Source organism: Canis aureus, chromosome 22 (genome assembly GCF_053574225.1).
Source record: "Canis aureus isolate CA01 chromosome 22, VMU_Caureus_v.1.0, whole genome shotgun sequence".
Lineage (NCBI taxonomy): Eukaryota > Metazoa > Chordata > Mammalia > Carnivora > Canidae > Canis > Canis aureus.
The window spans coordinates 22,914,000-23,154,510 of record NC_135632.1 but is presented as its reverse complement, the minus strand read 5'-3'; the positions used below and the strand labels follow the sequence as shown (position 1 = coordinate 23,154,510).

General features: G+C 37.3%; 5 protein-coding genes across 10 annotated transcripts; 3 read left to right on the top strand and 2 right to left on the bottom strand.

Moving 5' to 3' along the window:
* Window positions 1-23,583: 23,583 nt before the first annotated feature.
* On the bottom strand, window positions 23,584-133,109 carry ACAD11 (acyl-CoA dehydrogenase family member 11). Its single transcript, XM_077865169.1, has 20 exons — window positions 132,617-133,109; window positions 127,231-127,330; window positions 124,374-124,499; window positions 123,627-123,788; window positions 121,285-121,449; window positions 107,422-107,563; window positions 106,869-106,990; window positions 103,963-104,069; window positions 102,784-102,910; window positions 88,587-88,664; window positions 87,756-87,894; window positions 81,706-81,813; window positions 80,095-80,193; window positions 48,154-48,220; window positions 47,268-47,353; window positions 44,928-44,999; window positions 43,885-44,039; window positions 29,031-29,147; window positions 27,904-28,013; window positions 23,584-26,855 (listed from the first exon to the last, which is right to left on the bottom strand). The coding sequence occupies exons 1-20, from the start codon at window positions 132,763-132,765 to the stop codon at window positions 26,741-26,743; spliced, it is 2,346 nt and encodes a 781-aa protein (XP_077721295.1). The 5' UTR covers window positions 132,766-133,109; the 3' UTR covers window positions 23,584-26,740.
* ACKR4 (atypical chemokine receptor 4) lies at window positions 73,920-79,257 on the top strand. The gene is made up of 2 exons (XM_077865161.1): window positions 73,920-74,160; window positions 77,388-79,257. The coding sequence occupies exon 2, from the start codon at window positions 77,397-77,399 to the stop codon at window positions 78,447-78,449; it is 1,053 nt and encodes a 350-aa protein (XP_077721287.1). The 5' UTR covers window positions 73,920-74,160; window positions 77,388-77,396; the 3' UTR covers window positions 78,450-79,257.
* On the top strand, window positions 132,934-147,915 carry UBA5 (ubiquitin like modifier activating enzyme 5). 4 transcript variants are annotated; one of them, XM_077865170.1, is made up of 12 exons: window positions 132,939-133,718; window positions 135,389-135,434; window positions 135,547-135,636; window positions 140,426-140,535; window positions 141,288-141,374; window positions 141,983-142,067; window positions 142,747-142,851; window positions 143,026-143,153; window positions 144,836-144,971; window positions 145,266-145,341; window positions 145,476-145,582; window positions 145,985-147,915. In XM_077865170.1, the coding sequence occupies exons 1-12, from the start codon at window positions 133,489-133,491 to the stop codon at window positions 146,066-146,068; spliced, it is 1,284 nt and encodes a 427-aa protein (XP_077721296.1). In that variant the 5' UTR covers window positions 132,939-133,488; the 3' UTR covers window positions 146,069-147,915. The 4 variants fall into 4 exon arrangements, with proteins under 4 accessions (XP_077721297.1, XP_077721296.1, XP_077721298.1 ...); XM_077865171.1 differs by lacking the exon at window positions 142,747-142,851 and having other exon boundaries at window positions 132,934-133,718; XM_077865172.1 differs by lacking the exon at window positions 135,389-135,434 and having other exon boundaries at window positions 133,583-133,718.
* A 2,312-nt stretch (window positions 147,916-150,227) lies between these two features.
* On the bottom strand, window positions 150,228-191,448 carry NPHP3 (nephrocystin 3). 3 transcript variants are annotated; one of them, XM_077865158.1, is made up of 27 exons: window positions 190,966-191,445; window positions 189,060-189,185; window positions 188,347-188,497; window positions 185,552-185,704; window positions 184,400-184,533; window positions 182,753-182,913; window positions 179,630-179,786; window positions 176,607-176,681; window positions 173,970-174,143; window positions 171,533-171,636; window positions 170,378-170,492; window positions 170,071-170,214; window positions 169,502-169,599; window positions 168,467-168,569; window positions 167,771-167,853; window positions 165,787-165,925; window positions 163,951-164,115; window positions 162,329-162,423; window positions 161,639-161,761; window positions 157,588-157,777; window positions 157,189-157,430; window positions 156,268-156,343; window positions 154,977-155,104; window positions 153,840-154,080; window positions 152,513-152,638; window positions 151,648-151,763; window positions 150,228-150,865 (listed from the first exon to the last, which is right to left on the bottom strand). In XM_077865158.1, exons 1-27 carry the CDS (start codon window positions 191,374-191,376, stop codon window positions 150,688-150,690), a joined length of 4,008 nt encoding a protein of 1,335 aa, XP_077721284.1. In that variant the 5' UTR covers window positions 191,377-191,445; the 3' UTR covers window positions 150,228-150,687. The 3 variants fall into 3 exon arrangements, with proteins under 3 accessions (XP_077721284.1, XP_077721286.1, XP_077721285.1); XM_077865160.1 differs by lacking the exons at window positions 157,189-157,430; window positions 157,588-157,777 and having other exon boundaries at window positions 190,966-191,447; XM_077865159.1 differs by lacking the exons at window positions 150,228-150,865; window positions 151,648-151,763 and having other exon boundaries at window positions 152,513-152,658; window positions 190,966-191,448.
* Window positions 191,449-227,272: 35,824 nt separating this feature from the next.
* LOC144294246 (tubulin beta chain-like) lies at window positions 227,273-227,936 on the top strand. Its single transcript, XM_077866062.1, has one exon. The coding sequence runs from the start codon at window positions 227,273-227,275 to the stop codon at window positions 227,726-227,728; it is 456 nt and encodes a 151-aa protein (XP_077722188.1). The 3' UTR covers window positions 227,729-227,936.
* The last annotated feature ends 12,575 nt before the right edge of the window (window positions 227,937-240,511 follow it).

Sequence of the window (240,511 nt, the reverse complement as noted above, 5' to 3'; positions counted from 1 at the left end):
GCGCCTGCCTTTGGGCCAGGGCACGATCCTGGAGACCCGGGATCGAATCCCACATCAGGCTCCCGGTGCATGGAGCCTGCTTCTCCCTCTGCCTGTGTCTCTGCCTCTCTCTCTCTCTGTGACTATCATAAATAAATAAAAAATTTAAAAAAAAATACATTTTGTAAAGTGCTAGCTGTCAGAGTTAGTGGTTTCTCTCATGGATCTGGGCAAAGTAAGCTGAAAACCTTCAGAAGAGGATTCACCATTCTAGATGCCATTAAGAACATTCAGGATTCATGGGAAGAGATGAAAACATCAACATTAACAGGAGTTTGAAAGAAGTTGATTCCAGCACTCATGGATGACTTGGAGGGGCTCAAGACTTCAAAGGGGGAAATAACTGCTGATGTAGTGGAAATCACAGAACTAGAAGTGGAGCCTGAAGATGGGACAGACTGGCTGTGATCTCATGATAAAACTAACAGATGAGGATTTGCTTTTTATAGGTGAGCAAAGAAGGGGGTTTCTTGAGATGGAAACTACTCCTGGTGAAGATGCTGTGAACATTGTTCAAATGGCAACAAAGCCTTGAGAGTATTGCATAAACTTAGTTGGTAAAGCAGCAGCAGGGTTGGAGAGCACTGACTCCAATTTTGAAAGAAGTTCTATAGGAAAAATGCCATCAAAGAGCACCTCACTTGCTACAGAGAAATTGTAGGAGGAAGAGTCAACCAGTGTGGCTGAGTTCATTATTGTCTTATTTTAGGAGTTAACACAGTCACCCAGGACTTCAACGACACCACCCCAGTCAGCAGCCTTCAATATTAAGGCAAGACACCCCCCTGCCAAGGCCACATCAACAAAAAGATTACAACTCCCTGAAAGCTCAGATGATGATTAGCACTTTTCAGCAATAAGATTTTTTTGTTGTTGCTGTTGTTTGTTTTAGAGCAGGAGCAGGGGAGAGGGGTAGGGCAGAGGGGGAGAGGGAGAAAGAGAATCTTAAGTAGACTCCACGCCCAGTGTGGAACCTGACATGGGGCTTGATCTCACAACCCTGAGATCATGACCTGAGCCGAAATCAGGAGTTGGATGCTTAACTGAGCCATCCAGGCACCCATAATAAGGTTGTTTCTTAATTAAGATATATGCATTTCTTAGACATAATGTTGCACAGTTAATAGACTACAGTATAATGTAAACATTTTTTATATGCACTGGAAAACCAAAAAAATCATTTGACTTACCTTATTGTGATTTATTGCACTGCTCTGAGACTGAACCCCACAATATCTCCAAGGTATGCCTATATCTCTATTGAAATTGAAAGTGTCCTGTCTATGCCAGTGGAAGCTTCTTTAGCCTGGTTCCTAAGTCTTTTTTTTTTTTTTTTGTCTTTTTTTTCCTTTAATGTGGTAAAGTACACGTATCATAAAGTTTATCATCTTAACTATTTTAGGTGTACAGTTAGGTGTTATTAAATACATTCATAGTGTGCAGTCATCGGCACCATCCATTCCCGGAACTCTTTCACCTTCTAAAACTGGAACCTTATGTTCATTAACTAATAACTCCTCATTCTCCCTTTCCCAAGTCCCTGGAAAACACCATTCTACTTTCTTTCTCTGTGAGTTTGACTATTCGAAGTATCTCACGTAAGTGGCATTACACAGTGTTTATTTTTTTGTGAATGCTTATTTTACTCAGCATAATATCTTTAAGATTCATTCATGTAGCATATGTCAGCACTTTTTTTTTTAAGATTTTATTTTTTACTTATTCATGAGAGACACAGGGAGAGAGAGGCAGAGACACAGGCAGAGGGAGAAGCAGGCTCCATGCAGGGAGCCCGACGTGGGACCTTATCCCAGGTCTCCAGGGTCACACCCTGGGTCGAAGGCGGCGTTAAACCACTGAGCCACCGGGCAGCCCATATGTCAGCATTTCTACAAGAGAAAACAGTGTGATGGTTCCTCAAAAAAAAAAAAGTAAAGGGAAATGCAAATCAAAACCACAGTGAGATATCACTTCATACCTGTCGGAATGCCTAGAATCAAAAAGAAAAAATAACAAGTGTTGGTGAGGATGTGCAGAGAAGGGAATGCTTGTGCCCTATTAGTGGGAATGCAAGCTGGTGCAGTCACTATGGAAAATAGTGTGTAGATTTTTTAAAATAGAGTTACCACATGATCCAGCAATCCCACTTCTGCGTAAATACCCAGAACAACTGATGAAAAAAAAGCAGGGTCTCAGATATTTGAAAACTGAGTTTTGATCTTTTGGAGTAGAGGCTTTACCTAAGACTTATACATGGGGCATTTTACCTCAGTTCTCAGATATGAAAGCAAGACAGCTTGCCCCCCTTTGCAGGGGGACAAGAAAGTAAATATAGGACACCTAGAAGGGTGGAGTTGTCTGGTATGGTTGGTGTATAGAGGTTGAGAGAGAGAACCCAGCCTAAGACCCAGGGAGTGACCAGTTGGGCAGCATCCAAGTGCCAGGCAGAGGTGTGGGCATCCTGGCGTAATTGTAATTTAGGAATGAGATCCATGTTTGAAAATAGACAGCAATGTGGTGTGATCCATTTGTTATGTTTGTTGCAGGGAAGGTGGTCACAAGTGACGAAACTCAAAGACACAATTAACACATAGCCTATGCAGAGGAGCAGAGAGGAGGGATCCCTGGGTGGCGCAGCGGTTTGGCACCTGCCTTTGGCCCAGGGCGCGATCCTGGAGACCCGGGATCGAATCCCATGTCGGGCTCCTGGTGCATGGAGCCTGCTTCTCCCTCTGCCTGTGTCTCTGCCTCTCTCTCTCTCTCTCTCTCTGTGACTATCATAAATAAATAAAAATTTAAAAAAAATTAAAAAAAAAAAAGCAGAGAGGAGATGAAAACAGGGAACATGCCTTCATCAGTAAACATGAGGATTATCACCAGACAGTTGGGAGAATCCCTTTCAGTCCAGAAATTCTGTGATCCATTTCCTGATTCCATTATAGGATGGAATGTGTCTAAATAGCTAAGCTTTACTAGGCTCTGGGAAGAGCAGTTTGAAAAAAAAGTTACAGATAAACTTAGTCTATTTCTGGCAACCTACGGACTAGGAATTTAATGGCTTGCTTGAATTTTCAGGACCACATGGTGTCCTGTATGGCTTAAACACTTCCTTTGGGGCACCTGGCTCAGTCGGTAGAGCACATGACTCTTTATCTCCATGTCCTGAGTTCAAGCCCCATGTTGGGCGCAGAAACTGCTTTAAAAAAAAAAAAGAAAGAAGAAGAAGAAGAAGAAAAGAAGAAGAAGAAAAGAAGAAGAAGAAGAAGAAGAAGAAGAAGAAAAAGAAGAAGAAAGAAAAGAAGAAGAAGAAGAAGAAGAAGAAGAAGAAGAAGAAGAAGAAGAAGAAGCAGCAGCAGCAGCAGCAGCAGCAGCACTTCCCTTTAAGTGACCAGAGAAAATATAAGCAAGGAATGCAGAAACTCCTTTGAGCTTATTTCCTTATCTCTACAGGAAAGTTGATAATTCTTGGCCCGTCCTTCGCCAGGGCTGCTGTAAGGACTAAATGCATCTGCAAAAGGACTCTGGGACCCATGGGTGATAAAGATGGATTAGCCCTGAAGTCAGCAATTATCAATAATTTTTCTCATTATGTTTAGGATCAGGAATAGGGTAAAACAAAATTCAAGGACTTTTGGGTCTATGTAAAATGATCTGTAATGTTTTATTAGTTTTTAGAAGTAGTCATGTTACTGCGTAATCCCTAACTAAAAAGTAACTATGTTGGCTCCAAAGTCAAACACTACAGTCTTTGGTCAGCAAAACCACCTGTTTCCTACAATGAAAACATCTTTTTCCCTGAACTGCTGCTTTTTTGCCAGCAGATGAGGTCTAAGAGGCAAGAACTAGAGAATGATTTAAATCTGCTTCCAAATGAGAAGAATGCCTGATAGCTGAGTTGAAAAAAGATGTCCATCCTCAAGCTAAAGCACAGACTGTTTACACAAACTAGTCTCATTGTCTTCATATGAAATGTAGAATTCAGATTTTGAAGTTAGTTGATTAGAAAAAGCTAGAGGAACACCTGGTTGGCTTAGTTGGTAGTGTGTGCAATTCTTGATCTTGGAGTTGTAAGTTTGAGCTCCACTTTGGGTATGGAGATTACCTAAAAATAAAATATTTTTTTAAAAAAAGAACGAAAGAAAAAGCAAGAAAATACAGAATGCCTTAGGAAGTTGATTTCTAGCAGGGCAGAGGGACAGCAGCAACCAGCCAGCAGCCACTAGCTTCCATTCCCAAATGAAGAGGCCAGATCTAACACCTTGGCCTGCAAAGATGGGCGGGTACTGAGGTGAAGGCTCTGCTGGCCAATAGCGCACACCAAAACTCGGAATGGACGGGTTAGAGCCAAGTGACCGCCTGGCTCCTGGGACCAAGTGTGTGTTTCTGGCTTTGTTGTTGTTGTTTTTAAGTATGTGTTAAATTTTGAGTATCCAGGTTATGTCGAATCACTGCTGGATACCAAAGAATCTGGATGTTGATTCTGAATAGTCCACCCTCCTTCACTTCAACCCCAGGAGGTTGTGTGGACTTGGAGTTGAGCTCTCTGCGGTACACAGTCTGTTCAAGTGAGAGCAAGAGAGAGGCTGCCAGTTGTCAGGGAGCCAGCATGGGCTGTGGAGTCGGGGGCATCCAGGCTGTGGTCCTGGTGCCCACTGTGTGACCTCTCGTCTTTAGATGACCGTCGTGAACACCTCTCTTATGGTGCTGTTTTGTAGCTAAGAGATAATGGATGTAAACACCTGATAGAGCGCGAGCCTTCCAGATGGTGTGGTGGTGTCAGGGGAGGAAACACTGGCTTGGCGTGCGGAGTCTACCCTACTTAGGTTTCTAAACTTGGGCATCAATTTCTTCTATAAAATGCCTGGGTTGGTCAGTCAGAAAATATTTCACTCTTAGGAATTTGATGAAAGATAATATAAGCCCCGCAAAAATGTACAAAATACATATTTTTTAAATATTAGAGAACTCAGTCCCACTCTTATCCTAGTTAAAAAGCCCAGAGCTAGATAGCTTCTAAGAATTATGTATGATATTATTTCCCACAAATAACTGGGCTTATCATGAAACAGACTGTCTTCTGTGGAATCTATTCTAGTTATTAATGCTTTCCTATTGCTATTTTTTTTACTACACATATTTAATATGTTACTTAGTATTTAGAGCAAAAAACTTCACATCTGGATTATTGACTATCCACTCATTTCCAGACTGAAGGAATAAAAGGCAAGGCCAGTTTACTGTGGGTCCAGCGCCCCATAAATACAGGAAGTAGGATAGCCAGTTTAAAAAGTTTGTTTTTCAAAAAATAAATAAATAAATAAAAAATAAAAAATAAAAAGTTTGTTTTTCCACCAAGCTTACCAAAGACGTGTACATTTTCATCATTTTTACAAAGACCCCCAGTTTAGGAAAATAACTCTGAGAGAAAAGAAAGGCCTCAGAACTGTTAAAGGAAAGTCTCAGTTATAAATATAAATAAGGATCAATGTTTATGCTTACATCTTTTAACACTGAAAAGTTATCTAACAAGGTTATGTTATTACTGTTTATAAAAAGTTTTCAGTTATCCACCAGTGGCAATATATATAAAGCCTAACGTCTGCGAGGAACATTTGCCTCACTCCCTGGCCCTTGCCAACTGGCAATATCTGTGAGCAAGAAAAGAGGAACCCCATGCCTTCAATTTCTTTATTTTAGGGAAAAGTTTATGAAAATGTGACTTGAGTCACTGAAGGAATGAGTCATTTGTCTTCAAAAAGAAAGGTCATATGGAAGTAATTCTACAAATATTTAGTCGTGCCTAAATTCAGACTAAAGTTGCTTCAACTAGAACTTAAGCTCAAACCCCACTCTCACCCTTGAATATTTTACAGGACTCAGAACAGCCCTCTGTGTACATCTCTCCAGTTTCCTAGCATTCCAAGATAGGAAATGGAGCATACTTCCTGGCTTTAAATATGAGAGTTGGCCAGACACTGTCTTGTCAGCCTTGCGTGATCAAGACAAGTTCAGAATATTTATGCATGTCCCGAGTTTAGAGCAGGAAACGTTATCAGTTGCTACAGAGCTGAACGATACCACACGCTTCATATGACCAGGACATTCCTAAAGCAGCTTAGCATGATAGAAAACCTTTGAGTCAGACCTTGGATTGAATACCAACAACTGTATACCTCCAGTCAAGATTTTATACATGAACGAGGCCAAAACAGGAAAGAAAAAGTAACTGTAGAAAACAATAAAGGAAGAAGACAACACTGGAAAAGAAAGCTATCATATTTCATATTGTTAGAGATAAAGCATTGCATGCACAAAACAACAGGATGCCGCTTTAAAAAAAATTTTTTTCCCAGAGAATTAAAATTGGGTCTTACCAAAAAACACCAGACAGCAGAAATGAGAGACAGTAGAAGACACTGAGATAACATTGAAGAAATTCCTTTAAGAAGCAGAATAAAGAGAAAGACATGGAAAAGGAGACAGAGTTAAAGCAGGAGAGGGCCCATCTAGGAGGCCCATTATCCAAAAAAGGTAGATCCAAAAAGAGATAATTTTGAAAGGGAGATGTTATGGATTTGTGCCCCACCCCCCAATTCCTATGATGAAATTCTAACCCCCAGGTAATGGTATTAGGAGCTGGTGCCTTGGGAGGTGATAAGGTCATGAGGGTGGTGCCCTTATATCGGAAACCCAGAGAGCTCCCTTGAGCTCTTTCTGCCATGTGAGAACGAAGCATTGGTAAACCAGAAACAGTGTTGATCTTGGACTTTCAGCTTTCAAAACTGTGAAAGTTAAGCCACCCAGTTGATGGTATTCTGTTACAGCAGCTCGAGCTGACTAAGATGGGTGGAGAACAAAATAAAAAATTCAAAAGCATTCCCAGAAAGGAAGAGTTATGCCACTGAGTACCCAGCCCAAGAGATGAAAATAAACCCTTGCAAACTTATGGCATTGTGAAATTCTACAATATAGTAACAAGAAGTTCCTATAAACTTCCAGGGTATGGCAGGAGAAGAGAACATTTCTTAGAATCAGAATAGTCCTGAATTTCTCAACACTGGAAGTTAGAAGACAAGGGGGTGATGCCTTCAAAAGTCTAAGGGAAAAATGATTTCCCAGCTTAGGATTTTAGAGTCAGCCAAACTCCTGATGAAGTGAAGGAACAATATTTAAACATTTTCAAACACACACCAGGTCCCAGATTTCCCTTCCCATGAATGTGTTGTAAGAAGCTCCTAAAAGATGTTCTCCCCCAGGGTGGGGTAACCAAGAAAGGAAAGAGGTATTCTCTAAAAGGTGGTGAAAAGAGATGCTATTCAAGACTGGAGCTGGCAGCTGACATAGAGCACGACCAGTCCAGAGCAGTTCAGAGACTCTGGGAACAAGCTCGAGAGAAGATGAAACCAGTAGACAGTCTCAGTGCTCAGCCTGCTGAGAGGAAGATTGATACACCTGAGGGGAGAGTCAAAGGGCAGAATAATTGTCATGGTGCGAAGTGATGAGGTAGCTTCTGACTCCTACTTCCATAATGCCAATGCCAATATGATTATATTGGGAGAATAAAAGAACAGGATGTGTGTGAGAGAGTGTATGTTTGGTGAGAAGAGAAGATGAAAGACAATTGGATCTTCTAAATTCAGAAATCAATAGATGAGGGCAAAAGCTAAAAAAGAGAAAACAAGGAGTAGCAATGTAACAGACCGTATGTGAATAGTAGTGTTTTGTCAAGGCCGCATTTCCCAAGTGTGTTATGGGTAAGTGCCACGATGTCAGCAACTATTTTTAGCAGAGAGAGAAAGCAAATGTGAATCTAGGTGAGGGCATTCAGGTATTCATTATACTACTCATGTAACTTTTCCAAAGGTGTGAAATTTTTTTCCAAAAAACCTGGGAAATAAGCAGTAGTATAATTGCACTACTTAGAAGATGATAGCCATGCTTATCAATTTAAAGCTCTTAAGTGGTTGCCCATGGGAATAGAAGATGAGCATATTGGAGGGTGGGGAGGAGGAAGTACTGTGCTTCAGAACTAGCATAGAATGGTGATTTCACTCTTGAACTCTGACATGTACACCTTTTATTAAAAGCTGAATTTAAACAAATCGATACATTATTAGGGGAAATGTAAAATCAGGAAAATCAAAACTTTGAAAAAGCAGCTTTTATACATACAATGTATGGAAATATGTTAGAAAAAAATATTGTCCACCGCAACAAAAAGAAACACAAAACAGGAACAGCCTCAATATGAAATGTGCTAGATTTATACGAAGTCTGGCCCTCTACTGAGGCACATAAAGGAACCCTTGAATAGAGAGACGCATCTTATTCCTGGTAGGATGATTCAAGATTGTAGAGTCGTCAGATGTCCCTAAGGTAAACTCAATGCAATCTCTTAAATCAACAAAATGATTTTATGGCTTACTTGGGAGAATACTATTAAAACATATGAAAGAAATGGACAAGGAATTACTCAGCCAGATTTTAAAGTTAAAGAAAATTAAAACTAGAACAGGCACTGTGAACAAAAGGTCAACAGAACCAGTCTTAAAAATCAGTCCAAGTATATGACAAATAGCATATATGATGAAGATGGCCCTGCCACTAAGCAGGCATGTATATTTGGGTAAGAAGAGAAATGTATTCAGAGGATAATTTGCAGGGAAAAATCACAGTTTTGAATTTTATAAAAATGTCTCCCATTCCCCATGACAAGGAAGGTATTGATTCTCACCATCCTTGGGTGGGGAAGGGGGGACTCCAGCTCATAGATCAACTGTGTAAACTTGAGAGCTGAGTTTATACTCTTCTCTTCCTAAGTATTAGAGCCAGCCTTTTATTTCTATCCAGAAACTGTAACCACCCTGAACAAATACTGATTTTCCCTGAAATGATCTTTAGGAGTGGTTTTACCCATCTCAATAAAATAGATATCTATCTTATCTATCCTTGTTGTGCTGTGCTGAAGGGTTTTTTCTCCTTAAATACAGGAAAAGCACTAGACTCAACTTTTTCCCTTCACCGGCTAACACAAAAGACATAAAATCACTGTCTTCCTTTAGTTGCCATAGTGCACAGTTGTTTTCGGCTGCTCATCATCTGGTCTCCATTACTAATAATGCCCAAGTTCTTTTCCCCACCGAATGTGATTTGGGCGGGAAGGTGACTTCTCACACTGTGGACTAAAGAGGAAAGCTGGGCTGTCCAATACAGCAGCCACTGGCCATATGTGACTATTGAGCACTTGGTGTATCTGAACAACTGAATTATTTATTTCATTTTAATTAACTGATTTAATTTTTTTATTGAGGTATAATTGGCATATACTAGTTTAAGGTGTACAACATAGTGATGGCATTTGTATAGATTGCAAAATGGTCACCATCGTACGTCTAGTTACCATCTGTCACCACACAAAGTTAATACAATACTATTGACTGTATTTCTCATGCTGTACATTATATTCCCATGACCTGTTTATTTTATCACTGATTTGTACTTATTACACTCCCCTCTGGCAACCACCAATCCATCCTGTATCTATGAATCTGAGATTTATTTCTTTTGTTGTATGGATTCCACATACGAGTGAAATCATACAGTATCTTTCTCTGACTTATTTCACTTAGCATAATGCCTTCTGGGTCCGTGTTGTCACAAATAGCAAGATTTCCTTTTTCTTTTTTTTATTTCCTTCTTTTTTATGGCTGAGTAATATTCCACTGTGTTTCTATACCACAGCTTTATCCATTTATCCATCACGGGGCACTTAGGTTGCTTCCATATTTTGGCTCTTGAAAATAATGCTGCAATGGACATAGGGGTGCATATATCTTTTCCAATTAGTGTTTTTGTTTTTGTTTTTGTTTTCGGTAAATAGTAGTGAAATTACTGGATCACATGGTATGTCTACTTTTAATTTTTTGAGGAAACTCCATACTGTTTTTCACAGTAGCTGCACCAGTTTATGTTCCCACCAACAAGTGTACAATGATTCCTTTTATCCACATCCTCACTTCTTGTTTCTTGTCTTTTTCATTTTAGCCCTTCTGATTGGTGTGAGGTTATATCTCACATGGCATTTTCCTGGTGATGAGTGACATTGAGCATCTTTTCATGTGTCTGTTGGCTGTCTGTTTGCCTCTTTTGGAAAAATACTCAGGTCCTCTGCCCGTTTTTATTTATTTTTTAAAGATTTTATTCATTTATTCGTGAGACACAGAGAGGCAGAGACACAGGCAGAGGGAGAAGCAGCCTTCCTGTGGGGAGCCCAATGCAGGACTCACGTGCAGGATCCCAGGATCATGCCCCAAGTTGAAGGCAGATGCTCAACCACTGAGCTACCCAGGTGTCCCCTCTGCCCATTTTTAAAGTGGATTATTTGTTTGTTTTGTTATTGAGTTGTATGAGTTCTTATATATTTCAGATATTGACACCTTATTGGATATATGATTTGCAAACATCTTCTCCCATTAAGTAGGTTGCCTTTTTGTTTTGTTGATTGTTTCCTTTGTTTTGCAGAAGTTTTTTAGTTTGATATAGTCCCCAAATCTATTTTTGCTTTTATTTCCCTGGCCTTTGGAGTCAGATCCAAAAAAATATTGCTCAGACCAATGTCAAGGAGCTTACTGCCAGTGTTTTCTTGTAGGTTTCAAGTCTTAATCCATTTTGAGTTAATTTTTGTGTATAGTATAGGACAGTAGTTTAGTTTCATTCTTTCGATATGGTTGTCCAATTTTCCCAGCACCATTGATTGAAGAGACTGTTTTTTCCCCATTGTATATTCTTGTCTCCTTTGTTGTCAGCTAATTGACCATATATACAGGGGTTATTTCCGGCTCTCTGTTTTGTTCCATTGAACTATGTAGCTGTTTTGATTACAGTAGGTTTGTAGTATAGTTTGAAACCAGGGAGCATGATACCTTCAGTTTTGTTTTTCTTTCTCAGGATTGTTTTGGCTCTTTGGGATCTTTTGTGGTTCCATAAAAATGGTGGAATTATTTGCTCTAGTTCCGTGAAATATGCCACTGGAATTTTGATAGGGATTGCATTGAATCTGTAAATTGCTTTGGGTAGTGTAGACATTTTAACAATATTAATTTTCCCATTCCATGGAATATCTTTCCATGTGTTGTCTTCAATTGTGTTGTCTTCAATTTGTGTTGTCTTCAATTTCTTTAATCAGTGTTTTACAGTTTTCAGAGTAACAGGTTTTCACCCCCTTGGTTTAGTTTATTCCTAAGTATTTTATTATTTTTGGCACAGTTGTAAATGGGATTGCTTTCTTAGTTCCTATTCCTGCTACTTCATTATTAGTGTATACAAATACAATGGATTTCTGTATACTGATTTTGTATTCTGCAACTTTACTGAATTCATTTACCATTTCTACTAGTTTTTTTTTTTTTTTTTTGGTGGAGGCTTTTAGGGTTTTCTAAAGATAATGTCATCTGCAAAAAGTGAAAATTCTACTTCCTTCTTATCAATTTAGGTATCTTTTATTTCTTTTTATTGTCTGATTGCTTTGACTAGGACTTCCAGGACTATGTTGAATAAAAGTCTTGTGAGTAGACATCCTTGTCTTGTTCCTGATGTTAGGGAAATGTTCTCAATTTCTCACCACTGAGTATGTTTGTTGTGGGTTTTTCATATATGGCCTTTATGTATGGAATATATATGTTTCCTCTAAACCTACTTTGTTGAGAGATTTTATCATGAATGGATATTGACTTTGTCAAATGCTTTTTTCAGCATTTGAAATGATCATATGGTTTTTATCCTTTCTCTTGTTGATGTGATGTATCACATTGATTGCTTTGCAAATATTGAACCATGCTTGCGTCCCAGGAATAAAGCCCACTCGATTGTTGTGAATGATTTTTTAAATGTATTGTTAGATTCTATTAGCTAATATTTTGTTGAGGATTTTTGCAACTGTGTTCATCAGAGATCTTAGCCTCCAGTTCTCTTTTTTTGTGGGTGTCTCTATCTGGTTTTGATATCAGGATAATGCTGGCCTCGTAGAATGAATTTGGAAAGGTTCCTTCCTCTTCTATTTTTTTGGAATAGTTTGAGAAGAATAGGTATTAACTCTTCTTTAAATGTTTGGTAGAATTGACCTGTAAAGTCATCTGATTCTGGACTTTGGTTTGCTAGTTTTTTGATTACTGATTCAATTTCATTGCTAGTAATCTGTCTGTTCAAATTTTCTATTTCTTCTTGATTCAGTTTTCAAAGGTGATAGGTTTCTAGAAATTTATCCATTTTTTCTAGGTTGTCCAATCTGTTCCCATACAATTTTTCATATTATAATCCTTTGTATTTCTGTGGTGATAGTTGTTATTTCTCCTCATTTTATTAATTTGAGTCATTTCCTTTTTTTTTTTTGATGAATGTGGCTAAAGATTTATGACTTGTTGATCTTTTCAAAGAACTCATTCCTGGTTTTATTGTTCTATTTTTTTAGTCTCTATTTCTTTTATTTCTGCTTTAATCTTTATTATTTCCTTCCTTTTACTGGGCTTTGGGCTTTGTTTGTTCTTTTTGTAGCTCCTTTAGGTGTACGTTAACTTGTTTTCTCTTGCTTCTTCAGTTAGGCCTATATTGCTATAATCTTGGTCTGTTGTATTTTCTTTCCTTTCCTTTTTTTTTTAAATTTACATTTTTAAAAATTTAAATTCAATTTGCCAACATATAGTATAACACCCAGTGCTCATCCCATCAAATGCCCTCCTCAGTGCCCATCACCCAGTTACCGCATCCTCCCCATTTTCCTCCCCTTCTGCAACCCTTTGTTTGCTTTCCAGAGTTAGGAGTCTCTAATGGTTTGTCTCCCTCTCTAATGTTTCCCATTTAGTTCCCCTCCTTTCCCTTATAATCCCTTTCACTATTTCTTATATTCCACGTATGAGTGAAGCCATATGATGATTGTCCTTCTGATTGACTTATTTCACTTAACATAATACCCTCTAGTTCCATCCACATTGAAGCAAATTGTGAGTAGTCGTCTTTTCTGATGGCTGAATAATATTCCATTGTATATATATACACACATATACATATACATCTTCTTAATCCATTTATCTGTTGAAGGACATCATGGTGTCTTCCACAGTTTGGCTCTGTGGACATTGCTGCTATGAACATCGGGGTGTGGGTGTCCTAGCATTTTACTACATGAATATCTTTGAGGTAAACACCCAGTAGTGCAATTGCTAGATCATAAGATAGCTCTATTTTTAACTTATTGAGGAACTTCCACACAGTTTTCCAGAGTGGCTGTACCAGTTCACATTCCCACCAACAGTTTAAGAGGGTTCCCCTTTCTCCACATCCTCTCCAACATTTGTTGTTTCCTGTCTTATTTTCACCATTCTCAGTGGTGTCAGGTGGTATCTCATTGTAGTTTTGATTTGTATTTCCCTGATGGCAAGTGATGCGGAGCATTTCCTCATGTGCTTGTTGGCCATGTCTATGTCTTCCTCTGTGAGATTTCTGTTCATGTCTTTTGCCCATTTCATGATTGGATTGTTTGTTTCTTTGCTGTTGAGTTTAATAAGTGCTTTATAGATCTTCAATACTAGCCCTTTATCTGATATGTCATTTGCAAATATCTTCTCCCATTCTGTAGGTTGTCTTTTAGTTTTGTTGACTGTTCCTTTTGCTGTGCAGATGCTTTTTATCTTGATTAAGTCCCAGTAATTCATTTTTGCTTTTGTTTCTCTTGCCTTCATAGATGTATCTTGAAAGAAGTTGCTGTGGCCAAGTTCAAAAAGGGTGTTACCTGTGTTCTCCTCTAGGATTTTGATGGACTCTTGACTCACATTTAGATCTTTCATCCATTTTGAGTTTATCTTTGTGTCTGGTGTAAGAGAATGGTCTAGTTTCATTCTTCTGCATGTGGATGTCCAATTTTCCCAGGACCATTTATTGAAGAGACTGTCCTTTTTCCAGTGGATAGTCTTTCCTGCTTTGTTGAATATTAGTTAACCATAGAGTTGAGGGCCCATTTCTGGTTCTCTATTCTGTTCCATTGATCTATGTGTCTGTTTTTGTGCCAGTACCACACTGTCTTGATGGTCACAGCTTTGTAGTACAGCTTAAAATCCAGCATTGTGATGCCCCTGACATTGGTTTTCTTTTTCAATATTCCTCTGGCTATTCGGGGTCTTTTCTGATTCCACACAAATCTTAAGATTATTTGTTCCAAATCTATGAAGAAAGTCTGTGGTATTTCCATAGGAATTGCATTGAACATGTAAATTGCCCTGGGTAGCATTGACATTTTCACAATATTTATTCTTCCAATCCATGAGCATGGGATGTGTTTCCATCTCTTTGTGTCTTCCTCAATTTCTTTCAGAAGTGTTCTGTAGTTTTTACGGTACAAATCCTTTACTACTTTGCTTAGGTTTATTCCTAGGTATCTTATGGTTTTGGGTGCAATTGTAAATGGGATTGACTCCTTAATTTCTCTTTCCTCAGTCTCCTTGTCAGTGTATAGAAATGCCACTGATTTCTGGGCATTGATTTTGTATCCTGCCACATTGCTAAGTTGCTGTATGAGTTCTAACAATCTTGGGGTCGAGTCTTTTGGGTTTTCTATATATAGTATCATGTCATCTCTGAAATGGGAGAGTTTGACTTCTTCTTTGCCAATTTGAATGCCTTTTATTTTTTTTTGTTGCCTGATTGCTGAGGCTAGGACTTCTAGTACTATGTCAAATAGCAGTGGTGAGAGTGGACATCCCTGTCATGTTCCTGATCTTAGGGGAAAGGCTCTCAGTTTTTGCCCATTGAGAATGATATTTGCTATGGGCTTTTCATAAATGGCTCTTAAGATATTGAGGAATGTTTCCTCTATCCCTACACTCTGAAGAGTTTTAATCAAGAAAGGATGCTGTATTTTGTCAAATGCTTTCTCTGTGTCTATTAATAGGATCATATGATTCTTGTTTTTTCTCTTATTGTTGTGACCTATCACATTGATTGTTTTAGGAGTGTTTAACCACCCTTGTATCCTGGGGATAAATCCCACTTGGTCATGGTGAATAATCCTCTTAGTGTATTGTTGGATCCTATTGGCTAGTATCTTGGTGAGAATTTTTATATCCATATTCATCAGGGATAGTGGTATATAATTCTTTTTGGTGGACCTTTTCTGATTTGGGGATCAAGGTAATGCTGGCCTCATAAAATGAGTTTGGAAGTATTCCCTCCCTTTCTATCCTTTGAAACAGCTTTAGTAGAATAGGTATTATTCTTTAAATGTTTGGTAGAATTCCCCTGGGAAGCAATCTGGCCCTGGACTTGTGTGTCTTGGGAGGTTTTTGATGACTGTTTCAATTTCCTTGCTGGTTATTGGCTTGTTCAGGTTTTCTGTCTCTTCCTCTTCCAGTGTTGGTAGTTTGTGGGTTTTCAGAAATGCATCCATTTCTCTAGATTGCCTAATTTGTTGGCATATAGTTGCTTATAATACGTTTTTAAAATCATTTGTATTTCCTTGGTATTGGTTGTGATCTCTCCTCTTTTTGTTGATTTATTCTATAATTCTGGTCTCTATGTCATTGAGCTCTGTTCTAATCCTTATTATCTCTCTTATTCTGCTTTGTTTAGGCTTTATTTGCTGTTCTTTCCCCAATTCCTTTAGGTGCAAGGTATTTGAGTTTTTTCCAATTTTTTGAGGGAGGCTTGTATTGATTGCAATGTATTTCCCCCTTAGGACTGCTTTTTGCTGTATCCCAAAGAGTTTGAACAGTTGTATTTTCATTTTCCTTAGTTTCCATGAATCTTTTTAATTCTTCTCTAATTTCCTGGTTCCATTCATCTTTTAGCAGGATGCTCTTTAACTTCTACGTGTTTCAGTTTCTTCCAAATTCCTTCTTGTGATTGAGTTCAAGTTTCAAAGCATTGTGGTCTGAAAATATGCAGGGGACAATCCCAATCTTATGGTATCGGTTGAGACCTGATATTGACCCAGTATGTGGTCTATTCTGGAGAACGTTCCATGTGTACTTGAGAAGAATGTGTAGTCAGTTGCATTCAGATGGAATGTTCTGTATATATCTGTGAAATATATTTGGTCCAGTGTATCATTCAAGGTCCTTGTTTCTTTGGTGATGTTGTACTTAGAATATCTGTCATTTGCTGAGAGTGCTGTGTTGAAGTCTCCTACTATTAGTGTATTATTATCTAAGTATTTCTTTACTTTGGTTATTAATTGATATACTTGGCAGCTCCCACATTAGGGGCATAAATATTCATAACTGTTAGGTCTTCTTATTGGATATAGTGTCCCTCTTCATCTCTTACTACAGTCTTTGGTATAAATTCTAATTTATCTGATATGAGAATTGCTACCCCAGCTTTCTTTTGAGGACCATTTGAATGGTAAATGGTTCAATTTCTGTCTATCCTGGAAGCTCTTTATCTCTCCTTCTATTCTGAGTGACAGCCTTGCTGGATAAAGTAGTCTTGGCTGCATGTTTTTCTCATTTAGGGCCCTGAATATATCCTGCCAGCCCTTTCTGGCCTGCCAGGTCTCTGTGGAGAGGTCTGCTGTTAATCTGATATTTCTCCCCATATAAGTTAAGAATTTTCTCTTTATCTTTGGAATTTGAATTTTCACTATTAAATGTCAAGGTGTTGAACATTTTTTATTGATTTGGGGGGATCCTCTCTATCTCTTGGATCTGAATGCCTGTTTCCTCCCCCATATTAGAGAAGTTCTCAGCTATGATTTGTTCAAATATGCTTTGTGGTCCTCTCTTTCTCTTAGCCTCTTCTGGAATCCCAATTAGATGTATATTCTTCCTTCTCAAGCTATCATTTATTTCACTAAGCCTTTCCTTGTGGACTCTTAATAGTTTTTCTCTTTTTTCCTCAGCTTCCTTCCTTTCCACTTGTCTTCTATGTTATTCACTCTGTCTTCCATCTCATTAACCCTAGCAGTTAGAGCATCCAGTTTGGATTGCATCTCAGTTAAAAACATTTTTAATTTTGGCCAGATTAGATCTCAATTCTGCAGTAAGAAATCTCCTGGGTCCTTTCTGCCTTTTTCCAGAGCCACCAGTAACTTTATAATTGTACTTCTGAATTGAATTTCTGACATCGCATTTAAGTCCATGTTCAGTAACTCTGACAGAGTATTGCTTCTGGTTCTTTCATTTGAGGTGAATTCTTCCTTCTAGTCATTCTGTCCAGTGCAGAGTGGCTATATAAGCGAGCTGAATCAAAAATATCAACCACCACCTAAGTAAAATACACCCTAGATGATTCTGAAGAGGTCAGAGACCAGAAAATAAAAGAAAAAGAACAAAATAAAACAAAAAGACCATTAACATGAAAAACAAATTTTAAAACAAAATAGTAAAAATTAAAAACCAAGGCCAAAAACAAGAATGAAAAGAAGAAAGGAAGGAAGGAAGGGAGGGAGGGAGGGAGGGAGGGAGAGAGGGAAGGAGGGAGGGAGGGAGGGGCTGGATGGTGGTGGTAAGGAAGTGGTGGTGGAGAGAGATTATAGTCTCCCTGAGAGGACCTAGAGGGTGATCCTCTTGGTTCTGAGTGTATTTTGTTCTGTATGTTAGAAGATGCTCAATCCCAAGTTTATATAAACCAGCAATACTTATATAAGGACCCAATATCAACCTCAAAAACATAAACAAGATTAAAGAGGGGGGCATAATGGGAAGGAAGAGTGAATATAGTCTCACAGAATGAAGCAACACGGTGTTCCACGTGGTTCTGGGTGTATTTTGGTCGTGCGTTAGAAGGTACTAACTTCCACCATTGTAAAACAAAACGACAGAAAAAAAACAACCATATCTTATATATCTCCCAAAATTAAATTGAATATGTTGAAGGGAATCCAAAAGTGAAAAATATATCTAAGACATCTAATTGTAGAAATATGAAAGTCAAAAGGGAAAAAGCTTAACAATGAAGAGTTGGTAAAATATTACAGTTAAGGCAGGAAAAGAGAAAAAAATATTGGAAATTTTTAACCTGATATAAAAATGAGTCATAATAAGAAAGAAGAAAAAAAGATCCTCTAGTTCTATATACTATTTTCCCTCAGTCCTAGAGCTTTCCAATGCTTCTTGTTCTTATAAACTCACTTTTCCCTTGTTCTTCCAGCAGTTCTGGGGGAGGGGTCTTCTGCACTGATTCTCAGGTGTCTATGCCTGGGTGGAAATGTCCCACCCCTTGCCAGGTGCTGAGCTCAGTATGAACTGTTTATCCCACGAGGCCTTTGTTCCCTAGAGGCCCCACCTCTCCCAGGTGCAAGGTGAAAAGAAGAGAGAAAAAATGGTGCTGGCCAGATTTCCTGCTCTGGAGTCAAGCTCCCTGTGAGTAACCGCAGTCTCCCGTCCACACTGGCCTAGATGCTCCCGGGGGCAGGCGCAGGTGCACTGATCTGTACAGTTTGTGGGGCGCCCAGCAGCAGGAGAATTCTTGCTTTCCTGTGCCCTCCCCACTTCCACCTGCCCCAGGGGGAACGGAGGATAGTCAGCTTTGTCTGCTTTGGCACCCTTGGATCAGGGCCCTATGCCACTGGACCCACACTCCCAGCGAGGTCTCTCTCGAAAGGAACAGAGGACAACTGCCTCCTTCCATTGCTGGGCTCTAGGGTAAAGGGAGTTCCGGAGCTGGCGCATGTAACCAGCTGGCTTCTCCCAAATGCCCCAGAGGGTTGTGGCACTCTAGCCCTTTACTGAGATCAGACAGTGGTTTGCAGTGAGCTTTTTCCTGGGCGCCCCTCCTCTTATAGTGTCTCCAGGAATCTTGGTGCTTCACTGCCGCTCCTGTGATTTTGCCCTATTTCCCTGCTAAGCACTTTTCCCTCTTTTTCTTTTTTTTTTAAGATTTTTATTTATTTGTGAGACAGAGATGGAGAGTGTGGGTGCAGGGGGAGAGAGAGAAAGAATCTGAAGCAGACTCTGCACCAATCACAGAGCCTGACATAGGGCTTGATCCCACAACTGGGAGATCATGACCTGAGCTGAAACCAAGAGTCAGATGCTTAACTGACTGAGCCACCCAGGTATCCTATAGTTTTTGTTTTTCTGAAAAACTCTTTATCTCCCCTTGAAGTCTACATTGATGATAAAGCTCATTTGAGCTGAATTTCTTTGCAGTCCTAAAGACACTGGGCAAAACTCATTCTAATTTAAGTAGGCAGAATTGATGTTTTAACAAAAGGGAAAGAAAAAAATTAAGAGAAAAGTTATGTTTTGTTTATTAAAATGAGAACTTCACATTTTTTTTAATGAATAAATAAAGCAGTGATGCTTAAAAAAACCTTTCTGAGTATTTTAGGTTGTACAGTTTTTCCTTTTAGTACTCCCTCACATAGAGTCTAGGTGCTTTTCCATCACTGGCTTTTTCCACTGGGTCTAGAGTGAATGAAACTGCCTGTGAGCCTTCAGAGAGGGGAAATCTCAGTTTCCTCTAGCATTTTGGGACACCAAGAAGTCAGTCCCATTTCCAAGCCCGATGTTCTGGGGACTCACCATTCTGGGGTGCCCAGTGTGGGGCACCAACCCTTCATCCTTCTCCAGAAGTGTCTGTCTGGTGAGATCCCACCCTCTTGTGGGTCAGCACATTGGGGGTGGTTGTTTTTGTGTTTTGGGTCTTTTTGCCAACCATGTCTCTGTTCCTCTTACCCATCTTGATGTGGTCCTTCTATCCTTTATTGTAGACAGAAGTTCATCTATTTTTTTCAGATCTTTTTCAGAGGGAAATGATCCATATGTAGCTGTAGATTTGGTGTGTTCATGTTGGGGGGCGGGGAGTTCAGGATCTTCCTATACAGTCATCTTGGACCTCCCTCTAGCCTACTTAAATTTAAAAACTGATAAATCAGTTTTTGAAAAATTTTAAGTATGTTTGGGGCAATTTGAATATGTAAATATGCTTTTTCAACTGTAAACTTTATGAAATTTATATACAGTTAACTTTTTATAGTTTATAGTTTATAGCTCAGTGCTCAGTTTCAGTTCCACTGAAAATTTAGCCTCCAAATTGAGATGTGTTGTAAATTTAAAATATACTCTATAGATTTTGAGGGGGACAGTATAAAATATCTTAGTATTTTTTTATATTGATTACATGTTGAAATGATATGTGGATATATTAGGTTACACAAAATATATTGTTAAAATTAATTTCACATGTTGCTTTTTACTATTTTTAATGTGGCATCAGAAAATTTAAAATGACACATGTGGCTTGAATTATGTTTCTCTTTCTTCTTCCTTTTTGAGGACAGGCTGGGGGTGGAAGTGTACCTGAGCTTGGCCAACCAAACGCTCCTTAGAGCCCAAGCACATGCCTGCGGCAAGGACAAAGAAATGGTGGGCAGGTTGGAGGATGGTAAGCCACTTCAGGGGTTACTCCTCCTAACTGTGAGTGTCTTGGTGAAATCCTCAGAATTCTTAGTCTTCCACGTCCACACCCACCTAACAGATTCCATTTTGCTCACATTAGCCATGTTTACAGCCAAACACCCCGACAGACCTGATCAGGAAGTGAGTCTCTGCCCTAACCCTTGTTTCACAGAAATCCCTGGTATACCTTGTTACCACTGAAGTCACACAGTCGCTGGGGAAGCTGAGTCTATATTAAGCTCGTTAGGGAATTCTGATGCTCAGCTAGGGTTGAGATCTTTTAAGAATCTGGCCAGTGAGCAAACAGCCTATGTTATCATACCTCTGATATAGAGGTTAAACCAACTTCCTGGGATCCCTGCTCTCCTACAGCTGAAGGCATTCCATGCATTCAACAAATATTTATTGAGGATCTATTATGCATGCTTCAAGTATTGCCCTATATACTAAGGGTAGAGCAATGAGTAAAAAAATCTCTCTTTGCTAAAGCATACTTTTTAGTAGGGAATAAAGGGACAATAAGCCAGATTAAAAGAAGAAAGATACATAATATGTTACATGGTGACAGTTCTAAGAAGAAAACCAAACCAAGGGGGTAAGGAGAGAGAGAGAGAGAGCGCGCGCGCTAGAAGGGCATAGAAATTTAGATGGGATGATCACAGAAGGAAAAACCTAGAATGTCACATTTTCAGGAAAGGAGCAAGCCTTGAGAATATGGGGGTGGGGAAAGAGCTTTCTAGGCAAACAGAAAAGCAAGTGCAAAGAGCTTAAGGTAGAACCTTGGGCTTGAAGTTGACAAAAAGTTCCTTAATTAGGCCACTCCAATTTTCGAGGGTAAAAACTGCTCAAGGTTTCTGCATGCTGGAAGCTGCCACTGAGGAGAGGTGCTGGGCAGGACTAGCTTGTCCTGAAGGGTGAAAGGAGAAGGTCAGAGTTCTGCGCATGGTGGAGTTGGTGGGACTGTTGCCTTAATGACTTCTTCAACCTTGTGTAACTTGGTGTGTCATTTTGGAATTTGCATTCACTCTTGCTAATTTAAGGAATCTCAAGAGGATTAGGAATGGAGTAAGCAGCTTCTAGGCCAGACACCACCTGTGGCCAGATGGCAGCCCCACTACACCCAGAGTACTCCTTGCTAAGGAGAGAATCTCTGACTCTCATGAGAGGCACTATGCATGTTTTCAGCCAGGTGACTGAGAGCTAGGTCTTTGAACTTTAGCCAGGAACACCTTATTTCCAGGGTACCATCTAATCCTGGCCAGCACATGGAGACGGGGACTTACGTACACTTGTCTGTCCAAGTGTACTCTAGGGACAGATAGCCTGTTAATAGTTGGATTTTGATTTTTTTCTTCATGCATGTGGATAATCAAAAGTAAAATTAGAGTAGCCTAATTTCCCAAGAGTAGGTGGAGAGCTTTCCCTCCTACACAGGGAGGAACATTTTGAATGGACAGCCTCAGCCTGCTGGAATGAGAAAACCCAGAAAGGCTCTCTTGCACATTCTGTCCTCATGAGAGGACCCTATTTTTAATAAGAGACAAATATTTCTAATTTAAGAAAAAAAATCTGGGATACTGGAGAAACAGCAGAAGACCAGTGTGGTTGATGTGGGGTAAGGACAAAGAATGGTAGAAACTGAAGTGAGAGGTAAGGGCATTGTGGGGAAGAGGCATCTACAATCTCCACCTTCACTCATTTTGAAAGAGTGTAACATGAGTCTTCACCAGGGTGGTGAAGGAGTGCTGCCCATCAGCCATCAGCCCAGCAGGTGAAGGAGTGCTGCTGAAGTGCCGTCCTGAGAGAGGTAGCAGTCCAGGATAATCACCCTTTGTTTGTTCACATAGTTTTGGTGAAGATAAGGCAGAGAAAAGCCCTTGTTTCACAGAGCTTATCACACTAGACACACACAAGAATGTGTGTGAATTTTCTTCATGATAAACACATAATGAGAACTACTGAAAAAAAGAGAAAGAAAAATATTGAGGCAGGGTCACAAACCCTAAATGGTCTTTGCCCCGAATTAAGTGAGGACACTTCCCAGAATCCTGTTTATTTGGAAACTTGGAAATTCTAGCGATCACCAACAGTGGTTTTATTTTCTTAGGAGTCCTGACTTCCCTTTGCACCGAGTGCTGGTCACAGCACTCTGGCTGATTAGATTGGATTGGAAAGCAGGAAAACTTAAAAAGTGTGTGCATTCCCCTGGATTGTTAAATACTCATGAAGCCTTATTTCAATCACCTGATTTGCCCAAACTGCTGTGCACCCTTCTATGCTGGGGCACCAGTGTCCTCTCCAGCTACCTGTAACCCATTGTAGGTCTGTGTTCATGGGCCAGAGCTTAAGCTCTGCTCTGCTCCATCTGCAGGCATATAAATAAATGCTTTGCCCTCTCACCAACTACAAATCAGGGATCATCCATGCTCATTCATTCATACTTTTTTTTTTTTGAGTGCTTATGATCATACTTTCTGCTCTATGTTTCCAAGGTAAAATATCAAAGATCAAAAAGATTCTTAACTGGCTACACCCCTGGACAAGCTCTACTCAACTCCCATGACTGCTTTTGTGTGGAGCCTTGTGGAAACTTCTCTGTCAGGCTGTCATGAGGCCCTTCCTCCCTGCTGCTGACCACCTGCAAATCTTGGAGACGTCTTGATGGGTACAACACTGCCTGATGAACTCTCCTTCTTCCTGGCTTCCTGCCAGGTGGTTACTAAAGAGGGCAACTTGTCATTTCGAAACCATGTAGCATGGCTGACTGTCTCAGGTGTACTGCTGTATAGTGACTCCCAGGGACAGCCAGCCTGAGGACAGCCTAGAAATGGCTCTGAGCTCCCATGCTTACAGTCAGTCCATTCATTCACCATGGGCCAAGGAAAAGCATCCCTCATCTTTTCCTTCTTTGGAGACTGGAATTTTCTTTTCAAAACAACCCTCACTATTCTTTGTAACATTGTATGTAAATCAAATGAAAGGTAGGGGAGAGAAGTGAATATGGGCCACATGGAGTGACTTGCCATAGGGATGGTTGAGTATATGGCAGATATAGATAAAAACAGATGAATTGAAATAAGTCAACCAGCAATTGCACCAGATTTCCTCAAAGATACGGGACAAAATTACCACAAAATTTTAAGTACCAGACATAACCTTTAATTTTTTTAAAGATTTTATTTATTCATTCATGAGAGATACAGAGGGGGAGAGAGGCAGAGACACAGGCAGAGAGAGAAGCAGGCTCCATGCAGGGAGCCTGATGTGGGACTCGATCCCAGGTCCCCAGGATCACACCCTGGCTGAAGGCAGTGCTAAACCACTGAGCCACCCGGGCTGCCCCAACCTTTAATTTTAATTGTTCAGAAACCATCCTGATTTCTAAGTCACAACTTTTAAAACTAGAAATAAGGTTCGATAGCTTGGGTTGTAAGATTTTATCTGCTTCAAATGAGGAAACCTTATAAAATATTGTGGTTTAGAAATATCTAAGTGCTTCTACATAGCTTCAATGATTATCACAATACACTCTCAGTAGGTAAAGCTCCTCTAGATTAAATGGTTAATCCCTGGGTAGGGAAAGAAAAATGAGGTGCAGAGAGATTAAGGCTCAAAGGCAAACGTTTCAGAGGCCCATGTGACACACAGGAATCAGAGTCCAGGTCTGTCTGTGTCAAATGTCTGCTCTCCATTCCAGGAAGACATTTAAATTACCTTTGGACATCAATAAATGTATGTGATGTGTATGCTAATAAAACAAGAGTTTTAAAGTTTTTAGAAATAAAAATATTTCCACTTGAACATTTAAAATTTTACCAGTTAATGGTCCAATGGCATGCATACTAGAAAGGTAACAAGAAACAGATGAAATTAAGTTTAATAATAAATTTTAATTCAGTACAGGCATACCTCAGAGATGCTGCAGGATTGGTTCCAGACTACCACAATAAAGTGAATGTGGCAAAAAAGGAAATCAAACAAATTTCCTGGTTTCCCAGTGCATATAAAAGTTATATTTACACTATACTGTACTCTTAAGTATGCAATAACCATTGTCTAAAAAAACAGTGTAAACACCTTAATTAATGCTTTAGGGTTGCCTGGCTGGTTTAGTGTGTGGAGCATGGGACCTCTGATTTCAGGGTTGAGAGTTTGAGCCCAACGTTGGGTGAAGCGATTACTTAAAAAAAATACTTTATTGCTAACAAAAATTGCTAACCATCACCTGAACTTACTTTTTTTTTTTTTAAGATTTTATTTATTCATTCATGAGAGATACACAGAGAGGGGCAGAGACACAGGTAGAGGGAGAAGCAGGCTCCTTGCAGGGAGCCTGATGTGGGACTCGATCCCGAGACCAGGATCACACCCTGAGCCAAAGGCAGAGGCTCAACTGCTGAGTCACCCAGGCGTCCCCATCACCTGAACTTTCAGTGAGTCTTTGCTGGTAGAGGGTCTTGCCTCGATGTTGATGGCTGCTCACTGACCAGGGGAGTGGCTGCTGAAGTTCGAAATGGCTGGGGCAATTTCTTAAAATAGGACAATGAAGTCTGCTGCATGAATTGACTCTTTTCCTCATGAACTAATTCTCTGTAGTGTGTGATGCTATTTGATAGCATTTTACCCACAGGAGAACTTCTTTCAAAATTGGAGTTAAAACTCTGAAATCCTGCTGCTGCTTTATCAACTAAGTTAATGTAATATTCTAAATCTCTGTCATTTCAACAATCTTTACAGCATCTTGATTTTTTTTTTTTTCACAGCATCTTGATTTACCTCAAGAAACGACTTTCTTTGCTCATCCGTAAGAAGCAGCACCTCATCCATTCCAGTTTAATCATGAGATTGCAGCAGGTCAAATGTAATAATAATGGATGACTTTGAAATAATGAAAGAATTATTAAACTGTGACACAGAGACCTGAAGTGAGTAAATGCTGTTGGAAAAATGGCATGGACTTGCTTGATGCAGAGTTGCCACAAACCTTTAATTTATAAGAAGTTCAAAAAGTGAAGCACAATAAAACAAGGTATGCCTTATATTTGCATTTCATCATTTCGATATGTAATCACTACTTAAAAAGTACTGAGATATTTTACCTTTTTTTCATACTAAGTCATCAAAATTTGGTATGCATTTTACACTTACTCTGTTTCTTAATTTGGATGCTAAATTTTCAGCCAAAATACTGTACTTAGACTTCATAAAATTTACATTTGATAAAGTCAATTCACATACCCAAGTTATTGCAAAGCATACTTAAAAGTTTCCCAGTAACTGAGTTAAGAATCAGTATTTAATTAAAATTCTCAACAATCAAAAGTTCCTCGGTTGCACTAGGCACAATTAAAGTGCCCAAGAGTCACATGTGGCCAGTGGCCATTATCTTGGGCAGCACTGATTTAAAGAGCTACGAGGATGTTTGCTTAGGAGGTTGATATTAACAGGGTGGCATTCTGAGAAGACAGTTTGTAAGGTCTTCTCAAAATTAAAGAACTTTTTGTAGCTTAAACTACCCACTGTTCTCATCAACATAGTATACTTAATTAAATTTTTTCTTAATATTTTTTCATAATATGCATGTTTTATTTATTTATTCATTTTAAAAATTTATTTATGATAGTCACACAGAGAGAGAGAGAGAGGCAGAGACACAGGCAGAGGGAGAAGCAGGCTCCATGCACCGGGAGCCCGATGTGGGATTCGATCCCGGGTCTCCAGGATCGTGCCCTGGGCCAAAGGCAGGCGCCAAACCGCTGCGCCACCCAGGGATCCCTATGCATGTTTTATAGCAAACTTGAAACTGTATCAGATTTTATGTATAAATGCTTTCTATTGAATTAGGAAAAGGCTTCTCTGAATTCTAAAGTGATTCTATCAGCCACGTGTCTTTCTCCAGTGCAAATATGGTAGTACTACAAAGTGTTCAACTACCCCTTAAAGCCCACCATAGTTTATACAAGCAATAACTCCTTGAATATTTACTCAAATGGAACAATTCTTGGGAATCAGTAAGTGAAGATATGTTTATGCCTATGGTTTAGCTCTCCAGTTTACTTCATTATTTCTTTACAAGTTGAGTGTTTGAAAAATAAAGCCTAACACATGGTAATAAGCTAAATGATGGCAGCTATAGAATTTCTTATTTAACTTAAACCTTTGTGACCCTTGAAATTATAATACCCAATGATCAAAACAGATGCTCAGATCTTTACTGAACATGAGTAATTAAGCCTGTGCTCACATTGGTGCAAAGCTGGAACAAGGCACAAATGCCAGAGCCGGTGAAGTGTCTGGTGAGACGCCGCCGCCCCCTACATCTTGGACTTCGCGTCTCTGGCTTGATCCCGCAGCTCCATTGCTGCGATTGTTGAGAGGTGGACTTCATCAGGCCCATCTGCTAAGCGCAGAGCCCGAGTTAGGGCATACCTGTGAACACAAAAGGAGCAGGAATAGCAGGAGTTATCTAGGAGGAACATGGTGCTTTAACATCAGTCACTCTGACTCTAAGCCAAGACAATTCATTTTTGAAATCTTGCCACGGCAGTGACAAGAGAAAGAGCACAAAGAGAATCAAGGAGAGTAAGCCACTGAAAGTTCTCACTTTGGGAAGAGGAATCTTAAATGGCCCAGTGCAATGGGCTTAATCTCAGTCTTGGTTTGCTTTAGGGTTCTAGAAGTTGCTAGAACTAAGAGATATCTTAGGTAAGCCACAAGGAATGAAGTATAATACACTATACACTATAAATATGTGGTAATATATTTCATTCTTATGGTCAAAAATTGATGGGAAAAACTGTGGGGCACCCAACTCATCTCCAGTGTCGGAGAGAAGGTATCATGGGGACTGTGCAGTAACGGGCACTGGAGAGTTCAACTCCCAGCCTCCAGGACATGACATGGTCACTGGCCTGAGGCATCCCTGCGGAGGTGGCAAACAGTCCTAAAGACATACCTAAGCCTGGCTCTGGGTGCCCTTTGCCATATGTGCTCCTGTCTGATCATTCTGGTTTCAGGGTGAACCCCTATGTCATTTCCTCAATAGCCCACGAACCCCAATGTCCCCCCCTCAGTGTAAAAGTTGACACCATTGAGTGAAGGGTATAATTGTAATCATAAGAGTAACCATTTATTGTACTGGGCACCTGTATTACCTCATTTAGCCTTCAATTATACTTTAAGTTAGTATCTTTTTTTTTTTTTTTTTAAGGTTTTATTTGTTTGGGAAAGAGAGCATAGGCGGTGGGAGAGGGAGAAGCAGACTCCCCGCCTAGCAGGGAGCCGGATGAGGGCCTCGATCTGAGGACCCCAGGATCATGACCTGAGCCAAAAGCAGATATTTAACCAACTGAGCCACCCAGGGCCCCCGAGTTAATATCTTTCTTTTCTTAAACAATTAGGATCAAAGCAGCTGTAGATTTTTAATTCCATTCTAAGCCTGTCAAGTGTAGATGATTACTAAGTGACATCTACTTACATATTAGCCAGAGGGAAATCCTGGGAAACGCCTGCACCTCCACATACTTGGATTGCCCGGTCAATAATTTTGCAGACAGCCCTAGGGGCAGCCACTTTAATCATTGCAATCTACATAAGCAAGATATAAAAAGAATGTTTCTTTCTTAGACAATACACAATGTGGGAAAATTTGATATAATCTGTATTTTCTCTGTGAAATGAGACAAGGGAACTTTCCCACATGAATTCACCCACTGAAACAGGATCTTTGATGGAAGCCAACAAAGAGATCTGTTGTAATGTGGCTAGTGGCCATATTTCAGTCAATACAGACATTCTGGAAAAATCTCTTCCAAATCATATTTTATTATTTATAACTTGTCTTGTTTCCAAAAGGATTTAAGGCAGCTGATAAATCACATCATCACCTTAGGGATCATAAAAAGATTTTAAGAGCCTTCATTAATCACTTTTCTCTTAGCAATTTTTATTGGTTTTTAGAATGAATTGAGTGATCATGTTCTTACTCCATATAAGCCAGAAACATAAAAAGGTAGGAGAGGCATTTTTTTTTTTAAGATTTTATTTATTTGTCAGAGAGAGTATATAAGCAGGGGGAGTGGGCAGAGGGAGAAGCAGACTCCCCACTGAGCAAGTAGCCTGAAGCAGGACTCGATCCCAGGACCCTGCAATCATGACCTGAGCCAAAGGCAGATGCTTAACCAACTGAGTGACCCAGGCGTCCTGAGAGGCATCTTTCATGAAACATTTATACTCTGTGGTAGCAAAGTGCTATGCACTCTTTATCATCTTAGTCACTCTTCACTAGAACCCTAGGCCATAGGCAGAAAGGTCAAATACTTTTTGCTCAAGGCTACCTGGCAGAAAGTGCCATCCTGGGTATAATTCCAAATCTGCATAGTCTAGGATTTCCCTACACTCTGTTGCTGCATCCCAAGAATGCTGAAGATATTCTGCATCCTGAAAATCATTCCCTAAAAAAGTGACATATATTTATAATCTTAATACTAAAATCACATGGAAGCTTCCAAAATTCTGAGTGCCATCAAGGTACCACAAAACCTGAAATGCCCAGTGGGAGAAAGGAACTGAAGGTTTGGCAGACTGTGGTCCAAGGGACCTCACCTCCTTCTTAGCGGCAGCGCTGCCCAAAGTGTCAATGCTGTGGGCGGCTTTCAGGGTCAACAGACGTATCTTCTCAATGGCAATGCGGCTTTCGGCAATCCAGTGAGCCACAACCTCCTGCAGGGGGGGAGCAAAGGGAGCAAAAAGGAGTGATAAACTGGCATGAGTCCATATCTATCACAACCATCTGACACACTGTAGGCCAAGGACTGTTCCCAGCCTTACTGTTTTTTAATGGAAGAGTTAATTCGTTTGATATATACCAACCAACCATATATTTGTGGAATGCTACAGTTAACACTGCTAGATGTTGGAAAAAAATTGTATTTGCTCAGAAAAATAATTTATTTTGGATATCTTGATATCTAAAGTCAAGGTGGCTGAACTGAGCAACTGTCTTATTGCCAGAACATTCTTCACTAGCCCTCCTGAATGCTAATCTCATAGTCTTACTGAAACTTGGATAAATGTCTGATGGTGGAGTTGCTTACAGATAATCGAGATGATCCCCAAGGACAATTTTAGTGTGGGTAAGGTGCAGCAGTCTGCTGTTGTGTTATTATTTAGTAACAGTGACCTTTACCTTTGAGGAATAGTTCTATGAATTGTACCACATGTACAGATTACTGTGACCAAAGTCAAGATACAGAACAGTTCCATCTCCCATTAAAGCTGCTGCCCCTTTTTAATCACACCCTCCCGAACCCCTAAACTCTTGCAACCAAGGATCAGTTATCAGTCACTACAGTTTTGCCATTTTCAGAATGTCATATAAATGGAATCATGTAGCATGTATTCTCTAGAGGCTGGCTTCTTTCCCTCAGCATAATGCTTTTGAGTGTCACCAAATTGTTCTGTGTATCGTCTATTTTTTTTTTTTTAATCACTGAGTAGTATTCCACTGTAAGGATGTATCAGTTTGTTTATCCATTCACCTGCTGAAGGATATTTGGGTTGTTTCTAGTTTTTGGTGATTATTAACAGAGCTTCTGTAATCATGTGCATACACATTTTTGTATGACTATACTTTTCATTTTTTAAAGCAGATGCAGGGAACAGAATTATTAGATCATCTGGTAAATGCTTATAAGAAACTGTCAAACAACTTTCCAGACCAATTGTACCATTTTGCATTCCCACCAGCAGTGTATAATGGTTTTAACTGCTCTCCAAAACATCAGCACTCAGTACTGTATTTTTTAAAAATATATTGGTCTTTTTAACAGTGTGCAGAGCAATTTCATGTTACTTTAAATTTGCATTTCCCTATGACTGATGATGTTGATCACCTCTTGATGTGCTTATTTGCCATCTATATATTCTCTTTGGTGATACATCTGTTCATGTCATTTCCCCAGTTTTTAAATTAGGTTGTTTTCTTACTGCTGTTTGGAAATTTCTTTATTAAGGATACAAATCAACAGTCACAGGGGCAATTTGCAAATATCTTCTCCTAGTCTGTAGCATTTTCATTCTCTTAATAGTGTGACTTTCAAAGAACAAATGTGATTAAATTTAATGATGTCCAATTTGCCAATTTCTTCTCTTATGGTTGTGCTTTTGGTGCATATCTTAAGAACATTTTGCCGGGCAGCCCTGGTGGCTCCACGGTTTAGCGCCACCTTCCGCCCAGGGTGTGATCCTGGAGACCTGGGATCGAGTCCCGCGTTAGGCTCCCTGCGTGGAGCCTGCTTCTCTCTCAGCCTGTGTCTCTGCCTCTCTGTCTCTCATGAATAAATAAAAACAAATAAAAAGAACATTTTGCCTAATCCCAAGTCACAAAGATTTATCCTTATTTTTTTTTCTTAAAAATTTTATAGTTTTACCTCTTACATTTAGATCTATGATTTATTTGGAGTTAAATTTTGTGTGAGGTGTGAGGTTAAGGACAAGGTGCATTTTTTTGCCTATGAATGTCCAACTGTTCCAATAGCATTTACTATAAAGATTAACTTTTTCTCCATTGAACTGCCTTTGTACCTATATAAAATATCATTTAACCTATATTTTTATAGATCTATTTCTGGACTCTGTTCTGTTCCAAAGATCTATGTGTATCTCTCTCTGCTAATACCACATAGTATTTAGATGAGGTAGTGATTTGATTCCTTCAACTTTCTTCCTGCTCCAGCTTTTTGTTATTTTACTTTCTTTGCATTTCATATAATTTTTAGGGCCAGACTGCCTATATATCTACAAAAATGTCCTGCCAGGATTCATACTGGAAATTCTTTAAATCTGTAGGATTAATTTGAGGAGAGCCGACATCTTTACTGTTGGTCTAACAGTCCGTGAACACAGTATTTCTGTTTATTTAGGTTTCCTTTTATTTCTTTTACCAATTTTATAATTTTTAGCATTTGGATGCTACACATTTTGTTAGATCTGTGCCTTTTTAAAAGCCTATTGTAAACAGCATTTTAAGAATTTCAGTTTCCATTTGTTCATTGCTAGTGTATAAACAATAAATTAATTTTATGTGTTGATCTTATATCCCAAGACTTTGCTAAGTTCCATTAGTTCTGGGAAAATTGTTTTGTTTGGTAGATTCCTAAGGATTTTCTATCAATCATTTTGTCTGTGAATACAGATAGTTTTACCTCCTTTCCCCCCCAAACTATATGTACTTTTTTTCTTGACTCACTGCATTGGCTAGGACTTCCTCTATGATGAAAAATAGGAGTGGTTAGAGTAAACATCCTTGCTTTGTTCCCAGTCTTGGGGGAAAAACACTTAGTCTTTCATCATTAAGCATGATGTTAACTGTAAAATTTTTTAGATGCTCTGCATTGGGTTGAATAAATTCCTTTCTATTCCTAGTTTGCTGAGTTTTTATTATGAATACTTGTTAATTTTGTCAAGCGCTTTTCTGGATCAGTTGACATGATTGTGTGCTTTTTCTTTTTCAGGCTACTATGGCAGATTATAAAAATTACTTTTCTAAGTAATTTTTGAATATAAATCAGCTTTGCATTCCTGGGATAAACCTTACTTGGCTGTGATATAATATTCTTTTTATATATTGCTGGACCTTATCTCCTAGTAGGTTTTTGCATCTATATTGGTCTAGTTCTTATCTGGTTTTGGATTAGGGCAATTCTGTCCTCATAAAATAAGTTGACAAGTGTTTCCTCCATTTCTAATTTGTGGAAGAAGTTGCATAGAATTGGTGTTATTTCTTCTTTAACTATTTAGTATCATTTATCAGTGATACCATCTAGGCCTGATCATTTCTTATTTCAGGAGCTTTAAAAGTATGAATTCAACTTCTTTAACAGTTGTAGAATACTCTGATTATCTATTTCACCTTCAGTGAGTTTTGGTAGTTTATGACTCTTAAGGAATTAGTCCATTTTATCTAAGTTGTTAAATTTATATGCTCTGCACACTTGCCAGAATGTGTAGGTTTCAAGGCCCAGACCTGGACTTAAGGAACCTCCACTTCAGCTCAGCTCCAAGCTCCATTCCCCAATTCAGCTTTTCCCAGAGAGTTCTGCATTGTATTTATAGGTACCTACATAGATTAATAATGTTGTCACTTCCAGTGACTTCTACTTCCAGAAAGATGAAGTAGATGCACTTTTCCCTATTTTCTTATTGAATATAACTAAAAACCTGGGATTTTCTATAAAACAAACACTGGTAAATAGAAGGAGGCAGACTGGCTAAGCTAAAAGAATAATATGGTAGTGAGTTCCCTGGGTTTTCTTTTTGCCTAATACATCCTAGACTTGGAGCTGAAAAAGTCAGCAAATTGAAAATGCCCATGAGCACCGACAAAATTTTTTTTAAAATACCCCCAACAAAAATCTACTCTACCTGAAGGTTTGGATAGGGGCAGCCTAGCAAAACAGAAAACTTTTTTTTTTTTTTTCAAAAAAAGATTTCATTTATTTATTTGAGATAGAGAGAGGGAGAGAGAACACATAAGCAGTGGAGAGGAACAGAGGAGAGGGAGAAGAAGACTCCCTGCTGAGCAAGTGTGAAGTGGGGCTCTATCCCAGGACCCTGAGATCATGACCTGAGCTGAAAGCAGAGGCTTAACTGACTGAGCCACCCAGGTGCCCCCAAACAGAAAACATTTAAAAGTCACCAATCACAAGGAAAGAGACCGAGAGAGGAAGAAAGAAGCAGACAAGAACAACCAGAAAAGAATTAGCAAAATGGCAATAAGAACATATCTAGCAGTTGAACATCTGCCTTCGGCTCAGGGCCTGATCCCAGGATTGGGGATGGGGCCCTGCATCAGGCTTCCTGCATGGAGCCTACTTCTCCCTCTGCCTGTGTCTCTGCCTCTCTCTGTGTATCTCATGAATAAATAAATCTTTAAAAAAAAAAAAGAGAGAACATATTTATCAGTAACTACTTTAAATGTAAAAGGTCTAAATGCTCTAGTCAATCACATCATAGAGTGATAAAATGGATTAAAAAACAAAACAAAAAAAGACTCATCTATATGTTGCCTACAAGAGACTCACTTTAGACCTAAAGACATATAGAGACTGAAAGTGAAATGATGGAAAAAGATATCCTTTGCAGATGGAAGTGGAAAAAAAAAAAAGCTGTGTAGTAATATTTAGACAAAACAGACTTTAAAACAAAAACAGTTGGGGCACCTGCCAGGCTCAGTCATTAGAGCATGTGACTCTCTCAGGGTTGTGAGTTCAAGCCTTAGGTTGGGTATGGAAACGACTTAAAAACAACAACAAACCACAACAAGAGACAAAAAAGGGGATTATATAATGATAAAGGGATGAACTGAACAAAAGGATATAACAAATGTAAATGTCTATGTACCCAACATTGCAGCACCTAAATACATAGAGCAAATATTAACAGAGAGAAATTGACAATAACCTAATAATAGTAGGGGATTTTAGCACTCCACTTAGATTAATGGATAGATCATCCAGGCAGAAAGTCAACAAGGAAACAGTGTCTTTGAATGACACATTAGATTAAATGGACTTAGCATAATAGGGAATATTCCATTCAAAAACAACAGAATACACATTCTTTTCAAGTGGACATAGAAAGTTCTCCAGGATAGATCACATTAGGCCACAAAATAAGTCCCAACAAACTTAGGAAAATTTAAATCCTGTGAAGGAGTTTTTCGAACCACAATGATATGAAACTAGAAATCAATTAAAAGGAAGAAAAATGGAAAAAGGCCAAACATGTGGAGGCTAAACAACCAATGAATTAACAAAGATATCAAAGAAGAAATTTAAAAATACATGGAGACAAATGAAAATGAAAACACAATAATCCAAAATCTATGGAGTGCAGCAAAAGCAGTTCTAAGAGGAAAATTTATAGTAATATAGATCTAGAAACAAGAAAAATCTCAAACAATCTAATCTTACACCTAAAGTAACTAGGAAAAGAACAAATAAAGCCCTAAGTTAGTGGAAATTAGGAGATAATAAAGATCAGAGCAGAAATAAACAAAATTAATAAACCATTAGCTAGACTCATCAAGAAAAAACCAGAGAAGACCCAAATAAAATTAGAAATGAAAGAAAAGGGCAGCCCAGGTGGCTCAATGGTTTGGCGCTGCTTTCAGCCCAGGGCATGATCCCAGAGTCCCGGGATCGAGTCCCACGTCGGGCTCCCTGTATGGAGCCTGCTTCTCCCTCTGCCTGTGTCTCTGCCTCTCTCTCTCTGCTTCTCATGAATAAATAAATAAATAAAATCTTAAAAAAAAAAAAGAAATGAAAGAGAAGGGACAGTTGACACCACAGAAATACAAAGAATGAGAAGAGACTACCATGAACAATTATATGCCAACAAAATGGACATCCTATAAGAAATAAATAAATTTCTAGAAACATACAATCTTTCAAAAATTAATGAGGAAGAATGACTACTGGTAATGAAATGATTCAATAATAATAATAAAAAATTCTCAACAAACAAGAATCCCGGTCTAGATGGCTTCACAATTCTAACAAACATTTAAAGAATAGTTAATACCTATTCTCTTCAAACTATTCCAAAGAATAAAAGAAGAAGGAAAGCTTCCAAGTTCTTCCTACAAGGCAGCATTATGCTGAAACCAAAACCAGATGGACACTACAAAACAAAACTATGGGCCAATATCCCTGATGAATATAGATGCAAAAATCCTCAACACTACATTCAATGATACAATAAAGGATCATTAACCACAATCAAGTGGGATTTATTTGGGCGATTCCAGGATGGTTCAGTCAGTATCTGCAAATCAATCAATGGGTATACCATAGTAACAAAATGAAGGATAAAAATCATATGATCATCTCAATAGATGCAGAAAGAGCATTTGACACAATTCAACCTCTCTTCATGATAAAAACTCTCAACAATGTGAGTATAGTGGGAACATACATCAATATAATAAAGGCCATATATGACACTCTACAGCTATCATACTCAATGGTGAAAAACAGAGCTTTTCCCCTAAGATCACAAATAAGACAAGGCTATTCACTCTAACTACTTTTATTCAACTAGTGAGTTTACACCCATTCTTCTCAAACTATTCCAAAAAATATAAGAGGAAGGAAAACTTCCAAATTCATTTGATAAGGCAGTACCATCCTGATACCAAAACCATAAAGACACTACAAAAAAAGAGAACTATAAGCCACTATCTCTGATGAATATAGATGTAAAAACCCTCAACAAAATAGCAAACAGAATCCAACATTACATTAAAAAATCATTCACCATAATTAAGTGGTATTTATTTCCAGGATTCAAAGATGATTCAATATTCACAAATCAATGTGATACATCATATCAATGACAAAGGATAGAAACCATATGGTCATTTCAACAGATGCAGAAAAAGCAATTGACAAAGTACATATGTTCATGATTAAAACCCTTTGCAAGGTAATCTCATCAAAGAAACTGAAGTCTCAGCAAAGATAGGAAGAAAAACCAATTAGATATTTTATAGCTGAAAAATGTAATAATTTAAATAAAAACCTCAGTGGATGGGCTCAATAGCAGAACAGTGGGGACAGAGGAACAAATCAGTGAACTGGAAGATAGGACAATAGAAATTGTCCAGTCTGAACTACAGAGAAAATAGAATAAAAATTATTTTTAAAAGAACATCATCCTAGGGACCTGTGAACCAAAACAAAACATCTAACATTCATGTCATCAAAGTTCAAGAAGAAAAAGAGGAAAGACTGAAAAAATAAGTGGTGAAACTTTCCAAATGTAGCAAGAGACAAAACCTACAGATTTAAGAGGCTGAGTGAATGCAAAGCAGGATAAACCAAGGAAATTCATAGCAAGACACATCACAATTAAACTTCAAAAAAATAACACAATTATAACTGCAGCCAGAAGAATGACACCTTACCTATACGGGTATGTTTATATGCCAGAAGAGAGTGGCAGGATATTTTTCAAGTACTAAAAGAAAAGAAGGGTCAACACAGGATCCTATACCCAATGAGGATATCCCTCAGGAATAAAGGAGAAATCAAGATGTTCTCAGATAAAGAAAAACAAAAAAATTGTCACTTGTAGACTCCTAAAGAATGGCTAAAGGAATTTCCCTAAACAGAAGAGGTAAAAGAGGAAATCAGGAAAAAAGAATGAACGTGGTAAGAAAATATATAGTTAAATACAATTGGTTTTCCTTTGCTTCTTGAATTTCCTTTATAAATTTTTTGAAGATTTTATTTATTTGAGAGACGGAGATTGAGAAAGAGAAGTAGAGTGAGGGGCAGAGAGAGAAGACGACTCCCCACTGAGCAGGGAGCCCAATGTGGGGCTTGATCTCAGGATCATGACCTGAGTCAAAGGCAGATGCTTAACTAGATGGACCTGAGCCACCCAGGTGCCCCTGCTTCTTGAATTTTCTAAATTATGCTTAAGAGTTGAAGCAAATATTTTAATACTGTGATGTCATTCTAAATTTATGTGAAACAAATATTTAAGACAATTATAAATGAAGGAAATTAAAGGGATTTCAAGGGCAGCCCCAGTGGCGCAGCAGTTTAGCACTGCCTGCAGCCCAGGGCGTGATCCTGGAGACCCTGGATGGAGTCCCATGTCGGGCTCTCTGCATGGAGCCTGCTTCTCCCTCTGCCTGTGTCTCTGCCTCTCCCTCTCTCTCTGTGTCTCTATGAATAAATAAATAATAAAATCTTTAAGAAAAAAAGGGATTTCAATTAAGGGAGGTAAAGTTTCTATACTTCACTCAAAAAGGTAAAATAAGGACACCAGCAGACTGATAAAATACATGCATATATACAAATATGTATATATTCATATAATGTAATACCTAGACCAACTACTAAAAGAGCTATACAGAAGGGTACACTCAAACATTATAGATAAAGCAAAATGGAATTCGAAAAATGTTAAAGGAATGCAGGAATAAAAATAATGAAAAACAGAGAACACAAAACAAAACATTAAATGACACACTTAAGCCATAATGTGAATTACTACAAAGACTGTTAGAGCGGATTAAAGAACAAGACCCACCTAAGTGCCAATTAGAAAACAATTCATTTTCTTTTCTTTTTTTAAAAGATTTTATTTATTTATCCATGAGAGACACAGAGAGAGGCAGAGAGAGAGGCAGAGAGAGACACAGGCAGAGGGAGAAGCAGGCTCCATGCAGGGAGCCTGACATGGGACTCGATCTTGGGTCTCCAGGATCACGCCCTGGGCTGAAAGTGGTGCTAAACCGCTGAGCCACCAGGCTGCCCAAAATTCACTTCAAATATAATGACATAAGCAAGCTAAAAACAAAAAAAATTATGTAGTATGTAAACATTAATTAAATGAAAGCTGGAACAGCTAGCTATATTACTATCAGATGAAGCAAACTTCTGAACAAAGAAAATTACCAAAGACAGATAGGGTCGTTATACAATGATAAAAGGGTAAATCCATCAAGAAGTAGCAGCTAAAAAAAAAAAAAAAAAAAAAAAAAAAAAACAAACAAACAAAAAAAGAAACTAGCAACTATCCTAAATGTGTATGCATCAAACAATGGAGCTGCTGAATACGTAAAACAAAAACTGATAGAAATGAAAGGAGCAGTAAACAAATCCACAATCCTGATTGGAGACTTCAACACCTCTCTCTCAACTACTGATACAATTAGAAGATCAATAAGAATATAGAGGAATTCAACACCATCAAGCAACAGGATCTAATAGACATTTATAGAACATTCCACCCAACAACAGAATTCACACTCTTTTCAAGTGTCCTCAAACATACAGAAAGATAGACCATAACCTGAGCCATAAAACAAATCTCAAAAAATTAGTAAGAAATGAAATAATACAGAGTTTGTTCTGTAACTGCAATAAGATCAAACTAGAAATTAAAAACAGAGTAACAGGAAAAACTCCAAACACTTGGAAACTAAGTAACACACTTCTTAAACAATTCTTGTGTTAAAGAGTCTCAAAGGAAACTGAAAACTACACTGAGCTGAATTAACACGAAAACACAATATACCACATTTTGTGGAACATAGGTAAAGTAGTACTGAGAAGGAAAATTATAGCACTAAAAAACACACATGAGAAAAGAGGAAAAGTCTCAAGTCAGTAATCCATGCTACCACCTCAAGAAACAAAATAAATCCAAATGAGCAAAATAAATACAAAGAAAGCAAAAGGAAGTATATAATAAAGAGCAGGAATCAATAAAATTGAAAAAAAATAGAGAAAAATCAATGAAACAAATATCTTGTTAATATTAAGCCCTAATATAACAATCATGTTATAGTTTTGTATATTAATAATTAATATATTTTCTATTCTTTGATAAGATCAGTAAGAACAGCAGAGCTGTAGCAAGACTGACAAGAAAAAGTAGGCACAAGTTACCAAAGTCAGTGAAATAGGGGATATATCACTACAGACCCTGCAAACATCAATAGGATAAGAGGAGAATATTGTGAACATCTCTAAACAATAAACTTAACAGCTTAGATAAAATGGATCACTTCCTCAAAAAATACAAAAAAAACCCCCAAAACCATGACTCATTCAATATAAAACAGATAAACTGAATAACCCTGAAACTAATAAGGAAATTAATCTTTAAAAAACTACCTCTCTAGCCCCAAATCTCCAGGCCCAAAAGGTTTCATTAGAGACTACCAAATGCTTCAAGAATAATTAACACCAATCTAGACAATTTCTCCCAGAAAGTAAAAGAAATGGGAATACCTCCAACATCGTTTTGTAAAGATACTATCCTAATATCAAAACCAGATAAAGACAGTACGAAAAAACAAAAACTATTGACCAATATCCTTCATGAATCCATATGCGAAAATCCTTAACAAAACTTAGCAAGTAGAGTTCAACGATATATAACAAAGAATTATACACTATGAAAAAGTAGGGTTTATTTCAAGGATGCAAAGTTGGTTGAGTATTTGAAAATCAATGTACTCTACCATATTAACAAGGTTAAAGAAGAAAATCACATGGTCATATAAATCCATGCAGAAAAGTCATTTTAGGGACCCCTGGGTGGCTCAGGGGTTGAGCATCTGCCTTTGGCCCAGGGCGTGATCCTAGGATCCGGGATGGAGTCCCACCTACATTGGGCTCCTTGCATTGACCCTCCTTCTCCCTCTGCCTATGTCTCTGCCTCTCTCTCTGTGTATCTCTCATGAATAAATAAATAAAATCTTTAAAAATACATACATACATACATACAAGCAAACCACAATGAGATATCACTACTCCTATACTCCTATCGGAGGGCTAAAATAAAAAAAAAAAGTGACAATACCACATGCTGGTGGGGATGTGGAGAAACTAGATCATTTATACACAGCTGATGAAAGTGAAAATTTAGCCATTTTGGAAAAGAGTTTGGTGGTTTCTTTAAAAACTGAACATACTACTCCTATATGACCCAGCATTCTTACGCATTAATCTCAGAGAAATAAAGGCGTATGTTCACATAAAAACCTGTACATGAATGTTTATAGCAGCTCTATCTGTAACAGTCACAGACAGGAATCACCCAGATATCCCTCATCAGGTAAACAGTTAAACTGTGATAATCCATACCAAGGAATACTGCCCAGCAATAAAAAAAATGAACCAACTATTCGCACATATAATCTGGATGAATCTCCAGGGAATTATGCTAAGTGAAAAAATGCCAACACCAAAAGCTTATATGCTGTATGATTCCATTCTTGAGATGACAAAATTACAAAAATGAAGAACAGATTAAAGGTTGCCAGGGGTTAATGAGGAGATGACAAGAATGAGGAGGTGGGTGTGCTCATGAAAGAACAAGATGAGGGATCCTTGTGGTGATGGAAATGTCCTATATCTGGAGTCTATCAATGACAATATCCTGGTTCTGATTTTATACTGTAGTTTGGCAAGATGTTACCATGGAGAAACATAGGAAAGAATGTAAGGGATCTCATTATTTTTTACATCTGCATGTGAATCTACAGTGATTTCAAAATAAAGATTTTATTTTTATTTTTTAAAGATTTTATTTATTTATTCATGAGAGACACACACACACACACAGAGAGAGAGAGAGAGAGGCAGAGACACAGGTAGAGGGAGAAGCAGGCTCCATGCAGGGAGCTCCCTGCGGGACTTGATCCTGGGACTCCAGGATCATGCCCTGAGCCAAAGGCAGATGCTTAACCACTGAGGCACCCAGGCCTCCCCAAAATATTTTAATTAAAAAAAATTGGTACTTGCTTCTTAGTTGTCTTCATGAGTTTTCTCTACTGGTTAGAACTTGGAAGAAAAGTGGGGAGGTGAATGGAGAATATAGAGACCAACCCTTATCATAAATCCCACAGGCAAGCAAACATTCAGAACTCAGCAGTGAAACTCAGAGGACAATAACAGATGCTCCTGGTTGGCCACAATGGGTTCTTTCTTGGTGGTGTTGTTGTTCCCATCCCTAGTTAGAGAACTGGTATTTACAGCGGAGAATAGTATTTAAGTTTGACCAACAGCCAATCACAGTGCTATTACTGGAGCCACATGAACCTTCCACAGTTATTTTTATGCTTATGTGTGCTATAGTACATTTCTTGAGCAGTGGATATTTGATCAGTTTCTCTATAACAGCGATGTTCAATATAACTGCTGATAACCACATGTGGCTACTGAGCATTTGAAATATGCCTAGTCTGAACTGAGATGTGTCATAAGTGTGCAATGACACTCAATTTAGAAAAATCAGTCGTTTTTTAAAAAGATCATAAAATACCTTTAAAATATTTTTATATTGATTTCATGTTGAGATGATAACATTTTGAATATACTGGGTTAAATAAAATAGATTATAAAAATCAATTTCATCTATTTCTTTTACTTTTTAAAAAATGTAACTACTGGGCAGCCCAGGTGGCTCAGCGGTTTAGCACCACCTTCAGCCCAGGATGTGATCCTGGACACCCAGGATCAAGTCCCACATCAGGTTCCCTGCGTGGAGCCTACTTATCCCTCTGCCTGTGTCTTTGCCTCTCTCTGTGTGTCTCTCATGAATAAATAAATAAAATCTTAAAAAAAAAAAAGTTGTTAATTTAGAGCCTTGTTTCAACCTCAAAAGTCATCCAATAGAAATGTTTGTTGTAAGCTACAAATGTAATTTAAAATTTTCTAGTAGTTACTTTTTTTTTTAAGCTTTATTTATTTATTCATGAGAGACACAGAGAGAAGCAGAGACACAGGCAGAGGGAGAAGCAGGCTCCCTGTGGGGAGCCCAAAGTGGGACTTGATCCCAGAACTCCGGGTTCACGCCCTGAGCCAAAGGCAGATGCTCACTTGCTGAGCCACCCAGGCATGCCCTGAATTAACAACTTCAAACAAGCCCCAGCAGTATCTTTTTGATGACTGTAAAGCTGAGTGATTATAACTTCATGATCAGATTACAAGTACATTTATTTCTTAGCTTTCGAGTAAAGAAAAGTGTTCTCAGCTGGGTCTCTACAGACCCTGGATTTGCTGAAAAGCATTCAGTTAATAGAAACTGAGTGCTCCAAGGAGTTGCCAGATTATTTTGGGAGAGAATTTTTTGCTATAGTGCCTGGAATAATTGAGAAGGCAGCTGGAAAGAGTCTCCAAATTCAGGGAAATGGAATGTTACTTACACAAACCGAGAAAAAAAAAATCTGGCTCAGATTTTTGTTTATGACATGCCTCCACATCTCTTTTGCCTCTGCCAGGTCATTTTCTTTGTGCCAAATGCAAGAAGTTTCCAGTGAAGGGAGGCATATTTTTGAAAAGCTCAGGCTTGTTCTGCTTTATACATTAACTTACAAAAAGCATGAGGGAAATTTCCCTCTAGTATAGTGTTGAAAACATCTCTCATGAAACTTGAGGAAAGTGCTTTTATGTGTTCAAGATGTCTGTGCATCAACCTCTCATGTCCTCCCTTCATCCTGCTCCAGGGTTGGGGGGCAATCCTGAGAGAAAAGTATAGGAAGTGAAATTGATGTCATGAGCAACTCTTCAGCTCCTACTCAGAGCAGCATGGAGTTGTATTCAGAGTCCCCAAAGTTCACACCTTCTTACTTCCTCCCACAGTGTCCATCCAACAGCTGAACTCCTTGCCCTCACCATATACTAAAAGGGTTCCTCAACAAGTTATTCCTAGGTGTGTGCCAAAAACAGGCTGTATTTTTTCATAGAAAGTGTTACAACTAAAGCACAGATATGCTGAATAATATTTCACAAAAAGCAAACATAGCCTATAGGAAATTTAAGGTAAAAAAAATACACTGCGAGGGAGGCCTGGGTGGCTCAGCGGCTGAGCACCTGCCTTTGGCTCAGGGCGTGATCCCATGGTGCCAGGATCGAGTCCCACATTGGGTTCCCTGCATGGAGCCTGCTTCTCCCTCTGCCTGTGTCTCTGCCTCTCTCTCTGTGTGTCTCTCATGAATAAATAAATAAAATCTTTAAATAAAATACACTGCTAAATTTTAAAAGATGCTCACAAATGTACTTTACAAGGGGACCAATATACTAAAAGATTATGTCCAGCAAACACAAATATAATTTTACCAACCCAAGTTTGACCTAATACTAAAATGTTAGCAATCCTAAGTAATGAATACTTAAAACAAATTTTCTTGCCTTCTTACAAGTTAGAAAGGCTTTTGGGAGATGATTTGAATATCCCACTTATAAAGTTTTCCAAGAAGTCAGAATGACAGCTTCTTTTCCCTCTTGATAGTCTCTAATTTTGATTATATTGCCCTCATGTAACTATATTGTTGATTGTGCTTTGTAAACATCAGACTCAGCAGTATATAATTTATAGATGGGAATTCAAAAAATCAGGAACATCTCATCAAATATTGGTTCCATTTGTACTTGCCTTTCTCCAGTGACAGGAAACTTACTTCCTATAGAAGCAGTCCATTCCATTTTTAGATCTCTCTCCTTTCACTGAGTCTTAGGTTATTTTCCTGTATTTCCTCACTTACTAATTCCCTTCAGAAAGTCAAAGAATAAGGCAAATCCCTCTTCTTTATACCAGCTCTCTCCTCAGAGTGCTAATGTACCTGGTTCTCTAGATAACAAGAGTCTGAGAAAGTTGAAGGAATTGTCCATACTCTTTGCGCTGTGTTGAAGCACTTTAGGAAGTAGTTAATCTTTCACAAAGTTAAAGGTCTCTCATCAGACTATATTTAAGTACAGACAAATATACTTTGTACTTAAAAAAAAATCATCTTATTTATTTAGAGGAAATCTCTTTATGACAAGTAATGCTGTTTTGTTTCTGGATCAGTGAGTGACAAGTAATGCTGTTTTGTTTCTGGATCAGTGAGTGCATTGGGCTAGAATAAATTCAAGTAACTAATCATCCTTACATGTGAAAACAGTTTCTTCTTAAAGGCCACCCTTTGTGTTGCTCGATCACACATAATCTGCAAAGCCCGTTCTGCCAGACCTACTGTTCTCATACAGTGGTGGATCCTGCCAGGCCCAAGGCGGCCTTGGGCAATTTCAAATCCCCTACCTTCACCTGTAAGAAAGAAGGGAGAATGTGAAAGTGGCCACAGCCCACCTATTCTGTTATTTACACAAATCTTGAGAAAATGATGAACGGCCCTCTCAATGAGAATGGCATTCTGGTAGGGGGAAAAAAAAAAGCTCTATAATAATGTGCATTATTTATGGAAATTTTGATCTCTATGTTTTTAAACCACCATTGTTAAACATTTCAATCCAATTTAAGAACTGTCTCTTGAGTACCAACTATGCATATGCTATTTCATAAGGTTTCAGTGGTAGATAAGACACAGTCTCTCTACTGGGAGTTCAGAATCCAGAAGAGGGACAAGGATGCTAGGAATAAGGGATATGGTGGAGAACAAGAAAGGCAAAGGAGAGAGAGAATGTACCCTGAGGGCCTGGCAGGCAGCAGGGGTTTATGAGTAGATTGGGTGAAGAACACAAAATCTTTCTGAAAGAAGTGTCACTTGCAGTGTTCACTGAAGTTTAGGGTAGGATTCCAGTAAGCAAGAGGATGAAATGAACCAGGCATTTATTATGCAAACTTATTTATGCTTCTAATATGTTTATATATAAGACTTGAATTCAGAAAGGTTTGAGGTTTCTTAAAACGAGAACTGAAGATGTTTTAGAAAAAAAAAATGTTGCTCCGAATTGTATTTTTTGTATTTAGCTATATATGATATATAAAACCACATCAAATACTTAAATGAAATATTATTCCATGTAAGAAAATCCACCATGAAAAAAATGTTCCCTTATAAATGGGGTAAGAGGGAAAAGTATCTAAGAGAAAAAAATATGTAAACTAAAGTACATTTCCTATCTTTTCCAGATTTAGACCTGAAAATATTTTAGTACACAATACTGAAGAATCATTTTTCCAAACTTATCTCACCTAGTATTAAATTGGTGGCAGGAACTCGTACTTGATTAAAATGGATCTCAAAATGTCCTCCATGGAAATTATCTGTAAAATAGAAAATAAAAATTTTTTAAAGATTTTATTTATTTATTTGAGAAAGAGATAAAGATAGAGAGAGTATGAGCAGGGGAAAGGGAAGAGAAGCTGGCTCCCTGCTGAGCAGGGAGCCAATGGGGGGCTCGATCCCAGGACCCCAAGGTCATGATCTGAAGTCAGATTTAAAAAATACATATTTTATTTATTTATTCCTGAGAGACATAGAGAAAAGCAGAGGCATAGAGAGAGAAGCAGGCTCCTCACAGGGAGTCCGATGTAGGGCTCAATCTCTGGACCGGGATCACGCCTTGAGCCAAAGGCAGATGCTCAACTGTTGAGCCACCCAGGTGTCCCATGCAGGCAGATGTTTAACCAACTGAACCACTCAGGTACCTCAGAAAACATAATTTTAAAGAGCAAAATGAGTTGACCAAAAAATTGGTCATATATAATTAATATTAATCAAAGAAATTACTCAGAAGGCACAGGACTTAAAAGCCTCATATATCAGGTATTCCTAGGTAGACCTTAAGCTCTGAACCCCTAGCCCCATAGCCCAGGAAACTCATAAACTGTTCCACTTAGAAGAGATTTTAGAATTATTTGATCTAGAGGTTTCAAACTCATTTTCTGAAGTTTGTAGAGTTACTAAAAGGGAAGGCGGCCTCATAGGTCCAATCAGATTATCTTATTATTACTTTATTATTATTTCTTCTTTGAGATTTTTAATATATGAACTTCCATAGAAAATTTTGCTTGGGGGAGAAATGGTTTCAATAGTTCAAAACTTGAAAGTGAATAATGTAGTTTAAGGCTGTTTTGTTTTGTTTTGTTTTGTTTTGAGAGAGTGAGGACAAGAGAGCGAGAGAGCAAGAGAGAGCACAAAGAGGGGAAGTGACTGGCAGAGGGAAAAGAGAAGTAGGCTCTCCACTGAGCAGGGAGCCCAACGTGGGGCTGGATCCCAGGATTAGGATCTGAGCTGAAGGCAGACAATTAATCCACTGAGCCACCCAGGTGCCCTGTAATTTGTTTCTTATTTTATCATTGTGTAAATCAATGCCTGAAACTGCAAAAAACCTGCAAGAAGGGACAAAGCAGGCTCAGCATTCAAGACAAAGCAGAGACTACTCCCAGTCCAGGATTGTTCACTATGTGTTTGCCTCTTGGAAATGCTGGCATTTGATGGAGACTGAGAACACTTTAGTCTTTACATCACACCGCCTACCCCTCCTCATACTCCCTCCCCCACCCTTAAGTTCTAGAGATAATCTCATGCTAACTCCACACCCTTTTCCTGTCAGAATAGACATTAATAATCAAACTTCTCCAGAGTTGTTTCTTTTGGCCTTGTGTGTAGCGAGTTGGAGAGGGGCTGTACATTTGTCTCACTGAAAATTTAAACACAGGTTCTAAAATGGAGGTGATTTCCAGGCAACATAAATTATAAATCCATTTTGGGGGTCTTAGGGTTGTGAGATCAAGTCTCTCATTGGCTAAGGGCTCGGCATGGAGCCCGCTTAAGATTTTCTCTCTCTGCCTCTTCCCCCCATTCTCTGTCTCTTAAAAAAAAAAAAAAAGAATTTTACTGTGGATTACTTAGATTTAATTTTTCTAGGGATGCCTGGATGGCTCAGTGGTTGAGCGTCTGCCTTCAGCTCAGGGCGTGATCCAGGAATCCAGATCGAGTCCCACATTGGGTTCCCTGCAGGGAGCCTGCTTCTCCCTCTGCCTGTGTCTCTGCCTCTCTCTCTCTCATGAATAAATAAATATTTTTTAAAAAAAGATTTAGTTTTTCTAAGTTTGTTTCATTAACTCATTCTCCTAGATGATAGAAGCAGAGTCTCAACTGCTGTTCCTTGAATACAATCTACCCTTTCCCAAAAGTAAACAAAATGATGTCCAATGATGCATTGCCTCTCTTTGCTTTTTTTGTTGTTGTTGTTAAGATTTTATTTATTTATTCATGAGAGACACACAGAGAGAGGCAAAGACACAGGCAGAGGGAGAAGCAGACTCCATGCAGGGAGCCCGACGTGGGACTCGATCTTGGGACTCCAGGATCACGCCCTGAGCCAAAGCTAGCTGCTCAACCGCTGAGCTACCCAGGCATCCCTTTATTCTGAATTCTACTGGCATTTATGTTAAAACCGTTGTCAGCACCAAAGGATTTCTAAGAATATATCTACTGCATTATAATGCTATCTGTTTCCTTCAGTATTACTGCATATCTCAGTGATCCTGCTTGCTAATGCACACTTCTGTTGTTTGAGTACTTACCTATGTAGCCAAAAACTGACAAAGGCCTTATTATTTCTACACCAGGTGTGTTGACAGGAACAAGAACCATGCTGTGTTGTTTGTATCTGGTTAAAGAAAAACAGATGTTAGGAAAAGTGTGCTAAGTGGAAAAATAAAACAGCTGTTAGACGGAGTTGCAATTGTCCTTTTTCGGTTGTTATTATGTACATGCAAGCAATGATGTCTGGAATGGGAATTGTGTGGAAGACATACATCAAGCACAGTTGGATGTAGGCTGTGATCTGGAACAGTAATAATGATATGAAAATCAATTAAAGTTACTTGATTGAAGCTTCTCATTGTTCAGCAATGGAAACTGGGAACTGATAATATCAAATGTTGCAAGACTATACTGTCTTTGATCTATAGTCTAATCACATAATTATTTACAGATCATTCTGAAAATTTTTATGTCCTATAATCTGATCCAAACAGCTTTGAGGATTCAGCAACACTTTTTAATACAGGAAATTCCACAGTGAAGAACATATAGCAACTCCCTAAAATGTTTCTTAAATAAATCTTATAGTAAAATAACTATGAAACACAAATGTGACATTAATCTCATACTTTATATTATTATAATCTATAAGTTCAACTGGTGCATTTTTTAAAAGAAATTTCTTTAGAGAGGGGTGGAAGAAGCAGAGGGAAAAGAATCTTAAGCAGGCTCCATGCCCAACACAGGGCTCAGTCTCATAACCCTGAAATCATGATCTGGGCTGAAATCAAGAGTCAGACACTTAACTGACTGAGGCACCCAGGCACCCAAACCAAATGGTGCATTTTAGGTAAATTACATGGGTAGAAAGAAAGGGTGATTTTTATTCCTAATTAGATTTCTCAATCACAATTATTTTATTACCTGGTTGCAGAGGCATTTTTAGTTCTTCCCAAAACAATTGCAATTGTGCACTTTGGATTTCCAGCTCCTAAAACCAGGGAGAAAATGAGAATACACCATAAAAAGAAATTTTGAGTCTGACATTTCACCCTAAAAGTTCTAATCCTTCTAAGTTTATTTTGAAAAAAAAAAAAAAAGGAAGAAAACCCTTGACTCATTAAAAAATGCTTATGTACAAAGCTGTACATCACCCAAGAAAAATGACCATGCAGAGCCAAGAGTGGATTCCATTAATGACAGCTGCTGCACAAAAAGAACCAGAAGTCGAAGCCATGAAACACTACAACCCTTAAGACAAATTACGGCTCTCCCATTCATACTATTTTGGCATGTTAGAAAAGTGGTAAAATTCCTTTAGTGTATTTCCTCCTGCTTAGATCTCCTATTTTCTGACATATGAACAACAAGGTATTAACACTCACATGGTATTAACTACCCAGTCAGTGGCTGAGAAAGACCTCATTTCCCCCACCATGGAGTTGGGGGAAGGTAAGCTGGTCTGAGGATCTTAGTACCCATCCTGACTATACCATTTGGGCTTGACATACTAGAGCCGCTGAGGATGGTTTACTTGGGCTTGTCCACATATATACCTCTCTGATTCTGATGTCAGTAAGCCTAGGTTCTCTTTTGTTTTTTATTTATTAAAGGTTAGAAATTTGAAATACAAAGTTCTTTCAATTTTAATGCAAACTTTAATTTGATTATATAGTTCAGAGCTCTATAGTAGTTCCCCAAAGAGGCCTTCTTACAAAAACTACATTTCTTTTTCACCAGGTAAGTCTAAGCTTCTGGTCCCTCAGGGAAAATCCCATTTAACTGGCTTTCTAATTACAAAGCCACATACCACAGGGGCAGACTAATTTAAAAACATCTGTAGAGAGCCTTAAACAAATTATCAGATTCTTTTTTCTTTTTTTCTCTTAAAGATTTTATTTATTTATTTATGAGAGACACACACAGAGAGGCAGAGACACAGGCAGAGAGAGAAGCAGGCTCCCCAAGGGGAGCCTGATACGGAACTTAATCCCAGGACCCCAGGATCATGACCTGAGCCAAAGGCAGATGCTCAACCACTGAGCCACCCATGTGCCTGTTTTTTCTAACTTCATATAAAAAATGGTTTCAAGAGATCTGAAATCATATGAACATTCAATGAGAAATGTTGAGAATTATGTCAAGTACAGTATTGCCACCTTATCCACAAGGGACATGTTCTAAGATCCCCAATGGAGGCCTGAAACTTTAATAGGACCAAACCCTATATATACTGCTTTTTCCTATACATAGACACCTATGATAAAGTTTAATTTATAAATTAGACATAGTAAGAGATTAACAACAACCAATAATAAAATAGAACTGTAACATTATACTGTAATAAAAGGTTGTCAATGTTGTTGATTAGGCAAGAAATAGAGACCAAGGCCAACAGATAAAGAAACAGAAGGATAAAAGTCAAGAGTAAAGTCAGAGCGAAGGGAAACTCCAGGACTCCCATTTGAAATTTTAAAATTCCTTACAATTGAATAGAAGAAACAAATGAAACAGAATGTATAGTTATGGCTCTTATGTTTTTGGTCTGAGGAGATCCTGAATAAGCAAAAAACCATACTATAGAAACCAATCTAGAATTTGCTAGAGTTCAGAATGGAAACGGAATTGGTAGCTTATTTATTTATTTAGAAAGTATGCACATGAGGTAGGGGAGGGACAGAGGAAGAAGGAGAGAGAAGGTTCCAAGCAGACATCACAATGAGTGAGGAGCCTGACTTGGGTCTCAATCCCTTGACCCTGAGATCATGACCTGAGCTGAAATCAAAAGTGGGATGCTCAACTGACTGGACAACTCAGGTGCCCCTTGGTAGCTTTTCTCAAAACAACTTGGAGAAATTCAAGATTGTAGAAACTTGTTTGTCCCCCATTACTCCTGAGATTCCATTGAAATAAATGTATAAAAGTACAATAAAGGCATAACCATAACAGAAAAGGAAGTAAAGAAGGTGAGGCACAGGATTAGGGGTGTTGGTGGTCACCAACGGATGAAAGATTTCAATAAATATCTAGGAAACAGATAAGGCAAATTGATCAATGAAATGAACAGAGAAGTCAGAGTCTGGAAAATGATGTAAGAAACTACAAAGGGAGAGGGTTCTGGCCTCAGAGTCAGAAGGTATAATTGAGAAGTAAGGTGACCAAAGGTGAATTAATTCAAGATTTACAGGTGGACAGATATATTAGCTGGCAATCCTATAGGCAGGTATATGATACTTAGCCTGAAGGAGAAGTATGTAGTATTTTACAAAACAACAACAACAACAACAACAAAAAAAACCCAAAAAACTGAATAAACTTATTCTGAGACTTGGGAGGATGTAACTTGGAAACTAGCTTCCCATCAGTGACTCTAAACTGAATCCCAGTCCTCCTCCACAAAAGGTTTCTTTATAAAATTCTCATCTAGGAGAGGAACATGGCTGGAAAAGAGCCCTGTAAAATGCTCTGCCATTTACCCTTCCTTTTCATCTTAAAGTATGAGCAGAAAACCAAGGATCTGTAGTATGTGAAGAGAGACTGCAGCATTAAAGAGAATGACCAAAATAAATAAACTATAAAACTGACCATAGAGGAACAAAAAACAAGAAACAGACAGAACCTAAGCAAAGCAAAACAAAACAAAACGAGCTAAAGCAAACAACAAAAACTCTGGTTGATGTAATTGGAGAGATTCATATATATTGCAACCAGAAAACCAGAAAAGAATGTTACGAAACAGGAACAACCAGAGGACAAGAAAATAAAAACTCTTAGAGATTAACATATGATTGCTAAAGCATAAAGTTCAATAGAAGCACTAAAAATCAAATCAAGAAAATTTTTGATAAGCAGAAGAAAAAGAGGTCAAGGGCAGCCCGGGTGGCTCAGTGGTTTAGCGCTGCTGTTAGCCCAGGGCCTGATCCTGGAGACCCAGGATCGAGTCCCATGTCAGGCTCCCTGCATGGAGCCTGCTTCTCCCTCTGCCTGTGTCTCTGCCTCCCTCTCTCTGTGTGTCTCTCATGAATAAATAAATAAAATCTTAAAAAAAAATAAAAGGGCCATTGACTGGCAGGAAGAATCTATCTCTAGCTACATGTTTGTGACATTTCAAAACATAAGCAATAAAGAGAAAATCCTAAAGGAAAAAAGAAAAAAAACAAGCCACCTCTAAAGGAATGAGGATTAGACTTGCATCATCAGGGATGCTAGATAAAGAATTCAATCTAGCATTCTTTTTTTTTTTTAAATACAGGTGTCAGCAGGGTTGGTTCTTTTTTTAAAAAAAAATTATTTATTTATGATAGTCACACACAGAGAGAGAGAGAGAGAGGCAGAGACACAGGCTGAGGGAGAAGCAGGCTCCATGCACTGGGAGCCCATTGTGGGATTCGATCCCGGGTCTCCAGGATTGCACCCTGGGCCAAAGGCAGGCGCTAAGCCACTGCGCCACCCAGGGATCCCTCAATCTAGCATTCTATACCAATCATAGCATCAATCTCTGTGAAGGTAAAATAAATACCTACCTATTCAGACACACAAGATCTCAGATAAATTTATTTACTTATGCATCTTTCCTCCAAAAGTTAAGAATGTACTCAAGCAAAATAAGGAAGTAAATGAAAAAAAAAAAAAGAAGTCTTGGATCCAAAAGATAGTCAATTCCAGGAAAGCAATATATGGAAATCCCAGGATAATTGTACTGATATGCCTAAAAGATAATCAGTTCAGATTGCAATAGGAAGAATAAAGACTAAAAGAAAGGTCTCCAGAAAAAGGAAAATTCAATAGAATTACAGGTATAACTTAAAGATATATAGGTGTATATGTAAGGGGGAGGAAATATGATACAAATAAATAATGCATTGAAAAAAAATGAAAATTAGAAATTATAGGAAAATAATTTTTAAATATACAAGCGAACCATGATCCAAATATAAAGCCAACTAGAATATGGTATGAATTTAAGTAATATATAGAGCATAAGAAAAGCTATTCTAATTGACTTTGATGCTAGAAACAGTCTTCTTAGAATGGCCAAGGTGATATTATACAGCAGCTATTAGAGGACATGAAATATAATATACTACTTAGGCCACCACTGAACAATATCTACACAGTCCTATAAGACAAGTACTTTGTATTGGTTTTCAATGTTTAGAGTCAACTTGTGGTCAATCATGATTTCACAAAACAGAATGTAAATGTTAGTAATCTTGACAATGTAAAAGTAGAAGCTATTGCTGATGTAAGGTACAATACGGAAGGAGGAGATAAAAGGTAGAGAAAGTGATATGAGTATTCATATTCTTACATTATAAATAAAATTAATCTTGAAGAGATTCTGTCAAATGAGATTGTAGAGGACAGATTTAGAGATCATTTCAAAGTTTAAAAAGTCATCAATCAAAAATTTAAAACAATAAATATCTAATTAGGAAAATGCAGAGTTATGGTACAAATGCGTGAAATCATTATTCATATAGGGGGAGGTCAGTGGAGGAATAAATGAATAAATTAGGAGAGAGAAAAAAGCATTTTACCTAAGATTAGAGTAGAAACCAGAGAACTAAAAATAGAAAATGTTAGAAGAGTTTCTTCTAGGGTATGACTTTGGCGTGTGGAGGGATGGGAAACAGTATGCTCTTAAATATTTTCTGATTTGTTGACACTTTTTTTTTTTTTTAATTTTTATTTATTCATGATAGGCACACAGTGAGAGAGAGAGAGGCAGAGACACAGGCAGAGGGAGAAGCAGGCTCCATGCACCGGGAGCCTGACGTGGGATTTGATCCCGGATCTCCAGGATTGCGCCCTGGGCCAAAGGCAGGCGCCAAACCGCTGCGCCACACAGGGATCCCTTGTTGACACTTCTAATTGCCACTTCTACTACTACTACTTTTTTAAAAAAGAATTTGTGAGAGACTGCATGTAAGTGGGGGGAGGGGCAAAGGGGAAGGGAGAGGAAGAGAATCTCAAGAAGGCTCCACACTCAGTGTGGGGCTCAGTGTGGGGTTTGATCTCATGACCCTGAGACTATGATCTGAACCGAAACCAAACTGACTGAGCCACTCATGCCCCACTAGTACTACTTTTAAAAACATTTTTAAGAACTACCCTACCATCCTGTAACAAATCTGTAGGTCTCCGTTAGAAGGAGATTAAGAGGGATACTTGGGTGGCATCTGCCTTTGACTCAGGTCGTGATCTTGGAGTCCTGGGATCGAGTCTCACATTAGGCTCCCTGCAGGGAGCTTGCTTCTCCCTCTGCCTAAGTCTCTGCCTCTCTCTGTGCCTCTCATGAATAATTTTTTTAAAGGAGACTAAGAGACCTGATGAGTAAACAGTAGTATGTTTTTTTCCTGTTTCCTTATCTTCTTTTAATCTGAACATTATTAAATCTGCCAGCCGTGGAGGAGCCACTGCCAAATATAAGGTGGGGCATTTCCCCACTTCTATATACAGAAATCCTATATACATGCTCTGCATTATAAAATGCTCAAATTGATAAAAATACTAACAATAGATTTCATCTGGGGAAGGGAGGGAAGGAGGTGGAAGGAATTTTAGTGTAACTAAAATGAGTGACTGTTCATCTCTAGGCTGGTAGATCTTAAACAGATTTAGAGCTTGACTCATGACAGTGCTTTCTCCATGCAAAAGAAAAGATCAAAACATACAATCATACATACATACTCTGGCATTCCCCTTCTGCTTGGCTTTATTGCACTTTGCAGATACTCTGTTGTTTTGTTTTGTTTTTGCTTTTTAGAGATTGAAGGCTAGTGGCAACCATGCATAAAGCAAGTCTATCAGCACCATTTTTCCAACAGCATTTGCTCACCTCCTGTCTCTGTGTCACATTTTGGTAATTCTTGCAGAATTCCAAACTTGTTGATTATTATTCTGTTTGTTATGTTAGTCTGTGACCTTTGATGTTACTGTTGTAATTATTTTCAGGCACCAAGAACTGCACCCATACAAAACTGCAAACTCAATCCATAAATGTTATGTACATTCTGACTTCTCCATCAGCTGGATGTTCCCCATCACTCTCCCTCTCCTCAGGCTCCCCTATTCCTAGAGATACAACTATATTGAATTTAGGCCAATTAATAACCCTACAATGGTCTCTAAGTGTTCAAGTGAAAGAAGAGTCATAGGTCTCTCACTTTACATCAAATGCTTTTAGAAATGATTAAATTTAGTGAGGAAGGCATGTCAAAAGCTGATAGGCTTAATGCTAGGCTTCTTGCACCAGTTAGCCAAACTGTTAATGCAAAGGAGAAGTTCTTAAAGGAAATTAAAAGTTCTACTACAGTGAACACACAAATGATAAGGTAGCAAAATAGCCTTATGGCCGACATGGAGAAGGTTTGAGTGGTCTGGATAGAAGATCAAACCAGCCACAACATTCCCTCCTCAAGCCAAAGTAAAATACCGAGCTAAGCCCTAATTCTCTTCAATTCTATGAAGGCTGAGAGAGGTTAGGAAGCTGCAGAAGCAAAGTTTGATGCCAGAGCACCTGAGTGGCTCAGTTGGTAAGGCAGCTGCCTTCAGCTCAGGTCATGATCCCAGGGTCTTGGGGTCAAGCTCTATTTCGGGCTCTCTGTTCAGCAGGGAGCCTGCCTCTCCCTCTCCCCCTGCCTGCCACTCCCCCTGCTTGTACTCCCCCTTTCCTTCTCTGTCAAATAAAATCAAGGAAGAAAGAAAGAAAGAAAGAAAAGAAAAGAAAAGAAAAGAAAAGAAAAGAAAAGAAAAGAAAAGAAAAGAAAAGAAAAGAAAAGAAAAGAAAAGAAAAGAAAAGAAAAGAAAAAAGAAAGAAAAAGAAAGAAAGAAAGAAAGAAAGAAAGAAAGAAAGAAAGAAAGAAAGAAAGAAAGGAAAGGAAAGGAAAGGAAAGGAAAGGAAAGGAAAGGAAAGGAAAGGAAAGGAAAGGAAAGAAAAGAAAAGAAAGAAAGAAGCTTGAAGCAACAGAGATTGGTTTAAGGGAAGGTTTAAGGGAGGTTTAAGGGAAGAAGCTGAAGCTGTCTCCATAACATCAAAGTACAAGGTAAAGGAGCAAGGGCTGATACAGAAATTATAGCAAGTGATCCAGAAGATCTGGATAGCTAAGATAGCTAATGAAGGTGGCTGAACTAAACAACAGATTCTCATTGTAGATGAAAACAACCCTCTTCTATTGGAAGAAGATGCCATTTAGGACTTTCATAACTAGAGAGAAATCAGTGTCTGGCTTCCATGCTTCAAAGACAGAGAGACTCTCTTGTTAGGGGCTGATGAAGCTGGTGACTATGAAGCCAATGCTCATTTACCATTTGGAAAATCCTAAGGCCCTTAAGAATTATGCTAAAGTTAATGTGCCTGTGCTCTATAAATGGAGCAGTGATGCCTGTATGACAGCACATCTGTTTGCAACATGGTTTACTGAATATTTTAAGCTCACTGTTCACACTTTCAGCAATATTACTGCTCATTGATGATGCACCTGGTCATCCAAGAGCTGTGAAAGAGATGTTGCTTTCATGCCTGCTAACACAACATCCATTCTGCAGCCCATGGATCAAGTCTTACCATTTAAGAAATACATTTTGTAAAGTTCTAGCTGCCATAGCTTTTGATTCCTCTGATAGATCTGGGCAAAGTAAACTGAAAACCTTCAGAAGAGGATTAACCATTCTAGATGCCATTAAGAACATTTGGGAATAATGGAAAGAGGTCAAAATATCGACATTAACAGGAGTTTGGAAGAAGTTGATTCTAGCACTCATGGATGACTTGGAGGGGCTCAAGACTTCAATAGGGGAAATAACAGCTGATGTGGTAGAAATCACAGAACTAGAAGTGAAGCCTTAAGAAGGAACTGACTGGCTGTGAGCTTATGATAAAACTAAGAGATGAGGACTTTCTTCTTATGGGTGAACAAAGAAAGTAGTGAAATGAAAATGCTGTGAACATTGTTCAAATGACAACAGAGGATTGAGAAGGTCACATAACCTTAGTTGGTAAAGCAACAGCAGGGTTTGAGAGCACTGACTCCAATTTTGAAAGAAGTTCTACTATAGGAAAAATGCTATCAAACAGCATCACATGCTATAGAGAAATTGTTCATGAAAGGAAGAGTCAACTAAGATAGCAACCTTCATTGTTGTCTCATTATGAGAAAATGCCCCAGTCACTCCAACCATGAGCAACCACCACCCTGATCAGTCAGCAGCCATCAACATTGAGGTAAGACCCTTCCAGCAAAAAGATTACAACTTGTTCAAGGCTCAGATAATGGTTAGCATTTCTTTGCAATAAAGTATTTTTTAATTGTATACTTTTTTTAGACATACTGCTATTACACACTCAATCGACTGCTGTATAGTGTAACCATAACTCATATTCACTGGGAAACCAAAAGATTCATTTGACTTGCATTACTGCAGTATTTTATTGCAGTAGTCTGGAATCAAAGCTACATCTCCAAAGCTATGCCTATAGGTGATTTTGTCTACAGCTAGAAAGGAAGGGAGAAGCTTTTTAGCTAATTGGAACAGGAAAAATTTTTAAAGAAACCTTAAATTGGCCACTAGATGCCACACTAATCAGGTAATAAACATATTAGGCAAGATTGTCTCTTATTTTTCCCCAAATATATGATTTATTGTCTGTATTTTGTATGAAATAAAGAGCAAAAGATAAAGAGCAAAACTATTTTCTTCACCCTCAGGGCTTTTGAAATATAATCATATTACTAAATCCAATTATTTCAAATAAAATATAAAGTTGTGATACTGAAAAGGAATGAATCTGTTTTTCACTAAAGGAAAAACACAAGCATTTTCAGAAATACAAGAGAAATGTAATGTTCAAATGAACACTTCGCAATACTTTGAAAAGTCTGCAGACAACAAAGGTCCTTGATTCAAATTAAACATACTTATTTTATATCAACCAATAATAACGGCATTTTAGTTTCTGGAACTTATACACACACACGGGCACAGAGAGATGAGAGACTTTATTTTATTTTATTTTTATTTATTATTATTTTTTAAATTTATGATAGGCACACAGTGAGAGAGAGAGAGAGGCAGAGACACAGGCAGAGGGAGAAGCAGGCTCCATGCACCGGGAGTCCAACGTGGGATCCGATCCCGGGTCTCCAGGATCACGCCCTGGGCCAAAGGCAGGCGCCAAACCGCTGCGCCACCCAGGGATCCCGAGAGACTTTATTTTAGAAAACAGTTTTAGGGGCAGCCCGGGTAGCTGAGCGGTTTAGTACCGCCTTCAGCCCAGGGCGTGATTCTGGAGACTGGGATTGAGTCCTACGTCAGGCTCCCTGCAGGGAGTCTGCTTCTCCCTCTGCTTCTCTCTCTGTGTCTCTCTCATGAATAAATGGATAAAATCTTAAAAAACAAAACAAAACAAAACAAAAAAAACAGTTTTAGGTTCACAGAAAATTGAGGGGAAGGTACAGAGATTTTCCATATACCACCCCCACATGTAACTCCTTGTTATCAACCTCCCCCATCAGGATGCTATATTTGTTACAACTGACAAACCTGTGCTGACACATCATAATTACCCCAAGTTCATGGTTTCTATTATAATTCACTCTTGATGTTGTATATTCTTTGGGTTTGGACAAATGTATAATGACATGGAGCCATCATCAGGATATCATAGAGTATTTTCAGTCCATCCAAAGTCCTCTATGCTCTACTTATTCATCCCTCACCACTCCCAATCCTTGGCAACCACTGATCTTTTGTCTCCATAGTTCTGCCTTTCAAGTGTCAAATAATTGAAACCATAACCTTTTCACTTAATAATGTGCATTTAAGGTTCCTCCATGTCTTTTTATGGCTTGATAGCTCATTTCTTTTTAACACTGAATAATATTTCATTATCTCTATGTTCTTTTAAACGGCAATCTCTCCTCTCTTCTGGAAATCCAACTACACATATTTTATGGCTTTTGATATTGTCCCACAGCTTCTTAAGACTCTGTTAATTTCTTTCCATATATTCTTCAAACTAGTTGATTCCTATGGTCTATCTCAAGTTCATTAAATTTTTCCTCTGTCATCACCATTATACCATTTAACCCCATTCAGTGAATTTTTTTCAGAGATTTTCCCTTTCATTTCTGATGTTTCCAATTGATTCCTCTTCATAGTTCTCTTCTGTATTTTCTTTTTATTTTTTCTTAACCTTATTGAGTAAATTTATAATGGCTGCCTTAAGTCCTTGTCTGATAATTTCAACATCTGAGTCATTTGGGAGTGGGCTTTCCCCTAGAAATGGGTCATGTTTTCCTGGCTCTTCATTTGGTAATTTTAAATTGTATTCTGGACACTGTGATTCTTTTGTTTTGAAGACTCTGGATTCTGTTACATCCCTTCAAAGCATGTTGATGATTTTCTTATTAGGCTCTTAACTTAGGCAGAGTCAAACTGCAGAGTCTGTCTCAGTTTAGGTGGGATGAGAGATCAAATTTTAGTTTAGTTCTTTTCATTTAGCTGCAAGGTGGTTTGAGTTGACTGCATGGTTTTATTCAGGAGTCAGCTAGAGACTCTGGCAAAGTTTTCAGGTAAAACCTGAGAGCTCTCCTTTTCTGGCTTTCTCCTCTCCTGGAATACCCACCCTATAACCTCATTTTTCAGTAGTGATGGCTGCCCCAAGCACTGTCTTCTGGTTCCTCTGGACACAAAGATCCGAGTTTTCTAGAGAAGTTTCAGCTTACTCAAACCACACAGTGTCCTCAAGCCAAAGCCTAAAAATGAAAAACTTCCTTTCTGCCTGTCTCACCTTCCAGATTTTGACTTGCTACAAAATCAGCCTACTTTGAGTCACTCCCTAGCATCTTCAGGTAGTTGGTTTTCTGATAGCTTTTTAGTTTTCATCTATGAGCTCAATCTTAGGTGCTAACTCCACCACACAAGAAATGAAGCTTCCTTAGAGTTCTGGCCTTTACACTTTGCCAAAACCAGGTTTTTGCATAACCAGTATGACAGTTTCTTATATATTCACATACCTATTATTAGTGTAGGCTAACGTTTTAGAAATGCAATGATCACCTCAAAATATGATAATATAAGGAGAATTAGAAATCTTAGCTCTGAAACTTTAAAACCAATAAAACCGAGAGTTTAAAATTCTAATCCCCTTGTTCTGTATTGTGAATTATACATGTAAACAAAAAATGTATTTAATATTAAAATGTAATTGTTTTAAAACAATTTGGGTTCTTTCAAATTTAACAGAATCTACTTTTCAATCAGTTCTGACAGGACTCTCTAGAAGGATGTTTTAGCAGCTACACCTGCTAAATTTTAATGAGAAAAGATCCCACTATTTACATATTTCAAAATTAAGTTAAAAAAAGTCTCAGATATTATACCATCAAGGTGAGTCTACTTGACTATCCTCACTTATTGAATCATGTTTGAATTTCCAAATTGTGTATCACTGTTTTTTAAGAGTGTGTCCTGATTTTTACAGGTGCTAATAGATGAAAAAATGCATTCCACTAATCTGAGGATCAACCTGAAGAACATTAGGATTATTCAGATATCAGATTATCTACATTGAATTATGGATCTTAATTTTAATTTCTTATCTGAAAATGCTGGGCTGAGGAATTAAAAAAAATTTTTTTTCAACTCTTGATTGGTCCTGGCTGTGCAATAATATGCGATTGTGCTTTGATTCTTAGTTAAAAATTAGAGAAAAACTTTTTTTTCCCCAGAGAAGCTCCCTTTCAATTTTTCAAGTGAGTATTTTTCTAGTTAAGAGTTTTTAAAGTTTTAGTTGTAGAAAGCTTTGAGGCCCACAGGCTGAAAGGGTCAGGCTGCTTGCTTCATAAAACTTACATTGTTTCCATGGTGGGTATACTTCAAAAATCAGATTAGGACACAATGGAACAATTTGGGGTTCATTTTCATTAGAGGTCTTTTATTTCTTTATTTTCTATCCTGGCAATCAAGGACATTTTTGATAAATTTTTAAAGGTCTTGTCGATTTTAAAATAAGATGGCCAGAAACTGAATTCTTTAAAAGCAAAATCTTTTCTATAATTTCCTAAACCTAGCTGAAAGCCCTCTTTTTTTAATACCCAGAATATATTTTTCTCTAGTATTTCCCAATAACATGTCTTGCCTTGCTCTATCAGGAAAAACTGTTCCCAGTTTTAAGTAAGAGCTTAATAGATTTCAGATATCAGGTAAATTTTGAAAAACTCAAGAAACAAGGCAAGTAATTCTTTCATTCTGCCTCACTCAATCTAATATGGAAAACAATTCAGAGTCTAAAGTATAAAACATTTTTTTAAAATATTTTATTTATTTAATTTGAGAGTGAGAAAACGAGCAGGGGAGAGAGGCAGAGGGAGAAGCAGACTCTCCACTGAGCCAGGAGACGGACGCTGGGCCCAATCCCAGGACCCAGAGATCATGAACTGAGCCCAAAGTAGCTGCTTAACCATCTGACACACAGGCATCCCTAAAAAATAAACTTATAGGGCAGCCCCGGTGGCGCAGCGGTTTAGCACCGCCTGAAGCCCCGGGCGTGATCTGGAGACCCTGGATCGAGTCCCACATCAGGCTCTCTACATGGAGCCTGCTTCTCCCTCTGCCTGTGTCTCTGCCTCTCTCTCTCTCTCTGCATCTCTATGAATAAAAAAATAAAAAATGTATTAAAAAAATAAACTTATAAACTGGCTCTCGTTTTGGGGTCATTAAGTAGAGGAAATAAGGGTGAGTACATAGGTTGTAAATTTTAAGATACTCTGACTTAGCCCCGATGTTTCAGAAAATGGGAAAAACCCCTCACAAATATATCATCTCAACCTAGCTACAAGAAGAATTTGGCAGGTGCAGCAGCTGAAACACATGCTTCTTCTAAATAGAGCTTTTGTTCTTTTTTATTATTTTCTTTTTAAGTAGGCTTCATGCTGGGCATGAACTCAGAACTCTGAGGTCAAGACCTGAGCTGAGATCAAGAATTGGACACTTAACCAACTGAGCCATCCAGGCACCCCTCTTTTTTTTATATCTTAATGAACAGGATACCAAATGTTGTAAATGAAATATATTAGAGGAAATCTGAATAGGCCAGAAAACATTTAAATATATCTGTTGTGGCACAGATCTTCATGAATGAAAACAGATGGCACAGATAAAATAATTTTGTTTTTGATTCAGACTCTGTGGTATTTCAAGCTGTTCAAGTGCCAGGATTAAGTCAGGCTGAAAATGACATCTCCTTGATATTTGCTGGTGAGTTTTAACTTTTTAGGCTCTTACAAGCCGTATGGTTATCAAACAAAACCATTCTCTAACACAGAGAAAAATGGCAAGTGGAGAAAAAAACATGACCATTGGGTACAGGTGTGGTACAACAAAGAAAGTAATGTAAACAGTATATAACATGAAGCACAGTTAGCCATCTACAAAGTCTAAGGCTATTTCTTCTACGAACATTGAATTTGAGGTGAAATAAACTTCAGTTGGTCTTAGCTTTACTACTACACTTACCTTCAATTCAAATTGGAATGAAAAACAATTATGAGGTAAGTACAATTTTACAATGAAATTTCTACTTAGTAAAAAAATGTTTATCATACAATCCTACAATTAAGAAAAAGCCCCAATCTAACGTGTTCTCTCGGAATATCTGTTATTTTTAATGGAGGAAACACCCTTTGAAATTCACTTACTCCACCTCTAGAAAGGTTTGTACAGGGACGTCTGGGTGGCTCAGTGGTTGGGCATCAGCCTTTGGCTCAGGGCATGATCCTAGGATTCAGGACTGAGTCCTGCATCTGACTACCTGCATGAAGCCCGCTTCTCCCTCTGCCTGTGTCTCTACCTCTCTCTCTGGGTATGTGTCTCTCATGAATAAATAAATGAAATCTTAAAAAATAATAATAAAAAAAACAAAGGTTTACTTATGAAATCTGTCTGGATGGGAAAAAAATTTTAAACCTTATGATAAATTAAATTTCTTAAATTAAAAGAAAGAGATCAGTTGATTTGTCTATGTAAAACTACTGCACATTAAAAAAAGCAAAATTAGAACCCCTCCAAAAAAACTTATTGGGGGAAAATATTTCATATATGGCCCACAAGAGGATGGGAAGAGTACCAAATCTGTTACAAGTCATTTAGAAAGCAAAGTGGTAGACAAATAACACATTCTATTGGCAAAGTTCCATGGAAACAGACACTTCCATTATTGATGGGTATACAAATAATATCCCTTGGTAGTAAAACTTGGCAATATCCATCAAAATTACAGATCCAATTATTCTTTGATCCATCAATCCAACTTCTGGGCTTTATCCTACAGATGTACTGTTCCAGAATGAAAACTGCAGTAGTACTGTTTATACTTGCAAAGCACTGGACATAAAGCAATAGCCACCAATAGATTATTTAAATAATATACTCTGCTGTGTCCATATAATGGAACCTTTCCAAACAAACAAACAAACAAACAAACAAACAAACAAACAAACAAACAAGGAACCTTTCTATGCACTTATCTGAAAGAACTCTACAATTATTCTATACTGTGAATAGTAAGAACATTATCTTTTGTGTAATAAAGAGACAATTACACATGATTAATCACATCCTTCAACACTTCCCAAATTAATTTCAGTTTCCCACATTATCTACAAAGATGCTTTCTGTAACATTATTTGTAATACCAAAACACTAGAAATACTCTGCAGGTCCTATAGTAGCTGAGTGGGAACACAAATTATGACCCACACAACAAAATATTACTTAGCTACAAAAACGACATTTGTAGTGAATTTGGAGTAACATAAAAATGCTAAGTAAAAAACTCATATACAATATGAATATGTAATATGGACACTAAAGAGAAATAATGAGATTATCCAAATGTTCAATACATATCTCAATATCAATGATATTTTCAGTGATAATACAGTATATAGTTTAGTCAGATTGCTTTCCAAACATCTATCACTGAGCAAAATGGCACTACAAGAGAAATGAGTATGGAGAGAGAGATTCTTCAGGAATGAGGGACATTGCTATGGTAAGGCAGGTAAGGATGAGAGACAATTTATGGTGAGCAGCCATTAGGAATCATAAAGACTCTCTTCTTAGGGATATGAGAAATAGGAGACAAGTACCAAAAATGGGGGTGGGGGGAGACATTAAAGGAACAAGTAAGCAAAGGCAAATTGTTGATATGGGGACTTAAGGCAAATGATGCGTTGCTTAAGGCAAATGACGCCTTCCCCTAATCTCCAAACTATATGATTGTCTTTCATGTCTTGGCAAGTCTACCCTATCAATACCAGCTCCTCTAGTTCTGTCTAGGGAGAAGGAAAATATAGGAAAAGCCAAGCAATAAACTAGTTTCACTTATTTCATAGGGTATATGCTACCAGAAGAGGCTTGATCCTGAGATCCTTTATGCCCCAGGGGCTGGGTATTTGTGTAAGTTAGCAAAAAATGATGTGTGAATTTGAAATATGTAAAGATTCTAGCATTATACTGATTTACAAGAAGAGAATCCTATTTACAAGGAAGCGTGTGATTGGGGTAAAAAACAAAGGAAAAGGCCACTTTTTTTTCTTTTTTTTTCTTTTTTTATTTTAGGGCAGCCCGGGTGGCTCAGCAGTTTACTGCCGCCTTCAGCCCAGAGTGTAGTCCTGGAGACCCAGGAACAAGTCCTGCGTTGGGCTCCCTGCATGGAAGCTGCTTCTCCCTCTGCCTGTGTTGCTGCCTCTCTCTCTCTGTGTCTCTCATGAATGAATAAATAAAATATTTAAATAATAAAAAAATTTAAAAAACAAAGATTTTATTTATTCCTGAGAGACACACACAGAGAGAGAGAGAGAGAGAGGCAAAGACATAGGCAGAGGGAGAAGCAGGCTCCTTATGGGGAGCCTGATGCAGGACTCGATCATGGGACCCCAGGATCACACCCTGAGCTGAAGACAGATCACGCCCTGAGCTGAAGACACTCAACCATTGAGCCACCCAGCCATCCCTTACATACCCTTTAAAAAATACCAAGATTCTATAATAGATGACACCATGGAATAACAAAGATGTGTAAGAAGAGATCGTATGATAAAGTGGAAATAGCATAAGACAGAAGATCTAGATTTAAAATTCCAGCTCCATTGCTAAACTTGTGAGTCTGGAGGATAAGTTAAACTCTGATTGATGGAAAAAAAAAAAAAAAACTCTGATTGACGGGCTGAATTGTTCGTTCGTTCATTCATTCATTCATTCATTCATGTATTTAATGATTATTCAGTAAACTGGTACCATAAATAAGGCACACAGCTAAATGTTGAAGATATAGCAGGATACATGATTGCTATGGAAGACAGAAAATTTTACTAAGTACTAACTGCAGAGTGAGATAGTACTATAGGAGTAAAGCGTACATACATCTGACTTAATCTAAAAGGGTTAAGGAAGGCTTCCTGAATTAAGTAACATTAAGGTCAGACCTGAATCTGAATCCCAAATAAGAGTTAGGGAGCTAAATTGGAGTGGGAAGAGTATTCTAGATGGGAGTAATAGCACTAAACAAAGGCCACAAGTCAGTATTGTATCTATATGTAATATAGATGAAGAGATTATAGAGAGATTATAGAGATTACAGATGAAGAGATGAAGAGATTATAGAATTGTTAATTATGGAGGCTGCAGTTATAGAGGAGTCATTAAAGAAGTATAGCATCAAGGAAAGTAAAATGGATAATCAGAAGGGGAAGTATGGTTATTTATTCAAAATATTGACTATATGCCAGACACTATTCTAGGCACTTGGGGTGTATCAGTGAAGAAAGCAAATAAAAGTCCCCGTTCTAATGAAGCTTATATTCTAATACAGGGAGAGACAACAGCAAACATAAGACAAATGATACAGTACATTAGCAGAGGATAAGTACTATGGGTAAGGTGTACTGGAATACAGGCAAGTGAGGGGTATTTTAAATAGCATCAGGGATTGCCTCAGTGAGGCGTGGAGGTGACTGGACAAAACCTTGAGAGATGAGGGAGTGAGACTTGCAAATATTAAGAGGAAGCACATTCCAGACAGACAGAAGAGCCAGTACAAAAGCCCTAAGAAGGAATGTGCTTGGTACATTCCAAGACAGCAAGGAAGTTGGTGTGGCAGACCAAATAAGCAAAATGTAAACTAGTCAGAAATAAGGTGAGAGAGGCAATGAGGGATGGAAGCAGACCATGCAGAATTTTGTAGGCCTCAGAATTTAGGGGAGGGCTACTTGTTCACTTCATACTGCTCTAGTGTATGTAGGATCAAGAAAAAGAAGTAAGAGAGTAGGCTTGGGAAGATGGCAGAGTAGGGGGATCACTGTCCCAAGTTTACAATAGATACCAATCACATCTGAGTAAATAAACTGGAGAACTATCTGAAGACTAGCAGAACAAACTCCACAACTAACTGTAGAAAAGAAGCCACGCTGAAGAGGTTAGAAAGAATAGAAAAGGTGGTTGGGGGAGTTGCCTGCAGGATGGAAGGAATTGCAGGTGCAGAGAGGGGAAAGCATCATGGGGCCCATACAGGGAAAACAAATTCCCATATTATCTGGCCTTGAAGACTGGAGGGGCTGAATTCCATGCATCTGTATAACTCGTGGGACTTAGAGTTGAACTTTATAAGTCAGCTGACTCAGCACTGGGCAAATGGAGAGGGGAGTGATAGCTGGGCACCCATCCCTAAAGAGAGAATAGGCTGCAGAGAGGCAACATAGAAGTGACAGTTTGTACAATGGGAGGGAGATCTGTTTACACTGACTTTGGAGTGTGTCCGGGGACTTCTCTGGGAACAAAGGAGTTCATGGGTACCATTTCCCTTCTCCCTACTCCCCCTCCTAAACACAGAGCCACTTGCGGGAGATGGGTGTTGTGCAGTCACTTGCTGCCTAACCTGCTAGCAATGCACTAGCACTGTTCTCCCAGAAGACTTGCCTAGTCCAAGCCTCCTGGGTTCAGCACAAATTTTGTTAATGCCTCTGCATTTCAGAGGGCCCAGCCTAGGACTGGTAGCTCAGAACAAATCTTGCTAACACCACCGTCCTGTCCCCAAGCTCTTCTGTAGCCATGCCCCCTCAGAACCAGGCTTCGTGGGTGTCACTAACATCACAGAGAACAAGCACAACCCACAACAGGCAGAGATTCAGTGCAGATGTGTGGACTGAAAGGAAAAGCAACTCAGACACAACAGCAGGATGCAAACAACACACACAGAAGACTCTTGTGAAGTGCCAGCTTCTGGTGAACAGGGGGATCCCTGTGCTGTAGGGCACTACAGGACCTTTTTTTTCATAAAACCATGACTTTCATTAGCAGAAGACATAGCTGACTTTCCTAACAAACAGAAACAGACACAAAGAAATAGACAAAAATGAGGAGATAAAAAATATGTCCCAAATGAACGAATAACATAAAATCACAGCAAGAGATCTAAGTGAAGCAGAAATAAGGGCCTGATAAAGAATTTAAAGTAATAATAATAAAGATACTTATTGGACTCCAGAAAAAGATGAAGGACATTAGCAAAACCATTGAGAAAGAGAGAAAAACTAACATATCAGAGATGAAAAAAACTCGAGAAAAACTTATTAGAGACAAAAAAACTCAATGATGAAATTAAAAATACAATATACGAAATAAATAGTAGGCTATAGAAAGCAGAGGAATGTATCAGTGACCTGGAGGACATTGTAATGGAAAGCAACCAAGCTGAAAAGTGACAGACCAACAAATACTGCATAATGAGAACAGAATTAAAGAACTCAGTGACTCCATCAAGCATAATAATGTTCATATTATAGGGATCCCAGAAGAGAGAGAAAGGGAGGCAGAAAATGTATTTGAAGAAATAAGAGGAAAAATTTGAGAAGGGAAACACAGATCCAGATTCAGGAGGCACAGAGATGCCCCCAACAAATTCAACCCAAGGAGGTCCACACCAAGACACACAATAATTAAAATGGCAAAAAAAAAAAAAAAAAAAAAAAAAAAAGAGTGATAAAGAATTTTAAAGGTGGCAAGAAAAAAAAAGATAGTTTTATACAAAGGAAACCTCTAAGGCTATTAGTTGATTTTTTTTAGTAGAAACTTTGCAGGACAGAAGAAAGTGGCATGATGTGTGAAAGGGGAAAATCTGTAGTCAAAAATATTCTATCCAGGGGCGCCTAGGTGGCTCAGGCAGTTAAGTGTCTGTCTTTGGCTCAGGTCATGATCTCGAGGTCCTGGGATTGAGCCCTGCATTGGGCTCCTGTTCAGCAGGGAGTCCGCTTCTCCCTCTGCTCCTCCCCGTTTATGCTCTGTCTCTGTCTCTCTCTCAAATAAATAAATAAAATCTTAAAAAAAAAAAAAAAGAATATCTAGCAAAGCTATCATTTAGAATACAAGGAAAGATAAAGAGTTTCCCAAAGTTAGAAGAATTCATGACCATTAAACCAGCTCTACAAGAAATATTAAGGGAGACTGAGTGGAAAACCAAAATCATAAAGAAGAGTTAAAAAAATAGGAAGCACAAAAGCGAATAAAGAAATCCCCCCCAAATACATACATGTGTGTATATGTGTGTGTATCTGTAAAAATCAGTCAAGAAGCACAAAATAAAAGCATATAAAATAAGATGACAAATATCTGAAGCATGGAAGGAAGAGAAGTAAAGAATGAATTCAAAATTAAGTGACCATCAGCTTAATATAGACTGCTATGTGAATAAAGTGTTACATATAAACCAAATGGTTAACTATAAGTCAGAAAACAGAAATAGATACGAAAAAATAAAGTGTGAGGAATCCAAATGTATCACTAAATAAAATCAGCAAACCAAGAAATAGAGAAAGAGAAGAAAGGATCAGAATAAAACTGCAAAAACAACCACAAAACAAGTAACAAAACTTGTTAATTACATATATATAATTACTTTGAGTGTAAATGGAGTAAATAGTCCAGTCAAAAGACATAGGGTGACAGAATGGATAAAAAACAAGACACAACCACATGCTGCCTAGAAGAGACTCATTTCAGATCTAAAGACACCTAGCAGATTGAAAGTGAAGGGATAGGGCAGACTGGGTGGCTCAGTGGTTTAGCGCTGCCTTCAGTCCAGGGCCTGATCCTGGGGACCCGGAATCGAGTCCGTCAGGCTCCCTACATGGAGGCGGCTTTTCCCTCTGCCTGTGTCTCTGCATGCAGCCCCCTCTCTGTCTCTCATGAATAAATAAATAAAATCTTAAAAAAAAAAAGTGAAGGGCCAGAGAAACATCTTTCATGAAAATGGATGCCAAATGAAAGCCAGAGTAGCAATATTTCTATTGGACAAAACAGGCTTTAGAACAAAATGTGTAAAAAGAGACAAAGAAGGACATTATATAATAATAAAGGAGACACTCCAACAAGAGGATATAACATTAATAAATATATATGTACTCAACATGGGAGCACCCAGATACATAAATAACAGACGAACCAATCAATAGTAATATAATAACAGCAGGTGACTTTAACACCTCACTTATATCAATGGATAGATCATCCAAATAGAAAATCAACAAGGAAACACTGGCTTTGAATGCCACACTGGACCAGAAGGATTTAGCAGATATATTCAGAACATTTGGAACTAAAGCAACTGAATATACATTCTTTCCAAGTGCACATGGAATATTCTCTAGGATAAATCACATATTAGTGCACAAAACTAGCTTCAACAAACTCAAAAAGATTGAAGTCATACCATTCATCTTTTCTTATCACAGCGGTATGAAGCTAGAAGCTGGGCACATCGGTGGGTCAGTGGTTGAGCATCTGCCTTCAGCTGAGGTTGTGATCCCAGGGTTCTGAGATCGAGTCCCACATCAGGCTCCCATAGGAAGCCTGCTTCTCCCTCTGCCTATATCTCTGTCTTTCTCTGTGTGCCTCTCATGAATACATAAATAAAATCTTAAAAAAACAAAAAACAAAAACCAACTAGAAGCCAACCACAAAAAAAAAAAAAAAATCTGCATGGAAGTTAAATAACATGCTACTACACAATGAATGTGGCAACCAAGAAATCAAAGAAGAAATAAAGTACACAGAAACAAGCAAAAATGAAAATACAAGAGTCCAAAACATTTGGGATGTAGCAAAAACAGTTCTAGGAGATAATATAATAGCAATACAGGTCTACCTCAAGAGCAAGAAAAATCTCAAATAACCTAACCGTAACACCTAAAGGAGTCAGAAAAAGAACAAACAAAATCCAAAACGAGCAGAAGGAAGGAAATAATAATCTAATCTTTAGATTAGAGCAGAAATATATGATATATAAACTAAAAAATAATAGATCAATGAAACCAGGAGCTGGTTCTTCCCTTCTCCTTCTCCTTCCCCTTCCCCTTCCCCTCCTCCCTCCCTCCCTCCCTCCCTCCCTCCCTCCCTTTCTTTATAAGATTTTATTACTTATTTGGGATGCCTGGGTGGCTCAACGGTTGAGCATCTGCCTTCGGCTCAGGGTATGATCCTGGAGTCCGAGGATCGAGTCCCACATCAGGCTCCCTATTAGGAGACTGCTTCTGCCTCTGCCTGGGTCTCTGCCTCTCTCTCTCTATGTCTCTCATGAATAGATAAATAAAATCTTAAAAAAAAATAGAAGAAGGAAAACTTTCAAAATCATTTTATAAGACCAATATCACCCTGATACCAAAACCCAACAAAGTCACCACACAAAAAAAGAGAACTATGGCCCATATCTCTGATGAATATAGATGCAAAAAACTTCAAAAAAATATTAGTAAACCAAATCAAACAACACATTAAAAAAATCATTCACCATAAGCAAGTGGCATTTCCGGATGCAAGGATGGCTCAATATTCATAAAATAATTGCTGTGATATAACACATCAATAAGAGGAAGGATAAAAACCATATGATCATTTCAATAGATGCAGAAAAAGCATTTGACAAAGTACATCCATTTGTGATAAAAACCCTCAAAGTAGGTTTAGAGGTAACACACCTCAACATATTAAAGGCCGTATATGGAAAAACCCACAGTGAACATCATACACAATAGTGAAAAACTGACAGCTTTTCCCCTACGGCCAAGCTTGTTCTTAGGATATCCACCCTCACCACTTTTATTCAACATAGTACTAGAAGTCCTAGCCATAGCAATCAGACAACAAGAAGAAATAAAAGGCATTCAAATTGGTCAGGAAGAAGTAAAACTCTCACTATTTGCAGATGATATGACATTATTTATAGAAAACCCTAAAGCCCCCACCAAAAAACGACTAGAAGTGATAAATGAATTCAGTAAAGTTTCAGGATACAAAACCACTGTGCTGAAATCTGTGGCATTTGTATACACTAATAATGAAGCAGCAGAAAGAAAACAATCTCATTTACAATTGAATCAAAAATAATAAGATACCTGGGAATAAACCTAACCAAAAAGGTGAAAGACTTGTGCTCCAAAAACTCTAAGACATTGATGAAAGAAACTGAGGGTGATACAAAGAAATGGAAAAACATTCTATGCTCATGGACTGGCAGAACAAATGTTGTTAAATGTCTATACTACTAAAAGCAATCTATAGGTTTTACGCAACCTGTATCAAAATACCAAGAGCATTTTTCACAGAACTAGAACAAACAATCCTGAGATGTATATGGAGCCACAAAAGACCCCGAATACCCGAATAGCTAGAGTAACCTCAAAAAAGGAAAGCAGAGCTGGAGGCATCACAATTCCAGACCTCAAGTTACATTACAAAGCTGTAGTCATCAAAACAGCATGGTACTGGCACAAAAGTAGAGACACAGACCAATGGAACAGAACAGAAAACCCAGCAATAAACCCATAATATATGGTCAATTAGTCTTCAACAAAGCAGGAAAGAATATCCAATGGTAAAAGACCATCTCTTCAACAAATGGTGCTAGGAAAACTTGACAGCTATATGCAAAAGAATGAAACTAGATCACTTTCTTATATCATACACAAAAATAAACTCAAAATGAATTATTAAAGACCTAAATGTGAGACCTGAAACCATAAAAATCCTAGAAGAGAACACAGGCTGTAACTTATTTGACATTAACTGTAGCAACTTCTTTCTAAATCTGTCTCTTGAGGCAAGGGGAAAAAAAGCAAAAATAAACTATTGGGACTACATCAAACTAAAAAGCTTCTGCATAATGAAGAAAACAATAAAAGAATACAAAATCACTAATGGGATACATGTACCCATCTGTTTATAGCAGCATTATTTATAATAGCCAAGATATGGAAGGAGCCCAAGTGTCCATCAGCTGATGAATGGATAAAGACACACACACACAAAGACACACACACACACACACACACAGGAATATTATTCAGCCATAAAGAAGAATGAAATCTTGCCATGTGCAATGACATGAAAGGAGCTAGACAGTATAATAGTAAGTGAAATAAGTCAGAGAAAGACAAATGAGTGAAATAAGATTTCACTCATATGTGGCATTTAAGAAACGAATGAGCAAAGAGAAAAAAGAGAGGGAGAGGTAAATCAAGAAAAAAATCTTAATTACAGAGAACAAATTGATGGTTACTACAGGGGAGGTTAGTAGGGGATGAGTGAAATAGGTGATGGGGATTAAGGAGCGCACTTGCTGCCGTAAGCACCAGGTGATGTATGGAATTGATGAATCACTATATTGTATGCCTGAAATATAACACTATATGTTAATTATACTGAAATTAAAAAAAATAAAAATAAACGCACCATACATTTTTGGAGGAAATTACATCAAATAGATATGTTCATGAGGACAAAAATTGTAGGAGTATCATAAACAGCAAGTTCACCTGCATGTGAAGTACATTTCTTTGCTTCTCATGGAAAACATATTACAAAATTACAAAACTGAAGAAGTGATTTAAAGTATGCAACTAGGAGCTTATGGGAAGATGTTGTTCAAGGGGCAGAAGGTTTTAGCTATGCAAGATAAATAAGTTCTAGAGAGCTAATGTACAACCACATGACTACAGTTAACAGCTTGAAATTTGCTAGGAGAGTTGATCTTAAGTTTCTCACCACACATACATAACTATGTGAGGTGATGGATAATGTTAGTTGCCTTGATTGGGGTGAATATTTCACAATGTATAAACATATATCAAATTATCAAGTTTTACATCTTAAACATAAACAATTTTTAATTGTCACTATACCTCAGTAGAGTTGGAAGAAAAGGATGTACAGCTAAAAATGCTGGAAAAACAGTACTACTGTTGAGGTATGTCAGGCAGTTTATCGAAATGTTTTGTTGAAGTTTTGGTGTTTGTTGGTCTCTTAAGTTTTATAGCTTGTTGTGATGCATTTCTCATTTTAAAGAAATATTTTTGTACAAAAAAAAACAAAAACAAAAACAAAAAAAACAACCAAGAGGTAAGAGGGTAAGAGAAGGGGAAAGACCAGATAGTCTAGAGAGACAGGGATAACATTAAGTGTAGCATCTGTCAGAAGGCATCAGAGACCAATGATCAGCCATGGTAAGAGATGCATCCCTTCCCCGGCCAAGTCAGCAGCCCAGGAAGAGCGCCCTGGGTGTGCTGCTAGTCTAAGTGGGTGCAGGATAGATAGCACTATTCCACACTTGGAATAGTGTGAAGAGCCCACCAAGAGATTATTTATTGCTCATCTCTTAGCAACTTTGCTTTCAGTGACTTCACACATTGAATATTTTAAGTTGCCCGTGGTGGGAGTATCTACACCTTGGAAAATGAAAAACACCATAAATCCACGCACCTTTTTTTTTTTTTTTGGTGAGTTGGCTTAGCTACATGCAAAGGACCCTTCCTCAAAGAATGGTGAATAACAAGGAGGAGAAGCTGGCAGTATTCTCAGACTTAAATTGTGGGAAGATGAAGGAAAAGGAAGACGAAGGTCCAGTCAGTGACTTAGAGTCTCTTTTCAGTGAATCTACAAGAAATTTTGATCAACTGCCGGGAGAAAAATTGGCTTGGGTCTGAAATAAGCTCTCCAAGTGGAGACTGAGCCTAGCTTTGCATGAGAAAAGAAATAAAGGGAATTGTTATACAAATACATGGAGAGTTCAGTTCAAATCAGAAGGGCTAAATCTGCATGAATCCCTTCTCTAATTTTTGTTTGTTTGGAAGCAAGGAAAAAACAATGTCCCCAGACTGAAGGACTTTGAAGGTTTCTATGCTGGTCTTTGAGAAAAAAAAAAAAAAAAAAAAAGAAAGAAAGGTTATAAGAGGGCAAGATAGTTTAAAGTCATGGGGAAAGGCATACTCTGGGGTCAACGACAGGGAAAAAATATAGAAAAACCAAGAGTAGTCTAATAGCTTAAGTAAAATATTAAATGATATGGCACAAAAAATATTGTTCTACAAATGCCTAATTATCATTCAGAATTTAGTCTGTGATAATTAAAGATAATTTCTTTTTAAAAAGAGAACTTTCTGAGTCAAAGTCCTTTTTCTTTTCTTTCTTAGACAAAATAACTTTTGAGAGTATTTCTCTAGATCCTACCTACAAGTGCTCATTAGCTGCCTTGATGCTCTCTAGAGTATATTTTTTTGGTTTGGCCTTTGGTTCCTCAGCTGCAAGCACTTTCTTGTTCCTTTCTTCTAAGTGGAAACTTTGAAAGGTCCGTAGTTTTTGAAACAAGATAGAATTTCTTCAAATTTGTACCCTAAGACACCTTGGAACTTGCATAGGACTTCACAGCATGGTGATACAAAAAATAAAAGATCAAGTGCTCACAAGGTTAAATTTCAGGAAAGCCCTCTTGGATGCAAGACAAAGGCGGGGTATAAAACGAAAACAAAAGTAGCCTGAGTTAAAGAGGTCATTTGATTTTACTCTGCACTCAAGACTGCTCCTCTCTGCACACTGAAACAGGTTGGTTTTTTCTTTTTCTCATTCTAACTTGGATAAGATTGTTTTTTAAAGCCCAAAGACTTTGTATGTTTACCTATGTAGAGGGAATCTTGATGCACAAAAGTCTAAATGTTAACATGCAAAAAAGAGCTATATAAAAACAGCTATGTACTTTAATCTTAAAAATCTGAATACAGCAAGAAGAAAATATTTTATTATTTCTGGTATTATTTTAATCCCATTACTTGCCTATGAAACTTTGTCAATGAGAAACTAGGTTTTGCTATACCATTTTTTCTGCTTTGTTTTACAAATGCTATTTTTTTATTCTTGTCGTAATTATAAAGACATCTAAAATGTGTTCCTATATATCTGCCAGAAGGATCATTTCTGCAAATAATTTCCATTCTTGTCCTATTTACCCACATTTTTAGTAAGATTCTTATTTAAAAATATACTTCCTTAATATCTTATATTATTTGGGCATATTATTCCTTATCATCAGGTTCTCATTTGAGATGAATGAGAAAGAAAGAACAAAGTTCATACTGGGTTAATAATTAACACATAAGAAAATGATGACCAGAACGGTCTTCCAGATTGGAACTTTTCAAAAAAACTTAAGTATAAACGTAGTCATTTTAAGCTGTTGGCACCTGGTTTTTACATAATGAAAGCAGTTCTTCCAGGACTTTCTTATCAAGGCGCCTTCTTTGCTTTATTCATCCAAAAAGAGTAAGAATATATTTTTGGAAATGTACCATAAGATGACACACTGCTTTGAAAATAATATTTTCATTAATGATGATGTAAGAATGTCAGAGCTTCTTCCAAGGATAAAAATAACCAAACGGAGACAGAAAAGCTAAGGAAAAGGAAAAATAAAACTCAGCAGTATAAAACACTGAAAGTCATTTTTATATACATTTTAAAACTTGTGAATTCTGTGCAAGTTCATCTTAATAATGAACCAAAATGGTACAATAACTAATGATGAGACAAGAAGATTCCTGCCATATCATCTATCCATTCTAGACTAGTAGCTCTACCTGTTTGTAAAACCTTAAGTTTGACAAGTATTTACTGAGCACCTAGTATATACCAGTCACTCTATAAGGTAGTAGTTATAAATCCAACAGGTCATACTCTTAGGAAACTAAGAAACCCATCTTTTCCACAGGATGGGGTCAATTCTCTGAGAATGAACGTGGGTATGTATGTAGATATTGGATCGGGAAAGTCTTCTGGGGAGGCGATGGCCAAGTTAATTGAGGAGGAATTGGCCCTTTAAGGGAAGGGCAGGAAATAGTCTATCAGATGAAGGAACAGAATGAGTAATGATGTAGACACGTGCTGCAGCATAGCATGTGCCAACAAACTGCTTGCAAATGAGTACTATAACTGTCTGGGGCATGTAGTAGAGAGATGTAGCACAGCGTGGGTGCATAGTAGAGGGATGTAGCAGGAACCATGGGTAGGATCACATTATGGAGGGAGCCTTGGGCAATCCAGCCTAAGGAGCCTGGATTGTAGCTTTCAGGTGAAGAAATGGTCTTTCAGGTAAGGAATTAAGCAGAAGAGTGACAGATTGACATTTCAGAGACACAGAACTCTGTTGGCAATAAGAAAAATGATTTTGGCAAAGAGGTGGTAAAGAGGAATAAGAATAGCAAATACCAGTTGGGAAGGTACTGTAGTAGGTAAGAAACCCTGGTGGTTGAATTGTGCAGATGTGTCAAAGAGGGCAAATTAAGAGGAAGAGGCAGATTCACAATCTGTTTGGAAGGTAAAAATCAAAATTTAGGAGCTGACTGGAAATTAGAGATGAAGGTGAGGGAAGTCAAGGATAGTGTAGGCTTAAGGCTTAGCTAACTGGGGGAATGATGCTACTGAATGGTAGCATGCATTCAGCATGTGTGACAGGTTTTGAAGGGAAGTTAACTAGAGGAGATTTTGTTTTATAAAGGCCATCTAGTGAAAGTAAGAATAGGGGCAGGTTGGGTGGCTCAGCGGTTTAGCGCTTTTTATCTTTAAAAAAATAAATAAAAATAAAAATAAATTTATTTTAAAATAACAAATAAATTACCTCAGTGTTTATTCTTACTTTTTTTTAAAAAAAATTTTATTTATTTATTCATGAGAGACATAGAGAGAGAGAGAGGCAGAGACACAGGCAGAGGTGAAACAGGCTCCATGCAGGGAGCTCAATGTGGGACTCCATCCTGGGACTCCAGGACCACGCCCAGGGCTTAAGGCAGCGCTAAACTGCTGAGTCACCGGGGCTACCCATGAATTTATTTTTAAAAATAAGTTTATAAATAATAAAATAATAAAAATAAATTTCTTTTAGATAAATAAAATAATCTTTTAATTTACTCTTGATATACTGCATAAGAACCAAAAAGTTGGGGATCCCTGGGTGGCGCAGCGGTTTGGCGCCTGCCTTTGGCCCAGGGCGCGATCCTGGAGACCCCGGATCGAATCCCACATCGGGCTCCCTGCATGGAGCCTGCTTCTCCCTCTGCCTATGTCTCTGCCTCTCTCTCTCTCTGTGACTATCATGAATAAATAAATAAAAAAATAAAAAAATAAAGAAAAAAGAACCAAAAAGTTGTATATGTAAAAAATAGAATTTTTATTCCTTTTGTTGAAATCTGACTAACTTTTCATATTTTAAAAACTATTTTTACATAAAAATCATTACTTTGATTTAGGATTTAATGTTTAGGAAAATTCCTCAGGGTATTATTTTTATCTTTCTTGTGTAAATCCCAGCTCCTGCACATAGACTTGAAAAAACAAAGGATGAAGAACTAATCTTAGGGATGTATTCCAATGTGGCCTCCACTGAAGAGTTCTAAATTTAAAAAAGCAGCAGATTCAGCCACACCTAGGTTATGGCAACAATCTCTCTAGTAAAAGAACAAAACATATGCTAGATTAAAAAGTGCTTCCTTTTACGGGGCGTCTGAGTGGTTTAGGTGGTTAAGCATCTGCCTTCGGCTCAGGTCATAATCCTGTAGTCCAGGGATGGGGCCCCACGTGAAGCCCCACTTTGGGCTCCCTACTTGGTAGGGAGTCTACTTCTCCCTCTGCCCCTCATCCTGCTCATACACTCTCTCTCTCTCATAAATAAATAAATAAATGGATGAATGAGTGAATGAATGAATGAATGAATTCTTTAGAAAAAAAGTGCTTCCTTTTAAGCAATATTAAAATGAATATTCTGTATTCTTTTTGACATTTAGAGTGGAGCCATGGCTTTGGAACACAACCAGTCAACAGATTACTATTATGAGGAAAATGAAGTGAATGGCACTCATGACTACAGTCAGTATGAAGTGATCTGTATAAAAGAAGAAGTCAGAAAATTTGCAAAAGTTTTCCTGCCTGCCTTCTTCACAATAGCTTTCATCACTGGAATTGCAGGCAATTCCATAGTAGTGGCAATTTATGCCTATTACAAGAAGCAGAGAACCAAAACAGATGTGTATATCTTGAATTTGGCAGTGGCAGATCTACTCCTTCTATTCACTCTGCCTTTTTGGGCAGTGAATGCAGTTCATGGATGGGTTTTAGGGAGAATCATGTGCAAAGTCACTTCAGCCTTGTACACGGTCAACTTTGTGTCTGGAATGCAGTTTCTGGCTTGTATCAGCATAGACCGATACTGGGCAGTAACTAAAGCCCCAAGTCAGTCAGGAGTGGGGAGAACATGCTGGCTTGTCTGTTTCTGTGTCTGGATGACTGCCATCTTGCTGAGTATACCTCAGCTGGTTTTTTATACGGTAAATCACAAGGCCAGGTGCCTTCCCATCTTTCCATATTACCTAGGAACTTCGGTGAAAGCATCAATTCAAATGCTGGAAATCTGCATCGGATTTGTAATACCCTTTCTTATCATGGGAGTGTGCTATTTTGTCACAGCAAGGACCCTCATCAGGATGCCCGACATTAAAAAATCCCGACCCCTCAAAGTTCTGCTCACAGTGGTTATAGTTTTCATGGTCACTCAGCTGCCTTATAACATTGTCAGGCTCTGCCAAGTCATAGACATCATCTACTCCCTCATCACTGACTGCGACATGAGCAAACGCATGGATGTTGCCATCCAAATTACAGAGAGCATTGCACTTTTTCACAGCTGCCTCAACCCAATCCTCTATGTTTTCATGGGAGCCTCTTTTAAAAACTACATTATCAAAGTTGCTAAGAAATATGGGTCCTGGAGAAGACAAAGACGAAATGTGGAAGAGATTCCTTTTGATTCAGAAGATCCCACAGAGCCAACTAGTACTTTTAGCATTTAAATGTAAAACTGCTGTCTCCTGCTTCGATACACATGAATGATGCTTCTCCTTCAGATAAAACATCTGCTTTATTGTGAAACTTAAATCTCAAACACTGTGGTGCCAATTTACAGCAATCAAGAGGTGGGGGAGGATGGGGCAAATGTAGCAGCCAGGAAGAAGAGGAAATGAAATAATAAATGTGCAAAACATGAACTTAAAATTAACAATACAGGAAAATAGTATTAACAGGCATAAATAATAAAGACACCATTCTGTGAATTAGACCATCTGAAACAGATTAATAAAAAGACATATTAAGGAGCATTTCTGATTTTAAATGATTTAAATTTTAATGTAAGAATAATTTTACTGCATGATTTCAGTAATTGAATAACTACACACAAAGTTTAATCCTTTTTTCCTGTTTCTTAGTTTATAAGTGATTTCCAAAGAGCCCAGAAAGAATAACAATTGAACAATCAAAAAATACATAAAAAGCTTTACTGGTCCTTTTAATACATCCCTAGTAAATTTCATTTTTTTTTCTTTTTATCCCTGATAAATTTCTGAACACATAATTTGCTTCCATGTTGTTAATTTTCTTTAGTAATAAACTGGCTATCCTGTTAGAAGCAATCTTTGATAATCATATTTACTCTAGGTGCCAATTTTGCAATTTCCTAAAGGGCTCATCATTTATGTGAATCTATTACTGAGAGTTGACTAAATACATTTCTTATGTATAGATTCTGATTTTTTGCTTAAGCACTTGTATTTTTAAGCAATAAAAATATGTGACACAATAAACAATTTTTAATAACATGTACATCTTATCTCTTTAAATATAATTATTTATAAATTATTAGAGTTCATTTAATATATCCCTACTGAACTTTAATTTTAATAGGTATTACAATGATCAATAGTGTGCACTAATATGAATTTTCTGTCACAAACTATAAAAAACTGTGAACTATAAAACTGAAGAGAAAAAAATGTTTTCTGTTTTTTTTTTTAATTTTTTAAATTTATTTATGATAGTCACACACAGAGAGAGAGAGAGGCAGAGACATAGGCAGAGGGAGAAGCAGGCTCCATGCACCGGGAGCCTGACGTGGGATTCGATCCCGGGTCTCCAGGATCACGCCCTGGGCCAAAGGCAGGCACTAAACCGCTGCGCCACCCAGGGATCCCTGTTTTCTGCTCTTAAAAGAAATATTGCCTAATCAAGATATGCTATCTTAAAATTACTTTTCTTTTTTTTTTTTTTATTTTTTTATTTTTTTTTATATTTTATTAAAATTACTTTTCTTGAGATGCCTGTGTGGCACTGCTGGTTGAGCCTCTGGCTCTTGGTTTTGGCTCAAGTCATGATCTTGGGGTTCTGAGATCAATCCCCACGTTGGGCTCTGCACTCAGCATGGAGTCTGCTTAGAGTTTCTTTCCCTTTCTCCTTTTCCCCTCCCTGCTCCCACCCCTACACTCTTTCCCTCTCTCCTAAATAAATATTTAAAAAGAAATAAAAATTACTTTTCTTTTTTATCAAATATTTCTAAATTTGAATATGCTTTCAAAGGTAGAATTTAAAGAACTATGATCATGAAACTAATAACTACATATTCTAACATAGTAGCTGGGACAAAGGATGGATCTGAATACTCACCACTGCTCCACCATTTCTTGCCATTAATTACATAGCTGTCTCCATCTCGTTGGATGCTACATTCAATGTTTGTGGCATCACTTGAAGCTACATTGGGCTCTATAAATAAGCAAAGGTTGAATTTATAGGCAGGCAAACATCAATAATTTACAAAAGAGACTTTAGATAAGGAAATCTGAACTCTGAGGATAGAGGAATGTTCCTATCCTTTCCTCCTTCCACCCTGGTTCTCCTATAACTTACACTTAGTAGGTATTCAATAAATGTGCATTGGAAGAATGAACAAATGGATTTCGAACACTGGGGATCAGCAATTGTGTCCTTGTTTTCCTCAGAGATACATGGTTTGAGATAACTCACTCAATCCTTTCTCCAATTATCAAAAGTAGATTAAAAATATTGTTCTTTATTGCCCACAATGGAAATCTACTAAATACTAAGATTTTGCAAGCTGGATTCCCACACCTAGTTTACTATCTTAGATAATTTCTAACTGTGCCTTGCAAATTCCATCAGTAATGCTTTCATTTTGCATTTTGTAAAGCCTGCTCAACACAATGTCTTCAGAAAGTTTTCCATGGGACACCCTCACACAATTGCTTTACTATATGGCATTTCAAAATGTACAGGCTAGCCCTCAATCATAGTAATCTGTACTTGTTACTATGCTGCTCTTTTAAATGAGTCCTTCTGATATTTTTTGTGTTCTATTTCTATAACTAGAGACCCATGGGGCTTCTTTAGAGAGAGCTGTATACTTATTTTGTAACCTCCAATTAGTTCTTTGTAGACAACATCATACTGCAGATGTTCAATAAATGTCTCTTACTGATTTTAAACGGAGATCCGTTGTGCTATTATAAATATATGCAATGTTATAGAAGACTTTTAAATCTGGCCAAAATTATAGCCAGATGACATTTAGTTTAATAGTAAGCTCAACTATAAAATGATGACTTTTTCCTTTGAAGAATTTTTTTTAATTTAAATTTATTTTGCCAACATATAGTATAACACCCAGTGCTCATCTCATCATGTGCTCTCCTTAATGCCTGTCACCCAGTTACCCCATCCCCTCACCTACCTCCCCTCCTTTGAAGAATTCTTAATTGCTGCTTCCTATGTACGAATGGTACCAAACCCATTTTTATTAACATGCTCCTAATTTTACTTCTCTTCATGATCATAATTTGAACTATGTGACCAGCATTGGTGAATGTTGTATTTTTCTAGGTTTATGGCAGAATTAAGTATTTTGTAACTACAATAAAAATTATTACAAAGATGAATATCTCATAGATAAGAGCAAAAAAAGATAACAGATATGCATAGATGGCAATTTTAGAAATGTAAGTCAAAAGATTATGAAGTTAGGTTTACTCTGCTGCTAAATGCCTAAAGTAGATTACCAGGAAACATCACCTGGTATCCTCCCAATTCTGCACATTTAAAAATGTCAAAATTTGAAACTGAGCTCAAAACAAACATATACACATCTCTGTCCATGGGCAAATTTGCCTGAAACACAGAGTCACCTCTTTCATTTCTTTACATCATCCATAACTCCAGGATGACTGACTGCACAAGGGGAGAACCATGATTTGCTTTTACCTGTCATACAGAAGCAGGAGGCAATGTTCCCTTGAAGAAGAGGCTCGAGCCACTGCTGCTTTTGCTTTTCACTTCCATATTGGTGGAGCACTTCCATGTTCCCTGTGTCTGTAAGTAATAAGAAAAAACATTTCTTTTGCATTTAAAAACCTACCAATGTAAAAAAATAAAATAAAATAAAAACTTACCAATGTGAAATCCAAACTTTATGTTGATAATATACACATGTATCTTTTTAAAGCAAATGTTTGCTTACAAAAATATTTTGAAACGTAAGAGTAAATATGATTTTTTATGAAGGTACACCATAAATAGTTATAAATATATGGCATTTGGTGCATATTCAACTTGTGTTGAATTACACACACTTGTCTGCTTCACCTCAATAAAGCATGGCTTTTTTTTTTTTAAGATTTTATTTATTTATTCATGAGAGACACAGAGAGAGAGGCAGAGACACAGACAGAGGGGAGAAGCAGGCTCCTCAGTGGAGCCTGATGTGGGACTCGATCCCAGGTCTCCAGGACCATGCCCTGAGCTGAAGGTAGATGCTCAACCACTGAGCTACCCAGGCGTCCCAATAAAGCATGGCTTTAATGACATCTGACTCAATTAGGACTAAGGGAAACAATGTACTGTTTTAATCTTTCCTTGCTATCTTGTAAATATGCTTTGCTAGGATTAACTGCAGTGCTCCTGGAGAACAATTATTATTCTATGCTCTACTGAGACTCCAGTGCTGAGACTCCTGCTCCTCAAACATACACTGTACTAACTTTATCCATAATTCCTAAGTAAATTTCTGCTCCTGAACCACTTCCATTGTGAGGAATCTCTGATTACCTAGTCAGAAATATCTCCTTCCTCAAACTCAGAGAGTAATTATTGTCTTTTTACCTATACCATCACTCTTACTTTTGTGTACCCCTACCATCTAACCCCTACCATCTAGCGGAGTACTAGGTCATATCTCAAGAATGCTAAATACAGGTCAGCCCTGGTGGCTCAGAGGTTTAGCACCTGCCTTCAGCCTAGGGCCTGATCCTAGAGACCTGGGATCGAGTCCCACGTCAGGCTCTCTGCATGGAGCCTGCTTCTCACCCTACATGTATCTCTGCTTCTCTCTGTGTGTGTCTCTCATGAATAAATAAATAAAATCTTAAAAAAAAAATGCTAAATACAAAATCCCAGATGGAAAATGACAGCAGATAACTTCAAAGATCCTTTCCAACCCTCAGAAGGCATTGTTCAGTTACTGATACACTAGTATCAGTCTCATATAACAAAGGATGCATCATGTCTGCCATGGAGCAAAACATTCTAGGAGCTTTTCTCTGATATCTGTTCCTATCAAACAACTAAAAAAAATACTATTTAAAACCTTTCCCTTGAAAACGGATTACTCATAAAATTTTTTTAAAAAGATCTATTCAGGGATCCCTGGGTGGCGCAGCGGTTTGGCGTCTGCCTTTGGCCCAGGGCGTGATCCTGGAGACCCGGGATCGAATCCCACGTCGGGCTCCCGGTGCATGGAGCCTGCTTCTCCCTCTGCCTGTGTCTCTGCCTCTCTCTCTCTCTCACTGTGTGCCTATAAAATAAAATAAAATAAAATAAAATACTAAAAAAAAAAAAAAAAAAAAAAAAAAAGATCTATTCATCTTGTTTTAGAGAGAGAGATAGATTAAAAGACTGTGCAGTGGGGGGCAGAGAGAATCTCAAGCAGTCTCCTCCCTGAGCAGGGAGCCTTGATCCCACAACGCTAACCTAAGATCATGACCTGAGCTGAAATCAAGAGTCTGATGCCCAACTGACTGAGCCACCCAGGTGCCCTGATTATTCATAAGATTTTCAGGAAGAATTTTTCAATATCACCTCTAAACATGACTTGAACATGGGGTGCCTGGGTGGCTCAGTCAGTTAAATGTCTACCTTTGGCTTAGGTCATGATCCCAGGGTCCTGAGATCAAGCCTCACATCAGGCTCCCTGCCCAGCGGGGTTAGCCCACTTTTCCCTCTCTTCTGCCGCTCCCTCTGTTTGTTCTCTCTCTCTCAAATAAATAATTTTTTTTAAATTTTAAAAATAAATCTGACTTGAAGGATAGTCCCTGAAATGCCTATGAAAACGGAGTTAAATCCAAGTTAAGTCTCTCAAAATGTGTTTCCACTCTGTTCAGACACTACTAACCAAGCCAAAGTTATATTAAAATGCACAAAATTCCTAGTAGATTAACATTAGCTTAAAATTCTTTTTGACTGAGGGAGAAAATGAGCCTTGAGATCTAATTAATGAAGCTCATTGTTTCCTTTGCTTATTTTAAATTCATTGTTTGTTATAGTTCAAATGAGGTAAATATTGAATAATATCTTTCCAAAAATTGCAAGTTTATTCTGAGAAGCTGGCGAAATGACACTATCATTTATAGGCTGGTAAAAAGTCCAGATAAGTTACTTCTACAAAAACAATCCATTAAATCAGCCCAAAGGCCCCCCAAATTTTCTAGTAATAGCTATAGAATTAAAATAGCTATTTTCAACATTCTAACATAAAATGTCATATGACTTCATGAAGAGCAAAAAAAGAAAAGACAAATTGGAAGACTACATATGTTTCCTATAAGCTTTTAGAACTATTTGGAAAGCTTGAGTAAAAATTCATCTTTTAAAATTAAGAAACCTTCAAAGCATTTAATTGGCATCAATTACATTCCCTTCTTTATCTGTTTTGGAAATGATCTAAAACACAATGCCCCAAGGCCTTCATGAAGATAATTCCACTACAAATAGAAAACGCCTAGTTTTCTACTTATGATTTTATACATTCTTGTTTGCTGACGAGAGTTGCTGATCATACTTTGGCCAAAGAAAATGTATTTTCCTGCCCAATTTCAAAATTTCAGCAGTTTGGTGATATTATTTAGACAGTATAATTGATATACTCATGAAATGTTAATATTAGAAATTATAATGCTAGAAAAATGACCTTCTAGTGAAAAGTGAGTTCATGGGTCAAATGGAGAAAGAGTGGCAGAGCTGTTTCTGCAAAGGAAGTCTTCTATAGCATTATTTTTCATATTATGACCCATTAGTATGTCATGAAATTAATTTAATGGAATATGGTGAGCATTCTCTAAAAAAATGAAATAGATCAAAATAGAACACATTAGATTAGACTCATTGGAAAATATCTTAGTATTTTATTTAACACATGTTGAGAGACTTAACTTGGATTTAACTGTTTTCATAGGCATTTCAGTGACTATCCTTCAAATCATATTTTTAAAAATTAAAAAAATATTTTATTTATTTGAGAGAGAGAGAGAGAGAAAGAAAAAAAAGAGAGAGAGAACAAGCAGGGGGAACAGCACCTCCTCCAGGGGAGGGAGAAGCAGGCTAACTTGCTGGGCAGGAAGCCTGATGCAGGGCTTGATCCCAGGACCCTGGGATCACGACATGAACTGAAGGCAGACACTTTTTTTTTTTTTTTTAAAGATTTTATTTATTTATTCATGAGAGACAGAGAGAGAGAGAGACAGAGAGAGAGGCAGAGACACAGGCAGAGGGAGAAGCAGGCTCCATGCAGGGAGCCTGACGTGGGACTTGATCCCAGGTCTCCAGGATCACGCCCGGGGCTGAAGGTGGCACTAAACCTCTCAGCCACCTGGGCTGTCCTGAAGGCAGACACTTAACTGCCTCAACCACCCAGGTCCCCATCTTCAAGTCATGTTTAGAGGTGAAAATTCTTCCTGAAAATCTTATGAGTATTGCATGTAATAAGAGAAACTATTATTTCATGAAGCCCCTCTTCAGTAATATATATGCCTCTCACTTCTTGTTCCCCAAGCGCCTCACCGGATCCACCTATTCATTCATGAACATACATGTACAACTACATATGCTACATATTGGGTCAAAATATAAATTATATTTCTTACTATAGGTAGCAATAAAAAATTAAGTTTTAAACAAAACACTACCAGTTCTCCTTCCACAAAATCATGCCACCTATATATAGCATAATGTAATAGCTTCACATAAATGAGATGGAATCTTTAGAAATTCTGTGATAGACTTCTTGACCTTTACAATAGCCTCATTATTGAATTAAAATGTAATACAGCATTAATTTGATAAACTGATGATCTGAAGAGGGAAAACCACCTCAGGATGGTTCAACCATCATCAGAAGTCTGTAACTGCCTTAATAGTTCCAAATAAATGAGAGTCAAAGTCTACCATGCAAACACTTTGCTATGCAACCAGACTGTGTTTTCTCTCAGATATACCATATACTTCTTTGTGGCAGTTCCATCCTTCATTAACTCTTTATGGGAGAGCTTTAGCAGCAGGGCCATACAATGAGCACAAAAAGTAATATTGACTTCTAACTTGTTCAGTGATAATATAAGATATCATACCATCATCCTTTTACAACAAATCAAATGTTGGTCCTTGATTGCAACAGAGTAACTAGAGTAACTTGGGGGAAAAAAAGACAAAAGACATTCCCAGGGTTTACCCTAGACCTACCGAATCAAATCTCCAGGGATAGAGACTGTGAATCTTGTGTGTGTGTGTGTGTGTGTGTGTGTGTGTGTGTGTGTGTTTTGTTTGTCTATTTTAAGTTCCTTAGCCAGTTCTTTGACAAATCCAGGTTTGGAAACCTCTTCTATAGACTACATTCCAGGTTTATCTCTTCCATATTATCTTTTAAAGAAAAGTTGGCTTCCTTCCCTTATTCTTCCAATTTTTCATGCCATTATCTTTGGAGGCATCCTTGACTTTCCCATATCCAATCAGGAAATTCTCTTTGCTCTTCCTTCAAAATATACTTAGGATATTTCTGCTTCTCACCTTTTCCACTGCTACCACCCTGGAACAAATCCCCATCATCTCTAACTAGGATTATTACAACAGACTCCCTACTTCCTTCCTTCCCCCCTTTTGTTAATTCTCAACATAGTAGTCAAAGTGATTCTTTTAAAACTGAGGTAACATCTTGTCATTCCTCTGGTCAAATCTCCAATGGCTTCCCATTTCACAGGAGATATGAGCCCTTACCTGCCCTATAAGTCCTTTTCCTCTCTGATATCTTCTCTTACTATTTTCCCAACTAGGCCGGCTTCCTTGACTCTTCTTGTAATATACCAATCATACTCTTGCCTTAGGGTCTATGCATTTTGTTTCCTCTGCTGTGGAAATTCTTTCCCCAGATATCAGCGTGGCTAACTCTCTCGCCTTTTTACATGTTTATTGAATATCATTTTCTCAGTAAGACTTATCCTGATCATTCCATGTTAAATTGTAATCTGCATTTCTTGTTCCCCAGCATTCCAGAGTTTCCCTACCCAGCTGGAGCTTTTTTTTTTTCCTTATTTTTTCCAAAGCACTTTTCATCTTTAAATCTACATAATTTATTCACTTACTATATTTATTATTTATTTCTGTCTCACTCCATCAGAACATCAGCTTAATGAGAGCAGGAATTTTTGTGTATTTTATTCCTTGATACATTCCAAGGATCTAGAACAGTGCCTGGCACATAGTAAGTAATCAATAAATAACTGGTGAATAGGGATGCCTGGTCTGGCTCAGTTATAAGAGTGCGTGATTCTTGATTTCAGGGTCTGGAGTTCAAGCTCCAGGTTGAGTTTAGACATTACTTAAATTTTTAAAAACTTAAAGAAAAAAACTGGTGAAGAAATGGAGAAATAGGGAGGCTAAAAAAGATTTGGAACTCTATCCATTCCAACTAGTCATATAAATATCTAATACTCAATCGTGAAACTGTAATCTTTATATTGCCAGTCCGTTTGGTGGTGGCCTCTATTCACTAATATTCTTAATGTAATAATGTTTAACAAAAGAATAAATCCAATGAGAATATCAGATCCATTTTTAAAAATATTTAAATCAAAGTACCTGAAAAGTAAAATTATAGACTAGTTTATAAACGAATGACTTTGTGTAGAAAAACTTCCCATCATGAAACAGAAAAATTTTAAACACTGCTCAAAATATCTGAGAAAGTTGTTTTTAAATAATATAGTAACCTGGTGCTTGGCAGTTAAAGACATCTGGAGCAAAAAAGCATTTTCCTGTTTCTTCAGCAATCAAGGCATAGTCCACCTGGCTGAGACCACTTACAGCTGGCAAAAACAAGTTCCAGAGGCCTTCTGCTTTAGCCATTTCCTGTCAAAGTGATGAATATGCCAGAGTGAACATAATTTACCAAGAATTAAAAGTTTATTTAAAAAATGTACTGCTATTTATGCTTTTTGAAATTTAAAAACACTTATGAAGTTATTTGTTTCATTTACCCTGCAGTGTGTGAAACCAAATAGTTACTAATTCATTATAAATCAAGTTTCCTATCTATTAAAGAAATGCCTTTTTCTCCAACTTTCCTTATATTTGGCTGAAAAATTACATTTGCTTTCTTGAGTATTTCTTATTGAATCACAGTTATTACTGAATCTCCTACATTTGTGTATAATTATGCCAAACATACTATTTTGTACATTTTAATTTCTTACATGTGTTGTGGTTAGGATTTAAAATGATGAAATACTCTGAGCCCATGTGGAACAAATGTCCTGTTTGACTTCTATCGCAATTTCACAACAGATGGTAGTGAGTGGTGTTGATCATCTTTTTTTCTTTCAACAGCTGTAAGAAGCTATCCTCATCCTATACTTTATACAAAACTCTCTGTAACCTAATTTGTATACTGTGGATTCTATTTTTAACTTTCTCTTTAAAAGTTATTATTGATATATTTATTCTTTACATATATAATAACAACAGCAATAACAAACTAAGGTTTAAAAAAAAACACCTATATATACATTTTCTAATGTTAAAGGTTTCCTCATTTTTCTTACCTTAAGTTTATCAATCACTAAAGGTTTTTTCCATTTGTTCACTGAATTTTCGTTTTGAACACAGAACTCAATTACCTCCTTAAAGTAATAAGAAAAAAAGTTTATCAGCTAAAGTAAATATAAAGTAAATAATGCCATAAGCTGCAAATATCCAAAGTAAATATATGTAGGCAAAGAAGCTTTTTGAGCTGCTATTAAATAAGTAATATTTCTAAGACCAGATATACAAATATAAACAATTCTAGAGGTTTGCTGCTCACGAAATTATGCTGCCTCAATATTAGATAACAGACTTCCAAAATCTTGTACCAAATTTTGAGTGTTCCATTTTTAGCAATATGGCACACTGGGTGGTCATAAGAACCCCTCTCAAAGTAGTACAATTAAAAATGTCAGAGAAAATATTTAAAATAATTTAAAAAATACATGTAGTAATGAATAGCTGTGCTGGAAAAACAATAAGAAAATTCCTCAGCAGCCAGAAGTAAAAATCCTGACTCTTCAGGGGTTACTAAATTACTTGTTTCAAACACCATTAGCAAAAATTGGCAAAACCAAAAGTGTAACAAAACAGAATTACACTCCCCAGAGACTACAGATAAAATAATAATCAGATACAGAATAAAGTATTTGTGTCCAAGAGATTTCAAGAATAAAGGAATGAATCAAAAGTATGACAAAGGTTGTCAAAATTGGCCAAATTTGATAAAGAACAGAACAAAAAAAAGGATAAAGAACCAAAGGCAACCTGAGGAAAAGAAAAACCAAAGTAATGAAATTTAAAAATTCAAGCAGTGGTTCTAAAACTTTGGTGGTATCAGAATACTTGGGGCACTTGGTGAGAACACAAGGATCCATGACTTATCCTATTTCAATGAGCCTACGGCTTATGTATTCTTTACGAGCTCTGGCAATTCTGACACTCTCAATTTTTTTTTTTTTTTAAGATTTTATGTATTTATTCATGACAGACACAGAGAGAGAGGGGCAGAGACATAGGCAGAGGGAGAAGCAGGCTCCATGAAGGTAGCCCAACATGGGACTCGATCTTGGGACTCTGGGATCACACCCTGAGCCAAAGGCAGACGCTCAACCGCTAAGCCACCCAGGCCTTTCCTGACACTCCCAACTTTTGAGAACCACTGCGCTATGGATAGTTGAAAAATAGATTAGATATAGCTGAAAAAAATAAATAAATTGGAAGAAAATATGAAGAAATTACTTCTTTATTGAATGAAGCACAGAACTTCAATAAAAGAAAATATGAATGGTTAAGGGACATGTGGATATAGAGAAAAGTTTTCACATTAGTCTAACTGGGGACCCTAGATAAAGCAGAGGGAATATTGGAAAAAATTACATCTGAGTTTTTAGAACTGATGAAAGACACCAATTCTCAAATTCAGAAAATACAATAAAGCCAAAGCATAAACTGTTGAACACCAAAGAGGAACAAAAGCTCTTAAAAGGTTGGGGATTCTTGGGTGGCTCAGCGGTTCAGCGCCTGCCTTTGGCCCAGGCGTGAACCTGGAGTCCTGGGATCGAGTTCCGTGTTGGGCTCCAAGCATGGAGCCTGCTTCTCCCTCTGCCTGTCTCTCTCTCTATCATGAGTAGATAAATAAAATCTTAAAAAAAAAAAAAAAAAAAGGTGGGGTGGGGGTGGAAGGACAGATCAATGATAATTTTTAAAAGATGTTTATTTGAGATAGAACGAATGGGGGATAGGGGCAGAGGGAAAGAAACAATCTCCAGCAGACTCCCCAATGAGCACAGAGCTTAACATGGGGCTAAATCTTACAACCTTGAGATCATGACCTGAGATGAAACCAAGAGTTAGACACTTAACCTACTGAAACACCCAGGTAGCCCGACATCATTGATAATTAAACAAGTGAGAACTGACTTCCCAAAGCAACAAATGACACCAGAAATCAGTGGTGAAGTCATCTGGTGTCAAATGACACCAGAATATAACTGTCAACCCAGGATTCTATATCCAATAAAATAATCTTTCAAGAATTAGGACAAAAAAAGGTATTAGAAATAAACAGAAAGACAGAGAGAATCTGAATCTGAGTTATTCATTACTTACCTCTCCTGAGCAAAAAAAGGAAAATAAAAGGAAAAAATAAAGATCAAAGAAAAGGTTACTAGCAGATTCTCATTAAAGATCCTAAAAGAAACCTCTGAGTTACAAGAAGAAACAGTAAATAAAGTGATAAATACATGGGTAAATCTAAGTTAAAAACTAGCCACATAAAACAATAATAATTTCTAATTTGTGCAACTAAAAGAATCAAAATGAACTAAAATATGGATTATGATGGCATTCTTCAATATTTTGTTATTATAGCATCTCCATACCTATTTTTTTTTTTTTTACACTTAGGCTAGAATTACTAGATTAAAGGCTATAAATATTGTCACAAGTACACACTACAAAATTATTTTCTAAAATTGTTCCACTTCTTTACAGTCATATAACATACAAAAGATTTTTTTTTGTTAAGCATAGCTAATCTAGGGTACTGACGTATTTGGTGAAAACTGCAAGAAGACAAAGGACAGCTCTTTCTAACCAGAATGAACAGCATTCATCATTTCTGTCAAGAAAGTCAGTTAAATTGGAGATTTCCTGTTTAGGGTTGTTTATTATTTCCATCCCTTGTACTGCCATGGAAATAGTCAATGCTACTGTGTTTGATAAAAAATATATTATGCAATATATTTACAAATGCCTCATTTCTAACTACCTCTTCATGATACCACAGTTCTAAGAAATTAGATTATGCCAATGTTTATACAATTATTTAAAAACTTGTGAGATTTAATACTTCTAAAGTCTATCCACTTATAGATCAGCAAACTTTGTTTGTGGTATGGCAGGAGTCAGAATTAAAATATCTCATTACAAAGAAGCTTTCTTTAGCTTTTAGAGTATGAAAAACAGTATATTGGTGAAGGAAGAAAGCAGAAAATATGCTTGGTGCCTGATCAATACTCCCCAAATAGCACCCTTAACATCTAACTTCCTCATTCCCTGATTGAGATATTGTTTTGCAGTATGTTGGTTCGGAAATTTAAATCTGAGCCTACAAATAATTTTGCATTATATTTTTCACTTTTTTATTTTATTTTATTTTATTTTATTTTATTTTATTTTATTTTATTTTATTTTATTTTATTTTATTTTATTTTATTTTATTTTTACTTTACTTTACTTTAATTTTATTTTTTCACTTTAAACTTAAGTCTAGGGGCAGCCCAGGTGGCCCAGTGGTTTAGCGTCACCTTCAGCCCACGGCCTGGTTCTGGAGACCCAGGATCGAGTCCCATGTTGGGCTCCCTGCATGGAGCCTGCTTCTCCCTCTGCCTGTGTCTCTGCCTCTGTCTCTCTGTGTCTCTCATGAATAAATAAATAAGATCTTTAAAAAAAATAAACTTAAGTCTATAAGAAAGAAGCAATAGTTCTTTACTAGTACATTGTTATACTGAATAGGAAAATATTACTAATGTTATCATTACATAAAAGTGTGTTCTCAAGACTATGTTGCTAGTTCTTGTTTTACATGCTATTTTTAAGGACTTCTTATCTACTTTATTTTTATTTTTTTAGAGAGAGAACATGAATGTATGGGGAGGGGCAGGGCAGAGGGAGAGAGAGGAGAGAATCTTAAGCAGGCTCCATGCCTAGTGTAAGCCCGATGCAGGGCTGGATTTCATGACTTGACCTGAAATCAAGAGCCGGACATTCAATGGCCGAGCCACCCAGGTGCCTCTCCTTGTCCATTTTGAATAGGAAGAACTGCCTTTTAACATTTTCATAGATAATGGGTTCTTATGTTCTCACTGTACGAAATCCAAGGAATTTCAAAGGTCATTTGAACAGTTTAAATAAGGTTTATTTTTCCCATTATAAAAATCTGGAAAAATATGTAAAAGTGTTAAGAAAAAGTCATTAAGAGTCTTACTAAAGATGTGTATTGTTAAAATACTGGTTTATTATATGACATAATCTTGTTTTCTAGACACAACGTTTTTTTTTTGACACAACTTTTAATTTTTATAAACTTAGTTTATAAAACAACTATACAGTTATTCATGTAATAACGTAATAAATTCATGTTATTCATGTAATAATATTGGATAGAATTTTATAGGCTTTCCCCCCTCCTGTTTTGAAAAAGTTAATTCCTTTTCTCCAAATATCATTAAAAAAGGTATATGTTCACAGACAAGGATTAGTATTGTTCAGAATCATTCTATAGGATAAAACATTTTTACAGATGTTGCTTTAAGATTTTTTTTAAGATTTTTTTAAATTTATTTTTTATTGGTGTTCAATTTACTAACATACAGAATAACCCCCAGTGCCCGTCACCCATTCACTCCCACCCCCCGCCCTTCTCCCTTTCTACCACCCCTAGTTCGTTTCCCAGAGTTAGCAGTCTTTACGTTCTGTCTCCCTTTCTGATATTTCCCACACATTTCTTCTCCCTTCCCTTATATTCCCTTTCACTATTATTTATATTCCCCAAATGAATGAGAACATATAATGTTTGTCCTTCTCCGACTGACTTACTTCACTCAGCATAATACCCTCCAGTTCCATCCACGTTGAAGCAAATGGTGGGTATTTGTCATTTCTAATAGCTGAGTAATATTCCATTGTATACATAAACCACATCTTCTTTATCCATTCATCTTTCGTTGGACACCGAGGCTCCTTCCACAGTTTGGCTATCGTGGCCATTGCTGCTATAAACATCGGGGTGCAGGTGTCCCGGCGTTTCATTGCATTTGTATCTTTGGGGTAAATCCCCAGCAGTGCAATTGCTGGGTCGTAGGGCAGGTCTATTTTTAACTGTTTGAGGAACCTCCACACAGTTTTCCAGAGTGGCTGCACCAGTTCACATTCCCACCAACAGTGTAAGAGGGTTCCCTTTTCTCCGCATCCTCTCCAACATTTGTTGTTTCCTGCCTTGTTAATTTGCCCCATTCTCGCTGGTGTGAGGTGGTATCTCATTGTGGTTTTGATTTGTATTTCCCTGATGGCCAGTGATGCAGAGCATTTTCTCATATGCATGTTGGCCATGTCTATGTCTTCCTCTGTGAGATTTCTGTTCATGTCTTTTGCCCATTTCATGATTGGATTGTTTGTTTCTTTGGTGTTGAGTTTAATAAGTTCTTTATAGATCTGTTCAACATAGTACTCGAAGTCCTAGCCTCAGCAATCAGACAACAAAAAGACATTAAAGGCATTCAAATTGGCAAAGAAAGGGGATCCCTGGGTGGCGCAGCGGTTTGGCGCCTGCCTTTGGCCCAGGGCGTGATCCTGGAGACCCGGGATCGAATCCCACGTCAGGCTCCCGGTGCATGGAGCCTGCTTCTCCCTCTGCCTGTGTCTCTGCCTCTCTCTCTCTCTCTCTCTCTGTGACTATCATAAATAAATAAATAAAAAAAAAAAAAAAAAAAAAACAAATTGGCAAAGAAGTCAAACTCTCCCTCTTCGCCGATGACATGATACTCTACATAGAAAACCCAAAAGTCTCCACCCCAAGATTGCTAGAACTCATACAGCAATTCGGTAGCATGGCAGGATACAAAATCAATGCCCAGAAATCAGTGGCATTTCTATACACTAACAATGAGACTGAAGAAAGAGAAATTAAGGAGTCAATCCCATTTACAATTGCACCCAAAAGCATAAGATACCTAGGAATAAACCTAACCAAAGAGGTAAAGGATCTATACCCTCAAAACTATAGAACACTTCTGAAAGAAATTGAGGAAGACACAAAGAGATGGAAAAATATTCCATGCTCATGGATTGGCAGAATTAATATTGTGAAAATGTCAATGTTACCCAGGGCAATATACACGTTTAATGCAATCCCTATCAAAATACCATGGACTTTCTTTAGAGAGTTAGAACAAATTATTTTAAGATTTGTGTGGAATCAGAAAAGACCCCGAATAGCCAGGGGAATTTTAAAAAAGAAAACCATATCTGGGGGCATCACAATGCCAGATTTCAGGTTGTACTACAAAGCTGTGGTCATCAAGACAGTGTGGTACTGGCACAAAAACAGACACATAGATCAGTGGAACAGAATAGAGAACCCAGAAGTGGACCCTGAACTTTATGGTCAACTAATATTCGATAAAGGAGGAAAGACTATCCATTGGAAGAAAGACAGTCTCTTCAATAAATGGTGCTGGGAAAATTGGACATCCACATGCAGAAGAATGAAACTAGACCACTCTCTTTCACCATACACAAAGATAAACTCAAAATGGATGAAAGATCTAAATGTGAGACAAGATTCCATCAAAATCCTAGAGAAGAACACAGGCAACACCCTTTTTGAACTCGGCCACAGTAACTTCTTGCAAGATACATCCACGAAGGCAAAAGAAACAAAAGCAAAAATGAACTATTGGGACTTCATCAAGATAAGAAGCTTTTGCACAGCAAAGGATACAGTCAACAAAACTAAAAGACAACCTACAGAATGGGAGAAGATATTTGCAAATGACATATCAGATAAAGGGCTAGTTTCCAAGATCTATAAAGAACTTATTTTTTTAAGATTTTAAGTAAGCTCTATACCCAATGTGAGACTCAAACCCACAACCCTGAGACCAAGAGTTGCATGCTCTACTGACTGTGCCAGCCATGCAACTCAGTTTAAGATTTTTCATGAAAGAAAAGGCTCATGTTATTAGGTGCGGATATATTCTAGGTTTGAATGATCTGCAAAGAGAAAATGAATGTGGCTTTTCTTGCCACACAAAATATTGACAATCTTCCCCTAAAAGCTAGAGACAGACTGCTTTTTTAACTTATAATAAGGCATTTTATTTTATATTGAAAATTCTTTGTAATAGCTGCATAATACTAAGTTCAGCAGATGTACCACAACCTAACTTGTGATGCTTCTTTTCTGTGCTTCATGTTTCCCTTGATTTTCCATTCACATTTATTAATGATAGAGCAAGACTACTTGGTTTCTTCTGCCAATTCTGGCCTGTCCTTTGAATAATCAGCTGGTTCCAAGCACAAGCATGTCAACAAATATGTTTTATTTTAGGGTGAGCAGGCAGGAATCAGGCAGGCTGACAGGCAATCTAGGATTCACATCAAATCCCTATTTAAAAAAAAAAAAAAAGCCAAAAAACGGAGGACTCTAGAGCCCTAACCCTCATGTTGAAGCCTGGCTTCTTTGAAACAGATAATTTGCTTTTTTTCTTTTTTTAAGAGCTCTAGGTTATTACTCATAGCTTAAATATTCTCTGACTCATTTTCAACCCAGAGTAAAAATTGTACTCCCACTGCAAGGATTATATGAGTTACTATACCTCAAGCTCTTGGCACAGTATCTGGAAGAGGAGTAAATTCTTAATGCATAATAACTAGTGTTGATTCACTGTCTTCCTCTTCCATTTGACTGTAAAGATGGCAACTTGTCTCCTTGCTTAACATTGTAATGCTTAATAAGACTTAATATTGTCATGTCCAGACCATCTAGCACAGTGACCACCACTGAGGTGATCAATGTTTGTTGAGTGTTTAAAGGAAATATTTTGCTGAGGGTAGAATTTAGGTTAAGTCTGGATCAGAACACATACTCTAACTCTAAGGTTCAGGTTTTCCACACTGTTCTACATTGGCTTCCTTCTCTTTTTTGATTTAGGCAACTTGCTTAATGTCTCTGGACCTCAATTTCCTCACTTTGTTTTTTTGTTTTGTTTTGTTTGAAATTGGAGTAGTTAGCATGCAATATCGTATTAGTTTCCAGTGTACAACACAGTGATTTGACAGTTATTCATGTTATGAAATGATCACCATGATAAGTCTAAATTGTTTGCTTTTTCAGAGTACTCTTATAGTCTTCTGTTTGAAGCGAATGCCACTGCTATGCAGGTGTGTTAGACACCTATCCCTGCAGCCCACCTACAGGTTAATTCTTCAGTCAAATATCTTGATTTCTCTTTCCCTTCTCACTCTTGCTCTCCATATCAGCCAATCACAGGGGACTTCATTGTAAAACAAAACAAAACAAAAAGGTTACCATCTGTGCTACAACCTTCTCTTATTTCAAAATGCTTTTGAGGTGTTTGGCTTCCTCTGTTAAGGATTAGTCTTTGGTATGATCCATTCTGCTTTCCAATCCAACTTCCATTCTCTTTTCAAAACCTTCAATCCTCTGATTGTCCCACTCCTGTTTTTGTGGTTTTAGCAACTTATTCCATTTTTAAAACATTTCTTTATTGCCAATGGGATTTTATTGGAGGGAAAGCAGATAAATGCTGAATTTAGTCTGCCATCTTGAACCAAAAGTGTTCATTTTCTTTTTAATACCCCAAAATTCAGAATTTTAAAACTCAAAATTGTGTATGTACTAACTAGATCAGAAAGTCTCCAAAGTGATATCTTAATCACTGAACACATATAAGTGGAGACTATTTTTTTTTTTACTATTTTTAAAATTTAAATTCAATTAACATACAGTATACTATTAGTTTCAGAGGGTAGAGTTCAGTGATTTATCAGTCTTATATAACACCCAGTGCTCATTACATCCTATGCCCTCCATAATGTCCATCACCCAGTTACTCAATTACCCTCACCCCCTTCCCTCTAGCAACCCTCAGTTTGTTTCTTTGATTAAGAGTCTCTTATGGTTTGTCTCCCTCTTTGATTTCATCTTTTTTATTTTTCTTTCCCTTTCCCTATGCTCCTCTGTTTCTTAAATTCCACAGATGAGTGAGATCATATAATTGTCTTTCTCTGATTGACTTATTTTGCTTAGCATAATACTCTCTAGTTCATCAATGTTGTTGCAAATGGCAAGGTTTCATTTTTTTGATGGCCGAATAATATTTCATTGTGCATATATACCACATCTTCTTTATCCATCCATCTGTTGATGGCCATCTGGGCTCTTTCCATAGTTTGGCTATTGTGGATATTCCTCCTATAAACCTTGAGGTGCAGGTGCCCCCTTGGGTCACTACGTTTGTATCTCTGGGATAAATACCCAGTAGTGCAATTGCTAGGTCACAGGGTAGCTCTATTTTCAACTTTTTGAGGAACCTACATACTGCTTCCAGAGTGACTGCAGAGTTTGCATCCCCATCAACAGTGTAAGAGGGTTCCCCTGTCTTTGCATCCTTGCCATCTGTCATTTCCTGACTTGTTAATTTTAGCCATTCTGACTGGTGTGGTATCTCTATGTGGTTTTGATTTGTATTTCTTTGATACTGGGTAATGTTGAGCATTTTTTCATGTGTCCAATGGCCATTTGTATGTCTTCTTTGGAAAAATGTCTGTTCATGTCTTCTCATTTCTTGACTGGATTATTTGTTCTTTGGGTGTTGAGTTTGTTAAGTTCTTTATAGATTTTAGATACTAGACCTTTATCTGATAAGATATTTGCAAATACCTTCTCCTACTCTGTCAGTTGCAATTGAGGTCACAGAGGTTGCTGTCTGTGTTCTTCTCTAGGATTTTGATGGATTCCTGTGTCACATTTAGGTCTTTCATCCATTTGGAGTCTATTTTTGTTTGGTGTAAGAAAATGGTCCAGTTTCATTCTTCTGCATGTGGCTGTCCAACTTCCCAGTACCATTGGTTGAAGAGACTGTCTTTTTTCCGTTGGATATTCTCTCCTACTTTGTCAAAGATTAGTTGACCACAGAGTTGAGGGTCCATTTCTGGGTTCTCTCTTCTGTTCCATTGATCTATGTGTCTGTTTTATGCCAGTACCATACTGTCTTGATGATTACAGCTTTGCAATATAGCTTGAAGTCCAGAAATTATGATGCTATTTGGAGTCTTTTCTGGTTTATACAGAAACCAGAAAAATTTTGGATTATTTGTTCATACAAATTTTAGGATTATTTGTTCCAGTTCTGTGAAAAAAAAAAATTGATGGTATTTTGATAGGGATTGCACTGAATGTATAGATTGCTTTAAGTAGCAGACTTCTTAACAATTTTTGTTCTTCCAATCCATGAGCATGGAATGTTTTTCCATTTCTTAGTGTCTTCCTATATTTCTTTCATGAGTGTTTGATAGTTTTTTGAGTACAGATCCTTTACCTCTTTGGTTAGGTTTATTCCTAGGTATCTTATGGTTTTGAGTACAATTGTAAATGGAATAGATTCTTTAATTTCTCTTTCTTCTGTCTTGTTAGCATATAGAAATGCAATTGACTTCTGTGCATTAATTTTATACCTTGTCACTTTGCTGAATTCCTGTATGAGTTCTAGGAATTCTGGGGTGAAGTCTTTTGGGTTTTCCAGAGTATCATGTCATCTGCGAAGAGTGAGAGTTTGACTTCTTTGCCAATTCAGATCCATTTTATTTCTTTTTTTGTCCGATTGCTGAGGCTAGGATTTTTAGCATTGTACTGAACAACACTGGTGAGAGTAGACATCCCTGCTGTGTTTCTGACCTTTGGGAAAAAGCTCTCAGTTTTTCCCCATTGAGAATGATATTTGCTATGGGCTTTTCAAATATGGCTTTTATGGTATTGAGGTATGCTTCCTCTATCTCTACACTATGAAGAGTTTTAATCAAGAAAGGATGCTGTACTTTGTTAAATGCTTTTTCTGTATCGATTAATGGATTAATGGCTCTTGCCCTTTCTTTTATTAATGTAGTGTATCACATTGATTGATTTGCAGATGTTGAACCACTCTGGCAGCCCAGGAATAAATCCCACTTGATCTCAAGAATAATCCTTTTATCTATTTTTATTTTTATTTTTAGAGATTTTATTTATTTATGGGGGGGGGGGAGGGAGGGAGGGAGAAGCAGGCTCCATGTAGGGGGCCTGATGCAGGACTCGATCCTGAGTCTCCAGGATCAGGCCCTGGACTGAAGGCTCCACTAGACTGCTGAGCCACTCTGGGCTGCCCGAGAACAATCCTTTTAATGTACTGTTGGATCCTATTGGCTAGTATCTTGGTGAGGATTTTGGCACCCACGTTCATCAGGGATATTAGTGTGTAATTCTTTTTGGTGGAGTCTTTTTCTGGTTTGGGAGTCAAGGTAATGCTGGCCTCATAGAATGAGTCTGGAAGTTTTCCTTCCATTTCTATTTTTTAAAACAGCTTCAGTATAATAGATATTAGTTCTTTAAATGTTTGATAGAATTCCCTTGGGAAGCTACCTGGCCCTGGACTCTTGTTTGTTGGGAGATTTCTGATTACTTCTTCAATTTCCTTGTGGGTTATGGGTCTGTTCAGGTTTTCTATTTCTTTCTGTTTCAGCTTTAGTATTTTATATGTTTCCAGGAATGCACCCATTTCTTCCAGATTGCCTAATTTATTGGCATATAGTTGCCCATAATATGTTCTTATAACTGTTTACATTTCTTTGGTGGCGTTTTTTTTTTTTCCTTTGGTATGATCTTTCCTCTTTCATTCATGATTTTGTTTCTTTGGGTCCTTTCTCTTTTATTTATTATTCTGGCCATGGGGTTATCAATCTTATTAATTCTTTCAAAGAACCAGTTCCTAGTTTCATAAGCCTGTTCTACTGTTCTTTTGGCTTCTATTTTATTGATTTCTGCTCTAATCTTTATTAATTCTCTTCTCCTTCTGGATTTAGGCTTTACTTGCTGTTCTTTTTTCAGCTCCTTTAGGTGTATGGTTAGATCATGTATTTGAGACCTTTCTTGTTTCTTGAAAAAGGCTTGTATTGCTATATATATTCCCTCTTAGGACCACCTTTGCTGCATCCCAAAGGTTTTGAACAGTTGTGTTTTTATTATCATTTGTTTCCATGAATTTTTAAAAATTCGTCTTCAATTTCCTAGTTGACCCATCATTCTTTAGTAGATGTTCTTTAATCTCCACATATTTGAGTTCTTTCAAATTTCCTCTTGTGATTGAGTTCAAATTTCAAAGCATTATGGTCTGGAAATATGGAGGGAATGATCTCAATCTTTGGTACCAGTTGAGACCTGATTTGTGACTCAGTATGTGATCTATTCTGGAGAATGTACCATAGGTACTTGAGAAGAATGTGTATTTTGTTGCTTTAGGACGGAATACTCTGAATATCTGTGAAGTCCATCTGGTCTAGTATGTCATTCAAAGCCCTTGTTTCCTTATTGATCTTCTGCTTATATGATCGGTCCATTGCAGTAAGGGGGGTGTTAAAGTCCCCTACTATTGTATTATTATCAGTGTGTTTCCTTAATTTTGTTATTATTTGGTTTATATAATTGGCTGCTCCTATGTTAGTGGCATAAATACTTAAAATTGTTAGATCTTGTTGAATAGACTCTTTGATTATGATATAGTGTCCTCTTCATCTCTTTTTAGTCTTTGGCTTAAATCAAGTTTGTCTAAGGATCGCTACATTTTCTTTTGATGTCCATTAGCATGATAAATGTTTTCCAACCCATCAATTTCAATCTGGAGGTGTCTTTGGGTCTAAAATGAGTCTCCTGCAGATAGCATATTGATGGGTGTTAGTTTTTTTATCCATCTGGGACCCTGTGTCTTTTGATTGGGACATTTATCCCATTTACATTTAGAGTGACTACTGAAAGATACGAATCTAGTCCCTTGTATTACCTGTAAAGTCACTGTACATTGTCTCTATTAAGAAACTATTTTAGAAAGAATTTCCTCATATTTAAGTAGTATTTTCTTAAAAACAAAAAAAAAAAAGAAAGAAAGAAAACTATACCCAGTGTCAGGAAAATTCATCTCATGCCAGATCGTTATTAAAAATATGGTAATTCAGATGCCTGGGTGGCTCAGTGGTTGAGCGTCTGTCTTTGGCTCAGGGCATGGTCCTAGGGTCCTGGGATCAAGTCCTGTATTGGGCTCCCCTCAAGGAGCCTGCTTCTCCTTCTGCCTGTGTCTCTGCCTCTCTCTATGTATCTCTCATGAATAAATACAATCTTAAAAAAATAAAAATATGGTAATTATTTATGTAGTTCAAGCAACAACAGTAACTGCTCTATAAACACATATTGACTCTGAACATTTTTGTTGAAAGAGTTTTAGTCTTTTTCAGTTTCCTATTTGGTCAGTATAGCTTTCGACCTCTCAGAATCATAGAAAATCAAAATGAGAATTTGTTGTATATCTACTTATATCCATGCACATCACAGATGAAAGATTCAAGCACTGAGTATTAAAGTTATTTGTTCATGACCACCTAACTTATGGCAGGAATGGACCAAAAAATCAAATCCTTACAATTTCTATACCAGTGTTCAACTCACACACATATCTGGCCCCACCTATCTATGTATGCTCATAATAGCTTTTATCTTTTCTTCACAGCATTATTATCTCTTACTGAATATCTTTCTTTTGCTAAAGTATAAGCTCTGTGGAAGCATTAGCTCTGTCTGTCTTTTTCTTTTACTTTTGATGGCTGTCCAGATGCCTAACCCATTATTAAGTACCTAATAATCACATATTAACTGAACAAGTGAATGTACCATGTTACTTCTCTACCCTTAGTGAACTTACTGAAACTTAAGGCCTTATACGACTAACTTGTAGGGAGAGAGGTAGTAGTATCTGTGAATAGATTTAAAGGTATATGACATTTTCTGGTTAGGTCCATTTTGCTTAGGCTACAGGCTACAGTTTTCTTAATTCTCATATGGATCCATAAAAAAAGACTGACAGTCACTGCCTTATGAAAAGGCTCTAGGGTGCCTGGGTGTCTCAGTCAGTTGGGCATCCAACTCTTGATTTTGGCTAAGGTCACGATCTTGGGGTTGTGGCGTTGGGCCCCGTGTGGAATTCCCCACTCCTCACAGTCTGCTTATTCATCTCCCTCTGCTCCTTCCTCAATCGAGTGTGCTCTCCCCTTCTCTCTCTCTCAAAAAAAATAAATTAATTAATTTTAAAAAATCCTTTTTTAAAGGCCCTAAAGTCATGTTTTACTCTAATATATTTAGGATCTCAACTTTACAACAGTTAATACCCTTTGACTGTATTTTAATTCTAAAGATTTAGCTGTGGCATTCCCTTGGCATATTTTAGAAGTTTATCAGCTTCTGCAGCAGCTCAGTGCTAAGATAAGGAGGGGGAAAAAGTAAGGATTGACTACAAAGATAGGGTACCATGGTACTCCTAGAAGAGATACCAGACTTAATTCATCAACAGTCCTTGAACACAGATACATTCTGTTTGTTTATACAGTACTTACCTTTTCAGCTGGAAGGATGTGTCGTTTCATGAAATGCTTCACCCTAGCAAGAACTTCCTGGCCAGTCTTACTCTGTGCAAACAACTGTGGGGAAGTATCAATTTGTGGTGGTGTAGTACTGAAAGTTCTTTATAAAAAAACAAAAAAAAACAAAAAAAACAAAGGTTATAAAGGTGTCCCAAATCATTATTATGTATCTCCAAATATAATGTGAAGTTTTTTCCAACTCCCTCAAAATATCCCTCAGGAATTGCCAAATTTTGGAACTTCTTAAGTTTTTCATATTATGGGATGAATGCAGAATCACTTTACTCTGAACATGAAACTAATGGTGAAAGCACTACGTGGGTAAAACATTAGCCTGACATGATTTCAATCAGTGGTAGTTTTGAATCTTTATTAAAGTCACTTATAATCTCTCAAAAAGGAAGTGAAGAAATTGAACACAAATTTAGTAATTATTTTTAGTGTATTCCTCACAAATATAACTGCTGGATGTCATTATAAAGATCTTTATGAAGAGCAACACTATCTGTTACATTATAGAGAACACAAATATCCATCTATAAGATGAATTGTAAAACATAACTGTCCTAATGTTTTTTATCCTGGATACTTGTGGCCTGGACAGAATTTCTAAGGACAGCATCATCTATGCATTCAGTAAGTGCTATATATCGCATCACTTAGATGGGAGTATGTGGTTAGTAAGTGAATTAGTGAATTAGATGCCTCAAAGTGATATGGATTTCGAAGACACTTATGAAATGATTAAAATTTCATGAAATATGATAGAAGAGAGCAATACTTCTAAAATTAATAAACCATCCTTTATAAGATATACTTTTAAATAGGTATATGTAAGTAACTTAAATATTAGAAATAAACATTTCAAAGTTTTAATCTATATCCTTAAAAGTTTACATACTCAATCAAGTTGGCAAAAAACAAAACAAAACAAAACAAAAAAACCTTTTAATCATGAATCTGGGTTATTTTCTTTATATTTGAAGTCATTTTATTTTCAGGCATATAAGAGATTTACCAAAAAATTGCTATGGCTAGCAGCATCCATCCTTGTGTAAGTAATAGAAAGTCCCTCTCCTCCTAAAGTTTACAAACTTCATATACCTAATAAAGGCTCTAATTTGAGTTAGAAAAGGAATTGATTTTGCTTACCTTCTTGAGAGTTGTAATCCAGTTTCTGCCAGAGGTTGCACAATCTTGGCAAACAGAAAGCTATTCTCAGATGCATTATTTCCCAGAAGATATCTACTATATACACCCTATAAGTAAATTAAAAAAGAGCAATTAAGGGCAGCCCTGGTGGTCCAGTGGTTTAGCGCCGCCTTCAGCCCAGGGTGTGATCTTGGAGACCCAGGACCAAGTCCCACGTCAGGCTTCCTATATGGAGCCTGTTTCTCCCTCTGCCTGTGTCTCTGCCTCTCTTTCTCTCTCTCTCTCTGTGTGTGTGTGTGTGTGTGTGTGTGTGTGTGTGTGTGTGTCTCATGAATAAATAAATAAAATCTTAAAAAAAAAGAGCAATTAAGATTCATTGAAAATTATTCTTCAGCTATCCAGTCTCTCCACAGTTTCCCAGCTATGTGAGTCACTAAACTCACAAGGTATCAAGATGTAAATCAGACCATCAATTCTATTTATTTACACATAGGGATAATTATACCCCCCTAAGTTAAAGAGTTATACATCTATCATTTGGTTAACACACTCTCATCCTACCAATTGTAACTAGAAATCAAATCAAACTTGAAAATGAGGTCAGGAGTTAACAAAGATACCAGACTGGCAGCACCTTATATATCACTGTTTAAAGATCACTGTTCTCCCTTCATAACGGGGGAAAATCTAAAGAAACCAAAATAAAACAAAAAAACCCCAAAAAACTAAAGAGAAAGCAATGAGATGATCTCTAAGAATATTTATTTCCCTCATATTTTGGACTCCTAGTTTAATTAACTGTCTCCTCAAACAGGGTCAGTTGAATACTAATTAGTTTTTCTTTCTTCTCCGTGTTCTGTACTTTAATATAACACACTCTCCTCTCCCTTGCTCGTCTCATCCTAACACAATTAACTGAATTTCATTAGTTTCATTTCTTCATGTAATTCTTTATACAACTAAACATTCTAATAGAACTTCCATCATTTCCAATTTCATATTTGTAGTTAGAATGCAATGTTTATGATCATCTCTGTTACCACATATAGTCTATGACATACATATTAATTACGAAATAATCCAAGTCAAACTTTCGTTTGAAATGAAAATCCATTTTAAATTCAAAGCCCGTTTGTTATCTGATTTGTGGAAACTGACAAATATAAAAAACACACTATAAACCCTCTTTTGAGAAACCCATCCAGCCAACATGATTACTGTGATTCTAAAATACAGGATGAAAGGTAATACAACTATATTCCTTTTTAAAATTTTTTTACAATTATATTCTTAGAAGATATTTTAGTTGGTCATAGATAGCATGGACTCTGAAGACTAGGGGGAAAAAACCCTTAATCCTTCTTTTCCCATTCTTTTTTGTTTCTAAAAATCTCTTATTTACTTATTCCTCCAAGCCTTAGCCCTTTTGTCAGTAATGAAGCATCTCAATTTCTTAAACTTCCAAGATTCAAAGCACATGGAAACTAAATCAGTATAAAAAAAGAATACATTTTAGGGGGGTCTGGGTGGCTCAGTTGGTTAAGCATTGGACTCTTGATTTTGGCTCAGGTTGTAATCTCAGGGTGGTGACATCCAGCCCCTTATGCGTGCTTAAGATTCTTTATCTCCCTCTTTCTCTGTCCTCCCACCCCCAAGGAAAAAAGAATACACTGTAGATTAAGCTGTTATTTTAAAAAACTGAGTTTATGCTCAATTTCCTCATAAAATTAATGTCATAAATATGACTGCTATAAAATGGAAAATTTTATTTATTCTCTCAAAACCATATTAAGAGGCTACTATAATCTACATACTGTGTGAGGCTTTGGGACATGCAAAAGCATTTCTTTCTTCCAACCCTGGTTAATAAATGGTTTTATAGGGCAGCCCGGGTGGCTCAGAGGTTTAGCACTGCCTTGCGCCCAGGGCATGATCCTGGCGACCTGGGATCGAGTCCCGTGTCAGGCCCCCTGCATGGAGCCTGCTTCTCTCTGCCTGTGTCTCTGCCTCTCTCTCTCTCTCTCTCTCTGTATCTCTCATGAATAAATAAATAAGATCTTTTTAAAAAAAATAAATGGTTTATAGTTCAGCCCTGGTTAATAAATGGTTTTATAGTTCAAAGCAGACATCATTGAATGGATAAAGAAGATGTGGTCTCTGTATACAATGGAATATTACTCAAACCATTAGAAACGACAAATACCCACCATTTGCTTCGATGTGGAGGGACCTGGAGGGTATTATGCTGAGTGAAATAAGTCAATCGGAAAAGGACAAACATTATATGGTCTCATTCATTGGAGGAATATAAAAATTAGTGAAAGGGAGTAAAGGGAAAGGAGGGAAAATGAGTGAAAATATCAGTGAGGGTGACAAAACATGAGAGAAACCTAACTCTGGGAAATTAACAACGGGTAGTAGAAGGGGAGGTGGGCAGGGGGTTGGGGTGACTGGGTGATAGACACTGAGGGAGGCACTTGGCGGGATGAGCACTGGGTGTTATGCTATATGTTGGCAAATTGAACTCCAATAAAAAAAATTAAAAAAAAAAAAACAAAGCAGACATCATTAAAATATTTTAGCTCTTTCTTAAATTGGATATTCAGGAAATAACCGGTTTTCACATGCTTTTCTCTTCTTATCATTATGTCTTTCTCTCTTCCCTCTCCTATCTTTTAAGTTCATCATACCAAAAAGTAATAAACATTTTGCTACTCAATTTTTTTCCCTTGCCAAATTGCTATTCTGTAAATTCTGGATTCATATTTACCCATGTCTGCTATTTGTCATTATCAAAAGCAAAATAATTTAAGGACAAAGAACATAAAACTCCTGAAGCCCAGAAAATACTGTGAACAGTACATTAATAAATAATGGTACAACATATTTTGCTCACCATCAATTACCTGTGCTATTCCAGCCATTTTAAAATATGCAAGGGCAAGAAAGAAATTCCAGTTAGGAAGAACAGAGTTAATTCCCCTGCAGTGGCAATATATTGAAATCAGTTCTTCTATTGATGGTATCCCTATAAAAACAATACACACTATGAAATATAATAAAGATAGCATGGTAACTATTTCAAATGTAATAATATTGCATATGTATACAAAACATATGAAATGTTTAACATTTAACATATGTTAAACCACATAACAACATAACATTTAACATATGTTAAACAACATAACATTTAACATATGTTAAACCACATAACAAACATGTTGTGAATGTTGATTTCCAAAAGAATGAAGTATATAAAGGGCTACATTTTATCATAAATTACTAAAAGTGAAATGCTATTGTTCAGAAAAATCAAGAATAAAATTTTTTAGAAACATTTCAAGAAACAAATAAGAGCTACTTATCTAAAATTGCAATATAATCTTACCTTTTAATTATGAAGAATAAATATATTTTTACATTAATAGCAATTTAGGCAACATAATGGTTTTGTACCTTTGTTTTCTTGAAAATTAGAATTTTGGTTTATCCATGGAACGCTCCTTGGCCAAAAGTAGAACAGAGAGAGATGAGCTAAGTCCGACAAAGAATGACCAATGGTTGAAAGCTCCCAATCCAATACAGCTATAACTCGAGACTGCAATTAAAAATGAAAAGGTTTTAACATATTTAATACAAAACTAAAACAAGGAAATAAATGAAATCCTATTTCCTATCAAAAGTAAATCTGAGCCGTAGTTTGTAGTCTTTACCTACAATGTAACATCTCATTTACCTAATAATTAATTAGCCTTGAATATGTAGAGCCAAGTCTTCTGGCTCCATTATTGGCCATCAGTTCTCCTGCATTTTACTTTATATAGCCTAATATCTCTATTAATGAGGGGAGGCAAAAGCAGTTGAAATTGCTCAACTGAGGGGTTACTATGGTAAAGAAGAAATTCTATAATTATAATTGAAGCATCTATGTCATGTCATATATAGTTAGAAGAGTTTGCTCTGTTGATAAATCTTACTGCATAACAAATATGACACTGTTATGGCAACTGTATTTTTTGGGCACTTTTTGTTTGTTTGTTTGTTTGTTTTTTAAGATGTCTAAGTAGTTTCTACACCCAACACGGGATTTGAACTCATGACCCCAGGATCAAGAGTCACATGCTCTACCGACTGAGCTAGCCAGATGCTCCAAAGCAATGGCATTTTTAAAAATGAATTATTTCATGCTATAGCTATAAAAGTATAATTGTTATAAAAGATGTTATCTGTTTTATGACTATAAAATTCACAATTATACAGCAGCATGATAAAAGTCATGTGATGCAGAATTCATAAAACAGAAAACTTTCCTCATTCTACTTTATAACAATACATATCAAGGGAATATATATCTCATGTTAAGGACACAGGACATTCAGGGTGCCTAAGTGGCTCAGTCAATTAAGTGTCTGCCTTAAGGTCAGGTCATGATCCCAGGGTTCTGGGATCAAGCCCCACCTTGGGCTTCCTGCTTAGCAGGGGGTCAGAGCTTCTTGTTCTCCCTGCTTGTGCCTTCTTTCTCTCTCAAATAAATAAAATCTTAAAAAAAAAAAAAAAAAAAAAAGAACACAGGATATTCAACTGTAAATACAAAGGGAAAAGCAATTTGCAGAATACATGTAGTTGATTCTATTTATGTTTAAATAAAAAGGTTATAAACCAGTACTCAAAGTTGAAAGGATTTACACCGAACTAATAGCAATGTCTATGGTTACTTCTAGGTATGAAGGAAGGAGGAATTGGGTATAGGGAGGAGAAATCTCCACTGGAGGTTTCTGTACAGAGGAATGACCTGACAGGGTTTGTATTTTAGGAGGATCACTCTGGGTGCTGGGTTTTGAACAGACTGTAGGGGGGCCAGTGAGAAGACTGCAGTAGTCATTTTACACAAGATTATCCAAGCCAGATAAAACAGCAGGCTCATTTAGGCAATGAGGATTACTGGTTCCATGCTTTTATATAACTTTGTATATGCTTGCACTCCTTCACCCCTCTGGCACATTTGTACACGGTATTGTAACTTTGTGGAAGAACAAAGACTTTGGAACAAGATAGACTCATATTTAAATCCTAACTCCACCATTTAATGGCTGTGCAACTCTGGACAGTCTAGTTAACCTCTCTGAGTGTCGAATTTTCTCAGCCATAATGTACCCCTTGCAAAGAGTTAGTGTGAAGATTAACTGAGGGCAAGTAGCATGTCTGTTTTGTTTACCAGTTCCTAGGAAAGTACCTGGCACATAATAGATGGCCAACATTCCATGAATAAGTACAGAGCCTAGCGTATAGTGTGCATTCAAAAATTTCCTATTATATTGCTAAACTCTACCTCTGAAACTAAAAAAAAAAAAATTCCTATTATAACTAAGGGACAAATTGATCATGATCTCCCCCATAATTTGACTTAATAAGACCTTTTATTGTTGTGGTTATATTGTACTCTAATTACTATATGAGCTAGATTTGTTAAGAAAACAAAAAAAGGATTGGACATATTTTTCTCTTTATTACTCTACTTGTTTTTATGTTCTTTTTTTTTTGTAAGTTTTTATTTATTTGACAGAGAGAGAGAGAGAGGACACAAATGGGGAGAGGCAGGACAGAGAAGCAGACTCCCCATTGAGCAGGGAGCCCAACATGGGGCCTGATCCCAGGATCTGGGATCATGACCTAAGCCGAATGCAGACGTTTCACCAACTAAGCTATCCAGGAGCCCCTGTCTTTATGTTAACATCCAAAGAAAAGAAGATGAGACATTTGCTTATGCTATAGATTTCACCTTTTTTTTTCAATGAAAACTGGGAATCTTCTCTGAAGTCAGGTTTCAAGATATCTAAAAACTTTTTTTAGGTAATTGCACAAAGCTATAAAACAAAGGCTAGTGAGAAAAGTTGATGGTTCATCAAACTCTATCAATTAGTGTAAATTAAGTAGCAATAGTTTATCAGAAAACCATTGATGCCTGTTTGTGCACAGAGCTATATAACAAGCTCAGCCTAACTCCTAGTAGTGAAAATGAACCTTTACTAATTCATTTTGCTGCTAAAGAACTTAATAAAATGACTTCTGATGGTTTTTCTGAAATCTCAGCACAACAAACAGCTTTTCATTTTGCTGATTATCTTCTACACTGAGTTTTATTTTTCTATGTGTGTTTTCTGTACTATTGAATTTTATTAAAATGTATATATATTATCTTTTCAAAACAAAAGAAATACATGCGGGATGCCTGGGTGTCTCAGTGGTTGAGGGGACTGCCTTTGGCGCAGGGCATGATCCCAGAGGGATTGAGTCCCTTAATGGGCACCCCATGGTGAGCCTGCTTCTCCCTCTGCCTACATCTCTGCCTCTCTATGTCTCTCATGAATAAATAAATAAAATCTTGAAAAAAAAAAAAACCAAAAGAAACACATGCAATCTAACATGACAAAAAATAGATGAAGAAGGCAGGGAAGAAGATATTAATAGAATTTTAAATAAAAAGATGAAACTGGGGCAGCCTGGGTAGCTCAGAGGTTTAGCACCACCTTCAGCCCAAGGCCTGATCCTGGAGACCCAGGATTGAGTCCCATGTCAGGCTCCCTGCATGGAGCCTGCTTCTCCCTCTGCCTGTGTCTCTGCCTCTTTCTCTGTCTCTCATGAATACATAAATAAAATCTTTAAAAATAAAAATATGAAACTAGGGGTAAGATTATTACATCAAGTTAAATGTCATAGGTCACATATAGTTGTTAGCATGGACAATAAAAACTGCTCTGAGTTTTCAGTGGGCAAAATAAAGTGTGAAGCATGATTAGTCAAAATGCCCGTAGTGTATACAGGTTCAAAACAAATCAGCTACTTAAGAGTGACAACTTTTCTCTGCAATGAAGCTTAAGAAAAATCTTACCCATCAACCTGCATGACAGAGATATTGTGTAAAGTGCTGAAATGTCTTCAATTACATCAAGAGGACTTCAAAGGTCCGGTCATCCCCAGAAAATAGCTTGGGGTAGAAAGTGACTAAGGACAAAAGTGAATCAAGTAGAAGGCAAGACCATACACTGAGAGTGGGAATCTTTTTTTTTTTTTTTAAAGATTTTATTTATTCATTCATGAGAGACACGGCGGGGGGGTGGGGGGGCAGAGACACAGGCAGAGGGAGAAGCAGGCTCCATGCAGGGGTCCTGATGTGGGACTCGATCCCAGGTCTCCAGGATCAGGCCCTGGGCTGAAGGAGGCGCTAAACTGCTGAACCACCCGGGCTGCCCTGAGAGTGGGAATCTAAGTGAGAAAAGCAATTTGATAGTTTGGGAAGAATGGAAAAGATTTGAAAAAAATATTTTAAAAAGTCATAGATTTTACAAAGAGATGAAGTTACAGCCTAGATGAAATTATGCAACATACATGTGTCCCAGAACCCCATTAACCTGATTCATGGCTATATAATGAAGCAAAAATATAACAACCCAAAATTAGGATTAGAGAATCTATAAAGTCAAAAGGTGAGAAGATTCTGGAATAATAAGTAATCTAAGGTCAGAAAACTTTATAACTCTTATATTACTTGTATATATTCACAGTCAAAGAATTATTAATTCAACTGACAATAAAGAAAATAGTTTTTAAAACAATTGATCATGCCCACATGAGCCAGGCAGAATAAGAAGCCAAAGTAAGTCATCAGGGGTTCATGGATTCTAAAGTAATCAAGCTTGTAGCATCTCAGGGGAAGTATAAGAAACAAGAGAAATAGAAGGTAAAGAGGCTGTGGTCAAAGACAAAGACACCCCTAAAGTTGATCAATTCCAAGAGAGGAAGAGGAAGTACAATACAGAAAAAATTATTTAACATTGCAAGTCTGTAGGCTGGAGTTCAAAACCTGGCTTTATTACCAACGAGCATTTACTAAAGAGCATTTTATTTTATTGTTGTATTTTTTATTTTATTTATTTGAGAGAGAGAGAGAGAGAGAGAGAGAGAGAGCACAGGCGGGGGTGGGGTGGGGTGTGTGATGGAAGAAGCAAGCTCCTCACTAAGTAGGGAGCCCACTCTGGGCTCAATCCCAGAATCCTGGGATCATGATCTGAGCTGAAGGCAGACATTTAACTGACAGAACTATCCAGGTGTCCCTACTAAAAAGTATTTTAAAAATATCTGTAATGTAGGGGCACCTGGGTGGCTCAGTTGGTTAAGCGTCCGACTCTTGAGTTTAGCTCAGGTCATGATCTCAGCGTCATGAGCTCAAGCCCTGTGTGAGGCTCCCCCTTTGAATGTGGAGCCTGCTTAAGATTTTCTCTCACTTTCTCCCTCTGCCCCTCTCTCCTCTCTCTCTCTGAGAAAAAAATGTTATAGAAAGGTGCTGAAGAAAAATTCAATTGCCACAGCTTTTCTAGCAACAAAATTAAATTGTATAACTATGATGCTCCCCAACTACACTAACATTTAAAAGATAATGAAGGAAATTAAAAAGAAAAAGCCATTAAAAAAACAAGCTTTGTTTGCATACTTTTTTTTCTTCATAAGTTAATATATAAGAGGCTGCAAGATAGATGACTTCAGAGGAACCAGATTACATATATTTGTTATCTTAAATACATAAGACTACTAATTAATGAATGCAGATGAGTTATCTCTAGGTTTATCTGTTTCTAATTAAATATTTTTGTTTTTCAAGTTGAAATACACATTAAATTCCTTAAGCATTTCTCTGCCAGATGGTTAAGATTTATATTTAGAAAATTAACAGTATTTTTCAGAAAAGCTGGATTTCTTTTAATCACTGCTGTAGCATGTTGTACTACAGAAATACTCGCTCAAACATGCTTCAAATACTTTATGTACAAGTAACTGGAAAATATGGATTACAAAACTGAGTAATGTGCTCTGGTTTTGCCATACCCTTTAGTAATCCTTTACTGGCTTACCACACACATTCCTGGGAGGTTGATAATTTAAGTTTGTTTTTGTCTTCTTTCTTGTGTTTCTAATAATAAAAATAAAACATGCTATTCTTTGAAAAAAAAAACACAAAATGATAAAACCTCAAAGCTTACTCATTACAGAAATGTACAACTTAGAAGTCTCCTATAATCTGATCCCCTACAATCACTGTTTAAGTTTTAGTGCATATTATGAAATATTTGCATTTACCTTGATAGTTGTCTGAAAAATAGAGCTTGATAGGCAATCTCAGAAAAAAGCAAAATAGAGAAAAAAGGAAAAAGAAGAAGAGAATTGAAACAAGTTCAGCAGAGGAATGTCAGGTACCAGTTACTTGCTCCATATTGATTACTTCATTTTAGCTTTTCAATAAATCCTGAAATTTTGGTACCTCTTTATCCAATTTAAAAGGCACACCTGGGATCCCTGGGTGGCACAGCGGTTTGGCGCCTGCCTTTGGCCCAGGGCGTGATCCTGGAGACCCAGGATCGAATCCCACATCGGGCTCCCGGTGCATGGAGCCTGCTTCTCCCTCTGCCTGTGTCTCTGCCTCTCTCTCTCTCTCTCTCTCTCTCTCTCTCTCTCTGTGTGTGTGTGTGACTATTATGAATAAATAAAAATTAAAAAAAAAAAAAAAAGGCACACCATGTCAGTTTCCCGGCTTTGATAATATACTATATCAGTGTAAGATCCATTTGGGGAATTGGATGATAGGTATACATGACCCTCTGTGCTATTTTCACAACTTCTTAGGAGTCTATATTTATTTTAAAATATAAAGTTAAAATGAGTGGTTCAAGCAGTAACATAAGAAGACCCTGACCTCAACTCTTTCCACAGATACATCAAATCTTCAGCTTCATATAGAACAACTTTGTCTGAAAAAAGACCCAATAGCTACCTGAACAGCTCTTCCACAATAAAGGATAGAAAGGCTACATCAAGGGTGCCTGGATGGCTCAGTCTGTAGAGAATGCACCCCTTGATCTTGGGGTCCTGAGTTCAAGCTCCAAGTTGGGTGTGGAGATAACTTAAAAATAAAATCTTTAAAAAAAAGAGATCACATCAAGATGGGTAGGTGAGGCAGAGACATAGTGTCACCAAAAATCCTACCCTCCAATGTGGCAACCCAAAGCAGGAGGGATCTAATAAATATGAACTATATTTCTGAGGGGTAAGGGGGTCAAGCTTCACATCAGGTATTCTCATCCTTAGGATCTGCACCAGAGAGATGAGCCCCCAAAATGTCTGGCTTTGAAAACCAGTATGGTTCATATTCAGGAGAACCAAGACTCTACGAAACTGAGACTCCACACTTAATGTATAGATTTATCCATCTTGGGATTCATCAAAAATGGCATGTTGAAAAGAACTTGGACCTGGGGCACCTGGGTGGCCCAGTGGTTGAGCATCTCCCTTTGAATCAAGGGGTCCTGGGATCCAGTCCTGCAGGACCTATGTCTCTGCCTCTCTCTGTGTGTCTCTCATGAATAAATAAATAAAATCTTTAAAAAAAAAAAAAAGAAAAGAACTTAGACCTTATATGAAGGAGATTCATTAGCTTAATCTTACACCATCTGCTGGAGTGGCAGGTGCCATTTTTGCACTGTCCCTCTACCTTGCTAGTGCTGTTTGCCCTGCCCCTGTGCTACCACATGGCCCTTCCTCACTGAACTCAGCAAGAGGACTACCCAGCTGGATGCTCCCACGAGGCCTCATTCCATAAGTAAATCCAGTGGATGGTATTATCCTGGTCTATCCTTCCTTTATGGCCCTGCCAAAGTTGTTCACACAAGGGATATTCCTTGAATGCTCACTCTTGTGGCCAGGGTTCTTGCATTTCTGGGCTCCACAGGGCTGACGTAATCATAGAGGCAGTCCTTGGCAGGCTGTTACCCCCAGGACACTGCATAAACAGAAGACTAAAACACATCCCATCTTCCTGTGTCCACTCCTTTAAGATTGGGAGAGACAGCAGTTGTGCTTAATACATAAAAACAAAGACAGCGGTGCCTGGGTGGCTCAGTCAGTTAAGTATCTGACTCTTGATTTTGGCTTAAGTCATGATCTCAGGGTGGTGAGATCAAGCCCTGTGTCAGGCTCCACGCTCAGTGGGAGTCTGCTTGAGATTTTCTCTCTCACTCTCCCTCTGCCCCTCCCCCCACACACTCTCTCAAATAAACAAATCTTTATTTTTTTATGCTTGTCTTTTTTCTCTTTTTTTAAAGATTTTATTTATTTATTCATGAAAGATACACAGAGAGAGGCAGAAACACAGATAGAGGGAGAAGCGGCTCCCTCTGGGGAGCCTGCTGTGGGACTTGATCCCAGGACCCCAGAATCACACCCTGAGTCAAAGGCAGATGCTAAATCACTGAGCCACCCAGGCACCCCAATAAACAAATCTTTAAAAAAAGAAGTAACAAAGAGAATCAAGCAAAATGAGGAAAAAGGAATATGTTCCAAACAAGAGAACAAGATAAAACCCCAGAAAAAAACCTTAAGGAAATGCAGATACGTGCCAATATCCCTGATGAAATAGATGCAAAAATCCTCAACAAAATACTAGCAAACCAAATTCAATAATACATTTAAAAGGTCATATACTATGATCAAGTGGGATTTATTCCAGGGATGCAAGGATGGTTCAACACCTGCAAATAAATCAATGTCATACACCACATCAAGAAAATTATCATTTGATCATCTAAGTAGATCTAGAAAAAAACACTTGACAAAATGTGACATCCATTTATAAAAACTTTCAACAAAGCTATTACAGTGAATGCATCTCAATATAATAAGCCTACTGCAACATCATATTCAACGGTGAAAAGCTGAAAACTTTTTCTTTAAAAATTAGGAACAAGACAAGGATGCCCACTCTTGCCATTTATATTCAACACAGTATTGGAAATCCTAGCAATTGGAAGTCCAGAGCAATAAGGCAAGAAAAAGAAATTAAAAAGCATCTAAAATGAAAAAGAAGAAGTGAAACTGTCATTATTTTTGGACAGAATTTTATATATAGAAAATGCTATAAGACTTCACCAAAAAAACCTAATAGGATAAACAAATTCAGTAAGGTTGCAGGATACAAAATCAACACATAACAATGTTATGTTTTTATATTATAACAACAAACTATCAGAAAGAGAAATTAAGAAAGTTACAATTACAACTGCACCAAAAAGAATAAAATACCCAGGAATAAATTTCACCAAGTGAGTAAAAGACCTGTGCAATGAAAGCTATGAGACATTGATGAAATAAATTGAAGGATGTACAATCAAATGGAAAGATATTCCGTGCTCATGGATTTTAAGAATATTGTGAAACTATCCATATTATCCAAAGCAATCGATAGATTCAATGCAGAAGTAGAACAAAGAATCCTAAAATTTGTATGGAACAACATAAGATCCCAAAGAGCCAAAGCAATCTTGAAAAAGAATAAAGCTGGAACCATCACACTTCCTATTTCAAATTATAATGCTATAATAATCAAACCAGTATTGGCACAAAAACAGATACAAAGATAAATGAAACAGAATAAAGAGCCCAGGAAAAAAAAAAAACTCACGCGTATATGGTCTATTAATTTATGACAAAGGAGGCAAGAATATACAATGGAGAAAAGATGGTCTCTTTAATAAATGGTATTGGGAAAATTGGACAGCCACATTTTAAGAATGAAACCATACCACCATCTTAAACCATACATAAATTAACTCAAACTGGATTAAAGCCTTGAACACAAGACCAAAAACCACAAAGTTCCTAGAAGAAAACATAGGCAGTAGGCTACTTGACATTAGTCTTGGCAGTATTTTTTGTAACTGATTGCCAAGGAAATGGCAATGAAAGCAAATATAAACAAACAGGACTACATCAAACTAAAAACCTGCATAGCAAAGGAAACCATCAATAAAATAGAAAGGCAACCTCCTGAATGGGACAAAGTATTTGCAAATCATATATCCAATAAGGGGTTAATAGCCAAAATAAATAAAAGAACTCATATAACTCAATAAAAATGATCTGATTAAAAATAGGTAGAAATTCTAAACAGAAATTTTTCCAAAGAAGACATACAGATGACCAGCAGTCACATGAAAAAAATGCTTAACATCACCCATCAGAATGATGATATAAGATAATGAGGCATTATTTCATACCTGTCATAATGGCTACTTTCAAGAAGACAGAAAATAACAAGTGCTGGTGAGGATGTGGAAAAAAAGGGGACTTCTGTGCATCATTGGTGGGACTCTAGATTGGTGTAGCACTACAAAAAACAGTATGGGGTTTCTTCAAAAATTGAAAAGAACTATCATATGATACAGCAATTCTACTTCTGTATATTTATATTAAGAAAATTAAAAAAACATTTAGTCAGAAAAGACATATGCCCCTATGTTTATTGCATACTGTTCACAGTGGCCAAGATGCTAAAATAACCAAAGCATCCATTGATAGAAGGATGGATGGATGGATGGATGGATGGATGGATAAAGATGTGGTATATGTACAACAGAATATTACTCAGCCATAAAAAGAGTGAAATCTTGCCATTTGTGACAACATGAGCAGACCTTGAAGGTATAATGCTAAGTGTAATAAGTCAGACAGAGGAAGACTAATACTATATGATTTCACTTATATGTGGCCTCTAAAAAACAAATGAACAAAACAAATATAACCAAACTCATATATGAAGGGAGCAGACTGGTGGCTGCCAGAGGTAAGAGGGAGGATATGATGTGAGTGAAATGGGAGAAGAGGGTCAAGAGGTACAAAATTCAGCCATAAGGGGATCAACGTACACCCCGGTGACTAGAGTCTATAACATTGTATAGTATATTATGTAACATCATAGGGTGAAAGGGGAAACAATACTTATTGTGGTTACTATTTCATAGCATATGCAAGTATCAAATCATGTTGAACACCTAAACTAATATGATTTGTCAGTTATACATCAATAAAAACAAATTAATATAAAAACTGAGGCACAGAGAGAGGTTAAATTATTTGCTCTAAGGTCACACAGAGAATAAAAACTAAGGACAAATATATGATATAGAAATAGTGATTAATAAAATCAATTCTTTCAACTTAGATTAATTCAGAAACATGTAACCACCTGCTACATAAATGCTACACTTACTGCTTTAAAGGAGGTTACAGTCTAGCAGATCCCCATTTACTGCATCTACTATATAGACTCTAGAGGCAAAGGTAAAAAAAAAATTAAATGTAATCCTTATTCTCAAAGAAAAAATAATAAGCTTTCAATCATATCCATAGGAATGTAAACAGGTAAGCACATACATACACATATTCAGCTTGCTATAGTCCAAGGACTCATTTTTCAATTTGTGGAATGCCTTCATACAAAAAGAAACATACTCTAATTTTCTCTCACAAAAAAAAAAGAAACATACTCAGGGTGCCTGGGTCGCTAAGTCAAGTATCTGCCTTTGGCGTAGGTCATGATCCTGGGGTCCTGGGATGGAACCCTGCATCAGGTTCCCTGCCCAGAGGGGAGTATGCTTCTCCCTCTCCCTCTGCCCTTCTGCCCTACTTGTGTTGGCACTCTCTCTCACACTCTATCAAATAAACAGAAATCTTTGAAAAAAAAATAAAATTATTAAAAAAAAGAAGAAGAAACATACCCTAATTTTCCCATTTAATTCTTAAATCTAAAAAAAGGAGGTGGAGGGGGGTACCTGGCTGGCTCAGTAGGTATAGCATGTGATTCTTGATCTTAGGGTCATGAGTTTGAGCCCCACATTGAGGGTAGAGTTAACTTAAGAAAATAAATAAAGGGGACATTTAAAAAATAAAAAAAGATAAAATATGAGGTGGAAAAGATAAACTATTAACTAAAATTAAATTTTAATATTTCACAGCTATAAGTGACAGTCTACAGTGTATCTTTCCCTCTGACTTCTCTTAAAGTTCACTTTGCATGGCATACTTCAACACTTGGGTATATATGGTTCATTGCGGTGAGCTAATTTCTTTTTCCTCTCCACTTGTATTTTGAGCTCATTAAGCGCTGTACTTCCTTTCCAACGTTATCTTTTAGAGCAAATAGCTGGCAATAAATAAATAGTAGTTGACTTGTACTCTGCCAACCACATGTTAATTCAAAAAAAAATCAGCTACAATATTTATAGGAGGCAGAAATTGATTAAATTTTATTTAACTATTAATTATGGGTTTATTGGATATATATAAAGACGACATTTTACAAGATACCATATAATTCTAATACATTAAAAGATAATCATATATGTCAGAAATCTGCCTCTACCAGTTGTTTCTTTTTTAAAATAATGGCTTTTTCAACTATTTAATATTCTGCTTATCTAAAGGAAGATGACATCTGTTCGACAACTTTAATCCTGTAAGAAATGGTTTTCTAATATGAGATTAAAAATGAAAAGGGAGTAAAATATGGTACTTAGTGTTTTGCCATTACTTTCAACATATTATGACTAATCCTAAATTTAAACATCTTGGTTGATGACACAAAATTCAAGAGATCTAGGCCTGAATTTTCCCTTCCTTGCTTAAGCACTGAGTAAAAATGTACATAGAGGGATGACTGGGTGGCTCAGTGATTGAGCGTCTGCCTTTGGCTCAGGGTGTGATTCTGCGATACGGGACTGAGTCATGCATTGGGTTTCCTGCATGGAGCCTGCTTCTCCCTCTGCTTGTGCCCCTGCTTCTCTCTATCTGTGTCTTTCATGAATAAATAAATAAAATCTTAAAAAAAAAAAAAAAAAGGGGGGGGGGGGCAGCCCTGGTGGCACAGCCATTTAGCGCCACCTGCAGCCCAGGGCGTGATCTTGGAGACCCTGGATGGAGTCACAGGTCCGGCTCTCTGCATGGTGCCTGTATCTCTGCGTCTCTTCCTCTCTATGGATAAATAAATAAAATCTTAAAAAAAAAAAAAAAGTACATAGAACACATAGAAGACTGACTTATTCAAAGATAGGCTCCTGAAATATTAAAGACTCAAATGATACAGACCAAATAGAGGCCTGATCCTGCTAAGTTTTAAGGTATAAACTTTTAAAAATTTTCCAGGTTATTAGTTAGCATTCTTTAATCTTCCTAATCCATATTTAACAAAGTTATTTCAGAATTAATCAGTGCCAAAAAAAAAAAAAAAAAGAATTAATCAGTGCCATTAACAAAAGTTTACCCATACACATATATAATTACATACACATAACTTTACTATCCAAACTGACTTTCCTATAAAAAGTTTTCTGTCTGGCTGGTGAATGTGCTCCTGATTTTATGTTATATTTGAATCCTGATTTCATATAATACTACTTTGAATTATGACAGCAATGTAATTTATAATGCTATTTTTCTCCTGTCCTCTTCCTATAGGGAAAGAACATGAAACCTAGAAGCTTAGCACATGAATTCAGAACAGCTCTTCCTGCTCTAAAACATCTTAGCATTCTGAGAAAATTAATGAACTCAGAAAAACCTCTTTTATTCAGGGAACTATAAACCTTTCACATTAATGTCAAATTACTAGTGGCCAAGCGTCTTGTCCCATGGCATATAGGTAATGAGGAAAACTAAGTGGTTTCCTCATTCCCACCATACTCTTCCAATCCTAGGCCTCACTGTCTATGCTTCATGGAGGAGAGTTATAGTTTTGAATTTTCTGTAGCCTTTATAAAGATTATACTGTGGGAGTGCTTGGGTGGCTCAGTGTCTGCCTTTGGCTCAGGTTGTGATCCTGGGGTCCTGGGATCGAGTCCTTCATTGGGCACTCTGCGGGGAGCCTGCTTCTCCCCCTGCCTCTGTTTCTGCCTCTCTGTGTCTCTCATGAATAAATAAAATCTTATAAAAAATTAATAAATAAAGATTATACTGTGTACATTTACACAGAGCAAGGTCACATTAATCTCATAGAATTCTTTCAAAACCTCAAAAAAGGTTTTTGGAATTCTGTCCTAAGTTTATAATTACTTAAATTAAAAATTCTTCACAGGATAAGAAAAGGAAGTGAAAATGAACCAAAAGAACAAGAATATGGATAAGCTAAATATTTTTTGTAGATAAAAAACATCTCTGAAGAAAATAGTGACATGCAAGTAAATTCCCAAATCCTGTTTAAGTAGTAAATCAGGTATCCTGAGGGTAGACTTGGCCTTAAAGGTAGGCAGCTATCTTTGACAGAAAATCTGCAGAACTCATTCCTAAAAGTTTTGTATGGTGAAGACAATCCAAAAGGTAGGGGAAGAGTGAGGTTGGGTTGGGCTCCTTCAGAGTCTTGAGGGGAACATCTACCTAGTACTTGTGCCCCAAATCAGAAGTGCTAAGACCCACTTAGTTTATTATAAAAATGGCTTACAGTACCTCTGTAGGGTGGAAAACAATGTTATCTAGTTTGTAATCTCCATGAACCAAATTTTCTTCATTGTCATTATCTGGCAAGTTTTTCATTAGCCAGTCAGATAGCTGGTTCATGGCAGGGACATCCTGATGAGCTGCAGCTTGATATTGTTCTGTCCAGGTTGATACCTAAAGATATACAAATAAGAAAAATTATAGAACTGAAAGTAGAAGATCAAGCAATTCTAAAACAAAACTTGATTATATCAAATTTGGTCTTATTCCTAAATGCTGAAGACAAATGCCTAAAGTAATATTCACATAAGCCTAAAACATTTAAATCTCTTCCATCTAATTCCATTTTACTAACCTAGATTTTTATCAGGAAAAAAAATACTGGCATAGGAATCAAGACATATGGGTTCTAGTCTTTATTCTGCAACTGTTTTGTGGAAGAAAAAATAATGTATGCAAACATATACACATATATACACAAATAAATAGGCATAGGGGACTTCTGAGATTTCTGGAAGGGTCATAAGCAACAAATAATCCCTGAAAAAGGAAATATTGGGACTAGATTTTTATTTTTCATTTTAATACCCTTTCCTATTACCCACAGAATCTTTTTTTTTTAAAGATTTTATTTATTTATTTATTCATGAGAGACACAGAGAGAGAGAGGCAGAGACAGGCAGAGGGAGAAGCAGGCTCCATGCAGGGAGCCCAATGTGGGACTCAATCCCAGGTCTCCAGGATCATGCCCTGGGCGGAAGGCGGCGCTAAACCACTGAACCACCAGGGCTGTCCCCCCCGCCCCCAGAATCTTCTAAATCTATTTTCAGGTATAAGGAATGCAAGAACTTTTTATTTTTCTTAGGATTAAATGCAAACAAATCAAACTATTCTCAGTCAGTCCTTCATCAATTGAGACCATATTATTTGTCAGCTTATAGTTTTCTCTGTACTCCCCACGGTATCTCTGTTCAATTTAGGGGGTAAAGACCTACATCTTTGGAATCATACGGACCGGGGTACAAATTATGTCTAAGCCACTTATTCATGTGTTATCTGATACCCATTGGTCTGATTCCTCACCTATAAAATGGGGGTAATAAGACCTATGTCTTATGGTTGTTACAAAGATTTAAAAAGAGTAGGTCAGCAATTCACCTTCCATGGGACCTGACATACAGTGAGTACTCTCTAAATCTTAGTTCCCTTCTCTCTTCCATCAGCCCCCTCAAACAGACACACATACAAAGGGAAATAGTCCCATACATGGGACTAGCTGTCCCTTTGGTACGAAATGTTCACCAAGTCTTCTCTAACACTCTAGATTTTCTCTTTTCATAAATACACAATGCAAGACATCTCTCCCACAAAGCTTTCCCCACCTGAGCAAAGGCACAGTGATACCTATCCTCTGAATAGAACAGCTCTCCTGATGAGTAACAAACAATTTATTACTAAATTATATACTCTTTTATTATATTTTCAAGTTTAATGTAAATGAGCTTCACGTACAGGTCTCTCAAAAAATGACCATAAATTCCTTTAGGGGAAGAATTTATTTCTATTTTCTTGATATTTAACATAGTACTCAGCAAGTGTTAAACACACAGCTGTGCTTAAGAGATATGTTAACTTAAAAAGGGAAACTGTACAGAAAATATATTGATAAATTAAGTGAAGAGGCTGAAAAGCTTTAAATTGGATTCATAGGGCACCTAGGTGGCTCAGTCAGTTAAACATCTGCCTTTGGTCAGATGCCCTGGTCATGATCCCAGAGTCCTGGAATGGAATCTGGTATTGGGCTCCCTGCTCAGCGAGGAGCCTGCTTCTCCCTCTCCATCTCCTTCTGCCTCCCTTTGCTCCTTCTGCCTCCTGCCTCCCTAGCTCTCTGTGCCAAATAAATAAATGAAATATTAAAAAAAATAAATTTGCATTCATGTACATCTTGTTAGTTACAGAAGCTTAGGCTGAAAAAACCTGATCTAAAAATATAAAATTATTTCATGCTAACAACAAGCCAATACAAGGCTGATATTAAAAGTTATGTTCAGGGCAGCCCTGGTGGCTAAGCAGTTTAGGGCCGCCTTCTGCCCAGGGCATGATCCTGGAGTCACGGGATTGAGTCCCACGTCAGGCTCCCTGCATGGAGCCTGCATCTCCCTCTGCCTGTGTCTCTGCCTCTCTCTCTCTCTCGCTCTGTGTCTCTCATGAATAAATTTTTAAAAAATCTTAAAAAAAAATAAAGTTATGTTCAAGTTTCAAGAAAGCATAAAATAGGTCTTTATTTTGACTAATAAAGTATATTATTTCCAAGAACTTGAGAAAAGGAGCTCTTTATGTGGATGTATTACCTGTCTTTTGCAGTAGCCAGCACCTCTACCATATCCTTCCAGCTGCAATGACTGTACATTCAAGGAATGTAACCGAGCCAAGGTTTCTATCATGGCCACATATATGGCTGACCGTTCTGCTGGGCTAACACCAGGAATTGTGAAATCACGAAAGATTCGACCCTATGGAAACAATTACAACAAATAATTTAAAACTGAAAAAAACATTTTCACACAAATTATTTGCTGTGCCATAATCCCCCTTGCCTACAAGAAAAAAAAATCAGGATTAACAGTTTGCGACCAAAAACCATTCTTTGTAGAATATGCTAGAAAAACATTCATTTGGGAAACATGTTTAACAGAGTATGTATGCTAAAGGACATTCCAAGTTGAACTTAAAGGAAAAAACTACTTTCAAGTTACACTCGCAAAAAAATTTTTTTAAACACTTTGAAATTACTGTTCTTAATGGATTGATTTGGAAGTAGTTTTCCCCCTTCCGTCTGGAGCATTTGGTTATTGCCATTACATATAGTTCTTTATTGCCCCCTAGAGGAAAATTTAAGAATAAGTTAAACACCCTCAACTGAATTTGTTCCTAGTCTATTCACCTCTCTCACATTCCTTGTACTTATTAAAACAAAAGTTTAAGCTCTTGAAACACAAACTAATTACCTAAAATGTTAATTAACAAGCTATAATTTATTGGCATCTAAATTCATCATTAAAAATAGAAGTAACAATAAAATAAGATTGTGAATTTACCTGCACATGTTCCATCATGTAAAATTCTGTTCCAATGACAGAAGGATCACTGCAGTACAATAAAGGTTTGGGAACGGGGAATCCAACTGAAAACAAAGCTTTCTGGACTTTGAATTCTCTATCAATCTAAATAGGACAATGAATTATTAAAAATCAGAAACAGAAACTTTAAAGATTTTTAAAATTATTATGTTTTAGTAATCTCTACATCCTACATGGCTCAAACTCATGACCCCAAGAAGAGTTATGTGCTCTGCCAACAGAGCCAGCCAGGCACCCCAGAAACACAGACATTTAATAACTATAGTGAGCTTAGATTAAGGCTAGAAATCAGGGAATCCCTGGGTGGCTCAGCGGCTTAGTGTCTGCCTTTGGCCCAGAGTGTGATCCTGGAGTCCCGGGATCGAGTCCCATGTTGGGCTTCTGCATGGAGCCTGCTTCTCCTTCTGCCTGTGTCTCTGCCTCTCTCTCTCTGTGTGTCTCAAATAAATAAATAAATAAATAAATAAATAAATAAATAAATAAATAAAATCTTTTTTTTAAAAAAAGGCTAGAAATCAATTTTGAAACAGTATCAACAAATGACCTAGAGGATAATATTTTCCTTAAAAGTAGTGTTAGTGCAATTATTACAGTTATAAAGTAGGCTAGCACTTAAAAAGACCATGATCATTTAATTAGGCTAAAGGATAGGCACGTGTATGGGGCTTAATATTGGCTCTGTGACTATGAAGGCAACAGTTCCTGACAACAATATTTCACAGATTATCATAAAAACATCTTTGTTCTCAACAGTTCCCTGCTTGCTTACTGGCTTATGCTTGCTCACTCTTTCTTTCTCATGACTCCCAAGGGGGATCAGGCAAGTCTCTATTCTAATGCTCTGAGCAGTTAGCTATAGGGTGCTGGGGGAGGACAGAGAGTGCTAGTACCAGGGAAAAAGTACTAGCTCCTTCTGGAGATCAAAAGAGGTACTTATTTCTAAAGCAGGGGTAGGGGAATCATTCTAGGTACTCAAGGCTACCATGGAGCTCAAGATAACCACAGGGAATGGAGGCAATAAGATGCAAGCAAGTACTGAAGCAGGGACCCAAATAAAATAGAAGGGCCTCCTCAACCAGGACAGATACACGGGCCTATCACTCAGGACCTGAGGACACAGCTTATAGCAGAGCTATAATGCTAACTCATCTGCCCCAGACTCAGTGGTGACTGATCACTTTCTTCTTTTTTAAGATTTATTTTAGATGGGGGTGGGGAGAGGCAGATTCTTCTTCTTATTTATTTATTTATTTGAGAGGCAGATTCTTTTTTTTTTTTTTTTTTTATGATAGTCACACACATACACAGAGAGGCAGAGACATGGTCAGTGGGAGAAGCAGGCTCCATGCACTGGGAGCCCCACGTGGGATTCGATCCCGGGTCTCCAGGATTGCGCCCTGGGCCAAAGGCAGGCGCCAAACCGCTGCGCCACCCAGGGATCCCTGAGAGGCAGATTCTTAAGCAGACTCCTCGCTGAGCTTAGAGCATAGAACCCGACGTGGGACTCGGCTCCAGGCTCAATCTCACAGCTTAAGCCAAAACCAAGAGTGTGATGCTCTTGTTGGTTACAACTGTGCACCACCCAGGCGCCCACAGTGACTGATGAGGAGAAATCATGCAGCTCTCTTGGACAACAGCAGTTAACAAAGATTAACTAAGGCAGAGATAGGACTATAACCAGGACCCAGGTGAGAGAAGTCAATGAAACCAAAGACTGTGAAAGAAGTGTTTGTAATCCCCTGGTGCTGGGGGTGAGGTGGATGATGGTAAGGACAAATGGGTCAGGGAGTCATAAAGTGGACGGCAGTGTGAGAACAGTGTTTTTTTTTGTTTTTTTTTTTTTTTTTGCAGTGTGGACTTAGAAACAAGGAAGGGAGTTGAAACCAACTAAGCCAGATACTTGGGCTGAGATCATTATGATCATTATGTTATTTTCAGTCTTTTGATAAGATGTTATCAGGAAGAGAGAGAAAGAGAGCCATTTATTGGGCATAAACTTCTGGGCACAGGGGGGATTCTTCTTTAGACTTACCATGTTGAGACTTGAAGTTACCCAACTTTTTGATTTTTAGCATCCTCAAGTTTCTTGGATATGGAACCAAGAAAGCCAGAGTCTGCATTTTTCCATTAATGTGTAATCTTAAGCCCATCCTTCAATGGCCCTAACCCAGTCAGCTTGGCCTGGGAAACGCCTATTAAACATGTTTATGATAATACCCTAAATATGCAGTGCTTTCAATGTTTCCAGGACTTTGATTTGCTTTCTCTTGTTTTCTTCTCTAAAATTCTACAGATAATAGCTATTTCCTAAAAATAGACTCAATTTTTAACAAATCTTTTTTAATTCTCACTAAGCCTAATATTCAGAGAATACTTTAAAATGATTATTCAAGTATTTTTTATTAGCAGAAGATCAATGGATTGTCAGAGCAAATATATTAAGATCCTTCAGTGAGTAGATATTATTGTAAGATAATTTTAAAAACATAATTAAAAAATATATAACCAAAGACAAACATCTATAAATGAGCAGCACTGAAAATATTCACTGGATTGCATTTTTAGCCAATTGTAAGGAAGGAATCAAATCCATAAGAGGACTGGGTATTGCACAAGATTAATGACCTAAAGACAGCCTCAGATTTCAACCTCAAGTCCTTTTTAAAAATGGGATACAATTCAAGTGAAATTTTTATCTAAGAAATAAAATGTATTATTGTTTAATAATGAGATGACTTTTAAAACCAATTTAAATTATTTTTCTGCATATAAAAAGTATTTGTCAACAAAGAATTATTGCATTTGTATACCATACCTTATGTGCTTTAGGAAGTAGTGAACCAGGTGGTTTTTTTCTGAGTACATAGGCTTGAGAGCCTTTCTGGAGATAAAAGGTTGGATTGGACTGTCCTGATCTAGGTAAGAGTAGAGGAAAGGTCAACTACAAAGATATTTCCCTTCTTTCCCAAATCTTACCAAAATGTCAAAAGAAACACAAAATAAAAACAAACCTATTTCATTGCTAGAAAACCAAGAAGGGTGCTACCAGCAGCTCAAAATACTAGTTTTTGGATGACATAATGCAGATGGTAACAGGGGTAGGTGGAGAACCTATAACACAGGTAGAAGAGAAGACCTCACTCCCTGCAAATCATGAGTTTTATTTATTTTTTAAAAAGATTTTATTTATTTATTCATGAAAGAGAGAGAGAGAGAGAGAGAGAGACATAGGCAGAGGGAGAAGCAGGCTTCATGCAGGAAGCCTGATGTGCGACTCAATCCCGGAGTCCCAGGATTATGACCTGAGCCAAAAAGGCAGACGCTCAACCGCTGAGCCACCCAGGCATCCCAAATCATGAGTTTTATCAGAAGTATCCCTAGAACAATGCCTAGATCTAAATAAATAAAGGCTGGGAGGAGAGATTGTATCTATTAGTCAGAAAATTAAAGAGTTAATTAATAGCTAGGTTGGGGTCCCCTCATCTACTGTTAGAGATATAACCCCCAGATGCTTCACCAAGGCTAGTACCCAAGAAGATGGGTATCCCAGCTCTCCACAATGGGAACTGTGGTAAACAAGGTCCCAGGGTAGATACTTGGGCCAGGAAAGTACAGAAGGGCTCCAGGTAACTCAGATACCAGGGCACTGGATTTCCCTGCTGGGTGAGCAGAAATTCTCACATGAACTAAAAATGCACTCCAGATATCAAAACCATTAAATTAACACCTTCATTTACAATATGGGCAGCTTAGAATTACCTAGCTTTTGAAGACTCCAACAGTATGAAAAAGAGGACTTAATAATGAAAAGAATCAATCCCTGATATGTGCTGCAACATGGACTTTGAAAACCTGGTGCTAAGTGAAAAAAGCCAGACACAAAAGGCACATATTCCATATGATTCCACTTCTATGAAATGTTCAAAATCTGTAAATCCATAGCAACAGAAAGTGGATTAGTGGCTGCTAAGAGATGAGAGGAGGGGAGAATTGGGAGGTGAGGGTTTTTTGGGGGTGATAGAAATGTTCTGGAATTAGATAATAGTATTGGTGACACAAAATTGTGAATATACTAAAATTCACCAAACTGTACAGTTTAAAATAGTTCAAATTTTAAATTTTATGATAAATTTTATCTCAAAAACAATCCCAGTGGCACTATACTTCAATAGAAAAATAAATTTAGGGGAGTCTGAGTGGCTCAGTTGGTTAAATGTCTGCTTTCGGCTCAGGTCATGATCTCAGGGTCCTAGTATTGAGGCCCGCATTGGGCCCCCTTCTCAGTGGGGAGTCTGCTTCTCCCTGTGCCTCCCCCTGCTTGTGCTTATGCTCTGTCTCTTAAATTAAGAAAAATAAATTAAAAAAACATGTATTTCTGTTTTAAAAAAAAAAATCTCACCAAACTAAAAGCTTCTCCCCTGTATAAATATCTACCATAGTTCTAACAAAGACCCTGCGAAAATGCAGAAGTCTACCTTGGGAAGATCATCACCAACACGGGGAACACAGTAATGGCTAACTTTAAGCACTCTCACCATCAGGACACCATATAGTCTAGAAACCACTGATGATATCAATACTGTAAGAATCATCAATAAGCGAAGAGCCATAACTATTGCTTAGGGCTTGGACAAGACATTTGGTGCTGAAAGAAATGTGAACTATAACCAAAGAGGTAGTAGCACTTTTGATTTGTCAAACCTTAATTAACAAAGATGGAATTCTTTGCATTTTAAGTGTGTAGTTAGGGAAACTCACTTGGCTGGAGAAGGCTTTGATTAGACAATCAATCTCACAAAACCCTAACAGGCTACCCTCTGCATTGGTTCACATGGAAGCATATGAAGTCAAGAAATACAGTATTCCAGCAGGGCAGCATCAGATGAGCATCTAGAGTAGAAGCATCTCAGTAGTCCATGCTGTATGCTAGGATCAACTCTGTGACCCCTGTACCCCTTAGGTGATAGCTCAGGTTCTAAGAAATGAGTCCACACAGGTGAGGATGGGTGCCAACCTGGCTTAGAAGCCTCGTGTTCCACAGGAGCTACTTCCTCCAGTAACAATCCTCTGGACATGGCTCCCAGCAGCCTAACAAGGAACATGAGCAGTTCCAAGAACTTGCTACACTCAGGGAAGCCCAAAGTATCCCACTTTGGGATACTTTGAACTTAAGAGTTCATTTCCAGGCCTTCCAGTTCAGATACAGTTTATCAATTAGATATTATCTCTACCAGAAGTAATGTTGCCTAGACACATAGCTGACACACCACCTTTACCAAGTTACCAGAGTAACAGAGCTAGAAAGTTAACTTAGCTTGTCTATTGAGAAGAAAAGGTTTTTTAACCCTTCCTTCACTTCTTGCTAGAGAAGTCTCAGGCCTGTGAGGTCATCTAGTGGGTGGTTTTAGCTGCATCTCCAAGCTTCAGAAACTTAGAAATTCCCACAGGAATTTTTTTTTTTTTTTCCCAAAGGCAAGAAATTTGAAAAAAGCATCAATCCTGATAAGGGTGTTACTTATGTTTGCAGCTATGTAGGCAGTCATCTTGTAGGTATGTAGGTACCCATCTTAAGGGTATCTGGAGATAAACCTGAAAATACTCAGGATTCATTGCTCTTTGATATCATCCCTTTTCCTAGTAATACTGAAACTACTACTTTGGTATTGAAATCACTGGTGATTTCATAGTCATGACTATCCTGATTAAGCGCAATACCACAGTTCATTCCAAGTGGACTTAGACCTTCACTATCTACTCTATGAATCTGAGTGAGCATTGATGAAAAATAACAATCAATAATCATATCCCAATAGTCATGACTATTCTGGTTAAGCGCAATACCACAAGTTCATTCAAAGTGGACTTAGACCTTCACTATCTACTCTGTGAAACTGAGTGAGCAATGATTAAAAATAACAACCAGTTTGGCAAGTTTGAACTCACAAATATGCCTCCTACACCCTTCAGATTTGTACAAATTAAAGTAACTTTTGATATTGATAACAGCATCTTAAATATATTTGCCCTAGATAAGAGATCAAGAAAAGAGAAGATTAAAAGGCCAATGTCATGGTGTTTGAGCATGGAAAACATTGAGTATGTGGTCCAAGAGGCTTAAAATTTAAAAGTACAAAGCTGGAGATGAGAAGCAGAAGGGCAAAAGATCCCCTAAGAATATGCTCCGATGCTATGTATTCACCAGTAAGGCCACGCAGATGATGAGACACATCAAAGCAGAATCAAGGATGAAGTCAAACGGAAGATTCTTGGCAAGTACATCAAATGGCTGATGAAGAATCAGATTACTAAAAAGGAAGAATTTAACATTAGCAGAAAGAGCTGCAGATTATCTTTCCTTTGTACCCCCTGGAATTGTCTTTCAGCGTAATCACATGCAGCCTCACTCTCTTCTCTGAATGGACCTATCATCTCCTTGCTTTCACTAAAATCTGAATGTTCCACAAGGACCTTGTTTCCTTTGTAGACCTCTAAAGTGGTCGATTTTCTCCCTATTATCACTCATCTTGTGGGCCTGGAGATGGAGTCGATGTTTCTCCTGATACTCAGTGCCACTTGCAAACTCGTTGCCCTCCTTCCTGCCTAAACTTCACCCAGTTTTGAATTTCATATTATGAGATTAACACATTCCACCCTTTCTTGCTGCAATCTACTCTGTTGCAATCACTCTCCCTCATTGTCTATTGACTCACTATTGCTCTTATTTACACTACTCCTCATTGCCTATTGACTCACTATTGCTTTTATTTACACTACTCCTATCATGATTTCAAACTTCACTCAGATGTTCATTTCTAACACTCAGGCCTGTCAGTTCCTTGAATTCTTCTACTTCAGCGATATTTTCATTTATACTACTTTACCCACTCTAGGGGACACATCTTACACATTAAGAACTCAAACACTGCATAATCCTCCACGGTAAGCATTTCTATCTGACCATAATCTATCTTTCGAGTCACTCCCGCTGGTACGTTCATTCCAAAGATCCTTCAATCCTGGGATCAACAGTCCATTGATCATACTACTGTTTACCGTCCTTCAGCTTCCCCTTCCCCCACCACATCCTTTCTGAACTCACTTAATTTTGATGGTCAATTATATTGTCAGTCCCTTGAGTCCATCTTTAATACACTTGCCCTCTCTCCATGATATTTGCTTGGCTTCCCCTATCCTGGGTTAAATCCACCTCTTTGCCTGCACTCACAGAGCTGAATGTAGCTGGAGAAAGAAACATCCTGACAGTATTACAGGCCTCTGGCATTTGTGTTCCTTGACTATTGATTAGTGTGAAAATAAAAATAGGGGTAATCGAGATGGGTCAGAGAGTCTTGTAGTACAGAATTAAAACCAGTTTAGGTTTCTAGCCTAGAAACTTGTATTGTAAACAAAGTTTAAAATATTTCACCGATTATTACAGCACTTAATTATCAAAAGGAACGGATACTTATTACAGATCAGGAAACTGGTTCTCAGGAGTTTATGTAACGTTTAAATTCCTAGTCCTTAAGTGACAGAATTTCCTGAAAGCTAAGATAGTTTCTATAGCTTTGTGTGTTTATCAAAATACTATTTTTTTTTTATTTCAAAAAATTTGTTTTCTATTATAAAACCGATCAGAGTCAGATTCATGGTGGGGAATAGCACTTTCAGGATCGCCAGCCAGTTCCATTCCATCACTTCAAAAGAACTAAAGCCCAAAGCGGTGGAGTGATTTACTAAACAGAAGGTCTAGGATTAGAATTCATTCCCCCAGCTGGTGCCACTATCTCAATCTCCAAGAATATGGCCAATTTTAACGGAATTACACCTGCTTCTCAGAAAAAAAAAAAAAAATCTAATGGTTATAGAAAAAAAGTTGCAAGACCTCTTTATATTCCACAGAGCTTCCAACCATAACGGTCTCAGTGAGCCCCCCAGGCATATAATTGCAAACTTTTACAAAGATTCCTTCTCAGAGCTGGAATCGTGAATGCTGTGGTGCTTCCGTTACAGTCCTCGAATTGGAGATGCCCTGAAGGAAACGCAAGGGGACCCCGCGGACGGCAGCCCCCACCTGCACAGTGAGTCACCGCAGGAAAAGCAGCTGGGATGGGGGAAATGACGACTCCACCCCAGGGCCAGAGAGAGAAAAGCACAATGCACAGATCTGTTTCTGCTGGAGGAGAAGCCGGCGTCGATACCTGTACTGGGCAATGGTCAGCGTGGCCTCGGGCTCGGCCGCAAAGCCGGGCAAGTGATGGCTTAGGTAGGCCTCTAAGGCCCCGCTGTCGAACTTGTGCTGCGGCAACACTTCGGCGGTGTCGGGCTCTGGGGAGGCCTCTGCCGCCATGGCTGCGGCTGCTGCGGGCGGCGCAGACGCAGAATCCACCGAGCTCCGGCGGCCGGGAGCCGGGCCCGACAGCCAGGGGGCGAGGCCGGCACGCGTCGGGGCGGCCGCCGCTCGGCTCCAGCCAATCACACTGCGCCTGCGTGCGGCCGGTTAGGTTCTAGTCGCCATCAGCCCGACGACCTCCGCGTGTTCGCAAAGACTCTTATTTCAGTCTCACGGTCGGAGGCCGCAACCTTCAAGAAGGCAAAGCTCTGTTACTCGCTACGGGCAATTAGGAACGAAAAGGCCTCTTCAACCCCCACATGAAACGCACCGGCAGCCTCAGACCTTACAGGGTCCGGTGCAGAAAAGGGTCCGTCGAGACCTTGAACCCAGGAATAAAAGATCCTGGTGTTTCTCCTAGCCGCCGGGCTGGAAAGGCAATATCGCCGGCCGCGGGCTTTGGACACTAATGACCCACAGCTCTGCCGCGGCCTTGTCTCTTAGGACCCGGCAAAGAAGGAAGCTAAGAGGGGCGGGTTTTGTGTGTGTGTGTGTGTGGGGGGGGTGTTGTTTCCCCCCTGAGGGGGAGCGATGACTGCGGCGTACCGGAAGCGGTACCGTGGGAACCCGGCGGGAGCGGCGGAGACGTGTCGAGTGTGAGGCGCCGGGAGCACTTCCGCAGGGCTCTGGGCTAGGAAAGCGGCGGCGGCGGCTGCCTCCCCTTCCCCTCGCGGGGCCCGCATGCCTAGCAGCGTGGGGCGGCGGCGGCGGCGGCGGCGGCTGGGGGAGCTGGCGGCCGGGGTCCCAGCCATGGCCGAGCCCGTGCAGCGGCTGCAGCAGCGGGTGGAGGAGCTGGAGCGGGCCCTGGCTCAGGAGAGAAGTCGGCGGGCCGTGGGGGGAGGCGACGGAGGCGGCGGCCGGGTCCGCATCGAGAAGATGAGTTCGGAGGTGGTGGACTCCAACCCCTACAGGTGACCGGCGGGGCGGGGCGGGGCGGAGGCGGTGCAGTCAGGGTGTCCGAGTGGTCCGCAGTGAGGCGTCCCTTCGGGCCCACCTCCCGCGGCCTCCCACCTCCCTCCTCTTGTGCCGGGGTCCTGCGCCCTGACGCGCCGGGCCGAGTCTTCGAAGAGGTGAAAAGGCCGTCTTTCTCTTAAAACAGGCGCACACACATACACAAAACCAAACCCGAGTGAATCAGCCATATGGCGCTGCTCCCGGGCCTGCTGGGGATCAGGCGTCCCGTTACCTGATGCCTCTGCCGCAGTCTCCCTCGTTCTGCATAAAACCGATAGTAATAAGTCTCAGGAGATGACATCAGGGGTGAAGCCCACCAAGCGCTGAGCTTCGAGTTTCATAAAGGCTTCTCGGTATTGCAAAACCGGGGACGTGGCGGGAGACCAGGATTAGCTTTAGCTTTAAAAGCTGTTGGGTTTCGCCAGCCTCGTCCGCTCTCGTCCTTTCAGCTGGTTGAATGTGGTGCAGTGGTTAAGAGGAAGGATTACCAGAGCCGGACCGATTGGAATCAGATCCCACCTCTTGGTAGCTCAGCGACCACGGGAAATGTTTGTGTAGAGTAGGGACCAATGGTACCAGTGAAATCTTCAGGTGATACCTAAAACTGAAAATGCAGAAGTAACAATGTTAGCAAGTTAGAGATGTGTTAGTAACAGTTGGAAATTAGGAAGGAGGGTTAAAGGGAGGAAGGGGCCAGAAGCCTGCAGAATTTCCTAGCAAGCTTGGTAGAACTATTTGACTCTCTAAAGTGTAAGTGAGGGGCACCTGGGTGGCTCAGCGGTTGAGCATCTGCTTTAGGCTCTGGTCGTGATCCCGGGGGTCCTGGGATCTAGTCCCACGTCGGGCTCCCTGCATGGAGCCTGCTTCTCCCTCTGCCTGTGTCTCTGCCTCTCTGTGTGTCTCATGAATAAGTAAATAAAAATCTAAAAAAACAAAGTGTAAATGAATGGGAATTTTATGTGTATAGGCTTAAATATATATTAAATACATAACAGACTAAAGTACTTAACAGTCTTTGGCATGCAGTTGGTACTTACTAAAAGTAGACATCGTCCATTATGAGCAGAGACAACTGATGTTAAACATTAAATATTTACATACGCTAAGAAAGCATGGAAAAATGTTGAAATTTCACTTCAACGTATCTCATCTGGACCCTTAACGTTTAAGTCAGTTGTTTCAATCTTGGTTGTCCATTAGACTATCTGAGGAGCTTATAAAAAAAATCTTGTTGCACAGGCTACATACACCTGGAAGGATAGTGTTTTTAAAGCTGCCCAGGTGATTTAGTGTCACCTGGTAAAAGCCCCTGAAAGATTTTTTTTCTTTTAAATATTTTATTTATTTGATAGGGAGCATACACCAGAGAGCACAAGCAGGGGGAACAAGAGGGGGAGGGGGAGAAGCAGGCTCCCCTTTGAGCAGGGAGCAAAGTATGAGGCTCTATCCCAGGACCTGGGACCATGACCTGAGCTGAAGGCAGATGTTAACTGACTGAGCCACCCAAGCACCCCTGAAAGATTTCTTCTAAAGCATTAGCAATGATTGTGTTTTTCTGTGATGATGTGTTTACCTGTATCACAATTAAAAGATTGTAAGCTTTAAAACATTTTTTCATTGTTTTAAGCCGGCTAATGGCATTGAAACGAATGGGAATCGTAAGCGACTATGAGGTATGGTAAACCTTTCCAAGTTTTTGAAGATGATTTCAGTAAATGAAAATTATTTCTGATGACATTTTTGATGAAAAGCTAACCGACAAATCTATAATTTTGCGTTTCACAGAAAATCCGAACCTTTGCTGTAGCAATAGTAGGTGTTGGTGGAGTTGGTAGTGTGACTGCTGAAATGCTGACAAGATGTGGCATTGGTAAGGTAAAAACATTTCTCTTTGCCTGTCATAGGGAAACTTCTCACTTCTGGAGTAAATCAGGTACAAATTAGGAATTTTTCTCGTTACTAATGGTTTGTTGATTTGTGCTGTCTTTATTCATATTGTTCTTTCTACCCACAGTAGTTAAGACACAACCCCACCCAAATGGAAGCTGATAATCAGATAAAACAAGGAATATCCCAATTTTGTTCAATAAGTTTTTGTTTGGAATAAGATATATTACAATTTGGGCTGTTTTAAATATAGAAACTATGAGAGAAGTCTTTTAAATTGATAGTATGTGAAACCCAGGCACCTAACATATTTTTTAAACATGCTTTACACAAGATGGACTAGAAAGCATGTACCTTTTTTTTTTTTTTCAAAGAATAGTGGCCCTTTATTAACTTATTTTTAAAAATTTGTTGACCTACAGTATCAGTTTCGGTTTTGCAACACATTGAGTAATTCAACAGTTCTATACATTACTCAGTGCTCATAAGTACGGTCATCACCTGTCACCATATAACTTTAGTACAGTATTATTGAGTATATTCTCTATGCTGTACTTTTAATTTTCATGACTTATTTTTACTCAAAGAAAAGGAAAACCATTTGAAAAGATCTATATACTCCTGTGTTTACTGCAGCATTTATTTACAATAGCCAAGATATGGAAGCAACCCAAGTGTCCATAGATAAATGAATGGATAAAGAAGATAGGTGTGTGTGTTTGTATAATGGAATATTACTCAGCCTTATAAAAGGATGAAATCTTGGCATTCATGACAGCATGGATGGTCCTGAGGATATTATCCTAAGTGAAATAAGAGAAAGACAAATATATGATTTCACTTATATGTGGAATCTAAAAAACAAAAATGAACAAACAAAAACTTTTAAAAGAAACTGGTGGTTGCCAGAGGGGAAGTGGGTGAGATAGGTGAAGAGATACAAACTTCTAGTTAGAAAATACCTTTCTTACTCTTAAAATTGAACTGGAGAATGCTCTAGATTTCTTTTAACCTATATGTAGCTTTTTTTTTTTTTCTTTCACTTTTTTCTAAAATCGATTTAGGTTGTGGGTAGGAAGGAGAGATAATCTTTCCTGGAAATCAGTATACTTAGTCTCAGATTTATAAAGGTAAAGCCTATGATGTTAGATTCTTAGTGGTTGAATACCAAAGCTTTCCACAATTGATTACCCCTCTTTAGCATTTTGACAAAGCAAGCATTTTTCCCACAAAGTTTATCAGTGCTTTTTAATATGTTGGTCTTGTCCCATGCCTCCCCCCCTTTTTTTAAAAGATTTAATTTACTTTTTGAGAGAGAGTGTAAGTGAGTGAGCATGGGGAGGGAGAGAGGGACAAAGAGTCTGCACTGAGCACAGGAGCCAGATTGTGGGGCTCAATCTCAGGATTCTGAGATCATGACCTGAGTTGAAATCAAGAGTTGGACACTCAACTGACTGAGCCATCCAGGCATCCCCATGCCCCAAATTTTTAAAAGAAAATGGTTTCCAAGTTGGCATTTATTTATCAATATAGAAAAGGCAACATAAAAATTCTATAAGTGTTTATTAACCTTTTAAAGTCTTTGAAGTTTACAAAAGCCAGCCAACGATTGGTTATAGTTGATCAAAGAATCACAGCTGATTGACCTAGGATAATAGAGATCATGGAGATTATGGGTCTTAGGTTTGATGTGCTTCAGAATCATTTCATAGGCTTCTTAAAACATAGACCCTACCCCAGTGGTTTTGATTCCTTAGGTTTTTAGTGCACCTAAGAATTTGAATTTGTATTAAGTCCCCAGGTGATTCTGATGTTCTAGGGGGATTTTTTTTTTTTAAGATTTTATTTATTCATGAGAGACCCAGAGAGACAGGCAGAGACATAGGCAGAGGGATAAGCAGGCTCCATGCAGGGAGCCCAATGTGGGACTCAATCCCGGGACTCCAGAATCCTACCCCGGGCTGAAGGCGGCACCAAACCCTTGGGCCATCGGGGCTGCCCTAGGGGGATTTTTAAGAACTGCTGGATCCCTGCTACTCAGTCTGATGCCCTAAGTAGTAGCATCAGCATCACCTGGGAGCTTGTTAGTAATAAATACTTCCAAGCCCCATGCCAGACACGCTGAATTAAGGATCTGTATTTTAACAAATCTCCATATGATTTGTATATATATTAAAGTTAGCCCCCCCACCCAGGAAAAAGGTTAGCCTTTATATTTCTTTACTTTTTTTTTTTTTTAAAGATTTTATTTATTTATTTATGAGAGAGAGAGAGAGGCTGAGGGAGAAGCAGGCTCCATGCAGGGAGCCTGATGTGGAACTCGATCCCGGGTCTCCAGGATCAGGCCCTGGGCTGAAGGCGGCACTAAACTGCTGAGCCACCAGGGCTGCCCAGCCTCTATATTTCTGATAAGCTTCCAGTGATACGGATACTGCTAGTCCAGACCACATTTTGAGTAGCAAGGATCTAGAACAATGGTTATCAAATATTTCTAAGATTAGAATCACCTGAGAAGTTCAAAAAAATTTTGCTATCTATAATAGAATAGAATCAACCTCTGGGGATGGGACCCAGACATCAGTATTTTTTAAAAAAACTCTCCAAGGGATTCCAATGTGCATTCAAGTTTTATTATTTTTTATTATTATTTTTATTTATTTATGGTAGTCACACAGAGAGAGAGAGAGGCAGAGACACAAGCAGGCTCCATGCACCGGGAGCCCGACATGGGATTCGATCCCTGGTCTCCAGGATCGCGCCCTGGGCCAAAGGCAGGCGCCAAACCGCTGCGCCACCCAGGGATCCCTGCGTTCAAGTTTTAAGTTAAGGATCTCATAGGTTAAGTTTCAGAATTCTTTTCAATATATAAAACAGATAAACGAGTTAATTCATGCTTAAACAGGGAATTTTTTTTTTTTTTTTTGCCTTTTTGAGAGAATTTTATTTGGTTCTTACAAAGGTTGTTGCAATATGAAAGTCATTTTTGTTTGATAGAAATATCAAGCTGTCTTGTCAAACACACTGAAGTAACCTAAAAATATATTTCAGAGCTCACAGAGCTTAAAAAGAGCAAAGATTATATGCAACCAGACAAAGCCTATTTCTGCATTTCCTATTTCTTGCCCAGACTGCTTTGCTTACCAGACTGTCACTAAACATCTTGAGGAAATGCAGGGATCATTTTGTTTGGAATCTTAGACACACCAGAACACATAATATTTACAAAGAAACTTTTACAGATACATTAATTGAAAAGATACCATCTAGAAATGTAATCTTGAAATCTTTTTCTTGCCAATTGATCACGAAGCAAGATGGGAGACTTCAAGCCCACCTTTTAACCCCTTTGAGGTGTCCTGGATCACCAGATCTAGATCAGCTCCTTTATTTTACAGAGGAAGATACAGGCCTAAAAAGTGAGTGACTTATCCATGATCAGAGCTAATTTGTGACAGAGCTACAACTGATATTTCCTATCCCCAAATTTGAGATATCCTGTCACTTATAAGTCACTTACAAACCAGCTATGAAGCTGATGACTCAAGTGATTTCCTGTCACTTATAAGTCACTTATAAACCAGCTATGAAGCTGATGACTCAAATTTAATACTTGGCCTGACTTAATAAGTAGTGTCTAATGAGCTGAAATAAACTATATCTTGGAGACTTTTAAGTCGAGTCAGAAAATTGTAGAGGGCAGACAGAGGAGATGCATTTTTTCTAGCAAGATATTAAGAGTTACCCAGGGGTTCTGTAGGTTGGGTTAATTTCGTTATTAAGATTCCCCCCCCATACCCCCCCCCTTTTTTTTTTAATTTTAGCTGTGTACAGGATAATGCACCATAAGCCACAGCCCCCTCAACCACTGCTGTAACCTTTGCTTCTGTGCTCACTTTACCCTGGCATTTTGCCATACTTTTGTTTTTATTGTTAAACTTAGGATGCTGAGAATTGTGTTAGTCACAGAATTTTAGATGAAGGAAGGGACCTTGGAAATATTTGGGTGCAACCTGTTCTTACTGATAAAAAATGGAATCTTTAAAAAGGTGTGTGTGTGAGTGTGAGAAATGCTGTCATGTCTAAATACATGGAAGGAAACAACAATTAACTTACTGGGTAGTAATTCTGTTTGGGGTGATATTTTAGGCGTGGGTTAAAAATGGTGTCCTAGTCACAAAGGGAGTCATGTTATACTATGGTTTTAAGTTATGGCATTTGTTTTTATCTTATTTATTTATTAATCTTATTTTTTGAGAGAGAGTGAGTGAGCATGGGCAGGGAAGGGGCAGAGGGAGAAACAGATTCCTTGCCGAGTAGGGAGCCAGACATGGAACTCCACCGGGATCATGAGCTGAGCTGAGCTCAGATGCTTAACTGAGCTACCCAGGTGCCTTGTTGTTTTTATCTTAAAATTTCACTTCTCTAATGTGTTCTTGGTCTTCAGTAAACAATTGGAATGAAATGGAATAAACAGTTTTTCAGTGAATCCTTTAGAGAGGCAGTAAGTATTAGGGTTTGGGTGCAGATGCTGGGTTGAGAATGCCTGAATTTGAACCTCATTTTCATATGTATTAGCTGAGTGGCTTTGGGGCATGTGTCATAGTTGTCTCATTTATACCTATATGAGCATTAAATGAATTAATATTTTTAGAGCTAGCTAATATTACTGTCAAACTATTAAAACCCATCAAATGTAAAGTCCACTAATTGATTCTTTGTTATTTTTAGCTTATATTTCGGTATGTTTTTCATCAAAATACCACTGTTTTCATTTTAGTTGCTACTCTTTGACTATGACAAGGTGGAACTGGCCAATATGAATAGACTTTTCTTCCAACCTCATCAAGCAGGATTAAGTAAAGTTCAAGCAGCAGAATATACTTTGAGGTAAAGGGAATTAGCAATTAAAGACTATAGTGAAATCTTAGTTCGTGTATTTTTATTTAAGTTAATGCACAAACTTTTCTCTATAAAATGCAGGTTTTACTATACAGATTGTCTTACCTCTTGGAACTGGGTTGGCAAACTTTCTGTATAGGGCGAAGTAGTAAATATTTAAGGCTTGGAGGGCCAACTGTGAAACTGTCTAGCTATGTAGTTGTAGTGCAATAGCTGCTGTAGGCAATAGAAAAATGAGTGAGCATGGCTGCTCCAATAAAACTTTGCTTATGGACTCTGAAGTTTAAATTCCATGTAATTTTAGCCTATTACGAAACATCGTTCTTCTAAGGAAAAACCATTCATAGCTTGCAGACTTTATAAAAATAGATTTGACACTAGTGGCCTGCCTTGCCAACCTTTAATAAGTTTCTTTGTGGCCCCAAACATGCTTGCACTGAATTAAATAAGGAATAGGGAAGCTCTTTTTGTCAGGCTCAGTGGTAACTCAACAGAGGTGATAAGAGCTTAATTCTAAGCACATACATGGTGGGAATAGTTTTGTAATATGCAGTCAAAATGTTGTGAATGTGGTAGTCCTTGAAGTGGGGCAAAATAAATAGAAGAGGACTTTGGATTTTCTTTGAATAGTTTGAATTCCATTTTTCTAACCTCATAAATGATCTTTTTCAGTTCTTTTTCCTGCTTTCATTTAGTATTCCTACCAGTAGTTTAATAATCATTCCCTTTTTTCCTCTCAGGAACATTAATCCTGATGTTCTTTTTGAAGTACACAACTACAATATAACCACAGTCGAAAACTTTCAACATTTCATGGATAGAATAAGGTAAATTTTATTTATGAATATTTTGTACAGTGTCTAGCTTAAACAAGTAATAGAAAATCTCTTGATGTTTATTTAACTCAATGAGTTCATACATTCAATATATATTTGTTTTTAAAATAGTTTTCTGTGCGGTCTTTATGTATTAGGAGCCCAGTAAAAAGTTAAGTATTGTCCAAAAACACAATAGTAACAACAATAAAAAAAAACAAAAAACTTGTTATGATTAAAAAGGGATCCTCAATTTTAAGTTCTGTGTTCTAGATTATATTTCTATGTGAAAGTGATTTCCTGCAGAATGTTGTAACAAACACTGAGATATTGAATTGTATTCAATTTTTATTACGTGTGGAGTGAAACATGAATAAAAGTCTGGAAGCTGATAGGGAAATGGTAATTTTTTGCCTTCCAGGAGTAGAACTGTAGTATCATTCATGTTATATTCATATTACTTAATACTCTTTACTAGATCTTTAATATTAAATACCATGTCATGATTGTACTCATTTACTGAAAGAATAAATGTGTGCCTGAACAAATGCAGTCTAATTAGAGGGTATTTTGTGTCCTGATTCCCCCGCTCCCCAATAAAATTTATTTGCTTTACCTAGTAATGGTGGATTAGAAGAAGGAAAACCTGTTGACCTAGTTCTTAGCTGCGTGGACAATTTTGAAGCTCGGATGACAATAAATACAGTAAGTATTCCTTTTGTCTAAGATGTTAACACTCATGGATTCATCTATTTTCTTGTATAGTTCTGCATTTAAACCCTTATGTGTTCTGTTAATTTTTAATGATCTCTTAGCCTGCCTTTGAGATTCTAATGGCTGTGGGATTTGTCTAGCCTTACTGATGTGGCTTATGTTTTTAGTATCCTATTTCCTCCAATACAGGAAATTATAACATAGTAGATACTTCTGAAGTACAATATTTAAGATAAAGATTTAATCTTAAGATGTCTTATTCTTTGTCAGCATTGGTTTTGACTTTCATTACTTTAGGTATAAATATAAATTGCCTACAAACCTAGTTTCTCAGAAATAAAATTCTTTTGAATTACTGTGTTTTCAACTTTTCAAAAGAGATTTTGCAGTTAATTGATGAAATTATTTTAGAAAAATGAATTTTTACTTTAATATATCCTATAAACCTAATGGTTCAATTTAATTAGGTATTTATTGACTGCTTGCTTAAATGCTGTCACTTTACTTTTTAGAGAGTGGCATTTGCCAGGGAATTCCACTATTTATAACTTTCTCTTGAAAAATTTAAAAACATCTTGGTAATCCATTTAGTTAAACCCCAATTTTTCAAGAAAAGAACTTATGGTAAATTACTTCTTTTGATGTTATGTTTTCACCTATTTCTACTAAGGCTTGTAATGAACTTGGGCAAACGTGGATGGAGTCTGGGGTCAGTGAAAATGCTGTGTCAGGGCATATACAGCTCATAATTCCTGGAGAATCTGCTTGTTTTGCGGTATGCATGATTTATTTTGGCTTTTTTTTTTTTTTCCCACTGTTAAGTACTAGAGTTCCTAGGGATGTTGAAAATGTATTCAGAGAAAAAACAAACTTTGAATGTGATAGAATACTATGTTACACTTTTTCCTTTTGTTTTGAAATATATTTTCTTTCATTCTTTTTCACGTAGTGTGCTCCACCACTTGTAGTTGCTGCAAATATTGATGAAAAGACTCTGAAACGAGAAGGTGTTTGTGCAGCCAGTCTTCCTACCACTATGGGAGTGGTTGCTGGGATCTTAGTTCAAAATGTGTTAAAGTGAGTGAGGGCTAATTTTTCTGAATAGTCTTGATTGTTTTTGATGGAAATATATTTCATAAAGCATCTCAAATATTGGTATTACTATTTAAGTAGTTTTCTAAAATCTAGTTTTAAATATACATACATTTTTATATATGCATAATATAATGTACTTTTAATTTACATACATATCTTAGTATATCTAATTTAAACATATTAATACACATATGTTACTCTGCATTTAGAATAGCTCTTGTTAAATGGTACAGTGGTACTAGTGTATTTATGAAGTAGTGACCAAATGACTTAAATCTCTGCAGTTTTGACCAAAGGGCATAAACATACCTCTTTATTTAATTCTTACTAAAAATAATACCAATGTGATTATACATTAATGAGGATAATATCTCTGCTATCCAAAAACATATCCAGCAACCACATCATCTAAACTACAGCAAAAAAGAAGGGCAAAGATTTCTTTGCAGCTAAAATTAATGTCAAAGAATTTTTGAACCAACTCATATTTTATTAAAAGCAGAACCTTTTTAAGGTTTTTTTTTTTTATATCAGGCCATTTTTTTCTCTCACTTTACAACTTTAGTAAGCTTTATGTTTCTTAACCGTCCAATATAATAAGAACAAATTGCAGCATGATATACAGAAGCACCCTAATACCAGAAGTGTCAGCTACCAGCAAAAAAATTGTGAAAAGCATGTATGAGAACTCTCAAGGCAACTGTCTAGGGCTATTTCATATAAGACAACTTCACTTTACAAACTACACAAAATTCAGTAGGCCCTATCTAAAAACCTTTTATAGTATGCTACAAAAAAGGTGGGGAAAAATCACGGTTATACACTATTCTCTTCAGGATGTATAATATGTAGCCAAGCCCCTATCGATGGACATTAAAGCTACTTAGATTTTTTTATTTTGCTTTATTAACAATGCTGCAAATATCTTGCATATATTTTTGTATAGATTTTTCTAGATACAAACTTTTAGAAGTGGAATTTGAGTTTATGCAATATTTATTTTGAGAGTATTAAATTTCTCCTTCAAAAGTATTATACATTTCTGTCACAATGTTGGAGTACCTGATTCAGCCACACCAATTGATAACATTGGGTATCATCAGACTTTTTAATCTTTGTTAATTTAATGGGTGAAAAATGGGTATCTCATTTTAATTTTCAGTTTATGGAAAGGGGTGAGCACTTATATTTTTCTGTGAATTGTCTGCTTATCATTTGGTCAGTTTCTTTGTCTTGTATATTAACATTTGTTGCAAATATTTTTCCTTTTGTTTATATTTTATATGGGATTTTTCCTCTCCATATAATCTTCTAAAATCAGATTTGACTGGCAGGGAGCACAAGGGAGCACAAGGGAGCTTTGTGGCATACCCGACATGTTCTGTATTTTGATCTGGTAGTGATTACATGGGTGAAGACTTTTGGAAAATTTCATTGAACTGTACATTTAAGATTGTAAACTTTATAGTAAGTTGTGTATAAAAACTTCTAAACAGTAGTTAGATTTAGTACCATGTCTCAGGGATTCTTCATATTTTAATCTGACATCTTAAAGTACTATTTTGTTACAAAGATCATTATGTACTTAAAAACCATTTTTTTAAAAAAAATTCTAATACTTTCATGATTTAGTTCTTTAAGTGTACTTTGATTTGTTTTTCTAGGTTTCTGTTAAATTTTGGTACTGTTAGTTTTTACCTTGGATATAATGCAATGCAAGATTTTTTCCCTACTATGTCCATGAAGCCAAATCCTCAGTGCGATGACCGAAATTGCAGGAAGCACCAAGAAGAATACAAGGTATACACCAATCCATCACAATGTGTGAGAGGTCATATTATTCGGACAATAATTTAAAACAGTTTTTTAGATTTGGAATACAAGATAGATGGATTCCTGGATTTTGAAAGTTTTCTTGATTGTATCCCTAAGGTGGAAATGTCAGCAAAAAATTCACCATGCTCCAAAAGTGAAAAAAATCTGTTGAAGTCTTTCTTGCTTTGAGTAAAATAAAAAGCCTGTCTGAATTCTTGCTCAATGCTGTTGATGCCTGAGAATGAGTAAGAATAAATTGATACTGTTTGATTTCTACAGAAAAAGGTAGCAGCATTGCCCAAACAGGAGGCTATTCAAGAAGAGGAAGAGATAATACATGAAGACAATGAGTGGGGTAGGAATTCTTTCATAAACTGAAATGGCATCATCAAATGTCTTATGGGAGGAAATAGAATTAAGTTATACAGATTTTGAGTAATTATTGCTTATTAAGTTCCTTGAAAACTATTATAAAATTTAATTTTCTAGGTATTGAGTTGGTATCTGAGGTTTCAGAAGAGGAACTAAAAAATTCTTCAGGTCCAGTTCCTGACTTACCTGAAGGAATTACAGTGGCATACACAATTCCCAAAAAGGTACATCCAAAATCTGATTTACCATAAGTAAATGTCATATAAGAGAAAATGTCTGCTTATCTTCTCTCATCTTTTTCCTATTTTATAATGCCAATGCAGTATTTCCTGTTTTTTACACTATAGGCGTTAAGATGTGAGAGGTATTCAGTGTTAATGTGGAAATAGGCACAGTGCCTTTTAAACTGTTTGAAACACAAACCTAAAATGGTGTTCTTGACTCATTAATGGATAAAGTAGGTTTTGATTAATGAAGGTAACATTTTTGTATATTGAGATGTTAGCCATAATACAATTTTAAAAATACCACTGCAATAGAGATCATGGTTACAACTTAGTGATTTTGTATTCCTAAGCATTGTAAATCTTGTTATTTTTCACAATGTTTCCTTTATTTGTTGATAGCAAGAAGATTCTGTAGCTGAGGTAACTGTGGAAGATTCTGGTGAAAGCTTGGAAGACCTTATGGCCAAAATGAAGAATATGTAGATAATGGACTGACCTATTATTTCCTGAGTTTAAGCCTACTCTCTTGCAATTAAAAAAAAAAAAGAAAGAAAGAAAGAAAATTTTTTTTTAAAAAAAACCAACAACGCGGGCAGCCCGGGTGGCTCAGCGGTTTAGTGTCGCCTTCGGCCCAGGGCGTGATCCTGGAGTCCTGGGATCGAGTCCTACATTGATTGGGCTCCCTGCATGGAGCCTGCTTCTCCCTCTGCCTGGTCTCTGCCTCTCTCTCTCTCTCTCTCTCTTTCTGTCTTTCAGGAATAAATAAAATCTTAAAACAAAAACAAAACAACAATGCTTAGGGCAACATTGATACATAATCTTCACAGAATTGTTAACACTTTTTGAAATTACTGTGTTATTTGTCCCTTTTCAACTCAATCAGTAATTCCTAAAACTCCTGTTTCATTCCAGTTAAGAAAACTTGAAAACTTAGCCACTGAAATGCTTTGACCTTTTGGGAGGGGTGGGAAGAAAGGACCAATATGATGCTCTATTTCTTTTCCTTCTAGTAATCCTTTGTGGTCTGTTGCCTGAGGCCATGGATAATACAGTAGTATGCAGTTCTCAAATATAGGGAAAGTACAGGAGGTACAACCTGTTGATTAGAGCTAGCAGGTATCTACTCATTGATTTAGAATCCCTCTCTATAAGAAGACTATCCACTATTATTAACTTGGCCAACAGTGAATTTAAAATAGTTAAGCTACAAAATAAATATCCTTTCAAATGTTACCTGATGAAATACAAGAGAAAATGTAGTCATTGGAAAAGTCTGTAAACGTGTGAATTCAAAACCAGACAAAGGCAAATAAAAGTAAGCTTTCTTCATGGATAAACAAAGGTATTTTCAGGAAGTACAAATTACTGTATTTCTGCACTGACCAAGGAAAAGAAATCCTGCATCTGTAGAACATACATCTGGAGTCACTGCACTTTACTGAGGATCAAGGAATAAATTTAGGCTAAGATCATCTAGATTATGCCCATCATATGGGCTACTTTCTGAATACTTCATAAAATTTGATTTTCTGGATAACTAGATAATTGTCCTGTACTGGCATAAAAGGGACCTAAATTACCTCTGAAATGATGGACATGTATTTATTCACTGGAATAGTATAATTTACCCTGATCATGACCTACTAAATCACAAATTGATAAACTGGTTTTCTCTAACATTGCATACAAATAATGAAAGCTTAGAGAACCTTAAATTCCCAATGGTTTGGAGACCAATAAGAATACGTATGTGTAGCCTTTATCAGTAGGATACTACTATGCTGATCCTCTATATTGATGATTTTTTTTTGTTTTGAAGATATGAATGAGTAAATTGTATCTCTAGAGAAGAAATGTTATTACAAAATTTAAAAATGCAATTTTCACTTGTAAAATAAAGTTTTAAAAACTGATTTCAGAAAGTCCCAAATATCAAATATGCTCAATGTATTTGTTTTGAGATTCTAGAATCATATAGTGATTCTTCTGTTTGGAGTAAGGTGAGGAAAATGGGATGGTAGCCTTGAAACTTATGTTGCCTTGGTAGGTCATTTGTCATTAAACAAAAATTAGTGAATTCATCTGTAAAAGTTTTTTTTCTAGTTACCTGAAATGTTTTGAATTTCAAAAAAGAAATGTAGTCTAAAAATAACCCCACTTCTTTGGAACTTCTGGTATATTGATTTGGTAAGGCTTTGCTATATAAAAGCTCCACTCCCAGTGTGGAGCCCAATACGGGGCCTAAAGTCAGACTTGGCTTTGCTTATAATTTAAAAATTGTATAGTTGGATAAAGTATAATAGCCTTTGTTCTTAACATGGCATTGCACACTGCTGGTGTCGTATTGGTGGCCCAATATGGGGCCTAAAGTCAGACTTGGCTTTGCTTATAATTTAAAAATTGTATAGTTGGATAAAGTATAATAGCCTTTGTTCTTAACCACACTGCTATACGGGGCCTAAAAATTGTATAGTTGGATAAAGTATAATAGCCTTTGTTCTTAACATGGCATTGCACACTGCAATACGGGGCCTAAAGTCAGACTTGGCTTTGCTTATAATTTAAAAATTGTATAGTTGGATAAAGTATAATAGCCTTTGTTCTTAACATGGCATTGCACACTGCTGGTGTCTTATACTGTACCAACTCTTTTATCTAAGTTATCTAATTTCTTTGTCTAATGTCTTCCATTAAAAATAGTTGAATTATTTACCCCCAAAAAATCTGGTAACAGGTGTCTTTTGCTACCTGGAGTGCTCTCTTGAAAGTCTGTATGCCATGAAAACTTACAGGAGCTGATTATGAGAAATTAATCATCACTGAGTCATTACTAAATAAACCCATAGTGGTTGACCATATTTATAAAGACTTGTTTCTAATGTGAAAGAAGGAAACACACTCACCGAATTGCTTTAGCACAAAAGCTCTAAATTATAGTAAAACTATATGTTTAGCTTTAACCCCTTCCCTGCTGTTAATGGGAAGTTAATTTATGTACTACTTAAATGTTTTATGTAGTAAAAAATATGTATTCTAGGTTTTTCTCATAAAAATACTCCTTGAATACCTATAAACATGCTGATCGACACAAAAAGGTAATGACCATTTAATAATAAGGAAGCTTTAACCCTCCAATTGCATTTTCCCCCATATTTCTCTTTTTGCAAAGTATTAATGAAAATGAACTACAACCACCATTTTTTGGTTCCTACCAATTCACATATATTTGAGTAGGCTGAAAGCTACCTTTTTCATTGCAAAGGTGTGTATCAATGTGAACATATATCTGAGAACCTCAAATACAAAAAGGTGTCTGTCCTATTTTTATTTTTTTAAGTAGGCATTTTACATGAAAACATTTGAGTTGGTAGTACAATAAGTAAAAAGATCAAAATATTTGAGTTGGTATAAGTAGTAAGATCAAAATATGCTTTCAAAAATATATTTAAACAAATTTTGTGAAATATATGCAGTCATTAACCCCCAACTGTAATTAATGGATTTTTGCTATAAATCACTTTGAATACTATGTTTGCACTTATGTTTTTCAAGTCCAAATTTGTAGGAACAAAGAATGCCTATTATTCTTTTGCTAGTTTTTCTTTTCAGGCTCCTAGAATGTTAGATTATTTCCTAAAGCAGTTTTTTTAAAGGCATTAAACTTAATATACTACTTACTTATAATGCATTAAATCTTACATTTTAGTAGCTTAAATCTGAAATCAGTGTATGGTAATTTGTGAATTTACTTTGTGCCTTTTATAGCTGGCAAACCCTCAAAGATGTGCTTTGGTCATATTTTATCTTATTTCCTTTTGAACTTCTCTCAAAAGGGGGATGCTCATTTCCTACCAAATTTCTTCTAAGTCACCATTATATTATAGTGCCTGAGAATCAGACCATTGCTTCTCAGACTTAGGTGCGTATGCATCACCTGGAGATCTAGCCAAATTGCAGGTTCTGATTCAGTAGTTCTGAGGAGAGGACCTAGAGTCTTAATTTTTCATAAGCTCCCAGGTGGTACTGATGATCCTGGTTCATGGACCACCCTGTGTGTAGCCATGCCTTACAGAACATTAACCAAAACCCTATAAAGTCACCAAAACTTTTGAGCAAACTACTCCGTATTGATAACATTCAAGTAGTTTTTGTAATGTTCAAACTCTTGTATAAACTGAAGTGGGGAAAATATGTTGAAATTGCACTTTTAAAACGAAGTATGGTTATTACATCTTTCACCTTTATAATTAAAATGTTGGAATCTTACAGGTATTAAAATTGATTTTATTATATATAAATATATAAATGGTGCAAAACTGAACTATGAAAACATTTATAAAACCTGTAAAACATTTCCTTTTCAATATAAAATTGACATTAGTTTGAGATAGATGAAGAAAGAGGTTTAGGCCATTTAAGAAAGGAGATTGTCATGTCCCTATCTTGGGGAAGGTCAAAGAATGCTAAGAGCTTGACTTATTACTGCATTAATAACTTCAGCTCATGCAGGTACATATAAAAGCAGAACAATGTAGAGAGCATAGAAAGCAGAGGGCTTAGCCTAGTCTGCTCATGGAAAGGCTAGAATTTAAAAAAATGTAACAGACAACCATTATTCATTTTACAGAAGACAATTCAAACCTTTCATAAACATTATCCTTTTATTCCTTGAAACTTTTGAGGTAGAGAATTGGGCTAGGCTACTGCTGAAAAGCGTAACCAGGAATGCTGAGGCCAACACAGCTCTTGAGAGATGAAAGAATTATGGAATTGAACTTGTCTTAGCAGCTCTGCTAGCTCTTGTTGAACAGAGACTTTCATGATCCATTCTTCATGTCATCTTAGGGTTCTAATGTGTCCAACATCCGTAGACCTCGTACAATAGGAAAGTTGATTCTTTTTTTCTTTTTGGAAAGTTGATTCTTTTAAGCAGCTAACACTGACACAATCATGACTCAAACTTTAATGTAGTCCAACGTAATTTCATGCAAATATCAGTTAAATCACAAAAATAACATCTTTTTATGTTTTACATTCTTAGGTTCCATATGTTTCCTAATTATTTTATCCTAAGGTACATTTGCAGTGAATTGTAATTGCTATTACCTCTGTCCTTGATGAAGGAAAACATTAGGAGAATGGGTTGTTTTTAAGCTAAATGTGTCTCCACTTGAGTGTCGGGAAGGAGCTTTTCCGCCCAAAAGTGAGGTTTCTGCTTCTTTTATTTCCATCGCCCTTTTGTATAGTTCAGCAGCTTTTTCAAAATCCCCTTCTTCATAGCTTTGAAAGAAAAAAATTGTTAAAATAGTATACTCTCTTAACTTGAAATGACTTTATAGGATACAAGTTGTGGATAATTCCTCATTTTCCCCTTTCTATTTTTAGTATGTGCATTCACTCAGACCAGTAAAAGAAAATATTCAAACTCTTCTTTCTTTTCTGAACTGCTACGGTATATCTCAGTGCCTTACATATAGACACTATTAGGACCATGTAATGGGTGCAGTGCAGTGAAATTGCTAAGGGAAGTCTCTGCATCCTGAGATTCACAAACCTAGATGGAAAAGAAAAAGGTGCATATTGATTTTGCTTTAAGAGAGTGTCCACACAGGGTAGTGAGGAGGGACAGAGAGAAAATTTTGAGCAGGCTCCAGGCCTAGCATGGAGGCTGATGCAGGGCTCAATCTCATATCCCTGAGATCATGACCTGAGCTGAAACCAAGAGTCAGATGCTTAACCAACTGAGCCACCTAAGCACCTCAAAATCTACATGCACTTAATGGTAAATTAGTTTTGAGGATGGCAAATTGCCCATCTAACTACCAGTTAGCTGCAAATGTAGTGAAAAACAGTACATGATCCATTCCTCTATAAAATAGATTATGCAACCTACATTTCACTTCTGGATACTACTTCAGTATCTTGAAGTAAATCAACCCGAAATAATCCCTTCCCCCTCCCAAGAAAAAACAATCAGCACTAAATATTCTGTGTTGTTTTATAAGTTAAAGCTGTTCCAAAAATGAGTTTGGCTGCTCTTAGGAAACTGAAAAAATTCTTACCTAAGCACTGCTAAATTTTTTAATGTTTCTCCAACTCGAGGATGCATCCGACCCAGGCTGTCTTCATAAATCTTTAATGCTCTTTCATACAATGGCAAGGCTTCATTGTGTTTTTTCTTATTAAAAAAAAAAAGAATAATGCTCACTTGAATACATTGAGTTGCTGAAATCTAAAATTTTTGACTATGCTGATCTACTGGGGTAAACCCATTTATTAATTTTTTTTGAGATTTTATTTATTCATGAAAGACAGGCAGAGACACAGGCAGAGGGAGAAGCCGTCTCCTTGCTGGGAGCCCGATGTGGGATTCGATTCCCAGCCCTGGGATCACAACCTGAGCTGAAGGCAGACACTCAAACAGTGAGCCACCCAGGTGTCCCAGTAAGCAAGCCCCTTTAATAATGTTAATATCTTCCTACAGGATGTAGATAAAACAAAAGTTTATTACTAATCATAATAGTAGAAGCATGTAATAGAAAGAAACCTAAGTTTTAGACCTAGTTTGGTGACCACTGATCGTGTAAGTAGAATCGTGTTTCTTTATTGCCCAGTGGGTGTAACACTACTTTTCACCTATCACAAGCAAATGGCACAGCTTAAAGACAGTATTAGACATAGAGATGTACAGTCTCCAGAATTTAAAAAATGAAGCTTATGCCATGAGCTAAATAAATGTTCTGTAGGTGTTTTACACTAAGAGGAAGGGATCGCCTTACAAATGTGACCTCAATAACTTCTCAAGTACTAAAGGAAGCATTAGTAATCTTAAATTTTCTTTAATTACTTTTACTATGCTACATCTATTTCATTTTTCTATTTCATACCTTAAAACTCTTAATAAAGAGTTAATATGTGGGAACTTACCATTTGGCAATAGAGAACAGCTAAGTTCACCAGGGCAGTAGCTACACTGGGGTGTTTTGGGCCAAAGGATTTCTGCCGAATTTCAACTGCCAGCTCATACAAAGGTACAGCTTTGTCAAGTTTCCCCTAAAAAATAACAGTGAAATCTAACAAAAATATTAAAATAATAAATACTATCTGATCACAGAGCTTCTTCCATAAATAGAATTTTCTATTAATGAGTCATTTTGAGGAAAAAGAATTTCAGAAACATTTTCTCCCACTTTAATGGTTCAGCTTATAGATAACTGAAATCTAATAGAATATGTAAGTAAAGCTACATTGAATATAAATACATTTTGATAATTCAGAAAGCCCTTTTATAAAGGTCCCATTATTACTCAGTTCCCAGGGAAGTCAAAATATGCCAGTAAAATGTTTGTTACTATATATAATTTAGACATGGCATCAAAATAAAATTTCATTTCCCACCAACCCCCTTCGAGATTTTTCTAATTATTTTTTAAAGGTTTTATTTATTTATTAGCATGGTGAGTGGCAGAGGGAGAGGGAGAAGTAGGATCCCCACTGAGCAAGGAGTCCGATGGAGGGCTCCATCCCAGGACCCTGGGGTCATGACCTGAGCTGAAGACAGATGCTTAACCAACTGAGCCATCCAGGCAGAGATTAGTTTTCTTTTTCACTTGAAAGTTGGGCAGAAATAGCAACAATGCATTGTTCTTACTTCAGTTTCAGGGCCAGGTTGACCAGCAAGGGTCTTATGAAGTCTAAAAAAGTCTACGTAGCTCTGTAACCATACTAAATGAAATCAGACTTCTCTTTTTTTTTTTTTTTTTCATTTTAGAACAGCTACAACAATTCCAACATTGCTCAGGCTAGAACCTTATGGCAAAGAATAGTTATATTTTATTGTAAGCAAAGAAAAGAAACCATGAAATTTAAATACTCATTTAACCTCCTATAGAGATTCCTCCTTCACCTCTGATAACTACGTGATTTGTTGTGTTTATGGCTGCTTAACACAGAAAACTTAATAGTGGCTGAATTTTAGAACTTCTGATATATAAGTTCCAATCAGAATGCTGAGGAATGCATTTGTCTTTGGAATGTATTTTAACAAAACCCAACCAGTACTGTAATTTAGTTAACTCTGGTATAGTGTTTTTTAATGTTCTATTCAGCTATTTGTTAAAAAAAAATCCTTATGATTGAAAAGCTCACAGAAAATAATAATCTATCCATCAGAAGACAAATTATTTTGCTGACAGTAATTATAACTTAATTGGTATATTATGAAACACATGTAAGCATGCCACAGATTACTTACCATTTTCTTATATAAGATTGCAAGATGTTTCACTGTATAGGCCAAAGAAGGATGATCAGGAGCTAATGCTCGTCTCCGGATGTCTAAAGCTCTTTCATAAAGTTCTTCTGCTTTATCGTACTGTTTCTTCTCATTGCACAGAGCTGCCAAATTATTTAAAGACTGGGCACAGTCGGGGTGATCTGGTCCTAGAACTCGCTCTCTCATTTCTAAGGACCGCTTCAGAAACTGGTCAGCTGTTCTATGAACAAAACCCCAAAATGGCTTAAATAATCGATCCTCTAGAAGTAAGAATTGTTAGCGCTAGTTAGGGGGAGAACTTAAGTATTTTTATTTTTAAATCCAAGATAGGTAATATCAAGGATTCACCTCAAAATCCTCTTTCTCTTTCCTACCCTTTATCCCTTCCTGCCCTTTTCCAAAAATTAAAAATGCTTTCCTGATAGTGTGAGGGCCTAAATTATCTGGATGATTGCCTCAGTTCTTCACTTGACTTTTTCTAAAAGACAAACCCATAAATATTTTCCAAAAAACTTCTGATACTTTTACTATTATTATTAGACCTAGTTCAAAAGATTTTGGTATTCGTTGATTTCCCCTTTGAAGTTAGTGCTATATAATTTTTAATTGAAGAACCCTTTCTGAGGCTGGCTAAGTATTTGTTACATTTTTCTGATAGCCAAAGTATCAAATTTGTTAGTTTTCTGAAATCCACAGAAGCCCCAAACACTTCTTCAGAGTATAAATATGTCTTTTTGAATCTTTTAAGTCCAAATAAACTGAAAACCAAAACTAGCAGCCATCTACATTCTATTCTTTATTCTCCCTTGATGTCAAGTTTCTTCTGTGAAGTCTAATGTATAGTATCTACACAAAACACTTTTATAGACATATAAAACATACTAGGGATGCTACAGAATAACTTTTTAGTTAATAAAAGAAACAACGTGATGGGAAACAGTAAAAAAAAAATGCCATGGTCTTTGTTAAGCATGGCTATGTTCATAACATACCATATGCAAAATCTGGCATGGTTTCTATCAATTTATTCTAGCTTGACTTGATAGAAACATAAAGCAGCTTTGCATCTAAGAGATAAAACAGACTTGTTTTCATTATTCACATCATGGTACTCACTCTAGGTTATTCTGAAGATAGTAGAGAACACCCAGCTCATTGAGGGTCCGAGCATTGTCAGGCGTGTCCTTACCTAAAGTGAGCTCTTCCAACTGCAGGGCTCGTCTACGTAAAAGGGCAAATCCATACTGAAGCAAAAACAAATTTATAATAATTAGTAAGTGCAGTCATTGATTCTGAAACTACACTGGAGTTCTAAGAAATCCTTTATCCTTTTGTTCCCCTTAAAGTAGATTACAAATATTTTAAGTATCACACTGAATTAATCCAATAGTTATTGCAAATACGCATACTTCCACATGGCATCACCTTCTAAAAGTCATTAAAAGTTGTTTTCTAAAAGTGATGATGAGATACTTGAGCAAAGTGAACTGAGTCCCAAATCCTTCAAAAGGATCAGGACACAGAATTAACCTGCTGATATTTACCAATCCCACTGCTAAACACAGAAAAACATCAGGTACTTAGAATGCACCTAGTGCCTGCAAGTAGTAGACAAATCCTGGAGATCAACTGCACAGTATAGTGAATGTAGATAACAATACTGTATTATAATCATCAAACTTGCTAAGAGATTAGATTTTAATTATTCCCATCATAAAAAATATATAATTCTGTGATATGACAGAGGTGCTATCACTACAATGGCAATCATATTACAATATAGAATGTATCAAATTAGCATGTTATACCCCTTAAATTTATACAATGTTATATGTCAAATATATTTAATTTTTAAAATGTACACAGCAGTTGAAGTTAAAAAAGCTATATTTAGATTTTATCAGCAGCTTAGAAAATGAAAATAATTTTGTGTGTGTTGCGCTCAAAGGTTAGAATTTCTCTACATTCGAATCTAACATTAAATTTTTTTGCTTTTCCTTTAAAAAACTGAAGCCGCTTTTAAATCTTCCAAAGTCTAGCCTTCAAATAAACTTTACAATTCCACTTTAAAAAAAGTAAAAAAAAATGTTTCCCATGTTTGAGATATAATTGCCATAAAACACTGTATAAGTTTAAAGTGTACAACATGTTTTCACATATGTATATACTGCTAAATAACCATGATAAATAGTTCTACTTTTTAAAAGTCTGCTAAGTTGTACTTCTCAGTAATACTAATACTTAAACATGTCTTATGTGTATATAAGAAAATGTTAGCACTTTTACAGAAATCACTTTATTATGTAAAGTTCTTAAATATGTGAAGTATTATGCATCAATATTATGATATTCAGAGATGCTCTTTTCCTCTGGTTCAAAACACAACACAAAAGAAACCTCTCATTACCGAGTTGCCTTTCCTCCTTGTAGCTTTCTGACGAATTTTAAAGGATTTTTTCCTAAAATGTTCAGCTTGTTCGTATCTTAAAAAAATAAATAAATAAAGTCAAACAAAAGAAACATATATCCAAAGTATCATACTTCAGTGACATGAAAGCATTCCTTACCTTGTGTAAAGCTTTTTTTGGCTCTTAAATATAGCATAATTTCTAAAAATGATAGTCACATGGAATTAAAAATCTTTAACAAAAACCTTCAAAAAACAAAATCTAACAAAATGAACCTAGTCCTCCAAGTAGCTGACATTTGACAGATTTTTAACCGATTTAACTCACTTTGAATCCTAAAGGATGACCTAACTAAATGAAAATCTAAAATTTTAGTTTGCTCTACCACCTTCTCCTGTATGTGCTAATTCTGGTCAAATATAAATGTAAATAGTTTGTGTGAAACAATACTTCTAGAAATTAAAAGAAAATATTCCAGTATGTATCATTTATGATACATGGTTTCTGATAGAGGAAAAGATGCCAATCAGTGGGTGTGTCTAATAGATATGAGACTTTTTATTACACCAGGGATTAGTAAATTTTTTCTGCGGGCAATGGTTGGCTGCCCTGTATTAGTAACACACTTAACATTACAAAGCTAGTTGGTGAAGGAGCCCAGATTCAAACCCGACTCTATGACTCCAAAGTCCATTCTCTATCCTCCACACACCTTCAAATAGGGATGGATCTCATAGTTCTAATTTTCTGCTTACTCCACAAACACCCAAGACTCAGAATAATATTCAAACATGGTAGATTCAAAAGAATATTGGATGAGAAAAGTACACAGCCACAAAACAAAAGCTTACCACGTAACTACATTAAGAATTTTATGACTCCCCATCATTAAGCCAGAGTATTATGGATCTAAGTCTTACTTATTTTGTTTCTGGTACAAAGTTGCAAGTGCCTCAAGTTCACGAGCAATATGTGGATGTTCCGCACCATAGGCATTTTCTGAGATTTCTAATGCCTGTTTATACAGCTGTTCTGCATTGCCAAACTTCTTCCAGTGCACGTATACACTTGCTAGTTGGTGGAGGGACTGAGCTACTCTTGGGTGATCTGGATCTAAAGCTGTTTCTCGAATTTCTAGAGACCTCTGCAAAGGCACCACAGCCTAGGGGGGAAAAAAGTTAAAGGGCAGTTAAAGCCAGTGAAATGCTGTAAGATCTGCAATCTTATTAGCACAGCAAATGAAAGCTGCCCTACCTCCTAGTATGGAAAGAAGAGCAAACAAGAAAAACCCACGCTGCTTCTGATTCCTGGCTGGTTACCTGACTGAGGAGGCCTAGGTCCTTGAGAAATCGCCCCAGGGTTTCATAAAGATCAGCCAAGCAAATCATATTCTCCTCGCCTTCACAGTTTTTCTCATATTGCTTCAATGAATCAAAGTATTCTGCTGCCATTGCGCTTTTGTCTTTGCCAACAAACTGCCAGTAACTCAGCAACTCAGCAAAGTGTCCTCTGTTTCAACAAAAAACCAGTAATTTAATGAAAAATAAACTTTAAAACTCACTATTGAGTGAAAATGCCAGAATTCCTATCAGGCTACTGACACTTTATTAGTAGGCAACTATAGTGTAGAGAGAGGTAAGACTGACGATAGACTCTGCCATCTGAGTCCACCACTTCCTAGTTGTGTGATGGTGAGCAGGTGGTCTGACCTCTTACACCTCATCATCCTTATCTGCAGAAAGGGGGTCACCAACCCTAGGTGTCTCAGAGGCTACTGTAAGCAGATGATGGCACAGATCAAGTACTCCATAATGTTGGCAGCTGTCGTTAATGTCATTATGGTTATCCACCAATGGGAATCTACCAGAATCCTTTGTAGACATTTCATGATACACAGTCAACTGCTGACTTCACTCAAATAATTATTTTAAATGATGGAAATTAGAATGGAAGAAATTTTTTTTTTGAGAATGGAAGAAATTAATGAAACATAGGCAACTGTCAGAATATAAATATAAAAGCAAGCTTACTCATCTGAGGAGATGACAATAGTAGGATGGGAGAGCTGGAAATCAGAAAGAGTATATCTGATTTCAAGGGAACTATGAAAAGTTGGGATGGAGATCAGAAATAATGTATGAGGTATAACAAAGAAATCTGAAAAGTTTACTTAGGAGCGAAACAAATTATGTAGCTATGTTATGAGAAATGTCTACATTTCTAAATAAGACAGCAACCCAAACCCCCATGAGGCTTAGAGGTCAGAAGCTTGATTGTAAAAAGGTGGTTTGGCCACTGGCAAATTCAAACATAACCAGAAGAGACAAACAATACATTTATGGAAAAGGGTAATCCTTTCTTTAAATTTAATACCAATCAAATTTTGTGTAGAGCCCAGAATCTGGTTTGAAGGCTACACTGAGATACCTGAAGGCCCTGAGAGGCAGACATCATGAGCCACCTCCCTCGGTGGTTTTGATCTGAAGCTGCTGAAATGCAAGATTAAGATAGAAAGCTATCTCAAGATCATTCCAGTTCTGATTATTAAGAATATTCTTTTTCTTCACCTCTTGGAAAAAAGAAGATCCCATGGCAATTTGCAAATTATCTTAAAATTTCTCCCAGTTTCATAATTCAGGGACTACTGATTCAGACTTTTATAGTTTTTTTATTATTATTTTTAATTGTGCCCTGTTTTATCCCTAGCTTGGGGATACCATAACTATTTTAGGTTAATATAATATGCACAGCTCAGCCCATAGTCTGGACTTACTAAACATCACATTGTGAGTGGGAGACCTTATATTACCTCTTTCCACTTACCTAAATTTTACAGCTGAATCCAATTTCATCTCTCTGGGCCCACTCAGAAATCCCTCTTTGCCAGTTGCTTTCTCTCTAAATCTCATTTTTTTACAGCATTATAGTATTTTTCTGTAATTTATTTATTTTGTAAGATATAGTTGACATATAACATTTATTAGTTTCAGATGAACTACTCATGATTTGATATTTATATACACAGCAATCTGTCTTATCCCCAGTTTCAGTTAGTGGTGATCAACACGGTCCAGGAGGAGATGATCCTCCTCTGACATAAGGTCAGAAGGTCAATAGTAGCCTAAGGCTCTATCATAATGCCTTCTCCATTCACCTGATTTCATCTCATCACTGGGGCATTCTTTCATCTCACAGCATCACGAGAAGTCTAAATTAATCCAGTAAGATATTTTGAGAGACAGACCACATTCACATAACTTTTATTATAGTATGTTGTTATAACTATTCGATATTATTGTTAGTTATTGCTGTTAATGTCTTACTATGCCTAATTCCTAAATTAAAACCTTATCATAGGAATGTCTGCACAGGAAAAAAAAAACATATATAGGGCTTGGTAGGATCTCTAGGTTCAGGCATCCACCGAAGGTCTTGGAATGTATCTGCCATGGAAAGGGGAAACTACTGAATTGCAAAATACTCGCCACAATAAGTCTAATTAACATCTGTCCCTATATATGGTTACAGAATTTTTTTCTTGTGATGAGGACTTTTAAGACCTACTTTCTTAGCAGCTTTAAAATATGCAATACAGTATTATTAACTATAATACTGCTGCACACTATATCACCAGGAGTTATTTTATAACTGTAAGTTTGTACACCTTTCTACTCCTTTTAAACCATTTGGCCCACTCCCTACCCTCTCCCTCTGGCAATCACCAATCTCTTCCTCTATCAAGAGCATGTTTGTTTTTTGTTTTTTTATTATTTATTTATATATATATATTTTTAAGATTTTATTTATTCATGAGAGACACAGAGAGAGAGAGAGGCAGAGACACAGGCATAGGGAGAAGCAGGCTCCATGCAGGGAACCCCATGTGGGACTCGATCCTGGGTCTCCAGGATCACACCCTGGGCCAAAGGCAGGCGCTAAACCACTGAGCCACCCTGGGATCCCCTCTTTTTTTTTTTTTTAGATTCCAGATATAAGTGAGATCATGCTATATTGGTCTTTCTCTGACTTATTTCACTTAGCATAATGTCATTTTTATGGCTGAATAGTATTCCATTGTATGTATGTAATGTGCACATATATACATACATCTTCTGTATCCATTTATCTATCGATGGACACCTAGGTTGTTTCCACATATTGACTATTGTAAAGAACACTACAATGAACATGGGGGTGCATATATCTTTTCAAATTATTATTATTTTTTTTAAAAATTTTATTTATTCATGAGAGATACAGAGAGAGATACAGAGACATAGGCAGAGGGAGAAGCAGGCCCCATGCAGGGAGCCCAATGCAGGACTCAATCCGGGGTCCCTGGGATCACAACCTGAGCTGAAGGCAGACGCTTAACTGCTGAGCCACCCAGGCATCCCAATTTTATTTGTTTTCTTCAGATAAACACCCAGAAGTGAATTGCTGGGTCATACTGCAATTCTATTTTTAATTTTTTAAAGAACCTCATATTGTTTTCCACAGTAGCTGCACAAAATTATGGTCTCATCAACAATGCACAAGGGTTCCCTTTTCTCTACATCCTTGCCAGCATTTATTATCTCTTATTTTCTTGATGATAGTCGTTCTAACAGGTGTATAGTGATATCTCATTTTACTTTTATTTTGTATTTCCCTGGTGACTAGTGATGTTGAGCATCCTTAAATGGATCTGTTGGCCATCTGTATATTTTTTTTGAAGAATGTCTATTTAGATCCTCTGTCCATTTTTCATTTATTTTTTTTCAAAGATTTTATTTATTTATGTAACAGAGACTGCACAAGCAGGGGGAGCAGCAGGCAGCGGAAGAGGGGGAAGCAGACTCCCCGCTGAGCAAGGAGCTCTACATGGGGCTCGATCTTGGGACCCTGGAATCATGACCTGAGCCAAAGGCAGATGCTTAGCCAACTGAGCCCCCCAGGTGCCCCTCTGCCCATTTAAAAAATCAGACTCTTGTTGTTCTTATTGAGTTGTATGAGTTCTTTATATATTTTGGATGTTAACCCCTTTGCAGACATATGATTTGCAAATATTTTCTCTCATTCAGTAGGTTGCCTTTTCATTTTGTTTATGATTTCCTTTGCTGTGCAGAAGCTTTTTTAGTTTGATATAGTTCCACCAGTTTACTTTGCTTTCGTTGCCTTTGCTTTCTGTGTCAGATCTAAGAAATCATCACCAAAGACTGATGTTAAGCAGTTTACTGGCTATGTTTTCTAGGGTTTTATGGTTTCGGGTAATTAAGACCCGAAAAAACTACATTAAAAATGCCATTTTTCTTTGTTATACCAAACAACTGTTTAAATCTGTTTTTTTGGGGGGGGGGGGGGAAGGTGTTCTAAAAGTACGTTTCTTACCTTTTATAAAGGTTTTGAGACACAAAGAGATTGAGAAGGCAATCATGCAGCTTCTGTTTACTTCCCTGCTGCTGAAAAAGCCAAGGGAGCTCATCTGCACTCCTCCAGGTCACTGGGTCCTGACTGTTAGAAGGGAAGGGACAAAGGGACAATACTCAGTAACACTTTTCCAACAAGGAGATTGCCTCAAAAGCCTTCAGACAAATGTTAAAGGGAGAAAAATGTATTTGACATCTATCCCTGACTCTAATTATAATCTAATACTGAGAAAATTAGGTCAAAATCAGAAACTCTATCAATCTAAGAAAATGAATACAGTGATATCAAGAACACTAACCAAATTCTCAAGGTATTTTCCTAAAATCAAACTATTAAAAAAAAAAAACCCAATCAATCCAAATATACACACATGGATATACAGACATACACATATATTTAAACCATTTAACTGGAATAAAATAAAAATAATAAAATGACCTTGCACTGATATCATGTAAGTTTAAATCTTTAGCATACTATTAAAAGACACTTACATAATAATCTTTTGTTCTTTTGACATTAACAGGTGAGATGATTTAATCTTTTTCATAATAATTAAATTTTTATACATTAAGTTATAAGCTAAGAAAGAGAAGTAAAGACCCAGAGGTAAAATGTGTTGTAGAAGAACAATATGGACATTTATAATACCTCAGCTGCATGGTAAAATAGTTGATTAGCTTTTGCCTACATGAAGAAATAATGGTGGGACCTTCCATATATTCTAGTCTCACTGTTTCCCAAGCCTGGGAAGAAAAAGAAAAAATATTATAGTCTATTTTTTGTAAGTCATTGTATATCTAACAATTAATTTATAAACATAAATTTATAATTATTTCCATTTTATAGTTGCATAATAGAGATGGAATAAGAGTATTTTAAAATTCAGGATATGTTTATTTGATAAACTGATAGAGAATAAAAATCTCCTGGAAGCACTTAAAACACAATTTAACTCAAATATTTAGTTACTACAGTAAAAATATCAGAAATGTGGATGAAAAAACACTGAAGAGAATATATTTAAGCAATATATAATAATAAAAGATAAGCCTGTGAGATTATAAACATTTATAATGCAGCATGCTCACAGGAAAGACTTCATTGCATTTGTATACACATAAGTCAACCACTGCATTGCAGGTGGCTAAGAACTGTACCAGTCAATGTGTCCTAAACATTTGCTACTATGTACTAGATATCATGCCTAAGACCTCACTAGGATGGAGGACCATCTCAATTGATTCTCTTCACAACCTCGTAGTAAGCTGGAAAAATCTGCCAAGGCTTGAAGAATTTACCCAAGGTTACATAGCTGTTAGCTGTGAAGAGCTGGATTGTGAACTGAGGCATACTGACTTACTGAGTCAAAGCTCTTAAGACATAATACCAGCAATCAAACAAACATAAAATTGAAAAAATTTTTTTTTCTCTTTCAGAAGGAAACTACCTTTTAAAGTACTATAGTCTCTCTTTATGGGGGTTTAAAAGCAGATGATCCCTCTTCCTCTTCTGATATTACAGTCAGAAGGCCAATAGTAGCCTAGGTGACGGAGGTCACAGCTGCCTACATCATTCCCCTCACTTCATCTTGTCAGGTTGGCATTTTATCGTATTATATCATCACAAGAAAGATGAATGCAATACAGTAAGATATTTTGAGACCACATTCATGTAACTTTTAGTACAGTATACTGTTACAGTTGTTCTTTTTTTTTGTTACTGTTTTATTGTTATTGTTTACTATCCCTAAATTTTTTTTTAATATTTTTATTTATTCATTCATAGAGATGCAGAGAGAGAGAGAGAGGCAGAGACACAGGCAGAGGGACAAGCAGGCTCCATGCAGGGAGCCTGACGTGGGACTTGATCCAGGGTCTCCAGGATCATGCCCTGGGCTGCAGGCGGCGCTAAACCACTGTGCCACCAGGGCTGCCCACTATCCCTAAATTATAAATTAAACTTTATCATGGGTAAGCACATAAAGAGAAAAACATAGTATATTCAGGGTTTGGTACTATCCTGGTTTCAGACATTCACTGGGGTCTTGGAAGGTGTCTCTTGCAGACAGGAGGGGACTACTATAACAGTCACTTCATAAAGGTACATTATAAGAATAATACTAGTCAAATTTTACATTTAACCTAAAATCATTGCAAAAAAATTTGTAATGCCAAATTTCAGAATTCAACCATGTCTTATAATTAAAACACTTAACAGAGCATGGTATGTTGACATTTGTAAGTAAAAAACCTTATTAAAATAACATTTACCTGTAGATGTTGAAACTTGAGCAAGCCACAACCATAAGTCAATAAGCACATTTTGTGTAAACTGTGAATAAGGGAGGTCAAGACAGCCCAGGACAGCTCAGGGTAGAGTTCCATCAGTTCTGATTCATTCATGCCATTGTGACTAACATTTATTAGACAGAGAATCTAAGTAAAGAAATGAATTAACAATGATAGTAAGCCACCTCTGTAAGTAACGAACAGCCATTAAAATTTCCATAACTCTTTTAAGATTATTAACTTCTTATTCAAACTTATGTTCAAATGATTTAATCAAGCAAGAAACAGATTTCTTAGAATAAAACACATTTTCCAAAAGGCATTAATCACGAGTAAGATAGCAAATCTAGCATGCCAATGATAACACACAGAAAAAAGTTGGAAGAGGGATCCCTGGGTGGCGCAGCGGTTTGGCGCCTGCCTTTGGCCCAGGGCGCGATCCTGGAGACCCGGGATCGAATCCCACATCGGGCATGGAGCCTGCCTCTCTCTCTTTCTCTCTCTGTGACTATCATAAATAAATTTTAAAAAAAAATTTAAAAGAAAAAAGTTGGAAGAAAATTAAAACTTCAGGAAATGGATTAAAACTAACGACAAAGTTCCAATTTGGGAAAAATGGTATAAGAAAATGGTCCTTCTACTATAAATGCCCATTAACATAAGACAACATCTAACAAAATATCTCTAAAAAAGCACAGGTGGGCCTGCAAGAATGAAAGGGAAATCCCCCAGGTGCCAAAAATGAATAGGAAAGTGAACGTTAGAGGGCTAAGTGCTGGGGTGCTGTTCCTGGGGGAAGGGAGGGTCCTGAATAGGCAGCAGTCCCAGTAATTAAGGGCTTGGGTTTTCACACCCATAGCAGGGATGGAAGGTGAGCCGCCCTTAAACCTGGTAAGGTGAGGAGTTAGAATTAGAAAGCTTGCGAATACCAGGAATCCCAAGAGCTGTACTCTCTAAGTAAAGGGGTGCATGAGAAAACATCGGCTCACAGACCAAGCACATATTAAAGCTTACTGTCAAACTCTAATATTTAAGACATTGTGGTGTTGGCAAGGAAGAAGAAAACTGGAACAGAAGAGCTCAGAAGACAAACTCAAGTTAATTTCTAAGTGTGATATCCAAATCAGCAGAAAAGATGTACTATTTGGTGAAATGAAAAGTTAGCTAGCCAAATGATAAAAGATTCCTCACACAATAAACAAAATTAAATCCACAAGATAAGAACTTACATAGGAAGAACAAAAACTGTAAAACATTTTAATGGGAAAAAATACATATGAGAACATTTTTGTGATAATAAAATATTTTTTGATAATAAAAGATTTTTAAAGTAAGATATAACAGGCACAAAACCATAAGAGAAACTGTTGGGTAAATCTGACTTCATAAAAATAAAACTTTGTATAATGAATGATACCAGAAAGTTAAGACAAGAAACAATTGGAAAAATATATTTATTTGCAAACTCTGTAACAAAGGATTTATATTCAGTATGCAGAATATTTAAGAGCTCCTGGAGATCAATAAGAAAAGACAATTCAATTAAAGTTCAAGTAAAAGGGCTTGAATCAGCAATTCACAGAGGAGGAAACAAGAATGGCCAATAAACATGAACAGAGGAAAAATCTCAATGATAATCAGGAAAATGCAAATTTCTTGAGATATCACTTCTGGCCATAAGCACACTATCTATGGCAGCCAGCATTCCCATATATGCTTGAAACACACTTAAGCACAAATTTAAAAATAGTTACTATTTACTTCAATTCACACACAAATGCAAACTTCCATGAGTTTTATAAGTTTATTATCCATTACCTGTTTCATTAGTTCTTTATCCACATCACTTGCCATGGACTCCTGGATAGATCGCAGAGCAAGTCTATATAATGAAATAGTATCTTGACACTGGAAACACTGATGAAGGATTTTATCTAAATTGCCTGCTCTCCCAGCACTGTTGGAATTGAGAATAGATTTAATTTCTTATAGACAGCCAACATCTGTGAAAAATTTGGGGTAGATAAAAACAATGTGGTCTCTATTTTTCATACTTCAAATGATAACAAATTCAATAAAACACGATACAGGAAAATGACAGTGTTACAGGGCTGCTAGAGTCATCAATTTTATTCTAGTGTACCATTTAACTCCAGTATAAACACATGATAAGGACTTATGTATCAATCAATTATTGCACATTATGGAACACAGAAATGAGTAAGACATGGTTCTAATCATTTAGAAACATGCTACCTACATACAGGAAGCAGGAAAATAATTATAAATAAATGTCATTAGTTAGCCATGCAAGTTAAATTTGTGTAGAGACAGGATTTAGGGAACATCAGGCTACAGAAAAATCAGTAAATAGGGTAGTTTGTTTTTAAATATTACACAATATTTACCAGTAGTTTCTTTTTTAAATATGAAGATATGTAAAGAAGAAAAAACAAACAAAAGGTCTGTAGTCCTTCTCTACAGGCCTAATAAATTTTCTAAAGATTTATTATCTATGGGAAGCCATTTCAGATTTCTAAGTCAGCATGACTGTATGTAAATTTTGTTTAAACCAAAAGCCTGATTTATGATCCACCAAGCATACACTGTCCATCTGCCTTGTAAATGAGTAGCCTAAAGGAAAATCATCTTGTCCTTGAGATACGGGTCAATGCTCCTACCCCCTGCATTCTTTGAATGTTAAAAATGCATGATTCCTACCTATATGTTAATCTACAATCTTTTGAGCTTTTACAAGATGTAAAAAAGGTATATAACTCTGTAAAAACTGTTGATTCTCCAGAGCACTTCCTTCCCTGTGAAGAAAGTGTGTTACCCATGTGTTTTCCTGGCAGCTGTCCTAACTTGGGCTCGAATAAGACTCTTTCTTATTTACAGAGATTCTAGGTTTCTTCATTTTGTGTTGACACTCTTAAAATAGTTAAATTCAATAAATATTATGAAATGTGTGGACAGTGACTCACACTCTTGACTGTACTTAGGCAAGCTCCTGATGCTCGCCAGAGGCCAGATACACTGCCAAACCAGAGACAGTGGAAGAGGACAGTGCGAATACCATGGGCAATTAAAAATTTCAGATGTTTTCATTTCAGATCTGGTGCTCAAGATGAGAAGGTGGAATTAAGAGCCAAGAGCACTAGATTCAGTGGCTAGAATATGAATTGTACTAGGATTACTGTCCATTGCAATGATCGCCAAAACCATATTCGTCTTTTTTTTTTTTTTTTTTTGCCTCATGGTTGTGAAGAGACAAAGTAAGGTGAGGCTATAGTGAAGAATAAGTGTAGTTACACTTTGTAAGGCTTATCTAAAGGCAAATGACTAATGGGCATCTGAAACAAGAATCTATTTTAAGATGAAAGGTTTATCGAACTACATACCTACCTACTAATATGCAAGGACACTCAAAATGGCATGTGTTTGCCTCAATTGTCCCTCACTTTCCCAAAGCTAGGGGCCTCAAGCAGGTAACAAGGAGCACTCATGGGTCCCCAATGAGGGCACAGATGGCCTTCTCTGGCAACCCCTGACAGGGAAATGGTTAGTGTGATAAAAATTAGACAACTATGTCCAACAAGTTCTCATAATTCATGGGCTATCATCAATCTGCAGACACGAGTCTCATTCTCACAGGATGTTAGTATCACGGTTAGAATCAACACAATCTGATGTGAGTGGCTGAAAGCGATTGTCGCAAGGATCATTCTCAGTTTCACAAGGTGGGGAAGCAGTCTGCAGCAAACACAACACATGCAGATCATGTGAAATGGCCACTACTTACTGTGTGATCATTTTGCCGAAAAGGGTGACATAAAGGGCATTGCAGGTTGTAGCAGAACGACAGTGTCGTTCTAGCTTCTTCTCCTGCACCAGTTTACCAGAACACAAAACAAACAAAACAAACACAAAAAAAACAAGACCACCCTGGAATTAAACGGTCTTTACTAGGGAGCCATCAACAAATAGCCCTGGCAGAAATGACATGGTTCCTGCCACCTTATCAGTGGCATTGCTGCCATGTGGTGGTGGACCACAGATGCAGTAGGTATGTGTATATATGTTCTTTTGCTTTTAAAAATTCCTGTTTGGGATCCCTGGGTAGTTAGCTCAGTGGTTGAGCATCTGCCTTTGGCTCAGGGCATGATCCTGGGGTCCTGGGATGGAGTCCCGCATTGGGCTCCCCACAGGGAGCCTGCTTCTCCCTCTGCCTATGTCTCTGTGTCTCTCATGAATAAATAAAATCTTAAAAAAAAATTTCCTGCTTAATATAAGAAACTTAAACTTAAGCCCAATATGTTTTTTATTACGTCTTCTATCATTTGTTAGTAGTTTATGAGCAAGTGCATTTAACCATTAGTAAACTCCAATTTTCCTTAACACAATAGAGAGTTCCTATATTGAATGTTAAGTCTCACATAAGGTGTTTTATGGGAAAGCTGACAGAGAGTAAAAGAGCAGCAAAATTAAAAATACTTACCTGCTCTTTACTCAATGTAATGTCCACAGAGTGGCATTCTGCAATTATGATAGATTTTGCATCTTTTGGATTTAAAGGATCAAGATGAAGTGTAGGCCACAACCTTTTATTCAAAGAAAAAAAAATGAAATTCTCTTCTAATAAGATAATAAAAGCTGTAACCTACCCAAAGACAAGTCAAAATTTTTTCATTGCCTTATAAAATAAACAAGACTAATTTCTGTTAATCTCACTAGGTAATATTATTTGATTCATTCTAACCTGTATGTCGTTACTTTCAGCAATTAACCCCAACAAAGACTTTTAAATAGCATATATGTTAGGTAGCAAAGTGGCAAAACACCTTCAGTTCTATATTCTATACAAGCAATAAAACTAAACATATATATGTTTATAGCTTATGGATGGTATATATGATATATGATATATAGCATATGGATGGTATTAAAATCCTTGGGGCAAAGTAAGTGCTTAGGAAGAAAATGTCTAAAAAGGCTCTTGTGGGGGACAAAAATAGGTTGAGAAACACTGCCCTACAGAATTCAACCACTGTATCCCTTTTTTGAGGACTGCCGAAATAAGCGCACGTTTCAGGATAACAGGCGTCTGGAGCATTACTCATAGCCTGGCCCTCTCCTTATTTTTCTCACCTGTAAATGTAATTGCCTGCTAGCCATTGCTAGCTTGTGGTACAACTGGCAACTCAAGCTAACCAGGTCCCAAAACAAAACTTACATTTCCTCCACAAACTTGCCCACCCTTTGGTTCCCTATTTCAGTTCATGGATCCGCAATTTACTTAATTTCTCCAGCCAGAAATCTGGGGGCCATCTAGCCTTCCTCTCCTTGATATCCCAGCTCTAACCTCCCACCAAAGCCTGTAGAATATATCTTTCTTGGGAATTCATTCACTTCTCTCACTCCTCACTGCCACTCACATGAAAGACATAAAAACACAAACACATACCCAAAACCTTTCCTTCTTTGTACTTAACACATTTCATGTAACCTGAAAGAACTAAAGTTAGCATCGTACCTCCATGCTGGAGGGCATGTTTCTACATTCACAGAAACAATTACTCTTACATTCACTGGCAGTGGATCTATCAGCCATTTCATGTGTTTTTCAACTTGCTTAAAAATATAAAAACAAAATTCATTCTATTAATTCAAAATATTTCAAAACAACCCGATAAGAGCTCCCCAAATAAAATGAAATTCTCATTGAGTTTCTCATTATTATTGATAAAATCCTGTTTTTAGATAATTTATCTCAGAATATTAAAAGAACAAGTGGGAAAATACCATTATAGCTGATATGAATTCTGGACATTTAAGGAAAAGTCAAGGCCCTAAAAGTCTGTCAAAAAGAATAATTTTTGCTAATTGATTGGTTCATCCAATTGGTCTTTTCCAATAAGATACCAATGCCTATTGGCATATGTTACATTTTTTATTGATGTGTTTCCTCCCTAAAGATTCAGCAGAAATAACAGAAACAACACCAGCATTTTCTTCTCATAAATATATTTAAATGCTTGCTATAGCCACTACTGATAATTTTCTTTCTGAGAGTATCAATAGGTTACAAAGTGAAAACCGTACCTGAACTTGATCTATAGAATCAATAATGATGATGATGCTGCCTTGGTGACGGGCAGAGAGTTTTTCTAGCCAGCGTGGAAATTCTTCCAGAAGCTTGGCTGGATCCAATGTCAGAGCAGACACTGACCAAGAGTGCTGCATCAACTGCAAGACAAGAACACATACGAATGCAAGGAGTTAATGCTTTATCACAGCTGGTGGAAAACAAACGGGTAATACTGAAAATTGAAAATTACTGGGTACTTAGCCCCAACAATTTCTGACTCAAATAAAAATTCTGATAATTTCAAACCATGGCATCTTATACCTTTAGAGTTAGTCGTTTAATAATCAAGGAGGACTCAGAGCTGGTTGACATGGGCCTTCCCACAAAATGAGAAAGAATTAACGTGTTGGGGGAATTCTTTTGCTGTAACTGAATCCTGAAAGAAAAAGACCTTTTATAAGACTGATAAAGCTCATTTAATACCAACAAAAAAAGAATTCACAATGCATTAAACATCAATGCTACCCAACTGTCAGCAATCACATGGTCAATAAACATGGGAAACTTCCATTTTTATTCCACTTTTAGATCCTTTTAAATAAACCTTTAAAAATTATAGATTCATTTAGATTACAAATTGATATTAACTTGTAGAAACCAATATAGTGTACATTTAAGGTTAAAAAATTAGCGAAATGAGCATACCCTTTAATTGAAAATATGCTATTAGAGGAAAAAAGATATTTCTTTGCTAAGTACAAAAATATTACCTTCCAAAAAGTATTATTTTCCATTAAATAAAAGGGCAGGAAAAAAGGAAACAACAAATGCTCACTCTTCAACATAGATCATAATTATGAAAGAAAATATTCTTACTGTTTTTAAATAATAGCAACTAAAATGAAAATAAAAAAGAGTTTATCAGCTTCTATAAACTTTAGCCCCTAATCTGAAGAACGACTTTGCATTCATAATACAGGTCATCCTTTATTCTGATGTTCTTTATGACTTATTTCACACTATACACTCGGTCTTTGCCTTATTTCAAATATTTAAAATCTCAGTGAAACTTTTAAGATGAAGTCGATAATTGAAAACAAAGGCACATCCCCTGTATATATAGTTCACCTAATTCATTCCATGCTGACCACTCCCTTAACATAGCCCATGCTTAGCTCTGACCTACAAAATTAATGTACATAATCACAAATGCTCCTATTTCCTATTCCTTTCTCATTCTGTATCCTAACATCCATATTGTATATACTTCCGGGCATAAGTCTATTATTTTATACCTTTTTGCTTTTTTAATGTTTATTACAGGCCATGCAGGAAGGCAGATAGGTAATAATACATTTTGTCAAATGAGTTCAGTAATTTAAATGATAACAATGGTAATAACAATGTAATTGTAAAAAAAACACACACACATACACACACACACACACAAAACAATGTAATTGTACTGCATCATACCACTTTGATAAGAGAAGGGACTTTCCAGAACCTGGTCCTCCAGATACCAGAAGCGGTGGAATTGGTGCTGGTGCTGCCACTAGATCATTAAGGCGTTGGTAATACTAGAAACAAAAATGAATTAAAATTGTGAGGAAGCACACACCTCTTAGAATACTAAGTCAACTTCTGATTATCCTCTGAAATCTTTAGAGAAAAGCTGCATGAGAAAAGGAAATCTACTTGTAGTCAATAGCATCCTCATGATTGCTTATTTTTATGGCGGGTTAAGTGTGCCCAAAGTAGTAAACTAAGAAATGAGTCCCAATTTCTTCTACACATAGTACTACTATAAATTAATGGATGAGACAACACTTAAGATCTCCTTTGGGTTTTGCAACATTCAGATTTTTCAGAATGCTGCAGGGAGGCCACTCTATTACCCTGTATCCCCTAAACCACAGAAAGCACCACAGAAGGCTTTGAGGGTGCCGGCAGGCATCCTCAGCCTCTTGGGCAGAACACCTGTCCCAGACACTGCCTCACTTTCCAGGGATTTCTGAGAATAGGTCCAAACAAGAACAGGTTTTTGTCTGGGCCCTTTATCTCGGTCTCCCAACTTACTACAGAGAATCAGGTCAAGACAGGCTGCCTGAGATCTTTCTGCAATTGAGTGAGCTCTCGGCAATGTCCAAGAACCAATATATCTCAGGCTTTTCCCAGACACTAAAAACTGGTTTAGAGACGAAAAGGACACACTCAGAAAACCAAAATACCTCAGTACTTATTAGAGATGGTAAAGTTATCGTGGGGGTTGAGATGTCCATTAAGTGCGCCAGTGGTCTAAATGACAGCTGATAAGGAATTTAAAGAATTTGTACTAAGTAGTTTGTAACCTAGCTTTAGGGTAGTAGAAATTTCCAACAACTACAATAAACAATTATTTGGTACAGTTTTTCAATCAAATTTTCTTTTTGCCCATATATATATAGAATATATTCCTCAGGAACTCAAATTATTATGAAAGCAATGATGCTTCTCAGAAATTAAAGGACTTTATTGATTTAGGACCTTGTAAATCCTAACAATTTACTTCATGGTCACACAGAAAGCCTGTTTATAGACACATGGTTCCCAAGAAGAAAAAACATAGGATTAGGAGCCAGAAGACCTAGGGTGAAATCCCAGATCTATAATCTACTCCGTGTGTACTCTTAGGCAAACTGTAATATGAACCTTAGGTTCTTTATTTATGAAACGATAACAATGCCTCTCTTATAAAATAACATTTATCATGCGCCAGGTACTTTGCCAAGCGGTTGACGTATTTTATCTGGTTTAGTCCTCCTAACAACCCTGTCAGCTAGGTAAAGTAGTCAATCTCATTTTACAGACAAGGAAGTCAAAGTTCAGAGCTAAGAAATGATCAAAATCCAGAGTTAGCAAATGGGAGAACCAGGACATGAATAAAGACAGCCTAAATTATAAAATTTCTATGAAAATACCACTGTTACTGACAGCTATGATAATATTCTTTAAAACATTCATTCTTGGGGATCCCTGGGTGGCTCAGCAGTTTAGCACCTGCCTTTGGCCCAGGGCACGATCCTGGAGTCCCGGGATCAAATCCCACATCGGGCTCCTTCCACGGAGCCTGCTTCTCCCTCTGCTTCTCTCTCTGTGTGTGTCTCTCATGAATAAATAAATAAAATCTAAAAAAAAAAAAATTCATTCTTGGAGCACCTGGGTGGCTCAGTCAGTTAAGCATCTGCCTTTGGCTCAAGTCATAATCTCAGGGTCCTGGGATCAAGATCAAGCTCCCCATCAGGCTCCTTGCTTAGCTGGGAGTTTGCTTTTCCCTCTCCCTCTGCCCCCTCCTCATGTGCGTGCTCTCTCTCTCTCTCAAATAATGTCTTAAAAAAATAAAACATTCATTCTTACATTAATTTTTAAATATTATTAGTTTCTTATGAACTTGGACATAGATTTCTGTGTATTTCAAATTTTGTTAATTTGTTTAGATATTTAAGGATGCTGATAAATTGATCAGCCTATTGGATTAACTACTGTAGTGTTTTCTGAATGTTTGATATTTTGATTCCCTAAGCACTGGAAGAATAGATAGCCTTATGATTTTTTTTTTGATAGCTTTATGATTTTTATCAAGTTTCCTAGCTACCCTAATCTTGGTTTGGTGAACTGCTGATGGCAGCATAAAGAACATGTGGTCCATAAATCCTAATCTTAACTAAAAATCTTTGATGTTCATAAATATAACTGAATCTCACTTATCTTTCATATAATACAGAGTTAAGCACATGTCTCAAATGGATAATCAAGCCATGAGGACAAACACTAACACAATTATTAACCTTGACTATATTTAGGTAAAAATACAATCATAATAGAGCCTTAAGTGGTGACTTATATTTGTTGGAACAATACTCCAAATGCTTACTTTCTCAAATCCCAACTCATGGGCTGAATTTGAAGCCTGTTGAAAAGTTTCCATTTGCTCTTGCTCATCATGTATGTCCCACAGAACATCGCCAAAATCATCTTCTTCTGGAATAGAATCTTCACTGCCCAAATCTTTAGTCTCCCGGTCTGTGTTTTCAAAGCCCAGGATGTCCTGAACATCAAGAGAAAGCACACAAAAATGAATAAAGAATGTAAACACCTTGTAGCAGTGTTAGCACACAGGCCTAAGGTGGGTTTCACCTACAGTGGAGGGCAAGTCCAAACCTGTGGCCTTTGGTTAGTAGCTATAAGAATAAATTTGTAATTATAAAAAAACATTAGTTTATAAATAAATTTTTTTTTAATTTTTATTTATTCATGATAGGCACACAGTGAGAGAGAGAGGCAGAGACACAGGTAGAGGGAGAAGCAGGCTCCCTGCACCGGGAGCCTGACGTGGGATTCGATCCCGGATCTCCAGGATCGCGCCCTGGGCCAAAGGCAGGCGCCAAACCGCTGCGCCACCCAGGGATCCCAGAAATAAGTATTAAAATGACAAACACACGAAAAAACCAAACTCTTAATAAAAAAAACCTCTTTTATTCAAAATAGAGGTGCAATGGGGGCATCTGGCTGGCTTAGTCAGTAGAGCATGTGGCTCTTGATCTTGTGGTTATGGGTTCAAGCCCCAACCAGGTGTAGAGCTTACATTAAACAAAACAAAGCAAAACAAACAAAAAAACCCCAAAAAACTGTCTGATAAAAATAGAGGGACATTTAACTCTTGGGGATCTGTTTCCTGAAAAATGTTATGTAATATATTTGCTTATATCTGGCAGTTGAATAATCTTAAAGATTGCACTCATGTGTAAGAAATATGCTGCTTTACATTTTTATAAGAATTTAATTACTAAGATGGGTTTTCTTGATATCAAATATCTATATCATTCTATATTGTCTTTATATCACTGGAAATATGTTGTTCTTCAAGCAGTAAAGATGGCAAATATGTCCATTTTCACTTGTTGTCATTTATTGTACTCAATTTTATTTATCTGGATCCTAAAATTCACAAAATTGTTGAGAAAATCAAAATTGATGTCAATTTTTATACTAAAGAACACTATACAAAATGCATTACCAGAAGTCATATCATTATGTTTGGGGACTCGTTCTTTTTTTCTTTTTTCTTTTTTTTCTTTTTTTTCTGATAACAAGGCTCCATACTTGTAATACAAGTTAATTAGAAAAAGTAATCTAATCCCTAACTTCTCAAATAGAATCCCTGGTACCTTGGAGGAGGTGTCAGCAGGTATGGACAACCACAGGTTAAATATGGTACATCTTTCTATTGTGCCCATTTCACTTTAAGGTGGAGGGGTTCTTTTTCTTATCATGATTAGATTTTTGATAATAAATAATTTAAAACAATTTTTTATTAAAAATAAACACAGATATAACATTAAGCAGAATATATAACTTACATAAAGTTGAAAGATAACACTTGAGATATCATAGAAATTTTCAGTTTGTGATACTATGATCCATGACTTCAGACCTTAGAGGTATGATTTTATCCTTACCTGTTGTAAGGATAAGTAGTGGATATATCTGAAAAATATTTTTTCCTTTTTTTTTTAGAGAGAGAGTACACGCATGCACATGTGATTAGAGGTGGAGTGGGTGAGCTGGGGAGGAAGGGGAGAGGGAGAAAGAGAATCTTAAGCAGGTTCCACACCCAGCATGGAGTGCAGGTGGGGCTTAAACCCATGACCCTGAGATCACGACTTGGGCTGAAATGGACATGTAACCAACTAAGCCACCCAGACACCCCTAAAAAGGTTTTTCTAATTTATAAGAATTCAAGGTGTACATAAAACCTGAGAAGACTCTGCTTCTCCCTCTGCCTGTGTCTCTGCCTCTCTCTCTCTCTCTGTGTGACTATCATAAATAAATAAAAATTTAAAAAAAAAAAAAAAAAAAAAAAGGGATCCCTGGGTGGCGCAGCGGTTTGGCGCCTGCCTTTGGCCCAGGGCGCGATCCTGGAGACCCGGGATCGAATCCCACATCAGGCTCCCGGTGCATGGAGCCTGCTTCTCCCTCTGCCTGTGTCTCTGCCTCTCTCTCTCTCTCTGTGTGACTATCATAAATAAATAAAAATTAAAAAAAAAAAAAAAAAAAAAAAAAAAAAAAACCTGAGAAGACTATTGAATAAGATAAATATTTTCCCTCAAATACTTATACTTCTTATCTAGTACTTTTGTAATTTATTTTACACTTAACAGGTGTTGAGGCATCAAATAGCTTTGTGAGACAGAGGACAGATAAAGATACACGGTACTAGTAATACTATGATAATACCACAGGATAGACAAACACCAGAAACAATGGCACTCTCCCCAGGTGTTGTTTTTAAAAAACAAGGAAGCTGTTTTTTTTTTTTTTTTTTTTTTTAAGGAAGCTGTTTTTACTGGAAAACCCAACTTTATGGAAAACAGTCTTAGAGTTTTTTTTAAGTAGGCTCTATGCCCAAAATGGGGCATATTGACAAGAGTTGCATGCTTTACTGACTGAGCCTGCCAGATGCCCCTTAGAGTATTTCAGACAAAATTTTATAAAGAATGCATTTTTTTACCTGTTTAATAATCTTTTCCACATAAATATAAGTTTTATATACTCCTTCTGCAGGATCACCAGAGTGATCAATGATCTGGAAAAAAGAAAGTTCAATAAGAATATGAAGAAAACAATAGTAACAGTAAGAGGTAAATACTTCTATAGAACTTGTATGTCAGGGATTATTCTAAGTACTTTGTACACAGTAGCTCATCTGTCCTCACAACTCTGTAACATTAGAGACATTATTATTATTATTACCACCTCCGTTTCACAGAAGAGGAAACTGAAGCAAATTATGTAACATGCTGGAGGTCACAGGAGGTATTTATTGTGAACAGTGGGAACAATGTCACAATAATACAAAAAGTATACTTTTTTCCCTTATGTGTTCAAATTCTGTATTATGTATTTCATACCACTCAATATATATAACATTTGAAATATATCAAAATCAATTCTTAAGTGAGTAAAACTATAATTCTACAAAATAAAAGGCAAAATGGTATTTGGCTATGTAAAACAGTAGTCTTCCTTTTTTTTTTTCTTTTTTTTTTTAAACAGTAGTCTTCTAAATTTGCCAAAAGACTACCCTACCTGTAGAGAACATGTATGTTGCTAATAACTGATTAATATTCAATAAAATTAGAGTAAGGCAATGATTTTACAAAGCATAGCAAGTGAAACAGAATGAAAGTTTATCCTGTATTTCCATTTATAATCATGGTAGACAGATCTTATTTTACTATATTTATAAAATAAATTCGTCCTTCTAGTGTATTAAGTTTTTAAAAGATTTTATTTATTTATTCATTCATGAAAGACACACACACACACACACACACACACACACACAGAGGCAGAGATACAAGCAGAGGGAGAAGCAGACTCCATGCAGGGAGCCCAACGTGGGACTCGATCCCAGGTCTCCAGGATCATGCCCTGGCCTGAAGGCGGCGCTAAACTGCTGAGCCACCCAGGGATCCCCGTGTATTAATTTTTAAAAGCCATTTATAAATAGGTTAAAGATCAGAAAGAAGAAACAGTATCTTGCCTCTTGGGGCCTAGTGGACCAGGCTCATACTAAAATAAAGCAAAGAGGGGATCCCTGGGTGGCTCAGCGGTTTGGCACCTGCCTTTGGCCCAGGGCATGATCCTGGAGTCCCGGGATTGAGTCCAGCATCAGGCTCCTTCCTGGCATGGAGCCTGCTTCTCCCTCTGCCTGTATCTCTGCCTCTCTCTCTCTATATATATATCGTGAACAAATAAATAAAATCTTTATAGAAAAATAAATAAAATAAAGCAAAGAATGAAATGATTCTGGAGATTATAAAAAATATGCACTTTTTTGTGTTAGGCTTTTTTTTTTTTTAAAGATTTTATTTATTTATTCATGATAGTCACAGAGAGAGAGAGAGAGAGAGAGAGAGGAAGAGACACAGGCAGGGGGAGAAGCAGGACACAGGCAGAGGGAGAAGCAGGCTCCATGCAGGGAGCCCAACATGGACTCGATCCCAGGTCTCCAGGATCACGCCCTGGGCCAAAGGCAGGCGCCAAACCGCTGCGCCACCCAGGGATCTCTTGTGTTAGGCTCTTTAATGTTATGCTGGTCTTAAGCTTTGCAACACTAAATGAATGTAAAATAATGCTTCTGTTCACGTTTGATCTTACTTCTTGAATGAGCACAGAGAAATAAAAACAGTCAAAATCTGAGTTGTGGGACGCCTGGGTAGCTCAGTGGTTGAGCATCTGCCATCAGCTCAGGTTGTGATCCTGGGATCAAGTCCTGCATCCAGCTCCTTGCAGGGAGCCTGCTTCTCCCTCTGCCTATATATCTGCCTCTCTCTGTGTCTCTCATAAATAAATAAATAAAACCTTAAAAACAAAAACAAAACATCTGAGTTGTTTTCAACTGTATTCTTTTTTAAAAAAAAAAAGGATTTTATTTTTAAGCAATCTCTATACCCAGCATGGGGCTTGAACTCACAACTCCAAGATGCAGAGTTGCATGCTCTTCTAACTGAGCCAGCCAGGTGCCCTTCAACTGTATCCTTAACATTAACAGTAAGCATTTCAAGTTATCTCAGTGTGCAGTAAGGCAAAGCCTGCAATTTCATTCTAAAAATTATTCCACCATGCGTCTAAGAATGATCAAATCTCTCACATTCATCATTACTGTTTTGCTTTTCCCAATGCTCTTAGTAAAGTTTACCATGAAAAGGCTCTTTCTTACACTGATCCTTGGTCAACAGAAGATAAAAGAACTCTATACTTAGGAAGAAAAAAGAACAGAAAAGAATCTGATTTGTCCACTCACGGATCATACCCTTTGTAGCTGTGTATTGTAATTTATTTCTCTCTTTTTCTCACAGTCCACAACTAAGCCTATTGGCTCTGCTGTCAAAATTTATCTAGATTCGTGTTTCTCATCACTTCCTCTACCACCACCCTGGTCTAACCCACCAGCATCTCTCACCTGATTCCAAGAGCTCTCCAACTCTGCCCTCCTCCACTACCCTCCAAACCAATCAATTCTCAATATAGCAGTGTAAAAGAACATCCTTGTCAGAATTGCATTTCTTCTGCTGTTGCTTAAAGTCTTCCAATGACTCAAGTTAAAAAACAAAACAAAACAAAACAAAACAAAAACACAACGGGCAGCCCGGGTGGCTCAGCAGTTTAGTGCTGCCTTCAGCCCAGAGCGTGATCCTGGAGACCTGGGATCGAGTCCCATGTCAGGCACCCTGCATGGAGCCTGCTTCTCCCTCTGCTTGTGTCTCTGTCTCTGTCTCTCTCTCTGTGTCTCTCATGAATAAATAAATTTTAAAAAATTAAAAAAAAAAAACCTCCAAGTAAAGAAACCATCTCACTCCAAGTGAAAAAAATACAAGGTTTCTAAAATGGTCTCCAAGGTTCTTCACCCTGGGCTCCCAGTTAACTATCACATTAGTCTCCTCTCACTCACTCCCACCACATGGTCTTTGTTCTACCACTTCCCTTGGCCAAGCAAGTTCTTAACAAAAATAACCTTATGAATTTTACCTTGGCTTTGCTGGTCTTGTTCAGGTTAGAAACTTGATCAATCAATTGCTGGACAGACTCAGAACTGACTTTCCCATCCTCCAAGCGATGATAAATTAATCGTGGTTTGCCTTCAGGGTTTTTCAGAAAAGCTTCTTCACAGTCTTCCAATAAAAGGCTAGATTGGAAATCAGTATTTCTTGTGCCACACTGAGCTATGGCAGCAAATAGTCAATCAACCTAAGTGTCAATAATGGGACTTTACAGTAATGACAAGGGGCCAGAAGTAGCCCAGGGACAGAACAAGTGCAGCTTTCCAGAAATGGATGCTTTATAGCTCTGTTCCAGCGTGGTCATAAAAATATATTATTTATTTATTAGCAGACAGTGAGAACAGGTACAATAAATTCTACATTAAATTGCATTTTAAAGCATACATTAATTTTTAAATCTAGCAACAAAAAGAAAATTCTCAAAAATACTGTAAACATGGCTCAAAATAACAAACCAGACTCATGAAACTTTGCAAATAAATGGAAACCTAGTTCAACTAACAAATATATAATTTCAAAATTAAAATACAAATATTATCAACCCAATGCTTCAAGATTGAGAAATCTTCTCTAGTCCTTTGGCCTTTCTCATCTAATAAATGACCTAAATGACCTGAATCTTTATACCCAAGATACATCATAAGAAAGGCCAGAGGCAGATGGGGGAGATTAGATGTCTAGTAAAAATCTTAACTGAGATATAGGGTTAAATAAAATTCTAACTTTGCTACAGGGTACCATACTGAGTGTTTTTGCTATGCCAATTTAAATGCTAGAATAATCTTGGAATAGTCTACCAGTGTTTTCTACACTGCAAGGAAAATTGCAACCAATTCCCCTTTCTAAAAAGCATTAAATGAAGTTTGTTTAGAGAGGTGAGTTAGAGTGTATACGCAGAGGAGAGCTATTACATGATTCAGAATTTAAATACTATATTAAAATACAGCCCCAATATAAAACAGAATAATATTCTATTATATATCACTGTGCTAATCCAATCAATCCAAACCATAGAATTTTTCCTTGTTAAAATCATTCTGACCATGATCTATAGAATTTTTGGATTTTAATGGTTCTTTTGTTATTGCTTGGGAAAAAAGTTTGTGGTCATGTGGATACCAAAGAATGGGCCTCTGTTTGGTACATGTTCCTATTTCAGAATCACTCCCTCCAAAATTGACATGTGGAGCTCAGATAAAATGACATGATATCTGAGATTTGGTTCAAAGTCTTTGGTGGGAGAGAAGTAGATGGGGCTACTGGGTACTGGTCAGGGGACATATTTTTAGATTCATCTTTTGAGAAAAATGGGAGAATCATCACGAGAAGTAAAGGAACAACCTAAGAGAAATAAAGGCTCGACCAGGTCCTGCTTATGGTGTGAAGCCCACAGCTACTACCACACTTCTTGACAGCCAGGAAGTAAACAATAAGGAAATAAAATAATCAGCATATGGAATAAGAAAAAAACAAAATAAAGGCAAAATAGAGGCGAAGAAATAACTAAATTTTAGAAATTACAATTATCTTTTTAAAAAATTACTTATTTCAGATAGAGAGAGGGAGGGTGTGGAGGAGAAGGGAAAGGAAAGAGAGAGAGAGAGTCTTAAGCAGACTCCACATTGAGCATGAACCCAATGCAGGGTTCCATCTCAGGACCCTGAGATCATGACCTGAGCCGAAACCAAGAGTCAGATGCTTAACTGGCTGTGCCACCCAGGCTCCTCTAGAATTAAAATTCTTATTCTTTAAGAAGAATAAAGTTTTAAAAATATAAAATATATACAATTTTAGTTAAAAAAGATAAACAGAAATCTGCCAAAGTAATAAAATATGAAAGAAATGAGAGGTAAAAGATTAAGAGGAACTTAAAATGAGAAAGACAAAAATAATAAAAGTGTACAAATAATGTACAATATTTTATTAACTAAATATGGATAAAAGACAAAGAAAAAACAAGATGGTTTCAAGGATTAAAGAATTAATGAGGAAAACAACAAATTACACATATTACCACCTGAGATGAAACACTACTCAGACATTAAATAATAAAACAGAATATATCCTTAGTAAATATAACAGAAAAAAAAAAAAAACAGGAAAAGAAAAGGGATAAGGAAAAGAACTCCAACTAAAGGCAATCTAGTGGAAAGAGTCCTTAAACTTGTTCTGGGTTGAGGCTCATTGACTAGTGGCTCCCCAGCCATTGGACAATCTTAAGGATCAATGACAGATTACATTGCAGGGTCACTGATAAAGCCTACAGCTCCATATACGTCTGTACACAGTTGAGGTCTGAGCTGGTCCTCAATAAAGAGAAAAATACTTTGGAAGGGTTAAATCCAATCAGACAGCAAACACAGAAAGAAAACCTAACCTCTTATTAAACATATTTTGTCTTCTATCTATGTACCTAGTTGGTTAAAAAAAATCTTTATTTGCAGACTAGACTCATTGGTATAATTATATTCACATTATAAGAAAATTGCTCACTTTCCTGGAATTAAGTGGTAAGCTCCTCAGAGAATTAAAAATTTGATTTAACATCTATACAAGTGTTCAACTAGATCTCAATTTGTACTGAAGAAAGAAAATTATGAAGGTTAACATTGATAGTTGATATCAGGAGTTGCCAACTTGTTCTGGTAGGGCCAGCGAGCATGTATTTTAGGCTTTGTGGGCCACACAGTCTCTGTTGTAACTACCATACTAAACTCTGCTATTGTAGTGTGAAAGCAGCTGCAGAAATACGTAAATAAATGAATAGTATAATAAAATTTTATTTATAAAAACAGGTAGCTCACTGGATTTGGCCCAAGGGCCATAGTTTGCTACCCCTGATTTAAATGATCTTTACATTAATGATGTTACCCTTATGACCAATTAACAACTCAAACTGTAAAAATTCTAATTCTTTATGTATGAAAAATAAAAAAATATTGAATTTTATGGATTGTTTTTGATTATAAGAATTCTATTATGAAAATAAGTTTTAAAAAAAGAATGCTATTATGACTTATTTTTGAAGTTCATTTGGCAATCTCAATTCTATTTACAATTCCCATAATGAGTGACAGAATTTTCAGCTTACCTTGGTAAAGTTAAATGAATGAATAAAATAACTAATGAACTCTTCTCAATTTCCCATTTTCTTACAGCAAGGTATTTATTTTCAATATCTATTGGAAAATATATAGCATGGAAAAAATATCCCATTGTCTCACACATTCTTTTAAGTTTAGGTGAATAGTCCTAAAAAGAAATTAAAACAAAACAAATGAAAACTTAATAAAAACACAGCTTATTTAACTAAAAATCAAATCAGCTTCATACTACTTAAAATGAAAAATCATGTTTCAGAACAGGTTATGTTATACTTTTTTTATTTAAAATTAAAAAATATATATTATCATACGTTAAAGAAAATCTTTTTTTTAAAGAAAATCTTTAAGAAAAAAGGCAAAGTTCCCTTAAAACAAAATTAATAAGGGCTTAGTAACGTGGCTGTATCCCTAGCTCAGAAAAGGATTTATTTCATAATAAAGCCTAAAACAATGAAGAAAAATATTAGGCTACTTTTCTTTGGTATTTATTATTGTTATTACTGTAACAAATGATTTCTGCTTTATTGTTACAAAGAGTGGAAAACATATATCCACGAGTCTATATAGTAAAAACTGTCCACCATGATATATTAGAACATTAAAGCAAACAGGTATAAATTTAAAATATGTTGGTCTGTAACAAATTAGGTTACTAAGTAATGATGACTTATTATTATGCAACAAATGAGTAAATCCCTCAACATCGGTTTGGTAATAACCTACATCAGTTAGTGACTATAAACTTTGGTTTTCAAAATACTTTATCTTTTTACCAAAACTGAATAATATCAGGAAAGAACGCTAAATAGATTCATTACTCAATACCCTGGAAGATGTTAATAGAGCAGGTTATCACATGTTACATGCAGATTTATTGCAAATGCAGTTAGAAGAGTAGTCGGCAAACTTTTTATGTAAAAGGCAAATATTCTTACAAATTAGTAATAGCTTAACAACTTGGATGTTTTGGCAGAGGTCTCTGGGATCCATTTAGTCTCTGCTGTAATTTATTCTGCTGTTGTAGTGTGAAACAGTCATAGTATATAAATGAATAAGCCTACTCGTGTTCCAATAAAACTTTATTTATAGACACTAAAATTTGAATTTAATACAATTTTCACAGGTCACAAAACATTCTTCTTCTTTGGATTTTCTTTTCAACTATTTAAAAAAGTAAAAAGCAATCTCAGCTCTGGGTCATACAACAGGCTTCAGGCCAGGTCTGGCCCACAGACTGTAGTATGCCTACCTCTGCTTCAGGTTAACTCCAATGGCTGCCTTGAAAAATTAAAAACCATGGTAAGGATTAAATTTTGTTAAGACTTTAAACAAGAATCAAGTGTAAATCTGGCAGATATTAACTAAAGCAGGCACTATCAACATAGGTCTTCACACTGTGGAGAACATATAATAAAGCATTCAAAAGCATAACATTCCAAGGACTAAATTTGAATATACTGATAAAGCTGAGCAAGATTTTCTCTTAAGAAAAGCTCTAAATTCTTCCTACTTTTTAAGACATATACTCTGATAGGTAGTAAGCTACTTGGTTTAGATGTAGTAGTATCAGAAATAGGACACTATACTGACTTGTCCTTTAAATCAGTGAATACAGAATTTATAAATATCCTCACCTTAAGGAAAAGATCCACTTCAGGTTGGGTTTCATCTGTATAAATAAGGTAACATCTGACAGCATTACTCCACAGAGAATGTGAAAACAAGGGAGTAACTTGTAATAAACTAGCTACAGCAATATCCCAGTCATCTGAAAATAAAATTTATCGTAAGTACATGAAAAAAAAACATCACCAGAAAAACATCTGATAGGATAAGTTTTTTAAAAGTCTGAAAAAACATAGCAGGCAATGTAGAGTGGAATGTGATCTCCCTTGTGACTAATGACACAGTTTCTGGAATAGCATATTAGAAGGCAAACAGTTCTCAAACCTCAAATTTTATTGTGGGGCATAAAGCAATCAATGTTGACTGTGATCCATGCTGGGGTACTGCTGGTTCCAGTCAAATATCATGAACCTATTCTACATGAGCTATTCAATGAGTTTGCAACTTCAGGAGAGCCTACACCCCTAGGCTGGCCTATAGTGTTACACAATTATTCTTGAGGTATATTAAGTCAAAAAGAAACTTTAAGAGTGGCATAAAATGAAGTGCTGTTTAGTGAGAAAGAACATTTTAAGATATTTGGCTAATCTAAAAGGCATACTTTAAAAATGTTTTTCATTTTGCTTAGACAATTTTGCAGTTTTAAGAAAAAAGAGTGGGGCTACTCTAACACTTAGATCTGCACTGGTAACAAAATTCTAAATAAATCTTTGAGCTATTTTAGACACCAAACTATATAATGAAAATATTCTTTTGAGTAAGGATACTACATCATATAACTGAGGTTTTATATTCTATTCTGCAACCTTCTCCAACCTTGAACAGCATCAAAGATGCAGAGGGAAAGACCAAAACTACTGTTTTTCAGTTAATCTACAACAGACTCTCACTAAGCAATGGCAACACCTAGAATTCAGACCAGAAGCTAAGTTTTTAGAACCTGATTGGCCAGTCTGGCTGGAGAGCACCACCTGATCCTGATGGGAATCATATAATTTAATCAGTCCTGGTCAGTGACAGCACCAGTACATGCTGGTTTGGCAGTAGAAGACACCCAGAATAAAAATCTCATGCCCTGCTGATGGTCTTTCTCCTAGCACACACAAGATCATAGTACATGAACAGTCACTACCAAGGTAACTGGCAAATGGCATGTTTACCTTTGTTGACATTTGCAAAGGGTCCTTCCACATCTATGGAACTATGGGCAAATTCAGGGCCTCTGAAGGACTGCTGGAGCTGGATCATACTCCCTATGGAAGGTTCACTTCCCAAGGCTCCTCCAGTCCAATACTCACATTGGGTTCCAGCAGCTGTAAATGCAAGAGATTTCATCTTGTTTAAACCAAATTACCGAATTTTCAGAAAACTGCCTCATATACTAAACATGATTTCTAATTTTAAAAAATGCTATAACATTATAAATACAACAAATATTCAATCTTTAATGATTTTGTAAATACTTTGTCACCAATTTCTGGCAAATTCTAAGGTGTTGGTTAACATAATTCTGATTATCATCTCAAATTCAGAGGGGATTAAAAAGAGAAAAATGAAAAGAAATAAAGAATATAATAACCAAAGGAACTATAACAACAGAGGCAGTTAAAAATATCCCCATACAAAAATTCTAAACAACGTTTTTAATTTTATGGTTTAGGTATCATCATAAAATTGGAAGATGAGAATTTCAAAGGAAGATCATTACTAGCACACCTATAATTAAGATTGGTAATTCATTTGGATATAAGCTAAGGATGTAAAAAGTACAACCTCTTTAACCGCCCAGAGTAACAAAATTAACATCGGAGTCAACAGGTACTTACAAAAATCTTGATTTTTTTTTTAAGATTTACTATTTATTTATTTGAGAGAGAGAGAGAGAGAGAGAGAGCTTGCACATGCCTGTGCACCTGTGAGTAGGGGGAGGGGCAGAGGGAAAGTGAAAGAAGCAGACTCCCTGCTGAGCATGGAGTCACACATGGCACTTGATTCCAGGACCCTGTGATCATGACCTGAGCTAAAATCAAAAGTACAATGCTTAACTAAGCCACCAAGTCGCTCCTTGATTTTTTTTTTTAATAATTTGTATTTGTCAGAATATCTACATGGAATCCTTTTTTTTTTTTTTTTTAAGATTTTTTATTCATTTATTCATGAGAGACACACAGAAAGAGGCAGAGACATAAGCAGAGGGAGAAGCAGACTCCCTGCAGGGAGCCTGACATGGCACTTGATCCCCAAACCCTGGATCAGGCCCTGAGCCAAAGAGAGACGTTTAACCACTGAGCCAATCAGGTGTCCCTCTACATGGCATCCTTGACTAAGTATGAGTATATTGTAACGGGCTCAATCTCTGGCAAAAATAAGATTATCCGTAAGGCTTTAAATGTGAAATGAGTGATGTTCCCTCAAGCATTCTTTCTTCATGTTTAAATCAAAATATGGAAACAAGGAAATATTACCTTGTTCTTATTAATTTGCCAAGGCAATTACAATATAATAGTTTCAAAACACTGTACATTTTAACATATGTCATCACTGATATAACCACTAAGACTAATGTGGGGGCATAAGAGCCTCCTATTCTCCACTCAAAGCCAATAACAATCACTTCATTTTTTTCCCCCTTAAAGTCAGTAATAAAAATCTTTAGATGCTGGTCAGATTCCAATGGGTTCTAAAATGCAAATTAAGAGGCAATTATCAGATGCCATATTTTACTTCAAAATCAGTTTGTAAGATAAAATGCACAGGGCACCTGAGTGGTTCAGTCTGTTAAGCATTAGACTCTTGATTTTGGCTCAGGTCATGATCTCAGAGTCATGAGATCGAGCCCTAAGTTGGGCTCCAGGCTGAACATGGGACCTGCTTAAGATTCTCTTTCCTTCTGCCCCTCCCTCCCCACTCACATGCTCACATGCTCTTTCTCAAAAAAATAAAATAAAATAAAATGCAGTTTCCTATAAATGAGAGAGTGACAGCAATTTTCCCACTGTATCTACAATAGAATCTTTTTCATTTTTCAGTATCAATCACAGTTTATTAATATTTTCTTGGAACATGGTAGACCCTTTCATTCTAGGACTCCAGGTTTTTCTTTATTTCTAGAAAAAAAATGTTTTGTATGTTTAATTATAAAATTAAAGCTTTTTGAATAGTTTATGAAACTACTGGAAGCCACTCAGCAAAATATCATGCAGATATTTATTCAAATGGACAGTTGCAAAGAATATATCATTACATGGAAAAGTAATGTGACAGAGACTATGAACTGTCTTCAATATCCATCCTTCCTTTCTTCCTTTAGTAACAGAATTTCAAACTTAGGTGACTCTCCTAATGATTACACTTTCCACTCTTTCTACCTGTAGTTCTGGCCAATGGGGTTTGAGGAGTAATGTGTATACCTTTCAGATTGTGCTTTCAAGGAGAGGAACGTATTCCCATCCTTCCTCCCTCAGCTAAAATGTAGATGTCATGGCGAGACCTGGAGGAGCGGTCTTTTTTTTTTTTTTTTTTAATATTTATTTATTTATTTATTCATGAGAGACACAGACTGAGAGAGGCAGAGATACAAGCAGAGGGAGAAGCAGGCTCTTTGCAGGGAGCCCAATATGGGACTCCATCCCCGAACCCAGGATCAGGACCTAAATCGAAGGCAGGCGTGCAACCCCTGAGCCACCCAGCCGTCCCTGGAGAAGCTGTCTTACACCAGGAAGAGAAATGCTATGGGGGGAGGCTGGTGGGGCAATGAGACAGAAGGAAACCTGCCTCCTAACAATGTCATGGACTTTACAGAAAATTGCTGTTATAACAGCTGAGAAAGGAGGAGAAAGTACAACTCTATTTATAAAGAGCAACCACTTATAACTAAAAGGATTCAAAGTTGGCTCTACGATATCATCACACTTATATTGAAGGCTCAAATATTATACATAGGAAGCAAATTTACCAGTAACATCTGTACAGTTGTCATCTGAATCAGACTCTCCAGGATCAAATACTTGGATGCCCTGAGCCTGGAGCCTCTGAAGTTTGCTCTCCAACTCTCTCTTAGCCCTCAGTAAGTCCTGAATTTCATTTTCTTTGGTCTCCCTAAAAATCTTTAAAAGACAAATGTTAATTTTGAAACCTTTTCTATCATCAGAGGACTGTGTCATCAACTCTTAACAGAAAAATCTTTCATTCAAAAAACCAACATTGATTTGGTCCCTGATCTTTTTTGTAGGATAAATAGCCCAAGTACCTCACTGTTTTGTAACTGAAACCCACTGGAATTTGGGCAGGTGCCCTGTCTGTGGCATGGAGCTGTCTTGTGCACTGGTGATGTTTAGCAAATTTGTCCCCTTCCCATTAGATGCCAGTAATGCCTTCCCATACAAAATATCCCCAAATATTTCCAAATGCCTTTCCCTCCATATGGAAATATTTTTCCCCCTCCCCCCAAAGCCCTATTGCAATGCTCACTTTTTTACTTTCTCCTTGAAGTGATCTCAAGTTTACCAGGTCCAACACAAAAATGTAAGAAGTGTTCTACTCTATTCTTAGAACCTTCAAGACGTCTACATCATTCACTTCTACTTATTCATGCAGCATTATATAAACTTTTAAAATATGTTCTTTTTATTCTATTTCACTTTGAGGGTAAAAACGTAAGGAATTTACCTTGAATTGCCTTTTCACTTTATCTCTATCATGTTCAAATGTCGCTGCCCTCTCCATTGCTTGGTATTTTGCTTCTAAAGCACTTTCCTTTTCCCGAAGTATTTTCTGGTAAGTTTTTTGAAGGGCCTGAAATAATTGACCTTGTTATTTCTAACAAAAATAGTATTCCTCTCAAATTTTACATGATCTTACTACATATTACATATATATCTTAGAATCTACTATTATCAATATCTTAGAATTGTAACAATCTACTATTATCAATAACTACATATTGCCATTTTATTCAAACATGTAATAAAAAATGCAAATATGCTTGAACTGTAGTAAGTGAAGACATTTCAACATTAAACTTAATGGAAATTAATATTTTTTCTTTGAAATCTTAATCTTTTCTTAATCTTCCCTATGTCTCAGTTTTCCCATCTGTAATAGAACAAAAAGTATAATTTGTAAGGCTTAACTTGAAGGATAATTAATTCTGCATGACTATGCACTCCTTGGCTCCATGTCTTTTTTATTTTGCTATCCCCAGAACCCTCTTGGTGCCAGATACATTGAAGGCCTCCAGTAAATATCTAACTAAATGGATTAAATAAATACAGAAGAGTTTCTTTAGTGCCTAGATATGTGAGAAAGGAATCAAAAGGGCTACATAAAAAAGGGAGTGGGGCAGGTGAGTTAAGAAATCAGTTTAGGCCCCAAGCGAATGTTCCTTCAAATTAAAATGCTGAGCGTTGTCTACTCAACTTTCAAAACTACTACATAGGGTACGAGGAGGAACCTGAGACTGTGACATTTGTCAGCCCTTAACAGCACTCTGCCCTGGTTGATCCAGCCTTCTTTCCTATCTCCATCTCACAGTCATTTCCAATGTGCAGTGTCCACTGGACAATGGCTTGGGTGCATGAAATCAGGTATCGGAGATGTGTTAAGTCCATTTTACACATGCAAGTTGCATCAAGACTGCCCAGTAGGAAAATTGGTAAGACCACAAGTAGACTGCTGACAAGGAGTTCTTCCCTGATAACAGTGCTAATTATACAATAGCTAATGGGGGTGAAGGTGGCTAGAATGCCTCTTCTAGGATGAAAAAGGCTCTCATCAGAAAAATCGGCCTGAGATATTTATTCAATTTCTACTGTGATGAGCCCAGGAACACGGGGTGTCTAGGAGTTTCTTCCACAGTTAACAAAACAGTAAAACCACAACCCTCACAGAGACCCAAAACTGATGGCGCAAAGTCTTACCACTGTGCTCACAGAAAAGCAACCTTTTGATTTATATACTATTTTGATGAGTCAAAATACATCTGCTATAGGGAGCCTATGCAATCATTGATTTTTGAGTAATCAAATGGATTAAGGGAATTTGGCTACACCTAGGGAATGTTTTCAATCACAGCAGTTTAAGATGGTCAAAATCAGGTTTCCATAAAAATTCACTTCAACTATTAAAACTCAAAAGCTTCATAGAAAGAAACTGAGAGGTATGTAAAATTTAAAGGTGGGGGGGCAGCGAGGAGTGAAGTTAAAAAATCCTAGGGAAAGTCTGAGGAGTTGCTTCGACAGGGGTCACCAAAGTCTTTTGTGTGTCCGTGTGCTCTGGGTTGACCTACTTGCCCTGGAGTCCCCTGCAGACCGGCCTTTGCTGCTTCAGGACACTTTCAAGCTAACTGCTTCAAAGTGAATGCATGAACCAGAAACACAAGAGGGGCGGGGTTAGTTAAGGAATCAGTTTAGACCCCAAGAGGCTATGTCCCCTCCAATTGAAACGCAGAGCGGTTTCTACTCAACTTTCAAGGCCGTTCGGCTTGGAGAGGGGACAGGATGGACCAAGGACCGGGCCAGCGTCCAGACGCACCCAGCGGCGAGCGCGCATGCGCGGACCTTGCCCGCGGCCGTACCTGCAGCTCCGCCCGCAGCCGCTTGTTCTCCGTGTCCAGCTTGGCCTCGCGGCGGCCCATGGACAGCAACTCCTGGTTCTTGCTGACCCGGAAGATCTCGTATTCCTTCTTGAGCCGCTCGTATTCGGCTGCCGCGTACTCCAGCTCCGGCACCGATGATCCCGTAGACTTAAAGCTAGCCCCCAGCAGCCCGCCTCCTCCCGCCCCGCGGGTCAGCGACCCGGGCCCGGCCCCCGCCCCCGCCGCCGCCGCCGCCGCCGCCGCCCCCCCGCGGCGGAACGAGCTGCGCAGCAGGCGGGCCTTGGGCTTCACCTCTACCGGGATCTCGCAGGCCTCGCCGCCGCCCGCCCCATAAGTGTCCTCGATCACCTCCCCGCCTGCGGGGCTCACTAGCGACGAGGCGGTCCCCATCACGCTCGTGGCCGCCCCCACTACCCAGCGGGGGACCGGGAGGGGGCGGATCGCCGCGAAAGAGACGGGGCGGGGCAAGTAGGGGCGGGGCGGGGCGGGATGGATGGGGCGGGGCGGGGCGGGGCGGAGCGCAAGGAGGGCGGGGCGAGCGGCGTGAGACGGGTGGGGCGGGCGCTCGCAGGGGCGGGAGAGAGCCCAAGGGGGCGGGGCACCGGGACCCGGCGGGAAAGAGCGCAAGGAGGGCGGGGCGGAGCGCAAAGAGGGCGGGCGAGCGGCGTGAGACTGGGGGGGCAAAGCACGGGGGCGGGAGGGAGAGCTCAAGGGGGCGGGGCGGGGCAGGGCGGATGGGGCGGGGTGGGGCGGAGCGCAAGGGGGCGGGGCGAGCGGCGTGAGGTGGGTGGGGCGGGGCAATAGCGCGGGGCGGGGCGGGGCGGGGCGGAGCTCGGGGGCGGGGCGAGCGGCGTGAGACGGGCGGGGCGAGGCGGGGCGGCAGGACCGGGCGGGGCGGGCCGAGCGCCCCGGGGCCCCCACGGGAGCGGCTCGGGTACCTCCTCGTAAGTCAGGGGCTCCGGGCGCGCGCGCTCGGCTCCTGTCAGCACCTGTCCCCGCCGGCGCCTCCTGACGGGCGCGAGCCTCCCCGTGAGCCCTAGCTTGGGTCCCCTGTTGCTCCACCTTTGCGACTGCGGTTTCTCTCCTGCTGCCGCCCCGACCCAGGGTCCCCTCCCCAAGGCAGCTGGCAAACCTGAGAGGGGTGTTGAGCGCGCGTGTGCGCCTCTCGCTCGAGGTCCCTCACATGCAGGTGGTTGGAACGACCAGCAAGACGTAGTCCCAGCTAAGAAACAGCTTTTAGCCTTTACAGCCTGAGAACACCAGGGACGATCTTAGACAAGGCGAGGTTTTGTTTTTGTTTTTGTTTTTTTTTAATTTTTTTATTTATTTATGATAGTCACACAGAGAGAGAGAGAGAGAGGCAGAGACACAGGCAGAGGGAGAAGCAGGCTCCATGCACCAGGAGCCCGACGTGGGATTCAATCCCGGGTCTCCAGGATCGCGCCCTGGGCCAAAGGCAGGCGCCAAACCGCTGCGCCACCCAGGGATCCCCTGTTTTTGTTTTTTTTCCTAACAACGAACTCTAGAGCCTGAACCCCAGAGAACTGTGGGGCATCTCACCAAATAAGGGGAAGGAGAATTACAGGACTGGGGGCAAGGATGGGCTTTAGGTGATAGGAAAAATTTTAAAAGATGCGGAAACCGTTTTAGACTTTAAAGTTAGGGAAGGGGTAGCGTTGACATCTTTCCTTTTACACTGTCTTGTGATCTTGGACCTGCAACTGCCCGCTTGGGCCTCCAGCCTCTCCAGGTTTGTAGGCCTGGGAGAGAAGACAGGAAAGGCGTTGATGGACATTCCTGTGACCTGGATGTTGGTGCTCATTGGACTTGGTAAACTGCTAAAGTTGGCCTTTTTTCTCATTGGTATTTTTGTAAGTTCTTCAAAGAACCTTCTCCCGTCAATGAAAACCTCTCATCGTCGTTTCCCTTGACCCAGGCTGGTGCAGCTGTGTTCAGGCTGTTGCTTGCTCCCTCCCTAGCTGTAAGGAAGGAATCCAGTGATACATTAAGCATCCTCTCTGCTGATGTTTGCTCAGATCCAAGATAATCCCCTGGTTCACTCGCCTTTGAGGCCCACAGGTGTTACAGCTCAGGTTTCCTGGGAAGCAGACTCTGAAATGGAGATAACCATGCAAGATGTTTATTAGGGAGTGCTTTTGGGATCAGCACCTATGAAAAGGAAAAGAAGCACAATCATATAGCAGCAGAAGTTAGGGTTTGCTGCAGTCTCCGTGGAGGCCTCAGCCAATCTTCAGAGAGTTCTGAAGCTGGGATGATGCTACAGAGTTGTCCTAAGTTGGGGTGCAGGCCGGAGCTTTATACCCTTATACCAGCAAGTCATCAGCTATCTCTCTTCAGCCAAAGCAGTTCCCATGGGGACTGATGGTTGAGGGCTGTCTGCTGGCATCACTTCCAGTGGCTGGAGGAACAAGTCTTTTGGTCATCACGACATCTACCACAGTAAGAAACACAACACAGTCTTTGCTCTAAAGAACTCTGGGGGGGATCCCTGGGTGGCGCAGCGGTTTGGTGCCTGCCTTTGGCCCAGGGCGCGATCCTGGAGACCCGGGATCGAATCCCACGTCGGGCTCCCGGTGCATGGAACCTGCTTCTCCCTCTGCCTGTGTCTCTGCCTCTCTCTCTCTCTCTCTCTCTCTGTGTGTGACTATCATAAATAATAAATAAAAAAAAAAAGAAAAAAAAACAAAGAACTCTGGGAATGCAGGCCAATTATCCATCAAAGTACCTAGTCATCCTTTATCTTACCCTTTAGATTTTCAACAGGAGGAAGTCAGACACCAGGCCATTACGTTCTTCAAACTCCAGGACACACATTATCTTCAGGTAGTCTCTTGAGATTAAGGGAAACATTCCAACTCTCACCGTATCCAGGAACTCTCTTGATTTTGACTCAGGTCATGATCTCAGGGTCCTGGGATAGAGCCTCCAACTGTGCTCCACACTCAGCAGGGAGTCTGCTTCCCTCTGCCCCTCCCCCTAATCACTTGCGCACAAGTATGCACTCCATCTCTTTCTAAAAATAAATAGATCTTAAAAAAAAAAAAAAAAGTTCCCTGATCTCTATCTTCCAATTCTTGTACTCTCAATGTGGACCAGTGCTTTAAAGATCACCCATCAGGTTTCTGACCACCTCCTTTGCAAAATTCTGAATCTTAATCTTGCACCTCCTTTAGAATGTGCCTCAGTTGAAGTCTTGCATTATTATGCTTGCATAATAAAATAAAAAGCCATCACCCATCCCCTCTAAAGCAGTAACAAACTACACTAAACTTTCCACAGCTTGTGGAGTAAATTCAGATCCTGCAGCCTGTCATTGAGTGCCCTAAAGCAATGAATCTCTCCTTTCTCCACTTCTCCTCTATCCAGTAACATTCCTCTACTCAAGTGACTACATCCTAGTCAAGCTGATTTTCTCCTCATACCAATATGGTTTCTATTTCCTTTCAGTACCATCTGCCAAACCCCATCTCTTTCAACATATGCCTTCTTTCTCTAAGAAACTTTCCCTGGATAATTATACCTTTTGAGTTTATCACATCAATAGTTTCAATTCAATAATCCCTGCCTACTATATGCAAAGTACCATACTTAACTGTTTTCCTGACCTTGTTCTCCATTGTTGTGTCTATCAATTTTGTTTTTTTGGCATTTGTTTTTGTTATTGTTGTTATGCCATTTGTTGGTTAGATTCATCTCTGCAACTCTTATTGAACTCCTGCTGAAAACATGTTTCAGAAAACAAATGACCGATGACCCAAAGAGATGAGATTTGCTGAGATCAAGGAGAGTTTTCCCTATATAGTGATTACTAGCTGCCTTTCTCATCAAGGACACGAGGTATAAGTTCAGCATGCATACTGACCTTGGATAACTGTTGTTCAATGCCTAAGTGACCTAACTGGGTGAGCTCAGAGGTGATCAGATCTAGAGTGCTAGCAGTTACTCAGGATAATAGTGTGGTTGGTTTTAATGAATTTCCTAATCCTAAAACATCACAGAATTTAATGTTCAGACTAATATCCAACCTATAATTTGTTTCCCTTCTATATGCTGGATTTAATGCACATACTGCAATCTGCATTTTGAAAGGATAACTTAGAATACAGAAGTATGGTGAGAAATAAAGTCTCTGGCAGACAGCTTATGGCTAATTAAAGATGACTGCAAAAATCTTTTAACACTACTTTCATTGACAGGTGAAGCTTGTGGTCAGGACAGGCTATATAATTTGTAGGACTCACTGTAAAATGAAAATGTATTGCCTTTTATTAAAAAATTATAAAGAACTTCAAGATGGCAACAGAGCATTAAATGAAGCATGGGGCCCTCATGTGCTGAGCACTTGGGGTTCTTCAAGAGTTGCACATCCATGAGTCTAGCCTATTTATGACTCCTCCCCTTGAATCTGGTTGAGCTCAGTTATTGCTTTAACCAGTAGACTGTGGTAGAAAGGACATTGTGCCAGTTTCTGAGCCCAGGATTTGAAAGAATGGCAGCTTCCACTTCCCGTGTCTTGGAACACTCCCTCTGGGATCCTTGAGTTGCCATATAAGGAGACCTCACTTAAGTTTGCCAAACTAGAGAAGTTGTATGTGGACTTTCTAGGCAATAATCCCAGTAGGGCTCAGCCTTCCAGCCAAGGCCTGTGAAGTGAAGCCATATTGGACTCTCCAGATCAGTTTATTTGCTAGCTGGATACCACAAAGTGACTTCAGTCAATGATAAGGAGAGCAGAAGAATCATTCATGATCTCTACCCAAATGCCCAATCCACAAAACCATGAGATATAATAAAATTGTTGTTAGTTTAAGCCACTGAATTTGGGGATGATTTATTCTCACACTTGGAAGAAGAGAAAAATTTCCCCACATTTGGTCAAAGTAGTTTGTAAAATTAACGCTGCCACCTTTTTTTTAAAAAAATGTGATTTGTAGAGTAAATAGCATTTGTGGCAGTTTGTGTATACTTGGTCCCCAGACTATGAATCTCAGAATGACTTGGGACGCTTGTTAAAAATTAAGATCCACTGAATTTTAATTTCTGAGACTGGAGCTTGCAAATTTGCATGTTTTGTTAGCTTCCAGGTGATATTTACATACTTTAAGCTCTTAGAACCAGTGAAATTGTATAAAAATTATGGCAGGGAATGACCTAATTCCTTACTACTGAACTTGTGTCTATGGACAGCAGAATCAGCATCACTGCAAAGCTGGTTAGGAGTCAGATTCTCAGGTGCCATCAGAGATGTACTGACTCACAATGTGCAGATTAAGAAGATCCCCAGGTGATTTGAATATACCTTAAAATGTGAAAAACACTGCTATAGAACAATGATTCTTAACCTTGGTTGCACATTACAATCACTTGGAGAACTTAAAAAGTACAGCTTACTTCCTGGGCCTCTCCCCAGAACAATTAGGTCAAAATCTCCAGGGGTGGGGATTTGGCCATCAGTTTTTAAAAGCTCTTCAGAGGATTTTAATCAGTAGTCAAGGGGGGAAAGCCAATGGTTTCATCCCTGCTGTCTCCTGGTTGCCAACATGTGTGCAATCCCCCTTGGTAACTATCTTGGCATGTGTTTGCATACATCTAGATTCCTATTAAAGCTGTCTTTACTTTCCTCTCACTATGATGATAGTGAGTGCACATATGATTTTGACCATATTGCTAGTATTGTACTTCACTTTTAGAGTTAGACATGGCATCACAAATGGTCAGTATGTCCCTGAAAAAAATCCAATTGGAAATGCTACATGGAGTAATAGTGTTTGGAGAGAAAGCAACTTTACAGAAGGAAGGGATTCTCACTCTCATTAAAATTGCCAACCTTCTTGCAGGCCATTTAACTCTTCTCTGTCCTACCAAGTGAATTCTGATTCTTTAAGTCCCTTGTTACAAAGTCTATATGTACAACTCTGATTTTAGGAACTAATTAACAATGGGGAGCATCTAATCTGATTAAAGATCTGTGATTTAACATTTTTACCATTAGGGGGCAGTATAACTCAGTAAAAATTAATTTGGTTGGTAATTTGTATAAATAAAAAAAGTTCTCTTTTTCATATGAAGGTAGAAATTTTAAAGAATTCAGTCCAACTGTTGTTGTTTTCAGTAGTGATCATCTACATTGCCTTACTTAGTTCCTGTCGCAAGTAATAACATGACTCTGGAAATTAGTCTTGAAACAAGACGAGAGCAGAGGTTGGCAAAAATTTTCCATAAAGAACCAGATTCTATTTTTTTATAAATGTATTTTTTATTGGTGTTCAATTTGCCAACATATAGAATAACACCCAGTGCTCATCTCTTCAAGTGCCCCCCTCAGTGCCCATCACCCAGTCACCCCCACCCCCTACCCACCTCCCTTTCCACCACCCCTAGTTCGTTTCCCAAAGTTAGGAGTCTCTCATGTTCTGTCTCCCTTTCTGATATTTCCTACTCATTTTTTCTCCTTTCCCCTTTATTCCCTTTCACTATTTTTTATATTCCCCAAATGAATGAGACCATGTAATGTTTGTCCTTCTCCGATTGATTTATTTCACTCAGCATAATACCCTCCAGTTCCATCTACATCAAAGCAAATGGTGGGTATTTGTCATTTCTAATGGCTGAGTAATATTCCATTGTATACATATACCAGATCTTCTTTATCCATTCATCTTTTGATGGACACCGAGGCTCAAGGACCAGATTCTAAAGACTTTACTTTCTGTGGGACATTCAATCTCTGTCTTAATTACTCAACTCTGCCATTATAGCTTAAGAGCAGCCATACAGAGACATAAATGAATGGGCATGTCTGCATTCCAGTTAAACTTGGTTTACAAAAACAGGTAGCAGGGCAGAATTGGCTTGAGGGCTGTATTCGGCTGACCCCTGAACTAGAGGGGTAATTTTCAAACCTGGATAATTTTCAGAAATACCTGGGGAGGTATTTCTGAACACATTGTTTCTGAACAATGTGGAGGTATTGTTTCTGGGGGTATTCTGAATACATTGTTAAAAATGTAGAGTCCTGAACCCTACATCAAATTATCTGTGGATTGGGCCCAGGCATCTAAATGTCTCAAGTCCCTACATGATTCTGAAGCAAATACTTATTTAGTAACCATAATGCCAAAATAAAGTTAATTGCCTTTTTTGGGAATTTTAAGGTCCTCTCTGGCATTTTATAATATTTTCAGTATCTGAATAACTACCTATGTTGTAAAAGACATAAATGTAGAGTTTAGGCTTAGATTATCCTATAGGTATAATCAAAGCACACCAGTGAAGTTCTCATTTCTATGTAAATGTTAGTATTAAGCCATTGATTTCACCGTGGTTTTGTACCACAGCACGTTAGCCCGTCCTGACTGATAGAGGGGCATACTGAATTAATCTGAACAGGGAAGTGGGGAGATTGAAGAAAATGGAACAAGTAGAAAGAAGAGCATAGAGGTGGTGGAATGTGGTGCAGTATCTCCCCAAAATGTCCTAAATCTTTCAGAAATTTACAACCTCAGAGAAAATTTGCTGTGATTGAATTGATTTTTTTTTTTTAAAGAAATTGTTGAAGGGGAGGAGTTTAGTGACTGAGTACAAAGGTGAAACAAAGAACACACACAGATGCAGTGGGCCGGGAAGTTAGGTAAGAATATTTTAGATTAGAGTATCCGTTCTTCATGAGGTACGTTCTCTGAAGATAGGGTTGCCCTGGGCTTTTTCCCTTGGACTGAGCAAATATATGGATGTATAGAAAGACATGCTTAAAAAAGAGTTGCAATAGGTTTTCTCAAGAATATGATAGCAGTATATATTTACTATTGGTTCTAAAGCAGACCGCACATTTTGGACATTTGTTTAACAAGTAAAGTGGTTCTATTTTTCTGGAGCAGAAGCAGCCTGGGGGTACAGGAAGCCATTTATTTCTTGCTTGCTGAAAAATGTCCCTTTGTTTCTCAAGTTCAGGGCTGTTCTTCCTCCCCTACTCCCACCCTCACATTCAGCCGTGAAGTCAATCATAACCTTAATTTTTTTTTATGGAACCACCCATTTCAAATCAGGCAGCCAGTGTCTACTTCAGACTGTCATTAGTGACTATGACTTCTTACCCACACTTGTGACCCACATGCCAGGAAGCCGGCATGAGCCAGACTTAATCAGCTCCCATGAAGAAGAAATGCAGTCTTTTCTCTACTGTATAAATTTGAAAAGGATCTACCTTTTCTGACTTAAGTCAGACACTAAGGAAAGTCAGCTGAGACCTGTAGTTGTAAGAAGAAAAACTTTGTTTTCTCACAAGTTACTATGGATAAAAATGGCAAGTTTTAACTTTCAGAGTTTAAAATATAGGAGAGTTTATCTTTTATATAAGATTTATTCATGGTTATAAAATTTTACTAACTCTTATAATACTAATGGGAGTTTTTATATTTGAGTTATAGCCTCAATCTATAAGTGAGTTATGTTCCAATGATTCATCTAATAATCTGATATTTAGAATTTGAAGCATATTTTCCTCGAGAAACAATGTTAGACAAAGTGGTTATTATTTCAGCTCGGCACACAGATTTCTATTTATGCTAAATGCAGAATAAAAATAATTCAAATGTCATTGTAATATGTATTCTATGGAACCATGCTTTCAGCATTTAACTCAGATTATCTGAGAACACATTCATCCTTGGGCTGTAAAATCTTAGATATCACCCTTGCTCATATTTGTGGCCTGTTAGATGCCATGAAGAAGATAATTACAGACAAAAATTATAATAGAGTGGAAATACATGAAATAGAGATTGGAAAAACAATAGAAAAGATCAACAAAATGAATGGTTGGTTTTTGAAAAGATAAACAGCATTGAAAATCTTTAACTAGACTAATAAAAAAGGAGTCTCAAGTGCCTGGGTGGCTCAGTTTGTTAAGCATCTGCCTTCAACTCAAGTCATGATCCCAGGATCAAGTCCCACATCTGGCTCTCTGCTCAGTGAGGAGTGCTTCTCCCTCTGCCCCACCCCCTCTTCTTGTGCATACTCTTTCTCTCTCTTTTAAAAATAAATAGATAAAATCTTTTTTAAAATTTTTAAAAAGGAAAAAGGAGACTCAAAGAAAACAGAGAAAAAGCTCCTTGACATTGGTCTTGGCAGTGATTTTTTTTTTTTTTTTTTTTGGATATGACACCAAAATCACAAGCAACAAAAGCAAAAATAAACAAGTGGGATTACATCAAATTAAAAAGCTTCTCTAGGGCAGCCCCGGTGGCTCAGTGCTAAACAGCACCGCCTTTGGCCCAGGGCGTGATCCTGGAGACCTGGGATCGAGTCCCTGCATGGAGCCTGCTTCTCCCTCTGCCTGTGTCTCTGCCTCTCTCTCTCTCTCTCTGTGTCTCTCATGAATAAATAAATAAAATCTTTTTTTTAAAAAAGAACTAAAATATAAAAATATATATAACTTATATAACTCAGTAGCAAAAGCACCAAATAATCCAATTTTAAAATGGGCAAAGGACATGAATAGATAATTTTCAAAAAAAAGACATACAAATAGTCAATAGATGCATAAAAAGGTGTTCAATACCACTAATCATAGAGAAATGCCAATCAAAACCATAATGAGACATCACCTCCCACTTGTTAGAATGGCTGTTATCAAAAAGACAAGGAGTAATAGGTGTTTTCAAGGATATGGAGAAAAGGGAACCCTTTTGCCCCATTGTTGGTGTTATGGAAAACAATATGGAGTTTCCTAAAAAAAATTAATAGAACTACCAGCAATCCCACTTCTGGGTATATATCTGAAGGAAATGAAATCACCATCTCAAAGAGAGAATCTGCACCTTATGTTATTGCAGCATTATTCATAATAGCCACTACATGGAAACAACCTAAATGGATGGATGTTGATGGATGAATGGATAAAGAAACTGTGGTATATGTACGCAGTGGAATATTATTCAGCCTTTAAAAGGAAGTCCTGCCATTTGTGACAACACAAATGAACTCTGAGGGCATTATATAAAGTGAGAGAACCCAGATGCAGAAAGACAAATAGTGCATGATCTTATATATGGAATCTTAAAAAGTTGAATTCACAAAAGCAGAGAGTGAAATGGTGGTTACCAGAGGTGGGGAGGTAAAGGAAATGAGGAGATGTTGGTCAAAGGAGATAAACTTTGCATTGTAAGATGATTAAGTTCTAATATATGTGGTGACTAGTTAAAATATTGTATACTTGAAATTTTCTAAGAGAGTAGATTTAAATGTTCTTACCACACACACACAAATGGTAACTATATGAGGTGATGAGTGTGTTAACTAACCTTATTGCGGTAGTCCTTTCACAATATGTATGTATATCAAATCATCACATTGTATACCTTAAATTTACACAATTTATTTGTCAGTTATATCTCAATAAATCTGAGAAAAATGAGATTCTACTATAAACTCATTCCAAATAGCTAAAACAAAACAAAACAAAACAAAAAACAAACAAACAAACAAACAAAAAAAACAGTTCTAAGTGTCACCAGGACAAGAATTTGGAATAACTGCAACTCTCCTGCACTGCCTGAGGGAGTATAAATTGACACAAACACTTTGAAAAATTGTTGGGTAGTATCTTATAAAGCTGCACATCCTACCTATCCTAGTTGTAGGCATAATCTTTATAGAAATGCACCAAAAGACACGTATAACAATGTGAAGAGTAGTATTACTCATAACCACTCAAGTTCCCATCAACAGTAAAATGAACAAATATATGGTGGTATATGGTCCCAAAGGAATACTACACAATAATGAAATGCATAAATTATGTCAGTAGGCAGTAACATGGTTACATTTCACAAATGTTGGACAAAAGAAGCAGACACAAAAGAGCTCATGTTTCATGATGTCATTTATAGTAAATTCCATAGTAGGCAAATATAGTTTATGATGGTAGAGGTCAGAGTAGTAATTTCTTTTGGCAAGAGGGAGAGAGTCTGGAGCCTTCTAGGGTGCTGATAGTGTTCTATCTTTGATCTCTTATTTGATCTCGAAGGTGGTAACATGAATTGTTCACTTTATAAAAATTAGCTGAGATTTATACTTAAGATTTGTGCACTTTTCTGTATATCTGCTATATTTTAATAAAGAAAGTTCTTAAAACAAAAAAAAGAGGACACTTATAACCACGGGTCGAAGTGGGCACATTCCATTGTCTGACACACATGCTCCAGCAGGGAGGGGACCTGGAAGAGGGGAGAGGAATTAAGTTGTCATATAGTTTCCATTATTTAGATTCTAGCAAGATCTTGTGCAAATTATTTGACTTCTTGCACTTTAGTTTCCTCATTTGAAAATGAAGATAATAGAAATTCACTTCATAGCAGGTCTAGACAGCCAAATGAATAGTCTAGAAGTGTTAGAACTTATTATATCTTGTCCCTCAGGGATCCAGAAGCACACTAGCTAAATTCTCTAAGTAACTTAGTAGGGTGATCCCAAAGAAAATTTGACATGCCTGACAGATATATTTCAGTCTCTGAAGGCTATTTGGACTGACAGACCAAGATGTAGCCCTGTGATATCTGCATCCTTAAACACATATCACCACTGTCCTAAAATCAGTGTCTCTTGACTATTTTTGTGGCTGTTAAATTGTAAACCAGTCAACATCATTCCAAGAAAAGACTCTATTAGATTCTGAGGTTAAGAAGCAGGAAATGCCAAATTTCTTTTTAGGAGCATCTGAGTTATCTTCCATATATCAGTTTTTCAGAAGACAACAGATTCGTAAATTAAATTGAACCAAACCAAACCAAAATCCACAAAAACCGCTACCGTGAAAATGGAGGAAAGGTTTATTTTTCATGGTGAGGAAACATAACCATTTTAGTCTTGACAAATCATTACTTGGCAGCACAAAATTATAGGGTATATAGCAAATAGGGAATAGTTTGCTAATCACTTTTTATTACCTGTAATTAATGTTTTGTCCACTCCTGTTGGACTCAGAGGGTTTCCCCAAAACTGTGCCTTTGGCTTTTCTTCCAGTTTATTTGGGTTTTGAGTGGCCCCATCCTCAGCCACTCAAAATGTAGCTGCAGTCTGTGTACGAGTGACATTTAAATCTATCCTCCCACTCTTGAACTTCTCTCTGTCCATCTTTACATTTTTGTCCATTTTGTCAAGTGTACTTCCACTGGATGCTCATTTGCAATTCAAATTATACCTGGGGAAAGCTCATCTTCTAATCTTTTTCAGAAAAGCATAAGCCACAGTCTTTTTTCTTACAACATTTAATCTTCAAATCAGGCAATTCAGTAACATTTATGACCTACCAATATGGTCTCCCCACCTTCACAAAGCCAGTTATGCAAATTTACATGATTCTGTCACTAGGAATTTTCCAGAGATTCAGGTTCACTGTCCTTGCCTTACCCTATGCCTCCTACAGGTTAATTTTGATCCTTGGTGATTATCCATAATTTCCCTTTAGAATAGTTTAAAAATACGACCTAAGAAAAAACTTAAGATTCATTAAAATCCATTCTTGTCTTTCTCCAATACATACTATTTGTTATTTAGGATTATTCACTTTTTCACTAGAGGATTTTAGATTTTTATGCTATCTTTTTCATCTTTGTGGTTTTAGAGCCACAATAATATTGCCCAGAATAATGGAGCTATATTTCTACCATAGTATGCTCTCCAGCATTGGTCCTTTCCAGTTATTCCCTGAGACTTTCCAAAACTTTGGCATAGTGGAAGGAATAAAAGGAGGCAGTGAGCCATGCCAGGGTTGGAATCCCACATCTCTGAACCTTGCTTCTGTTAGTCTTTTCTTTTTCTTAATAGTAAAATGGAGTTGCCTCATAGACTGGCTGTAAGAATTAAATTTGGTTTCACGGTAGTGACTGAGCTTTATCTAGTATGATCCCTACTGACTCAGCAGTAGCTTCTTTCTCCCTCACCTCCCTCACATCTGGGAACTAAACCCATTTCCTGAAAGTGAAAAGGTTGAAGTTCAGAGAGAAGTAGTCTCATTAATAAAAATGAATAAACATATAATTGTTACTTCCATGCAGTTCATTTATAGGGAAAGCTCACCTTTGTGAAATACCTCCCAAACACCAAAAGGAGAAAAGTGGCATCCCCAGAACATCCTTGCATTTTCCATGGCCAACATTGACCTGAGTCATGAGAGTGCATCCAAGGTCTCTATGAAGATCCTATGTAATATTATGTTGGGCATTGGCTTCCAATTTTACAAATTAGGAAAGCCTGGACAAGGCAGAAACACTGGCAGCAGTGAAAGTAGCAATTGTGGCCTAAAGTTAATGAAGGAAGTAGGAAAACTAAAAAACAAGAGAATTTTTTTAAAAGGAGTAAATTTTTTTTGAAAAAGGAGTTTATTTTAGCTCTCCTATAGTCCCTGAGAGCATTGCAGGATAGTATAATAATCAATGACTAATAATCACTGATTCTTTAGTTGTCAATAAAAGCACAACTCTGTTGTTGTGAGTTTAAATATATTGGAAAGTGTGTAATAGGTTTTTAAAAAAATTTCTGTGCTAAGTAGTTAATATGTTTTCTTTAAAAAGGTAGTGACCCTTCATCAAGAAATTTCAGTTATCTTGAATTTTTGGTCATCTTATAATAATAATAATAATATATTATATTATATATATTATAATATATATAATATAATATATTATTATATAATAATACCAACATTCTCTTTTTTTAAACTAACATTTTATTTTAAATAATTGTATTCATGTAATACAAGGAACACACAATTTGAGAGTTCTGCTGATAATGTGTTTCCTGCTCCACGCTCTGAAACTATTTTTTGATGAGATCTTCATTCTTTGGTCAGTGGGAAGATTTAAACATTATTCGTTTGCACAGGCAAAGATCATAGACCCTCATTTTAAGATTTCTTAGGGGGTGTTTGTGAAGAATTTCTTAAGATGTCTTCCTATTTTTATTTATTTTATTTTTTTGATGTCTTCCTATTTATATTGGTCTTGTGTCTGGTAGCTTGGAGAAATACTGAGATCAGCATCTTACAGAAATGACAAATTTCCTGAGACTTTTTTCTTCCATCTCAAAGTATTCTCTTTGTGATTCTAGATCAGTGGTTTATTATAAAAAGATATACCTCGGGAATAGCCAGGTGAAAGAGATGCATAAGGCAAGGTATGTGGGAAGCAATGTAGAGTTTCCGTCCCCTGGCCAGGCATGCCACACTCTTTAAATCTCTATGTGTTCAACAACCCTGAAGTTCCCAATTATCTTGAAATTTTATATGTGGAACACCTGTGATATCAGTTATTTCCACTCATGCCTCTGTTGTGTGTGTGTACGTACAAACACATAATTCTCTTTAAAAGATTTTGTTAAAATATATTCATTTAAAGGTGTCTCCTCTGAGCTACTTTGGGAGATGTAGTTACTAAGAGTATAAAAATTCTTAATTCTAGTATGGTTTTGAGCATTGCTGCAGTAAGCTTTCAGAGGACAAAATCACATCTATAAAATACTGTTTTCTTGGATTATGAACAAACATCCTTCAAGTAAATTAGATCCTTCGATAAAATTTCAGGTTTCCCATCATCTCCTAAAAAGTGATTTTTGTCACTCTTCCTTCTGCATTAAATTATGCTGAATGTTTCAGCCTCTTAGAGTAAATTGGCTTCCCCAGAACTACCTGTGTTTTTGAAATTACTTTTCTTTCTGTGGAAGTAATTTCTATACATTATTGAACCCTATCACAAAGTTTCTATCCTGGGTAATTTTTCTTTATCCTGGGTAACTTCATAGATTTAAACACAGTAATTTCAGAAGCCAAATATAAAATTAACAGTATTTTTTTGTCAGTACTCATGACTTAATTAAAAGTGTTCCTCTCAAAAAAAAACAAAAAAAAAAAAACAAAAAAAAACAAAAAAAAAAACAAAAAAAAAGTGTTCCTCTCTCTCTCTCTCTCTCTCTCTCTCTCTCTCTCTTTCCCCATCAAAATAAGCCAAAGACCTCTATCTATCTCCAGATTGTGGAGTTCTACTTCTATTCAAAAGGTGGAAATATATACCTGTCTTGTCTTCATTTAGATTAATGAGGTATTTTAAGCTTATTCCATCTCTCCATATGAGCTTGTTAAGTGTACATGTATATATCAATCGTTCAGTGGTTGCTCCAAACATTTCAGTATAGGGATCCCTGGGTGGTGCAGCGGTTTAGCGCCTGCCTTTGGCCCAGGGCACGATCCTGGAGACCCGGGATTGAATCCCACGTCGGGCTCCCGGTGCATGGAGCCTGCTTCTCCCTCTGCCTATATCTCTGCCTCTCTCTCTCTCTCTCTCTCTGTGACTATCATAAATAAATAAAAATTAAAAAAAATAAAAATAAACATTTCACTATGTACCCTTGGTTTATTAGAGTTTATCATGAATTAGAACTTTTAGCACTTCTCAGATAATGCAATTATTTAAAAACTTAAACTTCGTTTGTTCTCCTTCAACTTTTGTGTTTCTGTTGTGCATTTTATTTTTTATTTTTATATACTTTTAAAATCCTATGATGTAATTATTTTTCTATTGTGGATATTTATTCATATTTTGCCACTTTTACCTTTTCTTTTGCTCTTCATTTCTTGGTACATTCTCTGCTTCCAACTGAGGTCACTTGAAAAATTCCCTTTGTATTTTCTTTTACGGAAAGTCTGCTGGTGACAAATTTTCTCCATTTTTGTTTGTCTTAAAACATCTTTATTTCATTTTCTTTTTTGAAGGATATTTTTATTGAATTATATAGTTTATTGAGTATATGATATTTATAGGATTGTAGGCTGGCAGCCTCTTCTTTCAGCGTCTTAAAATGTGTTATTCCACTGATTTCTACATTCACTGTGTATGTTTGGTAGTCAACTGTAAGTCTCACTGCAGTTGAGCCCTTGAAGATAACATCCACCTGTGTCTGCCCCACATGGCTGATTTTTAATTTTCTCTTTATTTTTCATTTTCAATAATTTGGCTATGAGTCTTTAAAAAAGATTTATTTATTTGAGAGAAAAGGAAAGTGCAAGAAGTAGGGGTAGAGGGAGAGGGAGAGAGAATCTCAAGCCTGATGCAGGGCTTGATCTCACAACCCTGAGATCACGACTTGAGCTAAAACAAGAGTTGAAGTTTTTCTTTGTTTGGGTTTGTTTTCCACACTGCTTGGGATTTTTACAGTTTCTTGAGCCTAAATCTTGATGTTGATCATTTTTACAAGTTCTCAACCATTCTTTGATTCAAATATTGTTTAAAAAATAAAACAAACCCCCCCGACAAATGTTGTTTTTACCAAATCTTTCTTATTATTATGGTTCTTTGATTAAATATGTATTTGACCTTTTGATGTCATCTTATATGTATCTTATCTGTTTTCTGCCTTTTCCATTTTTAAATTCTTCCTGTATTTCAGTCTGGATATTTTATACTAAACTATCTTCACTTTCACTAATCTTCACATATACTGAATTTAATCTGCCTTTAGAATCATGCTTAATTTTTGTAATTATTCATTTAGTGATTTTTGCTTATTTATACAAGAATTTTATTTTAATTCCTTCAGGTAGAGTCCAGTCCTTTCATAAAAGTCTCCATATTATCATCTATTTTCTTGAACATATTAGTCTCCTAGAAAACTCACTGGACCAAAAGACTTTAGTAGAAAATAAATCTGCTGAAAGATGACTGCTGCCCTGGCCTATTGAATCTCATTTCTACAAGTGGGAACACTAAACACAAGATATAAAGGTTAGAAGTAATGAGAATTATATATAGCAAAGGGAGGATGACCTGCATTTGTGATATAAAATGGTTATAGAATTTAAATGCTGAATAAAACTTTAGTGATAATGTCAGCTAAACCCACCATAGAGTCTAATGTCTTGTAACTAGTGAATGCTCTTGGTAAGTCTATATAATGAATGCATCTTCTGGATGAGTAAATCAAGCCTAGATGACCTGCCCAAGAAACATTATGAAAGCATAGCTAAAATTGAGCTCAATTCAGGAGAATGTCACAGAATCGTCATCTCTATAAGTATGTTCCTTTGACACATGTCATTTTCCTTTGCTTATTAGATTTTTTATTATAAAAATTTAAAACATATACAAAGTAAACAGAATGATTTATTTTTGCACTGTAATGAATCTCATGAACCAATCACCAAAGTTTAAAAATGTTCAACATTCTAATTATTATTTTTCTATAATTTTTGTTCTATTGATTCCTCTACCCATTCACCAATTCCTGATTTATAATTTTATTTTTTTACAAAATTTTGAGGTAGAATTTACAAAATTTTCTTCTATGGTTATCACTTTCTGTATTCTGCCTAAGAAATCTTTGTCTAGTCTCAGGTTATGAAAATATTCTCCTATGTTTCTTTGAAAGGCTTTATGGTTTTATTTTAATGTTGCAGTCTATGATCTATCTTAAATATTAACATATTTGAGGTCACACTGTGTATACACTCTTTCAACTTGCCCCCAGTATTTCATTAACCTTTTCCTATGTCACTGAAAATATTTTATGAAAAAATGTTAGGGGTCATATAATTTTCTGTACTATGGGTCATAGTTTATTTAATGATTTATTTTTAGAACATTGTTCTCCTTTATTTTTTGTTATAAATAATTGTAATGAAAATGGGCTTTTTTGGCATATCTATGTGCATTTTGATAATCTTTTTTGGGTACATTACTAAAAGGGGAATTGCTGGGCCCAACAGGATGGAACATCTTTAAGATTCTTAGTACACATCATATTCCCAAATTGCTTTCCAGGAAAGAATGTGATGACTTAAATTCCCTCCAGCAGTATATGAGAATAGCTATCTCACCATATCCCCCTCATTGAGTACTAGCCTTCTGTAAATCTTTTCTTTTGACATGTTAAGGAAGGTAGGTCTTGCAGTGTCAATTTGTATACCTTTCATTATTAATGAGTTTGAACTTTTTGAAATTTTTAAAAATTTAATTCCAGTATAGTTAGCATACAGTGTTATATTAGTTTCAGGTTTACAATATAGTGATTCGTCAATTCTATACATTACTCAGTGCTCATTGTAATAATTGTGCTCTTTAAAATGAGTTTAGACTTTTAAAATAGATTTATTAATTTTTCCCTTATTTTTAAATATCCAATTCATATTCTATGCTCACTTATTAACTCCTACCTTTATTTCCTATCAGTTTGTTCCAGGAATGTATATATTAAAGATAATATTAGTCTCTTGTTTTATTTTACTGTATGCTCATATTATTGTGAGTATTTGCTTATGATTTTTAATGTTGTTAGTGATTGTAGCCAAAATTTTTGTCAATACTATAAAGATATTTGGGAATATACCAATTAAAAAATTTAAGAGGCAGAGGGAAGGTAGTAGTAGTGAGTTAAGCATAATGGCTTTCACTGGGATGGCAAAGTAAGGGCTTTTACATTTGACATGCTCAGAGATTACTATGTATTCATGAGTAGGTCTCATATTTATCCTCTGTTTGTTTCCTTATGTATAAAATATAGCTAATACTATATACCTATGGATTAATATTAAAAATTTATGTGAGCTCTGGATGATAGTATAGGATAATTAAATACCAAGTGTTATGCCTATAAGCTATTTTAGCTTACATATTGTGTGCTAGGTAGAGACCCATTTTCTTTTCTTCAAATATTTGTAAGAGATAAACATGTCATAAAATGCATCATTTCACTTTTATGACAAAAATAAATTTATCATATTTAAGATAAGCAGTTCCCTAAAAGGAAAGATGTATCATTGGAAGCAGATTCAAATGCCATTGTATGTAATACCCTAGGAAAATTCCGGAAGAAAGAAAAGCCTTAATTAATGAAGAGGAATCATTCTAAAAACATGCTTAGTTTCAGATGCATCTTTGCTTTCTGAAATCTTACCATGAGCAGCTATTCCTGTGGTAGGTAATACTAGAATTCATTGATATTCATTATGGACTCAAACTATTTTATGTATATCCAATTGCCTCCTTTAAATTATGAAATAATAGTCTCATGGAGTTGTAGACTTCGAAGATTGGAAGACTCTCTTGTCTGGTTTTATTTATTTTGAGAACTGAGACCCATGGAGTTTTAATATTTTCTCAAGAACTAATATTTCCTAAAAACTAATGCTAGAGCCCAGAAATAAATAAGACTTGAAATCTTTTGCTTCTACTCTGGAATTTTTCCATAGCCCTATGCTGAGTAAAGAAAGTTAGAAGTAAATTTTAAAAAGCATAGCTACCTCAAAATGAAAAAACGGAAGGACATTTCAAAATTTATACTTTTTAGTCTAAGATCCATATGTCCAAGAGCCACTTTCTTTCTTGTTCTAAAGCAATGACTCTATTATTTCTATTATTTCTAATACAATAGGAAAGAAACTACCAAACCCTAGCATGTGTAAAACTGTGTGTTTAAAAAGAGATGCAGGGCAGCCCGGGTGGCTCAGTGGTTTAGCGCCGCCTTTGGCCCAGGGCCTGATCCTGGAGACCCAGGATCGAGTCCCACGTCAGACTCCCTGCATGGAGCCTGCTTCTCCCTGTACCTGTGTCTCTGCCTCTCTCTCTCTCTCTCTCTCTCCCTCCCTCTCTCTCTCTCTCTCATGAATAAATAAATACAATCTTTAAAAAATAATAAAAAATAAAAAGAGATGCAAAGGGGTGCCTGACAGGTTCAGTTGGTAAGAGCATGTGACTCTTGATCTTGGGGTTGTGAGTTCAAGCCCCATGTTGGGTGTAGAGCCAGCTTAAAAAAAGAGGTGCAAATTATAACTTTCAGAGAGTTTGCCATTTGGTTATAGAATGGATTCTGCTTTATAAGGCTTTCTCCCAGATGTCAGAAAGCAAAATTTTTGGAAGTATTTTCCATTTGCTACTAAGAAAAAATGTATACATCTGAAAACCTCTTTTAAATTTACTTCAGAGGAAAAAATATCTGCTGTAAAGACTCTTCAGCTTATTTGTGAAAAATGAATTGTCATTTCATTTTAGAACAAGGTAAACAAAGCCATAAAAAGCATTGCTCAGAACTGTCAGAGAGGCATACAGCTTTTAAATCAGAAGGAAAGCTCAATGCTGCATTTTAAGCCAGTGCTTTGTTATGGCAAACTAAGTAGTTGAAATGATGAATTAAAAAAAACAACATTCTAGTGTTACAGTGATAAACATGCTATCTAGACTCTTGTTAACTACTGCAGAGCGTGACGAATGGAACTGATCTGCTGACCTTTGTGAAATGAAGCCCTTTCTGTAGGCTCTGTGGAAAGCCTGTTATTATCTGGATTTATTTTAAGTTAGATGGACTGTTGTGTGGACAAAATATAGTTCTAGTAGCTATCAGTAAAAAACGCACCCAACTAGATGCTATTAATTTAGTTACTTCCCCTGCAAACATACTTCATGTGCACGTGAGTGTCTATTTGGACATATTGGAAGATAAGTGAGTCTGAAGCTTTTTGAGAATCTTTCTGAAAATGAATTGGTAAGTAAGATATTGAATATGGAATTTTTAAAGTACAGTCAATATATTTAATTCGGTGAGCCCAACTTAGCAAAGTTGCCCATTTTTTCCTGTCATACTCTTACAGAGCATCAAAGTATTCTAATTAGATTCTCCCAGAATAAACTACAGTGCCAATACTGGTAGTTACTTTTCTGGTTTATTGAATCAAGTGTCTACTGTTTGTGTTTTGAAAACTTGGGCCAGGGACGCCTGGGTGGCTCAGCGGTTGAGCGTCTGCCTTTGGCTCGGGCCTGATCCTGGAGTCCTGGGGTAGAGTCCTACATCAGGCTTTCTGCAGGGAGCCTGCTTCTCCCTCTGCCTATGTCTCTGCCTCTCTCTCTCTCTGTGTCTCTCATGAATAAATAAAAAAAATCTTAAAAAAAAAAAAAGAAAACTTGGGCAAGTGACTTGCAGCTGACGTAAATGAATTAGTTTGGGCTTTTTCACTGTGAGCCCATTTTGGAGGTGAATAAGCTTGGCTATGGACGGAGAGGTTGGAGTTTCTTAGCAGGCTACGAGGCTGATGGCAGAGTGCTGGACAACTAGAATTCTGTTTCTGGTGCCAAGTCCAGAGCTCCCTCTCTGCCCCAATGCTAAGAAAGAGTTCCATCTGTAGAGGCCCTGGGCAAAGGTAAAACTTGGTGTTTTCATTTTGTCACATTTTTCTTAATGAAAATGGAAATAGAGATGTTGTTAAATAACTGCTTTGACCAAGCAGTTCTTTTTTGGGGATTTAACTCAGCAGGGAATCTATTATAGCTTCCCCTTTCTAGGTCAAAAAGAAATATTCCAACAGCGCTTAGGAGATTTTGAAGTACACACCAGAACTCCAAAAAGAGAATTATAAAATCAGAAATAGGATCGCTTAACTAATGATTAGAGAGAAGAAATGCAGATCCTATTCTAACAAGCTTTGATATTAACTTGACATGTGTCTCACTTAGGCCAGGAAAGTCAATGCTGCAGAATTATTTTTTGGTACTATGCTCTATGGTGCTTAAAGAGAAGATTGATGTTGACTGTGTCAAGAGCAGCATCAAGGGTCTTGCTGGCATAGAGCGGTAGAGTGGACTGAGAACACATATGTTCTATACGGATAAAGATAGTCCCTGGCAAATACTGAAATAATGTGACCACTACCTGGTAATTACTTTGAAATTTTTGCCCCTGAATGAGCTTCTTCTTAAGCAAGAAAAGACAAAATATCCAAATGTAAGACTGCTTAAGAATTTATTTATTTATTTATTTATTTATTTATTTATTTATTTATTTATAAAGATTATTTATTTATTCATGAGAGACACAGAGAGAGAGAGAGAGAGAGAGAGACATAGGTAGAGGTAGAAGCAGGCGCCATGCAGGAAGCCTAATGCGGGACTTGATTCCCGGACTCCTAGACCACACCCTGAGCTGAAGGTAGGCACTAAACTGCTGAGCCACCCAGGGATCCCCTGTTTAAAAATTTCAATAAAACTCCAGTAAGAAATAGAAACACAAACAGGATGACAATGATCATTCAGAGGGGTGACTGTCACTCAATTTCCTGATGATTATGTCCGTTCATTTTGAACTTCAGATTTCTGCTCCTTGAAACTCAGCAACCAGGGAAGACCACTCCATTGGATACAACTCTATTCATTTCTTAAACATTAATCACAGACCACATCAACGTTTATTCATGGCAAACTATTAATTGATATTTTCTACAGGATTATTTTTTGAGCTTTTGAATTATAATTATATAAGTGAGAGAAACAGAAATCTTTATTTGGAATGGAAAGGATGATGTGTTAGTGAACATCTTGTTTGTTTTATAGTTATATACTTCTTTGAGTCCTTGGTGTTTTAGGTCACCATGCATATGTAGGTATGGTAAAACCAAACCCTCAACTCTGTTAAAATCAATCAATGATCAACAAATTTGTTTTGTTCATGTAGTAATTGTTCTATTTCCAATCTAATGTTTTATTTAACCAAGGTTATTACTATTACCCATAATGGATATGACATTGAGCAATTTGTTTAACCCTTTTAAAATCTTATTTTTAAGTATTATAAAAAGGCGAATAAAATGAGAACAGAAATATAGTCCAACCTGCACCCTGATGTTTATAGCAGCAATGTCCACAATAGCCAAACTGTGGAAGGAGCCTCGGTGTCCATCGAAAGATGAACGGATAAAGAAGATGTGGTATATGTATACAATGGAATATTACTCAGCCATTACAAACGACACATACCCACTATTTGCTTCGACGTGGAGGGACCTGGAAAGTATTATGCTGAGTGAAATAAGTCAATCGGGAAAGGACAAACATTATATGGTCTCATTCATTTGGGGAATATAAAAATTAGTGAAAGGGAATAAAGGGAAAGGAGAAAAAATGAGTGAAAATATCAGTGAGGGTGACAAAACATGAGAGACACGTAACTCTGGGAAATGAACAAGGGGTAGTGGAAGGGGAGGTGGATGGAGGGTTGGGGTGACTGGATGACGGGCACTGAGGGGGGCACTTGGCGGGATGAGCACTGGGTGTTATGCTAAATGTTGGCAAATTGAACTCCAATAATAATAATAAAAAAAGAAATACAGTCCATTTTATGAAATTGTAGTGGGTGGTAGGAGATAATATCCGTAAGTGTTAAGCACAGGTCTGACACATAATAAACACTCAGTAAATGAATTATGTTAATATTATTAATGATATAGTAAAACTGTGAGGATGTGTATGCATGTTTGTGTTTTGCCTATAAAAGCTTGTTTATTTTTCATTAGGTTTGGTGCTTTAGAACAAAACCTCTTGGAGTTTCTGAAAACATTTAACGAGCAGACTTCACTAAACACACTGGCTTTAGAACTGAAGTAGTATGGAATCATATTATAAATATCTAATTTTGATTATTTGAAAATGATATATTAAATGTGGGAACTTCCATTAGAAGAAGTGTAGAGGGTCTTGGCCTGAAACATGTGAATGGAGGTCAATTAAAGCAACTAAAACTTGATTCTATACTTTTCTATTTTTTATGAATTTTTAAGATGGAAACCTTTCAAGGAAAGTTTCTTCTTCAGCAGAAAATATATGTTAGATATTATATATGGTTTAAAAATTCTTTTTCTGGGGTGCTTGACTGGCTCAGTCCATGGAGCATGCAACTCTTGATCTCAGGGTTGAAAGTTTGAGCCCCACATTGGGTCTAGAGATTACTTAAAAAAAAATCTTTAACAAAAAATGAAAAATTTTTTTCTAACAATGATTCTTCTAGATTATCTCATTAGTTAGGTCTTTAAAATTTTCTTTTTTATTCTTAGCCTCAAATGATAAACACTATTTTTAAAATATTATTTTTAGAGGTGGTATAAATACACAATGGAATATTACTGAGACACTAAAAAGATATCTTGCCATTTGCAACGACATAGTTGGAGGTAGAGTATATTATGGTAAGTGAAATAAGTCAGAGAAAGACAAATATGATTTCACTCATATGTGGAGTTTAAGAAACAATATAGATGAACATATGGGGGGTGGGAAGAGAGAGGGGAAATAAACCATAAGATACTTTTTAAGATAAAGAACAAACTGAGGGTTGATGAAGGGAGGTGGATGAGGGATGGGCTAGATGGCACTTGTGTGGAGTGTTGGGTGTTGTATGTAAGTGATAAATCACTGAATACTGCTCCTGAAACCAGTATTGTACTGGATGTTATATTAACTAATTAGAATTTAAGTAAAAATTTGAAGAAAAAAAAGAGAAAAGGTTAGAAACCAAAAAAATAAATAAAATATTCTATTTATTGAGGTATAATTGACCTAGATAACATTATATTAGTTTCAGACATACAACATAATGATTAGATATTTGTGTATTTTGTGAAATGATCATCCATCATCATACATATTACAAATTTTTTTTCTTGTAATGAAAATTTTTAAGATTAACTCTCTTAGCAACTTCCAAATATGTAATACAGTTTTATTAATGGTATTCACCATGCTATACATTACATCTCCATGATTTATTTACTTTGTAACTGGAAGTTTGTACCTTTTGACCAGTTTTACCCATTTCACCCATTCCTCACACCCTACCTCTGGCAACCACCAATCTTTTGTCTATGTCAATGAGCTTGGTTTTGTTTTTAGATTGGACATATAAGTGAGATAATACAATGTTTGTCTTTCTCTGTCTGACTTATTTCACATAGCATAATACTGTTGAGTTTCATCCTTGTTGTTGCAAATAGCAAGATTTCATTCTTTTTTATGGTTGCATAGTATTCCTGTGTGCATGTGTATCACATTTTCTTTATTTATCCATTAATGGAGACTTAAGTCATTTTCATATCTTGGCTCCTGTAAATAATGCTACAATGAACATGGTAATGCATATATGTTTTCAAGTTAAGTGTTTTCATTTTCTTTGGATACTTACAAAGAAGTAGAATTGCTGAATCATATGATAGTTCATTTTTAATTTTTTAGGAACTTCCATACTGTTTTTCCATAGGCTACACCAATTTTCATTCCCAGTAACAGTGCAAAACAGTTCCCTTTTCTCTACATCCTCTCTGAAACAGTCATTTCTTGTCTTTTTAATACTAGCCATTCTAATAGGTGTAGATTATATCTTATTGTGGTTTTGATTTACATTTCCCTGACCAGTAGTAATGTTAAGCCTCTTCTCATGTATCTGTTGGTCATCTGTATGTCTTCTTTGGAAAAATGTCTATTCAAAAAAAAAAAAGTCTATTCAGATGCTCTGTCTTTTTTGTTTGATCAGACTGTTTTTTGCTATTGAGTTGTATGAGTTTTTCTTTTTTTTTTTTTTTACATTTTTTGGACATTAACCCCTTATTGGATGTATCATTTGCAAATATTTTCTCTTATTAGATAGGTTGCCTTTTCATTTTGGTTACGGTTTCCTTTGCTGTGCAAAACCTTTTTAGTTTGATATTATCTCAATAGTTTATTTTGCTTTTGTTTCCCTTGCTTGAGGAGACAGATCCAGAAGAAATACCACTAAGACCAATGACCAAGAGTTCATTGCCTATATTTTCTTTTTGGAGTTTATGGTTTCAGGTCTCACATTTAGGTTATTTATTTATTTATTTATTTATTATTGGTGTTCAATTTGCCAACATATAGAATAACACCCAGTGCTCATCCCATCAAGTGCCCCCCTCAGTGCCTGTCACCCAGTCACCCCCACCCCGTGCCCACCTCCCTTTCTACCACACCTTGTTCATTCCCAGAGTTAGGAGTCTCTCAAGTTGTCTCCCTTTCTGATATTTCCCACTCATTTTTTCTCCTTTCCCCTTTATTCCCTTTCACTATTCTTTATATTCCCTAAATGAATGAGAGCATATAATGTTTGTCCTTCTCTGATTGACTCATTTCACTCAGCGTAATACCCTCCAGTTCTATCCAGGTCGAAGCAAATGGTGGGTATTTGTCGTTTCTAATGGCTGAGTAATATTCCATTGTGTACATATACCACATCTTCTTTATCCATTCATCTTTTGACAGACACCAAGTCTCCTTCCACAGTTTGGCTATTGTGGACATTGCTGCTATAAACATCAGGGTGCAGGTGTCCCTGCGTTTCACTGTATCTGTATGTTTGGGGTAAATCTCCAGCAGTGCAATTGCTGGGTTGTAGGGAAGATCTATTTTTAACTCTTTGAGGAACCTCCACACAGTTTTCCAGAGTGGCTGCACCAGTTCACATTCCCACCAACAGTGAAAGAGGATTCTCTTTTCTCCACATCTTCTCTAACATTTATTGTTTCCTGTTTTGTTCATTTATCATTTTCACCATTCTCACTGGTGTGAGGTGGTATCTCATTGTGGTTTTGATTTGTATTTCCCTGATGGCAACTGATGCGGAGCATTTTCTCATGTGCTTGCTGGCCATGTTTATGTCTTCCTCTGTGAGATTTCTGAATCACAAGAAGAAGTTTGGAAGGATTTCAAACACGTGGAGGTTAAGGACCATCCTGCTAAAAATGAAAGGGTCAACCAAGAAATTAGAGAAGAATTAAAATGATTCATGGAAACTAATGAGAATGAAGATACAACCATTCAAAATCTTTGGGATACAGCAAACACAGTCCTGAGGGAGAAATACATCACAATACAAGCATCCATCCAAAAACTGGAAAGAACTCAAATACAAAAGCTAACCTTGCACCTAAAGGAGCTGGAGTAAAAACAGCAAATAGATCCTACACCCAGCAGAAGAGAGTTAATAAAGATTTGACCAGAACTCAATGAAATAGAGACCAGAAGAACTGTGGAACAGATCAACAAAACCAGGAGTTGGTTCTTTGAAAGAATTAATAACATAGATAAACCATTAGCCAGTCTTACTAAAAAGAAGAGAGAAAAGACTCAAATTAATAAAATCATGAATGAGAAAGGAGAGATCACTACCAACACCAAGGAAATACAAACGATTTTAAAAACATATTATGAGCAGCTATACGCCAATAAATTAGGCAATCTAGAAGAAATGGACGCAATTCTGGAAAACCACAAACTACCAAAACTGGAACAGGAAGAAATAGAAAACCTGAACAGGCCGATAACCAGGGAGGAAATTGAAGCAGTCATCAGAAACCTCCCAAGACACAAAAGTCCAGGGCCAGATGGCTTCCCAGGGGAATTCTATCAAACGTTTAAAGAAGAAACCATACCTATTCTACTAAAGCTGTTTGGAAAGATAGGAAGAGATGGAGTACTTCCAAACTCGTTCTAGGAGGCCAGTATCACCTTAATTCCAAAACTAGACAAAGACCCCACCAGGGGTGGCCACAGTAACTTCTTGAAAGATACATTCATGAAGGCAAGAGAAACAAAAGCAAAAATGAACTTGGGAATTCATCAAGATAAGAAACTTTAGCACAGCAAAGGAAACAGTCAACAAAACTAAAAGACAACCCACAGAATGGGAGAAAATATTTGCAAATGACGTATGAGATAAAGGACTAGTATCCAAGATCTATAAAGAACTTATTAACTCAACAGCAAAGAAACAAGCAATCCAATCACAAAATAGGCAAAAGACATCACATTTAGGTCTTTAACACCTTTTGAGTTTATTTTTATGATATGATATTCTTATGATATTAGAAAGTGGTCCAGTTTCATTCTTTCACATGTAGCTGTCCAGTTTTCCCAACATCATTTGTTGAAGAGACTCTCTTTTCCCCATTGTAAATTCTCGGCTCCTTTGTCTTAAATTAATTGACTATAGATGCATGGGTTTATTTCTGGGTTCTTTATTCCGTTCAGTTGATCTTTGTGGATGTTTTATGTGAGTACCATACTGTTTTGATTACTACAGCTTTGTAATATAGTTTGAAATCAGGAATCATAATACCTTTGTTATTTTTTTCAGATTTGTTCTTTCTTTTCCCTCAAGATTGCTTTGGATATTTGGGGTCTTTTGTTCCATACAAATTTTACAATTTGTGAAATGCCTTTGTGAAAAGTGTGAAAAATGCCATTGAAATTTTGACTATAGAATTTATAGATTGCTTTGAGTAATATGGACATTATTCAACAATATTAATTCTTCTGATTTATGGGCACAGAATATATTCCCATTTATGTCTTTTTAAATTTCTTCTGTCCATGTCTTACAGTTTTGAGTGTACAGATCTTTTTTTTTTTTTTTTTTTTTTTTTTTAAATTTTTATTTATTTATGATAGTCAGAGAGAGAGAGAGAGAGAGAGAGGCAGAGACACAGGCAGAGGGAGAAGCAGGCTCCATGCACCGGGAGCCCGACGTGGGATTCGATCCCGGGTCTCCAGGATCGCGCCCTGGGCCAAAGGCAGGCGCCAAACCGCTGCGCCACCCAGGGATCCCGAGTGTACAGATCTTTTACCTCCTCAGTTAAATTTATTCTTAAGTATTTTATTCTTTCTGATGCAGTTATAAGTGGGATTGTTTTTTTTAATTTCTCTTTCTGATGGATTGTTAGTGTATAGAAATGCAACAGATTACTCTATATTAATTTTGTATCCTGCAATTATACTGAATTCATTTATTGCTTCCAATAGTTTTTTAGGTGGATTCTTTAGGGTTTTCTACATATAGTTTCATGTTATATGCAAATAGTAACACTTTCAGTTCTTCTTTTCCAATTTGGATGCCTTTTAATTTCTTTTTCTTGCCTCATTGCTTTGGCTAGGATTTCTAGTACTATGTTGAATAAGACTGGCAAGAATAGACATCTTTGTCTTGTTCCTGATCATGGAGGTAAAATTTTCAGCTTTTGAGTATGATGTTAGCTGCAGGATTTTCATATATGGTCTTTATTAATTTGAGATATGTTCTCTTTATACCCACTTTATTGGTAGGTTTTATAAAAAATGGAGATGATCTTATTATTTTTATCCTTCATGTTGTTAATGTGGTGTATCATGTTAATTGATTTATGGATGTTGAACCATCCTTGCATAACTGGAATAAATTCCACTTAGTCATGGTATATGATCTTTTTGTGGTATTGTTGAATTTGGTTTCCTAATATTTTCTTGAAGATTTTTGCATCTGTATTTACCAGGGATATTGGCCTGTAATTTTCCTTTTTTGATGTGTCCTAGTTTTGTTTTGGTGTCAAGGTAATGCCTCACAAAATGAGTTTGGAAGTTTTCTCTCCTTTTTTTGGTGGGAGAGAATTTGAGAAGGATTGGTATTAATTCCTCTTTGAATATTTGTTAGAATTTACTTGTAAAGCTGTCTGGTCCTAGACTTTGGTTTGCAGGGAGTTTTAAATTACTGATTCCATCTTCTTACTAGTTTGATCTGTTCTGGTTTTCTATTTTAATTTCTATCATAATTCAGTCTTGAAAGATTGTATATTTCTAGGAATTTATCCATTTCTTCTAGGTTGTCCAATTTGTTGGCATATAAATGTTTGTAATAGTCTTTTATGATCCTTTGTGTTCCTGTGGTATTAGCTGTAACTTTCCCTTTTATTTTTAGTTTTATTTATTTCAGCTCTCTTTTTTTCTTGATGATTCTAGCTAAAAGTTTGTCAATTTTGTTTATCTTTTTAAAGAACCAGGTCTTGGTTTTATTGATCTTTTCTATTGCCTTTTTAGTCTCAATTTAATTCTGCTCTGATCTTTGTTTTTTCCTTAAATTAACTTTGGGCATTGGTTTTTCTTCTTTTTCTATTTACTTTAAGTGTAAACTTAGGTTGTTTATTTGAATTTTTCTTTTTCTTAAGATAAGCCTATATCACTATGAACTTTCTCCTAGAACTGCTTTTGCTGTATCCTAAAGTCTAGGATGTTATATTTCCATTTTTGTTTGTCTCAATATAGTATTTTTTTTATTTTACTTTTGATTTCTTCATTGACCTACTGGTTGTTCAATAATAGCATGTTGTTTAGTCTGCACCTATTTGTGAGTTGTCCAGTTTCCTTCTTGAAATTGATTTCTATTTTTATACCATTGTTGTCAGAAAGGATGCTTGATATGATTTCAGTCTTTTTAAATATGTTAAGATTTGCTTTGTAGCCAAATAAAAGGATCTTCCCTGGATAATGTTCCATGTACACTTGAGAAGAATGTGCAGTCTGCTGTTTTTGGATGGAATGTTCTATTTATATTTGTTAAGTCCATCTGGTCTAATGTGTCACTTAAAGCTGATGTTTTCTGGGTGATTTTTTTTTGGTCAGTATTATCTATCCATTGATGTGAATGGGGTATTAAAGTCCCTTACTATTGTATTGATGTCTGTCTCTCCCTTTAGTCTGTTAATATTTCCTTTGCCTATTTAGGTGTTCCTATGTTGGGTGCACAAATATTTACAAATGTTGTATTGACCTCTTTATAATTATGTGATATTCTGTCTCCTTATTACAGTCTTTGTTTTAAAATCTATTTGTCTGATATAAGAATAGCTACCCCAGCTTTTGTTTTGGTTTTCCTTTGCATGTAATATCTTTTTCCACCCCTTCCCTTTCAGTCTGTGTATCCTTATATATGAAGTGAGTCTCATAGGCAGCATACAGATTGGTCTTGTGGGGTTTTTTTTAAATCCTTTGATCCACTTTATATCTTTTTTTCATAGAATTAAGTATATTTACATTTAAAGTAATTATTTGAGGAGTTAAGATGGCAGAGGAGCGGGTGGGGGGTCCTAAGTTTGTCTCGTCCCTTGAATACAAGTAGGTAGAAAATGATTTGTTCAAAAATGATTTGAACACCCGAGAAATTAATTGGAGGTCTAAAAAAACAAATACTGCAAGTCTACAAGTAGAAAAGTGATCACCTTTTGGAAGGTAGGGGTGTGGAGACTTGAATCTGGTGTGATATAGATGTGGGTAGGGTGGCGGGAGGGAGCCTGTTTAAGGACACTTTTAGAAATCTGCTACAGTGTGGGGCGTGCCTGGCTTAAAGGTGCTCAAGTGGCAAACTGGGGCAGAATCCTCCATGATCTGAGGATCCCTTGGGTTGCAAGAAGAATGGGTGATGCCTAAGTGTGACACCATTCCCAGACATAGGAGTGTGGAAGCTGGCTGAGAACAGTCTAAGTGCCAGCTCTGTGTTGCCGTAAACTGTGAACTGCTGCCTTCTACCTCTTTCCTGGGGTGGGTCTGGCAAAAGGCAGAAGCATGGTGGGATTCTCCCTGGGAGGAACAGGGTGGACCCGTGCCACAGGAGTTCCTAAAATTTGGAATTTTGAAACTCAGAGATAAAAAAAAATCTTGGGCACAAGCAGGGTGAACACAGGATTCTGATGGAAACCAGGAGACAAGAGTGATTTGTTGTTCTTCTATGAGGACTCTCTGAAGAATGGGGGGCAAGAATTTTCAGCTCCTGGGTAAAAGAGTGGGGTGCTGCCATATTCATCCCACCTATCAGTGCTGAAAGCCTTTAGGGAGCAAAACAGTGCCACCTAGTGGAGTCTGGAGCTGCTTACACCAAGCTCTGCCTCCCTGTGCCCTGGAGGTGGGTTTCCACTAGGACAAGCCCACCTGAGAATCAGCACAACAGGCCATCCATCCCCCAGAAGACCAGCACAAGCAACTGGCTTGCACCAAGTTTACTGACCATAGAGGGCTGCAAAGCTTCAGCTGTAGGGGAAAATAGTATCTAGCATCCTTTGTACTTCTCTGGTTTGTTTATTATTATTATTGTTTCAGTTATTTTCTTATTTTTTCAATTCTTTTAATTCTTTTTTAATTTAAAATTTTATGTATACTTTATATATGTTTATTTTTGTTTTACTGTTATATATATATAACATATATATATAAAACATATATATATGTAAGGATAATATATATATATATATATATTATATATATATATATCATCCTTCCTTCCTTTCTTCCCCCCTTCCTTATTTTGGGATCTAGTTTGCTTTAATAAGCAGACCAGAACACATCCAGGATCTAGTTTCTTTTGTTTTTATTGGTTTTATTTTTCCTCTTTTCTTTTATGAACCAAATGACAAGATGAAGAAATTCACCCCAAAAGAAAGAGCAGGAGGTAGTATTCAGCCAGAAATTTGATCAAATATAGATATAAGTAAGATGTCTGAATTAGAATTTAAAACAATGATTACAAGAATACTAATTGAGCTTGAAAAACAAACAGAAGACACTAGTGAATCCCTTACTATAGAGATAAAATCAACTGCAAAAAAAAAAAAATAACTAAAATCTAGCAGGTTGAAATTAAAAATGCTATAACCAATTGTAGTCCCAAATGGAGGCCATAAAAACAAGGATGAGTGAAGCAGAAGAGTGAATCAAAATATAGATGATAAAATTAAGGAAAATAAGGAAGCTGAAAAGAAGAAGGAAAGAAAACTATGCAATCACAAAGATAGACTTAGGTAACTCAGCAATTCCATAAAGCAAAATAATATCTATATTATCGGAGTCTCAGAAGAAGAGTACGGGAGAAAAAGGGGCAGAATGTTAATTTGAACAAATTATTGCTAAGAACTTCCCTATCTGGGAAAGGAAACAGGCATTCAAGTCCAAGAGGCAACAGAGAACTCCCCTTAAAATCAACAAAAATAGGTCAACACCATGACGTATTATAGTGAAACTTGCAAATTGCAAAGATAAAGAGAAAATTCTGAAATCAGCTTGGGAGAAGAAGTCTTTAACCTATAAGGGATAGACACAGGCTGGCAGCAGACCTGTCCACAGAGACCTGGCAGGGTAGAAAGCACTGGCTTGTTATATTCATTGTACTAAATGCAATAAATATGCAGCCAAAAATCTTTTATCCAGCAAAGCTATCATTCAAAATATCATTCAGAAGGAGAGATAAAGAATTTCAAGACAAAAACTAAAGGACCTGCAAGAAATATTAAAGGAGACTCTTTGAGTGGAAAGAGAGATCAAAATTAACAAAGAGTAGAAAGAAAGAGAAACAATCTACAGGAACAGTGACTTTACAGGTAATACGATGGCCCTAAATTCATATCTTTCAATAATTACTCTGAATGTAAATGGACTAACTGCTCCAATCAAATGACATAAGGTATCAGAATAGATTAAAAAAAAATAAGATCCATCAATATGCTGCTTATGAGACTTAGTCCCAAGGTCACTTCCAGATGAAAAGTGAGAGGGCAGAGAAGCATTTATCATGCTAATGGACACCAAAAGAAAACTGGGGAGGTAATCCTTATATCAGATAAGTTATATTTTAAACTGAAAACTGTAATAAAAGATGAAGAAGTGGGCAGCTTTCGAGTCCCACATCAGGCTCCCTGCATGGAGCCTGCTTCTCACTCTGCCTGTGTCTCTGCCTCTCTCTATGTGTTTCTCATGAATAAATAAATAAAATATATAAAAAAAAAAGATGAAGAAGGACACTAAATCATAATAAAGGGGTCTGTTCAACAAGGAGACAATTGTAAATATCTATGTCCCTAACTTGGGAGCATCCAAATATATAAGTCAATGACAAACTTAAAGAAGCTCATTGATAATAACAAATAATAGTAGGGGACTTTAAGACCCTACTCAGAGCACTGGACAGATCACCTAAGCAGAAGATCTACAAGGAAACAAGGGCTTTAAATGACACTTGGACCAGGAGGACTTCACAGATGTGTTTAGAGCATTTCATCCTAAAGCAGCAGAATACACATTCCTCTCAAGTGTACATGGAACATTCTCCAGAATAGATCACATACTGGATCACAAATCAGGTCTCAACCAGTATGAAAGGATTGAGATTATACCATGCATATTGCAAAACCACAATGCTTTAAAACTTGAACTCAATTAACAAGAGAAAATTTGGAAGGAACACAAATACATGAAGGTTAAAGACCATCCTACTAAAGAATGAATGGATCAACCAGGAAATTGAAGAAGAATTTAAAAAATACAAGCAAATGAAAATGAAAACATGATGGTTCAAAACCTTTGGGATACAGCAAAGGCAGTCCTAAAAGGGAAGTAGATAGGAATACAGGCCTTCCTCAGGAAGCAAGAAAAGTCTCAAATATACCACCTAATCTTATATCTAAAGAAGCTGGAAAAAAGAACAACAAATAAAGCCTAAATTTAGCAGGAGAAGAAAAATATTAAAGATTAAAGCAGAAATCAATGATACAGAAATTAAAAAACCAGTAGAACAGATCAATGCAACTAGGAACTGGTCTTTGTTTTTTTGTTTGTTTGTTTGTTTGTTTTTGTTTTTTGTTTAAATTCAATTTGCTAACATATAGTATAATACCTAGTGCTCATCCCAGTAAGTGCTCTCTTCAGTGCCCATCACCCAGCTACCCCATGGTTCTTTGAAAGAATTAACAAGATTGATAAATCCCTAGCCAGATTTATCAAAAAGAAAAGAGAAAGGACCCAAATAAATAAAATCATGAATGAAAGAGGAGAAATCACAACCAACACCAAAGAATGATAAATAATTATAACAGAATATTCTGAGCAGTTATATGCCAACAAATTAGGCAATCTGGAAGAAATGAATGTATTCCTACAAACATATAAACTACCAAAACTGAAACAGGAAGAAATAGAAAACCTGGACAGATCCATAATCAGCAAAGAAATTGGGTCAGTGATAAAAAAAAAAAAAAATCTTCCAACAGGAACTCTGGGGTGGCTCAGTGGTTGAGTGTCTGCCTTCAGCTCAGGTCATGATCCTAGAGTCCTGGGATCAAGTCCCACATTGGGTTCCCCGCAGGGAGCCTGCTTCTCCCTTTGCCTGTGTCTCTGCCTCTCTATGTCTCTCATGAATGAATAAAAATCTTTAAAAAAGTCTCCCAACAAACAAGAGTCCAGGGCCAGATGTGTTCTACCAAACATTTAAAGAAGAATTAATACCTAATCTTCTAAAACTGTTCCAAAAAATAGAAATGGAAGGAAAACTTCCAAACTCTTTCTGTGAGGCAAGCATTACCTTGATCCCAAAACCAGACAAAGGCCCCAACAAAAAGGAGAATTAGAGATCTCTGATGAACATGCATACAAAAATTCTCAACAAGATACCATCTAATCAGATTCAACAATACATTAAAAGGATTATCTACCACAAACAAGTGGGATGTATTCCTGGGCTACAGGCCTGGTTCAACATTGGCAAATCAATCAATGTGCTATACCACATTAATAAAAGAAACGATAAGAATCCTATGATCTCAACAGATGCAGAAAAAACATTTGACAAAATATAGCATCCTTTCCTGAGAAAAACTTTGCACAATGTAGAGATAGAGAGAACGTACTTCAACATCATAAAGGCCATATACAAATGACCCACAGCAAATATCATCCCCAATGGAGAAAAACTGAGAGCTTTTCCCCCAAGGTGAGGAACATGACAGGCATGTCCACTCTCACCACTGTTGTTCAGTGTAGTACTGGAAGCCTAAGCCTCAGCAATCAGAAAATAAAAGAAATAAAAGGCATCCAAATTGGCAAAGAGGTCAAACTCTCACTTTTTGCAGATGACATGATACTGTCTGTAGAAAACCTGAAACACCACCAAAAAAACTGCTAGAACTGGTACAGGAATTCAGTAAAGTCACAAGATATAAAATCAATGCACAGAAGTCTATTGCATTTCTATACACTAACAATGAAGCAGCAGAAAGATAAATCAAGGAATTAATCCCATTTACAATTGTACAAAAACCATAAGATACCTAGGAATAAACCTACTAGAAGGTAAAAGATCTGTACTCTGAAAACTATAGACTACATATGAAAGAAATTGAGGAAGACACAAATAAATGGAAAAACATTCCATGCTCATGAACTGGAAGAACAAATATTGTTAAAATGTATATAGTGCCCAAAGAAATCTATACAGTCAATGCAATCCCTGTCAAAATACCATGAGCATTTTTCACAGAGCTGGAACAAACAATTCTAAAATGTGTGTGGAACCAGAAAAGACCCTGAATAGCCAAAGGAATGTTGAAAGACCAAAGATGGAAGCATCACAATTCTGGACTTCAAGCTGTATTACAAAGCTGTAATCATCAAAACAGTATGGTACTGGCACAAAAACAGACACACAGATCAATGGAACAGAATAGAGAACCCAGAAATGGACCTTCAACTCTATGGTCAACTAATCTTTGACAAAGCAGGAAAGAATATCCAATGGAAAAAAATTGGTGTTGAGAAAACTGGACAGTCACATGCAGAAGAATGAACTGGACCATTTTCTTTCACACACACAAAAAATAAACTAAAAAATGGATGAAAGACCTAAGTGTGAGACAGAAATCCATCAAAATCTCTACCTGACGGTGGCCGCTGTCTTCCGCGGCCGCATGTCCATGAAGGAGGTGGACGAGCAGATGCCCAATGTGCAGAACAAGAGCAGCTGGATCTTGGTCGAGTGGATCCGCAACAACGTCCAGACGGCCGTGTGCGACATCCCGCCGCGCAGCCTGAAGATGTTGGCCACCTTCATCGGCAACAGCACGGCCATCCAGGAGCTGTTCAAGCGCATCTCGGAGCAGTTCACGGCCATGTTCCAGCTCAAGGCCTTCCTGCACCGGTACACGGGCGAGGGCATGGACGAGATGGAGTTCACCGAGGCCGAGAGCAACATGAACGACCTGGTGTCCGAGTACCAGCAGTACCAGGACGCCACGGCCGACGAACAGGGGGAGTTCGAGGAGGAGGAGGGCGAGGAGGAGGCCTAAGAACTTCTCAAATAAATTGTGCATCTTTAGTGACCTTCTGTTGTCCTCAGTCAAGCATGGTTTTTCTATTTGTATACTATGGTGCTCCGTTTTGCCTCTGTCAGAAATTCACTGTTGATGTAATAATGTGGAACTCCTAAAAATTACATTATTGTCTAAGATATCTATACTAATAAAAAAGCATGTGTCCAAAAAAAAAAAAAAAAAAGCCTTTGGGAGGTAATTAGACTTAGGTGTAAAAAAAAAAAAAAAAAAGCTAGCATCAGGTAGAGAACAGGTCAAACCTCTTTGATCTTGGATGCCATTATTTCTTGCTAGCCACATCTCCAGAAGCAAGGGAAACAAAAGCATAAATGAACTATTGGGACGTCATTAGGACAAAAAGCTTTTGCACAGCAAAGGAAACAATCAGCAAAACTAAAAGGCAAACTATAGAATGGGGAGATGTTTGCAAATGACTCATCAAATAAAAGGCTAGTATCCAAAATCTATAAAGAACTTATCAATCTTAACAACCCAAAACCAAAAAAATCCAGTCAAGAAATGGGCAGAAGACATGAACAAACATTTCTCCAAAGAAGACATACAAATGGCCAACAGTCACATAAAAAAATGCTCAGCATTACTCAGCATCAGAGAAATACAAATCAAAACCATAATGAGATCCCACTTCACACCACTCAGAATGGGTAAAATTAACAACTCAGGAAACAACAGATGTTGGAAGTGAAGAAAAGGGAATCTTCTTCCACTGCTGGTGTGAAGGCAAACTGGTGCAGCCACTCTGGAAAGTGGTCTGGAGGTTTCTTAAAAAGTTAAAAATAGAACTACCCTATGAGCTAGCAATTTCATGGCTAGTTATTTATCCAAAGGATACAAAGTGGTGATAAAAAAAAGGGTACATGCATGCCAATGTTTATAGCATCAATGTCCACAATAGCCAAACTATAGAAAGAGCCCAGATGTCTAACAACAGATGAATGGATAAAGAAGATGTGTTATATATATGCAATGGAATAGTACTCAGCCATCAAAAAGAATGAAATATTGCCATTTGCAATGACATGGATGGAACTAGAGGGTATGATGCTAAGTGAAATAAGTAAGAGAAAGATAGATACCATATGGTCTCACTCATTTGTGGAACTTAAGAAACAAAACAGGTGAACATAGGGGAAGGGAAGGAAAAATAAAATAAAAACAGAGAGGGAGGCAAAGCATACAAGGCTCTTAACACTAGGCAACAAAGAAAGGGTTGCTGGAGGGGAGGTAGGTGTGGGGATGTGGTAATTGGATGATGGGCATTAAGGAGGGCACTTGATATAATGAGCACTCGGTGTTATATGCAACTGATGAATCACTAGATTTTACCCCTGAAACTAGTAATATACTATTATTAATTAAATTGAATTCAAATAAAATAAACAAAATAATTATTGGTAGGTATTTGCTTACTGCCATTTTGTTTTCTAGCTGTTTTTGTTGTTTCTCTCTGTTCCTTTCTTATTTTCTTACTCTTTTCATATATAGTTTAATGACTTTCTTTAGTGATATGCTTTTATTCCTTTCTCTTTAACTGTTGTGTATTTACTATAGGTTTTTGCTTTGTGTACTGAGTGGCACACCTATAAAAACTTGTTTATAAACAGTCTATTTTCCTTTGATAACAAGTTTGATCTATTCTAAAGCTCAACATTTTTTACTTCCTCCACCATATTTTATGTTTTTGATGTCACATTTTACATATTTTTATCTTGTGTATTCCTTAACTAATTACTTTAATCATAGTTATTTTTACTACTTTTAACTTTTTTAAGTTATTACTATTATTGCTATACTATTTTTACTTTTTTAACTTTCCTTCTAGCTTTATAAGTGACTTGAGACCTCAGAATCTCAGGAAAGGTTTAGAGTCAGCTCTTAGATGTGTGTTTAATTAAAAGCTGCCCCTCATGCTGCAGCTATGATGATGAGCTAATTGGCTTCTTTCACAGAAAGGTTGAATTCCTGAGTCTATTGTCTTTTGCTATGCCCTGGGATAGCTGTTTATAAGCTCCTTCCTTATTGGTTACATCCTGTAGTACTCATGAGTATAAGCCCTGTGGGGCCCAGAAATATAAGCCCCGGTCCTCCAGAGCCAGGCAATCAAGGGATGTCCCTTGTGTGGCTGCTGCAAAAATTGAGTCACCAGATGTAAAAGCCAGGAACCGAATTGTGTATAGAATCTCCCTTCTGGGAGATGCTGGCCCTCTAGGAGAAGGAGAGACCAAAGATAGTACCTGCCTAAAAGAAGTGGGGGAAAGGAAAAGAAAAAAAAAATCAGAAAAAAAAAAAGAAAAAGAAAAAAAAAATATGACGCCTTCTGGCTTTAACAAGGCAGAGGAAGAGTATACAGGAGCCCACCAGATGGAGCATAAAAATGGCCCCTGGGAGAAAGGAGGAAAAAAAGATGGTGTCTGTCAGCTTTAGCAAGGCAGAGAGCAGGCAGGAAGATAGTTCTTACCAGTCTCTCTCTCACCCTGGAGAGCATCCTATCCGGCCCCTGCCAAATGCTTTAAATTAGGAAATGAGTCTTTCACATGAAGTCTGGGCACTTTGCAAAAGGCTGCTTCTAGCAGGGCCCTGGGGTGGGTGAGTCTGCATGTGGGCCCTGTAAGAGATGTTCCTTGGTTCACCGCAGTCTTGTGGGTCTCAAGGACACAAGCCCTGCTGGTCATCGAGTCAGATGTTTGCAGACTCATCTTTCAGGTGCCAGTCTAAAAGTTGGGGTGTCTGATGTAGCATATAAACCCTTCACTCCTCAGGTTTTGAGTTTCCTTTGGGTTATGGAGGTAGAGTTTATGGTGAGATTGTATCTCAGCTTCTCCTACCAAATGTGGTTTTCATTTCATTTGCCCAATGTTAAGGGGTTGTTCACCAGTTTTTAGAGGGTTTTTTTGGAGGAAATTTTTATGTACATAGCTATAGATTTGATGTATCAACAGGAGGAGATGAGTTCAGGATCTTGCTATATCACCACCTAAACCTTGATAAACATTTTTATGAGAATATTTATCTATTGTCCTAGGTTTCACAATTTTTATACTCTACATAAACATTTTTATGAGAATATTTATCTATTGTCCTAGGTTTCACAATTTTTATACTCTACACATCTCTCTCTCTCTTTTTTAAAGGTTTTATTTATTTATTTATTTATTCATGAGAGACAGAGAGAGAGAGAGAGAGAGAGAAGCAGAGATAGGCAGAGGGAGAAGCAGACTCCATGCAGGGAGCCTGATGTGGGACTTGATCCCATATCCTGGGATCATGCCCTGAGCCAAAGGCAGATACTCAACCGCTGAGCCACCCAGGCATCCCACTCTACATATCTCAAATATAATGTGCTATTGAAATTGCACTAACATTACAGGTAAAAAAAATTCTTTATTTTATCAAAAAGATTTAAAGATGCTGGCTTGAAGTGCCCAAAGCCTTATCTCTTGGTGGAATTATAACCAAGGACCTCACTGTGCTATAGTCAAATCTTCATTCACCAAGGAGTTTTGGCTAGGGGAGAAATTTGTGACAAAATATGCTTGGTTTTAGAATTATTCTTGATCACACATAAAGGAGACCAGAAACAGGAAGATGGACACTCAGATGGTCTCTGGCTCTTTTTGTCTTCCATCTATGTGCCATTCATTCATTTGGTCTTCACCAATGCTGGGCCTATTTGCTATTTCCTGGGAGCTTAAGATCCATGGTAAGAAAAAACAACCTTACTTTGCACTCTGAAAATTTAGAGTCTAGGGAGAATACTAGTAGTAATAAAACAAATTTTGAGATTCAATGTAAAATTATAGGTGTGGGAAGAGTTACATAAGAGGAATTCCTAGTAAATGAGAACCTAGGCAATGGAGCCTTAACCTGGCTGGGAAAGTCAGGAGACCTTTCCTGGGAAGAAGCCATTTGAGCTAAAACCTGAAAGAATGAGATGGAATTCCAAGATGAAAAGACCCTTTGGTAATATGGAACTTAATGAGTGCAAAGGGCTTGAAAGAAGGAAGCAATGGCCAGATTGCTGGAGAAGTGGGCAGGAGCCAGAGCATTCAGGGCTTTGTAGACTGCATTAAAGTGTGTCCCAGGGTGCCTGGGTGGCTCCCTTGGTTAAGCATTTCACTTTAGCTCAGGTCATGATCTCAAGGTCCTGGGATTAAGCCCTGTATTGGGCTCAACAGGGAGTCGGCTTGTCCCTCTCCCACCCCTCTGCCCCTCCCCTCTGCTTGTGTTCTCCCTCATTCTCTCAAATAAATAAATAAAATATATATGTTTTTAATTTTTTTTTTTTATGATAGTCACACAAAGAGAGAGAGAGAGAGGCAGAGACACAGGCAGAGGGAGAAGCAGGCTCCATGTACCGGGAGCCCGACGTGGGATTTGATCCCGGGTCTCCAGGATCGCGCCCTGGGCCAAAGGCAGGTGCCAAACCGCTGCGCCACCCAGGGATCCCAATATATATGTTTTTAAAAGAATGTCCCTCTTTATCCCCAAAGCAATGAGAAGACTTTCAAGGGTTTTGACTAGTGGTATGATATGGTCAGATTTACATTTTGAAAAGATGCCCATTCTGGCTACAGGTAGAGAATTGGATTATAGGGGACAAAAGTGATTCAGGGGATATTGTTTAGGAGGCTACTTTTAAATCCACACAAAAAATGAGAGTGGCTTGAATTACATCATGCAGGATATGGAGAGAAAAGGCTAGATTTGAGAAGACTTGGATATGGAGGATGGGGGCAAGGGAGGCCTAGCTTTCTGTGCTAGGAGACTGTAGGGATGGGCATGCCATTTGCTGAATTAGGGAGCAATAAAAGGTGAAAGACTGGTTTTCAGGAAATGATCATGAGACTTTGTATGTGATAAATTGAGTTTGAAGTTTATTTGAGGCTGCTGAAAGGAGCTCTCAAGTAAGCTTTTGGGTATTGGTGTCTGTCCAAGGCTTCCCCCCATCAGGCTACCACTGTGTCTGGCTTCTTGAGACACATTTTAATTCCTCTAAGAACCTTTAGTAAGAACCTGCCTTGGATTTAGACCCTGGGGCTGCATTCTCTGGCCCTGGCCTCCTTGAAGTTGCGCAACAGGCCTCACCCCCCCTCGCCACACAGAACGGCCTTGAGCCTTAGCCTGGTGGTGTAGTTCTCTTTCCTCTATCTTGAGCTACAGGTGGAAGTAACTCCTAGAAGTAGTTTCCTCACCTCTAGTCCATTTCTTTCCATTCTATCCAGCCTGTCTAAACTATATTCATCAGCAGGCTTTTAGGTTTGATTCTATTTACTCTTCACCTGTGGGCATGAGCCTGTTTGAGGGGACTTTAGTGGTGACCCCTATTCCCAGGGGCCTTTTAGTTTCTGGTTGCCTCTCAGCTGCCTCCAGCACAGATTTCTTGTCTCATTCTATTTTTGCTGGAGCAACTTATTACCTCATGGTGAATTTCTTGTTTCTTTTCCTGAAATTACTGTAGTTCTCAGCTTATGGGCAGAACTAAGAATATTGACAGGTCTTAGGGTATCTCACATCCCCAAGTCCTATTTGGCAACTCGGCACCCAGGTAGTTACCTCAAAATGAATGTCTAGCATCTGTTAACTTCAATTTTAGAACAGAAAAATACTTGACAAATATAGTAATAATTACAGACCATTCTTTCCCAGAAGAGCAGGGTCATCTTCAGTATATAAAAGCCTTTTTTTTTAAACAATTGATTGGTTGGTTTACTGATCATTTATTTGACAAAGATTTCCTGGGCTTGTTCTCAGGGTTTGAATTAGGTTGGAGGAATTCCTTGTACATCTTTCATTTACAAATCGACCAAAGAAATCTTTGTTCTCCAGTTAACACAGGAAAAATAAATAGTTCAGATGCTCCTGGCAGCAATAGAGTTAATTAATTTTGACCCAATTTTTCCAAAACTTAATTCTTAAAAAAAAAAAAAAAAAAAAAAAACCAACACTTATTCACTTGCTAGAAGCACTTTACTGATTTATTTCTCAACATCCCACTCCTGGTCATTAAAAATGATGACTGAAATGTTTAAAAACCTGTAAGCTTCATTCACAATTCTGTGTGAATCTACCTTGTCATAAGATTTTTATTTTTATCTACCTTAAGTTTAGACTACAGAGATAAGTTGGCTTACTGTGACAACTTTTAATTATATAGAAGTAAGTTTCCTTGACATATAGTTTAATTTATGTGCATTTTATCTCAAATATATCTGCAATAAAAAAATGAGATATTTCTCAGTGGTTTCCAACTATCACTGTGAATTATGTAAGAAATGAAGAGCGTTGTTTTCTGTTTGCTGTATGAGGAAACTGAGTCATAGAGCAGTTAAATAAGTATTAAAGATCACCCAATGTCTGTGGCTGCAGAAACTAATAAATTCTCTGGTAGGAAATAAAATGCTTCAAATGGATATAGCTACCTCTGATCAGTCTCCATGGATTCTTCCATGATAATTCATTTTATAATACTTTTTCCTCATTTTGAGTTCCCATCACGTACTGAAAATCATGGTCATTCTCATATTGCTTATTTTTGTTCAAATTCTGTTTATAATTACTTAAAATTGCTTTTCATCTATATGTGGTTTTGATCATAGACTATGGCTGCTAGAGAGCAAGGACCACACTTATTTATTTTTAATCTCCTTAGTGTATAGAGTACAAAGATTAGCATATAATCAGGGGTCAGTAGATTTTAGTTGATTGCAGTTCTGTGTTTTCCATACTGTATTTTTTTTAAAAGATTTTATTTATTTATTCATGAGAGACACAGAGAGAGAGACAGAGACAGAGGCAGAGGGAGAAGCAGATTCCACGTAGGGACACACGATCTCGGTACCACGGGATCACACCTTGAGCCGAAGGCAGATGCTCAACCACTGAGCCACCCAGGCGTCCCTACCATTCTGTATTGTTTTGACTGAAAAGTTTCTGAAATTTCTGACAAAACTCCGCTGACTGGTGGTCAGTGAAGTAACCCAAGACCAAAGAGGATTCCTGCTTGAATCTTACACATTGCCCTGTCTGTGGGCTGATACTGTTAAGAGAAGAAAATTATTTTAGGCTGAGCATTTGAAAAATTTGCCATGTAAAGGTTTTGCCAGTGTGTCAGAACTGAATGCGGGTCTTCTGATTTCAAATCCCATACTTTGTCTACCTGTTTATTTGCTCCTTAAAAAGCAGAAAATTTGGGGTATGGGGTCAACCTTCCTCCAGCTTTGAGAATGTGTATAGCAACAATCCCTAATGTTTCCTAAACATTTCCTAATGAGGGAAGCAAATACTTTTCACCTAACTAATATGCTTTCATGTTAATCCATAAATTTACAAGGATTATTCAATGTTGAGAAATTCCAATAGTGTAAATAAAAAAAAATATTCAAAGCTTTGATTTAATTCTTGCCAGTGTGGGAATGTCCTACTTTTGTTTTTGCACATACGTATTTTAATTTATGTTCCAGTTTACGAACAGTCAGTTGAAATATTAGTCCCAAGTCAAGGTCAAACACCTCACACAAAGAATAGCATTTCTCTAAAGTGCAGTACTTCTGTGCAGTTGAAGTGTATATTTCATGAGCAGAACTCATTGATCTGATTCTATAATACTCACAAAACTCAGGCTCCTTTTGAAGCAATAGTGATAATGCTCTCTAACAAATATGGAGTCATCTGTGTTCCACTTCTTTACACATTACCTCATTTGGTCCTCATAATGGCTCTGTTAGTTGGGTAGAAGAGTTATAATGATTATTAACATGCACATTTGAAATCAGGGATCTCAAAGCCATAGTTATATGGCTAAGAACATGAGTTCTGGGTTCAAATCTTAGTTTTATTACTAACTAATTCTATGACATTGGGCAAATAAAAACTTTCTCAGTATCAAAACTTTGGAAGTGGAGAAAACACTATCACCTGGTTCCTAGAAAATTAAATCAGTTAAAGGATCTAAAGTCCTTAGCATATTACCTGGCACATACAGAAAGCTCAATAAATAAAACTCTTAGTATTAATCCAACTAAACCTCTCTCTCTCTCACACACACACAGACACACAGACCCATACACACACAACCCACACGCACGTTACCAACAACCAACAAATGAGTGGAACAACATTTATATATTCTTTCTTTTCAATCACTCTTTGGATGATCTCATGCAGTTTTATGGCTTTCAATACTATAAATTCATTGATGACTTCCAAATATATATCTCCAATCTGTACCTCTTCCCTGAACTTGTATATCCAACTACCAACTTGAGATCTCCTTCTGGATGTCTAATAGCATCTAAAATGTAATGTACCCTGATGTGAGCTCATTCAGTATCTCCTGCAATTTTCCCCATCCTGGGTAATGGTTAACTCCATTCTTCACCAATTGCTCAGATCACAAATCCTGGTATACTTCTCAGCTTTTCCTTGTATTCCTTACTTCTTTCATACTACACATTGGGTTCAAAAGTAAATTATGTTGCTACTACCTTCAAAATACACCCAGAATGCTATCACTTTCCACTACTCCCTACTTACCACTATATATCATATCATACATTATACTATTTCATCTTGTTTATTGTCTGCTTCCCTTGTTAGAAGGAAAGCTTCATGACGGTAAAGAATTTTTTCATTTTATATACAAATTCTCTATTCTTAATACAGTCCCTGACATATAACAGGTACTCAGTAAATAATTTGATGAATGAATGAATACTTATTTAATAGGTGAAAAAAGCTTCACAGAAGCTGATTAACTTGTCTAAGAACAGGAGTAAGTAATGGCACCTAGGTTTATGTGGCTCTAAAGCCCACGTTTATAAGTACTACACATTTTGCCAGGGTTAATTTCTGGATATTGGTCATAACCTAAACGTGTCTTCAGGTACATGTTAATGTAGTGATGTCTTAGCATGTCCTTGGGAAATAAAGATTTCTTATAACAAAATCAGCCAGTGTTTTTAAAAAAAATGTTTTTCAAGGGTGAGTGCTTCCTGGCCTGAACAGAGGGAGGGAAGAGAGGCTTGGGAGGACTGGGGGAGGGACTTTTGATCTGCCCACATGGCTACCCCCTTCCTGGCCAGAGTCCTCAGATTCCTGAGAGCACATTTTGCTCAGGCTAGTGAGGCATCCTTTGTCTTCCTCACCCTCTTTCTTTCTTTCTTCCTCTCTGTTTCTTTCCATTGTGTCTTTTAACTTATCCCCATCTTCCTTCATGATTTTCCTTTTCTCTTGAGCTGTATTCTCTTGTCCCAAACTGCTCTCCTAGCTCCTTATTTTGTGAGTTTTCCCCGCTCCTCTCCCCTGCATGAATGTCAGTGCCATCTCCTAGGGCACAGGATCTAAAACTCATACAATATGTGAACCCTGTACCTTGAACCCCGGAAATTTCACATAGGTACATTACCTTACATGAATGTTAAATGACCTTGGGATAGGTAAAGATTTTGTAAAGGGAATACAAATAGCAGTTATCATGAAAGCTGAGGTTGATAAATTAGATTTCATTAAAATAAGAAATTATATTCATCAAAAACACTGAAAAGTGAAAATGCAAGCCACAGACTAGAAGACGGTATTTCAAAGGATTTATATCCAGCACATGTAAAAAACTCCTACAAATCAATAATAGAAAGACAATGTAATTAAAAATGGAAAAAAACCTTGAACAAACACTTCACCAAAAAGTATATTCAAATGACCATTAAGTGTAAGAAAAGTTCCCAACATAATTTTTCATCAGGGAAATATAAATCAAAACCAAAATGAGATCATCACACAAATGAGTGCACCTCCCAGAATGACTAAAATTAAAAAGACCTTCAATACCAAGTACTAATGAGAATATGAAGTAATTCAAATTGTCATACATTGGTGGGAAGTAGGTAAATAAAACCACTCTAAAAAGTAAAACATAAGCCTACCCCATTACTCAACAATCCCATTACTGGGTCAAGAGAAATGATATATGTTCACCAAAGTTATGTACAAGAATACCCATTAGTAGCTATAAGAAAAGAAACCTTGGAAAGGCTCCTATATCCATCAACAGGGGAAAGGATAAGTAAATGTGGTGTACTTATACAGTGCAACATGGCACTGCAACAAAATGAACGGACTCCAACCCTGCACAACAGCATTAATGAATCTCAGACAGCTGTTGAGCAAGAGAAGCTACACACAAAAGAGTACTATACACACTTTATAATTCCCTTTATATGTTGTCCCCAAACAAAACTAATCAATAGAGATAAAAGTTAGAATAGTAATGATCTCTGCAGCAGTCTGCCAACGGGGAAGGGGCACCTGTGTATTGAAAATGTTCTAAATCTTTTTTTTTAATTTATTTTTTATTTTTTGAAAATGTTCTAAATCTTAATCTGGATGGTATTACACAGGTGCATATGAATATAAGAAATTATCAATCTGAAAAAAAAAGAAATTATCAATCTGTACATTTATGATTTGTGCACTTTATGTAAGTGACACCTAAATATAAAAATAACATCTTCCTTTCTAGGTATTTACTACACAAAGATTTATACGTAAATATTCATAGTGGCCTTAGTCATAATAACTCCAAAGTAGAAATTACCCAAATGTGAATCAACATTTGAATGGATGAACAAGCTATGGGACACCCATACAATGGAATTTACTTAGCAATAAAAAGAACTAAACAATTGAGAAATGCAACATGGATGAATCTCAAAATCATTACATTGAGTGAAAAAATCTAGACGCAAAGGACTATATATCATATAATTCCACTGATACAAACTCAGAAAATTCAGACTAATTTATAGCATCAGAAATAAATTGGTTGATTAGTTATCTGAGTAAAGGATAGGGATGGACTTACAAGGGGATGGGGAAACCTTGGGTACAGGAGGGAAATGTTCTGTATCTTGATGGTGTCAGTGGTTTCCAGGAGCATAATGTCTCAGGATGCATCAGATTGTACCTTTTGAAGGGATGACTTCATTTTCCATAAATTATACTTTAATAAAAATAATAAAAAGTAAGATATATATATCAAATTAAGAATACTCAGTGGCTTGGGCTTGACCAAAAAGGTGTAGAGGGCACTAGTTACATAAACTTCAGTTTCCTTCCTAAGACCCCTACATCTCCAATAAAATTAAAGCTAACATAAGCAGGATGTGTGTAAGGAGGAGGGATGCTCCCACCCACTTTGCCATATGGATACAAATGGAGGACATGAGTGGGGAATGGAGAGCAAGAATGGATGGTAGAAGACCAACATTATACCAGTTATTTGAACTAAAGGAATTTAAAGGATTGTTAACTCCATAATTGATAAAGTAAAAAGAAAACACAGAGGTATCAGGCAGCAATTGTAGGATGCAGCTACCACCCCTAGGTTTGGGGGAACAGATGGAAGAGGTTAGAATTATTAAAGCTTGGAAACTCGGAAGATGGTCTTGGGATCTGGGACTCACAGCTTTGAGGAAGAGGCCCAGGCTGGCTGGTGCAAGTGTTTCTGAGGCTTGTTTTATAAGTATCAGAGAAACTAAAAACTGGCTTCAGCTTCTACTGTAGAGAGATGTGGCTAATATTGAAGTGAAGAGACATTTCTGGGGTGACACTTTCAGGAACAGGAAGCAAATAGGTAAAAGTATATATATCCTTTCTCCCTCCATCAGCCTTGTAGTCTTCCTATAGCACCTATGGTGGCAGAGCTGGAAAAACCAAGATGTGGTCTGCAGATTGCAAGGTCCAGCATCATAAGCATGGTAAAGAAGGGGATGAGGAACAGTTTGAGGTTGAAATTGGGCCTCAGACTAGTTTGTGTTTAAATCTTGGTTTTGGGGCAGCCCCAGCGGCACAGCGGTTTAGCGCCGCCTGCAGCCCAGGGTGTGATCCTGGAGACCCTGGATAGAGTCCCGCGTCAGGCTCTCCGCATGGAGCCTGCTGCTCCCTCTGCCTGTGTCTCTGCCTCTCTCTCTCTCTCTCTCTCTCTTTGTCTCTATGAATAAATAAGTAAATAAGTAAATAAATAAATAATCTTAAAAAAAAATAAATCTTGGTTTTGTCCCCCCGCTTGTGTGACCTTGGGCAAGTTACTTAACTTCTCTGAGCTTTAGCTCAGCAAGGTAATACTCCATTCTAAACCTGTAGTATGGATGGAACTGGAGGGTATTATGCTGAGTGAAGTAAGTCAGTCGGTGAAGGACAAACATTATATGTTCTCTTTCATTTGGGGAATATAAATAATAGTGAAAGGGAATATAAGGGAAGGGAGAAGAAATGTGTGGGAAATATCAGAAAGGGAGACAGAACGTAAAGACTGCTAACTCTGGGAAACGAACTAGGGGTGGTGGAAGGGGAGAAGGCGGGGGGTGGGAGTGAATGGGTGACGGGCACTGGGGGTTATTCTGTATGTTAGTAAATTGAACACCAATAAAAAATAAATTAAAAAGAAAAAAGAAAAAAAAACAAACTATCCTCTATCAGCAACTCTTCATAAAACATTTTTTAGCATGAAAAATGAAGGTCATATTTTTAGGATAATAAAATGGGATAGATCCTGAAAAAAATAAAAATAAAAAAAAATAAACCTGTAGTAGTGGGCCTTCAGTAAATGGACCTTAATATTTGATTTCTTTGTTTACTTGTTCTTCTCTTACATATCCCTAAATCACCCCCAGCATCATGACCCAATTCCCCAGTCCTTGGGATGGCTGTTCTTAGAGGTGACTTAGAGATGCAAAAAACTAA

Bases quoted from the DNA above. Each gene is read 5' to 3' on its own strand.
- ACAD11 (XM_077865169.1), bottom strand. From the start codon at position 132,765: ATGGCGGCAGAGGCCTCCCCAGAGCCCGACACCGCCGAAGTGTTGCCG. The intron at 81,814-87,755 runs GTTACTATATTA...TATTACTTACAG, and splicing joins CTTTAACTGCCAAGCACCAG to ACACAGGGAACATGGAAGTG. The intron at 47,354-48,153 runs GTAATAAAATAA...TTCTTTAACCAG, and splicing joins AAAAATGCCTCTGCAACCAG to ATACAAACAACACAGCATGG.
- UBA5 (XM_077865170.1), top strand. From the start codon at position 133,489: ATGCCTAGCAGCGTGGGGCGGCGGCGGCGGCGGCGGCGGCTGGGGGAG. The intron at 143,154-144,835 runs GTGAGTGAGGGC...TTGTTTTTCTAG, and splicing joins TTAGTTCAAAATGTGTTAAA to GTTTCTGTTAAATTTTGGTA. The intron at 145,342-145,475 runs GTAGGAATTCTT...TTAATTTTCTAG, and splicing joins ACATGAAGACAATGAGTGGG to GTATTGAGTTGGTATCTGAG.
- LOC144294246 (XM_077866062.1), top strand. From the start codon at position 227,273: ATGGATGAAAGACCTAAGTGTGAGACAGAAATCCATCAAAATCTCTAC.
- ACKR4 (XM_077865161.1), top strand. From the start codon at position 77,397: ATGGCTTTGGAACACAACCAGTCAACAGATTACTATTATGAGGAAAAT.
- NPHP3 (XM_077865158.1), bottom strand. From the start codon at position 191,376: ATGGGGACCGCCTCGTCGCTAGTGAGCCCCGCAGGCGGGGAGGTGATC. The intron at 169,600-170,070 runs GTACGGTTTTCA...TATATTTTTAAG, and splicing joins ATTCTATAGATCAAGTTCAG to CAAGTTGAAAAACACATGAA. The intron at 157,778-161,638 runs GTAAGAAACGTA...TTGTTGAAACAG, and splicing joins TCTCAAAACCTTTATAAAAG to AGGACACTTTGCTGAGTTGC.